Here is a 288,358-nt window from a genome sequence, read left to right as displayed (position 1 = left end):
ACCCTGTGTTGTCAAGGGTGAACAACATCACTGGGAGGTTATCAGGTAACGAAATATTCAAAATGTACCTGGGCTGGGGGCACCTAGGTGGCTTAGATGGTTAAGCATCTGCCTTTGGCTCGGGTCATGATCCCAGGGTCCTGGGATCGAGTCCCACATTGGGCTCCTGGCTCAGCAGGGAGCCTGTTTCTCCCTCTCCTTCTGCTTCTCCCCCTGCTCATGCTGTCTCTCTCTCTCTCTCTCTCTCTCTCTCTCTCTCTCTCTGTATCTCTGTGTCTCAAATGAATAAATAAAATCTTTTTTAAAAAATGTACGTGGGCTGCTGGCCCTTCTGGGCTGTTCAGAGGGAGAGGCGCAGCAAATTCGCAGGGGAGGGCTGCTCGGTAGGCCTGTATCTTGAGTGGATGCAGCTGGGACTGGGAAGGAGCCCTGAGGAATTGGTTCCGCGAAAGTCTGGAAGCAGGAGAAGGCGGTAGAACACTGGGGAGATAATGCTCAGGCCCCGTCTGGTAAGGTGGGCTGGACTGGATGGACAGTGAGCCTGAGCCGACCTGGGTACGAATCCCAGCTTCAGTACTTATAGGTCCCAGGACTTTATTTATTTATTTTTTAAAGATTTTATTTATTTACTTGACAGAGAGAGACACAGTGAGAGAGGGAACACAAGTAGGGGGAATGGGAGAGGGAGTAGCAGGCTTCCCATGGAGCAGGGAGCCCGATGCGGGGCTCGATCCCAGAATCCTGGGATCATGACCTGAGCCAAAGGTAGACGCTTCACAACTGAGCCACCCAGGCACCCCAATCCCAGGACTTTAGAAAGCAATTTAACCTCACGGAGCCTCACGTTCTATATCTATTAAAAAGAAAAATAATATCTCCCACACAGGATTATTTTCAGGGTTGATTCAGACACATTTATGAAACCTCTACTAAATACTTAGCACATATCAGGCACTAAATAGAAGCTGGTCCTCAAACATAGTATGGGCAAAACCCATAGGGTCAAGATTTTTTCTTATTTCTTGAAAGTCTAGAAAAATACATGCAGAGATGACTTATTCAAACCTACAGAATGACTCAAAGTCAGAAAGATACGAGCACTTGTACCCAGTCTATCAGCCCCACTCTGTGTTTAATTCCTGGATGAAGCTTTCTGGGTCTAGCTTTCAATTTGGAAAGATGCAGTTAACTTGTCCTTTAAAGCCATTTTCCTTACGGGCGCTTTTTTTTTTCTCTCATTTCAAATCTTTTCTTAGATTGAATGCTCAGAAAACTACACAGGCACTCTGCCTTTGTTTTCTTTTCTCCCCAGGCCCCTGCCCCATGAATCTCTGTCTCTCCTTGTCTCTCTGTCTCTCTCTGCCGCAGGCCCAGAAACCCTGCTCTCTTCCCTTCTCTGCCGCTCTCTGTGAGGCTTCAGCACCTCCTCCCCGGGCATCAATAAGAGCCTTGCCATCCTCCCAGCTTCCCCCTCCTGTGCTCCACGCAGGCGCAGGCCCACAGCCCATGTCAATGTTTGTCCCAAAGACTGGAGGCTGTTTTTTAAAAAGATTTAGTATTTCCATAACAAACGAAAATTTGACTTAGCCTTAGGAAAAATATAATCAGAGGCTGGCGTCCCAGACTTTCTGGGGGTGGGAATGAGCTCCCCGGAGGGTAGGTTTAAAAAAAAAAATCAATATAAATGATATTCACTTGTAGTATTTTGGAGGGGAAGGAGGAGTAGAGGGAAGAGAAAAATCTGTCTGAACAAGAGAGGTTATAATTCAAAAGCTGCCATACAGTAAGTAGGAACCTCCGAGGAGGATAGATCATCACTCTCTCTGGGTTTGACTAGGAGGTTGATGGGAAGTCGTGACCGGACTTGCACCTGCTCTTCAAGGAAAATGAAAAACACTGCTGGCCTCACCAAGCCCCTTCACAGTCTGGGGAAGGTGGGAAGGGCTTAGCAGCACCAGGGAAACTACCCTCCACAAAACTTTGTACGTGTAATCCTGAAGCTAGGAGATAAAAGTTAACAGTCTATTTTATAACCATAGCTAACATCATACATTATTAAAATCATAGCTAACATTTATTGAGTACTCGCCAGACACTGTCCTAAGAATTTTGCATGCAATCCAGATTTGACCCTCATAACGATTCCATGGAGGAGTCTTTACTATGATTTTCCCTCACTTACAGATAGGAAAAAGGAAGCTGAAAGAGGTGGTGATTTGCTCAGGTAAAGCTAGGACTCAGACAAATGCAGTCTCCCAGATTGCAAAGCTCCAGTTCTATACAAGAATATCTTTTAAAGTGTTAATTTGCATGCATTTTTCCTGAATTTTCACAAGTCTTTTGAGCAGCAAGCAAAAAAAAACACCTGAAAATCAAGTCTCCTGCTGTTTCTTGTAGAAGCCAAAGGGTAGAGGGATACTGGCTCAAGAGAAGAGTGGTGAGAAATTTCTCCCAGACCTGGACAGGGGTCCCTGGAGTCCTGTGCGGTCTGGGCCCTTCAGGGAGAAGGCAGAGCCTCCTGGGGATGGCTCCAGGTGCATGAAGAAAGCCACACCTGGGAGTGCTCAGTGGATTATGCCTTCCCTGGGACCTGTGGGAGAGAGCAGAGGAGAGATCCCCAGTGATGCCTGGGATTGATTTCCTCTGCCACAACGGATGTGGGTGTGGAGAAGGACTTAAGATAATTTTAAACAAAATAAAGAAAGTTGTATTTCTTGAACAAATGGATTTTGGTACCAAGGTTCATACCCACCACAAAAATCACACAGTGAGTAGGGGTGAGGGGGGATGTGCCTCTGTTTTGAACATCTCTTTGTTGCCTGTTGGTAGGAGTTTGGCCAAGTAGGGTCAGGGGATTGGAACAGATAGTTGAAAATGCCAAGTTTCACCTTAATCTGCTGCACAGAGGAGAGATGTTCTTCACCTTCCCCTCCCCATCCCGTCCCTCGGCCCAGAGATAACCCCCTGAGCTCACCCTCCTGGCTCCAGGAAGTCCCAGCATGTCCTGTGTAGGGAACAGAGGAATCCATCACTGTGATGGAGAAAGCATCTGTGCAAATGCATACCCCACTGTCAGAGACTCAGCCAGAAACTCTCCCTATAGACACTTCATCACCTTACCCCAAAGCTTCAACATTTTTTTAAAGATCTTATTTATTTATTTGACAGAGAGAGACAGCAAGAGAGGGAACACAGGCAGGGGGAGTGGGAGAGGGAGAAGCAGGCTTCCCGCGGAGCAGGGAGCCCGATGCAGGGCTCGATCCCAGGACCCCGGGATCATGACCTGAGCCGAAGGCAGACGCTCAACAACTGAGCCACCCAGGCACCCCAACATTTTTTAAATTAAGAAAAATATCACTTTTTGTGGAGGAGGCTTATCTGACTTTACAATCCCCACAAGATACTCATTTATAAACTCTCGTTGCACTTTTTATTGCTTCTCCCCCCCAACAATTTATAATGATATGTTTATTTGTCATTTGTTTAACTTCTGTCTTCTATGTTATTTCCATGAGAAGAGGGATTGTGCCTTGTCCTTTGCTATTTGCCTAATCCATAGCACGGTTTGCAGAACACAGTAGGTGGTCATTTAATACTTAATGGGAAAAAAAAACCTTACTGAATGAACCATGGAAGGAACATGGAGCAATCACCAGTGGCCCAAAACTTAGTGATCATCCAGCCCAATGCCATGAGAGGGTCAGGCCTAGAGGGGCTAAACAACTTGCTTGAAGACTCCAAACTTCGTTAAAAAAAAATTTAAAGGACTCCAGGCTTGGAGTGACTTTCCTTTCCTTGACTCTGGCATCTTCAGTCTCTAAATTTTTCATCGTTGGACCAAGACCAAACTCTGGACTGCCTGTCCATGCATCCATGCACCCTTTATGCCCTCAAGCTCACACATCACAATACTGTCTGAGGCCTCTCCTCCCTCTTTTGGTGCCTCCTAGCTCCTACGGTGTCTCAGTCTTCCCAAAAAGCTTATTGTTTTGCTTCTTCTTGTGCGAAGTTTATATATGTATACACACATACATATATACATACATACATACATATACATATATATACATATATATTTACATATAAATAAATATTTTTAAAAATTTATTTATTTATTTGAGAGTGAGAGTGAGCATGCATGCATGCGGGGAGGGGCAGAGGGAGAGAGAGAATCCCAAGCAGACTCTCTGATGAGCACGGAGCTCAATGCTGGGCTGGATCCCAGGGCCCTGAGATCATGACCTGAGCCGAAAACAAGAGTTGGATGCCCAACCCAGGCACCCCTGGGAGTTTTATATTTTAATATGAGAGTCAAAGACTTTAAAACATGTCCTTGTTCAACAGGTATTCACTGAGAACCTATAAACACCGACACCATTTCCAGTCCTGAGGGTGCAGCCATAAAGCAACAGAAACCCTCATGGGAGCACACATTCTGTTGAGGAAGACAGATAATAAAGGGAAGCCACTGAGCACAGATCGGGCGGTGGCAACTACAATGAAGAAAAGAACACATGGTAAGGGCTTCGAGGCTGGAGGTATGGGCTATTTTTGATTAGGAGTTAGAGAAGCCTTCTCTGAGAAGGACCTACTTACGTTAAGGCTGAATTGGGAGAAAAGGCCAGCCTGCAGGGCTCTGGTATTTCAGGCAAGCGTTACTACTGCGAGAGCCTGGATGACCTGGCCAGGTGCTGGAATGCAGGGAACGAAACTTCAAGAAGTCAGTGAGGTGGGCAAAGGATGGGTCACACAGAATCTTCTAGGCCCCAGAGGAAGACTCAATTTTATCCTCTAGGCATCAGGAAGCCGTTGGAGGTTTTGAAGCTGGGGAGTGATATGACCTTTCATATTTCAAAATGACCAACAGGCTTTGGCTGCCAAGGAGAACAATAGCAAGACACACCAAGAGGCTCCTGCAGAGGTCCAGCCAAGAGATGGGCGTTCCCAGACTAGGCCGGTAGCAGAGGGGATTTTGAGGAGCGACTGGACCAGCGTATATTTTGGACATGAATTGCTGATGGATTGGGTGTGGGCCGGGAGGGAAAGCGATGAATCAAATGTGACTCCTAGAATTTGGCTTGAGTATAGTGGACTGGTGGCATATCTCCTAGTATGTGGAAGATTGGGAAAGAAGCAAATTTGCAGGAATGGGGTAACCAAGAGCTGGTTTGGGGTACATTAAGTCCTACAGGTCTATCAGACAGCCCAGCAGAGATGCCAAGTAAGCAGCCAGATACACAACGCAAGGAATGTACAATAATCAAGAAATTTCTGGGATCTTTTTTTTTAAGATTATTTATTTATTTGTCAGAGAGAAAGAGAGAGAGCACAAGCAGGGGGAGTGGCAGGCAGAGGGAGAAGCAGGCTCCCTGCTGAGCAAGGAGCCCAACGTGGGGCTCAATCCCAGGACCCTGGGATCATGACCTGAGCCGAAGGCAGACACCCAGGAAACTTCTGAAATCTAACAGGAAGCCTTGGGCCAAGGCTGGAGGCAGCAATGGGAAAGGAGAGGACTTTCAGTGCTTTGCAAGTCTCGCCACCCAGCCATTGGAGAGATGACATTCCCTCTGGGTTTCAGCATAGGAACCTCTCAATGCAGCCTTCCAAGCAAAGGGCCCAGGTCTAACCTCTCAGCTGCAGGGGACGTGGGGCTAACCTCATAGCAGATGTCTCATGAATTACCTCCCATTTCTGAACTGTGAAGGTCTACCATTACATCAATGCATCAGGGAACAATTGCAATCAGACTTCTTCTGTAATTAACAAAAAGATATATGTTCTGTCTTAATCCTGCTGTCTACAAATCCAACCTCCAACTGGGGGGCCTCCAGGGTCTACACTAGGAAGTGCAGTAGACACAGCTGTTGCCCATACACAAGCCTGTCCTCGCCCCACCCCCACTTTCCTGCGAGGTGGTGAAGCTCACGGATGACATTAGGGAGCCTTTGTGCCAATCCTGGAAGTGCCAGCTATGAGGCTCCTTAGGTGCTATAACAAATGTCCTTATATTTAAAGCTGCTTAAAATTGCGTCTTCTCGGGGCGCCTGGGTGGCTCAGTCTGTTAAGCATCTGCCTTCAGCTCAGGTCATGATCCCGGGGGCCTGGGATAAAGCCTGGTGTCAGACTCCCTGCTCATCGGGGAAACTGATTCTCCCTCTGCCCCCCGCCCCCACTGGTGTGTGCTCTTTCTCTCTCTCAAATAAATAAATTTTTAAAATCTTTTTTAAAAAATAAAATAAAATTGGGTCTTCTCTTCCCTCTGTATACTTAGATGTTCCCATGGAGCTCACCCCCTCAAGCACAATTCCTTTTTCCTCTCACATATCTCTTCATTCTGCCATGTGCTAGGCACTCAATAAAATGTGGTAAAGAAACAACCCATCTTGGCAGTGTCTATCTTCGTGGATCCAACAGGATGGTGTGGACACACACGTCACACAGGTAAATGACTAGACGTATCGTTACAAATTGTGACTAGTGTACCTATGAAGGGAAAGGACAGTCTGCTATGAGACACAGCCTCTGGATCTGATCATCTGAGAAGGCATCCCTGAGGAGGTGACATTTAAACTAAGACCTGAAAGATGATGGGATGCCTGGCTGGCTCAGTCAGTAGAATATGTGACTCTTGATCTCTGGGTTGTGAGTTCAAGCCCCCTGCTGGGCATAGAGCTTACTTAAAACAAACAAACAAACAAACAAACAAACCATGCCCTAGAAGAGGAGAAGGATCGAAATGGGGAAGAGAGGGCAGAGGAGCATTTCAACAGGCTGGAACAACTCACTCTGACATGTGCCTCCATCCCCTTGTATCTCTCTTTCCATCTCCATCTCTAAGCAGAAGCTCCTGAACATCACATACCCTTTTCAATATGACATAGTGTTGTCACTCTGAATCTAAATTATCTAAGAGATGGAAGGGATGTTTTTGCCCCTTCACTAAGCTCCCGAGGTTGCTATATCCTGAGTATCTGAACCAGCACCAACCACCCAGACACCATCACTGTGTGTCATTGACAGAGCTTTTGAGCAATTCCATCCCTGCCTTCAAACAAAACCAAGAATAATAAAATTCCCTCCCCCTGTGAGTTTCCTCCTTCCTTCCTTCCTTTCTTTCTTTCTTTCTTTCTTTCTTTCTTTCTTTCTTTCTTTCTTTCTTTCTTTCTTTCTTTCTTTCTTTCTTTCTTTCTTTCTTTCTTTCTTTCTTGGAAGCACCTTTAGATTCCCCTTTTTGAGGGAACTAGAATTAATGCTGGGTAATAGTACTCAAGGTTTCCCTCACACTGTTTCTACTACCCTCCCTGGTGGTTGATCCTGGTCAGGAGAACTGGCTTTGAGAAACGGGTGTCAACTCCAACGATCCAGAGTCAGGCAGGCCATTTTTGCCATGTTTAAAAATCAGGAGAAAGATTTCAACTTGTTTTGGTAAGATGTCAACATGCTATAATGGAGACCTACACAGACAGACAGACCTGGGTGTGAATATACATTCAGTTCTGTGACCTTGGGGGTGTTACTTAATCTCTCTAAGTCTCAGGTTCCTCATCCATAAAATAAGGATAATAATCTCTACCTTACAAGAATTAACCGCGATCATGTGTTTAAAGTACCCATCCTGACATGTAGTCAATACTCAGGAAATGTTGGGTCTCCTCCTTTCAGGGCCTGGCTCTTCAATTGCCTAATTATATCTTTTGAGGCATTCAAATGTGGTGCACCTCAGAGAATATTTCAATTACAGGTGCCCTAAGTGGTACTCTCCCATTTGGAAATCCGTAATTAAATCAGCAATGGCTGCAGGCTGCTCAGGTGTGTCAGGAGAGCTCCCACCCAGCTCACCTTTCCTCCTACCTGCCTCATCCAACCAAGTCAGGGGTAACTATAGGAATAAAAATCCTTTAACATGTATAGAATATTGAGCGATTCGCAAAGAGCTCTTAGGCTCAGAACAACACAGGAGCTGGTATAATTACCATCTCATTACAAAGGGGATGGGGAAATCGAGGTCTGGAGAGGGGAAGCAATGTACTTAAAGCCTCAGAAGTAAGTGGCCTAATAATTCAGTGTTCCCACCACACCCCACCACGTCCCGTTCAGTGGAAAAGTTTACCACCAGCAACTGTCCTGACTCAGCAGCAGCAGAGAATTCACTCCTGAATTGCCTTTCCTACCCCGCGCCCTCCCTTGCTCCTTATTCTGCCAGCTTTTCTAGACCAGTATCAGTGGCTTACTCTGGTCTCGGGATAGTCTGGCTTTATTCTGGGGCTTGCCTGGCATTTCTCACCACTGTCAACCTACATTCACAGGCAGGAGCTTGCTTTGGAGCCCTTTTACCAAAACTTGGGACTTTTTTCTAAGACAAGTGTGAGAAAAAATCAGTCTGACTTTGATCCGAGTTTGGTTCTAGCCATGGCTTGAGGGTTATGGGCCCTGGGTGGTATGGCCCACCCATTTACCCAAGGCTGACAAAGGTAAATTAAGGACCACTCTGCTTGTCAGAAAAGGACCAGCTGGAAGACATGGAAAATAAGATTCCATCCTCAAAAGTTCCATTCCATCAGGATGGAATTCAAGCAAAGCTCTAATGTTTGCATTAATTTCTCCAAAATAGAAACAAAGCGTCAGAGCTGGTTGAGCTCTTCTGATTCAATAACCTCATTTCACACCATGATAGACTGGCAAACAGAGAAGAAAAGAGGCCCATTCAAGGCCACACAGCTAGCAAGAGCAGGGCTAAAACTCAGGCCACAGAACCCCAGTTTGCTTTTGTTACTGAACCATGCAGTTCACTCAAGAGCTCAAAACATGTTGGATTTCGATAATCCAGGTGATCTCCCCCCTACTGCTTCTCCCACTCCACTCGCTCCCCACCCCCCAGAAACGTTACACTGCAGTGGATTTTCCTAATGGACTCAGATGATATGGATCTATGTCTACGAGATACTGACCCAGGGAGAGCTCTTTCCAACAAGGGTCCCCCAAACAGGCCTCAGCTGTGAGTGAGCACCACCCAAAACCTGCCCAGTGACCCAGGAGGCAAGGATTGGCGTACCCCTGGGTGAAACTGGGGATTCCTAGGCTACACTTCTGATCCTCCCCAGCTTTGTGGGAGCTGCTGGGATAGGGTGAAGGAAGCATGGACAGTAGCTTGTTCCGGTTTCCGGTAACTCTGACGTCATCGGTCCCACGACCACCATGGCTGCCCCATCCCCTCCATGTCCTCCTTCCACTTCCTCCACCCCACCCCCACCTTTCTGGGTCCTTCTTCACTTCCTCCTCCACCACCAGCACTACCCCTCCAGCCCCCCCATCTCCTCCCCACCACCACCACCTCCACCACGACTTCCTCCATTTCTTCCCTACATCCCACTCTCCCACCCCTCCCACACCCCCTCCACAGTGACACCACCATCCCCACCGCCCCAACTCCCCTTCGTCCTCCACCTCCTTCAGCACCAGTAGCCCCACACCACCACCAGCAGCTTCACCACCGGGGTTTCCATGGCATTAAAATAGGCCCCCCTACCAAATACCACTCCAAGACCTTCATGCTTTCAAAATAAGACAAACGATCCCTATTTAAAGCCCCAAGCCAGAGTCACTGGTAGATTTATCATACATTTGAAATAAACCAGGATTAACTCCTTCTCTTCCTTCTCAGTTTTAAAGTGCTTATCTAAACACACACGCTCACCATCTCTCGCCCTCTCTCTCACCAGAAGACCGTAGGTACTCGGAAATGAAGCAGACAATGGTGGCCTTGTTGCAGAAGCTGATATTAATAGACTATGCCTTTTGATTTCAGCCTGGAAACATTGGCAGCAAACCAATGTGAGAGAGGAGGGGCTGTGTAGCCAAAGTCTGAAAGAGAGATGAAGAAAAAAACCCAACCCAGCTTTGATCAGAAGAGGCTGAAGGTGAATTGTGGTCATTTCACAGGTCTCTGGGTGGAGGTTAATGTCATTTTGAGACAAGGAAACTGGGTTTAAAAAAGGGGGGGGGGGACTGAGAAGGGATGCACTTTCTGACGGAACGGGGCCACCGCGCCAGAGGATCAAAGCTGCTCGCCCTGCAGAGAATGAAGGATTATTCACTTTCTATTTTTTTCACGCCTGTAGCACACATGGGGATCTAATTGGTGGGGATGCGAAACACAGACAGGCCGCCCCAGCAGCGGGGCAGGGCCCGAAGGGGGAGGCGGCGCTTGGTGCAGCTGCAAGCCATTAAAGGCAAGCTGGCCGCCCCGCGCCGCTTTAATTGCTCTTCTGTGTGTTTCCTCCGCTCACCAGCGCTAGTGTCTACTTCCCAGTCTCTGTGATCTCAGAGGTGATGAGCTCGACGGCTGTCAGGCCCGCGGGGTCAGGGGAGGCAGGAGGCAAGTCTCCGGGGAGCTCAGGGCAGCCCCGCCCTCCACGCGGGGAGGGGCTGCTGCGGGAAGAGGCGGAGTCAGGCCCTCCCGAGTCCTGCCCACCCCCCACCCGCCCACCATCCCCCCACCCCACCCCACCCCCGCCCAGCCTGGTCCCTTGGTGTCCGCAGGTGGAGAGCCTGAGTACCTCCCCGATGGCTGTCGTCTCAGTTCTAACCCGGGACACCAGGGCAGATACAGGACAGAATGAAGAGCCACACCACTGTGCGGTGTCTCACCTTAGGCATGTCGCTCAGCCTCCCTGACCCTTCATTTCCTTGTCTTTGAAATGGGGTGTGTGCCTCACCCCCAGCATGCCCTGAAGATTACCTGTCCTGAAATGCTAAGCAGTGAAGGGAAGTTCCTGTTGGTTGTTACCACAGAGCACGTCCTCCCTGAACCCTCTCTCAGCCAGCCAGCCAGCCTCCTGATCTGCTCTAGGTCCAAGTCCACCCCCAAGCCCCCTTTTCAGCCTTTCTCAGTGCCCCTCCCTGGAGAAAATTGCCCTCACTACCCAGTCTGTAGGATGGGGGACGCCTCCTGTCAGTCATATCAGGCTCCCACCTTTTTTCTCTTAGACCTCATCCTTAGCCACATCCTCCTGGCTGGCAGTCCCCTCTCTTCCCCTCCATCGCCCCCCATTTCAACCGCCAGTTCTCTACATATGTGAAGCTATAAAATATAAGCACAGCCATTCACTTCTCTGCTGAAAACTGAGGCGGCTCACTGTGGTGTTTGTGCACTCTCCCTTTAGGGAATGCTTTCCTTCTTCCTTGGTCTGCCTTATGCTTCAGGACTCAGCAGAGTTAGTGCCTCTTCTGGGTAGCCCCTCACTGCAGGATAAGAGCCTCGGCTGAGCACAGTGGTGCTTTCAGATTGCCCTGCACTGACCACAATGGACTAAAGTCATTTCATCTTTCCTCTGCTTGAAGTTGTCTCCTCCACTTGAAGATGAGCTTTTGGGGAACAGGACTGCAGTTTAAATCATCTTTGTACTCCCAGCAGGTAGGATGGTTAGCTCAGTGCCTGGAGGAGAGCAGGCACTCAATAAATATATTTTGAACTAATTTATGGCCCGTTGTTATTTATCTCCTGCCCGAATTATCCAATTAAGTTGAAAGCATTTGGTGAGATGGAAATGTGTCTGATTCATGCTGTATTCTACACAGTGCCCAGCACAGGGCAGAGCCTCAGTGAAGAGTTGCTGGTTCTGAAGTCTGGCCCTGCCAGCAGTCATACCCCTGCTGCGTCTGGCTTGATTAGCACTATTTCTTCAGCATCTAGAACAGAGCTTTGCACAGAGGTGCTCAATAAATACATTTGGACTGGATGGAGAGTGTGGCATCATAGGGGAAACAACATTCCTGGTCGGAGGGCCTGCGCTCTAGGGGTAACAAATTCAAACTTAATGAGGCCAAAAGGGAACTTCTGGTTTTCTCTAAAACTTCACTCCTTACCCCCAAAGCCCCAGCAGACATACCCCACCTTGATAAATGGCACCACCATCCATCCAGTTGCTCACACTGAAATCTAGGCACATATTTGATTCATCTATTATCTTTGGGTCCCGCATTGAATCCACCCACAAGTTCTGCTTCCAAAATACATCCAACCTCTGACCATCACCTTTACAACCACTGTCCTAGTTCAAACTGCTATCATCCTGACCTTGAAGCTGATCTCCCTGCCCAGTACACACACACACACACACACACACACACACTTTGTATCTTTTCATTTCATCACCATGTTCTTTCTATCACCGCAGTGCCTTCCCACTTAGAATAAAATCCAAACACCCAAACACCTCATGATGGTCTACAAACCGCACACCATCTGGCCCTGCTCCCCTTTCCAGCTTCCCCTCCTACTAATCATCTCCTTCCAACCACACTGATCTTTTTGCCATTCCTGGAATATTCAGGATTGTTCTTGCCCTAGAACTTCTTATTCCCTCTATCATGAAAGCTCTTCCCCAATGTTACCCTTAGCCCAAATGTCACCTCAGTGAGGCCTTCACAACCCTACGTGTGATAGTTCATTTTATGTGTCAACTTGACTAGGCTACAGGATGCCCAGATATTTGGTCAGACATTATTCTGGGTGTGTTTGTGATGAGATGAACACTTGGAGTGGTTGACTGAGTAAAGCAGAGTGCCCTCCCTCGTGTGTGTGGGGTGGGCCCTTATCCAATCAGTTGAAGGCCTAAATAGAACAAAACGTCTGAACGTCCCTCAGGTAAGGGGGAATTTCCTCCTGCCTGACTGCTTGAGCTGATCTATCAGACTTTTCTAGCCTTTGGACTCAAACTGAAACATCAGCTCTTTTTGGATTTTGAACTGCCAGCTTTCAGGCAGGAACTGACGCTACCGATTCTCCTTGTTCTCAGGTCTTGGGACTCTGACTGGAACTCTTGCCAACGACAGATCTTGGGACTTTTCAGCTTCCATATTCTTTATTTTTTTTTAAGATTTTATTAATTTATTCGAGAGAGAGACAGACAGCACGCAGCAGGGGGGAGGGGGCAGAGGGAGAGGGAGAAGCAAGACTCCTCACTGAGCAGGGAGCCCAACACAGGACTAGATCCCAGGATCCTAGGACCATGACCCAAGCCAAAGGCAGATGCCCAACTGACTGAGCCACCCAGGTACCCTCAGCCTCCATATTCTTGTGAGCCAATTTCCTATAATAAGTATTATGTATAGATAGATAGATAGATAGATGATAGATAGATAGTGATTCTGTTTCTTGGGAGAACCCTGACTCATACACCAGATAAAGCTATATCCCTCCGCCCCATCCCCATGAAGTTTTTTAATTTATTTGTTGACCTGTTTGTATGTGTCTCCCCTCAACCAGAATGCAAGCTCCCCATTCATCACTGCTACATATCTCCAGACCAGTGCCTGGCACACAGTGAGTATTCAATAAACAGCAGTGGACTTACTTTTTGCCTCATTAGCCACATGACCTTAGGCAAGTCATTTTACCTGTGAGCTGATTTCGTCATCATTGAAGTAGAGATGACATTGTGTCTGCCTAACCCCAGAGCTGTTTGAAGGAGCCCTAGGGTAGATGGCTATACGAGGGCTCCTCACAAACACAGGCAGTTTTCCTGGGCACAATGGGGGTTTGTATTGTTCATCTTTATACCCTCTTCCCCTCCTCTTACTCCCCTGCCCTCTACAACACTTTGCACAGAGCAGATGCTCAGTGGTGTTTATTTTCAACAATTAGATAAATCATTGCATGACCATCTCAATTTTTAGTCAATTACATTGATGATAGCAACATTAAAAACTCTGCTTATTGCTGACTATCTTAACACCTAAAAAATATTGGTCAGAAAAGGGTGAATGTTGGGGGGAGGACAGCTGGAATGTGGTTATATCTCGTTGAACAAGATCAATAGGGACGTTAACAAAGCTTTACAGTGCACAATGAAATGGGCTCTCTCCTACTTGTTAATGAGCAATATATTGGTACAGCCACTTCGGAAAGCAATTTGGCAATATACATCCAGACACATCAAAGCTTCCCTACCATTTAACTTGGCAAATTCTCTTCTAGAAAACAACCTAGGTGTTTCCATGGAATACAGACTCTGAGACCTAAATATAGGAAGTAAAATTATGAAACTCCTAGAGGAAAACAAAGGTGTAGATCTTTGCAACCTTGGCGTAGGCAGTGGAGTCTTAGATATGATACCAAAAAACACATAACCAGAGCAAAAATAGCTAAATTGGACTTCATCAAAATTTAAAACTTTTGTGCATCAAAGGATGCTATAGAGAAAATGAAAAGGCAACATACAGAGTGGGAGAAGATATTTGAATTTTTCTGCATATATTTGGTAGAGAATTTTTTTTTTTTTTTGACAGAGAGAGACACAGCGAGAGAGCGAACACAAGCAGGGGGAGTGGGAGAGGGAGAAGCAGGCTCCCCGCTGAGGAGGGAGCCCGATGAGGGGCTCGATCCCAGGACCCTGGGATCATGACCTGAGCCGAAGGCCGACACTTAACGACTGAGCCACCCAGGCACCCCTGGTAGAGAATTTATATCCAGAATATGAAAGAATTCTTACAACCTAACAATAGAAAGAAAAACAACACAATTTTAAAATAGGGAACGAATTTGAAGAGGTATTTCTTCAAAGCAGATAAATATACGAATAGCCCATAAGCACATGAGAAGATGCTCCACACTTAGTAGGATGGCTATTAAAAAACAGACAACAAGCAGAAAATGGTAAGTGTTGACAAAGATGTAAAGCAATTAGAAATTTCATACACCGATGATGAGAATGTAAAATGGTACAGATGGTTCGAAAAACAGTGTGGTAGTTCCTCAAAAAGTTAAATATAGAGTTAGCATAGGACCCAGCAACTTCACTCGGAGATATATCCCCGAGATTATCTAAAGTATGTATCCACCCAAAAACTTTGTCCAAGAATGTTCACAGCAGCATTACTCATAATGGCCAAAAAAGTAGAAATACCGCAAATCAACTGATGAAATAATACACAACATGTGATGCATCTGTACAGTGGGAGATGATTGGCCATAACAAGGCACAAAACACTGATCCATGGAGCAGCATGGATCATATAGAATGATTATGAAATCCTATTAAGTACGATATAATCACAGCTATGTATTTTTTTCAATCGTACCTCTCTGGCTTTTTTTTAGGTCTGGAGGAAAACACAGCAAGCTTTGAACAAATGTTGGCAATAGGTAGTGAGTTTTGAAGAACTGCTCCTCCTTTTTTCTACTTTTCTATATTTCCTAAGCTTGTTTCAAAGAGCACGTATTATTTTTATAATAAAATTAATTCTTTAAAAGTTCCTACCTGTGGTAGATAGTTAAAGTGTCAAAGTTTTCGCTTCTGCAAAGAGAGCAGAGCGCAGCCTGTCCCGAGGGAGAGGGACAAGACCGAGGACAGACTCGGTGGGCCACACACAGCTCCCACACAGATGAGTCCAGGCCTGGCTGACCGAGGGCGGGGGCAGCCTCTTCACAGGCAGGGAGCCTCTTCTGTTCCTGTTTTACGCTGTGCTCAATTTTTTTTTTTTTAACCCATTGTCATTTCGAAAGTGGCATGAAGCGATTCAGTCCCCAGGCCAGCATCTTTCCTTTGTCTGCCCTCCCCTGACTATTTATTTCCTTTTCCATCTGGGGGTGGCAGCCCTTCAGGCCGTGACACCAACGATGTTGTTACAGGTGTTGGCTCACTCCGGTCTCATTTGCTCTGGAAAGAATTCTGGTCGGATCAAATGCCCCTGTGGAAACTCAAGCTGAATTGTCTTCATTTTCTATCATTTTATTTTAACATCCCAGCGGTCCCCACCAGTCAGGGTCTCCACCGGCAATTCAGCCATTCATCAATTTAAAGCATGGCCATAAGGTTCTGGAAAGCATCCAACGCCACAAAAGAAATCAGGTCTTTCCTTTTCATTTTGCTTTCAAAGCAAGAAAGAATCTGCTCATCTGGAAACAAGGGATAATGACTTTTGAGTCAATTGGGAAGCTGCTTGGAGGTAGGAATACTCAACATTTTAGTCACAAACCAAAAAATTACCCCACATAAGGTACCAGTGCTGTTATTGAGAAACTGGTGAAGTCATCTTTTTTATTTAATAATAAATGTACTTAATTATTTAATGAATCATATTGCTCATTTAATAATAACAACACTGAATCACACGATAGAAGGACTTCTCTTATATTAACTCATAACTCTCCGAACCACCCATAATATTATCCCCATTTTACAGATGAGGAAACTGAGGCACAGAGAGGTTGGGTAGCTTGCTGAAGTTCGCACAGCTAGTCCTGACAGACGTGGGATTTGAACTCGGGAAGTTTGGCTACAGATCCTGTCAATCGCTGCAGTCCTTTCATTTACCACCATAGTGAATTACCATCAGGCCCGGAAAAAGACAGCCAGACTTAAGGATTAAATGAGCATTAGAGCTAGAATAAGGAGCTTTTCGGGAAGACCGAGTGTTGCTTTCTAGAGTTGGAGTGGTTTTGCTCCAGGTTGATTTCATCCCCTAATGGGAACTCACTGGGGTGCTGCATGGGGAAACAGAAAAAAGGACACAGAATGTCCCTCATCAGCCTAGGCCTAGCCATAGCAGGAAGGCCAGACCATTCCCACGGAGGAGCCCCCTGACCACTGGTGGGACAGTCACTGTTGTGGAGAATGCCCCAGCAACCTCAAAGGAGAAAAGGAAAAAAGGAGAAAAATGCCAAACCACATCGTACACCTCTGGGGATATTGGCCCTGGGGATAGTGCATGTGGACGACATCCTGGAGCGTACCTCCCCAGTAGCCCAGATGTGAACGGTGCCCCTGGGTTGTGCAATGTGGATTCTTATCCCTCGCTTTTCTGAAGGAAGTCTCTGAGATCCTGTGGCGATAGCTGGTGAAAAACTGCCTGGTATGCCAACTCCCGACATTCCTGCGCCAGTTTTTGGGTATGGCCTGTCCATGGAGGGGCCAACTTCTCCTCTAAAGGGGGAGCATTCCATTCCGCCCTGGGTTCTCCTCAAATAACTCTTATCTGCACCTGTCATTTCACATTTCGAGACTTCTTTTATTTTGATAAACATCTGCCAAATGTTTCTCCTCACATTGCTGTTTTTCACAAAGAATCAAAGGCACTGTGTCTCAACCTTCTGGAACCCAACCCTGGATAGTGCTTCCTTACCCTAACTTTTCTCCATCTTGCATGGGCCAGGAAGTTTTATGAGGCCTCTATTCCTATGGTTTGTACATGTAAGTCAATAAATGTACTTTTGCACGCTCTACTTGCCCCTGCCCCTTCATTCTGCCACACTGTGGTCTTTAGACGCCCTGGCTTACCCCCGGATACTCGCTGTTTATCCCGACTCTACCTCTGTCTGGAGTATCCCACAATTCAGAGTTAGTTGAGCCAATATTAAGAGAAACAGCACATACAACCCAGCCTAGCTGGTCTCATTTTACAAACATCACACCATTTCTTTCTTTTAAAAAAAAAAAAAAGATTTTATTTATTTATTTGACAGAGAGAGACACAGCGAGAGAGGGAACACAAGCAGGGGGAGTGGGAGAGGGAGAAGCAAGCTTCCCACCGGGCAGGGAGCCCGATGTGGGACTCGATCCCAGGACGCTTAACTGACTGAGCCACCCAGGCACCCCAACATCACACCATTTCTAGAATTGTTTTGGAGGCATCCGAAAGTACCACTGAGGACCAACTTAGAAGGGCCCCATGTTTTGTTTAATGCTCTGTTGTCACTGTCTTGAAGCTCTTGCTAATTTTTGAACAAGGGAGCCCGCTGTGTTCATTTTGCAGTAACCCTGCGAATTACGTAGCTACTCCTGCCACTGCCGGCTATTGCCACTCTCCCCATCTCCTCCCCACCCCCACCCCACTCCAACCTGCTCCACGGTCCTGGAGCAGAGAGGTTTGGTTCACCGTCGAGCTTTGAGGTTTGGTTCTCGAAGTTTTCACGTGATATTTATTAGTTCCCTTTTTCTGAGGAGGAGTCTTAAACCAGCGACATCTCTGGAAAATACAAAGATCATCATCCCTGTTCTGCAGGGGAAACAGAGAGAGATCCATGGCTTCCGCCACAGACCCAGAGCTAGGTAGGAAGAGCTCCAACTCTAGGACCTGCGGAAGAAGAAATTGGTTTGATCAGGTGGGGTGAAGAGTGAGTATTTTGTAAAGCGGTCAAACTAAACAGTCCCTACAGCTTGCCCGCATAGGAAAGCATTATTGTGGTTCTCTAGCACCAAGAGAAAGGCAAGCAGCAATCGTTTTCCAGAAGGCTGAGGGTTCCAGGTAGATTGGCCACATTTGTGAATCTAGCTTGCAAAGTATTGTCTGGCAAGAAAGCATAATTCTTATGTCTACAAGGGGACCTTGAGATGAGGGATCTGGATGTGAGTGGCTGTCCCAGAGGCAAACTCCCTGAAAGATAAAAGAAGAATTTGTAGCTGATGCACTATTTTGAGATCACGAAGGGTCAGTCAGAGGGAGACGGCAGCATTTCAAAGCGTGCTGGTGATCTAGGTCTGGAAAGCCCCTAAGTCAAGGACTGGACAAGAACAAGACTGTGTTCTCTGACAAACACTGCGGGGAGATTTGGGGCAAGTGATTTCATCTCTCTGGGTCTGGTTCCCCTTTTCTCAACTAGAATACCTATTAGTATTGACCGCGTAGGGTTAAGAAGAATAAACAAGTTGTTACACTAAAAGCAGTGAGAACAGTACCTGGCATATTGTAAACACTCAAGAAGTGATGTTTGTTATGAGGAAGAGGAGTCCTCCTAACTAAACAGTGGGTATAGCTAAAGACCTCAAGTTTTCTGGGAGTTTCTCTTGAGCCATTTACTTTTCAGCTTTGCCCCACTGGATCCTAGCGTCCTTACTACCCGCACACGTTCTTTAAAAATGGCATCCTGGATCCTGGGAAGAAGAGAGACTAGTAACTGGGGAGCTGGGTGGGGGGGTGGGCACGGTACCAGCACACCACCTAGGAAGTTTACTTGCTAAAACAGCCAAAAGATTGACTCTGGGCAGCCCTCTAGATGTAACTCCAATATACAGAAAACCTAGGGGACAGAGCAATCACAACCATAAGCAAACTATAGGACGGCATCCAGTAAGATCCATACTGTGGCGAACGCTATAGGCAAGTAACTTAGTTTCTTCAAACAGCAATGACAAACAAAATGCAAGGAAAAAGTAGAGGAGGGAATCTGTGGATTAAAACAATCTTAAGATACCTATCAACCAATTATAATGTATGAAACTTATTTGTATCCCAATTCAAATAAGAAAATTTTTTTTAACCATAAGATAACCAGGGAAGTAGAAACACTGAATAGTCGATTATATGAAGGATTATTGAATTACTGTTGAAAAGTTTGAGGTGACCTAATGGTTTCACGGTTAATGTTTTTGGAAAAATCTCTGTCTTGTGGAAATACAAGATAAAATGCATGTGCACGTGATGTCTGGGCTTTGCTTCAGAAGAATCCAGGGAGTGGAGGGGATCAAGATAAAACAAATTGGCCGGGAGTCTGAAAAATCAATAAAGCTAGGCAATGGATATTCACATACTACACGGCCTGAGTCCCACGGTATGTGCTGTACAACCCTTGCTATTACTATTGCATGTTAACCATCCTGAAGCATCTCACCGCATCAGCCAAAATTAAATCTCCACAGAACTCCACTCCTCACAAAGCACCTTCATAGACACCACCTCATTGGAGCTTCACCGTAGCCCTTGGAGAGAAATACTAGGCTTATTCCCATTGGGCAGATGGGAAAACTAAGGCTCAGTCCACGGTGATGAAGGCAGTTAATGGCCAAACCTACACCAGGGTCAGGCGTGTGACTCCATCCCACGTCCTCTCCGATGTACCAAGGTTGCCCTTTGGGGATGAGTCAGAGGCTAAGATTAGATATTCAGCTTTACGTCATCAGAAGCTCGATTTTGTCTCTGCATGTTGTGACCAGCATCCTCTTTCTCTGGCTGAGGGAGGCTAACCACACTCATATGGAGCTAGCAGATGGTTCATAGCCCCAGCCTGGGCTGAAAGGCAACCCTTCCAGGTAGAGTTTGGCCAGCCAGGCCTCCCTCCTGTGGTCACGGAGCTTGTCAGGGCTAAATATTGGGTGTGCCTGAGCATGGGGCTGCCAGCAGGGCTAGGGGAATAGAGCAGACAGGAGCCACCCCAAGTCTGTAACTCAGGAAGGAGACTTCCTCCGATCTCCAGGGGGTAAGGGGTATGCAAATGGGGCCCAAGACATTAGTCCAGGATTTCAAAACTAGCTTCTCTCAAAGGGAGAGATCCTCGGGCACCTGTATGGTGGTGGTTCCTCTTCGTGATTTCTTCCAAGAACAGGTCTGGAGGCGCTGGGCTCTTTGAATATGCATTAATAGTCATAATGAAACCTACCATTTCTTGAATGTTGGCGTTACACCAAGCACAGGCATAGTTCTCCTTCAGACATTCCTCATTCACAATACACTGTGGAGCAGGTATTTGTTTTTGTTCGAACAATGCCGAAGTTTAGAAAGTAACTCTTAAAAACCTCCCTCCATGTCACCAATCCTGCCCTTCAGAGGTAGATATTATTTACTGTCCTGTGTATTCTTCCTGAGATTTGTCGATATCTCATCCACATTATACATGCACACCCACTCATGTGTTTGGCATACACACACACACACACACACACACCCCTTGTTGTTTTTATGAAAATAGAATCATACCTTACTCAGCAACGTGCTTTTTTCATATAGTCATCGATCTTTTTTCCAATCCTGTGCATATAAACATGTGAGAGACAATCAGGAAACCTGGAATAAGCAAGAAAGATTCCTGGGTGTCTCTAAGAAAAAAGTATGTGTTGTTTAGAGCATAGCCTTCTAACCTCTGAGTTCATTCTGCAGCCCTGTAAGTTGTAGGGGATGGAAAGATCCCCAGGTGCTGCTGACTGTGGACACACAGATGAGCTTGGCAACCTTCCCTTGTCCAAGCAAGGTCAGTTCGTTCTGTCCACTTGAAAATGCATTTCAAGATTTCTGATCTACACGTGTCTGTTTTATGGATTCTCCTTTGAACCAACTGTGACGTCTCTCTAATTCATTCGATAGTAAGTTAAAGCAAATCTTTCACAGGTGTTCGTTTGTTATCTGTTTTGAGAGTTGTAATTTTACCTTTCTTGGAAATCCTCTTTTAACAGCAGGCATTACTTTCTTTATTGTAGAGTTGGGGAAACTGAGATTGAAATCCCGCCTGGACAGTTTTAAAGGAACAGGTACTAGCTATCTAGGTACTAGCTACCTAGCCAGGTACTAGTCTAGGTATTTTAGATGTGTTCCTTCATTTAACCCTCCCTTCAACCTATGAAGTGAGTGTGAGCCTGGTTAGCCCCATCGTCCAGACAGAAAAGCAAGCCGTGCACAGAGAGGTCAAGCAGCCCAAGTGGGATGCAGAGCAGGGCACGGGAGCTGAAGCTCTTCACCGCTATCTGTCCCTCCCCGCTCTTTTTCTCTGTGTTTTGGCAAACTGAAGCCACCCCAGGCTGTCATTTGCATGATTATCAGTAGGCTCACAGTGCCAGGAGCCTTTGGTCTTGAAAGTTGCCAGGGGCCGTGTATTCATTTCCCAGGGCTCCCATACTCACGTGCCACAAACTGAGAGAACAGAAATTTGTTCTCTCACCATTTGGGGGGCTAGAAGCCTGAAGTCAAGGTGTTGGCAGGGCCATGCTCCCTCCGACGGCTCTAGGAGAGAATCCTTTCTTGCTTCTGCTGGCTTCTGGTGTTTGCCCGCAGCCCTCAGTGTTCTCTGGCTGGTGGGTGCATCTTCCCAATCCTCCTTCTTCGCATGGTGTCCTCCTCGTGCATCTCTGTGTCTCCACATCATCTCCCCGCCGTGCCTCTGTGTCTCTGTATCCGAATTTCCCCTCTTGTAAGGACACCAGTTGTGTTGAATTAGGGCCTGCCCACCGACCTCGTCTTAACTTGGTTAAATCTGCAAAGACCCTATTTCCAAGGAAGGTCACATTCCGAGGTACCGAGGGCTAAGATTTCGCAGTATCTCTTTTAGTGGAGGTGGAGGGGACACAATTCAGCCCATAACAGGCAGCATGCTGGAGGTCAACCCCTCCCAAAGTGTCTTCCACTTACGCGAGTCTCACGAGAAGCGCTATAGAGGAGAGGTTCCTGTGGTCTCACAAATGGGGAAGACCCCGCACCCCGTGGCGATGCTCAGTGGTCATAAGCATCTAACATCCTGAAAAGAGCTGCAGTGAAGAAACCCGTTGACTTTGTGGAGGCTGGCATGTCCCAAGCTTACTTGAGCATGGACGTTCTGGGGTGTGGTGGGGGCTGTTCTGAGGAACCCGCTGGGGGAAATTCACACGGCGCACATGACCTTGAGACCAGTGAGGTCTAGACTCGCATTGTGACCTTGCAGTTTACTGGATGTGTGACCTTGGGCAATTTCTTTTCCTCTCGGAGTTTCAGTGTCCTCAGAAGTCTACAAAGTGGGAGTGAAAATTCCTAGTCACTTAGGGTAGGTTGACCGATAAAACAGGCAGACCCCCAAACGTATGACGGCTTGGAAACAATAGGATATACGTTTATTTCTTGCTCAGGACTGGGCAGGGAACATACTGCACACAGGCATTCAGGAGCCATTTTAGATCTGTGGCTTCCAAGGGCATCTGGGGGTGGTCCCGTCCCCCCCTCCCGCCCCTGGGGTGGAAGGGTTAGGGTTTGGAGGGTGCTTCTGGGAAGGTTCTCATGGGCCGGGCTTTGTGTGGAGCAGCTTACTTCCGTTCACATGCCACCGGTCAGGACCCAGTGCTACGGCTGCAACTGAAGGGGCTTGGAGAATGTGGTCCCTGGAGAAACAGTGAGTTCCCAGCAGAAACTCGGACCTAAAGAAAGGGAAGGACGCACTTCCAGCTGACGATGGGCCATCTCTGCCACACTTACCTGGCAGGTGCGTTCTAAGGATTAAGTGCCGTTTTGAACACATGCAAAGTCCTTAGCATCACACAACTAAATAAACGGCAACAGTTTAAAAATGAAAAAGATACAGAAGAGATGTACTAGGAGCCAGGCACTGGGGCAGGACAGAAAAGTGTGGGACCGTTCTCCCCGCTCTTCCCAAGGCATCCCGGCGGGGGGGGGGGGCTGTTGTCTGCTGTGTGGCAGGGAAAGGGGAGCAGAAGTCCTTGGGGTATCATTCAACCCAGGGCAGCCCTCCCTTCCCCCCTGCTTCCTCTCGAGCCAGATGGAGAAGCGTGTGCTCCAGAGTCCTGACAGCCTCACGGCTTCCCGGCGGTGGCCCCCAGGACTGCAAACCCCACCTTCCTGCTGTCGCAGAGCCAGCTGAGGGGCGGGCAGCCCGCCAGGCCCCCGGAGCGCACGCCAGTTGCAGACTCTCAAGATGCTGGAGGGAGGGATGCCGTTCTCCACCAGATCTCCCCAGCCACCGAAAGCCCGCGCCTTTGTCCTGCTCCTGGCTTCCCAGCCTACCTGGTCACGTAACACAGGGGGCAGTGAACATCTCGAGACCTCCCGCCCTCTGGCCTCCACTGGCCCGCAAAGTCCTTCAAAGAATGCATGTTTTCTCTCTCTCTCTTTTTTTTTTTTTTTTAAGATTTTATTTCTTTATTTGAGAGAGAGAGAATGAGAGACAGAGAGCACGAGAGGGAAGAGGGCAGAGGGAGAAGCAGACCCCCTGCTCAGCGGGGAGCCCGATGCGGGACTCGATCCCGGGACTCCAGGATCATGACCTGAGCCGAAGGCAGTCGCTCAACCGACTGAGCCACCCAGGCGCCCGCATGTTTTCTTTTTAATGAAGTCCACATTAATGATTAAACCGTACCTCAGATCCCATCCCCAACCCCTCAACACAGAACACAGTTCCAACAGATGTCCCCACAGCCCCTCCCCACCTTTCTCGAATGTAAATAAGCTTCTCAAGCTGCCATCAATATGTACACACAGCTCTGCTTTCCGACTCTTCCCACTCTGCTTTGTATACACTTTCCCATGGATCTGGGTCATCCTGGTGCTGAGTATCTCACAGGACTGCAAAAAATATGGAAGACGTATTTTGTTTTAGAATCTTAATACCCAGAACATCTGGGTGATACTCAGACAACTGGAGAGATTCTTGCTGATGCTGCAAGTCTCCAAGTACAAGTTCCCTCACAGACAGAAAATGCTGGATTTTGCATCTGCTCCTAAGAATGTGGGTTTTCTCAAGCACAGTGGACTGTGGGGTGTGACAGTTAGTGATTTCTTCCCTGGAAGTGGCATGACCTGCTGAAATTCCCGTTGGCTGGAGTTGCGAGTATAGCCCAAATTTATTGGTTTTGATTCCTGCACCATTCCCTGCGTAAATTAAAATGTGACATTATTACACCCTCCAACAGCCCACTGGTGACCTTTAGCACACTCCCCCCTCCGCAGCCATTATTCAGCATAATTTGACTGGTTTCAGGCAAGCTGGGGGAGTGGGGAGGGCTGGGAGGGGACAGGAGAAGGCAGAGTCCAAATTAGAAACAGATTTAAAGAGCATTTGCAGGGAATTAGGCAGTGGGCCAGGAGCGCTTGCTGGCAGCATGTGCAACCCCTCTTTAGGGACTGTCAGCTCCTCCTAGGTCTCCACAGCGGATGTTTCCCGGCCAGAGCGCAGCTGGGTTTCAGTTGTCAAACCCACAGCCAAGACATCTGAGAAGGGGGCGGAGTGCCTGCATGCACACGTGTGTATGCGCCCAGGCTGCATTCACACACACACGCACACACTCCCAGCACAGTTCCGCACATGCACACCTACAAAGGTGCACACTGAACTGTGCACGCACCCCAACACGCAGAGGCACGAACAGATGCAGGTGCACACGGAGAGGATCAGGACACACAGACTTGGGCTGTGCCCCTACAGACACTTTCTAAGAGCAATTCCAGAGCAAGGTTCTCAACCCACACCCCCTCCCCCATCCCCAGAACGGCTCTGTGACATTGGGCTTGCCCCTCAACCTCTCTGAACTTCTGGATCTGCAACTATAAAGTGTAAATAAGGCAGCTGTGACTATCAGAATGAGATCGTAAAGGTGAGCACCCAGGTAAACTCTGCAGGTGTATTCAGACGTGAAAAATGGTGAGGAGGGTGGTGGTGGTTGATAGTGATGAAGATAACTAGCCCTTGGTTCACATCCTCTCCTGAGGGGACATAAAGCACTCACCGACCTGATTCTTACCTTGTTGTAAAAGAGTGAGAAGCGCTTTCCATCACCTGGGGGCATGGGGGCAGAGAAGGACCAAGGGCCCCTGTGGCCGGAGGAGGGCACATGCAGCTCCCAGCATGTACCTGTCTGTGGCTCTCCCCTGCCCGGGAAGCCTGGCCATGGGCTTGTGCAGCAGGGCATTCTGCTCTCCCATCTCCCTCCCTCCGTGTGCCTGCTATTCCTGCCACGGCCCTTCACACCATCTCCACCTCTGTTCACACTCTTGGTGAGGGATAGCTTTCCCTTTCCCCTCTCCCTCCTTACCTTTAGGGCTTCTCTCCAGTTATCCTAATTCCCAGAGCTTGAGTCCCTCCAGCTTCTGATTAATCTCACCTGCCATTTCCTGGGAACCTACTATGTACAAAAATGCCTTTGTTCTGGGTGCTGTGGGGTTGGCGAGGGTAGGGGGGCTGCCAGACATGAATTAGATGTCACCCTGCCCCCAGAGGGTTCATAGCCCAGTGAAGGGATCAGCCTAGCACAAAACACCCTAAGAGACCCCGCCAGAAAATGTCAGAAGAGGGCACAGCCGTGGGTAGTCTCCGGGAGGTCAAGAAACACTAAAGCACAGCCTCCTGTGCAGGTCAGGACCCTCTATTCCAAGTGGCCCAATGTCGGGCAAGAACCCGAATGGGTGATGCCAGTTCCTGGCAACCAACTGCCATGTGGTGCTGGTCCTGAGACTCAGAGACCCCACTGCACATCACCGTGACTGGTGCCAGACTCTAGGTGGATTGGATGGGTGGGTGTGGGGACTGGAGGAGAGCTGAGGGTGGCAAGGGGTTAGGCGCAGAGGCAGGCTTTTCTAGACCTTCCTTTAGTCAATAAACATTAAAGGAGCACCTCCTCCTAGTGCTGGGAATGCGATGATAAGTAAAACACAGACCCTGCTTTGCGGAGCTTAGCGTCAGTAAGAGAGCAAGTGATACACAAACAGGCGACCCGGCGCCTGGGATACGTCCTCTGCGGGGACAGGCTGGGCACGTAGGCCGTCTCATTCAGACAGGAGCACAAGAGGCTTCTGGTGGGGGGGCGTACAGGGGGCTGAAAGGAGTTCAGGTTGGGTACCAGGTGAAGAGGAAGCTGGCGCGAGTGCAGAGGTGAGGTGGGAGATCATCGTGGAAGGACTAAACGGCTCACCTTCTCAGTCACGGGTTCCACGGGCATTGGAAGCAGCCATCTGCCAGGCCCTGTGCGGGCACTGAGACTGTGATGGGGAGCCAGACAGGCACAGGAGGGCTGAGCTGAGGTGGTAGCAGGGTGCATGGAGGGGAATCCATCGACTTGAGAAAAGGACAGTCAACTTTAATTGGATGATGGAGGAGAGGGAGGGGAAGGAGGCGCTCGAAGGGAAGCAGGTTGAGGGACTGGGGAAATGAGGAGTCTGCACTGGTCTTGTCTGCCTGCAGGGCCAAAGAGACACAATGGGCAATACCCAGCATCTACGTTGGGCTGGTAGCAACCCGGACAGGAGTCGAGCCCCAGCTGAAGGTACAGGGGGCATCTGAGATGGTGGCTCAGCAGAGTAGGGTTTCCCAGAGTGTTCTAGTCCTAGAGGGGAACTGGAGTACTAAAGGCAAAATGTCAGCTCCTTCCTGGTCCTCAAATACCGCAATTGTGGTAACAAAACGAATGCCAACCCCCGCCCCACTGGCAGCCTGGGCAGGGCGCCCTCTGGCTGAAGTCTGCATGGCTGAGGAAGCCAGGGAAGGAGCCCGCACTCCTGCAGTACAGTCTCTCCTGCGTTAGGTCTGTTCCCCGCGGCACTCAGCCCAGAGCTGGTCAGGTAGTAAGTGCTCAGTAAATGCTCCGCTAGGAGCAAGGAGACACTTAGCAGAAAGCCGGAGACTCCCAGAGATGAAGGCAGCCCTGGCCTCACCTGGGCCCTCCCTGAATTCTCCTTGGTCTGAATTGGAGCTGCTGGGTCTTTGGGCTGCATTAGGAGAAAGCCCCGTCTGCTTATTATCCCCAAGAAGATGGCAGCTTTTAGTGTCCCCCTGTGCCCTTCTGGGGCATAGGTCAGACCCTTAAAGCTGACGCTCTTTGAAACCCCAGACGTTAGCCCGACAACCGGACTCCCTAAAACACTGCCATTTTGATGAAGTCCAGGCTGACTTGCTTTTCATACCCAGACATCACAATCGGGCTGAAATTAGGACCTGGAATAAATGAGAACAGCCAACCCAAGAGAGAAGGAGAGCTTTTCAATGCTAAAGCTCATCTCCCTTAGAACCAGCTTCATTTGAGTAGGTAAGCTTCAAAAGTTTGCACCGGGGGCGCCTGGCTGGCTCAGTCAGCTAAGCATCTGCCTTCCGTTCAGGTCGTGATCCCGGGGTCCTGGGATCCAGCCCCACGTTGGGCTCCCTGCTCAGCGGGGAGTCTGCTTCTCCCTCTCCCTCGGCTCCTCTGCCCTGCTCGTGCTCTCTCATGCACAGGTTCTCTCTCCTCTCTCAAATAAATAAATAAATAAAATCTTAAAAAAAAAAAAAGTTTGCACCAAAGGAAGATGATTTAATCAGCCAAAAGGACAACGTGGACACCTGGAGGGACTGGATCCGAATTTTGTTCCTATGAAAAAGCAGCTGGAGGTTCACACCTCGGGAGAAATCTCACCCAACTGCATGGCAGGACAGAGGTACGGATGGTCAGTGCCAGGAAAGCCCTGTTCCAAGGCACCCCGTCCCCTGAACTTCGTGGTGGTGACCTGCTCCAAAGCCGCAGGGCTCGCTGCGGCGGCACCAGGCACAGGGCCAGTGTCTTTCCTTTAACCCCGGTGCCATTCTTAGTGACAAGGCTCAGCAGACCCCTCAGGCTGGAGGAGAGGCTGCTGAGGGGGAGGGCCTTGCCAAGATCTCCAGTTCCATGGGCAAAGCCGAGTCTGACTCCGGCTCTGAAGCTGTTCCTCATCTGTGCGGTGAATGTGAACTGTGAGCGAACTCCACCCCATCTGCCTCTATTGCTCTTCAAGTAAAAAATACTTCATCTCTTGTCATGCCTATTGCTCTCCAAGAAGCAGACTTCTCTAGAGTAAATTATAATGCATTCTGTGTACACAAAAAAAGGTACTAGAGAAATGCCAATATACAGAGGCAAGGATTCAATCGAGTAAGTGTATCATACTTCTGGTTCCCAGCTCCAGTGAAACTTGGCTCAATCAAATTTATTTTAAGATGAAAACTAATATTAGAAAATAGGCTCTATTGAATGCCTCACACAGAGTATTTGTTTTTCAAAATGTCTTACGAAAAATAAATTCTTTTATCTTGGAATTTGAAGTAGATTTGTATTAAACTATGAAGCCTAATATTTTTTCAGTTAATGAACGATAAAGTCAATGGGAAAAGTAATGGGAAAAACTGAATCACAAAAATATCTCCTCCCAGATGCTGGGTCAGGAATATCTCCACCGGAACGTGAGATGACCTGAAGTCGTCACAGAGATATAAAAGATGAGGAAAACATAAACAGCTAAGAAATAGACCAACTGTGGCCCATCCTAGAGTAAAATGAGCAGTCAGGCTTGTCTTGCATGCCCGAAGGGTGTGTGGTCCCTGCTGGGCTGAGAATAGAACCAGCCGCCACCGGGATGGGAGTGGGCCCGGTGGACTTCCTGCCTTTTGGTCAGACAGACTGCCTTCCTGAATTACTAGGTCTAGGAAACGGTGTTGACAGGGGTGTGGGGCGAGGGGGGAAAAGTCACACGTGTCACACACAACCCCCGCCCCGCCCTCTCCCTAGCTGCCGCCGCACTTCCTCTCCCACAGACCAGTTACCTAATCTGCACCACGCTGAGATGGTATCTGGGATCTCTAACGGCTCTGCAATCCCACAGCGCTATAATTCAGATACAAGACCAGTTGTACGAGATAGGAGAGAGGCCAGCGCCGGCTCGCATTCCTCGATGCCGAACGTCATACAGCAGGTACATCAAGGACTCGGACAAGAGCTGCTCTGCGCTGAGCACTTAGCATGCACTCAGCAAGGTGACATGGACATCACCGGAACCGTTGAGAAGACAGAGCACACCCAAGATAGAGGAGCTCGCCCAAGCAGCCCCCGAGGTGCCCAACCCCTAACCCCAGCGTCTCCCCGTCTTACCACGCTAGACACTGGACTCTTTCTGGAGGTTCAGCCTGGGCACACATAAGTCTCCATCCTTCTCCCGCGTACCCCCGCACACTGTCAGCACTGGGAGAAACACTTACCCCAGACCTCCCCGCTCCCCAGGGGCGGGTCATGTGTCTGACTGGTGAGTCTGGGAGAGGAACCTGGGCCCGCAGGACCCTGCGCCTCTGCCTCTCAGACCAGGGGAGGGGCTGGGCCAATGTATCCAAAAATTATCATTTCAGCATACACTCAAACGCCACATGGGGCTACTGGCCACTGTGCGAGACAGGGCAACCTTAGAGGCTAACCCACTGACTTCTTGTGTCCGGGCTTGAACACTTCCTGGGCAGGGATAGGTCCCCACCTTTGGAATCACTCTCGTTACTTGATGGGCACCTCTGGTTGCTAGACACATCTTCATATCGTGCTGAAATCTGCCTCCTTAAAATTTCCCACCTCTCGATTCCAGCCGTGTCTTCTGGACTACCTCCCCCCCATAATGGCTCTTCCAATGTTTAAAGATGGCGCACGCACTCTCCTTGTTCCCCAGCAGGTGGCTCTTATCAGGGTTAAATGGCCCCTGTTACATTAGCTGTTCTTCACAGGACCTTGCTTCTTGGCTCCTCATGGGCTCATCCTCCACTGAACTCGCTTCTGTCTCTCTGAGAGACCTTCAGAATGAAGCACATGCCCCAGGAAGCTTCTCAGCCCTTTTTTAATGCCCAGCTCCACCTTCCCCGGCCGCTGCCTCCCTGAGTCACTGCCCCACATTGGTATTGTTTGGTGAGACACGGCTTCTGGTTTCTCCTCACTGGAGAACGCTATATTTATAACTGCCGTGGGCACCTGTTGTTTTTTGACTACCCAGTATCCAGTCTGCCTAATTTAGAAGAATCCCAAAATAGGCGAGAGCTCTGTCCCTGCCCCCTGTGGCGGAGGCCGAAGGGGAGCAGACATTCACGCTCCACACCTCAAGGCACCCAGCCTCGCACAGGCTCATGCCCGAGTTTTTGAATCTGACAGAGAAGCACCAAGACAGAGGTTTCCAAGGTTTATTTATGATGGTGGTGACCATCAAGAGTCCCGAGGAGAGGCAGCAAGCATCCTGAGGTGGTGGTGTCGTGGGCAAGAACCCACTTCTGTTTGCAAACAAAGCCCCGACCAACAAGGGAACCACAGAGAGATGGGGCCCTGGGCACACCGGCTGCTCCTTGGGGAGTCATCTTCCCTCCCTGGGCCTCTATGTGAGCGGGTGGTGTGAGGTCCATCCCAGCTACGCACTTCCTTCCTGAGTGTTTAATACATTCTTACTGATGGTTAAGAGATGTGGTTGGGGGCGCCTGGGTGGCTCAGTCGTTAAGTGTCTGCCTTCGGCTCAGGTCATGATCCCAGGGCCCTGGGATCGAGCCCCGCATCAGGCTCCCTGCTCTGCAGGAAGTCTGCTTCTCCCTCTTCCACTCCCCCTGCTTGTGTTCCCTCTCTCGCTGTCTCTCTGTCAAATAAATAAAAAAATCTTAAAAAAAAAAAAAAAAAAAAAAGAGATGTGGTTGACAGTGAAATGGAGAGAAGTCCAGAATATCCGACTCCTTACCACCAGTTCCTCAAAACAGTTCTCCAGAAGTCACTCCAAATCCACTCCCCGGGCTCTGAACTCCACACGGTTTCCTAAATTGAGGCCCAGACGGAGATGCAAACACTTGTACCTCTCTCTGCTCACTCCAAGGATGGCTGTTTCCACAACCACCTTGAGGGGAGCCCTGAGGCCCTGGATGTACGGTGGCAGAGAACTTGGAGTAAGGACAACCTGGTCCTCATCACAGCTCAAACCCCTCATGTTGAGGGACCTTGGGCAAATGGCTGCCCTTTGCTGGCTTTCAGGTTTACCACAGGGAAAACAAGGCGCCGAGTGATTTTTCAGGTTCTTCTTAATTCTGATATTCTGTGACTCTAAACCCTCGAGATGTTATTTCCTTGAGTTCCTTACTGTGTTTCCCCTTCTTTCTGGCTTCTATATAAAACATGGCAAGTTTATGAATGGATATAAAACGTGACAAGTTTATGAATGGATAAATAAAATGTGATATATCCATACCATGGAGTATTATTCAGCCATAAAAAGGAATAAAGTACTGACGCATGCTACAGAATACATGAACCTCGAAAACATGAGGCTACGTGAAAGAAGCCAATCACCAAAAACCACATGTGGGATGCTTTGCAGAACAGACACATCCATAGTGACATGTAGACTAGTGGTTGCCTGGAGTTAGCAGCAAAGGGGTACTGACTGCCAACAGATACAGGATTTCTTTTTAGGGTGATGAAAATGTTCTAAAATAGTCTACAGTGTGGTACCTGGGTGGTTCAGTCAGTTAAATGTCTGCCTTCGGCTCAGGTCATGATCTCAGGGTCCTGGGATCGAGCCCCACATCGGGCTCCCTACTCAGTGGGGAGCCTGCTTCTCCCTCTGCCCCCGCCCCCCACTTGTGCTCTCTCTCTCTCTCAAATAAATAAATAAAATCTTTTAAAAAATAAAATAAATAGACTATGGTAATAGTTGCTCAACTCTGTGAATTTGCAAAATATCTTGAATTCTACAATTGAAATCAATGAATTATAAGGTATGTGAATTATATCTCAATAAAGGTGTTAAAAAATCAGGCAACAAGTTTAAGACAAATCCAAATGTATTTTAAACCTGTAATCATGGCCGGAGGAGAGTCTTCAAAATTAATTACATTTATAATCTAACAATTCTATGCTGTTTGGTTTTTCCAGTTTCTCCCTTGGTCCACTCACCAGAATAAATGGATTTGTTTGAATGTAACTTCTTTAAAATTGCCCCTTCTCGAAAGGTCTAATGAGCAGTCTAAAGGGATCAGAAAAAGGAAAGATGGGGTCTGACAATCTTCCACACGTGAGTCCAGAGAGTTCCCTGGGGGTAGCTACTCTTTCCTCTAGACTTTTTATTAGATTCTGACAGAAATCCTCATCTGAAGCAGAACTATAAGGTGCCTGGGTGGCTCAGTCAGTTAAACGTCTGCTTTCCACTTAGGTCCTGATCCCAGGGTCCTGGGATCGAGCCCTGCATTGGGCTCCCTGCTCAGCAGGGAGTCTGCTTCTCCCTCTGCCTCTGCCCCTCCCCCACCCCGCTTGTGCTCTCTCTCCCTCAAATAAATAAATAAAATCGTTTTTTTTTTAAATGAAGCAGAACTATAGAACAGTGCCCACCATACTCTAATGTGCGCACCAAGCACCTGGGGGATCTTATTAAGATACAAATTCTAATTTAGTAGGTCTGCAGTGGGGCCTGAGATTCTCCATTTTTTTCTTCTCCTTCTTTTTTTTAAGGTTTTATTTATTTATTTATTTATTTTTGAGAAAGAGAGAAAGTGAGCTGGGGGAGGAGCAGAGGGAGAGGGACAAGCAAATTTAAAAAATAATTTGCATATCAGTGGCATGTTGAAATAATATTGTTGTTATGTTATATTAAATAAAATGTATTATTATTTTTAATCACAAGTTTTATTTGTGGATGATTCCAGTAGTCCCCTGCCCCCCACTATTTTTCAATTTCCCTTCTTCCTTAATAATAGATTTTCAGCTGGGCTCCTGGGGGTCATCTGGAATGAAGACTACATTCCCACTTAAAAAAAAGAAGAAGAAAAAGACTACATTCCCCAGCTTTCCTTGCAGCTAGGTGGGACCATGTGACTAATCACCACATGGAATGTATGGGGAACGAGTCACCTGGTTTCCAAGAGTTTTCTTAAGAAATTATATAGGTGCACTCTTGCCTTCCTCTCCTTTACTCCTTCCTCCATCCTGCTGCCTAGAATGCAGAGATATTGCCATCTTGGGCCCTGAGTTCAAGGCCATGAACAGTGGCTCAAAATGCAAACGTCATGATGGTAGGGATTTTTCTGTCCTCCCACCATCCCTGTAATGCCAGTGCCTAATTGATGCTGAATAAATATTTGCTGACTGACTGATTAAATAAGCGAATAAATGAACAAGTCTGGGTCTCTGATGTATGAGGGAGGTGATGTCAGCCCCGTACCACCCACCTGGGCTTTTACAGGAGAGAAAAACAAACTTCTACCTTGTTTAAACCCAAACCTCAAATCAATCAATACAATATCAAAACGTCCTATAACTGCTTTATGCCACAGAAGCTTTACTTGAAATGTTTAGCTAAAGCTCAGTAAATCGAATCACGTTCTAAATGCATTGTGATATTCATCTTTTCAATGTGGGGGATTATTTTACCATGCCAAAATCCATCCTTTTGCTTGTTTAATAAGTTAATGTTTCAATATTTCAAGTTTCTAAAATCAAGATACGCCTCTAACCTTGCTTTCTTACTTAACAATTCAAAGCACTGAAGAACTCCAACCTAGCCATGTTTCTCCCAAGAGCCCTAGGGTATAGGAGAGTTAGCCTCAAAAAGAAGCATTTTGTAAGATAAAGATGAGCTAATTTCCCTTCCTGATTAAGGGAAAATTTTCCATCTCATTCTCTGTCCAGTACACTTCACTGTTTCTAAACCAAACAGGAACTTTACATCGGAGAGGTTAGTAAGAGCAGATTTTAAACAAAAACAAGTGTCTTTCTTATTTTTAAGAAAATCATTTCATTGCATTCACCTGTGTTTTCTGCCCTACTGATGTCTGAAAGGAATTAAGCCTTTGTACATTGCTCCCTAAAAGAAAAAAACAATTTTTGTAGCTTCGGAAAAGACAGCGGACTATTTAATCCTGGTATGCAAACAGGTGGGGATGAAAGTTCCATTGGGTCCCGGTTCCCTATTTTCTGGAGAAAAAGGTGCTGGGAGGGTTTCAATAAGCCCCAAGCAGCGTGCGGGCAGCGGGTTAGACAAGGGATGGGCTTGCAGTAGAGCAGACGGGGGGCGAAAGGAGCGGGAAGAAGACCCATATGGACTGGCCCAGGGTGTCTGCCCTCGGGCCCTTCCCAAGGACGAGCAGAGTTACAATTACCCGTCAGCAGGAGAACACCCATGTGATTTTTCACCCTTCCAACTCCTGGGCCTGGAGGCCTCATTCTTCATTCCAAACTCACCAGGCTTTGAAGTTGTAGGAGGCCAAGTATCAGCTGCTGGTCATGTCGGATTCCCTAGTGGTCACACGGAGACAGGTTCTGCTGGAGACTCCCACTGCTGGAAGGAGCCCTTTGTTTGTAACCCTAGAGGAATTCTGGAAGGAGAATCTAATCAAATGGCATCCTTACAGGTCACCTCATTCTTCTCCTGGACTGGAAGCGTCATGTTTGCTGTTACAGAGTTGACCCGTAAGCCCAAGGCCTGGATATTTCTCGACAGAAAGCATCGATAATATTTAAGTTCCCCTTCAGCAGAAAAAAAAAAAAAAATTGTTTTTTTAAATATACCAGTGGTACAGATTTTCCCAGAGCTCAGTTCCAAACTAGAACTGGGTGATACACTTTTAAAAACTGTGTTTAAAAGCTCTGGGGCCACGGGATACTGTTTAATGGCTGATTTGTGCTATCTTGGACAGGATGGGGGTTCCGGGGTGTGAGAAGAAGGGAACAGGTAACAGATAAAAAATGCAAGAGAGGGGAATGTTTAGAGTGAAGTCCACCAGTGAGGCCAGAGCACGCGGCTAAAGATGCCATGGGAAGGGGGGCGCCTGGGTGGCTCAGATGGTTAAGCATCTGCCTTCGGCTCAGGTCATGATCCCAGGGTCCTGGGATCGAGTTCCGCATCGGGCTCCCTGCTAGGCGGGGAGCCTGCTTCTCTCCCTCTGCCTCTGCCTCTCTCTCTCTCTCTCTCTGACTTTCATGAATAAATAAAAAAAATTAAAAAAAAAAAAAAAAGATGCCACGGGAAGGGATGAGTCTGGAAAGACCCAAGGAGATCATCGGACATTGGCCTCCTCATAATGGGGAACCACTGACAATTTCAGAAGCTGAGCAGGACGGGCCAGGAAGGTGGCTATTTTGGTGGCTACTGGCCTAGGGGTAGGAGGGAGCCAGCCTGATGCCGATGACCCTCACGTTTCTACCTGGAGACCTGAGGAGATGGAGAAGAAAGAGCAGCTTGGGAGGTGGATAGCAGAGACGAGGAGGTGTGTGGTGGACAGTGAGTTCGGGATGCCTCCAGGAGGGCCACTTGGGGACCCATCTGCAAAACCGCCTGGGTTTACCTACCCCTACCTTTTCCAGGCTGCAGGGTAGCTTTCCACTTATCCTCACAATATCCTCCTCTCCATGTGTCAGATGGAAGGAAAATTCTGAGGCCTCATCTGGAACCTGACCCTGAGCACAGAGGGCTGTCTCTCGGTGGTAACACTACATCCTTCCATGTAGCGAGTGGCACCATTTTTTCAGCACTTCCTGTGTGCCCAGCTCGGGGCCCCAAGCTTCCCACGCATTCCCTGGGTATTCCACAACAACCCTTAATCTCATATGGGCAAGCTGAGAATGAAGGCTAAGCTACACGCCTGGGTCTTCATAATGCAGAAGCAGCAGAACTGGTGTTTAAACCAGGCCTACAAATACCCCTCAATGAGATTATACTCAACCATATTATATAGCTCCCAGATGAGGATCAGAATCAAAACTTAACCACTTCTATAATGGTTTCATTGACAAACTCTTGCCTTCATGCATTCACTCATTGAATTAACACTGAATTCCTCTTAAGCACAAGGTATAAAACACAGTCAACCCCACACAGGTGCTGGGGGTGGGGAGAGTGCTCGTGGTTGTATAAGAACAAAGAAGAGTCTCTGTCTTCAAGTTCAAAAGCAGAGATCAGCGAACGACAGCCTGGGTGCGCCCACTGCCCGTTTTTGTGAATAAAGTTTTATTGGAACACAGCCGTACCCATTTGTTTACCTGTTGTCTAGGGCTGCGTTTGAGTATTTGCAACAGACACCAAATGGCCCACAACTTCAAGTAGTTACTATCTAGCCCTCTAGAGAAAAAGTTGCCATCCCGGGGGTCTAGAGTCAGAACCACAGAGGTCATAGACGATGATAACACCTGGAGTATTGAAATGTCACAAATAAAAACCTGTGAGGATGGCAAGGAGAGGCAGGGTTACCCAGGAGGTTTTCCAAAATGCACGCTGACGAAACAATGGGCTGTTAGCTGCAGACTCCAGCCCAGAGCACATCCCTCCCCCGGCAGGTGGGTGCTTGCAAGCACATAGTCCAGGATAAGGGAGGAGATGCTCAAGCACTTGGAAAGTAATCTGGGAAGTTCTCTTTCTTTTTTTTTTTATTATTATTTTTTTTAAAGATTTTATTTATTTATTTGACAGAGAGAGACACAGCGCGAGAGGTAACACAAGCAGGGGGAGTGGGAGAGGGAGAGGCAGGCTCCCCGCAGAGCGGGGAGCCCGATGTGGGACTCGATCCCAGGACCCTGGGACCATGACCTGAGCCGAAGGCAGACGCTTAACGACTGAGCCACCCAGGCGCCCCTGGGAAGTTCTCTTTCTAAAGCAGCCGCGGTGGCCTGGGGTTAAGCTGCATGACCTTGAGCCAATCGACTTACCTCTTGGTCCCCAGATACCAGCCATCTCTTACTGGCCTATCGGGTTGTGAGAAGCAAATGTGGGGGCGTAAAAATCCCGGAGTGACCTGTGAAAAAAATTTAAGTGCTCTGTAAATCCTGGGGGTGCTTGGGGCACACACATGGGCTGCATACACAGACTGCCCTGAGAGTAGGCACGCCTAGCACTGAGAAGCAAAAATGTCATCCTGAATGCAAAACTGCCTTTGTCCCCAGCTCAGCACACTATTTTTTATTAATTCGCTCACAATACAACCGGGTAGGTTATGAAAGAGTCCTCCCCTGAGAGGAGTCATTCTTCAAGCTGGGAATGTGTGGACAACCCACCCCGGGAGACTGCAGGGGGTTTTCACGAGGCGGAGGCCGCCTGGAGGTTGGAGGCGGCCTGGGTTTATGCTGGAGGTCTGGACCCAAGTGAACACATTTTGCCTGGAACTGTCACAAAGGGGTCTTTGCACGTCGGCAGCCAGCTGGCCCAGGTCTGCTGGATGCCCCGCTCGCTGCCCCGTCGCCCTCCCCCAGGACGCGCCTCCCCGGGGCTTTTCCGCTCACACCCCGAGCCCACGTCCCAGCCGTGTCAGCGCGGGCCGCGGCACCTGGCCGGTCTTCCTCCACACTGGGCCAGACCCTCAGACGCAGGAGGAACCAAGCTCGCTCAGCCGGCCAGCGCCGGGGCTTCCTGTCCAAGTGCTTGTGGCCGGGCTTCCTGCTGACGGAAGGGCGGCTTGGGCTCGCCCCTGACACCCCGAGAGGTGGCTCCCAGGGCCCCAGCCGCCAAGCACGTCCCACTGGCACCAGGCGCGGGAGCTGCGGGGCACTCATGCAGCTGTCAGGCGACATTCTTGGGGACACTGGGGTCAGGCCTCGAGAGCTATAAAGGGGATTCCTCTGGGAAGAGAGGAAGCTGTGAATCAGAGCAGAAACCCGGGAGCTCGAGCTTGTGGCTTGTCCTGGGCAGACCGCCAGAGCATGGCTCACATACACCCCACACTCCAGAGTGACAGGACCCCCCCCCAGCTTCACTCTGGCCCACCTCCCTCGCCACCTGCAAACCCAGACCCTGCATCCCTTTGTGGGTCTCCACCACACAGCTTCCATCTGCCCCAGGTGGACGGGGAACGGGGCTCAAGCACCCAGATGATAGCCCCGGCTCTGACCTCATGACCTGGAGGGATTTCACAGAGAATCAGCTTCCCTTTCACGAGTGGAAACTGGAGAGTGAGAATATTTTCTGAGCGTACCATGTTTATTTTTCCACGTTTCCAGGGCATTGACATAGGAAATGGGGTTAGACTTGTTTTGTATAGCTCCAGAGGTCAGAATAAGCACTACACTTTAAATAAGGAAAAACTAACATGCGGAAAAGGCTGTCACGTAAGGTAGTGAGCATCCTGTTGCTGGAGGTATTCAACAGAAATTGTTTGCAGAGACTTTGAAGGGCTAGACTGTCAGCTCTGTGAGGATGAGGCCCATATCTGTCTCCATTTCTGCCGCAGGACCAGCAACCGGCACAGTACCTGGCAAAGGGCAGGTGTTCCAAATATTTGTGGAAGGAAGGGAGGGAGGGAGGATGGGAAGAGTCATCTTTGAGAACTTTGCAGAATAGTTTCCTCCCTTAGGAGAGGGTTTGAACAAGCAGACGGGAACCCAGCTGCCTTCGATGCTGTGGTCGCAATACAAGGGTTATGGGTGCCCCCTCCAAGGGGAGACATAGACCCTGAAACAAAGCTGGGCATCCTTCCTGTTATGGTGTGTGTTCCCAGGCACAAGCCTTTCTGTCCGAACATTCTACAGTCCGCAAACCGCCCGACATCCATTTTGCCGCTCACTTCTACAGAACCCTGGAAGATACAGAGTCTCCATTTGAGAGATGTGCAGCCTGAGGCTCAAAGATGGGAAGCGGCGGGCACCTGGGTGGCTCAGTTGGTTAAGCGACTGCCTTTGGCTCAGGTCATGATCCTGAAGTCCCGGGATCGAGTCCCGCATCGGGCTCCCTGCTCGGCGGGGAGTCTGCTTCTCCCTGTGAACTTCCCCCCTCTCATGTGCTCTCTCTCTCTCACTCTCTCAAATAAATGAATAAATAAAATCTTTAAAAAAAAAAAAAAAGATGGTAAGCGGCTTGTCTGAGCTGAGACTTATCCTCAGGTCTCCTGACCCTGAGTGCCATACCCCTCCTAACAGCCTGCCACAAATCTTTCTGTCCCTCAAGACTGATATTATGGTCAAACTCGGTGTTTGGTCAAGCACCAGAGGTTCCTGTAGCCTTTGAAAAATGCACAAGAAACAGATCTTTTTGAAAAAAAAAAAAAAAAATGCTTCTTTCCCTGCCTCAGTCCCAGCAGGGATAATGCTTAGGCATTACCACTAATTGTAGTAACCAGTAGAGGATCTGGGACAATTTCCAGAGGCAAGTTTACTTTTCAGGGCCAACCCTCTTGATCACCCCATTGGAGGGATGCGGACTCTTCCAAAGGTCTGACTAGCTGGAGATTAGGCAGGTTGTTTTGCTTGTTTGCCCTCTGATCCGGGCCCTCCCTCCCTCGCCCTGCTCTCCCCCACGGAGGCTGAACCCTGCAGGCCACATTTGCCAAGGCCCCAACACCCACAGCCAGGAGGGTAGAAACCAGAGTCTTTCTATCCTGATAGGTCACCTCTGTGGTGCCAGTTCCTGCCAGGAAACCTCCACCAGGGTTCCAGTCTCTGTGGTTCTGGAAGCACCATCTCCTCTCTATGACTTTCCACCTGAGAATTTTCCCGTGCTTGCTACTCACAAGGCTGCCTTTCACCCTTGTCTGCCCCTTTCATCTCTTCCAATGCCTTCATAACCATAACTGTGGAGGTTTCTGGAATGGGTATGCTTTCTGCCTGGACTGTGACCAATGCCATGTCAGTGTGAGTCTGCTGAGACCCAGCCCGGAGAGGGTTAAACACACAGAATTATGGGACAGTTCTATCTTGACCACCTGTAAGGGGAGCCAAAAAGGCAGGCCGGCCAGGAGGCCCCCAGAGGGAGAACTAGGTCTGCAGTTGCCTGGAAATGAAGAGGCAGGCCAAGTGCACCGTGGTCTGCACGGGAACCAAGGGACCTGGGGTTGGCCCCGCTGTCCCACCATAGGTCCCTTTCCCCCTCACAAGACCCCACCCACCCTGGCATCCTTCAGTGCTATGACATGGTCTGTGCTTCTCCCACATGTGGGCCAGACGGCGTGACTCAGCCTCTCGGAGCTCTGAGCGGGCCAAATTTCCGGGTCCACATCACCTCTATGGAGCTGGAGGAGGAGGGCTCTCTTAGAGATGGCAGCAAAGAGAGCAGGTGTCTTTTCTCCCCGCTCCTGCACCTGCAGCATCTGGGACTCAGAGAAGAGAGTCACAGACTCTTCCTTCCCTCCCCCACCTCACCCCCACAGCCCCTCATTCCCTCAGGCCAAGAGGATCTGACAAGGACCTTTAACAGCCTTGCCTGGGCAGGGACCCCAGGGGAGGCTGTGTTCTCTGAAGATACTATTCGTGAACACAGATACATCATGTAGAAAGGAGGAAAGCCGGGCCTCACCTTCAGATTTATGTGGACCTGCTACACGCACACTTGCCCCCGAGCTAAGTACTTTCCCATATTTTATGTTATTTCATCATACTCTAACGGGAGAGAATCAGACCCCCACCCAAAATATATCAGGCCCTAATCAACATTTCCTTATTGGCTACCTGCCGGGTACCGGGCATTCTGCAGAGACAACTGAACTGTGCTTCCTGCCTTCTAAGAAAGTTCAGAACCTGGGGTCTGAAATCAGCCAGACCTGCCTGGGTTTGAATCCAGAGTGCAGCAATTAGTACGTATATGACCTTGAGCCGGTGACCCTTGTCCCTGAGCCTCAGTTTCTTCATGTATAAAATGAGCATAATAGTGCTCCCGTCTCATTGAGTTGTTGAAGGATTCATGTAGGTAACAAGCTTAGCAAGTGTCCAGTACATGGTCAACACTCTTCAGAAAGTGTTGACTATTATTTTTTTTTTTGATGAATAAATCTAGATTACACGCTCAGCCCCATGAGAAGCATTTTTGGAGGCTGTCTTGCTACTTCTGTTCACACTGTGGGTACATCACAAAGCCTTCTGACTCCAGAAGAGGATAAAATACAGCTCTTCCTTTCTCATGCTGGAAGTCTCCAGCAAAGCTGACCTCAGAGGAATCCCACACGCACTCAGTCCCCCCGACAGGCCCTGCCGCTGAGTTGCCGGATGTCCGCTGAGGTCCAAGGCTTGGAGAGTTTCCGGGACTGGCGGGGTCACACTGTGGCTGGGCCATGCCGGGCAGCCCCACCCTTCCTGGCAGCCTGGCCTCCTCCTCGGTCTCTGAAAGCCTGCCAAGGCAGAGGGAGGGCTGGCAGAGGGAGATGGAAGGTCCTGCTGGGATGTTTGCCCCAAGGGAAGCCTGAGGGAGGGGGGAGAGGAGTGGGAGGAGGAGGTGCGAGCAGGGCAGCCGGTCCACTCCACCCTCTCGTCCTGCCACGCAGAAAATCCAGTTTCTGGAGTGCCAAGCGCTCCTCCTAGTGGGGAAGGAATAATGCAAAATCCCACTGGGCAGCCTTTCTGCCCCCTTCTCCCGCCGCCTCCTCCCCCCAACACACCAGGAGAGGTGGGCCACCTCCACCAGGCCTCTTGGTGACACCAGTCCTGGCCCACAGCTCATCACAGCTGAAAAAGCCCTTTCACATCCAGTTCCCACACTTGGCAATGTTTCAGAGGGCACATTTTTAACACCCCCTTTCACGGATAAGAACATGGAGTCCCTCCCTGGCAGTCAGTCTCCTGTCGAGCTGGGACTAGACACCAGGTCTTTTCATCCCACTCACCATAGGTTTTGTTCAGTGCTCCACATTCAACATCAGAGAGAGGGAGAAATGGTTATCTTCTCGCCCGCTGCCCGCCCCCCTATCTCCAGGCCTCACAAAAGCATGGCACCACCCTGGGACCAAGACTGCTTCTTTTATGTGCCCCTCAGTCACAAGAGCCTCAGTGTCCCGTGGCAGCCTGATTAAACCCACCCTTTTCCTGCAGGATCAGCCTGTGTCTTCAGGCCCCACACATCTCAGGGCCAGCCTTCCCTTCCACCAGCAGGAAAAAGGCTTTCTGCCCACTGTGGTCAGATCTAGGAATCAGTAAGTCTCCTCCCCAAGCTGCCTCAACCACACACAAGCTGTGCTGAGCCCGGGCAGCCCAGACAGCGAGGAGCAGGGGCAGCGAGGACTGACTTGAGCCCTGCTGGCCCTGTGCTTCCTGCCTTGGCAGACACAGCTTGGAGAGGGGCCATTTTGGATCCACTCACTCATCAAGGAGAGGGAGGTCACTCTTGCCCTGTCTTCTTCCCTAAAAACACAGTTCTTCCTCTGAGCTCGCCAGAGGCTGGCCTCCCACTCTGGAGGCCCAAACACGCAGCCCTGGGGATCCCCAGTCCCGGCGATGACCCCAGAGGCCTGGCTTAGAGACCCGCTGCTGCTGGCCCCTCTCCTACAGAAGAGGGGTTCTCACGGGGAGGCTTTCCCAAGCCTGGGAGCCTGCTCTCCTCCCTGGGAGAGAGGAGGAGGACAGCGCTCTGCTCACCGTCCGTATCGTGCCATGGGACAGAGCTGGGCCTGAGCTCAAGGACAGGCCGACCAGACAGTGACCTATGTTTTCCGGGAAGGCAGCCAGTCCTCGGGCCCTCGGGCTTCCAGGCACTGAGGAGAATGACAGAGCAGGCACCTGCCACCATCCTGGGTAGGCCCCACCCAGGCCCCAGCTGGGCGGGCATGCATGACTCTGGTCTCTGGGCCAGAACATTGCAGCAAGAGGGGACCACTACACTCAGCCCTTTCCTTGGCCACTGCTTCGTGAGCTAAACAGTGCGGCATGGAGGGGACGAGGGGCATGACCCGAGGCCTCAAGGTTGTCCCCCTTGTGCCAGAGAACACAGGATTCAAATCTGGTTGTTTCATCATGAGCAAGTCTTCTCTCCCCTGCTAGACTGAGGGCATTGGGAAGGCATTTAACTTGGCCCCTAGAGTCCTGGGTTCTATTCCTGGAGGGTGTTGCCATCTACCTGGGACCGTGGTCGGGTCACTTCAGCCCCCTGAGCCTCGATTTCCTCAGCTGTACCAGGGGGCAGGAACCCCTGCTGTGCCCAGCTCCGTAGTTGCTCCAAGCTTTAGAGTGTAAGTAAAATCTTACTGACCTGCGTTAGTACTTCTGTTTTCCACAGGAGGGGAGAGGAAATGAAAAACAAGAAGAATATGAGTAAACTTGGGCTCTCCTCAGCCACCTAGCCTGAGCCACAGGAGCGCCCTTTCCAGGGAGGGCCCCTGTGGCTGACAGAGTGGGGTGCTCACCCGCCTGAGGGCAGGATGTGGGAATGACCCCATTTCTCAACTTGGTAGAAGGGTCCTCCTGCCTCTCAGAGGATGCAAGGGACCCTCCAGCCCCGCTGTCTCCAGCTCCTCAGTGCACACCTGGGAGTCACATTTCTAGGAAAGGGGATGGGGCTGGGACAGCCAGTGAAAGGGGTCAAAAGCAGGTTGTAGGAGAACCAGCTGAAGAGACACAGGTAGTTCAGCCCAGACCAGGAGACCTAGCTCCCAACAGCACAGAGCAGTCCCGGGAAAGGGGATCGGACCTCATCCTGCCCCAAACAGCCTTATGGTGAGCATTTAGAGGGCAGATTTTTAAAAGCTGAGCTCTCCCACAAAGAATTGCCGAGGGCCTGGGCGGGGGGTGTGTGATGGCGGGAGGTGTTCTGTGCTCAGATTCGACAGACCCATCCTGCAAGGTGGATCATGGGCTGAGGACATTAGGGATCCTCCCCACTTCCTGGGGATCCCAGGATTCCCCGGTCACCTGGGGATGCGCACTTCTCCGGGGTTGTCATCAGCCAGCACGGCTCTGGAGGATTATTCGGAACAGAAGTGCTTGGCCAGAGCGTGTTGCTGGTACCGCCCGAAGCGCTACGCATATTGTGCATGTTATCCACACGCACTAGGGGCCCGCGTCTATCAGGACAAGCAGTTTAATGGGTTATAAACCGTTCTGTTCCCATGTCACCTTCTGTTTACACACACACACGCACACACGCACACACACAGTGTATCTCTCTCCCCTCGCTGTGTCAATAGAACCCACAGAGGCTCCTCGACTCCCTGCCATGAAGTATGTGGCTTCCCAGTGCCAGGAAAAACACGTCGGTGCACGAAAATAACCCACCCTGAAATGCAGCAGGCCGGTTGCTCGGGGCTGGTGGTCCCCTGGTTGCCACACACGAGTCTGACACTTGGCATTCACCGGCCAAAATCCACACTCCAGTCACCGTGAGTCAGGAGGGAGGCAGGTGCTGGGCGGCGGCCCCATCCTCGGGAGGCTATTGGTGATTCTTGAGCCTGGAACTCTCGGGGCTGTCACGGAGCACCCTGTCCTCCAGCCACCCCATCCGCCCAGAAGCCCAGCCAGCAGCCGGCCGCCTGTACAGCAGCTGTGGGTGAGGGATGCAGACAACCCAGAGTCACCACCGTTGGGGAGCAGTCTTCATCTTCAAAGGCGGCCGGCCCAGCGCAGACCCTCGGGAAAGAGCAGCTCTTAATGGAAGGGTACTGGATTCCTTGAGGCAAATTCATACCGACGGAGCAGATGACGCTGTATCTTGTTTTCGTCTGTAGCACCGCAGACATGAATGGGAAGGGCCTGGCTCTTCAGGGCCGGGGTGGTCAGACGTCACTCAGGAGGGAGGCAGAATACCAAAGAGGAGCTGAGTCCAAGAGACGCAGCCCTGTCTCCTGAGTTACCATTCTCTTTCCACCAGCTCCTGCTCCATGTGAACGGCAGGATGAAGGAGAAAAGATCATCTGACACGGCTGCCTCTGAGACACACCTCACGTGGTCCTCTCCCTCCCTCCTTCCCCCTTCAGACCTTGGACCCTACAAGCTTGCTCCGACCAAACACTTGCTGTGCCCTCAGCCTGGAAGACCCTTCCCTCGCTTCTGTGCCGGGCCTCCGCTCAAAAGTTGCCTCCTCCAGGAAGCCTTCCCTGACTGTGAACTCTACATCACTGCCAAGTGTTAATTCTCTGCAGAGAACTATCTGACGTCTTCTTGTTTATTTATGTGTGCACATCGCTTCTCGGCCTTTTGGCTAAGATCAAGTGTAGTATTTATGTGTGCGTATGTGTATCTGTGTTTATACTCTCTCCTTCCAATAAAATTTAAGTATCAGGAGAGGAGGGACCAGGTGGGTGTTTAACAAATACAGTTAAATGACCAAAAGAGAAAATTTCATTTTTAATTGCCGACAGCCCAGTGTTGGTGGAGATGCTGAATATTTGTAGAGATATTGTTAAACCTTCTGCGTAGAATAATGTGTATGTCCCTTGGGTGACTCCCAAGGTCCTTGCACTCTTGGCCAGCACATCCAATGTAGTCGGGGTTCGTGATGCTCACAGACTCTGATACCTAAACAGGACAGAAGGACAAAGCATTTTCCTGGTCTCTTAAGGAGCAAATGGGATTTTCTGAGAATAACCTTCCTTTGTTTTCCTTCTCACTTGCAGAAGAGGGCTCAGGAGATGGGGTTGACAGCCCCCTCTCCCCCCCATAATTGCTTCCCTCCCTTCTTCCTCTTCCATCCTGACTATTTGTCATTCTCTGCTTGTGGCAAATTGCTTTTCACCCTTGAAAACCCAGAATAGTTGCTAACCAAGACAGCCTGGAAGGTTTTTTTGCAAGCAGGGGGTGTTTAGAGATAGAAAACTCTATTGATTACTCTCCCCAATAGCAGCGTCACTGAAATTCAATTTACTAAGCATTTGTGGGCAATCTGTGAGGCCACTACCCTGCTGGACATCCTGGTGATGTGGAGGCGGGTCCCGCCTTTGAGGGGCTGTCAGACCAGTAAGAAAGAGATTATTTTGACTCAATAAATGTTTTCTTAAGAGCTTACTAAATGCTAACCACTGGATGGCCTCCAGTGAATGAGGGATAGGCCTGCCCTGAGCAGCTCATCAGCATGTGGGGAAGGAGAAATTCCTAACAATTTCAATACTCTGTTTTGGGTTCTGTGGAGGAAGAGGCACAGACGAGAGGAGGGGGCAGCAGGTGCTAAGGGAGCAGATGGGGAAATTAAGCGCTAAAGGAGAAGTTGGAGTTCACCTGACAAGGGGGAATCTGTGTGGGCGGGGGTTGGGTAGTTAGACTGAAAGGCTTCACAGAGAGAGACAACAGGTGTAGAGGTGGGCATGTGCTTGCTGGGTCCAAGGAGGCTCCTGTGGCTGGAGGAGGGAGGGAAGGAGCAGACGGCTGAGGCAGTGTTGCGGAGGCAGGCAGGGAAATGATGGAGGACTGAGGCTGGGAGAAGATCTGCAGAATGGCAAGTGGTCTACTGCAGCAAAAAGATAGAAAATGTGTAAGGGGGCAGTGAAGGAGTTTAGACATTATCGTGGAGCAAGGGGGAGCTTGGGAGGAGATTGCTCAAGGTGGAAGTGGGGAGACCAATCTGGAGGCTATGGCCCCCAGGGGCGAGACAGATGACAAGGGCCAGGGCAGAGCGGTGGGGAGTGGGGGGATTGCCAACTACAATAATAATAACATGGTCTTTCTGCCCCACCACCACATGAAGCCCTCACATCAAATGCCCTCTCAGACTTTATCCCCAGGTCCTCCCTCACTCCTTCCCCACCCCCCCCACCCCACCTCCCTGCTCCCCACTGGAGATCAGGCATTGGCAAGCAAGCACTCCTGGCGAATATGTACATTATGACGCAAGGAGAATGTATCCCGAAAACAGACACCTGCGAGGTGCCTCTCCCACCCCAAAGATTCCCACCCCTCCTGTGTCCATGCATGCGCACTGACGGTCACCTTAGCTGCATTTCCAGCACCTAGAAATGAACCAGAGGAGGAAAATCCTCCTTGAGAAAGTGCAGCGTGACTTATGAATGGAGTGGGGCGGGGGGGGGGGGGGGGCGGTTCTTGGGCACTGGGAGACACAGCTGATCATGAAATACTTTTTTGTGTGCACCCCCTGCTCCAATCAGCTGACTCACGACCCCCTGGCCCACCAGTACATCAGGGCCCCTGGATTTGCTTGGTTGGGTAAGAGTCAAGAGGGGGTGACAGAGGGCGCCTGGGTAGCTCAGTTGGTTAAGCGACTGCCTTCGGCTCAGGTCATGATCCTGGAGTCCCTGGATCGAGTCCCGCATCGGGCTCCCTGCTCGGCAGGGAGTCTGCTTCTCCCTCTGACCCTCCCCCCTCTCATGTGCTCTCTGTCTCTCTCATTCTCTCTGTCTCAGATAAATAAATAAAATTTAAAAAAAAAAAAAAGAGGGGGTGACAGAGAAAGCACAGGGCTGAGCCACCACGAAGCCTGGGTTCTGGGACACACTCTGTTACCATGTGGGTCCCTTCTCCTCTCTGGGCTGCAGTTTGCCCATCTGTAAAATAGGGGGTCAGAGCAGCTGACAGTCAAACGCCTACGGTCTCTGACCTCTTCCCCGTAGGGGTGTGTGGAGGCCAGTTACCTGGTCCCCCGCCCAGGACCCAGGGTACTTCCACCTCCTGCCCCAGAGCCAGCCCTTCCGGCCATAGCACTGTGGTGAAAAGGAGCCAAGTTCAGGCGCAGCCAGCCTGATGGGGGGACGCCACTTCCCAACTGGCCCTGCCGAGGCCTCCACCCCAGCTGCACCCGAGTGGAAGGCCCAAGGCCTGTGCCCGGGCGGCCTGCCGAGCACAGCCCCAGACCCTGCAGGTGGCCACGAGCCGCCAGGGGTGGCCGTGGAACCCGGGCTGGAGGACGGCTGAGAAAGGCGGGAAACAGTGGTGGGGAGACAAGTCACCTGGTCAGAGACAAAAGGAAGGTTAAAGCGAGGGAAAGCGAGCCAGCTCTGCAGCAGGCCGGAAAAGCAAGAGAAGGGTCACCTCCTGCCCCCCTTCCCCCAGGACCACTCCCATCATCCTCCACAACCTCCCAGCCTCCCCTCACCCAGCAATCCCCCCACCCCGGGCCCTCACCAGATGGTGTTTGGTTAAGCCTTAGAATCATACACCCAGCAAGGAGGTTTGGTTTTTCTTCCTCCTATCCTCCCTTGATCAAGGCTCCCAGGAGGAGCAGAAACAGACCCAGCCCAGACAGCCGGGCCTGGAGGCCTCCTGGCACCACCAACCCAGCACCAAAGAGCCCCGTCTAACGCGCAGGGGGAGAAGCGGGGCCCGGGAGGGCAGGCAGGGCACTGACCCCCACCCCCAGCCCCGAGGAGGCACTGGCCCCAGGCCCCGGCTGGCTTGGCAGCAGCTCTTCTTGGCTCAGACGAACTCCCTTGGAAACAAATCTCTGCTACTCACTTCTTTCCTCTATTTGGCTGAAAACGGAGCTGGAGCTGTTGGCTTAAATCCTTTTTTTTTTTTTTTCCTTTTTAACCTCGCTCCCTCCTTTTTTCTGCTGCTTAAAAAAAAAGAGTTTTGAACCAAGACTTAGTGCAAACTCTTTGGCTTCTTAAAGTTTCTTTAAGAAAACAATGGTGCTCACAGTGAAAACATGATGCCCCCGGTGTTTGCCCAGTGCTTCACTGGATATAAGCTCCTTACAGGAATCCTGGACAGCCCCGAGCTGCGGATGGCGCAGGTGTTACCCTGCCCACACCCAGGGGAGAAGAAGCTGCCCCAGGTCCCACAGCTGGCCAGGTAAGGACCCAGGTCTCGGGATTCTGCCAGAGAAGGTCCCGCAGCAAGTTTCCTTGGTGCCCCTCAGGCCACAGCAGCAGGAAAGTGGAAGGAAGCCCAGCTCCTCACAAGACCAATTTCCCTCTCCCTTTTTGCCTAGAGCAACCTCCAACCAGACAACTGGGTGGCATACAGATGTAATCAGAGCTGAGGAACTGACTCACTAGTCCCCACAGGGACAAATCTTAACCCCCTCCTCCACCCTAGAGGGGAGGGGAATCACTGGCGTGACACTGTTTGAGCACCTACTGTGTGCCCAGCATCTGCCAACACTATCTCATTTTATTTATTTATTTTTTAAAGATTTTATTTATTTATTTGACAGAGAGAGACACAGCAAGAGAGGGAACACAAGCAGGGGGAGTGGGAGAGGGAGAAGCAGGCTTCCCGCTGAGCAGGGAGGCCGATGCGGGACTCGATCCCAGGACCTTGGTATCATGACCTGAGCCGAAGGCAGATGCGTAACGACTGAGTCACCCAGGCACCCCACACTATCTCACTTTAAACATGACAACAACTTTGCAGGATGGATATTATCCCTCTTTCGGTAAGTAAGAAAAGCAAAGCCAGGAAACATGAAGTCATTGCCAGGGCAACATACAGGAAGATAGGGAGTCTGAATTCGAACTCAGGCCTTTTTGGCTTCAAAGCCCACCCTCCGTCCTACGCCCCCGTGTCACTACCTCCTGAGCGCATGCAGCCCCTGCAGAGTCTCCCCTGTTGGGAAAGAAGCCGCGGGGCACACAGTGAGCAAGGGCAGATGGCTCAGCGGGGCTCTGAACAAATCCCTTCATGGATTCTTATGCAGCCCCAGGCCTGAAATGGGGCTGGACCCGTCGCCTGAGCCCAAGCGCCGAAGTCCTTTTTTAAGTGTAATAGTCTTGGGATGAACTGCAAGAATAGATTCCATTTGGCTCCAGACATTCTTCACTGAGTCCCTTCCACGTGCCTCACACCTCTAGGTCTCAGGGCAGGCTCCATCCTTGTCCTCACTGGGCTTCGAACGGGAAGTGGATGGACCCCGGACCATGAGAACGACCCACCGGCTGCTTCTGGCCTCCCAGTGCTGAAGGCGGAAGCAAGTCATAGGAAGATGGAGGGGCTGCTACAGTCTTGACAACTGAGAGGGCTGGAGTCCTCCGTGTACTCAGCAAGCTCTTCTCCACAGGCAAGTGCAGGGGGTCCCACACCCCATTCTCCTGCCCGGCCTGGGAGACCCTGCGGGCGAGGCCCCCCTGAGGCATTGCTCACAGCAGTTTCCTTCTCACCTCCTGTCCTCCGGGCCAGGTGCTTCCGCATACAGGAACGTGTGCCACAGGGGCCGGCTCCAGCTATGAGATGGGCTTGTGCAGGCTGGGACTTATGGCAGAATTGGGGAACCCGCATCCCGAGGCAGAGGACCCTCTGAGTCACTTCAGTTCCACACTCAGTGGAACCTACTGTGCACCATTCATTGTGCTGGACTGGGAGAGAGAAACATGTCGGAGCCCTAGCCTCCAAGGGACTCCAGTCCTCGAAGACTGTCTCTGTCTCTGGTCTAAGGAAAAGTTAAGGGGGCAAGAGAAGGGTAGACAAAGTGCTCCAGGGGTTCTGGTGGGAAGAGCCGCTGACTCTGCTTGGGGGCCTCAGGGAAGGCCACGTGGAGGAAGTGACTCTGAGAATGGACTGGGAGAGTGGTGGGCAGGGTTTATAACATGGGGAAGCGGGAAGAAAAAGGGCAGGGATGGTTCTACAGAAAGAGCCAAGCAAAATGCAGCCTAGGCCCTGGCCCAGCCACACTGCAGCTAGCTTCTCCAGGCTATCTCCTGATCCACTGAACGGAAAACACAATCCTCTGACCCCGGAAATGCCTTCCCGTGCACACTTGCCATCGAGAACCCCCTTCCCGTCTCCTCAGCCACAACCTGCCCCAAACACACCCTTTTGAGAACTGCACACTTACACAACAGAAATAAAACAAAGAACAGGAATGCTGGGGCGGCTCTTAGCTGTCCACCAGGGGCTCCTGACGTTTTACAAATAGGGAAACTGAGGCCTGGCAATGTTGTATGACTTGCCCAGCATCACCCAGCCGGCAAATGACAGAACGAGGCCTGGATGCTCCTCATCCATCCCAGCCCTGATCACATGTTTGTGATAATCATAATGGGCTGGGGAGAGTCAGCATTGCCCGCCCCCATCCCCCCATCCTGGTCCTCGGGGTCAGATCAGGTCCTCGTTTTTTCCTTCCCATTCATGGCAGCCTCTTGCGTCCAAACTGTTCTGGCGTTTAGTGTTGCCCTGTGTCCGAGTCAGGATTTACAAGACAGTCCCCGGCTGTGCAACTCAGTATCCAATTAATGGAACAGTTCCAACCCCTCATTCATGGGGTTCTGTCTGTCCTCAGCGCAGGCCCCCAGGGCAGAAGGTGAGCAGCTCCTGTTCCCAAGTGGCTTCCTTCCTTGGGAGCTACATGGATGGCTGACAGCTTGCCAAAGGCAGCTAAGGGGTCTGGGCGACTGGCGAGGTAGGGAATGGACACGCGATGGAGGACAGCAGGGACAGATCGCCGCAGGCCGTTAGTAACTGCTCGCCTGAGTGACATCCCACAAGACCCCAAATGTCAGCGGCAGAAGCCGTCCTGCCTAGGCGCCGGGAAGCAAGGGTGGAGGGGAGGGTGACAGGCGACCCACGGGACACCAGGGTGGTATCCCCAGGCTGCAGAGGAGTCTACCCGCACACAGGGGAGAACAGCTGTTAGGGCTGCGGGTTGGTGCCTGCGCCCATGTGTGTCACACTTCCGGTCCTAGGTGCAGGCTCTGCTTAGCTTCCAATCGCATCTCCCACTGTGCATCCGCCTTGGGTTCTGTAGCTGGTGGGGCTCTTCCTCAGGGGCAGGCAGTTTGGAGAAATAAATGCCTGGGCAGGAGGGGGGAGGGGGGCGGGGTCCAGACATCCCCGGCCTCAAAGCAGAGCTACAAAGCTGAGAGCCTGCTACTGCTCCGTGACCCCAGCCACACTCAGAGGGCAGCTGGGCTGCAGAAGTAAACAGAGGGCTGCGGACATGTTCGCACCTTCCAAGCCCTTCGGCCTGCGTCTCCCTCAGGTCGACTGATGCTTTCGCCGGCTTGGATTTCACAGGACTTGGAGTCTGGACCCTTGTTTTTTTCTCCCACAACAGAGGAATGGACCAAGCTGTGAACACTATGGGTCCTGGCATCCTTGGAGAGGGGAAGGGGTCACGTCTGGGGCAGGATCTAGGAGGTACTGAGAGACCTCTGTCTGCAACAAATACCACAGAACCTCAGGGCTGGAAAGGACTTCGCGGACCGTGTACTCAGAACCTCTCAGGTTACAGCTGGGGCCACTGAGGCCCAGGCCCGGGAGCCACCGCCCTCACAGAGGGGTGTAGGACATTGTGTGAAGGCTAGGCTTCCTCTGCGTGGGGGAAGGAGTGAACGGAAGCCCTGGGAACCTGGCCCCATGGAGCCAGTGGGTGGGGTCAGTGAGAGAGGAAGGGTACTGTGGGAGCTCAGCCCTCCAGCATGGCCTCAGAGTCCCATCATGGGCCCTGCTGCTGGCTCTGCACCACGGACCCACCGCAGGGGACAGTGCACATGAAGCCAACTCACAGAGACCAAGAGTGAACCATGAGCCCTTATTTGGGCCAATAACTGCCAGTTCCGCCCCGGGAAGCCATTCCCTAGGCTTCCAACAGGAAGCCAGGGAGCCAGTGAGAAGGACATCCTGGCTTCTTCTGAACTCCTGTTGCTGTAGGTGAAAACAGGTCACGGCCAGAGATGAAGGGGGACAGCAAGGAGACAACTAAGCTGGCAGGAAGACCCAGTCCGGCCAAGGGCTCAGGTCAGAGACTCGAGGGCTGCTTTTGCCTGTCTCTGCAAAGTTTGCCAGGCCATCAGCAGTTCTCAAAGCTGCGTATTGTACTTAAGAGGAGAGAGCAGAACCAGAGTCTCAAGTTGGGCTGAGTACCAGCCTTGCCTTGGGGCATTGTGAGAATGCAGATTCCTAGGCCCCTTCTCCAGACTCAGAAGGACTGGGTGAGGGCCCAGCCGCCCACACGAAGCAGCCCCCTGCCCAGGGATTCAGACATGGGTGGAGGGGTACTCCATGCTGAGAACCCGGGCCCCTTGAGCCAGGGAAGCAAAGTCGCCCCTAGCAGTGACAGCCCAGGTCCCTCAGCAGCAGCCAGGCTGTGCAGGCCCCAGGAGCACCGTTTGCGGGCCTCTGCAGTACGAGGGGGCCGGGAGACGGGCCCGCAGCGGAGGCGGAGAGCGCCAAGACTCTGGGCCGTGCCACACAGTGCGTTTCAGGGACTGCGCCAGGCTGAGAGGGCTCGGGTCCGGGAGCCCAAGGCAAGGGGATGAGCTGGGCCCCGGGGAGGGTGGTCTGGGAGAGAGCCAGGCCCAGCGGGGCTCGGAGTTCCCCACCCCGCAGGACCCCTGGGGGACAATGGACACTTGCTGAGGGAGGAAGGCAAAACTCTTAACAGTCTGTGCAGGTCGTTACAGCTGTGCAAAGAACACTAACAAAGAGAATTTGGAGAGATGGAAATAGCTACGTTTCATGATCATCGGGTTCCTTTTTTTCCATAAACTTTGCTTAAGTTCATAATTAAAAAAATAAACACAGGCAAATTATACTAACTTCACACAGTCATTTCTGGGTGGTAAGTTCTGTGTTAAATTCAAAATTCGTATGTGTGGGTTGAAATTCCCACATGGGCCAAAACACGAGCCCTGGGAAGGGGGGCAGATGCGGGGGCTGTTACCCTCTCAAACAGCCCCACGGGTGATCATCTGTCCCCAACCCCCCAAACCCTGTGTATCCAGCCTGCTCAGAACAACAAAGCCCTGAGCTCCCAGGCAGGCAGAGGTCTGTCAGATTACATTCTTCTCGTCCCTTAGCGGGAAGTGGGGGGTGAGAGGAGGTCTGAGGTAGTGCAAAGAGGTTGAGATATCTGCATTCACTTTAAGAACTGACTTGTCATTTGTGAAAATGGGTGAGTGACCTCCCCCCGCGGTGCCTCCTCCATTCTCCCAAGTGATCACTGCGGAAATGCTGAGGAATAGCTTCCCCCCAAATGTCACGGCTTCAGCCACGGCCCTTATGGTCTCATGGTTTCTGTGGGCCGGGAACCTTTAGCTCACAGTGTCTCCTGAAGTTGCAGCAAGTAAGTCCACCGGGACTGCTGCAGGCAGCTCGGGCTCCGCTGAGGGAGGAGCTGCTTCCAGGGTCACTCACGGGGCTCTTGGCAGGCTCGGAAGACCATTTCCATGCTCGTTCATGCTTCTCCGGAGGCTGCTTCACAGCATGGCAGCTGGCTTTCCCCACAGCGAGTGATTCGAGTGATTCGAGGCGGGGGACAGAGAACCCAAGACAGAAGCTAGCGTCTTTTTTAGAACCTCATCTTGGAAGTGACATCCCATCGGGTCTGCCCTGTTCCCCAGTGGGCTCGTCACTAAGTCCAGTCCGCACTGAGGAAGAGGATACCTGAGATCTGCCTCTTGAGGGGAGTCGTGTCACAGAATTATGGACACATCTTTAGAAGCACCATAGGGAGTTAGAGCCAATGAGACCTAAAGGTTCCAGGTCTGTGATTATGGCTCCCTGACCCCTTGCAACACCAGGTGTGGTGGATACAAAGAGGATCACAGGTGTCTGCTGACTTTCTCTAAGTGGGCCGCATTCTCAACTCACTAGAGGGGACCTGAGGAGTGAGCAGGTATGCTTCTCAGGAGGGGTGCACAGACCAGGAGAGCTGCCATTCTCTTCAGGGAAGCCAGTGCCTTCGAGTAAGCAGCTGCTGGAAGAGTTCTGTTGGCCAGTGCATGGGGCACCTGAGGTGGGTGCCCTCCTGCTGCAGGGGAGGAACAATGTCTGACCACCTTAATGGCTGGGGCCCGGCAACTGGTGTCCAACCCTCCCCAGCCTAAGGCAGCCTCCTGCCAGCACAGGACATCCCTGGGTTTCCCTCATTCCTCCGAAGGACTGGGGAGGAGAGACACTGCAGCAACATGGGATGAACCAGGTAGGACACGGTCAATCCCCTCCTACCGACCAAGAAAAGAAAACAGGAAATTATTCAGAATCAAGTTCTCTTAAGAGGCCACGTAGCTCGAGGTCAATAGCCTAAGTTTGGTGTCAGATGGGTCTGGGTATGAATGCTGATACCAGCCCTGCCCCCAACCCTCTAGTCTTATTTCCGTAACTACAAAATAGGCATAAGAGTGTGTATGGAATAGAGCCGTGAAAATTAAATGCAATAATCCATTAAAGCCTTAGGAGAGTGACTAGCAAATCATTAGTACTCATAATGATATTATTATTAATATTAGGATTACAAATGACATCAGAGTTCATCCAGTTCAACCGCACATTCAGCATGGGACTCCCATCCAATTTACGATGACAGAGGACAGTGGGGTCACAGACGACTGCTTGAATACTTTAAGAGCTGGGAACTCACTACCTGCCCTGGAAGCCTAGGACGACAGTGCTGACCCACAGATGCACAGCTTGAACCAGACCTGGAGCCATAATGGGCCTTTCTGTGGCTGCCCCCTTCACCTTGCATTCCTTTTGTAATTCAACAACAAGCGATAGTTTTGAACTCCAAATAGCCCCCTAACATACCAAAGAAGAAATAAAAGTGCACTTTCCTATTTTAGCATAGGTAAAGTCTCCTTGGCAATCTCCAGAACATTTTACTTACCCTCACTTGCATCTTGTTTCATGCTAGAGCCAAAGCATAATTGAAACATTTGGTCAAAAAAAAAAAAAAACCTGTGTGCTGAGGAAATGGGTAAGGAAGACGTTTGCCCGTAGGCTAACTAACACAGTTCAGACTGGGGGAGGGTGGGTGGGTGCGGGTATTTTGGGGTGGTGATGTTGTGCGTGTATTTATAACTGCAACGATGCATGGACACGGGAGTGAGCAGAATGGGTTGTTATGTGTGTGTGCGCGTGTATGTCTGTGCGGAGGGGAAGGCATACCTGTGTGCGTAGGTGTGGGAAGGCATGTGTGTATGTGGGTGTGTGGGTGTGGTGAGGAGCATCTCAGAGCGCTCCTGCCAGGGTACAAGGTTCCCCAAGGACAAAACAATCACAAATTTGAGAACACATTTCTTTTTTTTAAAGATTTTATTTATTTATTTGACAGAGAGAGACCCAGCGAGAGAGGGAACACAAGCAGGGGGAGTGGGAGAAGGAGGAGCAGGGAGCCCGATGCGGGACTCGAACCCAGGACCCTGGGATCATGACCCGAGCCGAAGGCAGTCGCTTAACCAACTGAGCCACCCACGTGCCCTGAGAGCACATTTCTATTTGTGCCAACCTGCCCACTCTTCTCAGGGAGCTGCCTCTGTTGGCCAGGATTGGAGATTTCTCTCATTGAGGCCTCTGGAGAGACATTCCAATGGTGAACATAGAGCACAAACCCCCCACATAAAATCACGCCAGCCCCTGGAAGGCCCTACGCAGGAGGGTGTAGAAAACCCCTGGGGAAGACACAAAGGCTCATACCCCCTGGAAAGAGAGAGGTGGACCAGCTCTTCCCCCACCCCAAAGTCTCAGTTTGAATTTTTTAAATCAGTCTTATAAGCAAACATCTGCCACTCTCCATCTTCTGAATGAAAGGTGAAGATCAGAATAAGAAATCTTTGTGTTTTCATTAGGTATTTTAGCAAATGCAATGAGGACATTCAGATTCGATTTCCCTGTTTTGTACACACACATAAGTAGAGCTAAGAGGATTACTTTTCCTGGGGCTGCATCCTTCCTAAAGGCCCCAGTCAAAAGAGACCCTTGTTAAACAGCGTTTTCTCTAATTCCCCTGGCTTTCTTCCTTGCCTCACGGGCAGACACGTCGGCCCACTCCCAAATCCACCCAACTCGCCGCCGCCACCTTTGCGATAGAGGGTTCGGGAGCACCATTCTCCTCCTGCCCCTGGTTCCTTAATAAAGCTGAAGATGAACATTAGCGCCTGGTCCAACAGCAGCCGAGTGGGAAAGGCAGCCTCATGGAACCCTCGACGCCCCCAGACAAAAATGTAGCCTTTTTGCCTCTGCGCCAGTGAATGGCTTTTCGAGGGTTTTCATTAGGCCCTGGGTCCGCTGGTGCAGAAAGCCTCACAGATGTTGACATTTTTTTCATCCCTGGGTTAAGATGTCTTCCATAAGCTTTTATTCCTCATTTGTTACTTCTTTATTATCCGGAGGGTTTGGCCGCCTCCCTCTTCTCGTCTCTCTGAAGAGAGCAGCGGTAGCTGAGCCTGTCATTATCTGGGCCCTTTTCTCTTGCCTCCAGAGGCAACCGGGGCCTCGGGGGGGGCCCCATTGTGGGGAACAGCAGGTAGCTGAGGCAGGCCGGGTCACTCCTCAGACCCTTTTGTGTGGTGGCCCCCTCCTCCCCACAGCTTGGCTCTGGGGATGTGAAAGGTCAGGGGCATGCCATGCTTCCATACCTGAGCTTTTGTTTGGGGCTGCAGGCAAATGATTCTAGAAGTAATTTCTTGGAAAGCAGCCTAGAGCTGTACCACACCGCCTGGGGCTGAGGGTGAGGGGACAGGGGATTCCTTTAGATTGCCTCTATCCAAAAAGGCCCTGAGAAAAAAATTTCTACCCAGAGGATGGCTCAGAGACGCATCTGAACGGAAGCCTAAAGCCTCTGAGCTGTTGAGAAAAGGGTTTTGTGATAAATATAGGTAGTGTTCCATTGGTTTTCACTGTCCTTTGTCCCTATTCCCAGCAGCCCAGAGCCTACCCGCAACCTCAGCTTCTTCATCTGTCAAATGGGAATATTACACCCTCCTCTGCGTACATCATTCAGTGATTCTGCTTATTCCAATGGATCCATGAGGTGATATAGAAACTGTTCTCTAAACGAGATGTTTCTGTACAGTATCTTGTCCAGTACTGGCTGTGCGGATCCTGACCTGAACGGGAGCCAGCACACATGTTCAGAGGGCCAGGGGAGGCCTCAGGGCAAGACAGGCTCTGATGATGGCAGATCCTCTGAGGCTTAATGCCGCACTCCTTTGAAGGCAGCGAAAGGACCCCCGGGTGCCTACTGACCGCCAGCTTCAGAGGGGCCAATTGCAACGTGACTGGAAGTACACCAGTGGGCACCAAGGTGCCTGTGGAAAGGGACCTCTAGGCTGCCTGGGCCTTGCCCCAAGTATTGGGCCCTTTCTGGACATGGCATCTTGAGAAAGCTATGTAGCTACAGGATCCTACTCAAGAAAAGGAGATCAGAATCATGAGGGGACTAGAAACCAGCACCACAAACACTGGTTGGGGGAGCTGAGGCTGCATCTCCTACCTGAGGGCTCAGTGACCCTGTTGGGGGAAGGGGGCCGGGCTCATTCTGTGTGGCCCTGAGGGTTGGAATTGGAACAGAGGAATGGAGGAGCCAAAGCTGAAGTGAAGACTTTTTTTTTTTTTTTTTTTAAAGATGTTATTTATTTGGGCGCCTGGGTGGCTCAGATGGTTAAGCGTCTGCCTTCGGCTCAGGTCATGATCCCGGGGTCCTGGGATCGAGTCCCGCATCAGGAGCCCGCTTCTCCCTCTGCCTCTCTCTCTCTCTCTGTCTCTTATGAATAAATAAAAATCTTTAAAAAAAAAAGATTTTATTTATTTATTTGACAGAGAGAGACAGCGAGAGAGGGAACACAAGCAGGGGGAGCGGGAGAGGGAGAAGCAGGCTTCCCGTGGAGCAAGGAGACCGATGAGGGGCTCGATCCCAGGAAGGACCCTGGGATCATGACCTCAGCAGAAGGCAGATGCTTAACGAACGACTGAGCCACCCAGGCGCCCCATGAAGTGAAGACGTTTTGAGCATATCGAAAGGAAATATCTCAAATGGTCAGATTGTCTGAAATGGAGTGGGCTGCTTTATGCAGTAGCGAGCCCTCTGTCACCGAGAGCAATCCAGCAGAGTGGGATTCAGGGAGATTTATCTCTGGGCATTCATGTAGGACTGTCCCACCCAGCAAGCTCTTTGTAATTCTGGAAGTTCTGAAATTCTTCCATTCTTTGCATTTATTAATAAATATATTGTTCATTTTCTAGTGGTTAAGTTAAATACAGTCAACTTCCGCCTCTGATAATGGTTGAGTAAGATCACACTCAGTGAACAAAAGCAGGTAGAATATGAGGGAAAGTCATATTCTTCGTTGACACCAGATAAAATGGATACAATGTGTAGTGCGGTGAGGGGATGGAGTGGGCACTGGTGAAAAAAACAATCTTTTCTGGTCTGGAAACCGAAGAAACCATGATCGTGAAGAGAAAGAGGGTAAATCCTTAAAGGGAAAAAGGGAGAAAGAAGATGCCAAAAGTCTGTCTGTCCACATCTCTGTCTGAACCCTGAACCACATACACAAAGAGAAGACGCAAAGCAGCTAAACTATTGAAGAAAGATCTGAATGGATAATGTCATTGTTGCCTAAGAAACCGAGTTCACAGTTTAATCCAAGCAAAATAATTGCCTGATAAAACAAAAGAAACCATATCCAGCAGAGAAAAAGTACTGAAGTCCAGAATCTATACAATTTAACACACATAATGTCCAGAATCTGATCCAAAATTATTTAAAATACAAAGCACCAGGAAAATAAAACACATTCTCAGGATAAAAGAATATAACCTGAGACAACCACAGATCACCCAGGTGTTGTAATTAACAAACAAGGAATTTCTAGCATGTATTATAACTATCTTCAATGAAATAAAAGAAAATGTGCTCACAGTGAAATCTCAGGGAAAAGAAATCTCAGCAAAGAAAAATGAAAAAAAAAGGAAATTCTAGAATCGAAAAATATAATATCAAAATTCTTCTTTACATCACTATATGAAAAATCATGGAAGAAAAGAGAAAGTGAACTTGAAGATGAAACAATAGAAATTATTCAATTTAAACAAAGAGTAAAAGTATAAATTAGCAGAGACTCAGTCAACATCTACATAGTCTCTAAAGAAGAGGAAAAGGAAAATGGAGCAGAAAAAAAACTGAAGGAATTCAATGCCAAATCTTTTCAAATATGAAGATATAAATTTATAGATTCAAGATGTTCACTGAACAGAAAGCAGTGTAAACATAAAGAAAATCTCATTAACACCATAGTCAAATGTTGAAAGCCAATGATAAAGAGAAAATCTTGAAAGAAGTAAGAGAAAATGACACATTATACGCAGGAGAACAATAACCCAATTCAGAGCTGATATCTCACCAGAAATTATGAAAGCCAGAAGAGAGTAGAACAACATTTTAAGTGCTAAAATTAAAAAAAAAAAAAAAAAAAATCTTGTCAACCCAGGATACTAGATTCAGTGAAAATATTCTTCAAGAACCAAAGAGAAATAAACTTTCAAATAAAGGAAAACTAAGCAAATCTGTCACCAACAGACTTGACTACAATGAATGCAGAAGAGGTTTTCCAAGCTGAAAGGAAATGATACCAAATGGGAACTCAGTTCCTCAGAAAGAAAAGAACATTAGAAATAAAAAATATCTGGATAAATACAAAACCCTACATTTTTCTTCTTAATTTCTTTATAATATAAAACAAGACAAAAACTGTATTTCCTCTTAATTTCTTTATAATGTATACAACTGTTTGGGGCACCTGGGTGGCTCAGTCAGTTGAGCGTCCAACTCTTCGTTTCAGCTCAGGTCTTGATTTCATGGGTCCTGAGACGGAGCTCCATGTCGGGCTCCTCGCTCAGCATGAAATCTGCTTGGGATTCTCTCCCTCTGCCCCTCCCCCCATTTGTGCTTTCTCACAGGTGCGCACTCTCACTTTCTCTAAAATAAATAAATCTTAAAATATATATTTATATGTAATATTATACAACTGTTTAAAACAAAAACTAGAAGCTCCTGGGTGGCTCGGTCATTGGGCGTCTGCCTTTGGCTCGGGTCATGGTCCCAGGGTCCTGGGATCGAGCCCCACATCGGGCTCCCTGCTCGGCCGGGAGCCTGCTTCTCCCTCTCCCGCTCCCCCTACTTGTGTTCCCTCTCTAGCTGTCTCTCTCTCTGTATAAAATAAATAAATAAAATCTTAAAAAAAAATAAAATAATAAAATAAAACAAAAACTATATCACAGCCTTGTGTGGTTTATAACAGACATAACTGTAATACATGTTATAACTTAGGTGTAAGGAACGGAGGGGCATGAAATTACAAAGCCCGCCCCCAGGGCTCCTCTCTCAGCAGAGTGTCTGCTTGAGATTCTCTCCCTCTCCCTCTGCCCCTTCCCCACTCACACACATGCTCTCTCTCTATGCTCTCTCTCTAAAATAAATAAATAAGTCTAAAAGAAAAAAAAAAACCTCTCCAAAAAATAGAACTAGAGGTGGACTTCTTCAACTTGATACGAAAATACTTTTTTAAACCTACAGCTAACATCATACTTAATGGTGAGAGACTGAATACTTTTCCCCTAAGATCAGAAACAATGCAAGAATATATACTCTCATTACTGCTATTCAACACAGTATTAGAAGGTCTAGTCAGGGCAATAAGGCAAAAAAAGGAAATAAAAGGCATACAGACTGGAAAGGAAGAAATAAAAGTCTCCCTGTTTGCAAATGACATGGGTGTCTATTAGAAAATCCAAGAAAAGAAACACTACAAAACACATTTTTAGAATAAATGAGTTCAGCAAGATTGTAAGATGCAAGATAAACATACAAAAATCAATTGTATTTCCATATACTAGCAGTAAAGACACGGACACTGAAGTTAAAAATATAACCACTTAGGTGGCTCAGTCAGTTAAGCACCCAATTCTTGATTTCAGCTCAGGTCATGATCTCAGGGTTGTGAGACTGAACCCCAACTGGGGCTCCACCACTGGGTTTGGAGCCTGCTTAAGATTCTCTCTCTCCTTCTGCCCCTCTATCCCTCCTCCTTGCCCTCTCTCTCTCTTAAAAAAACAAAACAAACAAACAAACAAAAAACCTTATCACTCAAAAGAAATAAATACTTAGGTGTAAATCTAACAAAACATATACAACACTTAAATGTTGAAAACCTCAAAATGCTGGTGAAAAACATCAAAGAGAATCTAAGCAAACAGAGAGACAAGGATACCCCTGGATAGGAATATGCAACATAAAATATGTTAATTCTCCCAAAGTTGATATACAGATGTCACAAGATTTCTAGAAAACCCAGCAAATTTTTTATAGATACAGACAAACTTATTCTAAAATTTGCATGGGAAGATGAACAATTCTGGAAAAGAATAAAGTGGGAGAAATCATTCTACCTGATTTTTAAGACTTAACATAGCTACAGAAATCAAGAGAGATAGACACGTGGATGAATGGAACAGAATACATAATCCAGACACAGATCCACACAAGTAAGGTCAACTGATTTTTAACAAAGGTGCAAAAGCAACTCAATGGAAGGATAGTCTTTTCAACAAATGTTGGAGCTGGTGCTGGAGCAAGTGGATATTCAAGAGCAAAAGAAAAAAAGAAACTACACCTCATACATTTTATAATAATTAATTCAAAATGGATCATGGATTTAAATGTAAAACATAAAACTGTAAAACTTTTAGGAGATAACATAGGAGAAAATCCTCATGATCTACGGCTTGGTGAAGAGTTCTTAGATGAAAAGCCTCATCCATAAATTTAAAAAATTGATAAATTGGTCTTCAAATTTAAAATTTAAAAATTTGCTCTGCAAATGACACTCTTTTTTTAAAAGATTTTATTTATTTGAGAGAGAGAGAGAGAGCACAAGTGGGGGGGCATGCAGAGGGAAAGGGAGAAGCAGACTCCCCACTGAGTAGGTAACCCGATGCAGGACTCATCCCAGGACCCTGGGATCATGACCTGAGCCGAAGGCAGACACTTAAGCCACCATGACCTGAGCCACCCAGATGCTCTGCAAAAGATACTCTTAAGAGGTTGAAAAGACAAGTTACAGACTGGGAAAAATAATTGCAAACCACATATTTGACAAAGGACTCATATCTAGAATATAAAGAACTCGCTAAACTCAACAGTAAAAAAAAAAAAAATGAAACAATTCCATTAGGAAATGGGAAAAAGACAAGAAGACATTTCACTGAAGAGGATACACAAGTAGTAAAGAAGCATATGAAATGATGTTAAACATCACTATTAGAGAAAAGCAAACTACGACCATAATGAGATATCACTACACATCTACTAGAACGACAAAAATTTTAAAACTAGTCACAATAGCAAATACTAACAAGGATGCAGAGAGGCTGGATCTCTCAGACAGTGCTGGTGAGAATGTAAAATGGTACAGCCACTCTGAAAAACTGCCTGATGGTTTCTTTTAAAACTACACACAAAACAAAAATGAAAACAACAAAAAAGTTTTTAATAAAAAAAACGTAATGCACACTTAACCATATCTCAGAGCAATTGCATTTCTGGGCATTTATCCCAGAGATAATGTCAACTTATGTCAACACAACTTATGTCAACACAAAAACCTATACGTGATTGTTCATAGCTTTCTATTTGTAACATCTAAAAAGTGAAAACAAAAAAAATGTCTCTCAGGTGAAAGGTTAAACAAACAGAGGTATATTCATACTATAGAATACCGCTCAGCAATAAAAAAAAAATCAACTATTGATACATGCAACCATTTAGATTGATCTCAAGAGCCTATGCTTAGTAGGAAAAGTCAAGCTCAAAAGGTCACATACTGTATGATTCCATTTATATAACATTCTTGAAATGATAAAGTTATAATGATAGAAAATGATAGGTTAGTGGTTGCCAGAGGTCAGGGATGGTGGGAAAGGGGGATGGGTGTGATTATGGAGAAGTAGCACAAAAAAGATCTTTGGGGTGATGGAATAATTCTGTATCTAGATTGTGGTGGTGATTACATGAATACATACATACATTAATGACAAACACACATATTGTACCAATGTCAAATGTCTGGTTTTAATATTGTACTGTAACCATTGGAGGAAACTGGATGATCACTTCTTGGCCTTTTGGCTAAGATCAAGTGGAGGAAACTGGGTGAAGGGTAATATGGGTCTTCTACCTTTGTAACTTTCAGTGAATCTATAATTATTTCAAAATAAAAGGTTTAATAAGACATCCATTGTATTTCTATATACAAGTAATGAACAATTGGGAAATGAAAAATTTTAAAACTCTATTTGCAAATAATATAAAAAATATTTAGGAATAAATTTAAAGAAAGATGTGCCAGACTTGTACTCTGAAAACTACAAAGTATTATTAAAGGAAATTAAGGAAAACTTAAATAAATGGAGAAGTATACCATGTTCATAGATTTCAAGATTCAATATTGTTAAAATGTTCCTTTTCATACACTATACGTTAATTAATTGAATTTAAATAAAATTTAAAAAATAAATGATAAATAAATAAAATGTTCTTTTTCTCAATGCAAATCCATCTATAGATTTAATGCAATCCCAATCAAAATCCTAGCACTTCTATAGTTTTTTTTTTTAAGATTTTATTTATTTATTTATTTGAGAGAGCGAGAATGAGAGAGAGAAAGAGCACACAAGAGGGTGGAGGGTCAGAGGGAGAAGCAGACTCCCTGCTGAGCAGGGAGCCTGATGTGGGACTCGATCCCAGAACTCCAGGATCATGACCTGAGCTGAAGGCAGTCGCTTAACCAACTGAGCCAACCAGGTGCCCCAAAATCCTAGCACCTCTAAAATTATATGGAAAAGCAAAGAATCAAAAATAGCCAAAATAATCTTTAAAATATAAACAAATTTTAAAGAATTTACATTACCTGATTTCAAGTAATCAGAATCTATAGCATTGGCATAATTACAATTATAATATATATTATATAATTATAATTATAGACCTATAGAACAGAGTAGAGGGTCCAAGAATAGACTTGCACTTATGTAGTAGTCAATTGATTTTTTTACAAAAGTACCACAGTTCTTTAATGGGGAATGACTAGTCTTTTTTTTTTTTTTTAAGTAGGCTCCATGCCTAAGATGGGGCTCAAACTCATGACCCTGAGATCAAGAGTCACATGCTGTACAGACTGAACCAGCCAGACACCCAGGAATGAGCAGTCTTCTTAAAAAGTGATACAGGGGGCGCCTGGGTGGCTCAGTCGTTAAGCGTCTGTCTTCGGGTCGGATCATGATCCCGGGGTTCTGGGATGGAGCCCCGCATTGGGCTCCCTGCTCAGCGGGGAGCCTGCTTCTCCCTCTCCCACTCCCGCTGCTTGTGTTCCTTCTCTCGCTGTGTCTCTCTTTATCAAATAAATACATGAAAAAATCTTTTAAAAAATAAAATAAAATAAAATAGACTTCATCAAAATTAAAATCTTTTGTTCATCTAAGAACACATGTAAGAAAGTAAAAAGACAAGCCACAGACTTGGGGGACATATTTTCAAAATACGTATCTGATAAAGGGCTTGTATTCACAATAATAAGAAAGCAAACAATGCAATTAAAAAATGAGCAAAAGACAACTGCAGGACATTCTACAAAACAGCTGATCAGTACTCCTCAAAACTGTTAAGGTTATCAAAATCAAGGTAAATCTGAGAAATTGTCATCATCAAGAAATGCTCAAGGAGATATGACTACTACATGTAATGTTCCCTGGTGGGATCCTGGAACAGAAAAACACATTAGGTAGAAACAAAGGAAATCTTAATAAAGGTAATGTTCCCTGGTGGGATCCTGGAACAGAAAAACACATTAGGTAGAAACAAAGGAAATCTTAATAAAGGATGGACTTCAGTTAATGATAATATATTAATACTGGTTCGCCAATTGTGAAAAATGTACTATGCTAATGTAAGATATTAATAATAGGGCAAATTGCATGTGGGGTATATGAAAACCATTTGTACCATCTTTGCAATAACTCTGTAAATCCAGAACTGTTCTAAAATAAAAAGTTATTAAGAAAAAAAAAATGGGCAGGGACGCCTGGGTGGCTCAGTTGGTTAAGCGACTGCCTTTGGCTCGGGTCATGATCCTGGAGTCCCGGGATCAAGTCCCACATCGGGCTCCCTGCTCGGCAGGGAGTCTGCTTCTCCCTCTCCCACTCCCCGTTTGTGTTCCCTCTCTCGCTGTGTCTTTCTCTGTCAAATAAATAAAATCTTAAAAAAAAAAAAATGGGCAAAAGATTTGAACAGACACCTCCTCAACAAAGAGATATGACTAGCCAATATGGACCTGACTAATCATCGGGGAAATACAAAGTAAAATCACAATGAAATGTCACTACATACCCACTACCCTGGATAACACTGAAAAGACCATTAACAACAGGTGTTAGTGTGGATGGAGAGAAACTGGACCCTCATACACTGCTGGTGGGAACATACAGTGGTGCAGCCACTTCGGAAAAATATTTAGCAGTGTCTTATAAAGTTAAACATATACCCATCATACAACCCAGCAATTTCACTCCTAGCTATTTACCCAGGAGAAATGAAAACAGATGTCCACACAAAGACTTATATGTGAATGTTCATAGCAACATTACTCACAGCCACATATTTAAGAGTCCACATCTGTAAACAACCCAAATGTCCATCAACTGGTGAAGGGACAAACAAATCACAGTTACCCTACAAAATACCACTGAGCAATAAAAAGAAACAAATATAATATAGATGAATCTCAAAACTTTATGGTAAGTGAAAGAAGTCAAATACAAAAGACAACACACTGTACCATTCCATTTACATGAAACTCTAGACAGGCCAAATGAAAATGACAAGATTAGCAGGTGCTTGGAGCAGGGGCTCTAGGGAGGGTTTTGACTGTGATGGGGCATGAGGGAACTTTTGGGGATGATGGAAATGCCCTATATTTTGATTGTGGTAATAGCAGCTAGACGACGGCACACAATTGCCAAAAACTCATCAAACTGCACCCATAAAATATGTAAATATTATTGTGTAAATGACACCACAAAAAAATGTAGTTTTTGGTAACTTCTTAGTATCATCAGCTATTCCCTGCTACCATATTGAACTGAGCCCAAATCAAAAAAGAACAAAAGACAGAGAAACTTCACATGGTAGCAGGCCCTGCACCCTTTTCTCAGGCTTTTGAAATATTGAAAAGTGTCAAAGAGCCTTGTTTACTACTTTTATGAATCCTGGTGGTCCAGGGACCCCACACTAAGAACTACAGGAAGAGATGGTCTCCTGGCCACAGCATTCTTGGACTAAATGTGTAAATATGGAATTGAGAAACAGGACTTTCGCCACGGGGTCCTTGCCAGAATGTCAAAGCTTGTACCGTACTGTGGATTCGTGCATAAGGGGCATTTGGTGAGGCTGAGGCCCTGAGCAGAGCTGCCTTCCTGACCACTTGACCAGGAACCATGTCTGAAAGGATTTCCTTAAGTCACTTAAGAGGCAGCAAAGGAATGCCATATCGGGCATGATGAAAACACTTACAAAAGGAATCATAATTAAACTTACACTTAAATTGCCAACTATATCAAAGCAATTTTCCAAATTTCCAAATCAGCTGGATTCAAGGCAAAACCAAAAATGAATCTGGTTTTAAAAAACATGGAAAGAGTTCATCTTGTTCTCCCCTTCCACAATCCCTTCATGTCACTCTCTGACACGGTGAGTGGGGAAAGTGCAATTCCACATCGAATGCGTAAATTACCGTGCATTAGCAGTTGTATTAGGGACAGGGACCCCAAGAGGAATCAGGCATGGTTTCTGCCCCTGAGAAGCTCCGAGTAAGCAGGGAGACTGGTGTGCGCACAGGGAACGCTAATACAAAACAGACGGATGGGGCAAAGGACAAGACATGTTTCACAGTGGGGACAGTCAGCTCAGACTGGGCTAAGAGTCTGAAAACTGGGGCTTCACAAAGGTGACAGTGCATAGGACCTCGAAGGATGAGACAGATTTCATAGGCAGAGAAGATGGACAGATGATGACAGAGGAAATGGCAGAAGCAAAATCATGGGGCAGGACCTCATATGATGTTTGGGCAGACAAACTGGAAAGTAAAGAATGACGAGCATTCAGTCTGTATTTTAGCTTTTTGCTCTCTGAGTAACTCTGTGTTTGGGCACCAGTGGCCCAGCCCTGTCTACGCCCGCAGGGCCATTCCTCAGGAGATGGGAATCAGAGAGGCACCTTGTATCTGTTGGTTCCGAGGGAGCCGCCAATTGTTAACTCCGAATGAAGAATCTTTTAAGCCAGATCATCTATGACACTGAATCTAGGGAGTCAGGTCTACAATAACAGTCTTTTATGAGTGTGTGTGGGGGGGGGGGGGCAGTATAAACCCATCTAGCACCTTCCACTTTATTTACAAAGCATCTGCTCACCTGTTAACCAGTTGATTCTACCAATGCTCCCATGAGTTAGAGAGGTAGAGAAGTGTGCCGCATTTTATAAATGAGGAAAGAGGCTGGAGCTGCCACTGGGTTCAAGGTTGATATCCCCTGTCACAAAGTGGCTACAGAATATAAACACAGTCTGAAAGACAGGGGAAAGAGTGATTTATTGGCCACAATACTTTGTAAAGCTATTAGCCCTCCATCTAAATGTCAAAAAAAAGTCCAGTTTTCTGTGGACTTCAGAAAAGTTGATTTTGAGCAGATCAACAAGGCCCACAGAGTGTTAAGTCATAGCCTCTGGCGTTTCCTACTAATGACTATGAAATTTACATTTAGGGATCCACCTACTCTCGGGATGGACTGCTAATTAATAACGCTCCTCTTCTCCTATTCCTCTTTTGGAACATCAAATCATAGGGCATCGATGCTGGAAGGGCTTCAGAGGCACTAATAATGTGATATTAAAGTTTTTTCATTACTGATCAGCATCTATTGTCACATTGGCCTGTAACCTGCCAAGTGGGTAACTGCCTGGATCATTATTCCCATCTTACAAGTGAAATAACTATCACAAAAAAGAAGCCAAGCCACTTCCCCCAAGTCATAGAGCTAAGCCTGAAGGACAAATCTCACCACACCTGCCAACATTCCACCTACTACATCCAACTCCTCTCCTTCCCCCCTGCAGACTGCATGTAAATTACATCTGTGAATTTCACAGACAGGGACATGCAGCTCCGAGTAAAGCAGAGGTCTGGCCTTGATGGCATTCTGGAGCGCTCCCTATCTCCGGCGCTCCCCACAGAGAGGGAGAAACACAAATACCCCCTTCGTGCCATCATGACTGTTGTTGCATGCCAGCCCCGTCTTAACTTCAATATGACTCCAGGCCAGTATAAAAAGGAAGGGGACAGTGTCTACCTACCCATTTATGGGTAGCTGGCCACATTGTGTTGTCCTGGCCACAGCGGAGTCTGCTCCAGGGCATTCTCTGGAAGCACATAATAGCATCCCCTGCTGATAGGCAGGCTCTGAAGCCAGCAGGCAGCAGCCAGAAGCAGCTCCCAGCAGGAGCCGGATGAGGCCGACAAGGTTACAGGTGCTTTTCATCCAGCCTTGCAGGAGAGCACCAACTTCCTGCTGTTAGAAATTTGTCTGCAAATTTTTGTCTTCATTCAAATCGATGGATGGAGGCCTGGAGGCACTGGGGTGATATGATAACTTGATTAAGCCCCAGGACAGATGACATGGTAGCTCAAAGGCCATGTGCTCTCCTCCTTAACCTCTCCAAGGGAGACCGCTGGCTTTGCTGGTAATTGGCCCATTGTCCCTTCCACTGCACTTCCTACAGAAGCCCCCTAATCACCATGTCCTGGGCTCCTCTCTAGGGCAGACTTAAATACTCTCAGACCCATCAGACCCAGTGAACTATGAAAAATACCTGTGCAACGTGACATACCAGAGTCATGATTTGAGAGGCCCAAAATGACCCTTACTGGAAAAAATTACTTGTTAAGATACCCTTCCATCCTCCAGCCTGGGTGTAAACTGCAACACACTTAGGGATGAAAGCCTGAGATGGTTTTGTTTAAAGATGAGTTCAGACTTGTAGAATATTTTGTTCTCTGGTGGAAATATAACCCCTGATCTTCCATTCTTTTCCAGTTTAGTGTCTCCTGTTGGACTACAGATTATTGAGAGTGTTTTTGATCAAACTTTTCCAGTTACTCTGGCACACACTGATATCCATCTGCCTTGGGTGAGCCAATATGTGTACCTCATTGCTTCTGGAACAGATGTAAGGTGTGGGTCTGGGGAAGCAGAGTACCACACAGAATAGCATGGATAGCTGATAGATCTATGGTTTGTCATGGTGATAGGATTTCCCCACTCTGTTTTAAAATTTGTCAGCCTCTGTACACTGATAGACTTAAGGAACTTTAGAGCTGAGAGGGGGTTCAAAAGGAGTCTCAATTCCTTTTCTTTTTTTTTTTTTTAAGGAATATTGTAAAGGAATAAAATTCACCATTGTTATTCCACGTCTGATATGGGTTCTTTTCCGAAGGACAAGAAACAGAGCTGTTATTGGCACTTTGAAAATAAGTACACCGTTAAAAGCTAAAGAAATGCTATTTTAAATTTTCATTCATTATGATTTATTGCCTGAATCTCCCATTAAGAGAGAAGGCTCCGGTATGCCAGCATCACCGTTTCTGTTTCTGTCATGGGAATGGAATGTCTTTTGAACTGCTAAAGTAGATAATTCCATGCCTGGAAGAAAAACGAAGGGAGGGGGAAGGGGGAAGAACGGTAGGAAAAAAAAAAAGATGCTCTGATTTCCCAATAATTGCAAAGGCCAGGAATGTGCCACAGTGGCATTCAGGGAAACGCAACGATGCGTCCCACGGTGGCGTGAGCGCCTCAGTCCCCTGGTGCCAGGTGGGCGACCGGGAAGCCGCTCCGGCCATCTGCTAAGGACCCACGGGGCCCAGACCTTCCCGCCACGGCGCAATTTTTTTTCCCAAGCCTGGCTGTTGTTTCAGCGGCGGCCTCGTGGCCCCCTAAGGGCAGGGCGCGCCCGCGGGCTGAGCCCCGGCCCCGCTGCGCCCCGAGCCTCCGAGCCCGCGCCCCGCGGCTGGAAAGGCCTCTCTAAAGGGGGCGTTCCGCTCGGCCCACTGCGCCGCCGGCCATTGTCCCCGCTCGGCCCGCACGGGGGCTGAGGAAGGGGCTTTTTAAATGGTTTCCCGGGAACAAAGGGGGCCCAGGCGCCCGGCTTCATTACGGGCTCATCGGCCACACCAGCGGGCCCGCCCCTCGTCCGCACGGCCGCCCGCAGCTCCCGGCCGCCGGCCACTTTCCGGGCCCGGCCCCGCCCTCCCCCTGCGCCCTCGTTCTCCCCCTCTCCCTCCTTGCCCCTCCTTCCCTCCTAGACGCCTCCCTCCCCTCCTTGCCCCTCCTCCCCTCGGCCTCCCCTCCTTGCCCCTCCTCCCCTCGGCCTCCCCCTCCTTGCCCCTCCTCCCCTCGGCCTCCCCCCCTTGCCCCTCCTCCCCTCGGCCTCCCCCTCCTTGCCCCTCCTCCCCTCGGCCTCCCCCTCCTTGCCCCTCCTCCCCTCGGCCTCCCCCTCCTTGCCCCTCCTCCCCTCGGCCTCCCCCTCCTTGCCCCTCCTCCCCTCGGCCTCCCCCTCCTTGCCCCTCCTCCCCTCGGCCTCCCCCTCCTTGCCCCTCCTCCCCTCGGCCTCCCCCTCCTTGCCCCTCCTCCCCTCGGCCTCCCCCTCCTCCCCTCCCTCTCCTCCTCCTCCCCACTCTGGCCTCCCACCCCTCGGAGAGCCTTCGCCAACCCCCACCCCACCCCGCCACCCCCGCCCAGCCCGCCAGGCTCCTAGCTGCGGGATAAACGCGGGGCCCACCGGGACAACCCGTCCTGGCGCTCTGCACCTGCCTCCCTGCGCGTCCCGGTCGCGGCCGAGAAGCCCGAGCCACCTGGGCTGAGAGAAGCCCACCCGCCCGAGGGGACGCGGGTCTGACATGCCGGCCCTGGTGAACACGACCGGGCCTGACCGCTCTCTGACCCTCCTCTGCCACCATGGCCGGGCAGACGTGGCTGAGCGGAACCACCACCAGCCTGGCATCCGAGGGCCAGGATTCTGACCTAAAATAGGCATATGGATGACCCCAAACGTTCTCCGGGCCTCTCGTTGGGCAAAACGGAGAGAGGCAGTTTTGAGGGTGAGCAATAAAGTCTGTGGTGCTCCACTTTCTCGTAGGTGCTGCGGACATCATAATGACAATGTCATTAGAGCAGGGGACAGACTGCCTCCCACAGCAGCCCCTTGGGAAGGGGACTCTGAAGGGATGAGGGCCAGGGGGACGGAGGGCCAACAGCAGGCGGACAGGTCCCAGTGGATGCCCTTTCCCTGAGAGAAAGCTTGCCCCCGATTCCCACCCTTCTCCCAAACGACCAAAGAGCCCTCCACTCCAGCTTCTCAGTGCCATCCTCCGTTTAGTTAGAAGGCTGCCTCCTGGGGGCCTACACTCAGAACGGGTGATGATGACATTGGCCGGTGGGCTTGGTAAGGACAGGTGAGAAGCATGAACCCACAAGCACCTGGAGACAGCTACATATCCTGCCACCATCCCAACAGAAGACCCTTTGCTCCTTCTTACTTGCAGTGGGCCACGAAGAAGGTGGTTTGTTGCAGAGTGGAGCAGAGAGCAGTTAAGGCTGGGGATCAGAAAGCCGAATCCCAGATCCCAGATCCCAGCCTCATCGGGACCACTCGCTGGGAGCCTCGAGGGAGAATGTAGCGCAGTAGGCCTTCAGGGGGGTTAGTGCGTGCCTGCTCCTCAGTGCTGTTCATACCGGGCACCAGTGAAGGCCACCGATCGAGGCCTGCCAGTTATGCTGAGGTCCCCAAAGGAAAACGGGGGAGGGGGGTGGAGCAGTAGAGTGGAGGGTCCAAAGCACACCATCTTCTGCTTGCTTGATTGATTTCTGGCAGACCTGCCGAGAACCCGGTCCGGATGTGTCTCCTTCTTGGCTGTGTATAAAGTTTAACCTTCCAGTATTTATTTTTAATATTTTCACATTTCCTCCTATTTCTCTACAATGATCATGAATTAATTGTGAATTTTTTTTTAATTTTTAAAAAAGAAACGAGAACTGATTGGAGAGGCTGAGAGCTTACATATTGCAGTGAATGCAGCTCCTAGTTGAGACTGAAATCGACCTCAAAACTACCCAAAGATGTTGAGGTGTGTGCGTACTTGTGTAGCATCACGTGTGGGGTACCGATGAGGAAGGCGGGCGCCCCCAGACCCAGACCCCAGGCTTATGCGGTGTCTCCGCTTGTGTCCTCTCCTTCCTGAGAGCAAACCTCCCGAAGCCTCCCAGACTGATGACTACCATCCAGTCTGTCCAGTGTGAAGGGATACTGTCCCAGAAGTGCAAGGAGGACAATTGCAGTCTTCCTGAGGAAAACGTGCCAAACAAGTTTTTCCCCCATCTGGGATAGGGAAGCAAATGGTGGTTCCATTGTTGGAATGCTCTTAAAACACTTATGGTGAGCTGGCCTCAAGCAAGGTGGGCTGGGGCCCAGGATGGATGATGCAGTCCTGGCCCCCTCTCCCAGGCTGGCTTGGGAAAGAGGTGGAAGGCTTCCATAATGAGAATCCCAGCCCTGCTCCGTCAACCAAGAGCGGCGAAATTATCCAAGGGCCAGAAACCTTGCTCTGGCTGGAGCAGAAGGCTATGGGCTGCTCTCTTGGAAGGAGAATCTGTTTAATCTGGAGCAACAGGACCTCAAAATGAGTGGTATTTGTGTGTACCTGGGGAGATGTGTTGGGGAGGGGGGAAATATGTCAATAGTTATTGGTGGTGGTTTTAAAAGTCTGGGGAGGAATCTGCTAAATGAAATTTAACATATATTTAATACTCAGATGCATTGCCTATAATGAAAAGTCGATTTTAAAGTCTAAAGTTTTGCTTTTTTAAAAGTCTATGAAAGTTTAGAAATTAATTTTGTTCAATCTCCTGTCTTAACTGGATACTTGAATATTAACTGAACTGTTTTTGAACTCTGATTTTGAACTAGTGAAAAATCTTATTTCATTAGACTGATTTCTGAAACCTATAAGATTTCTCTCTAGTGGGGTAGGGCCTACCTGCCAATCGGGGTTGAATCAGTGTGCTGGCATATGAGCTGGCCTCCACATCTCAGACTGGGTACATACATAAAACCAGCATTTTAGGATAACACCATTTAGTTTAAAAAAAAAAATTGGTCTTCAGTCTAATTCACTCTTTTTGGAAGCCATAACATATTTGATCCTTCATAGGCACTCTGCATTCATAATGTTTGAGTAATTGTGGATGATAATGGGCCTCTGGAACGTTAAAGAACAGAGTTAAGCGACGTATCACCTTTGCAGAAAAAATGTATACCTACATTCTATATTTTATATAATCACCATGGAATAGTCACTCTCGTTATTATGATTGGCATTCAAAAACATCCTCACAATAACCATTATATTCATTTGATATTGGTATATCTCTTTAGTCAATATCTACTTTGTTATTTATGCATGCAACAACATTTATTCATTTCCTCCAATGTGCCCGGTGCTATGCTAGGGACCAGGAACTGAAATGAATGGGCATCATTTCTGGTCTGGAGTCACATTCAGAAGATGAAAACATGGAAGCAAATAAAGATAGTAACATGTTATAAATGTTAAAGAAGTGAGGGGTACCTGGGTGGCGCAATGGGTTAAGCATCCAACTCTTGTTTTAGGCTCAGGTCATGGTCTCAGGGTCATGGGACTGAGCCCTGAGTAGGGCTCCTCACTCAGCGCAGAGTCTGCTTGGGATTCTCTCCTCTCCCTCTGTTCCTCCCCCGACTCACGAGCCTGTGCCTTCTTTCTCTCTCTGTAGAATGGGTAAATAAATCTCTAAAAAAGATAACAAATAACATAAAATAAAGAAGTGAACAAGGAGCCAAAAGGAAGAAGATACAAACTCCACCCAGAAGAGGGAAGAGAAAGTAAGGGAGACTTTCCAAAGGAGGTGGCATTGAGAGTGTCTCCTGGCTCTCATCGTCACTCTCTGGGACTATTCCTCCTGAGTTGTCTCCCAGAGTTCACACTTAACACAAGGGATAAAGGCTCTGAGAGGAGGCCCCAGACCTCCAGTTCTTCAGCAGGAGTGGAGAATAGCCGTTCTCATTAAAAGTGACAGCCAGCCCTCCACAAGACGTCACCATGGACCCTCGACCAACTAGTAATAAAGAAACGGTTAAGCATTTGCCTTCTGGTCAGGTCATGATCTCAGGGTCCTGGGATTGAGCCCTATGTCAGGCTCCCTGCTCAGCGGGGAGTCCGCTTCTCCCTCTGTGCTCTCCCTCCCTCTCTTCCTCTCCCTCTCTCTCTCTCAAATAAATGAATGGAATCTTTTTTTTTTTTTAAAGGGAACACATTTATTTACTCAACATTAACATTATGAAGGAAACACTTACAGTGAAGACACTCATGAATTTCATGAATTCTGACTCCTACTCTTGGCTTGGTGATCCTGACAGTGAAGTTGCTCCAGGTTTTTTGTCCTTCTTCCTAGACCACTTAGCCATGGATTCATCCAGGAAACCCTCCTGACAACCCTCATCTGTGGCTGCTCATGTCACCCTCTCCCTCATTCATTCGTTTCACTAAAGCTCCCTGAGCATTTACCACGCGGCAAACATGAGAGAAACAGCAGTGAACAAAACACAAGACATCCTGGCCCCAAGGAGCTTAACATTCAAGTGGAGGGAAAAGAACAATAAGCGAATAAATAAGGGAAATGCAGTGCATTAAACAGGAGAGAGTTAGTAGGAGCTGCCCGTCTTGGTGGGGAGGAGCATCCTATAACATTGTTTACAAGCGCCAATACATGGTGCTAACGAAGAGCTGACCGACCTTTAGTACATGTCATGATTATTGTTACATTTTCTACAGATGATGCATCTCCTTGTGCCCTGGACCCAGGGTGGGTTCCCCACCCCCACCCCACCACTGAATTGGTATGGCAGGGAATCAAAGAATAAGAAGTACAGTGTAGAAAATAGAGCAGGGATATGGGATGGGGAATGAGAGTGGGATAGGTGGAAATTTTAAATAGGATGATCAGGAAGGGACTTACCAAAATGACATTTGAGGCAAGAGCTTGGAAGAAAAGAGTTCCAGCAAAAGAAACTGTATGTGCAAAGGTCCTGAGGCAGGAGAGAGTGAGCAGAAGGGAGAGTAGTGCGAGGCAGCCAGAGAGGTAATGGGAGGACAGACCGTATAGGGTTCTACGGGCCTTGGGATGAATTTGGTTGACACTCGGAGTGCCTGCGATGGGAAGGAAGAGATATGATCTCTTTTGCTTTTGAAAGGGTTATTCTGGAAGCTGTGTGCAGAACAGACCGAAGGCAGGAAGGGGGTGATGGGGAAGGGTGGAGGCAGGCAGAACCAGTTGGGAGTCTACTGTAATGCTCGAGCCAAGACCGAGGTAATAGCAGTAAAGGTGATGAGAAGTGTCAGATCTTGGAGGCAGAGCTTCAGGTTGGATGAGTCACTCAGTGAGCCTAAAAGAAGACTCAAAGAGGACGACACAAAGGTTTTTTTAGACGTGCTGTTAGCTGAGAGGGGGAAAACTGCAGTCAAGAAGGGGTTTGTGTGGGGGTGGGTGGGGGTGACAGGAGCTCAGTTCTGGAAGACACATGTGTTTAGCCGCCCAGCAGAGATGTCTCATACACAGTGGGCGCCAAGGAGCCCTTGGGAGTCAGCACGCAACGGTCATTTAAAGCCATGAGCTGGATGAGTGAGGATGGATAGAGGAGAGTTCCAAGACAGGCTGGATGTTCTTCTTTGTACCTCCTTTCTCAGGAAGCTGTGGAGAAGCTAGCCAAAGAGGCAGACGGTGCAGCCCGAAGTAGAAGGGAAACCCCAGAGGGTGGTGTCCTAGAAACTGTTTGAGCAACAGGAAGGGAGGGCCGACTATGTCTAATGCTGCTGAAGGGTCAGGCATGGTGAGGACCAAGAAATGTCCATTGGATTTAGCAAAATAAGGACATAGATGACGTTGACAAGAGGGTTTCATGAGTGACAGGATGACAGGAGTAGATTCAGAGTAGAATGGCAGGAGAGGGTTTAGAGGTACAAATACAGACGGCTATCTTAAGAGCTTAGCTATAAAGAGAAGAGCATTGGGGTCCCTTTTCTGGGGGAGGAAGTGGGGTAAGAGAAGGTATATTTGGGTGGAAGAAATAACGGTGTGGTCCCCCACTGTTAGGAGAGACACAATAAAGAGGGAGAGACTGGTGTCGCAGCAGAGAGAAGGGAGGGGCCGGAGCAGTGTCCCTGCGCAGCCAGGAGGGCAGGGGAGGGTTGGCGCCGGGGGAGGGGCTGGCCTTGGCCAGCGTGGAACGTTCATCCATAGGAGCAGGACAGAGGCAGGGACAAGGGCACGGATGCGGGCATGGGGCGGGTGGGGGGGACTAAAGCCCATGCCCGTCCCCTCATTGCTCTATCTTCTCAGTGAAATACAGGAGGTTAGGAAGAGGGATCGTAAGCTCATGGGAGCAGGAACCTTGTCTCTGGTCCCCATAGTTTCCCTGGTACCAGCCCAGCACGCGTTCAGAAGGCACTTCCTGGAGGATGAATGATTGACTAATTAAATGAATGTGTAAAATGGGCCCTGGAACCCGTGAGCCTTTTCCTCAGTGGTCTCCAGCCAGAAGCCTGGTGCCATCCCAGCACACTGGCATCCATAGCCGTCAAAGCCTAGGGCTGTCTGGGCCACCAGGGGACTGCCACAAGTCCCTGCTCTTCCCTCTCTCGCTGCTGAACTAGAAGGGGTTGGCCTAGGCCTCCTGGTAAAATGACCAGTTTTATCTCATTGAAGATTAGTGGAGCATATCGCGTTTGTCTCCATTTCTTGCTCTTTTTCTCCTTCTTGGTCACTCTCACATTGTCGTATTTGTTGCCAAGCCCACCTAGGAGGACGCTGTGGGACCAGTCTTGCCACCTGTCGGTAGAAGGGAAAGCTCGAAAACCACAACACATGACCCATTTGTTTTTATAGGCAATTTAAATTCAGTGGCTTCGTCAAGCCCCAGGGAATGCCTTTCGATTAATATTACTAATATTCTATTAATATCACTAAGAGTTTAAACTGTTTGGAATATTTGCGTCCAAGGCCGAGCTGTGGGCTCTGGAGGACAGGGTCCTGCCTGGGCTGGGGTGGTGTGGCCATCCTACAGGGTCCTTCAAGCCTAAGCATCTGGGTCCTCAGCCAGGGACCACACAGCCTGGAGCCTGCAGGCCACCCGTCACACACTCGAGGGAGTCCCGGGGCTCAGCCATGTTGTCTAGCCCAACCCCCTCCTACGTAGAACAGCTTATGTGGTCAGGTGGTCAGCTGGTCTCCACCTTCGGGACTGTGGGCTTAAAATCAATCTGCTAGAGAAGCAGTTGCCCCCAGGGGCTATAAAGGCCTGTGTGTCTCAGTCCCTTGTCTGTCCTGACTTCGCATGCTGGACGTCAGTCCATACGCCTTAGGGGAGGGCAGACGAGGGAGAGGGCTGGCCTGTCGTCTTATAAACACATAACACCATGGCTCGGTGTTTGCATCCTGGGAACTCACTTCTCCCTAGCAGCCACTTGGAAAGCTCTGCAGAAAGGTGACAGTCTCCCCAGAAGATCCCTTCTTTGCCCCTGGGGCACCAGAAGAACAGCTGATAACCCAGGGACAAGCCCTTAAATTCCTTCCCCAACAGGCCTGAGGGGAGGCTTGGCGGGGGAGGGCGGAATTCAATTATTCAGTCAACACATATTCACTAAGAACCTACTATGTGCCAGGCACTGCTCTATATGCTTAGGATATGTGAGGAACAAAACCAATAAAATTCATGCCTGTGGAACTTGCATCCAAATAGGAGGGGAGGCCAGGACTCAGGCAGAGCATGATTACAAAACTGGCTCTGGGTCCAAGCTGGGCCCAGATTCCTCCCCCATCTGCTAAGAGTGAGCGGCAGCTTCGGATCCTTGCGGCCCCGCCTGTCCCCTGACAGAGGCCCAGATGCCTCCCAGCCCCAGCCTAGCTGCGGATCTGCCGGGGACATCAGCCGATGCCATCTCCTTAGAGAGGATCAAAGCCACTGGCAATCAGTGAGATCAGTGCCGGCCACGGCTGGTGGCAAACCCCGGCCTGCTCTGGGGGAATCTGTGGGCTCAGCTCCCTGCTGCCTGCTTCCTGCCTCAGTAGCCACAAGGGAAACACGGCCTTCTGAGGACGTAGAGCCTGTCACCCAGATAAGCCGCGGCCGGCGCCACCCCTTCAACAGGAAAACCCACTTGTTGAGAAGCTGCCTCTCTTCTGGCTGTTTTCCTGACGAGTAGAAGCAGCTCGAATACCTGCAGAGAGCAAGGAGATGGGTGGATTAAAGGAAACGCTCCTTCCTTCTTAAACACCCTCCATCTCCTCAAATCCGGAGCCACTTCCCAAATACAACATTTTCAAGAAAAAGAAAACAAACTCAGGTCTACCACTGTTTGCAAACTCCAAACAACCAAGGGTACATCTTCTCCCTGTCAAGGGCAATAAAAAGAGGCGCCTGACATCTGTTCTCTTTAGGGAGCCTGTCAGAAACCCAGGGCAGGCACGCATGCGGGCTTGAGGATCAGCAACAGCCCACTGTCCCCTGGGCCTGGTGCCACAGTCCCTGTGTTCCCAGGGCTGGGGAGGCAGGAGCAGCCTCCAGGGCGGGTCTCCGGCAGGCGTGGGGTGGGGGGCTGTTGCTGCAACAACCCCTCATCTGCAAGCTACTCACCCGGATTTTCCCAAACTCCTCTGAGCAAACTCTTCTTTCAGACTCAGCACGTGTAAGTTCAGTCCTTGCCCAGAGCTACGGAGGGAGAGTTCCAGACTGAGCACAAAGTCACTCTGTGATACGAGAAAATTTCTGAAGCTTAAAAAAAAATCAGCAAAATACAAAGAGTTGCGTCTTCCAATGCATGATTAGTTCTAGATCAAGGATTTTCAAGTCGGGTAGGGTAAGGTAGGGGAAAGATAGCACAATCTTTCTAGGGGCTTTTTCAAACCATCTATGCCCCCCCCCCCCCCCGCCACTCCCAGTTCTGGAGGTGCTAACACAGGCCTCAGGAGCTCGCGGACATGAGGGGCTCCGGAAGCACGGAGGGTCTGGTCAAACACAAACCATTCAGCCCACCCCCCGGAGTTTCTGATTTCGTCACTCGGACCTGGGGTCCAGAAGGTGCGTGTCTGACACCTGGTTTGGAGAAGAAACCATTTGCTGTTTATTGCAAAGGAGCAAGATCAAACTTCCCTATCGCTTCTCTTGTTGTTTACAACGTGACTCCACTCTAAGATGTTGGGGGGTGGTGGGCAATGGCTTTGAGATGAGCACATGACCCAGGCTCCAGCCCGATCAGTGTCAACTGCAGACCACAGTCTGACTGGAAAGTTCCCCGCCGGTCATGGGCTGAAACAAGGCTGGGAGGCACCAGCTGCCCTTTTGGCTGGAGCTTGGACGTGAGGAGAATAGGGCACAGATGCCACCCCCACGGGGGCCAAGAGGCTCGGCTTGTCCTGTGGCCACCGTGAGGGGCCTCTTGGGGATCAGTCCTCAGGCTGGTGCCGCAGCCTTCAGAGGTGGAGGCCCCATTCTCAGAATTCAGAAGGGACTTTGTGGCCACCAAACTTACAGCTTTTAAGGCAAAGTCATGCCATTAACCCCAAGGGTCAGTAGTGGTCCCAATCATGACATACAAAGGAAGATGGCCTATGGTTCCATAGAAGGAAAACCACAATCTAGAAAAAGAAGAATTTTTTAGAATTTACTTTTATCTCCTATTGTGTTCTCAACACATAGGGGGCTGTATCAGCTCCTGACAATATGAGGGGAGTGCGGAGTGGGGAGTGGATTTTTCCACTTCCTCCAGGGCTGGGGACCACATGTCAGCATCTCCGGGGCCTAGCACAGTGCCTGGACTCCACTAGGTCCTCGGTGAAAGATAAATGAATAAAGCCCTTAAATTTGGTTTACAAGTCAATGCCTCCCAAAGGGGGGAAAATAGCATTACAGGGCAGAACTGTGGGGGCCTGGGAGTTGTGTTCAGCTCAGGGGGGCTCAGTCCAGTCTAACAAGGAATCCTGCAGTCACCGAGCAGAGATTCCTTCTCCTGATGCTGTTGGCTCCCCTCCCTCCATTCCCAAACATTTAGTCATTGGAGTATTTAAGACTATCCCCCACAGGCTGTCACCCTGAGCATTCAGAAACTGTCCTGTTGTTCTTCCCAAGAAGATCTTCAGACCTTGAAAAGATCCTCTATTTGGGCTGGTTATCAATATTACCAACAGAGGAGCTGATTCCAGGATGCCGAGAGTCTTCTCTGTGGTGGTATGTATGTTGGGCGGTGGAGAAGTAGGAGGCGGGGGACAAGGGCTTGTATGCTTGGATTCACACCCACTCACATACAGACATGTCCACAGACGTCAACACCAAAACCAAGGTATTAGCTGTTTAACCAGATGATTCATTTTCTGCTCTCTGGTGGGGGCACGGGGAGAGAGTGTGGAGTTAGTGATTTCCTGGAGGTAGACTCTGCCTTACACCTTTGGTAGCTTGCCTTTCTTCTTTTTTTTTGCCCCAGATCCAACTCAAAGTGCCCTTAAGTAGGGATTGCATGATGTACAGGCCAGATGAGTTTGCCAGTCCTCTTAGAATGGCCCACATTCCATTGTACCCCAAGATTGCCTTCCACTTCCCAGACTAGTCTCAGTGATGTCCTAAATCCTGGCCAAGATCATGATAGAAAATATCCATTCATTCAGCACAAAACAGTTGTTGACACACTGGTCCACTGTAGCACTCTACAGGAGCCCCTCCAAATATTAGAACTCAAAGACAAGATAAACTTTATGTCCCCTAAGGAACGAGTCTACTTCCTTTTCTTTTCTTGGCCACTAGGAGCCTCAGCGTTCAATTTATTAATAGTTTTAGGTTTTGTACATTTACTCCCCTCCTCCTTCCTGTGGTCCTGAAATAGGCTGATAATTTTAATAATCTTATTGAATGTGTGTTCTTTGGTCGAAAACACCCAATTTTTTTCATGTTTTATTTTTAGCTAAATTCAAGTTTATCAATGATCTTCATATAAAACAGAGAGTAATAAATGCAAGATCCTACTCTCAGAGAAGAAACCAGCTGCTTTAAAAAAAATTATTTCCCATAAGCAAAAATTCCTGAGAACAATTAAGGGGTCAGAGTGGGGCAAAAGCCAATGATGCAACAATAATCTTGTGCCAGGGGGTTACTCCTTCTCTAGACCACTACTTTCTTTCATTTCTCCATGAAGCTTGGTGTTTGAGTCTCACATTGGCCTCTGGAGGAGATAATGGTCTTACTAAGACTTGTAGGAAAAGGTCATGTCATGCTTAACTGCAATCTTTCTGCATAGGAAGGCTTGTCTAACAAACACCCATTAGACACCTACTGTTGTCAGAATCCTGCTCAAGCTCTGGAAAAAGGATCATCAGGAGGGCAAAGAAAAGAGTCCAGGCCTCTTCCTCAAAGGTTTTCCCCCACCCATGGTCACCAGTGTAGATAAAGTCTTCTGAAAGCTGGTTCCCCAGCAGCACTTCCTGCTGAGCAGGCTGGTCAGCCCCCGGGTGGGTGTCCGAAGGCTTTAGATTCTCCTGTTCTCCAGGGCTTTCAGAAAATCATCACGCATCCGGACTGGTGTGAGTGGGGCCTGGTCTGACCCCTCAGGACTCCTGCTCTGTGAAACCCAGCCGCAAAAGCTGGCTGTGAGCTCCAGGAAGGCTGGCGTGAGGCTCGCCATGCCATGTAGTCCTGATTCTCTCCTCTAATCCTCCCCAGGCTTCCTCTCTGGAGCTGCCGTGCTGGGGGTTCTGGCACCAGTGGCCTCGTGAGCTGTGCTGCCTGGCCCCTTTCCCTGACTTTTTTTAAATATAAATTTTAAAATGTGACTTTGAGATGAAAGCAAGAATGCCAAAAGGAGGCCGATGCTTTCTTGTGTTCAATTACAGCCCTGGGGAGCACCCCACAGAAGGAGCCGCACGCAGCTCCAGCCAAGATGAAATCTGCTTTTCCAATAAGCACTTCAAACAGCGAAGGAGGTTTTTGGCTGGATTCAGTACCTGGGAAGCCAACAGTTAATGGGGTTGGGCACTGAGGCCGGGCTCCCCGCCATCAGGGGAGATCTGAGGCTGCCTTTGCAGACACTTTCACTGCAACCCAACTTATAAGGCACTTGCCTGCGTCCCCCAGACGAGAGCACAAACCCCACCTTTGGATCTCATTGAACAAATCTTCCGAGATTAAAGATCTCGATATCCCAGTTAATTTCTCTCCATACGATTTTCTTCATTAATTTCTTAGGCCAGATTGCTTTATAAGAAGTTCTAGGCATGGAACAGGCCACAGTAGAAATGCAGATAATAAGTAAATAAGGAAACTGAGGGAGAAGGCTGGTGAGCAGGTGGATGGATGGATGGATGGATGGATGGATGGATGGATGGATACACAGACTGGCTGGGGGCAAAGGTGGAGCAGCATTGTGACATATAGGGGAAGCTTCGGCAGCTCCGTTTCATAAACCTGGAAGCTGAAGCTCCTCAAGGCAAATGACCCACCCAAGCTCAGCACTGCTAAGCCCAGGCTAGACCCCAAGCCTTCCAGGTCATGCCCTCTCATGACACGAGCCTGTTGCTCCAATAAACTGGGCTGCACCTCGATGGGACGACATCAGCATCTTGCCCTGCGCTGACACAGGGCTCTCCAGACCCAGTCGTGGTCAGGAGTACATCTTGCCTGCTTGAGTTACTAAGTATTAGCCAACTATCAAGTCACAAAGGAAATTGTCACCAGGACCCTGGATTCCAGCTGCATTCATGAACTCCTATAGTTACACCCAGATTTGGGCAAGTATTTCCTGAACTGTTAGGTCAGTCGGAGTCTTTTGCATGGAGAGGAAGCACCAGGGTGCAGAGCAGGAATTTCCCAGTTTGGATGTGTATGAGTGACTTGTCAAAATACACACTCCCAGGTCCCGTTCTGGGAGGCTCTGAGTGAGCAGGTCTCAGTGGATACAGGGAGCACAGTTCAATAGCAAAACACTGATCTCTGATCTCTGAAGTGTCACCTTCTCCATAAGGCCTCTCCTGACCATTATATTTAAAATCATAACCGAGGGGCACCTGAGTGGCTCAGATGGTTGGGCGTCTGCCTCTGGCTCAGGTCTTGATGCCAGGGTCCTGGGATTGAGTCCTGCATCGGGCTCCTGACTCAGCAGGGAGCCTGCTTCTCCCTCTCCCCCTGCTTGTGCTCTCTCTCTCTCTCTCTCTCTCTCTCTCTGTGTGTGTCTCAAATGAATAAATAAATAAAATCTTTAAAAAATAATAAAAAATAAATAAAATCACAACCGATATACCACCTCCCTGGTCCCCATCCCCTCCCCTGCTCCTTCCCCTCACAGTATGACACCTTCTTTCATACCACTGCTAGGGACCACATGTTTATGTCCTCCCTACAAATCCCTATGTTGAAGATCTCCACAGGTGATGGTGTTTGGAGGCAGGGCCTTTGGGGCGTGATTAAGTTTAAATGACGTTATGAGGGTGGAGCCCCCATGATGGAATTAGCGCCCTTATAAGAAGGGGAGGAAATCAGAGCCCGCTCTCTCTGCCCCCTGAGGACACAGCAAGAAGGAAGCCATCTGCAAACCAGGAAGAGGGCCCTTACAATATTTCGTTATAGCAGCCCAAGCTAAGACAGCTATATAACTGACTTGTTTCTTAGACTCGGTTTTGGTCTCCCCATACTGGAAGCTCCCTGAAGGGAGGACCAGTCTTGTCCACTGCTGAATCACACGAGCCTAGAACCGTGCCCGGCTTGGTCCTCTCGGGTTTAACAGGATGGGTTGAAGGAAGAAGGGATTCCCATGCAGGTGGCCCACGACACACGCTCGAGAAACCCTGCTCAAGGAAGAGCTCCCACTTGGGTACTGGCCCGACGAGAGTTTGCATTCCAGCTCTACTCACTTCTGTATGACTTCAGACAATCGAAGCCCCCTGAGCATCAGTTCTCTCATCTGTAAAATGAAGACAATACTGGAATCTTTGGGTTGCAACCCAAGGACCCAGTGAGCTAACGAGGCACAGAGCAGCACTCCCCTCAATACTTCCTTCCTCCTTCTTCGTCCCCTGGGTGGAATTTTGCATTCAATGTCCTCTGAGCAGAAAATGTGCCTGAAGCTTCCAGGTGGGAGGGGAGCTCATTCTGCTTTTCACCAGGTGGAGAGAGGCAGGGAGGAGTGCATGGAGGTCCCTGCCCGGGGAGGTGATAAGTCACCCCCGCTGGCTCCCTCGGTAGCCCAGAGGATGCAGGCTCACCCCCTCCGCCCTCCGTCCCCCATCCCTTCTCGCCAGCAGAAATGAACGAGCGGTTTCTGGGGAAGCAGACAATAAATCACTAGCTGGGATCAGCAACCACAGAAATAGTACCATCCAAGATCCCAGGCAGAGAGAGCCCATGCCGGAGACAGCAGGGTGGACACCCCAAGGAGGCATTCGTTAGGGTGACAGCCCCGCCCAGTTCCCTGCGGCACTTGGACCATGTCCCAGACTCTGCCAGCCCCACCTGGAGGAACATACACTAGAGCATGGGAGGTTTGGGAGAGGTGATCCTGGAATCGGTGATTAAGGTGGTAGAATCCTTTTTCCTCTGGGTGTCATGAAACATAGGATCCGGAGGCAGAGACACAGAAAACAGGAAATGTCTGCACACGTGTGCATGCCCTCGGGGACATACGCTACACACCGCAAAGAGAGGAAAAGAGGCGGCTCCCGTAGAGTGGGGTCGGGGCCTCTTTCCATATGGAAAACAGGACAGTGGGACACAGGACTCAGAGCCCAGAGCTGGTGTGTAAGCGCCCGCTTGGCGGATTGTTCGCTGACCTGGGGCAGCGCCTCTCCTGCCCCACTTGAATCTCTCCCCCAGGCGCCCCGAGCACAAGTCTCTGCAGTCCTCCCCACGCAAGCGGCACAGGAGCCCCCCGATGCCAGACGCTCTGCTGAGGCAGCAGGGACACCAGCCCAAATGCACCGCTGCCTGGATGGTCCTGCCCCCCAACCCCAGCCCACCTTCGATCCAATTCAAGGCTCGGGCCTTTCCTTTCTGAAGCTACACTGGCAGGTGCAGGATGTGTAGTGACCTCCCATGCCTCTTCCCTGGCCTCCTGTTCCCTGTGAAGCCCGCTGCTGGACAGGCGAAATTCCCCGAGTCCTGGGGAGGCTGTTTCCATGCGCAGCCCCTGCTGGATCTGTGACTCGGTGTTGCCCCAGGTTCAGGCTGAGCCCTGGAATGACATCTGCCCTGATAAGGGGTCACTCATCTGGACTCAAGGAGAACCTGCCATTCTTTTTTTTTTTTTTCTTAAATTTTTATTTATTTGACAGAGAGAGACACAGCGAGAGAAGGAACCCAAGCAGGGGGAGTGGGAGAGGGAGAAGCAGGCTTCCCACCGGGCAGGGAGCCCGACGCGGGGCTCGATCCCAGGACCCTGGGATCATGACCTGAGCCGAAGGTAGACACTCAACGACTGACCCACCCAGGCGCCCCAGAAACTGGTATTCTTCAAATGAAACCAAACCGGTTCCCTTTGGAACCCAGCTACCGCTCTCTCAACACTGCCTAGAATGTCACACCCAGCACCTAGTAGGAGCTCTAAAGGGCCTTGGCAGGGGCTTCTGAGGAATTAGCTTAAAACGGCATCTGCCAAGAACCAGTTGTGTGACCTTGAGCAACTCCCTTCCCTTTTCTGGGCCTCTGTTTTCCCCTCGGGCTGGCCTGGCTCTCTGCCATCTGCCCAGTGTTGACGTTGTGTCCTTCTCCCACATGGGAGCAGCCTCCCTCCTGTGGGGCTGCAGGGATGCCCACCTCACTGGCTGGTCACGGTTGGGGGTGGAGGGGGTGGGATTCACACAAGAGAAACCAGGAACAGGTACTTGAAGTCAAGGTCAGAAGCAGGAATGAAGCCTGCTTCCTGCTTCCCAGAGTTACTTCTTCTCTTAGAACGGTGAGCTGTGCAAGCCAGGAGGGTCATCAGGCACCATCCACACCAGAGGTATTCAAGCCGCTTTTACCCGCATAGACTTTCACCAGATGAACTCTCACACCAATGAGGCCCAGAGAGCAAAGAGATTTTGCGGGGAGGGGGGTGGGGGGAGCAGGGATGAAATGGAACATTTATGATAAAAGCAACACTGGCTGGCCCACTGGGAAAAGCAACTCCAGGAGAAGGAAGAAGGTCTTCAGCTGGTGAGGGAAGCTAGATAGGAGAACATCACTACTTGACTGGGCTCTCATCTCCAGAATAGACTCCCACCTTTGCCTAAAGGGGGTCTTTTTTTTTTTTTTTTTAATAGACGTTTCATCAGCAGCCAGAACTCACCCCGCTCCTACCCACCAAGATAGACAGTGTTCCTTACCAATGGCTCGCTGCCTTATCTGTCACATTAAACTTTGGCGATCCGGCCCCATCTCTTCCACTCCTGCCTATGAAAACACATGAGCTGGAATATCTGATCCACACAGCTCAAGAGCAGGCAGCAGGGAAGGAACTGAGCAGAGGAGAGCCAAGGAGAAGAGAAACTCACAAGGGGAAAGAAAGGTAAGAGTTGGTTCCTGCAGCTGACCTGGCAAACCCGAGGACTCAGGCCTGGGGGATTTCCTAGGACCCTCGGGGTCCTGACAAGGCAGAGGAGAGGCAGGAAGCTGCTGGGAAGATGGGGAAGGGAACTGTGTCTCAGACCGAGTCGTCGGAGCGTGAACAAAGGCTCAGTACCCAGAGTGAGCCGGGCATCCTGCCTGGAGGAGGCGGGCAGCAGGGCTGGTCGCGTGAGGCAGCTTGTCCCGGGCAGCAGCAAAGGCCAAGTCTCCCCCGCGCGAAGCACATCGGTGACGTCAAGCGCAGCGGGACCACGGCCAGCACTAACTAGGTACAGACACACGGGGGAGGAGACCTCGGCCAGGAGCCGCTCCCGCCGGCGCCGGCGCCGGCCCCCAAGTCCCCGCGCTGCTCCAGGCCCCAGGCGGGGAGGAGTGCGATCCGCCCGCCGGCCGGCCTCGCAGGCGGTGCGACAGCGCACTCTAGTGGCCACGGCTCGGAGAGCGCGCCTAGAAGCCCCGCAGGCCTAGGCGTGGGGCCCCTCGCCTCTAGAAGACAATCTAACATTCCTCGGCCTCACGTTAGAATCACTCGGGAAGCTTTTAAAAATCTGAATGCCCAGGAGGCACCCCATCCCAATTAAATTAGAAGCCCTGGAAGCAGGACCGAGGCGCCAGTATTTTTAAAAACTCTCTAGAGGGGTGGCTGGCTCAGAGGCTAAAGGTATTCATTCTGTCAAGTTTTTGACATAGGAGCTCTATAAATACACATACGGATGAAAAATAAATAAATAAACAATTAAAGGGGAAAAAAAAACCCTCTCTAGGTGTTTGCTCTGTACCATCATGTTCAGAACAAGTTTCCTTAAAAGCAGTGGTTGAGGCTCGAGGCTTCATCAGAATCACCTGGGGGGCCCGTTAATACAGATTGCCAGGCGCCACCCCGAGTTTCTGATCCAGCAGGTGTGTGGTGGGGCCTTATCAGCCCCAGGAGGTTCCCAGGTGAGATGGTGCTGCCATTGCTGGGGTCACACCTTGGGCTACACTTTTGTTCCAAGAGTGGGCCACGGGACGCAGCGTTGACATCACCTGGGAGCTGATTAGATACGCAGCCACCTGGGGGTCCCACCTGGGATCCACTGAATCAGAATCTACACTTTCCCTAGATGCAGATGATTCACATGACGTGAAGGTTTAGAAGAGCTGCTCTAAACACAGTTTGGGCAAGCCTCACATGATCAGGCTGCGTTGAGGGCTAGCAAAACCTCTGGACCAGAGAACTTGGTGGAACGTTCTATCTGATCCAATTCTCTTGCATGACAGATGGGGGAAACTGAGACCCAAAGAAGGGAAGGAACTTGTCCCCAGTCAGTCATCCGGGGCACCTCAAATGTCATATACTCATGAACATCCCCTTCTTCTCCCATAAGTTCTGATCTTCATCCACCGGTCAGGCACCTCGTGAACTCAACGGGGCCTGTGGAGGTCCAGGTCCTTCCTGTCCTATCTGCTTGGAGTGCACTGAGGTAGCGAGTACACAGGAGAAGTGCCACAGAGAGCACAGTGGGAGGTGGCCTGTACAAGATGACCCCAGAGGACAGGTTTGAGATTTGAGGGTCAGCCACTGACCCTAAGTGTTGAGACTCATACCAATTTTTCATTCATGATTCTTCTGAATTGTCAAGGAAGAGACATCAGAGGCCTGTCTTACAGCACCTGTCTTACAGACAAATCTGCACATGCTGAGCAGCCTGTCCCCAAAGTGGGCTCAATGGTCAGCTCTAGCCAAAGCTCACAGTGGGTTTCCATCTTTTTATGTCACTATTCATGCCGGCAGTTTGAGGGGCATGCAGAGTCCAGGTGGAGAGACTAGACAAACACATGAATAAATGACAATGAAATACCTATCACAAGACTAGAGGTTTTGATGTCCAGGAGAGTGAGGGGAAGGATGGCATTTGGAACAAGTGGACACTGACAGATGCACAACATAGGTCAGGGAAACCAGAGAGCTTCCTGGAGGCTGTGTGGCCATCCCAACTGGGGCATGATGGAGCTTGGATGTGACCTCTGGCCTGTCCAAATTTAGACTTCAAACTTCTTTTTTTTTTTTTTAAGATTTTATTTATTCATTTGCGAGAGAGAAAGAAAGAGAGAGAGAGCATGTGCAAGTGGTGGGGGGAGGGGTAGAACAGAGGGAGATGCAGGCTTCTCCCCGCTGAGCAGGGAGCCCAATGCAGGACTCGATCCCAGGACCCTGAGATCATGACCTGAGCTGAAGGCAGACACCCAACCGACTGAGCCACCCAAGCTCAGGGGACTTCACTTCTAACCACTCATCTACACTGTCCTCAAAAAGTGCAGAATGAGACCCACCTTGTGGCCTGTCCAGAGTCTATAAACAGGATGTCCGGCTGGAAAAGGGGCAGCTGAGGCTGAAGAGAGAGGGAGGGGTGGGAGGTGGAGCTTGAATTTAAAGTTGGTGAGTTCAGGCTTTATCCAGGATCCCACTGGAATCCCAGTGGTGATGCGGGAAAGTGACTTTGATGGAAGTTTTGTGAAGACAGAGTCTTTTTAGAGCCCAGGATATTGCTGATGCTCACTGCCCCAGCTCCAGGCGTTCGTAGTGAGAGAGTCTCTAACATCCTTGACAAGGTTATAGCATTTGGGAGGGCTACATCTTACCGTTTGGCATTCATTTCCACTCCTTCCCAAAAAGCTTGGCAAATAACCAATTTGTAACTGTAAAGTAAAAACGGGTGAGTATTTGTTTTCCTCTTGTGGTGTTTTACACTCCCAGCTACAGCCCCCTGTTCCCAACTTCACAGAAAACAAAGAAATTGAAATTAAACATTAACCAGGATCATTGAGAATGTCAATGAAATGACAAGGCCGGGTGTGAGGAAAGAGAGGCCCGGGCCTCTCTGGTGGATTGTTCACCTGGGGGTGGGCCCCATCTGCAGGGGATTGGGAGGCCAGCTGATTCCAGCCAGCACTCTCCACTCCCACCAACAAACATTTGCTGAATTCCCATCTGAGGGCTGGCCACGGCCCTAGGTCCCTGGGATGACCAAGGATGCCACATCACGCAGGAGAAGGGCTCTTAAGGAGGTACCCCCAGGGACCATGGAAGGCAGAATGGGGACTAATGTGTGTAACCCCAGAGGAGGCATCATCCGCGGCAGGTCTTCAAGAATCAATAGGTTTCGTAGTAAGAAAGAAAGGGCAGTTCAGGCAGAGACAGGTGGACAAAGGGTGGGGGGCAGTGTTTGGGAAGTGACTAATCTGGTGTGGCGTGTCAGGGAGATGGCCAGGGCTGGAAGGCAGCTTGGGTCAGATCAGAAAGCCTAGCTCTAAAGGGCAGGCTTGGCTGGGAAGGTTCTGGGGCCTCGTCCGAAGCCTCTGGGCCACTGTGGGGAGGGTGGGCTGGCGGGGGGCCATGGTGGGAGGCTGCTGGACTCATCTGGGCCAGGAATGATCGGGACTTGCCCCGGGCTGCACCATGGGGAGGGACGGGCTCAGGAGGCATTCCAGAAACACAGTCCTCTGACCCAGTGACTAAACTGGATGGGGGGAGGCGATGTCGGGGCCTGAACACCCTGACGTGGCGTCATCCTCTGAGAAAGGGATGCATCAGTCAGCGGTCCGGTGGGTAGCAGGAAGCACGTTAGCACTTCAGACGGAGGGAGTTTAATACAGAGGGTCGGCTGCATAGCTTTGTAAAAGCTAAGAAGCTGAACGGGATGCTGAGGCAGCACAGAGGTTAGCGATGGCAAGAAGCCACCAGCATCCTCTAGGGTAGCAGGACAAAAAAGGGAGGCAGTGTATCTAGAGCCGGGAGCCAGGAGCTGCCCGGCCCCGCACAAAGCCCTGCAGGCCTGTGCAGGTGGAGGGGAGGCCGTGGAGGGGGCCCAGCGCAGGGCCAGGGGAAGAAATGCTCTGGCTTCGGTCCCCGCCCGCCCTCCCACCTTGCACCTGCTACTGGCCAAGCCTGGTTGAAAGCCCGGAGACCCAGGCACCTGGGAAATGCCCCCCAGCACAGACAGCGGGCGGAGAAGGCTGGGGCACCATGTGAAAGCAACCGGCCAGTGTTCACATGGGGCAGAAGAGAGCAGGCAGCTGAGGAGGCACGGTGAGTCCGCCCCAGGACGCGGGAAGTGTGAGGCGCCCGCCTGGAAGAAGAGGCAGCTGGCCGTGAAGACACGGGCCGGGATGGGGAAGGGTCGGCTTGGCTCTGCCGGAGGCTCTCCCAGCTGAGCTGGAAGCTGATGGCGCCTGAGCCACAGTGTCCAGAGCTGAGCCTCAGGGGTGCGGCGGGGCGAGGTGGGACCAGGAGGCTCAGCCATCTCCCAGGCCCCCCACTCAGGGGAACAGGACAGGGCTGCCCTGGGGAGGCTGCTCCACCCCCGATCGGGAGAATCGAAACCACATAGAGGCACTTTGTGAACAGTGATGCTCTATCCACTCTAGGAAGAACAAGGATGCCATGCAGATGCCAGGCCCAGGCAGGGCTCGGCGATGCCCCTGAGGCCTTTGGGACGAGGGCTGGGTTGAGTCTGATAGGATCCTGGGGCCCCGTGGGATTACCTACACCTGCAGAGAGCCCGGTGCCACGGGCCTGCTGCTGACAACTGTCCTCGAAGGCTAGTTCCGGGTGAGTTTTAGCTGCCTGGCCACCTCTCTGGCCTGTTAGGCCAGGCCCCCATATTCTAAATGAGAAGGCAGAGTGGCAGGCCCTAAATACGGCCAGACTGTCCCGTCCCTGCGAGGCTTCGGCCTGTGACCCCATCACTGGCAGCAGGGAGGCGACCGAGCAGAGAGTAGGTACCCTCAACACCACAGAAGTGGGGGGCTCTGCAGATGGGAGCCCGGCCGCGAGTGCACCAGGGAGAGACAGGAGAGATGAGGCCGTGGGACAGCACAGCGCGCGGCTACATGTGTGTGTCTACACCAGGGCCCGCGCTCTCAGAACCGCCTGCAGACGGGGACGGTTGATGTCCGTAACTGACAAAGTAAACCTGCACTTTTTGTCTTGTTTTGTTTTGTTTTGTTTTGCTAGACAGTGAACCTAAGTGTTGAAACACTGACCTCAAATGTCACCTCCACCCACCTTCACACAAGTCCCCCGGATGGGGACTGACTGAGCCCTGCTCACAGGTAGGCTGGGCCATCCCGAAGGCCTGCCCTCGGGAGCCCTGTGCCGGAGCTGTCCCAGCGCAGCGTGACGCACCATGTCCCCAGCCCTGCCACTCACCTGGGATGACCGGAGACAGAGGGCAGAGCAGAGGACCCCGAAGGGGGCCTTCCCGCGGCAGGCACTGGCCCAAGCACGTGTCCCCCAGACAAAGTTCAAACTCTTCCTTTCCTGATACAATGGGAGGTGACTTCCACAGCCCCTCCCCTTAGAGCCCCGCTCACGGCCACTGGCGACTGTGGGGTCTGAGCTGGCTCCACAGAACGCAGGGCAGGAAGGGATCTTTGAGGGCCTCTTGCATTGCAGGCCTTGCCCGGGTCCCTGACATGGTGCACAGTATCCTCTGGGCACTTTCTCCTGAGCGAGGGACCATAGCTTTCTCCTGGTTGTGATGGGAACAGGCAGACCCAGGGGGTCATGAGCTCCAGGTTAAGCCCTCCACTGGGCAGCCCCATCCCCTGCCATCCCCGTCTCCCACGACTGGTTCCGGCACACGGAACTGCGTTGGTTGCCCAAAGTGTCCGCGTTTCTTCAGCACCCTGGTGCTTAGGGGTGCTACCTCTCCACCTGGAACCCCTCTCCTCCCCGCCTTGCCACACAGCTTAGTTTCCGCAGCCTTTAAGACTCAGAGCAAGCATCGCCGCGCCCCCACCCCCATCCCATACAGCACGGCAGACGGTACTTCCCAAAGACGGCCACTCCCATGCACTTATCGCATCCCGCAGGACCTCCTGGCAGTGTGCCGGACTTTGCTCCCTCGGAGGGAGGGTCTCATGCCCTCACCTTGGATCTGGGTGCATCTGCTGACTACCCTGACCAGTGGGGTGTAGGGACAGTGAGGCGTTGTGACTTCCAAGGCTAGGTCAGAAAAGGTCAGCCCTTCCACTTGATTCTCACTCGTATTCATGTTCATTCTCTGGCTCCGTCTCTCCCAACACCTGCCCTTGGACCCCAGCCCCCATGCTCAGGAAGCCCGGGGCCCACAGTTGGGGCCCCATGACGGCGCCCAGACGAACTGTTCCCGCCATGCCTGTCTGCGAGCCGACCCACAGAAACCCAGGGAGAGCAAATGATCACTGCTGGTGGAAACCACTACGTCGGAGGGTGATGTGCTTTGCGGCAATTGACAAAAACCCTGGTCTGGAGTCCGTGACGCCCGGGCCTCTCTCTGCCCGTGCGCTCCATCCCCGAGTCGGCCCGGTGGGCTGACGGCGCCTGGCCGCACCAGACCGCGAGCTCCCGGGGCCAAGCCGCCAGCCATTTCACGATACAGACCTCCCCAGGAACGGTTTGCAGTTTGGGGAGCATTTGCTCCTGCCTCATTTCACCTGATTTCCACACTGTCATGGAGACCGACTCAGCAGGAATGACGAGGCCCATTTTCTAAAAGGAAGGGGTGCCTCCAGCACTCCAGCCTGGGCTTCTGCCCTCACACCACCGTCTCTCACCCCGTTCTGGCCACTGTCAGCCGGGCTGCTCCTAGTCACAGGGGGTGGGGTGGGGTTCCTGCTGCACGTGCCCCAGGGGGACTGAGTCATCCACAGCTGTCTGCCCAGCCCAGCTCAGCCCTTAGCACCCAGAACATGTTTAGACCTCCTTGACCTGTCAGGCAAATGAAATAGGATTAGACTTGCACTTCTGTTACCAAAAGACAAGCACACACACTCACACACACACACACACACACACAGCAAAACCAAACAAACAAGGAGACAAACAAACCCAAACCTTTGGTGTACGTTCCCCAATTACAAAGAACTGTTTTTGGATTACTTACTGTTCGGGACGGCTTGAGCTCCCTTGCCCTGTGCCAAAAGTAAGAATCAGTTTAGCTGCCCTAGGTCTAGTTCACAAATGTCTGCTTCTGTAAATATTTAGGGGGTACAGCCATGGGTCCCGCGTGCACACATGCACACACACATTTCTCTGGATAAAGAGGTCTCCGGGTTAGGACGTGTTCTGGAATCCTTCCTTCCACACCTACGGGGTCTGGTCACTGTCTGTGAAGGCTGACATTCCTCCAGTTGAGGGATGAGTCGGCAGAAGGCTACAGGTGGTGCACCAGCCGGGTCAGGTTCCTGGGAGCTGTCAGCCTGGTTTCGGACGCCCCAGCTAGGCCATAAATAACCACAAGGAAAGGGCAGCCGGCTGCCCGGGCCTCCCCAGCAAGGCACCACAGCCCATCAATCTCCTCTATTGACTGCTTGGCATTCAGGCTTCCGCCGCCACCCGACCCCGGCCCCGAGCATTCCTGGGGGCGCAGCGTCCCTTCCCAAGCACAGACTGGCTCAGCCGGGAGCACACGGCTTTGAGCCGGCCCCGTGTCCTGCCCATCTACTTTATGGGTGCCGGAGACAGGCGGGAAGGCTCTCATCACTCAAAACGCCACACTTTCTGAGATGCGCTCCAGAAAGCAGACCTACAGCCCCCTCCACGCCCACATAGTGGATCTGGTCCTGGTGGATCCTCCACTACAAACGACCCCACGCAGCGATCCCAGCTACCCTGCACCTGTAACAGCTGCTCCCTCCACGGAGGAAGCTGGTCTCTGTGCTCCATGCTCTGTGGGTGGGCAAAAGCCAGATGATACTGTAGCTCAACTATTTATCCTCCTTTTGTCCTAGCCTCAAGTGGCAATTACCTTTTTATTCTTTTATTTGTACCTTTTATTCTTAAACCCGGGTTTGCCTCAACTACCTCAACACCCTAAACATATCCACCTAAAATCACATACCCAGCCCGACTTCCTCTCTGTCTCTCTGTCTCTCCCTCTCCTGAGCGCTTATGATTGAATTTACCTAAGTAAAATGCTCAGATGATTCTATCCTCCCGCCAAATAAAACAAAGTCGGCTGTCTCACCAACAGCCTTATAATAGAATTTTCATCACATACCTCTACAAAAAATAAGATGGTATATGATTGCTGAGAAGTGTACCCTCTGTCTGTGCATACGCGCCCTAATGCTAAGCCTCTGTGACCACCCAACTTGTGAGGGTAGAAGTGGGATGGGGGGTGCTTAGAGAGTCAAACCCTCTCACTCATATATGGGAAACCAAGGCCCTTAAAGTTACAGGGTTGGATAGAGGCCCCATGTCTCCTAGGGTCTAGTGCCCTTGGGGGCAGGAATGGCCCAAGCCAGTTTTTCCTAGAGTTCTGGTAAAGCCACACCCTTAGGCTAGTGCCAGGCTCAGAGTAAAGACTAACTGTAGAACACGGGCAACACACTCCTCCAGACCCCCAGCGTCCCCTTTTCTTATTCTGTGTGCCCTTGCTCAGCCTCTGGGTGTTTTCATTCCTCACCCGAGCACCTGTGACTCTTTGGAGTGCTGTCCCCAAGCTACTGGGGCTGCTTTGCCTCCTGAGGAGCAGCAGGGATGCAGGGGACTGGCCCTTAGCAGTGGCTGACTGATGAGGCATGTAAAGCCCAGCTCCTTGCCTTGAGTTGGGGCAAAGTGAGAAACAATTTACACTCCAGAGCTTTCCTGCTGGACCAGGCAGGGGCTGGTTCTCCCCCTGAAATCACATGCTGCCTGGCTTCCTGTCCCCGTCCTGCTTCTCCCACTCCCTCACCAGTTTCTCCTGGGATCACTTCCTTTTAAGAAATCACCTACATCTCGGGGCACCTGGGTGACTGGGTCAGTTAAGTGTCCGACTCTTCATTTCGGCTCAGGTCATGATCTCAGGGTTGTGAGATCGAGCCCTGTGTCGGGCTCCATGCTGGGCATGAAGCCTGCTTAAGATGCTCTCTCTCCATTTCCCTCTGCTCCCCCAACCCCTCTAGTAAATAAATAAATAAATAAATAAATAAATAAATAAATAAATAAATAAAACTACATCTGGACGCTCATCTCAAGGTCTGCTTTTTTTTTTTAATTTTTTTGAAGTTTTATTTTTATTTTTTTTAATTAACACATAATGTATTATTGGTTTCAGAGGTACGGGGCTGTGATTCATCAGTCTTCTATAATACCCAGTGCTCATCACATCATCAAGGTCTGCTTCTGGGGAGCCCGACCTAAGACACTGGGAAACATTTGTGGAGTGAATGAAGGGATCATACCCTAATACCAGCCCAAGAGAGGGGTAAATGTGGCTAGAGGATAACGTCACACTAGACAAGCAGCCCTGGCCGAAAGAGCAGGGCAGGAGAGCTGCTTTAATTGCGTGTCCTGAGGGCTGAAGCCCGGATTAAGTAAAGCCCCCCAGTGCCTCCAGTGACACCAGCTCACGGAGGGTACCGCACCCCCAGCACCCCCATGGGCGTATCCATAAGCATGGGTTCTTCCGACATTCCCAGAGCCCTGTCGAATGACCATTCTGGGTTGGCTCATACTCGCCCTATTGATAACTGAGGACCCGGCCTACTATTGATTAAAACCTCTAATGTCACCCCCTTAGAATTTACAGCTGCTGCCCACAGAGGGTGTCGGCAGCAGGTGCCTTCCGCCCGCCTCACACCTGGCTTTCCCTGTCTCTCTGCCCCTGGGCCTTCCCCAGCCCCACTTCCAGACGTAGGGGGTGAATGGAAGCTGGCGGTAGGAGGGGGCAGGTCAGGGCAGCTCTGGGACGTTCAGGCAGTCCTTACGGAACCGAGCCCCATGGGCAACAGCACCTTCCACAGAACATCCTCGTGTTGGCGTCTCCTCCTTCTTTCTCATGGCGCTGCCTCCTGGGATTACCTCCCAATTAAACCACATCCAAGTCCTCGCCCCCAGCTCTGCTTTCATGAGCATGCAAACTAAGACCCTGTTATACAGAATGTCCACTTTTTCCGGGCAGCTCAGGGTCATCGTTTTCTACCTCGGCTCATTATTTACCTCCAGCTCTGTGCTGGACTAACGTGTTGCCTCGGGAGCTTTGGAGGAGCCTTCCACTGAACAGCCCAGGCTGCTCTTCTTTGGGAGTTTCTGTCTGATTTTGCCGTGTTTCCATCTCTTTCTTTGTTGCTAGCAAGTCTCCAGCAGGACCACCACCCTCCTCCCAATCTGCGATTTTTGCCTTTAATCTACTCCAGTCTGGAAACCATATGATCAAACTTGATAGTTTTGTGTCTAACATAAAAGTGAACTGAGTCTGAGCGGAGGAATGTTCCTCTGAGCAATGCATGAGCTTTCATCTAAGGCACTGGAAACTTCTTTTCGCTGCTTGGGAGATGTTTTTAGTTTTTCCTGGTTTAGAGCTCTAACTCGGGGAGGGTAGAAGTTGGGTAGTAAAATTTTGCATGAATGACTTCTTATATTTCAATTTAAATATGGGATGTGTTTGTGAGCCAATGCAGTGGGTCTAATAATACTTATTGCAAATGCCCTAAGGCTTTTGATTTGTCATTTATTAGGATATGCCAATTTCATAGATCCAATTTTTAAGACTCCAGGAGACTTCGAGAGTTTGCCAGCTTCACAGATGTCAAAACAATATCATACACCAAAGAATAGTGGTTGACACACAGATTTGAGAGCAAAAATAGAATCAGTCCAGGGCTTGAATACAAATCTCCCCATCCAGCCTCCAAGTCTAATTCAGAGGCCCCTTTTCTTCTCCCGAGAAGTCCCATGTCCCCTCTCCTGGGTGGGAAGAGAGGTGTGCTCATCAGCTGTGGCCAAGGAGTCTGGCTGCTCCCACAGGTCTGGGAGTTTAGACTGTGGCTGGGCCCTCCCCCCAGTGCCCATCATCCCCCAGGCCAGGTGAGCAGCCCTGGGAGGGACGGGGCAGGACGTGGGACCCTCCACACACCCAACTGAAGAGAACGTGCGCGCTCAAAGCTTTCAGCACCTGCTTACCCAATGAAGATTCAGAGGCCCGGAGTCACAGAGCAAAGTCGAGGCAGAACTGATGCCGCAAATCAGGTGTCCTAATCTTTTATTTCCCTCCAAGCCCAACTTGAACCTCTGTTCCCATTTACAAAGGCTCTCAGGTAAAGTGGAAGTGACAGGTGCTCTCACCTGGCAAGGGAAGGGGAAACATGGGCAGGGACCCAGGACCACCACCTCCACCTCATAAGGAAAGAAGTGCCAAGAAATCACCTCAATCAGTGAAGACAGTGATGGTTCATTTCATGTGTCCCCTTGAATGGGCTAGGGGATGCCCAGGTAGCTGGTAAAACATGACTTCTGGGTATGTCCTTGAGGGTGTTTCCAGAGGAGATGAGCATTCAAACCAGTAGACTGAGCAGGGAAGATCCCCCTTCACCAGGGTGGGTGGGCATCATCCAATAGAATAGAACAAAAAGTTGGAAGAAGCAAGAATGTGCTCCCTTTGCTTAAGCTGGAACATCCGTCTTCTGCCCTTGGACATCAGAGGTGCTGGTTCTCCAACCTTCGGACTCTGAATTACACCACGGACTTTCCTGCTTCTCAGCTTGCAGGTGGCAGATTGTGGGACTTCTCAGGTGTGTGGGGGGAGGGTCCTACTGGGTTCTGTTTCTCTAGAGACCCTGACATCCAACTTTTGCTCCTTCCATTACCTTGGAACAGTGGATTTCATCACTGACAGATCCAACACCCCTGTTCTAGCAAATGATTTTTTTTTAAAGATTTTATTTATTTATTTGCCAGAAAGAGAGAGAGGGAGAGTACAAGCAGGGGGAGCGGCAGACAGAGGGAGAAGCAGGCTCCCTGCTAAGCAAGGAGCCCGATGTGGGACTCGATCCCAGGACCCCGAGATCATGACCCAAGCCGAAGGCAGACGCCCAACCATCTGAGCCACCCAGGCGCCCCATAGCAAATGATTCTTAACAGCCCCTTCAGTCTCCTGAAATAAATTTCACAGATAGTATAATCAGATCTCACAGAGAATTTAAAAATTAAATGTTCTAACTATAATAAATTAGAAATAAAAGGTAGTTTATGATAAAATAATATTTATCGCCATGTGAAAATGCTTGGTTTCGACCTCACCAGAGATCTGATGAAATCGTCAGAGGCTTTCACCTACTAGATAATGAGGAAAGGAGGAATTTAAGAGAAGCTGCTTTCTGTTTATATTTGAGTTTTTGAAATAAGGGTTAAGGGGCGGGGGGGGGGGGGGGGGGGGGGTCATGCAGGGATATTTTCCAAAATGCTGAACAACTCTGATAAAATTGCAAAGAAGGCAAAGCACAGTCTTGCCAGCAGGTCATGCTAAGTTGCGGTCCTGGAAAACTGAAAGTGTCCAAGCTAGAAGGACAACTTTGGGTTCTCCTGTGTCACAGTGGCAGGCTGAGCTCACTGCAGCATTTCACACAGCAGTGCCTGGAGGCCCGTTTGCGAGTCATGGGCGACGCCTGACAACTCACTGTCGTGCAGGGCTGTCCCACGGTGCAGGACGCGCAGCATCCCCGGGACGGACTAGCACGCGCCAGGAGGTGGCGGTGCCGCCCTGGAACCTCAGGCCCCCGCCGGCCGCCCCACGGGCGCGGGCACCCAGCGGCCTGGCACTTGCCCAGAGCCGCAGGAGACAGGAGCCTCGGCAGCTCTCTCCGCCTGCCCGGGAGCGGCCCCCGCGCCACCGAGTCAATGTGCTCCGCTGTCCCTTCGCGGGGGCGCGGGTTGTGACTTCCAGCGAGGAAAGCGCCGCGCCCCGCCAGGGGAGCCGTCCCTCCAGCGTGCCACAAGGGGGCGCCCTGGGCCGCCGAATCGGCCCGTTTGCAGGTTTCGGAAATGTTGAACCGTCTGCACATGCAGAAGTGGGGGCGAGTTGAAAACACAGTGCGAGAAAGAATTCTTTGATAGGCTTACATTGTGCTAAATTGTCTGATTTTTGGAAGCGCCGGCAGCTCTCCAATATCCACGGTAGGTACTGAACTGTTTTGTCAATGGCATTTCCAATCCTCCCAAATGATACGATTTTCATATATAAAGAGCAACTTTAATATCCTCCCAGAAACACCAATGATAACACCAGTGCAGTGGCCAAGCAGTTGGTCAGTTCTTGCTTCCTGCTTGCCACACCCACCGCGCTTCTCTAGAAATAATAATAATAGATAACATTTCTGAGAACCCATGTGTCATTGTTACATGAATGCACGCATTTTCCCTTCACCAACAGTACTGTGAAGTGGGCACCACCATGCCCGTGATCAACGGTATGCATGAGGAAACTGAGGCACAAAGAGCTACCGTACCAGGCCCAAGTTACTGCTGGCAAGTTAGTTACCACTGCTGGTAAATGGCAGGAAACCACCGGACTGCAGAACATGCAGGACATCAGGGCAAGGAGCCCCCGCACCTGTTGGAAGGAGGTGCTTTGGGATGCCTTAGCAATCCTTATGCTGCAAGAAAACAAGCCAGAGTGCATCCAGCTTGTTTCTTCAAAATCTCCTGAGGGCATGAGGGTGGTAAAATAAAAAACACCAACAAGAAAAAAGAAACCCTACGAAATCTTTTTATATGCAGTTTTGTGGCTCATTTCATTCATGAATTCATCCAGAGCACTACAGCAGGTGGGTCGGACCATTCCCTCCACTGCCCTGGGTCTAGCTACAAATGGCTATGAGACCCAGCACGGGACAAGATAGAGCCCAAGTTTTCAACCTTGGCTCAGCATTAGCATCCCTGCAGGAGTTAAAGATAAAACTGCTATCTGGGTCTGCCCCAGGCCGATTGAATCAGAATCTCAGGAAGTAGGGCCCACCCAGGTACCTGTTGTTACGGTTTGCTTCACCTCCCCAGTGATTCTGAGGTTTGATCAGCATCAAGAACCAAACCCCTGGGATGCCTGGGTGGCTCAGCCAGTTAAGCATCTGCCTTCCGCTCAGGTCATAATCTCAGGGTCCTGGGATCGAGCCCAGGGTCGGGCTCCCTGCTCAGTGGGAAGCCTGCTTCTCTCTCTCTCTCTCTGTCTGCTTGTGCTTTCTCTCTCTCTCAAATCTCTTTTTAAATCTTAAAAGAAAAGAAAAGAACAAAACTCCTTTTTATATAGCTGAGGAAAGGCCCGGAGAGGAGCCATGATTTGCCAGAGGCAGAATGTTAAGGAAGGGGGGAGTCAAGTGTCCTGATTTCTATCCCAGAACCCATCAAAAGACTGGGCCACCTCCAGAAGGAGACAGGTAGCAGGAGGAGGTGAGGACTCCTGGGGTGTGGGGCACACTCAGAGTCTCTTCTCTGCTGCCCTCAGTCTGAGCCGGAGGACTGCTCAGCACCTCCTGCTTCCCCTCAAGACCCTGTGGCCCCCTCAGAGGTCAGGACTTCTACCACCGCAGACGCCGGTTCCCCAACGTTCACCAGGTGGTTCGGTCGCCAGGTAAATACCCAGGTAAACTTGGGTTTCAGATAAACTACACACAGTTTTGTGCTATAAGGATGTCCCATGCAACATGTATATGTTGATCTGCAAAATCTGGCCATGCTACCCGAAAGAGCATAGTGACTCTGGTCTCGCTGAGCCAACTGGAAAGGGAGGACAAGCAGCTTGCCCGGATGACATAGCCCCTGGCCGTCAGCCAGGGCTCTTTCCCCAGTGTCATTCAGCACAGAGAGAAATGACTGTATTTCAATGTAATGAAGAGTTAGAGTTTGGGGGAGAATATAATTAAGAGAAATGTCTCCTCGATGATCTTGTTCCTTTATCTCCGGCAGTGGGGGCACGACTATTCGGACCGTGAGCTGTAGTTCAGACCAGCATTCACTGGGTAGAGGCTTGTAAAGCTCCTGGATGTGCTGGGGCAGCGACGCCCTCCCCAGACAGCACGCATCACCCCCAGAGGGAAGCAAGCAGCCTAAAGCAGCCGGCCTTTGGCCGGGGTCAGGAGAGCATAAGCCTGGACTCTCAGACACTCGGGACCGCAGCCTCCCAGAGGTGGTACAGTTCCCCAACCTTGGAGGACCGATTAAGAGTATTAATCCAGGGGCACCTGGGTGGCTCAGTCAGTTAAGCATCTGCCTTCGGCTCAGGTCATGATCCCAGGGTCCTGGGATGGAGCCTCACAACAGGCTCCCTGCTCAGCAGGGGAGTCTGCTTCTCCCTCTGCCCCTCCCCCCTCATCTCGTGCTCTCTCTCTCAAATGAATAAATAAAATCTTTTTTAAAAAGATTATTAATCCATAATACTTCTGGGAATTGAACCCAATGAATTTGGGAGTCTGTTCCTTTGGCGAATCTGGTCAACTACCTTCCATCACCTTAGAATTTGTGGTGATTTTGATTTGAGCCTCGGGAAGCATGTTTTTTAAAAGGGCATCCCTGGACACAATGGGGGAGTTGCACTTCCTTGTGTGAAGCTGACATCACGCTCCTGCCTTCCCCCAAGCCTGTCCCTGCCCTTGGTTCTTGTCTTCACTCTCCTCCCCACCCACCACCAAGACCTGCACCCTTGTCTGATCTCTCCTGCCAGACTGTGAATGAGTTCCCGGAGGGCCTGCCAGACGTCAGATTCGTGTCTCCCTCCCCAACCCCAGCATTTCACCCAGACCGGTCCACACTGCAGGCAGGAGAACCAGGTAGGAGACTACACACGGTCCGGTCCAGAGAGACAAAGAGCCTCCCGGGGCTGGGAATGGGAAGGGGGAAATGGATAAAGGGGTGCTCAGAAGTGTTCCTGGGTGGGTGGGTCATGATGTTCAAGGGGGAGGAGAGACTGGAGAACACACCCAGCTCCTGGGCTTGGCAATCTGCTGGAGAGGAATCCCGGAAGAACCGGGGATCGGTTTGCTTTACAGATGTTCGAGGCGGAATGATCGAACACAGGGCTGCTGAGCAGGCAGATAGCTCATCACGGAGCCAAAGAAGACCTGAGCCCGAGATGGAGATGCGGGTCATCATGCATCCGACCCCAGGGGCATGCCTGAGATTCCCCGGGGAGGCCGAACAGGAGGGCACAGGGTGGGGGGGTCCCCAGCATGGAAGGGGTGGCTGGGAGACCGAAGGAGTGGCCGGGCTGTGAGAGAGTGGTGTCCTGCAAACCAGAGGAGAACCATCGCAGGGAGTGAGCGGCCCCAGAGTCAGATGCCATCAGAGAGCAGAGAGCTGAGGAGCCTCCAAGCCCCACTCACTGCCCCTCCCGCCTCCCCACTCAGGGAGCAGCCCTGTTGTCCGTGGCGGGGAGAAGAGGGACTTGGCGTGGGGGGGGGGAGTCCAAACGGCTGCTGTTTGCCTCCCCAGGCCCCATTCATCCTGGTCTCCCTTGGCGACAGCGCAGGAGGTGGCCCCAAATGACACAAGCACCCCCCCCACGCCAGTCAGACCTCTGCCCCTCATCCTTCTGCTCACCTCTGCTTCTACCCCCTGCTTTGTTTTTCTCTATATCAATTGAAACCAAATTCCCAGGGAGAGAGATCGAAACGGACGTTTGGCCTTCGAGCTGGAAGTCCGAAGAGGACCTGGACTGGTGGTGCCTGAGGCCTGGAACCTCAGGGCACGATGAGAGTGGGGTGGGTATTAGATCATCCGGAAACACCAGGGAGAATGTTCTTTTATTCTCCAGACTGTGGTGCAGCTTTAAGGGCTGCTTGGCAAAGCTCGAGGAGGGCCGAGGTAGGGCCCAGCCTCGGTGATAGTGACAGAAGAGGGGGAGGAGGGTAGAGGCCACCGAGCCACCTCCTCCACCCAGGGGACTCTGCTCCGTCCCTGGCATCTGCACAAGCAAGGCTTCGGCTCTCCCTCTGCCCCCACCTCTGGCCTGGCCGGGCCCCGGAGGCTACCTAGGCAGGCTCCTGGCTCTGCACGCCCCGTGCCTACTGCCCCCCTGGCCAAGCCTCGATAGCCACGGTGAGCCTCACGGAGCCACAGCGGGACTTCAAGTCCCAGTGCTGGCTGGCGTTGTACATCAGTCCCGGGGGGCCCGAGCCCGACCGGGGAGACAGCTGGATGTTCAGCCAGCGACACCGGGCCTGGTCACAGGCGAGCACCACGGTCCCCTCGGGGTTGCTGTAGGTGCACTGACTCCAGACGGCCCTCTCCTGCGCGGCCAGATCCCAGCTGCCCCCGGGCTCCCTGTCCTCCAGCCCCGGGGCCTGGAAGGCCAGGCGGTCGCGGGTGACGGGACACACCAGCTGCTCCTCCTGCAAGGCGGGCAGCAGCTGGCCCTTCAGGTAGGCGGGGCCGGCGCAGTAGGTGTGGATGTTGAAGAGCCGGTCGCTGTACTGTCTCAGCCAGCTGAACAGGTAGGCCAGGTGGCAGTCACACTGCCAGGGGTTGCCGTGCAGGGCCAGGTTGAACAGGTTGTAGTTGGTGTCGAAGATGCCCTCGGGGAGCGTGGTGAGGAGGTTCTGGGAGAGGCTGAGCAGCTCCAGCCTGGACAGGTTCTGGAAGAGGGCTGGGTGCAGGGCCGTCAGGTTATTGCTGCCCAGGTAGAGCTTGACCAGCCCCTCCAGGTCTCTGAAGACGCCGGCCGGGAGATGGGTGAGGGCGTTGTGCGAGAGCGTCAGGGAACTGAGGCTGGACAGGTTGGCAAAGGCGCCCTCGCTGACAGCCACCAGCTGGTTGTAGGACAGAGACAGGCCCACCAGGCCTGGGGTAGGGGCAAAGAGGCCGGCGGGCAGCCCCTGCAGCGCGTTCCCCTGCAGGTTCAGGAAGGTCAGGTTGCCCAGGGAGGAGAAGACGGAGACGGGCAGATGGCGGATGGCATTGTGCTGCAGCCACAGCTCCTCCAGCTGGAAGAGCCCTGAGAACACTCCGGGGGGCAGCTCTGAGATCAGGTTGCTGTCCAGGAAGAGCTCCCGCAGGCTGCCCAGTTTGCCGAACACGCCCTGGGGCAGGCTGGAGAGCGCGTTGTTGCTCAGCCTCAGGGTCTGCAGGCTGCCCAGGGGGTCGAACAGCTCCCCCCGCAACTGGGCAAGCAGGTTCTGAGCAAGGTTGAGGGTCTTCAGAGCTCCCAGAGGCCGGAAGAGCCTCCCAGACAGGCTCTGGAGCCGGTTGCCCTGCAGCTGGAGAGACTCCAGGACGTCCATCTGGTGGAAGAGGCCCTCAGGCAGAGTCTCCAGCATGTTGAAGTTGAGGGTGAGCTTGCCCAGCGAGCTCAGGTTGGAGAAGGTGTCGGTGCTGAGGTTGGAAAAGGTGCCGCCAGTGATCTCCAGGTCCTCCAGCCTGGGCAGCCCCCCGAAGGCGTCGGGCTCTAGGTGGTGGAGCTGGGTGTTGAGGAAGACCACCTTGGTGAGGTTGGGGCTGCCGCTGAAGGCCCTGGCTCCCACCGTGGTGAGCGAGGTCTCTACGAAGATGATGTCTGTGGCGTGGGGCGGGATGTCCGGCGGGATGGCGGCCAGCCCCTCATCGGAGCAGAACACCTCCTGGGTGAAGCAGTCACAGCCCGCAGGGCAGGGCCGGGCAGGCCTGGCCAGCAGCAGGAGGCCGGCCCAGCGCAGCCAGGCCCCGGGCAGCATCTCCTGACCCCAGCAGGAAGAGAGAACAGAGGTGACGCCTTTCTCGAGGACAGTGAGGCACAGGGGCCAGCGCCCCGTGGGGGGGGCGGGCAGTCAGGAGACAGGGATTAACTCTTTCAGGGAGGCCCCCCTTTGGGACAGTATGTGTTTTCAGTGGTTGTTTTCAGACTGCCTCGCGGCAGCCTTGCAAGATCCATGAGACCCGGGTTCGGACCTCCTGACAGGGTGTCACGTGGCCTGTCCATAGCCACCTGGCAGGTTAGTGGCAGGACCAAGACCCAGGTCTCCTGGACTTTCCGTGTGCTTTCCAGGTGGGGAGAAAGGGTGGAAGTGAGATAAAAAGGCATGGAAGAGAGGGAAAGGAGGAGACCATGGGTATTATGGAATTTTTAAGGTAATGTGTAAAATCTGGGTAGGTTATTAGTGTGCAGGGAATTTTTAACCCATAACTCTTCCTGGGTTTCCAAATCTCAGCACACTGCAGAGCCTAATGATGAGGAGACTCGACCATCTGCTCTTGTACATCCACTGGGGGTGAGAGCAGCTGCGGAGACAAGATGGGCTCTTTTTTTTTTTTTTTTAAGATTTTATTTATTTATTTGACACAGAGAGAGAGAGAGAGAGCATAAGTAGGGGGAGCGGGAGAGGGAGAAGCAGGCTCCCCTCCGAGCAGGGAGCCCGATGCGGGGCTCGATCCCAGGACTCTGGGATCATGACCTGAGCTGAAGGCAGACGCTTAATGACTGAGCCACCCAGGCGTCCCTAAAGAAATTGTTTTAAATGCCAGCATCCAACCCCAGGTCACAGGTTGGTGCTGCAGTTCACAGATGTGTCTCATGGCTCAGTCTTTTTTCTATATGAACCACTAGCCAACATGTAAAAATTGAGAAATCTCACATTAAAAAGTCCAGATTTCAGGATGATTTAGGAGCAGTGGGCTCACATTCCCACATGACAAGACAAGACCAATTGGAATTGGGGCTTAGTTGCCCCATGGGGGTGTGCACCTCCCAGGCCGCCATAGCCCCACCTGTCATTTACAGGGCCTGTAGCGGGGCAGGTTCCATGAGTTCAAATACTGGCTCCACCACATTCTAGCTCATTCTAGCTATGTGACCTTAGGCGTGTTACTTAACCCGGCTGAGCTTCACTTTCCTTATCTGTAAAACAGGGATAGTGTCTACCAGGTCAGGGTAATTGCGAGGCTTGAATGAGGAAACATAGCCAAAGTTTTAGGTCCGTGTCTGATGTAGAGTGAGAAATTAATAAATTATGTTAATTATTGTTAAAGGTTGTAAGCCACCATCATAACAGAAAGGTTATTTGAACACCAAAAAAGTAGGAAGAACAGAATGCCCTTTAGATAGAATACATTTGGCTTTACCAGGAAAAGACAGACAGGAAGGAAGGAAGGAAGGAAGGAAGGAAGGAAGGAAGGAAGGAAGGAAGGAAGGAAGGAAAGGAGGGAGGGAAGGAGGGAGGGAGGGCGGGAGGGGAGATAGAGGAAGAAAGAAAAGAGAGTGGGGAGAAGAAAGAAAGGAAGACAGAAAGAAAAAACCCTTGAACAACATAATCTTAATTTTTCTCAGTTATCTGCCTCTAGTAAGCACTGACAATCGGCTCCGCGTTGGGGTATCTTGGCCCCAAACCCTTTTTGCTGGCCGCCTCTCTGCTGCCCTCTGCTGGCTGCCTCCTCCCTCCCAAGGTTCCACTTCAGGCCAAAGGGCTCCCCATAAGCAAACAGAGCGCTTGCAAAATCTCCCTGTTCCCTCCTCCCATTCAGACACTCAATAGTCCAATTTTTCCAGGAATTTTTCTGCCTAATCAATAGAGAAGGGACCACTTCCGCCACAGAAAGTGCATGCCTCCCTCTGTCACTTGCATGGGTGCTGAGTATGCCCCCGGAGGTGGCAGGGGAGGGCTCTTCTAGGAGCTGCACCTGCCTGCCCCTCACAACACCTGAGTCCGTAGCCTCTACATACAGCCTCAGAGAATAGAGTCTTGTGCTAAAGCTGAACTCCATAACCACTTGTCTAGGGAGATGTAGAACCAGGGGGCACACTCTTGTCTGAGGCTTGTTACAGATAAGAAGAGGGCCCTGGCTGCAGATGGATGAGGTGGCCATTGTCCAGCCCCACCTGCCAGCTGGGCTGCCCCTGGGGATCCCACACAAAACCCCTAGGGATCCTGACAGAAGCCTTCCCTGACCCCAGGAATATGGTGCCTGGTGGTATGCTCCTCGATCTCGGCAGCTAGCATAGTTCCCCGAAATGGTGGCTCTTCGTGGCTGTCCTCGTCTTGAGAAGATGAGTGTGCTCATCGCTATGCTCGGCGTCCAGCCCAGTGCTGACCTACCGCGGGCTGGGCTAGGCTTCATCCAGCTCAAGTCTCCATAGCTGATGCGAGCAGTGTGGGAGGCAGAGTTAACCTTTCCACAGCTAGCATGGTTCAAGCCCCAGTGAATGATCACCAGCCAGACCATGAGAGTGGACTCGAATCCTCCTCCTCCAGAGAGTAACAGGGGAGCAATTTTTATTTTAAAGATGCCATAATGCATAACAATGCATAATGTGCCAGTCCCCTTCCTCGCTAACCCCTTTGGTCTTTGGTTCTCAAAGGCAGTTTCCAGAAAAGCTTCCCCTAGAATGGACCTGAGGGCCCTAGAGTGAACATATACAAGGGACCTCACCTACTGTCTGTCCCCACATGCCCAAGGGCATGCACTACTGTGACTTGGTCAACCGAGGGAAGATAGACCTGGGGAGGCAACCCACGCCAGTCCTGGCTCCTGGGTACTTGATTGAAGCATGATTGAAGATGGGGGCGTAGCCTCCGGGCGGATATGTCCCTTTGGTTTTGCAAACTTCTCACCCCTTGGAGGTGTCAAGGTGGGAAGAGGACCCGAACAGGGCCTCTGAAGTTCAGGAAAGAGCGAGCCCCGGTCTATGGGGTTGGAGGAAACAGGAGATGGTACTCACCGTGAGGGCGTGGAACACTGATCGTTTCCCAACTATCCACTCCTAGCCCAAGACTCGTTCTCACATCACTCGAGAATGGCTAAGAGTTTGTGCTCTGGAGTCAGATAGTAAGGGTACAAATCCTGTCTCTATCCCTCATTAGCTGTGTGGCCTTGGCTGAATTGCTTAACCTCTCTGTGCTTCAATTTCCTTATCTTCAAAACAGCAAGCTTCAATACTACCTTCCTCACGGGGTTGTTCTGAGGACTGAATGAGAAAATGTGTGGAAAGCTGCAAACCCAGAGCCTGACCCACAGTGAGCGTTCAGCAACAGAGCATTAATGACCCTGATTATTTTGAGTTCGGGCCAGCCCTAACTTTGTTCTAAAGTTGTCACAGAGGTTAGCTCTGGAAAACCTGATGAGATCATCCAACCACCCCATTTATGGACCAGCAAGATGCCTCTCCACAGCACTTTTTCTGGCTCTTTCCTCCCAGCCAAGGGAAGCGGGTAATTGTTTTGCCCTTGGTTTAGAAGAGCACAGATTCTGATGGCTTTGGCTAGGATGCCCTGGATGTGGGCCCCTTTCCCAAGTGCCCTCAAGAGCAGGTCACTGGGGGCTCTGGAGAGGGTAAGCGCCCCAGCCTGGGCACTGTGGAGAGGCAGCCAGAAGATTCCTGCTTCTCATCTGAGAAACCACCTCTGCATTTCTGCAGAGACCAGCACATGCCCACAAAATATGTTCCATGCTTTCAGCAAGCCAGGGAAGTCTGGCTCTGGTGGGGGCAGGGGGTGGTTGACTGGTTGCAAATGGACTTTTTTCTCTTCTCAAATTGCTTTTGGGTTGATACATTTCTGTGTGTGCCACAGGCCAGTCTGTCATCCACCACAGAGCCAACCCTCACTCCTTCCAGAGGGTGACAGGAGCCCAGAGCCCCATCAGGGGACTGCTGCTCTACTCGGGGATGGCTCCATTGCAGTCTGCATGGCCAAGGGGCCCCAGCACATCTCAGAGCGGGAGGAGAGGCTTTAGAGGCTCATCTGGAGCCCCTGATGGCTTCATCCAGGTCCCCCAGGAAGTCCTGCTGCTCCCCGGACCCCGTCTCCTTTCCCAGGCTCCAGCCTCTTCCCCGCCCCCACCCCAGCTGGCTGGTCCTCCCCAACCTGCGGCCCACTTGTGTCCCAGGCAGTGAAGTAACCCCTCAGCGCCTGGTTTCGGCATTTGTAAATTAAGAACAATTATGATAGTAACACTACTACCTAAATTACAGCTTTGTTAGAGTTGTGGTCATTAACTGAGATAACTGGCATTGAGTTTGTGATATGGTGGTAGAGTAAAAAATATATATTTAGTCTTTTTCCTGCCTGGCTCTTACCACGGAGCTCCAAAAACCCTTGAAATTTCCTAAGAGTTAATAGAGGGGCATCTTTTGTTATTCATAATTGGACCCTTTTGATTCACTCATTTATATTAATGAAGTGACTCTCGATATGCTCTTAGATAAGCTTCAGATTATACACAAAATATTTGCAGTGGTTATCTCTGAAAAACAGAACTGTGGGTGACTTTAATTTTTTTCTTTTGCTTTATCAGACATTGTCTACAGTTTCTAAAAAAAATAATAAACAGGTCACGTTTGTAAGAAGGTTGAAAGTCATAAAAATTCAGATAATCATGTAAAACACACAGCCCCCTTCCAAACACAAAATGCGGGCTTCCTGGACTGCTCTCCTCCCTTGCAATTACATCGCAAAGGCTCAAAAGAGCTTGTCTCCCAGCCGCCTTGGGGGGAGATAGCCAGCATGGTGAAATAAAAGAAGCTGTGAGGCCCCTGGGTGGCTCAGTCGGTTAAGCGTCTGCCTTTCGCTCAGGTCATGATCCCCGGGTCCTGGGGTCGATGGAGCCCTGCTTCGGGCTCCATGCTCAGCGGGGAACCTGCTTCTCCCTCTGCCTCTGCCCCTCCCCCCGCTTGTGCACCTGTGCTCTCTCTCTCTCAAATAAATAAATAAAATCTTAAAAAAAAAAAAAAAGCTGTGAACTGAGCACTGTCCTTCTTCAAATGCTTGCCACAGGGTGCCACCCCAACTCCCGCTTACACAGCCCTTTCTGCTCTAGAATGCCCCCATACCTCCACCCGCACCCCAAGCCTGCGCAACTCACACCTTCCCCAGGAAGCCATCCTTGACTGTGGACGCCACAGGTCATTCCCACCCTCAGATGAATGCTTGGGTCCTTCTGCTCTAACTTCTGGTCAGTTGCCCCAGTCTGCCTGTGAGCTTCTGGGGCTGGGATGCTGTCTGCAGCATGTCTTACCGGGCCGTGCACCCCAGCACCAGGCCCAGAGCTGAGCGCAGACCAGGTGGGGTGGGCTGAACTAAAGCGAATGTGCCTGTGGCTCTCGGTCACCTGTGTATCACATCTTACGTTCCTCGTGCTTAGCGGAGTGGGGAAGCCCTTGAACTCTGCCAGGGCTGTGATCTGGGTTCAAAGTCTGACACTGTTACCTACAGGCTGTGTGGGCTCGGGCAGGTCACTCCTTCTCTCCAAGCCTTAATTTTCCCTTGCACGATTGTAACCTCATCCCTTAGGGTTAAAATCAGTACCTAACTGGATAATATATATGCTTACATTAGACAGCAAATACAATGCATTTAACACAATACCTGGCAAATAGTAAGTGTTGGATAAAAGGTAGCTATATTTGGATTTTATTCTCGGAGTGACTATATCAACGAAACCCGGACTCAAAGGGGAGCCACAGGATGGCATAAACAAGGATGGAACCAGGCAAACCTGGACATATGGTCGTCCTGCGTATCCCCACCATTCACTCTGCACTCCCAGAGCACAGGGACCAGGTCACCTTTGTCTCAGGACCCCTTGCCGCCCCGGCCTCCCGCCCCAGGCCAGCACCACCCTGGCAGGGGGCCACGGGGGCTTCTCCTCCTATAGCAGAGTACCCGGATGGTGTATCCTGCTTGGAGCTGGGGACAGGCTCTGACCCTGGGAGGAGTGACTGCCCCTCTCCTGCCCCGCAGCTGGGACCGAGGCCAGAGTCCTCCCCCATCCCCACAGACCCCAGGAGACCTACCGTGAGGGGCTGAGAGGACACGCACAGGCCGCCCTGGCTCTTCCTGGGGAGCAGAAGTGTGTCTGGTGTGGTCTATGGTCAGTGTGAGCCCAGCAGCCCCAGCGCTGATCAAAGTTCCCGGCAGTGGTTCCTCCCCTCACGTGGACCAAGTGTTCCCGGAACGTCACCAGGGTCACAGGACAGCAAAGGAGAATCTGGGGCAAGGCCTCTGAAGATTAACAAAATGACCCTGAACTGTTCCATGGACAGATCCCCACTGAGGCCAAAATCCAGCAGAGATTACAGGCCTGGCACCTTTAGGGCCCAGGGGCATCCAGCAGGTCCTAGAAAGTTTCCAGTAGGCTGATCCAGGGATGAGGACCGCGGCCAGGAGTCCACTTACATCCCCTCCCGGTGAAAGGCCAGGCTGGTGCTGGGAGCCTGACAGGTAAACACCTGGCCACAGACACCTGCTGCGCTCTCAGTGCTGGGAGGAATTCTAAGAGGGCTGTGGGCTTGTTCCTTGGTTTATTGGTTTGTTTCATAAACTAACTTTCTAAACCCTTTCTGAGTTAAAAGGGGAGAAGATGGAAGGAGGTGAATTTGGGCCCAATATGGAGAGGCACAGTTTCACCATAGGGCTAGCCAAGGATGAAAGAAGTTGCTTTGGAAGAGTGGTTTTCCTAGGGTGCCTGGGTAGCTCAGTTGCTTAAGCATCTGCCTTCAGTTCAGGTCATGATCCCGGGGTCCTGGGATCGAGCCCCGCGAAGCCCCGTGCATCTGGCTCCCTGCTCAGCTCGCTCCCTGCTCCCTGTTTCTCCCTCTCTCTCTCCCTCTGCCCCTCCCCCTGCTTGTGCTCTCTCTCTCTCAAATAAATAAATAAAATCTTTAAAAAAAAATAGTGGTTCTCCTGTCTGGAGATGTTCATCCAGGGGCTGCAGAATGAGGTAAAGAGTGTGTGTGTGTGCATAGGTGGGTATATATTTTAAAGGGTGCAGTGTGAAGGCATGACCTAGATAAGCAGTCTCAGGTCATTTTCAATGTCCAGAGGCTACCATTCAAAGTAGACTGATGGCTTTAAAACTCGTTGCATGGTATTAATATCTATCTCACTCTTTTTCATGACTTAACTATTATTTCTTTGGCATGTGAGTGGATTTCATCAGCTAAATCACAAAGTTCTGATAACGTATAGCAAGGAAACATTTTTCAATGGAGACATAGTACAAATCCACACTTTGGCAGAGGAACATGGGAGCATGTCAGAGGGAAGAAGGGCTGGGAACAGAATGCGCCCCACCCCGCCCTCCACGGCACCCAGGCCAGTAGGGGCAGGATGGTATACTCACCAGGGGCTGAGGGAAGGGGGCACACCTTTGGAGGAGACCCACAGCCAGGCTAGGGGAACAGCCCCATCTGCACTCTGAATGGTTTCTTAAGGCACTGACACCTCTAGAGAGAGACCTTGTCTGTTTGTCAGTGTCATAGTGAGCCAGAGAAATTGGGCATTCAATGGATCCGGGTTTGAATTCTGGCTCTTCAACTAACTAACCAGTCCTTACACAAATTATTTAATCTCTACAAGTCTTTGCCTCCCCATCTGTGGAATAGGTGTGGTAGAGGGCCGACCTTTGTGTGTGTGTGTGTTCGTGCATGCATGCACACATGAGCCCACACACACACGTGTGAAATAAAACTTCAGATAGGAGCAGGCTGGCAGAACTCTGGGCATATGTGGGCATGTGTGGAGGGGAGATTTGCATTAAGAACTCTAGGGACCGGGGCGCCTGGGTGGCTCAGTTGGTTAAGCGACTGCCTTCGGCTCGGGTCATGATCCTGGAGTCGTGGGATCGAGTCCCACATCAGGCTCCTGGCTCGGCGGGGAGCCTGCTTCTCCCTCTGACCCTATACCCTCTCATGCTGTTTCTCTCTCTCTCTCTCAAAGAAAGAAAGAAAGAAAGAAAGAAAGAAAGAAAGAAAGAAAGAAAGAAAGAAAGAAAGAAAGAAAGAAAGAAAGAAAGAAAGAAAGAAAGAACGAACTCTAGGGACCTTCTGGGAAGTGGGATGAGGACCCTAAACCCTTTTCCCATTAGCCAAAACTCCTGGGACAAGCTTACCCCTGGCAGAGAGGATCTACGAGCTAAAAGAGCCCAGGAAAATACAGTTTGAAGTTCCTATCCTGGCACAGCAGTGGGATAAAGGAACCGCAGAGATCATCCCTCTCTCAAGCACTGAGCTGGCAGCTACGGCAGCCCCTGGGATCTGGAGACCTGAAAAAGTGCTGGGGACACCTGGACACTTTGGAGGGAGTCGCCTTCACTCAGATGGGGTCTTCTGAGAGCCTGTGACACACCGAGCCCAGTGCGAGGCACACTAGGAATGCTGCGGTGTGCAGGAAGAGTCTGCCCACCTAAGACTGTGTGTGTGTGCGTGCTCACATACAGGTCAAATGAATGCCTTTCTGGTGACATAGAAGAACCCCCAGTCTGGGAGTCTGGAGACCTGCTGCATTGCGAGCTCAGGCATTAATTACACGAGGAAATTAATTTCCTGCCTTGATCTCACTTTCTTCATCTATAAAATGGGTTGAACCTATTCCTCAGGCTCCTTCCAGACACAGTGGCCTAGAGATATCATTTGTTATTGCATTTATGTTCCCCACTCACTTTTCAAAGGACTTTTCCCAGCTCAGAATCTGTTCTCCACGAGGGTCTGTCTGGCTCAGCCTCACATGCATGAACAAGAGTAGAATCAACAGGTGTGAGATTCCTTAGGCAAGACGTCCATCGAGCACATATGTGTCCTGTGTATACCGTTTATTGTTGATTCTGTACACCAAATTTGTTATAGGCAGCATCCAGCAAAGATGGACCCCCAATCCTGCCCACCAGGGCTCACACTCTATAAAACCCTGGGGGCCTAGAAATCTCTAAATGCATCACCAAGCACCTGGGACTATTTGCAATGATTCTCTAAGCGAGGTAAACATGATCTACTTTTGAAGGCATCATGAAGGCAATGGGTCGGTGAGAACGATCTCTCCTTAGGTGAAGGAGAGAGCATAGCTGGCAGAAGTTGGGCCTAGAGAAGCACCTGCCCCCTTCTCTGAACCACAGTGAGGGCTTCCTTCCCGAGCCCCCCACCCACTGCCTCCCCAACAGCCTGGGTTCAGTTCTGACTGCGAGATCCGTGGGCTGCACTCTGTGAGTGGCTTGTAGCTAAAGGCTTGGACACAGCCAGTGTCTCGTTACCAACTCTAGTGATCTAGTTATCTCCCTAGCTGTCTACTCTCCATCAGCTTCCTGAGGGTGGAAACAGATTCCTGAAACTGCTCTTTTTCTTTAGTGGATGGGTGAGCTGAATGTTCCCTGTATTGACAAAGCTTTTGATCCACACAGTAGCAAGTGAGGTTCCAATGGCTAAGACTGTAGGAAGCAGAAGGAAAGTGACTCCCATTTTCTTTACAGATGAAAGCCCAGGACAGGCCATGACGTCTTGTACAAAGTGTGAAGAGAGAGGGGCACCTGGGTGGCTCAGTCGTTAAGCATCTGCCTTCGGCTCAGGTCATGATCCCAGGGTCCTGGGATCGAGTCCCACATCGGGCTCCCTGGGGGAGCCTGCTTCTCCCTCTCCCACTCCCCCTGCTTGTTTCCCTGTCTCGCTGTGTCTCTCTCTGTTTCAAATAATTAAAATCCTTAAAAAAAAAAAAAGTGTGAAGAGAGAAAGAAAACCCACGGCCCACGGAATAATGTTGCAGAAGAAACAGTGAGTTTAGACCCATTTCCAGGGCATAACGGTAGTACTCATGCACAGAGGTGCTGTCAGGCTTAAAAAGAAAATGCTTGTTCAGTGCTTTAAAGGGTATCTACACACAGTAAGCATTTTTGAAAAACAGTGGTTCTAACTGGTTTTTATTCTCTTTTCTCCAACATTGACCCTTCACTCCAAATGGAGGCTGCTGGTACTGGCAAGGTGACCTAGGGGCCAGTGAGCAAACGGGGAAATTAAAGTGGACTCTGTACCCTACCTCAACTTGGGGGACCAAGCAGCTCACTCCAGCCCTGGAAAGTGAGGAAATGCAATGTCTTGTTGGAAAGGAAACTCCATCCAGCTTTCCCGGTAGCTCCTTGGCCAGACAACATGGTTCAGAGAGGCCAAAAGGCCTGCCATGGAAGAGGAGGCCCAATGGCTCCATCCAATCCACTCTGATGGGAGAAAGGACCAGGCAAGCTCCGAGCATCATGTAAAGAGTTCACCAGCCCCACCAGGGGGTGCTCCTGCATGGAGACATCTGAGGACAGATGCCCTCAGGCCAACCTTTGGGCTGGGGAAACATGCTGCTATCCTGGGCTCGGGAGAAAGGACCTCCAATGTCATGGCCAATGCCAGGACTACCCAAGGGTTCTGGGTCCAGAAGGGCAGGACACACTGGGTGAAAAGGACTCCTTCCTCACCTCTCTGCCATCTCTGGCCCACTTGCACCCTTGCACAATGAGACATTGGAGCCTACTCATAAGGAGCACCTTGACGAATACAGTGCTAACCCATGCTTCCTATCTGGAGGAAAGCAAGCCTCACTTCCCCCGATGGCCCCAGGATCATCAGGCAGGCCACCATCAATGGAATGATGCTCATGCCCCAAGCTCTGGGCTCACTTCCTTTTGGGCCCTGGCAAGTCTTGGTACACGTCCACCAGTTGCTACAAATCTTTGGTAAACCTTTTGGAGACCCAGATTTACCTCGGGGAGAAGATGTCTTTTGCCTTTGACAGGCCCCATCTTCCCCAGATTCTCTGGGACAGAGAAAAAAACTATACAGTGTACTAGTTCCTACACACATCCTTTCCTGGACCTGTTTTGTTGGGGACCTGTCAGCATCATGCCACTAAGGCCTAAGGCAATTTCTTATTTGTCTTGTGGGACAGAGAAAACTAGTAAGAGCCAGTCAGGATTTCCAAATCCTTACAGCACCAGCTGCAGCTCTTTCCTGGGCAGACACAGACAGCTGAAATTCTCCATTTCACTGTTTTTATTTCTGAACTGATAGACCAGTTGTCCAAAGACATGAGTTGCCATGAGCACAATTTCTTTACCAGTGTGAATACGTGTGTAGCAGAAAGGTGCTGAAGGCAGGGATTTCTGTGGCTAGCACTCAAGGAGGACGATAACCCTGCACCAAACACTTAACTCTTATAAGCAGGCCACAGGCAGAAGGAACTCCAAAGAGCCCCCAGACCCAGGGTGACTTATCTGTGCACCCTGATGTTGCCTCCCGTATGTGAGCATTCTGAATTTCAGTGTCTAGCTGACTGGAACGTTGATGGAGAATTTTACCACACTAGAAGGATTACCAGGTTCCATTACATTCAGCTGTTCAACTGAAGGATCTCATCTCCGAACTATTTTGCTTCCCCCAAATGGAAAGTGAAAATTAAAAACAGACAGAGGCAGAGCATGGCGATAAAGGCCATGTGTGCTTGCAGGGACCTCTGCTGTAGAGAGGCCTCTGACCTGGCCGTTCTGGGAGCCGCGGGTGTGGGGATTTGATTACATCTCTGGAACGTACCCACGTCGTCTCCTCTACCCCTAGCAGCTGGGCCTTGGCAAGGGCGGGCTGGCCGGGGTGGTGAGGGGCCATCCTGGCTCATGGGGACCCATCTCCTCAAGCCTGTCTTCTCCAGTAAAAGCCCACAATGGAGGATACTAGTAATAGCCTGTTTCTAGATCTGGATGCTGATTACATGGGTGTGAACTGTGAAGACCCATCAAACTCTACACGGTCACGCTCCCACATTTCTGTATGTGTTATACTTCAATAAAAAGTTAAAAGAGAAGAACCCTAAGGATGAACATAAGGACACCCCAGGTACCAGGGTGCTTTCTCCATCCAGTACTAGTAAGCTGATTTTCAAGGTTTTTAGGGGTCAGACATTCTATGTGACCTTATCCCTCAAAGGACCAACACTTTCAAAACAAAATTTGTGGTTCAGAAATCTCTACAAGGCCGACTTGTTGCACGGGTGCCGGTCTTTCTTTTCCAGATAACGATCCCATGAGAGATGCTGACAGTGGTTCTCTCTGCGGGAGCCAAGGGGCATCTTGCACAGTGACCCAAAAACCAGGTGCTTGTCAGCTCCTAGGAAGCCAGCTGAGTGGGTGGAAGCCTTCTGTGAGGAGAGAACTCACCCTGCCTTCAGGAGCAGAAAATCAAGGGAGACCTTTCAAGGGGACAGGGGAGAGCATGCCACGGACGGGGGTGGAGCGAAGGAAGGGAAATCAACTTCCATCCTACTTGGGAGAGGAGCTGTCCCCGTGGAGAACTATCCCCACAAAGTGAGCCGGCGTGGTAACTGAGTCTACAGAGGCCAGCAGGGCCGCGGGTGCAGGGAGGCTTGTTGGAGGAGAGCTGGTAAGGCTGTGGAGAAGGGCTTTCTCGAAGGAAGCCCAGGGATGTGAATTAGAAACCCCACGGGGTTTTTGCCATGGCCGGTTGGATCTCCCTGGTGGTAAGAAGCCCTGCAAGAGCTGGTTCTCCTGTAGTTCTCTAGAGGAGAACCAGACAGGTCAGGAAAAGGTGGGGGTGCCTTTCTCTTGGGGACCAGTGAGAGGGAGTGGGGGATGGCTCTGTGGACCCAGGGGTGGAGGCACAATAATGAAACTCCCAGATCCTCCAGTGCTCCCACTCTTCCCCAGCCCTGCCTCCAGCCCGCCTCTTCAACACTCATTGGGTGCCTTCATCTGCATCAGGACCGCGTGGTTCCTCTTCTTGCCACAGCAACAGCAGATGCAGGCAACCAGGGAACAGGCCAGGGCAATAATGCCAATGACAATGGCGGCAATGGCCAGCCCACTCTGGGCCTGGGTCATGCCCCACGTGCTGCGGTCATCGGTGACCTCAATGGTGGTCAGATCGGTGTAGTCCCCCACAGTGCTGGTGAAGTCAGTAGTGGAGATGGAGGTGGTGTCAGGGTAGCTGGGTGTGTCCGGGTACTGTGGTGTTTCCGGGTAGCTGGGCATCACTGGGACCTGGACGCTGGGGAGAGCAGCGTTGACGTTGATGATGATGAGGGACTGGCCTCGGACACTGGGTGGGCTGAAACATACCGGGAGAGCATCTGTCCCCAACCTGGGCTTGTTGAGCAGGAGCCAGTTGTGGAGTGGAAGGATGCCAGAGTCACACCTCCAGGGGTTGTCATAGAGCCTCAGCTCACACAGGTTCCCCAGGTGGTCAAAGATGCCCATGGGCAGGTTCTCCAGCTGGTTGTTCTGCAGCTGGATGGTCATGAGGCCATTGACATTGGCGAAGATATTCCCTGGGAGCTGTCTGAGGCGGTTATTCTGCAAGGAGATGTTCTGCAGGCTGATCAACATGCGGAAGACGCTCCCGTCCAGCTCTTGCAGCGCGTTGGTGTGTAGGGACAGCTCCCGAAGCTCCGCCAGCCCATTGAAGGCATCTGGGGAGATGTAGTTGATCCGGTTACGACTGAGGATCAGGACCTGCAGCTGGCGGAGGTCACTGAAGACGTTGTCAGGTAGAGAAGTGATGTGGTTGTCATAGAGCCAAAGCTCACGCAGGTTGTGCATCGGCCCAAAGATCCCCGGCGAGAGCTCCTTCAGGGAATTCCCAAAAAGCGTGAGACGGTTGAGCTGGGGCAGCTGCATGAAGATGCCAGGGGGCAACTGGGAGATGTGGTTGTTGGACAGATAGAGCTTCTGGAGGTTACGGTTGTTGTGGAAGAGGCCAGGGGAGAGCATACCAATCTGGTTCTGCTGTAGGGCCAGCTCCTGGAGGTTTCCACACCCATCAAAAGTGCCCATAGGGATTTCTGAGAGCCTGTTCTCATACAGCCGGAGGACCTGGAGGTTGCCCAGGTGCTGGAAGATCCTGGGCGAGAGGTGGGTGAGGCTATTCTTGCCTAGATTGAGCTTCGTGAGGCCCACCAGGTGGTCGAAGACACCGTCAGGGATGTATTCCAGGTGGTTCCCGTGCAGCTGCAGCTCTCTGAGGTTGCTGAACTGGGAGAAGTGTGCCGGCTGGATCTGCACCAGCTGGTTGCTAGACAGAAGGAGCGACTCGAGGTTGTTCAGGCCCTGGAAGAGGCCAATAGGCAGAACCTGAAGCTTGTTGTTGGCGAGGCTGAGGTAACGCAGTGAGCCTAGGTTTCGGAAGGCGCCGGGCATGATGTGGGACAGCTCATTCTTCTCAATCCTCAGGGCAATGAGGGCGGAGATGTTGAGGAATGGGGACTCGTTGAGTTCAGTGATGTGCGTGTTGAGGATCTGCAGGCTCATGGCATTCCAGGGCAGGGGAGTGGGCACCGCCACGATGCGCGCCCCGGTGCATTCCACCTGGGAGGCCCTAGAGCAGGTACACTCACTTGGGCAGCCATAGTAGGCCAGCCCCGCACTCCAGGCTTGGCAGCCCACCAGCAAAAGAAGATAATGTTTCAGTGGCATGGCCTCTGCAAAGGGAGAGAGCACACGTGATTCAGGGTTTTTATCTCACCGACACTGCAGTTATATTTAAGTCAACGTCTTTGGTGTTGAACACTGGCTTGCCTTTGAACTCCATCATCACATACCCCGACTTATGCTACCTATGATCTGGTCAGCCAGCCTCTTCCACCTTCTCCCCATGCCTTTGCCCAAGCAATTCCCCCCACCCAGAATTCTCTTTGTCCTCATCTAAATCTTTCCCATACTTCCAAGTCCAGCTCAAATGCAATCACCTCTAGGAAGCTTCCCCAGATACCGTGAGTCAGCATTAGTTGCCCTCCCATGCAGGTCGTCTTCCCAGCGTCCACTATGGCCATGCCGGCTCCGTATGGCATTTGTTGTGTTCCTGTCTGTGTCCTTCTCTAGTCAATCAGCTTTTCAAGGGCAGGGATGTTCATCTTTCATCCCTATAGGTTTCTTAAGGCAGGAACAGTATCTTGTCTGGATACAAAACCCCCGGATCAGATACATCTGTGTATCCCCCATAGCACCTGAATTTGCCGGTTGAACATGATCTCCTCAGGAGGAACAGATAGGAAATGAGACCAAATACATGGGGCCTGAGCCTGGGAGAAGATGCTGAGAGCACGCACTTGGAGGTCAGCTGGGAAAGCAGTAGCAGCCAGCAAAGGTGGGACGCACTGCCCATCTGGCAGAAAAGGCTACAAGGCAAGCTCCACTCTTCCCCCGCCTGGGCCATGCCCAGCACTGCCCTGCCCAGCCCCATCACCGTGACTGACAACCTGGCCCTTCCTGAACCCGTTCACGGGCGCTTCATGGAGGCTTAATTCAAACCACCTTCCCAATGAAAGAAAATTATCTGTGCCACTTCCTGTCTCACTGGAAGGGGCTGTTGTGGCCCTTCTGGGTCCTAGTTCCAGTTTCCACAAAGAAACATTGAGTAACCTCGAGTAAGACCCAGAAAACTTAAGATGCCCTTCGAGCTCAAAGGTGGTAGGGCCAGATGCTCCCGCAGGCATGGTGCTGATCTGGGGATGGAGCCAAATTCACGAAAGGTTCGATGTTTGAGGTCAGGGGTGGTGAGAATTATCTATCTACATAATTACAGATAATGTATACAATGTGGTGGGGACATGAGGTATGCACGGAGCCCTACCTACATGAATAGTTAAGAACCACTAGCTAGGGTCGCCTGGGTGGCTCAGTTGGTTAAGCGACTGCCTTCGGCTCAGGTCATGATCCTGGAGTCTCGGGATCGAGTCCCGCATCGGGCTCCCTGCTCGGTGGGGAGTCTGCTTCCCCCTCTCCCACTCCTGCTGCTTGTGTTCCTGCTCTCGCTATCTCTGTCTCTGTCAAATAAATAAATAAAATCTTTAAAAAAAAAGAAAAGAACCACTAGCTAGCTGTTCGACCTTGAAGGAAACTAGGAGCCTCCAAGCTCAGCTTCCTCATGTGTTAAGTTGGGATGATAACTTCTGCCGCCTCTTGAGGCCACTGAGCGGAGCAAACAGGAGAACGGTGTGAGGGTGTCCCACACAGTGCCGTTTAAATGTGTGCGAGGGTTCAAGTTCATCCGCAACACGGACTCTGTAGACTCTTGGAGGTAGGGAAGGCCTCAAAGTGTATTTTAATCTTGACATTCTTACTCCAGGGACTAAGGATTTCTGTGTGCAGAGCAGCATCTGTAACTTCCATCTGAGGTTCAAAGGAGTCTCTAACTTCCAAAGGGTTAAGAACTGCTGATCATACATTCCCACTATTTTATGGGGATGAATGAAGCAGGGAAACTGAGGCTCAGAGCTGAAGGCCTGGAGCTCCAGATTCTTGGGTGAGTACTTTGAGTGTTAATGCAATGCCTCTCCTTTTAATACACAAAAATCCTGAGTCAGAAGAAGGAATTTCAAATGATGGCATATAGGGTATAATAAACCGGCTGGGTGGAGAAGGTATTTCTCTGGCCTCTCTTCCTGAACTCAGCGTCCTAGGCCCGGCCCATAACTCAGAATAATCCAGGCTTCCCAGCCTGGCCTTAACTCAGTGCACTTTTTCCTGACACCCCATCCCCCACCGACAAGCCTGCTCTGAGGACAGAACCCAAGTTCATCCCCACCCGCCCAGACCTTGACTTTTTATTTCTTCACAGCCACCCAAGCCCTGACCAGTTGTACTTTTGCATTAAGGACTTGAGTAAGTGCATAAAATGATGGAGGAAAGAATGAATAATAACTTGGCCAACAGAGTCTAGATGCAGAGGCATGGGGCCAGATGAAGCTATGGACACATCTAGAAGGACGACCTCACGTAGACAAAAGTCCGGTTCAGAGCTTGAGAGTGGAAAATGAACAGCCTGAGCAGGGGGCACAGAAAAAGTGACTCCACACCCACCCCAGGAGAAAGACTTAGGGCTTCTTATTGCTAGTAACAGAGAAAGGAGACTGCCCAGAAAAATGACTGTGATCTTAGCTTCCACCAGTAGAAGCATGCAGTGTGGAACAAAGGAAGCGACGGTCTTCCTCTGCTCTGCCCTGATCAGGCCACACCTGTATTGCTGGGCCCAGTCTCACCCTGAACTTGAAGAAGACTAATAGCAAACCAGTCTCTTGAAGGCCTGGTAGAGAAGGGTAAGGGGACCGTCAGGGGACCAAGAAACCAGAACATCTGAGCACCCGTTGAAGGAACTGTGCATGGATAGCTAGAAGAAGAGCATCTGTGAGGGAAGCCACTAGCACTTTCCAAGGATACATGAAGGATTGCCCTGGGACTCACTGTGGCTCCAGAGGTCAAAAGTGGTGTGCCGAAGCTATGGGGCAGCATATTTCAGTTCACCACCGAAGGGAGCTTGTCTGAGTCAGAATGGACAACCCATGGAGGTAGTAAGCTCCCCATCACTGGAAGTGTTCGAGCAAAGGCTGAGCAACTGTCTAAAAAAGAAGCTGGACAGAAGATGCCTACACCTCTAAAACTAATGATGTAATGTATGGGGATTAACATAAGAATAAAAAAATAATAATAAATAAATAAAAATAAAATATGTATACCTTTTGGAAAAAAAAAAAAAAAAAAGAAGATGCCTACACCTGCTGGATACTGACCTGGATGACGGCTGATGGCCTGTCTAGCCCCAAGACTTCGGGATTCTAAGGCTGAGTCCCAGAGCCAGGGTATGAGAGCCATCTACCGAGACGATCGTGCCTGTGCTCCCAGGGGTCTGTGTGGGTAGGTGGGGGGTGTTTGCCCATCCTCCTGGTACATGCATGTGTGAGAGACTTACCCCCTGGACTGACTTTCAAAAGGTGGAGCTCTGGGGCGCCTGGTGATGTACTAGCTAGTACATGTTTATCTTTAATGTCTACTCCTATGCCCAGCATGTTTCAAGATGGTGTTGTAGCCCAAATGTCAGAGACTAAATTAAGTGTCCATAACGTGGCAAGCCCAAGGCAGTCTCTGTCAAATTGCCCCATCTGTCAGTGAGGGTGTGGGCTGAGGTGCCCTCCGATGACCCACCCCGAGCCTTCTCTGCGTCTGCACTCCCCAGCTGGGGTGGGGGCATCAAGCCAGCCCCGGGAAGGGCTCAGAGCCAGGGGAGGGTGCCTCATGGCCTGGGAGAAAGAGCGAAAAGATAATCCCCTTATTGGAACAGAGCCACTGTTGTTTAAAATGGACCACACTCAGCTTGAGAAATATTGCAAGAATTTGCAGATTTTCCTTTTTATAAATCCTTATGTCTGCAGAGTCTACCCCAGCACCACATGCGGCGGTTTCCTGTTTTCCAGCACTTGTTAGTGCCACAAGGCACTCACCGCTCCAAAGGACCTCCAAAGAGCCCACCTCAAAGGCAGCTGCAGAGCCCTCAGGGGAGGGAGGGCCCGCAGAAGCGGGGCTGGATGGCCAGCCGGGCCCTGGGATCTTGAGCAAGCGAGGCAGCCCCTCAGCAGCCCGGCATACAGCAGCCTAATAGCCCACGCTGCCCAGGGCTGCTTGGCAGCCGTGACAAATGCCAGTTAAAGACCCACAAAGCTACCCTAATTATACTCTCCTCCCCCGGGGCGGCCGAACGCGTTCCCCGTCACTGCAGCAACTCAGTCCGGCCGCTGTCCTGGGAGGAGGGCCAGCCTGGGGTCTGTCGCTGGCCCAGGAATTCAGTGAGCCAAGTGGACAGACAGACAGCTCACCTGGACAGTCTGACGCGGTCCCTCCCCAGGACTAGAAGCACTTGGCCCAGGCACATTGGCTGAGAGACTCTTCAGCGAGAACTACCTGTCATTCATGACTGAACACATAATTAGCCTGGAAGCCCTGGGCTTGGTAGGTTGGTTGGCGGGTTGGCGCTTTTTTGGTTTATTACCATCATTCACATCCCCTAAACATGACGCTCCCTGGGAGGAGATGCCTTCTTATGTCCATGCCACGGAGCAAAGCTTCTGGAAAGAGCCTGGTAGACAGATGTGCTACTCTGGTCTTGACACTAAATTGGAGGGTGAGTTTGGGTAAATTCTCCAGACCTTAATTTCCCCTCCTGTAAAGACGTCCAAAGGCCCTTGATAGCTCTGATATCTTCTGACCGGAGACAGAAAGGAAATCTGGCCTGAAGCCCCACCATTCTCTTCATCCTCCCTTCCACATAGGTCACCCCGGACGGCCGACAATGCCACCTGGCCTGGCCCCCTTCATGCCGAGCCCAGAGGAACTCAGACCCATTTACCTCATTTCAAAGGCTTTCCAGGCAGGGCAAACCCACTTGTTAATCAGTGCATCTTCAAATAGCCAAGAACCATTTCATGGGATTAGGGGGCGTCTGGTCCTGCCCCTGTCCAGTGCACCTAGGGAAACTGAGGCCCAGAGAGACGATCTCCCTCCCTGGCCTGTGCCCTCTCCCTAAACATGGCACCATCTGCAGTGACAGGTTGCCCCATCCAGCCGAGGGAGGTGTCAGGCTTGCAGTTGCTGATGGCTTCTGTACCACGCGCAGCAGCACCTCGGCTACTCCCTCTGGCCAGTATCCGCCTCCATCAAGCTGCTCATCAGTGCTCGATCCAATGGGTCCCAAGTCACCGATTGAGAGGCTCAGTGCATCCAGACGTGTGCCCATCTCACTAAACAGGGGGTATCCACCCTATACCCCAAATCAGTACATAAAAATCACCTAGAAGATCCTGGGACGCTTGTTTCATAGACCTGCCCTCACAGCATTGCAGCCATGAGGATTAAGTGAGTGCTCCCTTCGAAGCACTTAGAGTCCTTCTTGGCACAATATGACTACCCAATAAATGTCAACGACAGGGGCGCCTGGGTGGCTCAGTTGGTTAAGCGACTGCCTTCGGCTCAGGTCATGATCCTGGAGTCCCGAGATCGAGTCCCACATCGGGCTCCCTGCTCAGGGGGAGTCTGCTTCTCCCTCTGACCCTCCCCCCTCTCATGTGCTCTCTCTCTCTCTCATTCTCTCTCTTTCAAATAAATAAATAAAATCTTTAAAAAGAAAAATGTCAACGACAATTCCTGTTCCTTCTGCCGTTGAGTAAAATCAGGATCTCCGGAGGCTCCACGCACAGAGATCCTGATTCCCAGGTCTGGGTGGGACCAGGACTCTGCACTGTTTAACAAATTCCCCAAGTGACTCTGATGTAGGTGCCTATGGTCTGCACTCAGAAGCACCCCTGGGAGTCTAGCCCAGCATAAACACATGCTCCTGACCTGTGTCATTTACTGCCAAGAACAGAGAGCCTGAACTCAGGATCAGGGAGGCTGAACGTCGAGCCACGACCTCGGCTAGCTCATGTGAGCTCAGTTTCACCTGAGTGGCCTGGAAGAGTCGAAGGAAGGAACAGAAGGGGTTGCCAGAAGAGGTTAATCCCGTAATCTCAACACACAGCCCCTTCAGGGATTTACCCGAATTAGGAATGCTCTACCCCAAACACAATGCATCCTGGAGCACCAAGGGAAGACTGGCCACACGGCCACACCGTCATTCCCCACCCAGCTCAGTTGCTGACCCCATCTCTCCTGGACCTTCAAAGCCAACATATTGTTCATTTGTTTAAAAAAGAAAATGAGTAAGAAAAAGCAAGTCCTTTCCAGCCCCAGGGTTTGGGGAGGTAGGGCTTCCTGCAGAGGCCAGAGCAGGGCTGTAATTAGCTTGGCAAAAGCAGCAGGAGATACGGACAAACTTGCCAGCAGAGCTGGGAGAGGCTCCCACTCAGGGCTTGAATGAAAGAAGCTACAGCTCTCTCCTCGGGCTGACACCTAGGGGACCCCAAATAGAAATGCATGAACCTCTCCACAAAGCATCTTGGAGACATTTGCTAAATCCTATGTCCCCAAAGCCCGAGAAGCCATGAAACCAGAAGCCACAGTCGTTCCTTCGTGGTCAGGATTCTGGGAAGGAGTTTGCCTTGTGTAATCACAGCCTTGGGAGTGTTTGCTGGCAGGACCGAGTTGGGACGAATTGGGACTGAGCTTCTCCCCCATCTCTCCCTATTTCTCCACATCTGGATCTACTCCCACCTGCAGCCCCCACCCCCTCCAGTTACAGAGCAAGCCCCACCAAGCGTCCACCAGCCCTGGGGGAGCCTGGGGTGCCCCAAATTTCCGCGGGGCGTGTTCAGAACGCTCCCCCCGGCCCCGACCTCGCTCACAGGCTTGTCTCCTCACGGCCGAGCCCACCCGCTGACTCAAGACCACAGGCAAATGGGACTGTCTGGCCCCAAATGTACCCCAGATGTCCAATCAGTGCAGAATGAAAGACGTGACAGCCGTTAGAGGAGTTCTAAATTCTGGAGGCAATGGATGGGGGTGGAATCCCAGATAATCCCAGGGAAGCCGGAAATGATAGATGGGCATCCAGCACCTTCAGCCTGAGGGACACCTTCTCCAAGAGCACGGCAGCCTGCCCTGAGGTAACACATTTGACCCTGGCTTGCTCACACTCTGGCACAGGTGGGAAAGCTCTAGCAAAGTTCTGGTTTTCCACAGCTGGTTCCTGGGCCTTGCCCCTGCCTCCACCTTTGAGCAGAGATGCCCGTAAAGCTACCAGAATCACAATTTTAAATGCACCCCACCTTCATCACAAATCCATCTGCGGCCCTGAGCCCCGGCTCAGAACCGACAGCCCTGGCCACACCGGACACTTCCGGCTGGCGAGAGGGCAAAGCTGCCCGAATGGGGTCGCCTAAGCCACACACAAATTTAGAACCCGAAACAACTCTTGAGCCCACAGCTGAGGTCCAAACTGGAAATCCCAACCAGGCAGGGCACGTCGGCTGAATTCACTCTTGCAGCAACTCTTAAGTCCGCAAAAAGAGGACAGATCTGTCTTCTGGGAACCCCTCCAAGGGTCCTGGACAGACCCACACGCAGGGCTGGCCACCTGTGGCCACCGCAGTGAGCGCTAGCAAAGGGAGGGGTCAAAGAACCTGAATCTTTGAACAAGAGAAACTCTTCCCCCAGTGGAGCTAGTTCCCGAAAGAGGTAACCTCGAGGGGTCACTGGTGTGCTAACTTAAGTCAACTTTCAGGGCAACTTGACCCTGCAGAACGTCTGGGCAGCACCCCCAGATTGACCTCATGGGGGCAGGAGGCTGGTCAGGGAGCCAGCCTTCGAGGGGGTGGGGGGCTGGTGGCCCCAGGCTGGGTGGGCGGTGGGAGGCCCGGGCCCGGCACCCCTCCAGCGCCGCTCCACTTGGCCCCCTCCTGAGAGCATCCCGGTCCCCACCAGCCCTGGCAGCGGGGTCCGCGGGCGGCGGGGTGGAGGGGCGAGCCAGCGCTGGCGGGCCGATGGGAGGCAGGGAGGGCGGAGGCGGAGGCCGGCCTCCCCACTTACCAGCAGCTGGGCGCCCGCCCGCCGTGGACCAGAGGGAGCGCGAGAGCTGGACGCGGCCGGCTCACGGCTGCAGCATGAGTGCGGCGGGCCGGCGCTCGCCGTATTTAACCGGGGCGGGCGTGAGTCAGCGCCGGGGGCCGAGCCGGCGGCGGCGGGAGGGGCGGCCGAGCGGCCGGGCGGGGGGCCACAGCTTGCCCCGCTCGCATGCCCGGCTGCTCTTCCGCCGCGGGGTGTTCCAACGACACATTTTCCTCTTTCCCCCTTTCCTCCAGTGCAGTCCCAAAGGCGCTGCGCGGGCCATCCCGGCTCTAGGAAAGCGCCGTGGCTTGTGGAAAAGCATTGACTCTTTCCTTTTTCGTTCAAACTTTTTATTGGGATGTAATTGCCGGAAATTTGACAACAGTGATACAAGGAAGGCTCTTGTCTGCCTAACCCAATTTACCTATTGTTAACATTTTGGCAAAAAGCACTTATTTTAAGTTCCAAAGAAAGATAAAGTTACCCGCCCCCCCCCCCCAAGCAAGTTCTGCCTAAAAACAATGTTTCAATTCCCTCCGACATGGTCCTCTGTTCCCTCGCCTCCCCCTCCCACGGGTGGATGCAGTCATGGGGCATATTTAAGAATGAGAGGCTCCCGGTGTCTTTCACCTCTGCATTGGAGCCCATTCCCTGCCGCCCTAGTGGGGGACAAGAAACCATTTCTGTTCTTGGTATCACCAAGGGGCCCTGGGGAAGAAGAGGAAGAAGTGGTAGTTGGTGGGGTGAGGAGGCTGCCAAACCCCAGCTTGTCCTCCAAGAGGCAGCCTCAGTAAGGCAAGAGCTGCACTGGGCTGAGCCACCTGCCCTTCCCTGGCTCAGTTTACCCTCTCAGCCAAGTGGGGAGAGTGATATTTACACACCATGCCTCATGGAATGCCAAGAGCTTTAATTAATGTTTGCACTGTGCTTTGAGATCTGCGATGAAAGGCAGACATAAAAGTGCGTAGTGTTATTACTGAAATAGTCACTTGGGTGGCTTGCAGTGGTCAAGCCCTACCGCCTGAATCATGGCACATTCTTCCTCATAGGAGGCACCATGATACAGAGCCAGCAACAAAATGCACCCAGTCCATTAAGTGACATGATCCCAAGAGGGGCAAGCACTGCTTGGAGGGGTCTCCACACAATGCCCAGCCCCAGCTCTTCAACCACCAGCCTCCCTTCCAAATAATATTCTAAGTGGAGCACTCCCTCCCTCTTACTACCCTGGCACCTCTGCATCTGCACAATGGGGGTGTCAGTTGCCTTTCCATAGAACCTGCTCAAATAAGAATACCACACACACCCCCTTTACCTTCTTTCCTTCCTTCCTGATTCTAACATTCAGCCACCCTGCACTGGGAGTTGTGGACAGCAGGTATGAATCATACTTTCTTTGGCCCATGAGGAGCTGATACTCAGGGTGGAGAGAGGAAGAATGGACATTTATGAAGCACCTGCTGTGAATCAGAGAGCCCACAATCACCTTGTTACATCTATACAGTATTCTATCTATACCAAGTTTCTCAACCTCACCACTATTGATACTTGGGGCCAGAGGATTCTTGGTTGCGGGGAGCTGTCCTAGGTACAGGCATTCCTTGAAGATAATGCGGGTTCAGTTTCAGACCACCACAATAAAGCAAGTCTCACAATAAAGCCAGGCAAATGAATTTTCTTTTGTCTCCCAGTGCATATAAAAGTTGTGTTTACACTATACTGTAGTCTATTAAGTGTGCAATAGCATTATGCCTAAAACAGTGTACAGACCTTAATTAAAAATACTTTATTGCTAAAAAATACTAACCATCATCTGAGCTCTCAGCAAGTCACGATCTTTTTCCTGGTGGAAGGTCTAGCTTCGGGGTGTTGGTGGCTGTTGACTGATGAGGTGGTGGCTGCTGCAGGTTGGGGCTGGCTATGGCAATTTCTTCAAATAAAGCAACAATGAAGTCTGCCGCATTGATTGACTCTTCCTTTTAGGGACAATTCCTCTGCAGCATGCAGTGCTGTTTGATAGCATTTTACCAACAGCAGAACTTCATTCAAAATTGGAGCCAATTCTCTCAAACCCTGCCTCTGCTTTATCAACTAAGCTTATGTCATATTCTGAATCCTTTGTTGTCCTTTCAACAATCCTCACAGCATCTGCACAAGGAGTAGTTTCCATCTCAAGAAACAACTCTCTGTGCTCATCCATAAGAAGCAACTCCTCATCCATTCAAGTTTTATGAGGAGATTGCAGCAATTCAGCCACATCTTCAGGCTCCACTTCTAATTCTAGTTCTCTTGCTATTTCCCCCACATCTGCACCTACTTCCTCCCCTAGAGTCTTGGACCCTCAAAGTCATCCATGAGGGTTGGAATCAACTTCTTCCAAACTCCTGTGAATGTGGAATCACGAATGTTATTAATAGCACCTAGAATGGTGAATCCGTTCCAGAAGGTTTTCAATTTACTTTGCCTGGGGGTACCTGGCTGGCTCAGTCAGTAGAGCACGTGTCTCTTAATCTCAAGGTCATGAGTTCAAGCCCCACATTGGGCATGGAGCCTACTTAAAAAATTTTCTTTCTACTTTGCCCAGAGCCATCAGAGGAATTACTATCTATAGCAGCTATAGCCTTATGAAATATATTGCTTAAATAATAAGGCTTGAAAGTAGAAATGACTCTTTGATCCATGAGCTGTGGAATAGATGTTATGCTAGCAGGCAGGAAAACCTCATTGTCCATCCCCATCAGAGCTCTTGGGGGACCAGGTCCTTTGTCAGTGATCAGTAATATTTTTAAAGGAATCATTTTTTCTGAGCAGTAGATCTCAACCGTGGGCTTAAAATATTCAGTAAACATGTTGTAAATGGATGGGCTGTCATCCAGGTGTTGTTATTCCATTTATAGAGCACTGGCAGAGTAGATTTAGCATAATTCTTAAAGGTCCTAGGATTTTCAGAATGGTAAATGAGCATTGGCTTCAACTTCAGGTCACCAGGTGCCTTAGCTCCTACCAAGATAGTCAGCCTGTCCTTGGAACCTTTGAAGCCAGGCACTGGCTTCTCCTCTCTAGCTATGAATTTCCTAGATGCCATCTTCTTCCAACAGAAGGTGGCTTTGTCTACATTGAAAGTCTGTTATTTAGTGTAGCCACCTTCATGAATTACGTGAGCTAGATCTTCTGGAGGACTTGCTGCAGCTTCTCCATCAGCACCTGCTGTTTCCCCTTAAACTTTTATGTTGCAGAGATGGCTTCTTTCCTTAAACCTCATGAACTCACCTCTGCTAGCTTCCAACTCTTCTTCTGCAGCTTCCTCACCTCTCTCAGCCTTCATAAAATTGAAGAGAGTTAGGGCCTTGCTGTGGATTAGGCTCTGGTTTGAGGGAGTGTTGTGTCTGGTTTGACCTTCTATCCTGAGCACTAACACTTACTCGGTATCAGTGGTAAGGCTGCTTCACTGTCTTATTCATGTGTTCACTGGAGTAGCGCTTTTTATTTCCTTCAAGAACTCTTCCTTTGCATTCACAACTTGGCTAACTGTTTGGTACAAGAGGCCTAGCTTTTGGCTTGTCTTAGCTTTTGACATGCCTTCCTCATGAAGCTTAATCATTTCTAGCTTTTGATTTAAAGAGAGACATGTAACTCTTCCTTTCACTTGGACACTTAGAGGCATTGTGGAGGCTATTAGTTGACCTAATTTCAATATTGCTGTGCCAGGGAATAGGGAGGACCCAGGAGAGGGAGAGAGACGGGGGAATAGCTGGTCAGTGGAGCATTCAGGACACTTAATGGATCAAGACCATTGATCTATGGTCTTACATGGGTGTGGTTTGTGGTGTTCCAAAGCGCTCCACAGCAGGTAATTGCTTTGGAGTGTCACAAACGCCACAGCGACAGCGATGTTACCATAGTAACATCAAAGATCACTGATTACAGATCTCCTTAACAAATGTAATCATAATGAAAAAATTTGAGATATTGTGAGAATTACCAAAACGTGACGCAGAGACATGACGTGAGCAAATGCTGTTGGGAAAATGGTGCCGATAGACTTGCTCAACGCAGGGTTGCCATAAACCTTCAATTTGTAAGAAATGCAGTATCTGTGAAGTGCAGTAAAGCAAAGTGCAAAAAAGTAACGTGTGCCTGTATTGTAGGATGCTTAAAGCATCCCTGGGCTCTACCCACTAGATACCACTGGCATCTCTCCCAAGTTGTGACAACCAAAAATGTCTCTACAAGTTGTGAACACACACACACACACACACATACACAGTTGAGAACTACTGATCTACCAATAATCCTGTGAATGGAGTAATTGCCCCCATTTTACAAATAGGAAAACTAAGGCCCAGAGCAGTTAACTAATTTCCTCAAGATCACATGCTAAGTGACAGAAACAAAATTCAAACCCTGGACTGTGGGTTGTGTGCTCTTCCCAGCACTGTGTGCTCATACGCACCTAACTGCTACAGATAGAAGTGTGGCTGTGTTTAAATTGGTGTAGAGTAGGGATTTTGAGAAGTCCACGGGAGTGAAGTCCTCAGAATAAGGTGGATAAATGTGGGTGCATTTGAAGGGATGGGGCTTGAGTTTCATGCAGAAGGTGGCCTTAAATGATGAGCAGGATCTGGAAGGGTGGGGGCAGTGAGTTAAGGAAAATCATCGAATCAGACCAAAGAGAGAAGGTTTTCCACCAACACGGAGTTTGGCAGGAGCCCAGGGGGTGGGGCAGGTCTCTCTGGAGAGAGCTGGGATGCCTCCCTGAGGGGCGTGATGTCCCTTGCCGGCAATAGGGAGACACTGAGGGTTTGGAGGAGAGTAGAGGTACAGTCAGAGTCACAGCACAGGAAACACAGTGTGGCAGGAGTTTCAGGTTTCATGTCGGACCCTTGGCTGTCCACAAGGCATCCGGTTCTCAAAGCACTCCTACCATCCTCTTTGGTCTTCATGACGGGACATGGGCTTCAATACAGCCACCCAGTCCATGCAGGAAGGACCAGTTCCCCAGCGACAGAACCTCTGAGCTTTAGCTCTCCGAGGCCCCCTCTTTCATAGGGAAGCACACTCTCTGCTACAGAGAAAACAAGATGGCCCCAGTAAGTCCCCGGAAGTGAGATCTGGTGGTGAAAGTAAAAGCTTGATTCACCAACCACAGGCCCTGTAAACTTCAGGGCTCACTTTCCAGCCCCCCTGGGAGAACCAGAAGGGCCAGGTTGCCCCCGGGCTTCAGAGAAGTCCAGTCTTTCTCACCCATGCATGTTTCTTGAGTTTAGTTAATAAGCATAGAGTCCAGGGAATTGGAGGTCATGTAATCCCTCCCCGGCACCCTTGAGAGACAGAGCTGTGGCCCTGCTTGATTCACTTCAGGGATGGGGAAGCCAGGATCACACAGTGAAATCCCCTGGGTAGATTGGCAGGATAAAGAAGATGGGCTGCTAAGGATGTGGGTGGTCTCACGCACTGCTGATGGGAATATAAACTGGTAGAGCAATAACTATCAAAATTCAAAATGTGTAAACCCATTCACCAGGGTCTGTGCCACATACACAGACATGATTGTGTGTGTGCACAAAGCTATATGCCCAAGAATCCTCGGTGCAGCGTTGTTTGTAACAACGGATTGTTGTAAACAATACAAATATCCGTCCATAAGACAATAATTCCCATGCATCGTGAAAACCCACACCAAGTAGCCAATTTTAAAAGATGGGTTACATTGGTGCAGTTGGTTGAGCGTCTGACTCTTTGTTTCAGCTCAGGTCATGGTCTCAGGGTCATGAGATTGAGCCCTGTGTGGGGCTCCATGCTCAGCGCTGAGTCTGCTTAAGAATCTCTCTCCCTCTCCATCTGCCTCTCCCCATCTCTAAAATAAATAAATAAATCTTTTTTAAAAAAGATGGAATACAGCTTTTTCTGAAGAAGAAAAATATACCTGATGTATTAAGCAGTTATATATGTATACGTGTGTGTGTGTGTGTGTGTGTATGATTGCCCTTACTGGTTTTAGGGGGAAAACATACATGTATAACTCCTCAGTTTTATTTCAACGTATGGGAAACGTAGTAAGGAAAACAATCTCACTATTTGTCCATCATGATCACACAAAACACTAGAAGATGGTATAAAACATCAATTTTCCAACTGAATGGCTCACAGGGTCAGCCTCAGATGAGCACCCAAGGCTCTTGTCCCAGCCTGTCCCCCCACCACTCTCCTTCCCCAGGTCACTCTGCTCTGCTCCCACCCCCTGCTCCCCAGGCAGTGGCCCGGCTCTGTGGGAGGCAGAGAAACCACGAAGTCTCCACGTGGTTCCCAGCTCTTTCCCAAGGCTCTGGTTGTTCTCTGAGGGAGGAATTTTAGGTTGTTCCTCAGAGCAGTGACTCTCAAAGACCAACCGATAGCCATCCCTTTCACTCATGTGGACAGCCTCTCATAACAGGACCAAGAAAATTGGTCACCATCCAAGTCTCTGTCAATTTTCTCAGTTTTATTGAAAAATGTCCAGAACACAGATGAGGAGGAACAAGAAAGAACAGTGTAGGTGAGAGAAAATTTCCCCCAGTTATATCTCTGTATGTACGTGTGTGTTTCTATTTAAACACATGTATGCATCCACACACGTGTGTATGCAGACACATGCATATATATGATCTCTGTAGCTATGTATAAATGCTTAGGAAAGGGACAGAAGGGCACGCTCAGATCTGCTGCAGTGTGGGGTGGGAGGGAACAGTGATGAATGCGGATTTTTTATCACTGTGTGTTGGCTTATGTTCCATTTAAATAAAAATGCATTCCTGAGCTGCATCTCGTGGATCATTAAAACAACTATTTTCACAGACAAAAAAACAAAGTTCTACTCTTTCAAACATGTTTTTTTATTACACTGAGACCTGCCTCTCTGGAACCTCCACCCTCCGGTTCTCTTCCCCTCTTCACACCCCAGTATACCTCCCCTCTCCCGGGGCCCATCGCCTCAGATGTTTGGGACCCACAAACAGGCTCACTCCCTTCCATCTGCCCCTTTAGACACACCACACATAGTCCCTTCCCTCAACCGTCCTGGTTGCTCCCCATGGGGCCCCACATTCACTCTGCAAATGGAGCATTCAGTAAGTGGCAGGCCCTGGGTGAGGTGCCAGGAAACAGAAGTGAATTCGTCCTGAGAGGCACCCAAATACATGAATAGTCTTATTCAAGTATAAGGCATATGTGCGATGGGGCCACACAAGGGAACCACCCAGACTTCCTGGGCCATGAGAGGAAGGCTTCCCCAAGAAGGTGGTCCTGGGATGAAGCCTGGGAGAATGAATGGGCGTTCAGCCTCTGAGAAGAACAAATAGCATTTGCAAAGATTCGAAGGCACAAAAGACCATGGCACCTTCAGCATGTGGCAAATTGTTCAAGATAACTGGAGAGCAGGGTGCGAATGAGGGCTTAGGAGAAACCATCCTGGGACGAGGGCAAGATGCAAGGTAGGAAGGGCCTCACCAACTGGGATTCATTCTGTAGGTCACGGAGGACCACAGAAGTATGTGACCAGAGACAGACACAATCAGATTGGTGTAGGGTAGTTGTTTAGCAACTAGACATGATTCTGCCCCCCTCCCAGGGACATTTGTCAATGTCCAGAGGCATTTTTGGTTGTCACTACTTGGAGAATGCAAATGGCATCTAGTGAGTACAGCCAAGAGATGCTGCTAGACATCCTCCAGGACACAGGCAGCCCCCTGCAGGAAAGAATTATGTGGACTGAGATGTTAATGGTGCTGAGGGTGAGAAACACAGGTATGGAGGATGGATAGCTCTGGCAGCAGCATAGAGGATGGATCACTGCGGGGTGCAGGTGGGAGAGGGCAGGAAAAGCTGATAAAACATTATAGTAATAGCTCAGATGGGAGACACGATGGCCTGAGCTAAGACAGGGCAGTGAGAATGGACAGGAGACTGAATCAGAAGGTTCTAACAAGGAGTGAAACTGGTACAACATGACAATGGATTGGTCATGGTGGGAAGTGGCGTGATACAGTGGGACCATTACAATACACGTTAGGCCACCATAACAAAGTGAGCCCAAAATAGCAAGAGCTTAAATAAGGTGGATGTTTATTTCCCATGAAGCCTGGAATGGTGACTTGACTATATCAGGAACCAAGACCCCATCTATCCAATTGCTCAGCCATCCTCAGTCCATGCCCAAAATTGCTGCTCTAGCTCCTGCCTTCACTTTCATATTCCAGCCAAAGGAAAGGCAAGAAAGAGGAAGGGGCTCAGTCCTTCTTTTTAAAGGCATGACCTAAAAGCTATACACATCACTTCCACTCATAACCCACTGGCCAGGACGTAGTCATGTGGCTGCCCCTATCTACAAGGGAAATGTAGTCTTGAGTTGAGCACCGTATATAAATTAAAACTTTTGTAACAGTAGAAGTAGTGGGAAGCAGCCTTGGGAGGCTATTAGCAATCCATACCATGGGTGAAAGAGAAAAAGCCATGAAAGGAACAGCGGGGTTTTCAGCATGGGTGACCCAGTGGATGGTGGGTACCATTAAGAGGACCAGAGGGGCGCCTGGTGGCTCAATCGGTTAAAGCTTCCAACTCTTGGTTTCAGCTCTGGTCATGATCTCAGGCTGGTGAGACTGAGGCCCACATTGAACTCCATGCTGGGCATGGAGCTTGCTTAAGCTCTCTCCCTCTGCTGCTCCCCATGCAAATGCTCTCTCTCTCTAAAAAAAAAAAAAAGAGAGAGAGAGAGAGAGAGAGACCAGAGAACATGGAAATGGAGGTGGTAAGAAGCAAGGCGGCAGACTCATTTTGGACAGGCTGTGTTTGAGTCCTGTGAGACCATAATATGGAGTGGCCAGTGGAGCCTGAAATCAGGGTCTGAGCTCAGGGGAAGGGTCTGGGTGGGGATAGAGGTCTAAGAAACCATAGATAAAGGGGAGATTGGCCAGCAACTGGGCTTAATCTGGAGTCCATAAGCCCCACCCATTAAAGTAGCCTCTCTAGACCTAAAGTACTGAAGGTACAGCCTATGAATTCCCTGAAATTGTATGTAAGATATGTGGAAATGTGCTGTACACTTTTCCAAGGAGACAGCTTGACCTTCATGACTTTCATTAGACTCTCAAAGGGTCTGGGTGCAGAGTGAGGTAAGAAGAGGGTTCAGAATGGCAGCCTGGGTATTTCTCCCCCCCTCCCTTATTACTGAGGGAGACAGAGGAAGAAGAGTCCACCAGAGGGACCGAGAAAGAGCAATGAGGGTGGCCTTAGGGGCAGCACGACAGACTGTTTGGGGGGCTGCAGGGAGCAGGACTTAAAAAGATTGAGTGGTCAATGGATGAGATCCATGGGTCTCGGGAAGCCAGTGACAAGGACAGTTAGTGCTTTAGAGAGGAGTAGAAGGAGCAGGTGTAGGAGGCAGGTTCCCAGAAGGAAAGATTGGAGGGAAGGTGAGTCTTGGCTTTTTAGGATGGCAGAAGATTAAATACGTCAGAGATTGAATGGAAAGGTCCAGCAGAGAAGAAGAGATTGAGAAGAGCAGAAATAGAGCAAATGATATCTTCTCGAAACAGGCTCCTGGCACCAACTTTAGCACTCGGGTGTAGTCCCAGCAGCAGGAGCAGAATTGCTCAGTCACAGAAAGGGCTGACTCATAGGGTACTTTCCACCTCTGTCTATCCCTGGTTGGGACCTTGGCAAGTGAATCCACCTCTCTGGGCAACTGAATCCACCTCTCTGAGCCTCTTTGTCCCCTGTGCGAACTCAGATAACAACCTGCCTGATGTGAATGATGAAAGGATTAGAAGAAAGATCATGTGTGAAATGCCCAGCTCAGGTCCTGATCACAGTCGATGCTCAGTAAGTGGGAGGGCCCTTCTCCCCTGCCCATTCTTCCCTTCTCTGTTGCTTTTTCACCCACATGAAAAGGGCAGTCTTTGAGGAAAGGACTTTATAGTCTTCCTACTTGTTCCAAAGGGGCAGAATTTGGTCCATTTGAAGTTCTGCACACCATCCTCTTGTGGGAAGAATGAAGCCAGAAACACTGACAATATATAGAATAATAACAATGAGACAAACAGGCAGTCACCTTCTTAAAATCCCCAGTGACAGCTGCCACACTCATCTCCAACCATACCCAGCTATTAGTGGTGTTTCTCCAAGGACAAGTGTCATGAGACTGTACTTGGTCCCCAGCGTTCTGTTCCTGATGATGATGATGGTGTGTTCAGAGTCATGAGTGTTCCAAGGAGGCTATTTGGTCAGAGGTTGTCAAGGCCTGGGAGCAGTGGGTGGAGGAGAGAGGATTTCACACGTGAAAAAGCAATCTTCAAACAAACAACTCAATTAAAACACCAGCAAACGACTTGAGTAGACATTTCAACAAGGAAGATGTACCAATGGTCAATAAGCACATGAGAAGATGCTAGATGTCACTAGGCATCAGAGAAACGCAAATCCAAACCACAGTAAGATACCACTTCACACCCATTAGGATGGCTAGTATCCAAAAAAATAGGAAATAATAAGTGTTGGCGAGGGTGTGGAGAAACTGGAACCCCCACATGTCGCTGATAGGAACGTAGAAGTTGCCACTGCTCTGGGAAAACGGTATGGCAGTTCCTCCAAAAGTTAAACGCAGAATTAGCCCAGGATCCAGCAATCCCACTTTGAGGTGTATACCCCAAAGAATTAAAAGCAGGGATGAAACAGATATTTGCACACCTGTGTTCATAGCAGCATTATTCACAATACCCCAAAAGGTGGAAGCAACCCGGGGGTCTAAAAGCACAAACACGGTAAGATACCATTTCTATGGAGTGCCCACAGTAGTCAAAGTCAGAGAGGCAGGAAGCAGAACTTGGTCACCAGGAGGCCAGGGAGGCGGAAGTGGGGAGGTGACGCTTCATGGGGACAGAGTTTCGGTTGAGGATGACGAGAAAGTTCTGCAGATGGATGGTGGTGGTGGCACATTATTAATGCTACTGTGCTGGACACGGAACATGGTTAACATGGTAAATTCTATGGTAGGCATATTCTCTCTCTCTCTCTCTCTCTCTCTCTCTCTCACACACACACACACACACACACACAGCAGTCCTCGGAGTGAATAATGCTGGACAGAGTTGAAAACCATTGTTTAACTCATGAAAAGTTTTCCTATGAAGTTAAAAACGAGGCCTTTCTGAAAACATGATCAAAAATAAAGAACACACCAACCCAATCTAGGTGGGCTGGGCCCTGGTTGCCCTGGCCATGTCCGGGTCGCAGAGCCCACCCTCCTGCTCTGGGCTGCATTCAGCTCCCCCTCGCCCAGCAGATGTGCCTGAGCCTTGGAGGAAGGCGGACTTGCCTCTGGGTGATGAGAATATGAGCCATCATTCCCTCCTCCATAATTTTGTCTTTTATATTTTTTTCACATTTTCTCTATATGACTTGGCACATTCTATAAGGAAGAAAACATTCCTTAAATTCTCCATGTTTCAAAGACCTCATCCTCCATGCCAGTCCCCCGTGAGCAAGGGCTCAGTGTTTCTCAGGAGGGACCCCCACTGCCCAGGATTAGCCCCCCTCCATGCGAAATGCTCTTTTCCTGGGTGAATCATGCAGGACAGAAGAGGGAAAGGTTTGCTCAGCCAGGATAGAGCCAGAAATGAGTGGTGGGTGGACACAGGCCTTTGGGGGATGAATGGGACTCTGAAAGGGTCTGAAGGGGTGGGGGGCATTCCAGGTGAGGGCCATCGGGTAAGCCAATGCCCAAAGGTAAGAACAGGTGCTGTGTTTGTGGGGAGTGGGCTTTTACAGAACTGGATTATGAAGCCCTTATATTCTGGCCTGGGAAACTTAAACTTTTTTCCATAGGTGGCTGGGAACCAGGAAGGGTGGTGGTCATTATTGTTTCTTTTTTTTTTTAAGATTTTATTTATTTATTTATTTAGAGAGAGAGGGCACATGCCAGCAGGGGGAGGGGCAGAGGGAAAGGAGAGAGTCCTAAAGCAGACTTCCTGCTGAGCAGGGAGCCCAAAATTGGGCTCAATCCCACGACCCTAAGATCATGGCCTGAGCTGAAATCAGGAGGCCGACGCTTAACCGACTGTGCCCCCCAGGCGCCCCTGTTTCATTTATTTTATCAAGAGACCAGGCTGCCTGGACCAAGAGGCCGCAGGGTCCGCCTTCTTGTCCCACCAGCATCCAGAACCATCTAAGCCCAACCAGTAGGTGTCCTGGGACCTACAGACTGACTCAGGTAAGTCTGCCAAATGTTTTCTTAAGAGCCCATCCATCCCTTTTCCTCAAAGGGATTCGGAGAGTTTGAAACTAGACAGTTAACAGAGGAGGTTAACAGAGGAGGAGTCAGGGCTGGTTGCAGGAGGAAGGGAAAAGTTCTCTTTGGCCTAAAGCAATTTATTCAAGTTACATTTAATTGCACATTTTAATCTGAGACTTCCAAATTTTATGCCACAATAAACAGGGCAGGCTTTGAAATGATTAAACTAGCAACTTCGCAGTCCTCATGGCTGAAACAGCTTCCAGCGCGTCACCACACCTAATTAAAGGTCAGGGACGGGTGCTGGAAGAGCTGATGTGTTTCCTTAATTATTACATGAATGGACAAGTCTGTTTTGAATGCCCTACATGACTGAAGTTCACACAGAAACACAGGGGCACGTGGGCTCAAGCCAGGGAGCCCTGTCCTTCCCCTGCTCCATCTCACTTCGAGAAGCCCGCCTTGCTCCTCATCTCTCTACAAATTCCTCACTGTGTACAATCCAAGAAGGAATAGGAAAATGTCACTTAGCCAGATAAACAAGTTCAAGAAAGACATGGAAACCTAGGAGCTCAGAACATGGACCACAGCAAGTCACCCTCCCCCAATTGGGTGTCAGTTTTCCTATCCATAAACTAGGAACAGGCATTACACTAGATGCCCAGTTATGGCAGCCTATTATTCTATGGGGAAAAAAATCCTCTTTTCTGCTCACCTCATCTGATAAAGGAAAGGGAAGGGAGTGAGGGAAGGAAGGAGAGAGAGAGGGAGGGAGGGAGGAAAGGAGGCAGAAATTAGAGTTCATATTTCCATCCATCTTGACTAATTCCAGACCTTCTTGACTCCTTGTACTGCCCACCACACACAGTCAGTGCCCAGACCAAATAGCTGTTTAATAAACACTAATTGAGACCCTCTTTCCATCCTTTTCCCATGGCGCAGGCACAGAGAGTGAACCAAGATGGTGGCCCCTAAAGATCTGGAGTTGAAGAAGGTTAGAAAGGGTCTTAAGCACGGGAGATACTTCCATTAGGAAGCTGAGGGGATTGTGGACAAGAATTTCAAGTGAGGCCCGAGTCCTGGGGAAGGAAAGAGTCTCCAGGGGCCTGGGAAATGGCTGCACAGAGTCCTAGGATGGCCCTGGTCTCATCAGGCTGGGCGGGCGTTGGGGGCGAGCGGCTCTTGAGGGGTAGGAGGTGGTTTGCCTGGGTCCAGTTAAGACTCAGCTAATCAGGGACACCTGGGTGGCTCAGTCAGTTAAGCGTCTGCCTTCAGCTCAGGTCATGATCTCAGGGTCCTGGGATCGAGCCCCGCATTGGGCTCCCTGCTCGGCAAGAAGCCTGCTTCTCCCTCTCCCACTCCCCCTGCTTGTGTTCCCTTTCTCGCTGTCTCTCTCTGTCAAATAAATAAATAAAATCTTAAAAAAAGACTCAGCTAATCGCTGGCCTGTCCTCTTGTTCTGAGCCTCACAGACTTCAGGGACTCAGTTCCAGAGTAAGACCTGAAGAAAGTATTTCAAAGCAGAGCCTCTTTGGAGGGCTTGCCCAAGCTAAGGCCTCTGTAATTCTGCCTCCTCTTTTGCTTTGAAAATCTCTAAGTCCAACCTACGTTTTCAGGCCATTTATCCGATCACATACTCTGAAAGGTCGCAGTAGCTACAGTTCAGAAAGTCAGACATTCTCATAGCCATGCTCATCTCAGACCTTTGCCCCGCCCCCACACCCCACACCCCCTTTTCTGAAGAACTTGTCAAGAAAAGAAATAAGTCCACTAGAGTTTTCCAAATTAAATCAGTGTCAGAAGGAGTTGAGCTTCTCCCTTTGCTCAAACAATTGCTTAAAAATGTGTTAGCATCCAGAAACATTTTTGCCACCTTAGAGTGGTCAGGATTCTCACACCACTACCGACCCCAAACCATATGTTTTTGGGAAGGGGAAGAAGAGGACAGGGATTGAAAGGGCCCTAGACTTTATCTAGTTTAAATATGTACTTTTCTCGGAGAAGAAACTGAATTCCAGAAAAGTATCAGTGGTTGGGATTAGCATCCAGTATTGTCTGTCTTACCCCACACTTTTTGACTCTGTTCTTCAGAAGACCAACATGGTACTTCTTAAGACTTCTGGTCAACCTTTGCATATGAACTAAGCTGAAATTGCTGTTGTTCCAACTAAGTGAAGTTGTTTGTTATTGCTCTGAAGGGGAGAGCAGGGCTGCATGACAGGAATGCATGTAGGTCCCATGGGAGAGCTGTCACCTGGATCCTTGGAATGACAGATAGTCATTCTGGCATTCTCTGGCATTGGCCATTTCCCTACTGGCAAATTAAGGGAGATGACTGAGCTTTATTTCTGACATCAGAGGATTCTGAAGACAGGAATGCCATGATGATGCTTATTACAGCTGGGAACCTAGAATGAGGGAGGAAGTGGTTAACAGTATGGATGGAGGCCCCATGATGAGTGACGACCCACTCACCCCATCTCTCCTGGGGGGCATTTCGTCACATCTGGGACGGAGTCTTGGTCCTCGGACTGGTGACTCTGGGTACATGAGCTTCCTGGTCACGTCAGAGAACTGTGTGTCCATCCATCTACCCATCCATCTACTGGTGTATTCTTTCTTAGCTTATCCTGCCCGGTTCCAGAAAGGATTTGAGGTAGCTCAAATAAAATGTAACAAAATAAGTTAACAGCAGGAAGGAAAGGAAAAAGAAAAGCCAAAGTGAATGAAGGACTAAAAGGGACCTAGGAATAAGACCAAATGTCAATATCTCAAAATTCTTTTCACAATAGTTCATCCAGCTGCACACGTGTGATTTAGGTACTTGTCTGTGTGACTATATGGAGGGCAATTTTTTAAATTTATTTTTAATTTTTTTTTAAAGAGGCACACTAGCCTGACATGCAGTTTTGTCCTCCTCTTCTCTCTTCCCCCCACCTGCAATGCACACGTGAGGCTGGAAGGGCCACAGCCACGGGGCCAAACGCCACAGGCCACAGCTGGTGGAGTGGAACAGCCCACGGAAACAGGGACGTGGGGGCCACTGGCGTGGCCACCCTGCCCCCGGACGGTCCGCCTCTGCAGACCTCTGACGCGGCCAGACCGGTGTCCGTGGCGAGCCTGTCACTTGCGGTCCGCGTGGGTCTGAAACAGAAGGCAACTGGAAGAAGCCAAGGCCTGAGAAGAGAGGAGGGTGCAGACAGATGCTGTGGGGGCTCCCTGCATTTAATGGCTGGAGGGAGGAGGCTCAGCCTTTGGGGGAAACTGAGGTAAGGCAACCAGAGAGGTAGGAAGTGGGAGGGGAACCTTGCCAAGGTGGGCCAGATATTTGCCTCCAAACTTTTTAGCAGGCAGTGAGAAGAAGGAAACCAAGTCCGTTTATCCCCCAGATATGAAGATCTGTGGCTGAGGAGGAGTGTAAGTAACCCTGGGACGCAGACCAGAGGAACCTTTCTCCCAAGGGTCTGTGCGCAGTGGCCACTTGGTACTCACACTAAGCATCCTCACAACACACAGAGCCATGAGTTCCGTGGGGTTGCTTCTTTTTTTATTTAAAGATTTTATTTATTTATTTGAGAGAGAGCACACACAAGCAGTGGGGAGGGGCAGAGGGAGAGGGAGAAGCAGGCTCCCTGCCAAGCAGGGAGCCCAATGTGGGGCTCAATCCCAGGACCCTGGGATCACGACCTGAGCCAAAGGTAGACGCTTAACCCACTGAGCCACCCAGGCGCCCCCCATGGGGTGCTTCTTACCACGTTCCTCCATGGGCCAATGGGAATTACCATAAAATAGGAATGGCCATAAAAACTCTGCAGAGGGCCCAGTACATGTGGTCTGGACCCCAGCTCTCTGCATCTCTGGCCTGTCCAAGGGACCGATCGTAGGCTCTCAGGAGGAGTGCACGGGCCACATCACATGTCTCCTCTACCAACTCTCCCCTAAATGTCGTTCCCCTCATCGGAGCTTTTAAACAACATCAGGTGGCTAGGGGGCCACCCCTGCTCCTCAGCCCAGGATCGGGATGCTGGCTTCTCTCCAGAAAATACAAATCCACCCACACTGGAGTTGCCCTCTTAAGAAATTCAGTTGCCTAAAAAGAGAGAGTCTTTAAGTGCCTGACAAAGGAACCACCTGCTTAATCTGAGCAAAAACAGGAATTTCTCAAGAAGAAAGGAAGATGCAGGAAATGGTTTTCAACTGGGCCTTTAAGAGATACCCCATAACTCAATCTATAAACCGAGTCCCAAGGGCTGGGCTCTGTTTAAGAGTCTGGCACTGCGGGCCCATCAGGAGGATGACATGCTCCAGAAGCTGTGACATCTCAGGGGCCTGTGACTCAGCCCCACTTTCCTCACAGACACCTCCTCCTCGGGAAGGGAGGCGGGGGGGGGGGCAGCCTGAGCAGGAAGATCCACCTGTCCACTGCCCTGCTGGCCCCCTCATCGGATCACCGAGCCACTCAGACCACCCCAGGCTCCCTGCTGCCTCGCCGCCGCCACCTGTCCAGGGCAGTGTGGTCCAGGAGTCCCAGGGAGGCGGAGAAGATCCTTGAGCTCACAGAGCCTCACCCACACGAGGGATGTGTGGATGGCTTTGCCATCAAAAGGAACCTTCTCAATTTCAGGAAACTGAGTCCAGAGGGGAGGACTTGCCCAGGGTCATAGAGCGAGGGGCGCAGCCAAGGCGGGCGTCCACACGCTCGCGCTCTCTTTCTCAATCTCTCTCTCTCTCTTGCTCACTGTCTCTCCAGGAAGCACCTGACCTCAGCATGTCCAACCCTAGTGCCACCAGCGAGTGACCACGTCCCGGGGAGGATCTGCCTCACTAACCATGGGTGCCCAGTGGACTTTGCGATGCAGTAATTCCTCCCACAGAGCCTGGCAGCTCACAGAGCACTTTCTCACCTGTGTCTCACCATGACTGTTGCAAGAACGCCCATTCCCGGCCATCTGTGGGGGTAGGAGCAGGACGTCTCTCGCTGTCGCACTAGGAAAAGTGAGACTCCATGCTTGATGCCGGAGGATGAGCTTACCTTGATTTCCCACCTGCTCTGGGAAAGGCCCTTTCCCACTTACATGTTAGGTGAGCAGAGAAAGTGCTCTGTGAGCTGCCAAGCTCTGTGGGAGGAATTACTGCATTGGAAAGTCCACTGGGCACCCATGGTTAGTGAGGCAGGTCCTCCCCGGGACGTGGTCGCTCGCTGGTGGCACTAGGGTTGGACATGCTGAGGTCTTTGTGAGCTGCGACTGGTCAGCAGGTAGCTGGGGACACACAGACAGTGACCCCAGTCAGCGAGGAGCCTTGGGCCCAGCCACAGCACAGACTGAAGGAGGGACTCCGACAGAACCTCTCCAGGGTTCCCTCAAACCAGGAGTCATGAGAACCACCAGGCAACGTGCGTTTCTGCAAAGCATGGTGTGGGCCGTGAGAATGCACATGGGGACAGGGACAGGCGCTTACCCTGATTTCCCACCTGCTCTGGGAAAGGCCATTTCCCACTTACATGTTAGGTGAGCAGGATCAGCCATTCAAGTGCCGCCTGGGGGTGGGAGGGAGCGTCAGGTGACAGGGATGTGTCTTTGAAGGGACAGAGGTGGATGGACAGACATGGGAGGGAAAGTGATTCCATTCAAGACCTAGACTCAGGGTTCCAGCAGCATCAGAATGGGAAGGACCTTCCGGTCCAGACCCCCCCCCCATTTTATAGATGGGGATCTGAGGCCCAGCGAGGGGAAAGAATTGACTCAAGGTCACACAAGCTGGTCAGTAGCAGATGGAACATTTGGGTGTGAGAAAACCAGACATACACTTTGGCTAGGGGCCAGCCCTGTCGGGACCATGTGGGAACCTAGGACTGAGCCTTTCAAAGAAATCTGGGACTATAAAACCCAAGGAGGCCTCTGCAGGCCAGTGCGAGCCCCCCCCCACCCCCCAACCCCAGAACAGCAAGCTGCAGCTGGTTTTATGCGTGTTTGAGAACATGGACTGATTCCAGAGCACTAAGCACCCACGCCAACACAATGCCTGCAAACTGGTCCTCCACTCGGCACAGGTCAGCCCAACAAGGCCGCGACCAACGTCTCCAGTGGCCAGAGCCTAGGCCGTGGGTTACACCCATATCCACCCACTTCAACCCAGGGCTGGGTCGATTAATCACAGACCATGTGAGGGAAAAAGGATCTTAATGAGCATTCACCAGCCTCACACTTATCTCCATCAAACACTGGAATTCCTTCTATCTTGGGGTTGCCCAGTCACCGGCTGAATTCCTCCAGAGACAGACAGCTCACAGCCCCAGGTGGCCAGCCATTCCAACCCTGGATGGTGCTGACTGAGTTCTTCCTTGGACTCAGGCAAAATCTCTTCCCCTGCTCACCCTGTACTTCCTACCAACTAGTCCTCATTCTATCCCTTGAAACCTTGGGGAACGCATCCCTTCCTCTTCCCCGTACCAACCCTTTAACTGGTTATACACAGTGACCAGCACCCCCAAATCCTTGCCGTTCTGGGCTGAACACGACTGGCTCTCTAAACCAGTTTCCATGGGACTGGGTTGAGTCCTTCCCCCAGCCCCTCTCCATCCTAGTTATTTTCTACTACATGTTCTCTGCTCAGCTGCTGTGGATCCCCAGGATCGAACATGGCATTCAAGTTGAAGGCTAGCATCTCAAATCATTACGCACATGCCCCTTCTCCTTTCTGTCATCTCGTGCTTAAACTCCCTGATCCGAGCTTCAGAGACCCACACAGGAAGGCCATACTTGCTCAGAGAAAGCAGAGCTATGGGCACCCTGTGGCTCACAACTAAACATGTGTGGCAAATCCTGATTTTCCCAAACATTAGTAAGGAAGTATATTTAATTCTGTAAAAGGCAATAGGGTCAAGGGTGAGACCCCCCAATGACACAGTGTGCATTGAAGCTAATGTGTCAGGTCCCACTGCGGAGGCTAGCTTGTGGGTCACATAAGCATTCAGGTGAGAGCTGACTCTCAACACCCGCTATGCACCAAGCCCTGTAGCTCCATGATAGAAAAACTACTTAATGGTTAGCTTTTATCCCAAGGAGCCCAGTTAGGGAGATCAGTACACATAGAATTACAGCAAAATGTGCCGGATGCTATGATGGAGGCAAGAAAATGGGAAAGGTTAGTTTCCTATTACTGCGGGAACAAATTAGCACAAACCCCACATGGGTCTCACCAAGCTAACATCAAGGCGTCAGCAGGACTGGGTTCTTTCTGGAGCCACTGGGAGACGATCCTCTTTCCCAGCTTCTAGCAGCTGCCTGCCTCCCTTGGCGGATGGCCCTTTCTCCGTGTTCAAAGCCAGCAGTGTTCCTCTCCAACCTCCTGCCTCCTCCTTTCACTTAGGAGGACTCGTGTGATTACACTGGGCTCCCCTGGATAATTCACGATAACCTTCCCATCTCAAGGTTCTTAGCCCAATCACTTCTGCAAAGTCCCTTTTGCCCTGTCAGGTAAATTGTGTTCCTGGGCTCTGGGGACTGGGACAGGGACATCTTTGGCAGGCACAGGAATCAACTAACTGCCCGTAAGAAGATACATTACATTTGAATGGATCCTTCGAGGCTCTACAAGGAGAGCCCTGGCACAGACAGGAAAAGGGATCCACACAAAGAACGTGCTTGTACAAGGCCTGGAGACCAGAAAGTGTGACTAGTATTTTCCTTTTATTGATGGCTTGCTTTTCTTTGTTTCTGGAAAGACCCAACTTCTGCCTGATTGCCGCTAGCATTTAGAGGCTTACTACCCTTCACGGCCGCTCATTTCCTCCTATGGATGGCTCTGAATAGAGAAGAACCTTCCTTAAATTGAACTCCGCTATCTTCATCATCACTGGAAACGTTAATAGATCTCACGGTGCCCAGGAGTTACTTTAGTTGGACCAGAAGGTGTACTGGGTAACGGGAGGGTCACGGCACACAGGGGTCTGATACATCCGGAAGGTTCTCCGAGGTTCAACCTTGGACAGACTGTTCCCACTAAATGCGTCAGAACAGGTCACCAGGCCAATGACTTATTAGAACAACACCACTCCCAAAGCTGATGGCCTGCAGAATTTCACTGACACCACATCCTCTACTCCTGTGCTACAAATCAACTGAAAAAAATTTGAGCTGAGGCTGAATTTGAACTTGAGCTTGAAGGGACAAAAACTCAGTAATGCTGACATTTTCCGTTTCTCTTTTGATGTTAGAGCAAACATAAATTGCTAGAAGTTTGGAGCCAGGGAGGAGGCCCAGCTCTCTGCCCTCTGCCCGAGACAAACTGGGGGTCTGGCAGCCTCAATCCAGGTGGTAGCTGCTGTGGCCCTCGGGGCGTTGTGGGGAGCAGTACCGGAACTCCGGGGTTGTGGACCGTGGAAGGAGGACAGTGCCACAGAGAGGCTGGCCGAGAAGACACACCCAGCATCCCTGATCCCTCTGCATCCTCCGTTGACAATCGTTGCCCCTGGGTCTCCTCTGGGCCAGGCAGGACTCTTCCCAGTGATTTCTGGGATGTGAGACAATGGAGCAGATACCACCCTGCCCTCAGTGCTGAACAGTTTAGTTACAGTGCATTTTTATATCCATTACCTTCTTTAACTCTTACAACACCCTGGTGAGGGAAACTGAGTCAGTGGCAGAGCTGAGACCCGCATCTGAGACCAACTCTCCGCTGTTCCCACCACGCGTGGACGCCGCCCATGGGCTCTGGATCATTCTTGCTGGGTCAGGGCCGGGCCTGCAGCAAGTGCCAATGAGGGCCTGCACTTAAGATTTCCAGCTCCAGGAGAGACTCTTAACTCTAGGGGGCAAACTGAGGGCTCCTGGAGGGGAGGTGGGTGGGGGATGGGGTAACTGGGTGATGGGCATTAAGGAGGGCATGTGATGTGATGAGCATTGGGTGTTATATGCAACTGGTGAATCACTAAATTCTATCCCTGAAACTAATAATACACTGTATGTTAACTAAATTGAATAAAAAATTTGAAAAACAAAGATTTCCAGCTCCTTTTTCCCTTGTTTCCCCCCCTCCACCACCTCTCCCCTACCCTTTTTTCTTCTGTATCTGTATTTCTCTCTTTGTTTCCTCTTCTTTTCTCCTTCTCACCAGCCAAGAGCCCCACAAATGATGCTCAGCTCTCAGGGGCCCCCTGCTAGGCTGGAGGGACTAGAACCCCTGAATCAGGATGCCTACAACCATGACCATGAGCGTCCTCCTGGTGCCCGTGTCCCTCAGTCAACAGGTCCCAGCTTGGGCAGTTGAGCCATCCATGCCAGAAGCAGCAGTGGGGGTGGGATCTTGGAAAGCTCTAGGCCAGAAGCCAGGAGAGGACCTCCCATGACAGACCTGCCAGTCATAACCTTAGATATGTTACTGCCCCACCCTGGACCTCAGTTCCTCATCAGTAATGTACAATAATAATACCCACCTCCCAAGGCAGTTGTGAGGGCTAGGAGAATTGGTTTCATGGTGCTGGGCACATATTTGATGTTTAATCAAGGCTGGTTGAATGTGGCAGCCGCTGGAGTACAGAAGCCTCCTGAGGGCTGGACTTGGAAATATTGATATCTGTGTCGGGGTAATAAGAACGAGGAAGCACCAAGAGAGAGGTAGAAAGGGATGGAGGAAGGGTGTCACGGGGCAGAGGCTGCTCATTGTTTTTTCCCCTAGGCATCTCAGGTTCCCGGTACTCTGGATCCAGACACTGAATGCAATTAATGCTTGTCTCTTTATGACATTGATGAAATCATCTTGTAACATTCCAAGTGCCTAATGAGGGTGTGTGCAGCTACTGGACAGAGAGTTCTGGCATCTCCCTGCCTTCGGCACGCCCTGGGAATAATGGTGATTTTTAAAAGCTGGGAAGCCCAGAGTGACTTCTCCCCAAACAGACTTGCTCAGTCCCAATGTCAGTAGGGATTCAGAGCCCAACCTGCAATGGTTCCAGAAAGAGAAGCCAATTACAACTCTCAGTAGGTGGGGGGTGGAGTGGAGGATGGGGGAATAGGGGGATCCCAAAGTACAGGAGGAACCCAGGACCCAGGACAAGGAAGACTCAATTTTGCCCAGGGCAGTCAAAGAAACTCCTGGGCTAGAAACCTGTAAACTAGAAATGGATGGACTTTCAGTTAAACATGCAAATTGGTCACACCCAGTTGTCCCCTCTCTCTCTCTCCTTGGATTTCACTTAGATGGCAGTAAAGGCACTGAAATGGTATAAACCCACAACATCATAGGGAATGGGAGAGGAGGATCAGTGGATTGGAGACCTCAGCAAGTTTATGGACCAGAACAGTTGAATGCAGGTGAGGAAGAAGAGGAAATGACAGCCAGCGAGCGTGAGCAGAGAGAGCCCATTTTCCTAACAGAGTCATATGGAGGCCTGAAGATTGATTACATCAGGACAGATGAGATGAGCTGTGGAAGTAAAAACCAGCCAGTACATGGAACAGTTGCCTCTACATCCATCCCTTGGAAAACAAACAAAAAAGTTATTTAAAGAAATTACAAGGTCCTGGAGAAAACAACCCTCTACGAACATTCTTGCTTATAGAGATTCCTAAGATAATACTCAGCTTGCTACCCCAGAGCCCTAAAATGAAGCTTGCCAGCCCACAACACTTGCCCACATGTACAAAGTTCTCAAAGTTGGCTGCCCCTGTTGCCTCACTTTTAAAATAGGAACTGACAAACAAGGATCTAAGGGAAGCAAACAACAAACAACAGCAACAACCACAAATCCCAGAGAAAACAGATAGTTCAGAAAATAAAAGGGAACTTTAAAAACTGCAAAATTTAAACTCTAGTATCCTAAGAAAAATCCAAAAGAGACCGCATCCATAAAACAAGAATAAGTATCTAGAAAAAGGAACAATTAAAGAACAAGAACACAGAGATTAAAAATACAATTGCAAAAATTAAAATTTTAATTCAAGTGTTAGAAGACAGCGTTGAGAAGTCTCCAGAAAATACGAGAGAGAGATTAAAAAGAGAAGAAAAAAGAGAAGACAAGAAAGATTAAAAGAGAAGACAAAAAATGATGAAGGAAGGAAATAGTAGAAAAGAATTTCACAAAACTTAAGGACACCAGTCTCCTGAGAACCCTGGATGTTCCCAGCAGGTATGAATGAAATAAAGAGCAACATGTGGTGCATCATATTGAAACCAGAACATAGGGGTGCCTGGGTGACTCAGTTGTTAAGCGTCTGCCTTCGGCTCAGGTCATGATCCCAGGGTCCTGAGATCGAGCCCCACATCGGGCTCCCTGCTCTGTGGGAAGCCTGCTTCTCCCTCTCCCACTCCCCCTGCTTGTGTTCCCCTCTCTCGCTGTCTCTCTCTCTGTCAAATAAATAAATAAAATCTTAAAAAAAAAAAAAAAAGAAACCAGAACATAAAGGACATAGAGAAGATCATAAAGTCTTCTAAAAAGAAACAATGAGTCAATTCTAAATAATAACAAATTCTCACTGACAACCTTGGTGCAAGAAGATCATTTGAATTCAGAATTCTATTCTCAGCTAAATTAGCAATCAGGTGTGAATGAAGAATAAAGAAATTTTTAGGCAAAGACTCAGAAAAGGGGATACTCTGTGTATCCCAGTTCTTAAGAAGTTATAAAATAAGGTGCCCCTAAGGTGGAATTTAAGTATAAACGTAACCTTTAGAAAAACGGCATGTGGTGCTGGGACTTTAAAGTTGAACCACATGAAACTGTTGTTTTTTACGTTAAAAATGGTTGAATATCAGAAATTTCATTTGGTTCACCCTAACCCATATAAGCAGAAATATACAATAATCAGAAGATTAAGTTCAATTACAAAAAAAGAAAAATCCTTAACCAAGTTTGAAAAGGTCAAACCTGAAGTTAAATAACGAGATACTGGGACACCTGGGTGGCTCAGTCAGTTAAGTGGCTGCCTTTGGCCCAGGTCATGATCCCAGGGTCCTGGGATTGAGTCCCACATCGAGCTCCCTGCTCGGCAGGAAGCCTGCTTCTCGCTCTTCCACTCCCCCTGCTTGTGTTCCTGCTCTTGCTATCTCTCTCTCTGTCAAATAAATAAATAAAATCTTTAAAAAAAAATAAAAATAAATAAAAAAAGAACCAAACCAAACGAAACCAAACAAATAAACAAAAAAAATCCCACATAAAATAAACTTTAAAAAGAAAATGCTATAGGGATAAAGACTAACACTACATAATATAACTTTTTAAAAAACCTAAAAAACCTCAGAACCTTAAAAAAAACTACATAAATAACCTTATAAAATATTAAATTTACCGGGAATTTTAAATTTCTATTTGGCGGGACGCCTGGGTGGCTCAGTCATTAGGTGTCTGCCTTCAGCTCAGGTCATGATCCCAGGGTCTTGGGATCGAGCCCCTCATCGGGCTCCCTGCTCAGCGGGGAAGCCTGCTTCTCCCTCCCCCACTCCCCCTGTTTGTGTTCCCTCTCTCGCCAACTCTCTCTCTGTCAAATAAATAACATCTTTAAAAAAATAAAATAAAATAAAAAATAAATTTTTATGTGGCTATATAAAATTATATATAATATAATACTTATATATACATTATATATACAATATATATAAACTGATAGACTTTTATAATAGGAACTTAAGAAATTCACAAACTTTTTTCTGTAGGTCAGCAAACTAAAATTTAGTAAGGTTACAGAAGTCTTTTTTTTTTTTTTTTATTTGAGAGAGAGAGAGCACATGAGAGGGGGGAGGGTCAGAGGGAGAAGCAGATTCCCTGCTGAGCGGGGAACCCGATGCGGGACTCGATCCTGGGACTCCAGGATCATGACCTGAGCCGAAGGCAGTCGCTTAACTAACTGAGCCACCCAGGCGCCCCAAGGTTACAGAAGTCTTGAACAACATAGTTAACAAGCTTTATTTATTTGTTTAAAGATTTTATTTATTTATTTATTTATTTATTTATTTATTTATTTATTTGAGAGAGAGAGAGCATGAGCAGGAGGAGGGGCAGAGGGAGACGAAGCAGACTCCCCGCTGAGCAGGGAGCTCAATGCGGGGCTCGATCCCAGGACCCTGAGATCATGACCTGAGCCAAAGGCAGATGCTTAACCGTCTGAGCCACCCAGGTGCCCCGACAAGCTTTATTTAATGGATGTATAATAACCTGAACCCAGTTTATTTATTTATTTTTTATGTAACTTCTACACCCTGCCTAGGGCTCAAACTCAGGACCGGGAGATCAAGAGTGGCACGCTCCACAGGCTCAGCCAGCCAGGCGACCCATGAACCTGATTTAAAAGAGAATTTTTTTCTCAAGCACATAGAGGCATTTACAAAAATTGCCTATGTACTAGGCCATAAAACAAGTCTCAAAAACGTTCAAAGAATTGGGATCATACAGGGGCGGCTCAGTCAGTAGGGCATGCGACTCTTGATCTCAGGTCATGAGTTTGAGCGCCATGTTGAGTGTAAAAACTACTTAAAAATAAAATCTTTAAAAAACAACAACAAAAAAATGGAGACAAAGTATGGGATCATACAGACCACAACTGAGTTAGAAGTCAATACAGGAAAGTTTCTTAAAAATCGGAATAAAAAGCACACTTCTAAATAAGTGAGTTCAAAGGAAAACTCGTGGTGGAAATGAGAAAATACAGAAGGGCCAATATGGAGACCAAACATGAACAGCAATACCCCAGCCTGAAACAGGAGGTGTGGTAGAGCAGTACCTCGGGAAGACGGATATCCTGAAGAAGAGGAACAGACTAAAACTAATGGGCTAAGAATCCCATCTACAAAGTCACGAGGAAGAAACAACTACATAGACTCGAAGGAAACAGAAGGAGAATAAAGATGAAAGCTGCCAGCGAATGCAATGGAAAACAATCATACCAATGAGGGCTGTCCCGAAGCCTAGTCTGTTCTTAGTAAAAGCTAATAAAATAGAAAAAATAGTGCAAGATGGATCAAGTACGAGGAAGATGGGTCTGAACAATAGTGGGGACGAGAAAAGGACAACTGTGGATACAAGAGAGATTTTAAAACAAAATAGAAATAAAAAAACGTGAAAAATGTTAGACAATTTTGAAAACTTAGAGACAACATGAACAATTTCCTAAAAAAATACATAATGTAACAAAAGTGGGAAATAGAAGATTGAATAGATTACCACCAGAAGAAGTGAAATCAGTAGTTAAAAATAAGCCACACAGGGCGCCTGGGTGGCTCAGTTGGTTAAGCGACTGCCTTCGGCTCAGGTCATGATCCTGGAGTCCTGGGATCGAGTCCCGCATCGGGCTCCCTGCTCAGCAGGGAGTCTGCTTCTCCCTCTGACCCTCCTCTCCCTCTCAGGCTCTCTCTCATTCTCTCTCTCGCAAAAAATAAAAATAAAAATAAAAATAAAATAAGCCACACAAATGTACACATACTGTAGGAGCTGGGCTCCAAAGTGGCCCCCACGCAGTTCTTGTTCCTGGGATCCCCGCTCCTGGGACAGGTGTTTCCTGCTCCAAATAGGGCGGACCCACGTAAACCAGGAGGGTGCTGTGCAGAGGAGGAACTGTGACTTCCCAAGCTAAACTAAAAAAGACATTGTGACTTCTGTCCTGATAGCTCTCTCTTGAGGGAAGAGGGATGCCCTGGGGGATACCAGGTCTCGAGACACGCAAGCAGCTCGATGAAGAGGGCCATGTGGCAAAGATCCTGCCAGCGGCCAGCAAAGGACTGCCAACCACGTGAGAAGCAGACCCTCCAGCCCCTGTCAAGATGACTATAGTCCCAGCCAACCTTCAGTGATAACCCATGAGAGATCCAGAGCCACAGCCACCCAATTCAGCTGCTCCCAGATTTCTGACCCTCAGGAACTGTGAGAAAATAAATGGAAGCCTCTGAGGTTTGGGGTATTTTTAATGCGGTGATGATAACTGGTACACACACAATAAAACTAGACAAAGGAGTTCTGGAATACATTCAAGGAAAATGTAATCGTATTCTTTACAAACTGTTCCCAGAGAGACTGTCCCCACGCACTTTATGAGGCTGTGTGATTTGGATTATACTGTCAAAATTAGTCAAAGATATTATTTTTAAAATTTTTTCAAAGGAATCTCATTAATGAACAGATAATAAAAGTTCTAAACAAAACATTAGCAAACTGAATCCAACATGTATTTTTTAAATGTGTGATTAGGCTTGGGTTTACTTGATAGGATTGCAAGAATTAATTTATTTTTCAAAATCTATAAATTTTATTCACCACTTTAACACATTGGAGGAGAAAAATCCTACGAGCATCTGAATAGATGAAAAAAATAAAATTCAACACCTACTCACGATTAAAAAAATGCTTAGTAAACTAGAGCTAGAAAGGTCATATTTATTGATGACGCATTTGAGGTGTTCCATTTGTGATCAGGATGCTTTTAAGGATGCTCACCATGACCATTGCTATTCAACATTGTATTGGAGGTTTTAGCCAATGCTGGTTAGATTTTTTTAAAATAGTAAGATAAGTAAATAAAAGGTGTAACGTTTTAATAGGAAGAAGCAAATTATTGAAATTATTGTTGGATGGAAGATAATTACATAAAGATAGATCACATTTCTATATACTGGTAATAAACCATGAGAAAATGTAATTTTTAAAAAAGATAACATCTACAACAGCCACAATTCAAAAAGGGGGGGAGGAGAGCTAGAAATAAACCTAACAAAATCTGTGCAAAAAAAATTTTTTTTTTAATTTTATTTATTTGACAGAGAGAGAGCACAAAAGCAGGGGGAGTGGCAGGCAGAGACAGAGGGAGAAGCAGGCTTCCCGCTGAGCAGGGAGCCCAGTGCGGTGCTGGATGCCAGGACCCTGAGATCATGACCTGAGCCCAAGGCAGATGTTTAACCGACTGAGCCACCCAGGTGTCCCCTGTGCAATATTCTTATGCAAAAAATTCTGATACCTCATGGAAAGATTAGAAAAGACCTAAATAAATAGAAAGATGAACCATGTTTACAGACAATTGCACTGGGTATTGTAAAGGATGCAAATTTTCCCCCAGAGTGGTTTACAAATTCACTGCAATTCCTATCAGAATTCCAGCAGGTTTCTCCATGGAGCTGGCCATGCTAATCTTAACATGTGTATGGAATTGCAAAGGGTCCAGAATAGATGAGACTTTTTCTGAGGAAGAACAAGGTGGAGTGGTGACCCTGTACCAAGAATTATGAAAGCTACAGTAATGAAGACAGTGAGTATAAGACGCAACAGGCCAGTGGTTTAAGCTACAGAACCCAGAGGCCAACCCGTGCACATAGGGAAATTTGACAAATGACAGAGGGAGCTTTGCAGACCGGGGTGTGGAAAGAATGGGCTAGGTAACAATCAGTCTGGAACAAAGGTGTGCACTTTTGGAAAACATATAGTTGGTTCCCTACATCACACCATATAAAATAACAAATTCCATGTGGGCTAAAGCCCTAAATGTGAAAAATAAAATTTCACAACTTTTTGAAGAAAATATAGGAGACTTCTTTCATGACTTGAGAGTAGGAAGAATTTTTTTTTTTTTTTAAGATTTTATTTATTTGAGAGGGTGCACAAGTAAGGCAGTGGAAGGAGCAGAGGGAGAGGGACAGAGAATCTGAATCAGACTCCGCACTGAGCCTGGAGCCTGACCCTGGGCTCGATCTCACGACCCTGAGACCGTGACCTGAGCCAAAATCCAGGGTGGGACACTTAACCAAGTGAGCCACCCAGGTGCCCCGAGTAGGAAGAATTTCTTAAATGAAATTTTTTTTAAAGCACAAGCCATAAAGTTTTATTGCTAAATTTGACGAGATTAAAATTAAAGCTGCTGTTCCACACAAGACAGCATAAATAAAATGAAATAAGCCACAAACTGAAAAAGGACAGTTCCAAAGAATGCAATTTACAGAGGATTAGTGCCCAGGATATGTAAAGAATTCCTACAAATCAGGGGTGCCTGGGTGGCTCAGTCATTAAGCATCTGCTTTCGGCTTGGGTCTTCATCCCAGGGTCCTGGGATCGAGCCCAGCATCGGGCTCCCTGCTCAGCGGGAGGCCTGCTTCTCCCTCTCCCACTCCCCCTGCTTGTGTTCCCGCTCTCACTGTGTGTCTGTCAAATAAATAAATAAAATCTTTACAAAAAAAAAAAAAAGAATTCCTACAAATCAATAATAATAAAAAAAAGAAAATGCTCTGTTATAAATAGGCCCATGTATATACACAGATAATTTTCAAAAGAAGGAATCTAAAATTTAATTATAGGTTTAAACATTTAAAAATAAGTCCAATAAACATGTAAACATTTAAAAATAAGTTCAACTTCACTAGTTATCAGGGAAATGTAAGATAAAACAACAAGATACCATTTCTTACCTATCAGATTGACAAAAAATTCAAAATTATAATACTATCAAGAGTTCAGAAGGATGTGAAGTAATGGGGAATAAAAAGAATGGGAATACGCATCCTTCAATGAGAGAACAGATAAGTTGTGGAAAATTCACCCAATAGAATATTATGCAGCTATTAAAATGAATGAACTAGAGCTGAATGCTTCATATGGATAGATCTCAAAAACATGTGAGGGGCGCCTGGCTGGCCCAGTCAGAAGAGCATGAGGCTCTTGATCTCGCGGTCGTGAGTTCGAGTCCCACATTGGGTCTAGAGATTAAGTAAATAAACTTAAAAAAAAAAAAGTGAGCCCAGGGGAGAAGTTTGAAGAATGCTACATGGAGAGTCCCATCATTTATAGACAACTTAAAAACTGGCAAAGCATTATTTCAGCTTGTTCAGGGTTGTAGACTTGTGTAGTTAAGAGTCTAAAACACCACTAGGAATGTGAAACACCACAGTTATTAAGTAGTTCACAATCAAAATAATAGCCAGCTTCATTGAGTCCCCTATGCACCAGCCGCTGACTTCACTACTTGGCTTGGGTTATCTCATTTCATCCTCGCAACAACGGTATGCACCACCATCCTCCCCGCTCTCCTGGTGAGGAAACAGGCTTTGAGAGCTGCTCAGTAGCTTGCCCAAGAACACAGTGGTTAGCACTAGAGTCCACATTCCATCAAAAAGTCTGGGTTTTATTCCATCAAAAATGTGGAGCAGTGGAAATAAAGAAGACAAGGTAGGGCCAAGGAGCCTACAGTGCAGGGGGCATATATCAACACACACATACACACACCCCGCCCCCCAAGTGAAGGGTGAGCCAACCACATGGCAGTGAGGAGGGTGCTTAGTGCGAGGTAGCCTGAGAGGGGAGTACACAGCAGGGAACACTTGAGGCTGCCTGGGCCGTCAGGGAAGGCTTTACCAGTTGAACTTGGCTTGGAAGAAGTCCAGGTACAAATGCCAGGAACCCAGGTCTTCCTACTCTGCATCCGATTGGCGTTGTTCAGAGGACCCCCTGCTCTGGACCGTGAGCACGCGAGGCCCGACCATGCAGGGCTGGGACCAACCCCGCTGAAGACAAGCTGATTTCATGTAATCTCCCGTTTGAGAAAGTCTGCTCTCACCTTTACATGCACAGAGGAAAAGCCGACTCAAAGCTCTTCTTTTGCAATCATGACAGCAGGACTAATTGCTTGCTCTTTAATAATAAGAGCTAACATTTATTGAGCACTGACTGTCTGCAAGGCGAAGTCAGCACATGATTTATTGCCCTTAACTCTCACAAAAGCTCTGTGAGAGCAGGTACTATGTGTCCCTTTCCAGGAATGAGGATACCAAGGCTTAAAGAATTTAGGGGTCTGGCCCAAAGCCCTATGCAATTAGTAAGTGGTGGAGCTGGGATTTGACACCACGGCTGTTCTCTCTCCCGCCCACGTTTAAACCACTGCTTCTCGCAGCACAGACATACAATTAAAGCAACAAGTGCTTTATGGCTCTCAGCTGGGAGACTAAATGAGAACATGATGCCACCATAATAAACTGGAAACCAAGCTTATCATTACATTCATGAACCCCTGTCACGTGTTAGGTGCTCCATAAATGCTTTGAAATGAGGTAGCATTTAGCTCCAGGAAATGGAAACCAACCCAGTGTCACAATGACATACTTCACCCATGGAGGTAGCAAGGAGGAACTTACAGAGCACGCACACATGCAGACACAGCTGTCTCTGGCAGGCACACACAGGGACTCCGGGGACCCAACCCCCTATAGGCTCCAACCTTCCCCTGAGCTCCCCCTCCTCCCGCAAGTCTCTGCTTTCCTTCCATCCTCCTGCTCCTTGGCACTCAGCCAGGACCACTGACTCCAGGGGCTTCTGTCACTGGGTGCTGAGCTCCTGGCAGGAAGGCCTTGCGCTCTGCATGTCAGTAGGCCTCCTTCCTCCGCCAAAGAAAGGAAAAAAACCAGCACTCTCCCCAGTAGCCCACAGAGATACATAAAGTGAGAAAAAGATAGGGCGAGGGAAAGAACCGGTAGAGTTCTGCTTTTCTAAAGTAGATAAAGAGAACAATCCATCCTGCCCCCCAGGGAAAAGCCACCATCACTGGGATCCGGCGAGTTCATTTTATCCATTCATTTCATAAACATTTACCAGACACCCTGTGCAGTAGACAGGCCCTGGCGTGGAGCTGGCGGGCTCTTCTGCACCCTTCCTCCACCGGCAGGAGACCCCTCTCTGCCCTGGGGAAAGTGCAGCCCACGGTGGCCCAGACACAATCCATGGCCCCTGGGGCACGCCGTGTAGGGGTACACAAAGGCCAAGCAGACACACACAGTTTACAAGTGTAAAAACTCCTTCTGTGGAGAGGGAGGGAGGAGGAGGTACTCTCAGAGGTGGGATTGGGGGGAGAGAGGGAGGGAAGGAGGGGAGGGGAGGGGAGGGAGAAGGGAGAGGACGACAGCGGCAGCCTGGCTCGATTCTCCCCCAGAGCCACCTCTGACAATACTCTGGCCACGTTTTAATTAGTTGCAAGGTTTTCCCACTGACTCAAACAAGAGCTCTCTCTCTCTCTCTGATTAATCTTCGAAAGAGCCGGCCGAGTTTAATCATAGCAAACACGATGATCCCCGTTATGACGGCCTGGGTAGCTAAAAGCAGAAAATAAAGCCCCCAGAACAGGCTGTGGTCTTGGCGTTGGCCCCGGGCCACCAGCTGCGCGCGGCCCCAGGGCTCCGAGCCGTCGGGCACCCAGGCGGTGTGGACGGGGGCCGCGGGCAGGGTCGCCCGGGTGGGGGCTGGGGCGGGGCGGGGAGGCGGGCCGCGGGTGCCCGGGCACTGCGGGTCTTCGTGCGGCAAGGCCCAGAGCGGCAGGCCGGCGCGGGGTCCGGGCCCGCCGCACCGCGGGGGCTCGGCTCGGCCCACGAGGCCCGGGTGCCGCCGCAGCCACGCCAGGAAGGGCCGCAGGCCGCAGTCGCAGCGCCAGGGATTGTGCCCCAGCAGGACCTCCGCCAGCCGGGGCAGATCCGCAAACGCGTCGCCGGGCAGGGCCTCCAGCTGGTTGTGCTCGAGCTCGACACGCTCCAGGCTGCGGAGGTGGCGGAAGAGCGCGCGCGGCAGGGCCCGCAGCCGGTTGTGGCGCAGCGAGACGCGGCGCAGCCCGTCGAGGCCGCGCAGCAAGGCGCCGGGGAGCGCGGCCAGGCCGTTGGAGTGCAGGGCGAGCACCTGGAGCGCGGCCAGGCCCCGGAAGGCGTCCTCGGGGAGCGCGCTCAGACGCGGGCTCAGGGTCAGGCCGAACTCCCGCAGGCCGCTCAGGGCGCGGAAGGCGGCGGCGGGCAGGGTGCGCAGCCGGGTGCGGTTCAGCCACAGCTCCCGCAGGCCGGCCAGCTCCCCGAAGAGCACCTCCGGCAGCTCTTCCAGCGGGTTCTCGAACAGCGTCAGGAATGTCAAATTGTGCGAATAAAGAAAGAGTGCGGAGGGCAGAAACTCCAGGTGGTTTCTGGAGAGAGTCAAGTAGCTCAGGCTCCGGAGCGGGTCGAAGGCTCCCGGTGCGATGGAACGGATGTGATTTCGGTCCAGCTGCAGCTCCTTCAGGGCGCCCAGGCGACTCAGCAGCCCCGCATCCAGAGAGACGAGCTGGTTCGAGTGGAGCACGAGCTTCTCAAGCTTAGCCTGTGCCCCGAGCAATCCCTGGGGCAGGTGGGTCAGATTGTTTCCCGACAAATCCAGCAGTTTCAGGTTCCCCAGATTTGTGAAGAGGCGAGCGGGAAGGAAAGCGAGCTGGTTTTGGTTCAAAAAGAGCTCCTGCAGGTTAACCAGTTTCTGAAACATGTTTTGGTCGATGTCCTTCAGTTCGTTGCGGTCCAGAAACAACTGTTCCAGGAGCACCATCTTATCCAACAGCGCGGCCGGCAGATGCGTGATCTTGTTGCGCGACAGCCTCAGGGTTTTAAGTTTTATCAGGTCGTGGAAGGTGCCGGGGGCAATGGCGACAATGTGGCTGTCGGACAGCATCAGGCGCTGCAGGACCGTCATGCCGCTGAAGCTGTGGTTCTGCAAGGCGCCGTGGCCCATTCGGAAGAGCAGGATGTGCGTGAGGTTGGCGGGCAGGCCGAGCTCGGCGAGGCGCGCCACGTCGCCCCCGGAGCACTGCGCGGCGTCCCGGAACACACACTTGCAGGCGGGGGGGCAGGGGAAAGGCTGGGCGCGCAGGAGCCCCAGCGCCGCGCACAGCAGGGTGCTCCTCAGCATGTCTGAAAAGGCAACAGCGGGAGGTCTGTAGGCGCCACGCCAGGGCGAACGCTCGGATTCGATCTGGTAACCCTGCAGAGGCCAGAGCCTTTCGCCAGGATTATCAAGGACTTTGACTATTATCCCTCTTTTCCCAGGAGTGCAGATTGCCCCCGGTGGTGAAAAGACATTGGTTCTACACTTAGAGGTCTCATTCTTTTGTTCTACTGATTTTCTACTCAGGTTAAAGCACTGAAATTAAAGCGTCTTCAAGCTATAGTTAAAAGCCAGTACTTTAGGGACACCGGGGTGGCTCAGTCGGTTAAGCGTCTGCCTTCGGCTCAGGTCATGATCCCAGGGTCCTGGGATCGAGTCCCGCATCGGGCTCTCTGCTCCGCGGGGAGCCTGATTCTCCCTCTGCCTCTGTCTCTCATGAATAAATAAATCTTAAAAAAAAAAAAAAGCCAGTATTTTAAAATCTTTACATACAACTAATGAAAACAATCATTCGAGCATAGAAGCTCACAGACCTCACTGAGCAGTGCCCACGGTGAGGGGAGCCCTGCTCTTCTTGCCTCTGCCCAGCGGTGGCTATAACCAACAGTCAGGACGTTAACAGCAAAGTCTGGAAAAACAACAGCAACCACCACCTGATTCCTTTCACCACAATCATGCTATAGGCACAGTACTTACTCTACAAAAACAGTAACACCCTCAAAGAGCGAACCCCTTCTGTTAGCCACAGTGAGAAAAGCAGGGAATACCTATCACTTTTTGCCATTTGTTGTTCTCAGCGTTTTATTTACATTAATTCATTCAATCTTTTACAATAACCCTATGAGGTAGATCCTATTCTTAACCCGGGTTAATGGATGATGAAACTAAGGCACAGAAAGAGTAAGTAACTTAACCACGGCCACAGAGCTAGAATTTGAGAATAGTATTTCTGATTGTGTCATAAATAAGGAGCTATCATTTCTAAGACGCTTAACAAAAAATAACTCGTGGCATTGAATTACATATGAAATATACACAGTAATGCTAATCTGCCAAAACAAGGTTTCCCAAGTGTAATTTTACACAAATCATTTCTTGTACAAAATTTTATTATGTATGCACATACAGACTAACCAAGCTCTCAGTTGCCCATAGTAATTTTTAAAGTATTTGACCTTACCTGAAATGGTGCTGTACCCGAAAGCAACTGAACAGCTCAGGGCTTCGCGGGTGATTCAGCACTTTCTAAAGGAAGAGGGAAATGTCCTTGCATCCTGAGGATAAAGACTTTACCAGAATAAAAGTCATGGAAAGGACCCTATCTCAGAGGACATATTCTGGTTTTTAATGAAAGAAAGCTTCAAAGTGAAAAAGAGGCCCTCTGTAACTTAAATCCTACTGTCCAAGCTGAATGATAAGAGAAGAGAGAGAAGTTTCTCCATAAAATGGCACACTATGACTGTGATGCCAGGATAACTTAGTGACAGTTGGATCACTGTGGCAGCCATACCCCCAGATGGACCACATTTCCTTCGAGTCTTCCTTCTCCCACCACATTGCCCCAATTCTCTATTCCAGTTCCCCTTCCCCCTTTGAGGAATAACAAGGCTAAAAACGTTCTCGAATATGTCCGGAAATGGCACCACAGGGTTGAAGGGTGTTAGGAAATGTCCCGCGGCTTTCCAAAGTAGCTGTACCAATGTATGGCGCCACCTACAGTGGATGACAGTTCCTGCGCCTCACAGCTCTGCCCATACTTGGAATTGATTTTTTAAATTTAATTTTTACCATTCACATGAAGTCATTTTGTCAGTGTGGTTTTTTCATTTCCCCCATTTCATGAACTTGAGCATCTTTTCGTTATTTTTAATGCCCACTTCTGCTTCATCTTCTCAGAAATGTTGGCTTCTTTTGCTCATTTTCCTATATGCAAAATATGTATGTCTTTTAAAAAACAACTGTAGGCATTCTTTATGTATTCTGGATGCTAATCCTTTGTCAGTTATAGGTGTCAAATATCTTCAACTAGTTTGTGGTTTGCCTTTTCATCTTCTTCATGATGTCTTTTGATGGACATAAGTCTTAATATAGTTATCAATCTTCTACGATTTGTGTTTTTTGTATCGAAATAAATCCTCCTCTCCTCCCGGGTAAAAAGAAAAAAGTTCTCCTATAATGCCTTACTGAGTTTTATAGTTTTGTCCTTTGTTTTTAGGTCCTTTAATCCATATTGAACTGATATTTGTGTATGATGTGTGTGAGTAGAGTCCAATTTTATTTTTTTCCATTAAGATCACCAGCTGTCTTAGCCCCATTTATATATATATATAATCAAATCCCTTCTTCCTGCAGAGCTAAAATGTCAGCACAGTCATGAGCCAACATCTCATGAATGTGTGGGTCTGTTTCCAGGCTATTTGATAATCCCCGCACCAAGACCATACTGAAATAACCTTTTAATGTTTAAAGCCTGAAAATACCCAGCACTTTAAGAAGTGTGAAGAAACATTTTCATACTACAATGGTGGACTATACATTGGAGCAAACTTGTGGGGGAAAATTTAGCAGCATCAACCAAATTAAAAATACACATATCCTTTGTCCAGCAGGTCCACTGCTAAAAATGCATCCTATGTCTAAGCTCATTAACATTTGTTCACAAAATGGGGCACCTGGGGATTCAGTCAGTAGAGCACCCAACTCTTGATCTCAGGGTTAGGAGTTCAAGCCCATTAGGTGTGGAGCGTACTTAAAAATAACCGTGCACAAAAACACTGCAGGGTTGTGTGTAGTAGAAAAGAAAAAAGAACAAGAAAACCAAAATGGCCATCAACAGGGAAGTTGTCATCGAAATTATGAAACATTTATGCAGTGGGATGGCTTGTGGACTTTAAAAAGAATGAATGAGCTACAGATGCTGACATCTTCGATTCAGACTGATGTAAAACAAGGACAGCAGAGCATACATATATGATGGGATTCTATTTGTGTAGATTTTAAATCAGAGGAAGACTTCATGTCAGATTCTTGTACGCTCCTGTGGCCTATTTCCCCAGGAAGCACTCCGATCAGAAGGACCTCCAACTTTTATTCTTTGAAAAGAGCAGGACATTCTGAATGCCCAGAAGGGTATGGAACTTGCAGTCAGTAGAGGAACACCGTTGAGTCCATTTGCTGAAAAACTGGATGAGGTGTTGAGAAGTATTTTGAATGCAGTCGATGGCTCCCGTGTTTTTGTGTCCTTTGAATTTTGGATTCACGTAGCAGGTTAGAAATCTGCTATGCTAAGAGGCAACTTCTGTATAAAAGTCACCCCGGCTTCTGAGGTTTGGCCTTTCTCAAAGCAGAGCTGAGTGCCTGGATGAGACATGCTTTTCTCTTCAGTGAGGGGGAGACTCCGAGGCCAGGGCACTGGAGGGACCTCTGTGCACTCACAGAGCAGTCACAACTCCAACTCTGAACGGTGACAGTCTCATCCAAACTCCTCCAACTCCATCCTTCCCTGCAATACATACTCGAAACACCGCACCTGGCAGTGACATGCGGGGGAGAGAGAGACACGCAGAACTGTGCCCCCGCCACTTCTGTTACACAAACCTCTGTGAATGGGAAGAACTTGGGACTCTAACACCACCCAATCCATCCCACCACAGCCAGCCACATAGGCCACAGCAGAGGAAGCACGCCTCCTGTAGGACCCATGATACCCAGAAGGACCTCTCACCCCGGCACAAAGGCAACACAAAGTCCTGCCTTCTCCGGGGTTTCTAGGACCAGTGGTTAGTTCCAGTTTTTCTCTCCTTGGGAGTGCTCCTTTTGCACCCACGGCTGCCACTTCACTTCAAACTTACAATGTGTTACATGGCATTAGCTCTGCGTTTGATCTTCCCAACTGTTAGTAGATTATAAGCCTCTAGTCTTAACATTTCACAATTTCCCTTAGACCTCCTTACACTTAACATTTGGCTCTACAGGGTATCTGACTAATGAACGGGTTTCCATGGGATGGTCACACATAGATGTGATATCTATGTGGGATGTGGTATTTATTCCCTTCAAAAACCCAAAGTTAAAAAAAGGAAGTGCAAAGTTATGAAGTAGAAAAATAAATCCAGAAGGGCAGTATTTGGCCAAAAGGCAAATAATGTATAAGGACACAGAAAAAAAATGTTATTTCATTCATTTAAATTTTTATTTTGAATAGCTTCAATCCAAAAAAAGATTTCATAAGGTTATTTACAGTGCTGAATGTACAATTATGAATGTATGCCTTTTTGACATCAGGGTACCATTCTTGAGCAGCAATACATTTTAAAAAATATAAAGATGCAGTATCATTTCTGATATAAAGTTACTTAAAAAAAATCCAAAGTCTTAGGGAATTCACAAATCATAACAGGAAGTAACTATCTTATTAATTTAATGTGCACATAATTACCAGATTTTATTACATTAAAAATATGTGTAAATGCCCACAGACTGTACAAAAATTAACATCCCACATTTTGTCAAAAGTTCCCAACCACCTCCCACCATAAATATACAAAAACCTATTTTCAGATATGTCAAAACCGCATGCGTGAGATCTTAGAATGTTTTCTAAAGCTTGAATTTTGCTCTTTTCTGGATATTGTATCTATAGCCATTTGGGGAACAGACTACATAAACACTGATATGTTATTTACCATGCCTCTGAAACTGCAGTTATCTTCACAAACATGGGAGACAAAAGAAATACAGTTAAGACTGCAACAGTTCTGTTTAAATGCAAGTGCAATTTGGAAAGCTCTCCAATGTAAGAATTATAAAACTAATATAAAAAGTATTTCTTTTGTTGTTGGCTTAGCCACTTTTATTCAAGCATTATTTGCAGCATTGCTTTACAGCAGTTGGTGCTAGAAGATACAAAACATATAGTTACCACTATTTATATTTGAGGGAGAAAAAAAACTTTAAACAACCCTGAGGGAGACACACATTAAAAATCTTGTTATTTATTTAAAAAGTTAAAAAGTTACATATCATTATTTAACAATTACTTTCCCCGGACATTTCTGTCCTTTAAGTATGTGCATAAATAAAATTTAAATCAGCAATATTTATTAATCTTTAATACATCAAAATAAGATATGTACAGATTTTTAAATTTAGGTCTGTATACACTCAAATAATTTAATGTGAAGTTCAGAATCAAAATTACTATGTAATGGTAACCTACAGAGAGAGAACTCAGTCTATCTATGGCACTGAGTAGGACCCACACCTGGATTCACAGACATTCTTCAAATAACATTCTGGAAACCATCAATTGCAACTTGAACAACCCACCTTGTCTATGTTCAAATCCAACTTCCTACAAATGCTCTTCCACCTACCTAAAAACCTCATTCCTTTGAAAACAATAAGGACAAATGAGATATAAAACCCTTATAAAATCTAAATGTTAAAAAAAAGAAGGGTGTAAAAAATATAGCTCTTTATGGTCATGCTCTTAAAGATGTTAAATACAAACGGATAACTGGATTTTTAAGCTGCTACTTAGCAATTACTTTAATTATATGCTTCAGTATTTAAATCAAAGAATAAAATTTACAATTCTGGGAAACCACTTAAGAATAATGCTTGTACATATTGAAAATGAATGTGGAGATTAGAAAATGATCAAGAGAGTAAGTAACTATAGAAAACAGTGCTAATTCACAGCTCAAGAGGTCTAAGATGCATAGCTTCATAGAATCATTCATGGAACAACTGTTCTTATCTAATGTGTATTAATATCCTATTATACTTTTTGATGGAAAAATTCAATTATATTTTTGTAAGAATCATCAGTGGCAATAGCAGTAACAGTGATCCTGAGTGTAACTTACATTTTCCTATAGTTACCTAACACCATTCAGGTCTCTGCAGCATACAAAAAGAGAACCACGTGGTTCTATAGTTCTGGCTAACATCTGATAAACTGGTAAATATCTATCAGGAAAATCAAGATCAGCTGGAAGTGAAAAGCACAAGCCTGCTACCAGTTAAGGAAGAACATAGGGTAATATCACATAGTTTTAGGAGTTTAGTGTCCATTTTATAGCAATATCGGTTTCCTTGTTTATTATAACTCTGGGCTTTGCCAAACTGCTGGATCTTACCTAGAAAGGCATTTTTAAAGTTACTTTAATTTTGTTTAAAATTTAAACATAACCAGACAAAAGAGAAAGGTGAAAAATACTTTTCACATTTCTTTTGGCTCAATGAATGTCTATTCTTTAACTTTATTTCAATTTTCTTCCTCCCAGAAATTTTTACAACCAAATAATGCTCCTTTGTAAACATCCTTAAATAGGTAAGCTCTGGCCTCTGGCGCCACCTAATGGCATAAAACAAACTCACCCAAGTTCATACTGCTTTGAAAAAGTAGCAGTCACTCAAAATCACTCACTCATTTTTAAGCCTCATTATTTACAGGAGACATGTATCAACCCTTAAAAACTTTAGGAGGTTAAAGTCTAACTCAAAAAACTAAAACAAAACAAAACAAAACCCAATGCACTATTATCCTATGTCATTAATTAAAAACATAGAAAATAAAAATATTTAAAATGATATAAAACCTGAGAGAAAAAAAAGATATGAAGAGATATTAGATCTAAATCTACTGCCAAAAAAAATAATCTTTTTTTCCTAGTGAAAATGGTTCTACAACATATAAGTGAAGTAAGTTATACTACTGACAGCAGACATACCACAAGATCCATTTAATAGCTTTGAGGGACATCTGAAGAAGGCAGTGAAGCACCTTGCTGATTAGAAAAATAAAACCCAGGCAGTTTGTACAGAAAATATAAAACCATAAATGGAAATTACCTGAGTTGTTCTATAAGCAACACGTAAAACTCCTAGGCTATCAAAGGGAACTGGTGTATGTATATATGGAATTCTTTGGAAGAAATTTTGGAATCAAATGAAAATGAGCTTTCTACTATTTTCACTGGAGGCGAATTAACACCCATTTTATTTACCAATCACAAATTTAGGGCCAGTATATAAACAAGGACTTTTTCTAATAAGGGGGTTGTGAAAATAAATTTAAATGGATAAAGCAAGTCTCAGAAGCTAATGTCTAAAAACCTATCAAATACCAACTTTCTTCTGTACCCTATATAAAGAGTTTCACTGAGGGTAACAAGAAAATTCTGGAAATATATATAATATGTAGTTACTGAATGAAGATATAGGACTTTACAGATTGATTATTAATTTAACTGATGGACCAATCTTTTTGTTTTGTTCCGTTTATTAAAAAAAGAAAGAAAAAGCTCTCATATCAGCTACTATATTAGAAGGGACATAAACTGAAATGGTGCCATTCTGACACACAGTATCAGAATGTCCTAAAATTACATTTTCCTGCTACTAGCATACCACCGAGAGCGATGCATTGCTATGTTATGGTGATGATTTGACATGATCCGTTCTCTTTAACTAAAGTTTTAGCTTCTGTTGTTGTTTGAGGTTTTGGTGGCCATTCTGGATCAACCAAGAGCTCCTGAGCCAGATACATGTACTTTGCCTTTGGTACCTTCTTTCTACAGCCTAGAGCCCAGGACAAGCAGCATTTTCCCCACCGATCCACTGACTCCTAAGAAAATAAGGGGAAAAAAGAACACACTAGTAGATTAAGGTCTGCTTGTTTTTAATAAGTTTTTTTTTTTTTTAAAGCATAATACATCAACACAGAAAAGTAAGAGGAAATGACTTCTGAATACAACAAATAAATGAAAAAAAAAATCCAAGTTAAAAAAGTCAGCTTTCAATTATTTAGGAACATATTTTTTAAGATTAGATTTTTTTAAATTATCAGTGCAATTTCATTTTATTTAGTTCTTTGTACCTATCCTCTTGTGTACAGATACATTTTTTTTTTTTTTTTTTTTTTTTTTTTTTAAAGATTTTATTTATTTATTCATGAGAGACAGAGAGAGAGAGAGAGGCAGAGGGAGAAGCAGGCTCCCAAGGAGCAGAGAGCCCGATGTGGGACTCGATCCCAGGACCCCGGGATCATGACCTGAGCCGTAGGCAGACACTTAACCATCTGAGCCACTCAGGCACCCGTGTACAGATACATTTTTAAAGTAACTTGCAGATCTGGATTCTATGACTCTACAACACAAAATATCAAATGTGTTAAGAATAACTTTAAACTATTCAGACAAAACACATTTTTAATATTTAATATGGAAACCCTCATATTCTATCCCAGATTATACCATTGCTCCTAGCAATTTAGCCAGCTGATCATTTTTGGAAGAAAGCAGTGTAAAAATATTATTATTACTATTAATGTCATCTTTCAAAAAATAAAGCATGATGAAAATATTGTTAGGTCAAAAATGGAACTTAAGATCATGTTTACTGTCAATCACTTCTTTTCACATATTTTCATTAATATAAAAAATTTTTCTTTTTATAAATGGTTTCCCCTGGTGTTCCACTATTGGAAAGAAGTACACAGAAAGGTATAAATCAAGTACTATTTCTTAGTATTATTTCATTATAAAAAGCTCTGCTGGCATTAAAATCTTTCTGGATCAATCCTGATGTTTTTAATGAATAGTAATCTTAGATAAATAATCTTTGAAGAACAAGAAGGCAGTCCCTAGTTATTATACAAAAATGTAAATTCAGTATTGTATGGTAATTAACATAATAAAATTTTTTAAAAATGTAAATTCAAACTAGGCCCTCAAGAATTTAATTGAAATTTGAGATAAATAACACTGAAATAAGATAAAACTAAAATGACTGTACTGAGACCTTAGTTATATTCACCTCTGAAGAACAGTCCATTTCTAATTATTTTGGCTGTTGCTCCTTCAAAGCAAAATTTAAATTCCATGTTTTTTTGTTGTGCCATCAACATACAACTCAAACTGAAACTAGATTTAATCTCAATTGAAGTAATCTCACAAAATGAAATGTAACATAACTGAGGTAGGCATTCTAATGATGACAGTCAAAATGGTTTCATCATCAAGGAAGGCAAATTTGCTATAACATGTTTTGAAACACGTTTCTAAATTGCCAGCAGAGAACAACAAAAATACTTTAAAAACTCTTTAAAACTTTTAAAGGTCTTCTAGTTTATTTTGTCAACAAAACACAATAAGCTGCACTGGTAGCAGGAATTCACAGGCAAAAATAAGCTGTATGAGGTTGGGGGAGGGTGAGGGAGGGCACTGGAGATCATTTATCTAGTAGCCTCTTTACTGTCATAGCTAAAAAGAGTTATCATCACCTTAAAAGAAGTCTACAAGAAAATATCTGACATTAAGATACAAAAGAGACTAGATAATAGGATTCTTGAGGTGATTCAAATAACAAATACTATTGACCCTTGAACAATACGGGTTTGAACTGTGCAAGCCCAATTATGCAGATCTTTTTTTTTTTTTTTGATAAATATAGTACGGTGCTGAAAATGTATTTTCTCTTCCTTATGACTCTTTTTTTTTTTTAAAGATTTTATTTATTTAGGGCGCCTGGGTGGCTCAGTTGGTTAAGCGACTGCCTTCGGCTCAGGTCATGATCCTGGAGTTCCTGGATCGAGTCCCGCATCGGGCTCCCCGCTCGGCAGGGAGTCTGCTTCTCCCTCTGACCCTCCCCCCTCTCATGTGCTTGCTCTCTCTCATTCTCTCTCTCTCAAATAAATAAAATCTTTAAAAAAAAAAAAGATTTTATTTATTTATTTGACAGAGAGAGCGCAAGCAGGCCGAGCGGCAGGCAGAGGGAAAGGGAGAAGCAGGCTCCCCGCTGAGCAGGGAGCCCAATGCGGGGCTGATCCCAGGACGCTGGGATCATGACCTGAGCCGAAGGGAGACGCTTAACCAACTGAGCCACCCAGGCGCTCTCCTTATGATTTTCTTAGTAACATTTTCTTTTCTCTAGCTTACTTTACTGTAAGAATATAGTATATAATACATACAACACAGAAAATATGTGTTAACTGACTGCCTACGTTATCAGTAAGGCCAACGTAGGCTATCAGTAGTTAAGGGTTTTTTTGTTTTTTTTGTTTGTTTTTAAGATTTATTTACTTGAAAGGGGGCATAGAGCGCGAGTGAAAGCAGGGGAGCCCAACGTAGTGCTCGATCTCACAACCCTGAGATCATGACCTGAGCTGAAATCAAGAGTCAGACAGCTTAACCGACTGAGCCACCCAGGCGCCCCAGTAGTTAAGTTTTTGAGCAGTCACAATTTATACACAGATTTGGGGCTGCGGAGGGAGGGGAGTGGTTAGCAACTCTAACACCTGTGTTGTTCAAGGGCCAACTGTAATTCCTGCCCACATACACATGTCATGTAGGCACATACACAGTACACCTTAATATTTAACCAAAGAGGAGACTCACTACTTGGATCTATCTTTTCTCCAAGGTGTTTAAATTCTTCAATGTAATTGTGGAAAAGATCATTGTTCCTAAATCAATGTGAAAGCTGTCACTTTTTATTTTACAGCCTGTAGCACTGTTAAAGGACCACAGGAAAAGGCTAATGGTGAATGCTGACTTTAAAAAAAAGCAAAAACATATAGTCCTGTCTGTCCAGATTGAAGGGCAATGCAACAATGCACAGCAGGCTGAGTTAAGGAAAGTCACAGCCCAGTGTCTTCAAACTTAAGACACACACGCCCAAGTCCACTGTTTCCTACCTGTAGAAAGTGAGGCAAACAATAAAATTAAAACTGATTTCATTGTGAACAGAATCACAATAGAAATCTTTTAACATTAAGGTGCATGTTTTTTTAAAAATTCCTCATTTCCTCATTAAAAAGAAGTACACTTGCTGTAATTTAGAAAAAATAAATTAAGTCACAAGAAACACTAGGGAATCCCCCTTCCACTATAATTAGAAACATCCTGTTCCTGTACCTTACCTTCCCCAAGTATCATACACATAAAATACACTATAGGCAAGCATAGGTTTGTTAGATTACAAACACAAACATACCACATACATCCTCAAATACAATAAAATTCATTGGTAGAGAAAAGAAAAGGGGCTACAGGCATGCTAGAATGAGAAATGAACCTAGGGAGAGATGATGACAGTAAGAAGAGAAAGGCAAGCTCTGTGTCACAAGAAGGCAAAAAGGTGGAGCATCAAAGGGCCTAGAATGAACACTCAGGTCTCCCCAAACATCTCGGCCTAAGTCCCCGAAGCAGGAGAACACTATAGCTATAGCAACTGGATCTTCTCATTAACTCCCAAAAGGAATGGTTAAATAACCAAGCGTATCCCTCAAAGATGGGTAAGATGCTACCACAGCCCAGCAGAGAGACCACAAAGAACTTTCAAAAAGATCTACAGCTAAAATTCTCCTGCTTCTTAGACCATTCCAAACTGTTCATTCTAGAATCCCAATGCCAGTTTACTTTTAGGAAATGTTTTCATGGGTAGCATGTAAAATATAAAGCCATGCTTTGGGGAAAATGTTGCAATGATACTGCGGTTTTCATAGTAGTCTTCTTCCATACCAATCCTGAATATAAAATAAAGACAATCAGAATTAGCGTTCTATCTAAATAAGTTCAAATAATATTCTAAGTGGCATAAAGACTACAGCTAATACTTGCTTTTCCCTGCAAAAGGAAAACATAATCAGGCACAAATCCTCAGGCAGGATTAAACTACATGATGACATGATCCTAGGTCCACATCTACCACTAAGTGGCCTCAGTTTACCAGACACAGGATACTAACAAATGCTTCTTAGTAAGATAATATGCAGCACAGATCTTCCTAAACAGGGGTAAAGCTTTATAGAAAACTCTTCCTGAAATCAGAAACCCTGAGTTTCAACTCCCAACTCTGTCATTCATTAGATGCATACCGACTTGGCAAGTCAACTGAATGTTGCTTCTTTATGTAAAAAGTGAAGTTAGAGGGGCGCCTGGGTGGCTCAGTCGTTAAGCGTCTGCCTTCGGCTCAGGTCATGATCCCAGGGTCCTGGGATCAAGTCCCACATCGGGCTCCCTGATCCGCGGGAAGCCTGCTTCTCCCTCTCCCGCTCCCCCTGCTTGTGTTCCCTCTCTCACTGTGTCTCTCTCTGTCAAATAAATAAATAAAATCTTAAAAAAAAAAAAAAAAGTGAAGTTAGAAATACCTTAACATTTGGGAGGATGCCAGAGGTGTTGTACAGTGTGCCTTGTAGATCACCAGATATTTTAGAAAAAGTTATGAGAGATTTTCAGATAGGGCTCTTGACTTCCCAATCCAAATGTCTAAGACCTGGTGCTTAATCTAGGGCCTCTAGCTTTGAAACTTTCAACCCAACTCAGCGGCCCTTGAGTCTATATGGTAAGGAAGGAAAAAAAAAGAAATAGGGTTTTTCTTCCCCCCAGAATTAATATAGATGGTTGGGAGCTGCAGTCTGAGAAGATCCATGGGATTCTTGGAAGAAAAGAGCACAGAGCAGGCAGACGTGGAATGGGAGTTTGTGGCAGAGCAGAATTACAGTGGCCACGGAAGTCCTTGATGGAGCAGGTGACTCTCACCTCTACTTTCTTTTTCACCTTCAACCTTGGCACTAGTGACATCTTGGGACTAAAAATTCTTTGTGGTGAGGCTCCTGGATGGTTAAGCATCCAACCCTTGATTTCAGCTTGGGTCATGATCTCAGGAGTCTTGGGATCGAGTCCCATGTCAGGCTCCACACTGAGCATGGAGCCTGCTTGGGATTTTCTCTCTCCCTCTCCCTCTGCCCCCCCCCCACACTCATGCACACTCTCTTGCTCTCTCTCCAAACAAAAAACAAACAAAATCTTTGTTGTGAGGGGTCTGTCCTGCTTACTATTGGAGGAAGTTTATTTAGCAACATCCCTGGCCTCTACCTACACTACATGCCAGTAGCAACCCCTCTCCCCTCCAATTGTGACAGCCAAATATGTCTCCAGACACCAGCAAATGTCGGGGTGGGGAGGGGCAAACAGAAATGTCTCTGACTGAGAATCATAGCCTTATGGTAATATGACTAGCTGATTGGTTCTTGAAGGGTCACAAATATGAACAGTGAAACCACATTACACATAGCAGTGTCAGAAGATGAAAGTGTATCATTCTGTGCTAAAACATTACAAGAACGCTTTTTTTTTTTTTTTTTTAAGATTTTATTTATTTATTTGACAGAGAGAGAGGCAGCGAGAGAGGGAACACAAGCAAGGGGAGTGTGAGAGGGAGAAACAGGCTTCCTGCGGAGCAGGGAGTCCGATGCAGGGCTTGATCCCAGGAGGAACGCTTTTCTTTTTTTTTTAAAGATTTTATTTATCCATTCGACAGAGAGAGGGAGCACAAGCAGGGGGATCAGCAGAGGAAGAGGGAGAAGCAGGCTCCCCACTGAGCAGGGAGCCCAACCTGAGGCTCGATCCCAGGACCCCAGCAGGATCATGACCTGAGCCAAAGACAGATGCCCAACCAACTAAGCCACCCAGGTGCCCCTACAAGAACTCTTTTCTAAAGCCAGTAATTTAAAAAGAAAAATGCTTTCTTAATCATGACTACAGAAATTGAAGACTGAAATTCTTGTCTACTCCGTGATTCTCAGAACAAAGTGGCAAACACAGCGGATGTTAGAGCTGCCTATGCTAGACCACTCTCTACTTTCTCTCTCTCCTCTGAATACTTCAGAGGTAGGACATCACATGAGAGACACAAACTCTTAAAAATGAGGACAGATACTAACAAATTTCTAGAAAAACAGGGATTTAGCAAATGACAGAATTTTCTCCCATTTAATTCTGGTTGAAAAGTGAGAAATTTCCAATTCAAATATTTTAAAGGAGGCTTATGATACCCTTTTTTTTTTAAAGATTTTATTTATTTATTTGAGAGAGAGAATGAGAGACAGAGAGCATGAGAGGGAGGAGGGTCAGAGGGAGAAGCAGACTCCTTGCTGAGCAGGGAGCCTGATGTGGGACTCGATCCCGGGACTCCAGGATCATGACTTGCTCATAGTGAGCAAGAATAGTAAGACAGTCGCTTAACCAACTGAGCCACCCAGGCGCCCATGATACCCACTTTTAACTAAATAGGGGTATAATGCCTCCTCAGAACCTGTATTTCCTGTTTATAGAGATTTTTTTTTTTTTAAAGTAATCTCTACACCTAACGTTGGGCTCAAACTCACAATCCCGAGATCAAGAATCAGCAGCTATGCTGACTGAGCCAGCCAGGTGCCCCTGCATTTCCTGTTTAGATCAATAGTTAGAGAACTCTTTGGAGATGCTGAAAACTCAATGTAAATGTTTCCCTTGGCCCGGGTCTTTGCCAGTACAAACATTCCATATGAGGACTGATGATATGAGCAAGAATCTACACTTTGAAGTCATGTAGTGAGGTAACCCAAAGGAAAAAAACTTGGACACAGAGGAGATTTAGCTGAAGGACACGAGCCCCTGATACAGCTGTGGCCATATCATTACACTGCTTTGAGAAAATGGAACTGAAGCTGAAGCCAGATTCATGCCATCACTACCACAAACTCTCATTCTTCATCATAAAGCAGTAGAAAAGGAAACAGCACTCCATGGGACCTCTTATAAAGAAAGCAATCTGTGACATTACTCTGGGCATCAAGCCTGCTGAATTACCAAAATAAAGCTCGGGAAGTTGCTACTTAGGTAAAAGAAGGCTAAAAATAAGTGAGAGGCACAACTCAGAAAGGCCAGGGAATCCTCTTGAACTCTGAAAGCTTTCCCTGTGCCTCAGGATGAACGGAAGATTTAGAACTTATATGTGTAAAAGTGCATCATCACCTACCTACAAACAGCAATGGGTCAGGTAACGAGGTGGGGAGACACTGTACCCTCAAGTTCTCTATACCCAAATGGGCTGGATCAGAGCCGATTCAATGGTATCAGTTTAAAAAAATAAGACCCACCTTATATGTTACCTTGTATGTTGTATAAGTACATACATATGATTCTACGCACACTCTATAACATGTATTAGTTCTATACTATATGACTGTATGTTATAGTATGTAACTATACTTCCAACATCCAAACACCAGGAAATGCGTCTTACTCATCTGTTTCTCTTCTTACTATGGAGCTTGAATATCTTTCAAATAACACGCTACTAATGGATCCAGAAAATCAGAAGTCCTAAGCCATGATTTCTATGAAGATATGCATGGTCTCTGAAAATTTTTCTGAAGAGAGACCTATGTTTGGAAAAGCCAAAGATCCACCCAAAATTAAGGCACAGTAATTGCTGACAAGAGATCAGAAATAATTCCTCAAACTTTTGACCTCTGAACTCTGACTCATGAACAATTCCCATTTCATAACTACGTTTACATGAATCCCATTTAGGTTCTAATGGGACTCATGAAAACCGTAAACACAGAAACCAGAGAAAAATGGAAAACTTAACTCTCACCACTGAGAACAAGACCTTTATACACAGCGAAGATAAGGATTGGAATGGAAAAGAGACTTATGAAATTTCTGAAGTCCTGAAAAGCCTGTAACAAATGTTTGCCAAGAATTTTCTAGGACTCCTTACAGGGAATGAAATGCCAGGCATAGCGAAAAAGGTTGAGGCAACACACAACAGAACACCACCCTACATAAGGCAGAGCACACAACTAAAAGAGCCTAAATACACGTGAAGAATTGAGAGTAAGTGCTGATTTCCAACCTGTGGTGGCTGTGTGGTGGTGAAGCGATATTCTCCTTGTTTGTCTCGATTGAACACAACTTTCCAAAGGACCATGTCAAGGAAGAAGTTCTGAGAGATATTCCAGTGAGTTAAGAATTAAAAATGACTAAGTCATTCTTTATTACTGTGCACATTTTCAAAGGCTCATACAATGCTGCATCATTAGTGAAAAACATGACTTGGTTTTCATATAGACAATTTCAGTTAATATTTGAAAAGGGTAAGGATAACAACAGAACTTTTTTTTTTTATAAGAAAACTTTTGTAACAAATATAAATCACCATAAAATTCTTGATAAAATGGGACCCCTAAAATTTCCACAAAATATGGCTTTTATTTGAATCCTTGGGTCTTTCCCATATTAAAATAATGCTTATAATCTGAGTCTTTTTTCTTAACAATGAATTATTTTCATTGAATTAACATATTAATTCTGTATCTATAAATGAGTATGACTTCATCAGAGTCCAACACAATTCTTTTGATAGTGAGCAAGAATAGTAAATTAAAGAGATTATGAGAGGATTCCCTAAAAAGTGTTTTTCTTTAAATTTTATTTTAAATAACATTTGCGTGAATAGATGTACTTATACTATAGAAAAAGGAAAGCTTTTAAAATATAATATCTTGGATGTGCTTTCTAGTGTCCATGAAATAGCAAAAATACTTTCCACTGGGCAACTTAAAAAGATATTATGTTAATATCCACGCTGCCCACTATGACCAAATTTAAATACCAAGTCATCTTTTAGAAAGATAACAAATTAAGCACAATTTCCAAGTCGAGAACTATTATCACCAAAGTATACACATTTTCCCACAAATTACCTAATTTTAATTCAAAAGCCTGCCCTATGAAGAAACCCTTCACTTAAAAATCACAACCTTAGCTCCTTCTTCCATTTCATATATTGCTACTGTAGGAGTGAATCATAACAGTTCTGAGAACAGACAAAATTTTATTAATAAGCAGCAAATGAGAAGTTACTAGCTCCTTTTATAGAAATCAACTTAAAGGCAATCCCAATAGGAGAGTAACTATATAATATACAATGGATCAAAGAGGACTTAAGACCTCCAGAGGAAACTCAGAAGTAAATACCAAGGAGGAAGCTCCAGTAATCAGTGCCATTAAGTTCACAGCGGTCATTATTTTATACTTTCAATAAACTATTATTAAAATTTACTACATTTCATGGAGAAAGCCCCCTCCTTCCTTTCCTACCTTAAATGGGAGATTTTACTGTAAATCACAGGTCTCTGGTTGTACACACCCACTCTGATTTTGTATCACTGGTTTACTAGTTTAGGGGCCACCTGAACACCAATCTTCTCCCCTTTCTATAGATCACTAATTTTTGCTATCTCACTGCTTATTTTCTCCTATCTATAAGAGTGCAGCTACATCATATCCCTTAATATGACAATTATCAGTTCATGGAAAAGGTCAGAAGACAGCTAAATCAATTTAACTAAAATGAGACTGAAACTCTTTGTGGGCTTCCATAATGTTACCTGTCCTCTTCCCCCAAGACTAAATAAATCACCAAGAATCCCACAGCAGCAACGTAGCCATTTAATTATCTGAAATGCTTACCTCCACCATGATAGATACAAGGGCATTGACAAGAACAATCATGAGCATAGTTATACGCCACTGATACGGTACACACACTATCTGTAAGACAAAATTTTAAGTTAAAATTATAGTATGCAGTTGATATTACAGCATTTTATCAAAATTTCAGTATTTACTGAATTCCTATTACATACCAAGCACCTTCACATACATTATCTACTCAATCCTTAACAATGCCACAAGGTATATCCACTTTTCAGAGGATAAAACTCAAAAGTGTAACTCAGGGTTGAAAATAGGGTAAAGTGACTGAGCTTAGAGTCAAATCCTATTTACTCAGACTGAAAAGCCGATGCTTTCTACTAGTTCACGAATTTCTAGCAATTCCCTATTTTTAAAATAAAATCCTGTCTTTAAACAATGAAGCAAATACTGATTAAATAATGAAGTATCATTCAAAACACTATATATTGTTACAAAGACAAATTCATAAAAGAACTATACAAATCGATTTAACAAATACAGCCTAAGTTTTCACTTTAAAATCTGGTTAATTTCTAAGATCTAAAAAATAAAAGAAAAAATCCCATTCATGCATTCACCTATTAGTCAACAAATATTTACTGAGTACCTAAAATACTGTGCTAGGTGCGGAGAAGTGATACCATCTAATATGTTCTAGAAAAACAACCTATGACTCCAGCAAAAAAGATTTCAGGGGTGGAGACTGCTATAGTGATCAAGACAAGAAATGATGGAAGTCAAAACTAGTGATGGGGGCACAAAATAATAAATATTTACTTGGTCTCTGTCTGACACAGAGCTCTTAAAACTCTTGTAATTTCCTGAGTGATGGTGGCAACAGGAATATCTAACCCAGAGCTTCTAAATCCACCGGAATTTCCTGGGGATGTTTTTTATTCTAATGAGGCTACTCTTGGTGGGCTCCTTGATAGCTTCAGGATGGGGGCTGGTCACCAGAAAAACTAAGCCATGATTAGAAGCTTGGAGCTTTCAGCCCCACTCTCCCATCCTCCATGGAAGGGAGAGAGGCTGGAGACTGAGTTAATAATTGACCATGACATGATGAAGCCTCCATTAAAAAAAAAAATCCCTGAACTTCAGGGTTTAGAGAGGTTCTGGTTCGGCCAACACATCCATGTGCTGGGAGGGTAGTACATCTCAACTCCACAGGGACAGAAGCTCTTATGCTCGAGACCCTTCCAGACCTTGGACTACCTGCCTCTTCATCTGGCTGTACATCTGTACCTTTATTATAAACCAATAAACATTAAGTGTTAACCTGAGTTTTACAGCAAATTATCAAACCTGAGAAGGGAGTTCTGGGAACCCTGATTTATAACTAGTCAGAAGTACAAGGGATGACCTAGGACTTGCCACTGGTCTCTGAAGTTGAGGAGCACTCTTGTGGGACAGAGCCCTTAACTTGTAGGGTCTGTGCTAATTCCAGGTAGCTGGTCTAAGAACCAAATTATAAGATACCCAGTTGGTATCCAGAGTTGGAGAACTGGTTGGTGTGGGGCACACATTTGGTGTTAAAAGTATTGTGAGTAGAGGAAACAAGAGCTTCCCTCTAGCTGGCAAATGGGATGAAGCAAAGCTAAAATAGATTCAGAGTAAGAAAACGGAGAATCTAGCAACTGACTGACTATGCAAAGAAAAGAAGACAAGGACACATATACACACTTCTGACTTGGATAAACAGTGGTACCAAAAAAACAAAGACAAAGCAGTGTTGAGGGAAAACATGATGATAAGCTTAGCTATCAAGATGCTGAATGAGAGAACTGATAGGTGAACCATGCATATAATATTCAGTATGTCAGTGGATATTCAGTTTTAAAGCTCAGTTGTGAGATCTAGGCCAACACAGAAGATACCATCCATGGGTGAAGCCGGCACTATACATGAGCTTATCCAAATACACAGAGTAACATGAGGGAGAAGAACAGAAATGTGTGGAACACTAACATTTAAGGAACAGGAGAGTCTGGAACCACCATGGAGAATAAGAACAAGGTGTCACAGAGGTAGGAAAAAATCAGAAAGGAGTACAGCATAACAAAATTGTAGAGAGAGTCTCAAGAATGATTGCCTGGCTAACCTCTCAAATACTAGTCGTCAAGTAAGGTTGGAAAAAAACTAAAAGGACAAGTCCACTGGATTTAAGAAGAAAGTTGTTAATGGCCTTGACCAGGGCAATTTCATTACACTGGCAGGGGTAGAAGCCAAACTATTTGATGAGTATGTGAGAGGTGAATTGAATGTTGCACTCTTTTAAGAAATAATTTGGCTGTGAAGCAGAAGACACATATGCCAGGAGAGAAACAAAAATGGGTTTTCTTCTGTTTTCTTCTTTTGCTTAAAGTGCTTATCTAAATCCCTCAATGGGGAAACAGACACACTCATATACACACTGCTGGTTAAGACTATAAATGGTCAACCTCTTCAAAGTTCAATAACACAACTGCTTGTACCTCAGATAAACCAACCCTGAACATGGGAAAATACTAGAAACAATCTAATTATTTTCCAACAGAGAATGGAGAAATGAATGAAAGGATACTCCTATAATGGAATTCTATAGAGTGGTGAAAATGAAATGCATGTATCAACAAGGACACATCTTAAAAATAATGCTAATGGGAAAAAGCAAGTCACAGAAAAATACAAACAGTAAGATACCACCGTCATACAGGTCAAAAGCAAGCAAAACTATCTCTATGGCTTCATACAGCATGGTCTAAGTGTATACTGAAAAGCAACACAATGAAGCAAAAAATTAGAATAGTGGTTCCCTCAGAGTGTTTAGAGAAAGGTATGCTATAGTGCCTTACTGGTGTTGGTAATGTTGCCTTTTTTTTAGGTTGGATAATGAACTCCTGGGTGTTATTTTATTACTATTATGCTTAACAACTTAAATATGTGTGTGCATATTCTTCTATACAAAACAAGTATTTCATCATTCATAAAGCTTTTAATGAAAAGATGAACTCAGTGGACAGTGAAGAAAAGGCAGTAGGTACAGACTATTCCAAGAAGTAGGTTGAGAAGGGACAGATCAAGTAACAGGGTCAAAGTTTTTTATTTCTAAAGACCAAGGAACATTTGTTTGTAGATAAGGAAATGGAACCAGAAGCAAAGACTGAAGAAACAGGAAAGAGACATAAAATATCAGGAGACTCAATAAAAGCTGCTGTTTCAATTATGTTCTTTATTCTTTTTAGGGTATATTTGGGTTAATATAACTGCATCTTAGAAAATTCAGAAAGAAGAGATCCTGGGGAAAAAGACCTTGACAGCTGAATCCCTGTCCCCAGTACTATGAGAGCAAAGGAGGGGGTAGATCATAAGCCCTAGCAAACCTCCAGAAGTCCCATTTGGCTGTGTAAGTATCACGTAATACTAACGTGTCATTTTTCTATTACTGTTTTACTACCGCTATCCTACTTATTATCACCCTCAGACAACCAGTAGTAATTGATGTGCTGAACCCTTACCTGAAGAACCTGGTCAATAGAGGCAACTGGATGCAACATGATGAGTAATATGAAAACATACAAAATAATCACAGACACAACAAAAAAATCTGAAAAAGAAAGTAAAACAATTAAATTAGAAGTTCCTTTAAATAAAAATGCATATAATACAACTGGCATACTGGCAATCTTAAATTTGGCTTTGAATCTATCTATTTAGGTTGGTGAAGTATATAAAGTCTGTGTTTTATGTTATTTCCTAGAGTACAGTACATTATTTAGGCCCAAAAAATTCATTTATGTGATAAAGAAATAATCAGCATTTATAAAAATAGGAGACAGACCTTTATGGACATTTATTTCTATTTTTCCCAGATAGATAGCTACTTTATAAGATAATCAAGCCCATATATAATTCAAATACAGGAGACTAGACTATGTAGAGCAAAATGAGATTATCATTTAAAACATGTATGCTCTAATTACTGTTGACTATAAAAGTACTGAATAACATTTATTCCCAGTATTTGGTATGTTATAATCCTAAATAGAAGCATTCTAATTTGACTATATTTCTATTAAGTGAATCCCACCTTCTCAATGACTTCCTCTGTAAAAATAATTCCACAGAAAATGTTAGCTAAAACCCAGAAACTGAGTTGATTTACTGTTTTAAACATGGGCTAACCCGCATGCTGCAGTAGCTAGGAATGGTAAATTCAATCCAGCAGTACTTTGCATTACTTTCCTAACTCAAAAATAAAACTCCCCGCTTATGGCCATTTTGTTAACTGTGTACATACATGCATACATTTGCACATATACAAGCATACTCTTAGATAATGAGCCTTAAGGTTCAGAAATTTCCCCATTATAATATCCCCCAATTTTTTTCCTTTTTTTTTGGCCTGGATATTTATTTACAAGTTCTTATTTGAGGTCATCTTGAAACTTAAATTTTACTAATACCATGTAAAACCAAAATTTTATGATAAAGCCTTCAGATTGGGTAAAGAAGTTAATATCCTATTTTATGGACTGTAAAAGAGGGATCTCATACTATTTTTAAATGTAGGAGTCAAGTCATTTATAAATATAAACACTGTTAGTATGTCAGTTCAAAACCATAGGCCAATATTTACTGTCCTGTAGAAATAACATTATATTATATATTGTTTTATATATTTAATATACATATTTATTGTTCTAACAACTTAGGCTGGAAGTTATATTAACATTCATGCCAAAGGGGGAAACTTTTATTATGAGTCACTGACCAACAGGATGAAAAATTTGGTACCCATGTTAGATTTTTAAAAACTTTTTCTTCTTAGACTTTTATTTTTTAAAACACACTACTAAACTGTAAACACGAAATATAACATTCTGTTCAATAAATGTAGCAAACAAAGCATTATGTAAGTTAATTCAAATAGTTATTGTGGTCAGTTAAAGAAAAAGTGTTTATTTAGAAAGTGCTAGTTGGAAGTACAGAAACACACAAAAGACAAAATCAGAAAAAGGACAAGAAGAAATGGTCAGAATACAAAAGCCAGAGAATACAAATGCCAGAATACAAATAGAGAGACATGGAGACAGAAAAAGTTATTTCAAAATAGTAATAGCCCATACTGAATGTTTTCCAAATCTTACTGCATTTTTACAGCTATAAGCAAAACAGATTTGCAATCTAGTTCCTGACATGTTGCCAGAAAACATTTTTTTACTCAGGCTCACAGACTTCTTACATCCACCTCAACAGTGTTTGTCAAATTTTCCTGTCTTTCTCCTAGAGCCACTTCCTTTGATCACACCTCCAAAAACCTGCCAAGATTTCCATGTGAAGCAGAAAATAAGTAATTAAACCTCTCCTTTGTTTAGCCAGGGGAGAAAAAGGAGTCTGACAGGGACTGTGCATGGCTGGCAGATGTATATAACCACTGAAATGAAAAGATCAGTAGAGAAACCAAGAATGGGAAAATCAGGTATTCATTTTCGAAAGCTATGGAGTTTCTAGTAGACTGTGCTCTCCACTCCTAGACGGTCCTAGCAATGCTACTTAAGTACAAGCAATACTCTTCACCAGAAGACAGCAATCAAAACAAATTCTGTGTTGGTAGTGACTGGAGATCAGGGGAGAATGTTCCTGAAGTTAAAAATTTATATTCTACCACAAAGCTGTGTGAACATGAACAAGCCCTTAGGAGTCAAGGTATTTTAACTAATAAGATGAGGATATGATGAGGATACCATACAAAAGAGCAGACTTGGTCCTTAAAATGCAAAGTATTTGTAAATTCAAGTTATTATTAAATATGTCCCAGCTTATGGCATCACAGATTTGTTAATGATACCAGATGGTCTTGATGGAATATGGCATCAAAACCAGGCACCAGAAAGGATTTCCTTTATATTCCCCTTAGTATGTGACTCAAAAATAAAACCTTACATAGAATAAATAAACCTACAATACTCGTTCATGATTTTGATATATACTTCTCTTGCTGTTCCTTCCTCAAAAATATGAACTGGGGTCTTCTGACCTATAACCACAAGTTTCAAATCTTTTTATTCCTAACGCCACTTCCTAACTCAGTTTCTTGTCTTTGAAAGGCCACTTTATCCTGTAGGGCCTCTAGGTATCTGTTCCAACCAATTCAGGCATGGCAGGGGAACAGGAAAAAATGCAGAGGCCCTGTAGAGGAGGAGATACTGGCAGTTCAATAGTGGTATCTTCACAGACTGAGAAAGGACTTGGATGTCACAAGCAGGAAGTTATAGGAGGCAAGTAAGAAACTGTAGCAAAAACCGAAGCCAAATCCCAAGAGATCACATCTAGTTAAATGACAGTGTAAGAACTGAGTCCATATCTTCATGGCCCTTGAAATGATAGCATGGTCAAAGGAGAAAATATAACTGGACTAAGCTAAAGCTGAAAGTGGGTCACCGCAGACTGAAATTCAGTTTGACTCAGAATCCAACCAGTAGAAGAGAACAAAAACATTCTGATGAGAATGCCTGAAATGCCTAAGAATGAGATTAATTTTTAAAGACAATAATCTCAAGACAGGTTTAATACATTTCACTGTTTAGATACAGAGAACAGTAACCAGCAAGTCCTAACAAAGAACTGCTGTCAATTCTAAAGGAGAAAATGAAAAGCTAATGTCAGCTCTAGTAAAGCCTTAACCTTTCCCCATTCATTCCCAGCTTTATTTATACTTTATACTGTATATTACTTTATACAGTTAGACTTTATTTCTGTCACTTCTTTTTTTTCTACCACCTTTCTTTATTCATCAGTTACTCCAAGATTAAGGGGCTCCAATGACAGACCAAGAGACAAGATGTGAAAATTAGCAAAATACGTTTGTGTTTAGTGTTCCTATTTTATTTTTCAGAAGGCATGTTTTAAGACAGCATGCACTTCTGTTTATCCACCAACAAACACACACAAGCTGCTTATATGCAGGACAAAGGTTTTGTGGCTATATATTCACTAAAACATAATTTTTTATACTACATTAAAAAAAAAAAATAGTCCAGTGATCAAAAACTGAGTTTATTATTTATTCAAGTCAATTTGAAACTAAATGCAAATATAAAATATCTTAATACAAAATTAAATGGGAATACAAAGCCTTTAATATTTTTTGAAGTTTTCCAAATAATACCAAATATACATTTTAAAAAATAGGCAATTAATAATCTCTTTTTTTAATTGGAGAAGCATGGATAGGGTAGATTTACTGAGATCTCTAAAATTAGTGACATGGCTGTCTTGCTTATTGAACAGTCTGAACCCCAGTTTTCTTATATAAAGAAAGCATTATTCTCTGACAGATGTCAGATGTTTTAGCTACCCTTAGGCATGCTAAATATTTCCTTGAAATTTAAAAATATGGAACTAAAAATAAAACATGTATGTCAACCTTAACTTTAGTTATGAAGTACTCTTAGAAGAAGTGATTGACCTTCTATGGAAGGCTTTTTGGCCCAAAGCATGCTTCCAATATGGCTCTCAGTAATACAGTTTCTACTTGTTAGATAATATCAGGTTTTTGGTTTTCCCCCCCAGCTCCAACATCTGTTTTTTTGGAGGGGGAGGGACAGAGGGAGAGAGAGAATCCTAAGCAGACTCCACGCTCCGCAGAGACTGATGTGGGGCTCGATCCCATGACCCTGAGATCACAACCCACGCTGAAACCAAGAGTCAGAGGCTCAACCAACTGCACCACCCAAGCTCCCCAATATGAGTTTTTTTTTAAAAAAAGAAAAAAGTAAAAACAGATTTCAATATTATTGATACTTGTATAGTCTTACCTGTCCAAAATAGAGAGTAATAAAATGTGACCTACAAACCATGTAGTGTAGAATAAATAAATGTGAAAATGCTTTGTAAACTCAACTACTATTCATTCTAAGATACTGCAAAAATTGAAAGTTCTTTATGAAAATAATTAAGTTACCCCACATATTAATTAGTATATTCTCAATTTTTTAAAAATTAGCAGTTTATATATAGTAACTGACTTTTTCCCCATAAACCCTAATTTTGATCAATCAAGATGCTATCTCCTACTGCCATAGTTAGATGAGTCGACATAGGCACAAGACTCCATGCTACTGACCCTTTCAGCAGGGGATGCAAAGGTGACACAAAGAATTCCAGGTGAATAATGTCTGTACCAGTGTCAAAAATGATGAAAAAGACAGCTGGCACTGTGCAGACCACCCAGAAGCAAAGTATAATACCCACTGTTCCAACTGAAGAACCTCTGTTCCTATTTCTAATTCTAACTCTGTCTGCAATGGGCTGTAAAAATAAAAGCTGGAGCCAGAAGCAATAGGATGTGAAAACCCAGAATGTTTACAACTGGTAGCTTCAATTTCCAACTTTAGAGTGGCAGCTACCATGAGAACAAAGCAAGACTATCAACATCTAAATCACTAGGTTCGTTCTATTTGTGAAGACCTATTTCACTCTGAAAGAAGCTTCAACTCTACTCTTCTTACATTATTTTTAAAGAAAGGAAGCAGGATAAAAATCACAAATGCCAAACTTACAATTCTTGTAGCAAGGCTGCCTGAAGGGTCTTCCTTTTGAAAAGGCAATTGCCACTATGAGGTACTGAAAACTGGAGATAAAAAACACTGTGGTATTTTCATAATTTTGTATATTACGTGTATCAAGATTGGTTTCATTGTACAAATGTGAAGAATTCCAATATAGGCTTCTTGTTGTATTACAAGCACTAGAACACAAAACATTTTTATATTACTAAATACAATACTCATTTCTCAAAAGAAACCAATTTTACCTTAACTGTCTTGAATCACTTTCATTAACAGAAATAAGGTTTTTATAGGAAAAGATCCAACAATATCAAGGTAAAATACATAGAACAGCCAATGGAGTGTTGAGGGTCTCTTCTCCTTAGTCACATTCCAATCAGTTAAAAAAAACTAGAAGAAACTTCATATTTAACAAGCCCCTCTTACTTTTTAAACTTGGGGATGAAAGTAGGGGCACCTGGGTGGCTCAGTCGTTAAGCGTCTGTCTTCGGCTCAGGTCACGATCCCAGGGTCCTGGGATCGAGCCCCGCATCAGGCTCCCTGCTCTGCGGGAAGCCTGCTTCTCCCTCTCCCACTCTCCCTGCTTGTGTTCCCTCTCTCGCTGTCAAATAAACAAAATCTTAAAAAAAAAAAAAAAAAAACTATTATAACACTGTATGTTGACTATACTGGAATTAAAATTTAAAGAAAAGAAACCAAATTTGGGGAGTAATTTTAACATAGTAAATGTTCACAGACCTTAGGTTTGACCTTAGCTCTACCACTTTTTAGCTTAACTGGGGAAATATTAAATTTGAGCCCCCATTTCCTGGCGTGTAAGGGTGGATACCACCTGCACCATCACAGGGTTTCTGTGGGGAATGAGCAAGATGACTCATGTAAATGAGCACTTAGCAAAGCACTTAGCACTGAGATGACCCTCAGTATTCTCTGGCTGTGGTGCTCTCTCAGCTCTACTTCCAGCTGGGCAGGACTGTCAAACATATATCACACCCATTACTAAAACATTAACTACGAAAGCACAGGCAAGTAGTAACAAAATGTTAATCTGCTACAAATGAATTCTGGAAAGCTTCTCCAGAACAATTCCATCTATTCCTTTGCATTTGCAGTGTTTACATGTACATATAGGCAAACATTAATGTTAAATTTCTCAAAGTTTCCTAAAACTTTTGAAGACAACTTTTGCTCCCTTCATCAAGCAAACTATAAATTATATTATATAATAAAAATATAATTCTACAAAATTACCTCAGTGAATAGCTTACATGTTTTTTGCGGTTTGTTGGTGGTTTGTTTTGGTTTTTTTAAAATTTAAGTAGGCTCCACACCCAACGTGGAGCCCACTGTGGGGGCTTGAATTTGCATTGCGACCCTGATATATCAAGACCTAAGCTGAGATCAAGAGTCACTTGCTTAACTGACTGAGCCACCCAGGCACCCCGGCTTACATGTTTAATTAATTAATATTATCATAATTTGTGACTGATAGAACACTCTACCCATAAATAAGAGAAGCACTTAGTGCTTTTTTACAAGTTCTTTTAGGTTTTAAAATGTCATTTCCTAAATTTGGGGTAGAAAATTTAGATGCACAAACATTCTGGGTTTAGAAGAGACTATGGATTAATTTCAACTTTCTCGTTTTACAGATAAAGAAAGCAAGGCTCAGTAGCTAATTAAGAAATTGGTCCAATATCCGGATATCATTACTACCTTGATGCCTGACCATCTTTCCTAAAAATAAAAGGAGTTACCATGATATAAAGTCAAATACAGGCCAAATAATTTTAATTGTTTAATCAAGCTGTCTGCAAACTTTTACATAAATTCTAAAACATTTCACACAGATTTTTAAAATGTATTGACCAACTTACTCTGACTGTGGCTGCCATACTTCATACCAAGGTTGCTGCTTGACCCAAAAAAACCCCAAAGATTGAAATCCAATGCAGATGATGATCTGAGACAAAACGGAGAAGAGAAGGGCCCCAGATATAAGACCTGAAGGTGGTCTTTGTGCCACGAGTTCCTTCCAGGCAGGATTTAAACTCACTATATTGAGGAGAAAAAGAGAAGTTTTTATCTAAATTAGTTGCTATAAAATACATAATCAGATTCCTTTAGGAACTTAAATTCATTTTTGTCTAACAAATCTTTAATACGAAAAATGTCCAAAACCCAAACCAGATGTCATACATATTTAAGTCATCTATAAAAGTAAACAATTTAGGCTTTTTCAAAAGTGCCCCACAAGTACTTTTACATTAGCCTGCTGAATTTCAGAGAAATACTAGTACAAGTAAAAAGAATACTAAACATAAACATATAAACTATAACATTAATTACCATCCTTATATGTTTAAGATGTCTGAATCTTTAATTGAAAAGCTATAGTGAAAATACGTATTTCTCCCTCTTATGAAAACACACACAAAAAAAGAAGACATTAACAAAGGTTGAAAGCTATATAAACAGTAACCCAAAAAGGCTTTGATCACTTATTAAGGTGATATCCACACCAAGTTTCTCTACTATAACATTTCTGCTTTTCTATTTGTAATTAATTTGTAAAAAGATATGTAAAAAACCTGTTCTTCATTAAACTTTCACTTGCTAGTTTTAGTATCCCCTAATGATTGTCTAACTCACTGGTTCTTAACCAACATGATTTTGCCCTGTAGAGAATATCTGGCAATGTCTGGAAATATTTTTGGTTGTCAAAACTGGGGGAGTGTTACTGGCATCTAGCAGGTAGAGACCAGAGATGTTGATAAGCATCCTCTAATGCACAGAAAAGAAGTATCTGGCTTAAAAGGTCAATCAGATCAGAGTCTTTCCATGCTCTATATCCATCAAACCTTCTATATTTATTAGTTTGCACTTTACTCTAAGGAAGAGCTTTCTCTTCTCTCCCTACTGAGTTTTATTTGATTAAACGGGTCATATCCCATTACATTATTATTTATTTTGATACAATCACCAAGACCAAAATAAACCAGTGTCTTCTGTCTCCTCATATGCTCTACCTAGGACACGGTATCACTTCTGCCATATTCCTGCCAAGAATTCACAGCCTGAGTCTAATGAGACTACATCAGACCAGACAAATTCATATAACTGGTTTCTCTTCTTTCATAAATGTCAACATCAAGATGCCCCCCAAAGAGGCTGATGTAATATTCTGGATTTAAAAAGACTAAAGTGGGACGCCTGGGTGGCTCAGTTGGTTAGGCATCTGCCTTCAGCTGAGGTCATGATCCCAGGATCCTGGGATGGAGCCCTACATTGGGCCCTCTGCTCAGTGGGAGAAAAAGATGGAGAAAGAACAGTAAAACAACTAGGGCAAATAAAAACAACTAGTAGTAAAAGAATGCATTTACAGGGAATCTGAAGAAGTATGCACTGTGTTATAATTATTGATATAAATTTGCCAAAGTTTAATGAGTTACATCAGAATTTCATATGCTTTTAAATCAATAATAAAAGTGATTTACTCACTTGTAAATACCACTACCAAAATGATTGCCAGATCAATGAAGAGAAACTGGAAGTCTCCTAGGTTACTTAAGATCTACAGAAGTAATTTTTAAAACATAATTAGTTTTCAGAAACTGTTTTTATATCTTTTCCCCTGGTTGTAGATTTTTCCTCCTTCGTTTTAGTCTCCCCACGCCACTCCCCCCCACCACCAATAATGACAACTTTAAAGTGACATTTGGACCTGCTTAAAAATTAAAATACATTTGCCTTTGATATCAGTGAAATATATATTTGCAAAGATACAACTGATTAATATAAAAGGCATCTCCTAAAAATTCATTCAATAAAAATCTTTTAAGTTTTTTCACAAAAAGAAAACACAAGCTTTTACTCATAATATTCAACACTCTTAGAAATTAGTATCTCAAAGCTTCCTAACACCATCCCTCCTGATCCTTTCTACAAATGGTAGAAAAGGGATGGTTTCATAAAAACTCCCTGGGATGCCACTACTGTTTTGAGAAAATTCTAAAGTGAGATCACTTCAATTATAAACTCTGATGGAGTACCTATGGACATCACTGTTTACACTTTCTCTCCAAATGCATAAAGTCCTACAACCTACTGCTGAAACATCTTTCTCGTTCTGGCCTTTTTCTGTAAATGTACAGCAGAGTTAACTACAAATGTGAAATATGTCACAGCTTGACATTTTGAAGAGTTCTAAGAAAGATGCCCAATTTGCACTTTTATAAAAGCAAAAAAGAGAATACAATCATCTTTTATTCACAAGGCTTTAGCCACAGTTGTCAGCCTTAAAGAAAAATGCTATTCCAGATTAATGAGATTTTCAATCTGCTATATAATAAACTAAAGGAAAATTTATATATGCTAGTTATGTAAGTTCCATAATTAGTGGATGCATACATACTAACTTTTTGGTTTAAATGCCTTAACAAAAGCACCATCTCTATAAGCAATGTCGGTACTTACGGAATATAACAGAGTAACACTGAAGTACTGTATAATGCTGTACAAAGCCATAAATTTAAACACACAGAAAGAAGTCATTAAAGCAGCACGGCCTTCCCTGTGAAAACAAATGTTAGCATGTGAATAAAAGCATTTTGAGCTCCTCTTCCAAATCACAATTATATCTTGAGAGATGAACATCAACATTCAACAGCTACGACAAAGCACTTTTCTACCAAAAGAACTAAACCAAAGCAGAACTGAAAGAAATGAAGAGTAGCAACCTGTTGCTAATGAAGTTAGAGATCGAATATACTAATATATCATTACAACAAATTCATATTAATTTCTATGATAATTTTTTTCTATGTTAATAGAGCACGCCACAAAGAGATAATGGGAACATTTTCAATTTGTGCTACCTGATAAGGTTTGGCACACAGGAAATACTAGGAGTTTTGGAGGTAAAGGGAGATGCCACCGAAGCCTCGAGCTCTGATAATGAAATGCCTCCATGTGCCCTCTTCAAAGCCTAACGGTTTGAAGAAGAAAAGAGGTTAAGTTTTGTAAATGTGACTTAGGCAAAAGAAAGAACTATAAATCACAAAAACATACTTACACCACAATCATTTGCACCATCACCGCACATCCCAACGAAGTAACTGAGAAACAAAAATTACCTTAAGATTTTGATTACTTTTTAAAAACAAACAACATTTAACTTAAGATTTCTCCAATATGTTATTATGAAGAGCTAACAGACTGAGACCTCCCCACTGGAACTAATGAATCTTTTTATCACAAGGACCACAGGCATGTTGCTCTGCAAACAGCACCAGCTTGCAAGTCAAATGACCTAGGTTACTGTCCCATTTCTGTCACAAGCTGGGCAAGTCAGTTTATCATCTGGTATTTCAATTTCCTAATCTTTAGAGCAAAGGTCTTGGGTTTGTACAGTCTTTAGTACAGAAACTATGAAGTCACTTCTACAAGCTGAGTAAATGAACTCTATCTTACAGATATTACCTGGAAGAGGAATTGTGGATATTGTACTTTAGCTAAATAAGTGAGCACATGAGCCTCTTTTAAAAAGACACTTTAGAGTTCTCACCTATCTGATAGGTGACAATTCTATATACATGAAATATTAGTTACCTTTCTGGTTTTGAAAATGAAATTAAAATCCATAAATATAAAAAAACCAATACTTACTCCACATTTTGCAATGCTTCTATTAATTGTGTCTTCTGATCAGGTGCCATACGAGCAAACACAGTGCCATGCAACATCAACTGGAAAAAATATGAATTTCTTTAAAATATTGTTCACAGTATATTTATGTGAACATACACATACATAAGCCCAAGTCACTAACCTTAGGAGCAAGGTCTTGAAAATGTTCTAATATCACTGAAAATGATTTTCCATTCATTGCAAAATGGTAACGAGTCACCTGAAGATCCTCTAAGCTATCATGAACCAGTTTCATTGGAATAGCCTGTGTATGAAACATTCAAAACAGTATTTAAGAAGCCAGAACAAGTAATACAATCCTATTTTAAATATATTTGATCTGGGGCACCTGGGTGGCCTCGTTGGCTAAGCATCTGCCTTCGGCTCAGGTCATAATCCCAGCGTCCTGGGATCAAGCCCTGTATCCAGCTCCCTGCTCAGCAGGAGAGCCTGCTTCTCTCTCTCCCTCTGCCTGCTATTCCCCCTGCTTGTACTACTCTCTCTGTCAAATAAATAAATAAAATATTTTTTTAAAAAAAATAAATATATATATTTGATCTAAAACTAAATGCTTTCATTTGATATTTTACATAAAACAATGAAAGTTTAACATTTATTAAAAGTAAAAGGAATTCAGTTTTAAGGTAATCTACCTATAGTCGTTATTTAAAAAAAAAAAAAAAAAGGCTAAATATCAGCTTCGGTTTGAAATAATGCATGGACTAAATATTATGGACCATCTGCATCCTTTATCATTACTTTCAAAATAGGATAGAGGCACCTGGGTGGCTCAGTCTGTTAAGCGGCCACTCTTGGTCTTGGCTCAGGTCGTGATCTCATGGGTTGTGGGATCAAGCCCTGCGTCAGGATCCTAGTTCAGCAAGGAGTCTGCTTGGGGATTCTCTCCCTCTGCCCCTCCCCCCATTCTCGCACACTCTCTCCCCTCTCTCAAATAAATAAATAAATCTTTTTAAAAAATTAAAATAGGATAAATATCTGGGATTCTCATACTTTAAAATGGTGCTTTTCAGCTTTGGCTAAATATCACAATTTGAGGTACCTGGGTCTTACCTAGTCCTAATGAATCAATCTCTGAGGAGATGACCCAGGCATCTGTTTTCATGTATTTTCTGTTGTGTTGTGTTATTTAATGCACCACCTTTTATTTTTTCAGACTAAATTCAAACAAGCAAGCTTCAAAAGGGGAAACTGTTCTTGACATTACCTCTGAGTCAATTGCTGATGAATTACTGCACTGTGTTAGGGTGTCTGCATAATGCCAGTTTATCTTGGCAACTTTCCCATCCTTCGGAGGTAATGCTTCAGCAATAATAACTTTATCCTGAGGTAGTATCATTCCACAGTCTCTGGCCACAGAAACAGCAGTCAACATATTGTCACCTAATTTTCAAAATATTGAAAATACATTACAAATAAAATGGAAACATAAATGTATTCAACAATGAATACTTATCAAGAGTATCTATTACCCCATGACTGGGCTTGGCAAAATGAAGATAATGTACAGTATTGCTCCTGGATCTTAAAAGTAACAAAAATCAAAACATACTTTTCAAAGGAAGCCTCAAATAATTCAAGCACACATATGCTGAACAGTCAGACCATTCTCAACTGTAATTTTTAAAGCCAGATACATTGTGAATCTCTTTCAGTTATGCACTAGTAATACCCACCCATCGACACCTGGCACAGTGCTACATACACACAGAATAGGTGCTCAAAAAATATTTGTTGAAATAACTCAGGAGTGACTGGTGGTCTGTACAAGAATACCTAATATCATAGGAAAAAAGGAACGGATTACAAAAGCAAAACGACTGGGCGTCTGGGTGGCTCAGTCGTTAAGCGTCTGCCTTCGGCTCAGGTCATGATCCCAGGGTCCTGGGATCGAGTCCCACATGGGGCTCTCTGCTCAGCGGGAAGCCTACTTCTCCCTCTCTCACTCCCCCTGCTTGTGTTCCTGCTCTCGCTATGTCTCTCTCTGTCAAATAAATAAATAAAAAATCTTTAAAAAAAAAAAAAAAGCAAAACGATAAACAAGGTAACAAGAATACAATCTTTACAAGATAGGAAGAGAAGACAGACATCCTCTCAGTCACAAGGAGGAGAGAAATGAAAAGAAGCCCTGTTAAGGGCAGGATCAAGAAAATATAAACAGGGTGCCTGGGTTGGTTAAGCGACTGCCTTCGGCTCAGGTCATGATCCTGGAGTCCCGGGATCAAGTCCCACATCGGGCTCCATACTCAGCAGGGAGTCTGTTTCTCCTTCTGACCCTCCTCCCTCTCATGCTCTCTGTCTCCCATTCTCTCTCTCGCAAATAAATAAAAATCTTTAAAAAAGAAAAAAGAAAATATAAATATATGTGAAAGGCAGGCAAAGGTCTGAGAAGTCCACCGCTGCCAGAACTGAAGGGCAATTGGATTTCTTCCCCCAATTCCCACACACTATTTCCAGCAGTGTCCTCCTGTGACCAGAGAGACCCCGTGGGACACAGGCCACAGTCTGTCATGGCAGGGAAAGAGAGGGAAAAGACAGAGATGGAAAGTGCTTTAAAGAGAAATCATTAGAACCACGGAATTGCTGGGATGCTAATAAATTTCTTTACTTGAGCTACATAGTGGTTAAGTATGCATCTAGATCTCAGACTCTGAAACAAAAAAAAAGTCAATTGCCTTTTCCATATAAGTCTTAGTGAACACAGAAGAGCCATAAAATGATTATCTTAATTCTGATTATTTACTAAGAAAAAAATACTTAGAGCTGTTCACACTGAGGAATGGGAATTATCTAATATCAACAATATAATAACACCAGGAGAATCATCTGGATATAGTCATCAGAAATCAAAAACCAATCAAACAATGGCTATTTTCACTAGTATGCATTCAGGCAATGATAATAAACATACTCTTACACATAAAAGTGTAATTCTAACAAATATCTATTAATCCTTTTCCATGCATCTAGCATAGTTCTAAAAATTGCAGAAGACCCCAAAATGAACAAAACATTCTCTTAACCCTCTAGAATCTTATGCTTTAGTAGAGAAAACAAATCTACAAATAGCTTACACAAAATAACTGCTATAAAAAATATATGATTAAAGAGGGGCAACAAAAAGGAGCAAAATCTAAATTTTTACAGTATGCCCTTCACCGTTTTTCTATAAACAGAATTTGCTAGACCTTAAAAGAGTATTTCAAAGTTATCTTATACCTTTAAAAAACATTTTGAGTTGAAATGGGCCAAGGTAGGAAGGAGCCACTATATGCTTTTACAACTAACTGGTCATTCCACAATATCCTATAACCTGAACTCTTAAGAGTCACATTCAATTTTTCCTGTGTCCTTTTATAAAGTCTAACCTGTGACCATGACAGTGCGAATGTTGGCTTTATGCAAATCTTCAAGTACTGCAGGGGTTTCTTGCTTTAATTTGTTCTGCATTACAATTAATCCCATAAAATCCATGTTGTTTTCAATGACATCTCTGCAGAAAAAGAGATTTTAACACATAATGGTTTAGTCCAGAGAACAGATACGATTCTCTTTATATTAATAAAGCCATTATAAACTGAAACATTTTATATGCTGAATAAGCCATAAATGTGTGTGTTCGATTATCTCAAAAAATTTATATCTGGAAAAATAATTCCCAAGAGGTATATTTTGAAATAAAACTTTACCCTCTGAAATGTGAGAAATAAGGATAATTTGGAAATGTTACTTTTGTAAGACACTAAACACCTGTAGTACTAAAGAATGTTCATCTTATATTCTACCCACAAAATGAATAAGCATAAATGAATCTATGCTTTAATATCCCCCCATACAATATACCCTAATATAAATGTTAAGAGAAAAGGGAAAAACTTGACAATAAGCACATTCAATACAGTTATACTGGATTCATTATTATCAAGCCTTTGATGAATTTTAGAGAAGACTCTTGATCAAATTTTTTTTTTAAAGATTTTATTTGAGAGAGAGAGAGAGTGAGAGAACACAAGAAGGGGGAGCGTCAGAGGGAGAAGCAGACTCTCCGCTGAGTGGGGAGCCCAATATGGGGCTCAATCCTGGGACTCCAGCATCATGACCTGAGCCAAAGGCAGATGCTTAACCGATGAGCCACCCAGGCGTCCCTAGACTCTTGATCAAATTCTTGATCCTGGAAGTGTGATACAAAAACTATTTAGCAGTCTGACAATGAGATCTACATGGGTCCCAGAGATGGGGCTCTTACAATTATTTATTAATATTCAGGTACCTAGGTGGCTCAGTCGTTAAACATCTGCCTTCAGCACAGGTCATGATCCCAGAGTCCTGGGATGGAGCCCTGCTTCAGGGTCCCCGCCCAGCAAGGAGCCTGCTTCTCCCTCACCCTCTGCCTGCCGGTCCTCCTACTTATGCTCGCTCTCTGTCAAATAAATAAATAAAATCTTTAAAAAAAATTTCCTTTAAAAAAATTTTTATTAATATTCAACAGTTATCAAGATGCTATTCCTTCAAAAGCTGAGTATCTACTCTGCACCAAATAGTACTACTAGTCAGTGGGAGGTCAAAGCTGAAAAGGTATGATCTCTACCCTTAAGGAGCTTTTGTGGGAAAAGAGACATGCCAACAAAGAGATACACGCAGATGAATGTGAGTGGCTCAGTTGGTTGAGCATCCGACCCTTTACTTTGGCTCTAGTCATCTCTTACGGTTGTGAGATAGAGTCCCACACTTGTTCGGAATCTGCTTGAGATTCTCTCCCTCTGCCCCTCCTCCCTCTCTCTCTCTCTCTCAAATAAATAAATAAATAATCTTTTAAAAAAGAGAGAGAGATGTGCATGCAAAAATAACATGTGCTTTTTTTTAAGATTTTATTTATTTATTTGACAGAGACACAGCGAGAGAGGGAACACAAGCAGGGGGAGTGGGAGAGGGAGAAGCAGGCTTCCCGCTGAGCAGGGAGCCCGATGCAGGGCTCGATCCCAGGACCCTGGGATCATGACCCAAGCAGAAGGCAGACACTTAATGACTTAGCCACCCAGGCACCCCGGAGATGGTTGCATTCTTAAGAAATCTCAAGCTACCAAAATTATATCACAGATTTTTTTTTTCTTTTTTTTAAAGTAGGCTCCACACTCAGCAAGGAACCCAATGTGAGGCTTGAACTCATGACCCAGAGATCAAGACCTCAACTGAGATCAAGAGTTGGAAAACTTAACCAACTGAGCCACCCAGGCACCCCAGAAATATTTTTTTTCAATGGAGAAAGAAGACTTGAGGGTAGGGACCAAAATTCCAGACTTGCAATAACAAGTGGTTTGTTGACATAAAATTCAATAAAGGCACTTTAAGTACATAGCTCTAAAACCTAAACAATCTTTGAAATATAATTTATAACTATGGGTGGTAATGTATTAAAGAACAGTTAGGAAACAATACAAATGACACTGCTGGTGGTGATAGGAGAAATAAGCCTTTAAGTCTGAAAATGCATTTCAAGGAACAAAGCTGTACCAATGTGAAACTCTGGGGTCCAAGCACTGTTGCCGTTTTCCCATGACTTGCTAGTTTCTGGCTGCTAATGGTTTCCTAACTTTCCAATGAATGACACAGGTCATGGAAATTTTATCCCCTAATGAATGAACAATACAATAGTCAACTCAAGATATAAAGGTTCAAGCTGTAAGAGAAATGCCAAAACCTGTCCCTATGAGATAGAATGGAAAGATGGCGAAGGTCTTGGTTTAAGGATGCCATGGAAGGGCAGTAGAGAAAGAGAGAAAAGTTGACAGGGACAGGATATTCTGGGCAGAAGGAATAGCCTATTCAACGGCACAGAAGGATGTCTGAATAGGACAGGCTCAAGAACTACAGACAAATCAGTAGTTAGTCTTTAAGGGGAAAAATGGCAAAAGGTGAAGCTGTAGAGAAAGAAGCTAATGTGCCCTTCACAAAAATTAGAACACAGTATTTTACATGTGTACCTCCCAACTATGCATATCCGTCACATCATCTGGCTACTGCTTTTCTTTTTTTTTTAAACATTCATACTTAAACCACATCCCCCAAACATTCTGTGTGAATAGGCAGAATTCCCAACATAGCTTTTCCTTTTAGTTATTTAAATAGGCTGGCTATCCACTCCACTCCTTTAGTTCTCATTCAGAAAAACAGGATTGGGGGGCGCCTGGGTGGCTCAGTCGTTAAGCATCTGCCTTCGGCTCAGGTCATGGTCCCAGGGTCCTGCCTGGGATGGAGCCCCGCATCGGGCTCCCTGCTCTGTGGGAAGCCTGCTTCTCCCTGTCCCGCTCCCCCTGCTTGTGTTCCCTCTTTCGCTGTGTCTCTCTCTGTGTCAAATAAATAAATAAAATCTTAAAGAAAAACAGTATTATACTATAAACACTGCCCTAACTCTTTACACTTAGGTATCTCCCACTTTTCAAAAGCTTGCATTAGGCCACTTCACTTTTATGAAAGACCTACATTAGTACTTGTTTTCACTAACCCAAGGAAATCTGAAGACTTTTCACTTTTAAGAAAAAAAGGTGAAAGGCAAAAATAGCATTCAGCATTTTGTTTTGTAGTGAGCCATTTCAGAAGCAGTGCACTCCCAAGCAGTGAGAGTGGCACTCCCAAGCTCCTTCCCTGGGGATTACAATCAGCATCTCAGCGTCAAGCCATATAGGTCTCAACTGTGTCCGTGAGCATCTTGCTCCATCTTGATTTATTTTGTGCCTGCATTAACAAGATGTGTCCTAAGGTATCACAGCTTAAGAGAGATTATTTTTGGGGTCTGGAAACCCTCAGAATTTTTTCTAAATAAATTAATGGTAATTGTTTCTTCACTTTAAGCCCTTCTGGCTTATGAACAGCTTCACAGGAACACTCTACTTTTGCATAGTGGGAAAAGCTGTAATTAAAAGAAGTGTTAATAGTCCATAATTTAGCCACTGCCCTATTGGTTATGCTACTGACACTATTTAAATCTGAACCTTATGCACATGTAGAAATAGCTCTTTAAGCTGGATTCCTAGCACTGCACTTGCTGGGTCAAACTGTATAAGCAATTTAAATTTTGATAGGTATTACACATGTTCATTATGAATCTACAATAGTATAGTAACAGTATGTTGTTAAAATTTTCTCAAGCCGGGCGCCTGGGTGGCTCAGTTGGTTAAGCGACTGCCTTCGGCTCAGGTCATGATCCTGGAGTCCCGGGATCGAGTCCCGCATCGGGCTCCCTGCTCGGCGGGGAGTCTGCTTCTCCCTCTCCCACTCCCCGTTTGTGTTTCCTCTCTCGCTGTGTCTTTCTCTGTCAAATAAATAAATAAAATCTTTAAAAAAAAAAAAAAAAATTTTCTCAAGCCTTCACTAACACTTGATATTATCAATCTTTTTAATTTCACCAACCTCACAAGAGAAGTGATGTCTCACTGTGGTTTTATTTTGTAGTTCCCCAAAAAACTAAATAAAGTTTACTACCATTTTCATGTGTTCTTTGGCCATTTGTATGCTTTTTTTTTTTTTTTAAAGATTTTATTTATTTATTTGAGAGAGAGCACAAGCAGGGGGGAGGAGCAGAGGAAGAGGGAGAAGCAGACTCCCCACTGAGTAGGGATCCTGACTCGGGGCTTGATCCCAGGGTCCTGGGACCATGACCTGAGCCAAAGGCAGACACTTGACTGACTGAGCCATTCAGGCACCCCTGTATGCCTTTTTCTGATTCTTATCTGCTTCTATCACATCAAACAAAACACATAAATAAGTGTTTGTTTTGTTTCTTTCCTGATGCATATTCCTGATGGTGAACTCTTCCAGTAGATGATGGGAAGCCATTTATTAGAATTCCAGGTAGGAGACTGGTATTAAATCTGAATGTTAAAAAGCTCTCTGGAGGCAATGTGGAACAGAAATTGGAGAGAGGAAGACTGGAGAAAAGTAAATGTGATGATGGCAATGTCATTCGACCTCTGGGAGTAGGGAAGGGGAGACTGATATAATTAGTTATTTTGACTCATGAAACTCTGACCGAAATAACACTTGGTTCCAACCACTGGGCAAAACCAAGCAGGTTATTTGAGAAAAACAAAATACGAGAGAATTATGTTTACATTTTAAAACAGAACTGTATTCCTAAAACATGCCTGACACATAGAGGGTACTAAATAAATATTTAACAAACAAACTGATATGAGTTCTGAAGAGTTGTACTTGTATCTCAATCACCTAAAACAAAACTGCATTAGGTATAGTTGCACACATTGGATAAATATTTAATAAATACAACATATAAATTGCTGTATATGACTTATATAAACAAACATTATTGGACAAATTATAGCAAAACAGATCATCAACCTTACCTGCTAATATTCTGTACTTTATGCCATGTCAGTTTTGACTCTAATTTTCTGTGTGCAAGAGCAATCACACGGAACCCCTGTTTAGTGTAATCTTCTAAAACTTTTTCAAAATCAACAGGAACTTTTAAAAAGGAAAAAATAAATGTCACTGTTAAAATTACAAATACAAGCTCACACAAATACCAGAATTTCACTCAGAGCCTAGTTGCTTCCTTACCTGTTTCAGGTTTACAAAGACTGGCAATGACCTCAGGTGCTCCTTTCATGTAGGCATCCATCTTCTTATCCCCTAGCACCCTTGCAACCACACTCATACGTTGCAAAGCAGAAGAAAATGGGAACTGGCGAACAATTCCTATCTCATAAATAGCCTATGTGATTTCAAAAGATGCATAAAGCATTTACTATTTTTTTAGAATTAAAGCAAGTATACTTAAGTAACAAACATTCTTTACTTACTGGAAGTTCAAACAGCTCCTAAAAGTAAAACAAAGTGAAAAGAATAAAGAAGCAGTAGTACAGATTAGGTCCATTAATGTACTCAAGTTTAAAAAAAAAAAAAAAAACTTGATACATCCGCAAAACATTACTTAAAAAACAGCAAGGAGCTTTGATTATTTCAAAGTCAGGTTTCAAGACTGCTTCTCTACTACCTCTCATTTAATAAAAATATATCCTTGAATATTTTCAAGTATTTTGTTATCCTAAAATGTTAACATATTAAGTACTAAAATAAACTAAGGGGGAACATAATTTGATATTCACCTAAAAATAAAGCCTTTCACATATTCGTTTTACTGAATCCTAAGAATACAGTTTCAATTTAAAAGGATTAATCACCATGTATCTAAATCAGAAGGCACGAAGTTGCTCAATAAATAGGAAGGAAAAGTAATGGTAATGAGAATTAAATCTTAAGGTTTTATACACCTAGTACCTGCAATACACAAGGTGTATAGTTTTGGATAAATGCACTTAAAATATTCATATCTGCATAAGAGTTAAATAAAGGACATGTGATTTCATCTTCTAGCAACATTTCAAAATGAGGATTAAGCATGAGCATCAACAGTATTATCCAACTTAACACGATTTCGCACCATTTCTTGGTTTCCTGCAGGTGTGGATTCAGGAAGCAGCTGTTTCGCAGGACGAACCACAGTGGGCATAATTCGATTATGAAGTGCTGTTTCCTCTTCAGTTGCTTCTTCCAGAATCTGAAAGGAAAATATCCAACACATTACTTCATAAAATTCAATTCACTGGTTCTACTTTAAAAACAAAACAAAACAAAAACATTATGGCTATCTTCAGTAATAATTAAAAAAAAAGTCAGTACCCAAGGAATAAATGAGCACTACTAGATCATTAATATAAGTACAGTAAAATTTAAGCAAACTTAAAGTCCTGGCAACCCATGGAAAATGAGAAGCAGAGGTTAGAAGTGGAATAAAGAACCAGAGAGGGGCGCCTGGGTGGCTCAGATGGTTAGGCGTCTGCCTTCGGCTCAGGTCATGATCCCAGGTTCCTAGGATCGAGCCCCGCATCGGGCTCCCTGCTCCATGAGGTGTCCGCTTCTCCCCTTCCACCCTGCTCAAGCTCTCTCACTATCTCTGTCTCTCTCAAATAAATAAATAAAAATACTAAAAAAAAAAAAAAAAGAACCAGAGAAACAGAAAAACTTCTCATTTTGCTTACAACCTGCTGATCTAGACGATCTCGGCAAGAAACAGAAGATTCTTGCAATACCAAAAATGTTCAGTCTAGGGCGCCTGAGTGGCTCAGTCGTTAAGCGTCTGCCTTCGGCTCAGGTCATGATCCCAGGGTCCTGGGATCGAGCCCCACATTGGGCTCCCTGCTCTGCGGGAAGCCAGCTTCTCCCCGTCCCGCTCCCCCTGCTTGTGTTCCCTCTCTCGCTGTCTCTCTGTCAAATAAATAAATAAATAAATAATCTTTAAAAAAAAAAAAAAAAAGTTCAGTCTATTACCCAAGGGTTCTTTTCTGCTACCAGGAAAGGATTCAAAGTATATAGAGCACAGGGGAGGAGTTAAGATGGCAGAGTAGTAGGGGGATGCTGAGCTGGCCTCGTCCCTCGAACACAGCCAGATCAACATCCAACTATTCTGAACAAGTAGGAATACGATCTAGGATTAAGAAAACAATCTGTACAGTGGCGCCTGAGTGGCTCAGCTGGTTAAGCGACTGCCTTCGGCTCAGGTCATGATCCCAGGGTCCTGGGATCGAGCCCCGCATCGGGCTCCCTGCTCGGCGGGAAGCCTGCTTCTCCCTCTCCCACTCCCCCTGCTTGTGTTCCCCCTCTCGCTGTCTCTCTCTGTCAAATAAATAAAATCTTTGGGAAAAAAAAAAGAAAACAATCTGCACAGTTGGAGGGAGAGGACATGGCAGATGTGAGGTTTGGAGCCATGAACTGGGGGAGAGGAAAGCCAAGGGGACCCAAAGGGAAGGGAATGCTTTTCATGGGGCAAAGTCAGGAAGAGGGAGAGAGTGGGAAAGGACGCAGCAGATGGGAAGCACACAATAAGCCGAGGTGAGGAGATCCCCTGGGTCACATGTGGGAGAGATCGCTCCCTTACCATTGTACATTTGGAAGAACATATTTTGCCTCTCCAAGGACAAAAGGCCAGCTGGTAGCCACTGAGCAGAGCTCAACAGCAGGGACAGAGGTGTGCGCAGAGGGCAGATAACCTTGTAGCAGCTTTTCACTGTGAGCCACAATAGACCTAAACCACCAAGTGCAGGTAACCTGGCCACTGCTTTTCACTGTCTGCCACAGTAGATTCAGCCTCTGTGCGACTGCTTTTCTGGGACAGAACAGAGTAGGGGACTGAGTTGCGGCTTTCTGCTGTACGTCACGATAAACTCTAGCCTGCATGGGTGAACTGTGTGACTACTTTTCTGGGACAGGATGGTGCTGGGCACACCACGAGGTTCTCCTCTGGCATAGGGGAGTGGGTCTGCATCTTGCCAGGCCCTTTAAAACTTGGGAGTTTTGAATCCCAGCCACTGGGCAGAGATAAAATACAGAAGATCTGTGGCACCAGGCGTACCGACAGCCGGGGAACAGACAGGTCAAGAACAGGGAAATGATAAAAGCCCGGGACACAAGAGATTATCTGCTTTTTTTTTTTTTAAAGATTTTATTTATTCATCTGTCAGAAAGAGAGAGAGAGAGAGAGAGCACACAAGCAGGGGGAGAAGCAGGCTCCCCGCGGAGCAGGGAGGCCGACAGGGAACTCGATCCCAAGCCGAAGGCAGACGCCCAACCAACTGAGCCACCCAGGCATCCGGAGATTATTTGCTTTTTTGAGAGGGCCTCCTGAATAGCGGTGGCCAGGAGTTCCCTCTCCAGGGACAAGAGGGTAGGATGATGCCATATTCTTCCTCCTTCACCATCCATCCCTCCGCGCCGCCCCCCACCCAGCTCAGTCGGACTTCAGAGAGAACCACAGCACCTCCCTGGAGGCTGGAGTCCCCTACACTAAAGATGCCCCTGGCCTGGCAGGGGCATCTTTATAAGGGCAAGTCAGCTTGTAAACCAGAACAGCAGGCCTCTCCCTCAGAAGACCAACACAGGTCTCCGCATGTACCAAGTCTACTGATAAGAGTACTCCAAAATGTCAGCTTCTGGTGGAAATAAGACCAGGCTTACTTCTTTTTTTCTCCTTAATTTTTTAAATGTTTTATTTTTCCATTTCTACGTTTTATCTTTTACTTCATATGTATATTTTTTTTCTTTTCTCTTTATCTTTTTTTGGGGGGGTATCAGGCTTATAATTTTTTGTTCATTTGTTGGTTTGTCTCGTTCTAGTTTATTTTTTGGAACAGGCTTCTTATTTTTTTTTCCTCTTTTCTTCTTTCCTTACTCTTTTTTCCTTCTTTCTTTCTTATTCTTTGGAATCAGGCTTATAGTTTGTTTTCTGTTTGCATTTCTGTTCCTTTTCTCTTGTCTTGGATCAGGCTTTTTTCTTTCTTTCTTTTCAAATTAACAAACAAATCAAAGCACACCAAGTTAAAGATCCAAACACTCCCCACTACAAGCAAAGAACTCCGCAGAGGACAGACCAGTGGGAAAGAATCAGCCAAAACACAACAGTAGAGTGCACACAGCATACACCAGAAACACTTCCTGAAGTTTTTGTTGTTATTTTTTTTTTAAGATTTTATTTATTTGAGAGAGAGAGCACAAGCAGGGGGAGGGGCAGAGAGAGGGGGGGAAGCAGACTCCCTGCTAAGCAGGGAGCCAGATGCTGGCTCAATCCCAGGACACTGAGATCTGAACCAAAGGCAGCCGCTTAACTGACTGAGCCACCCAGGCGCCCCTTCTTGTTGTTATTGTGGGTTTTTTTTTCCTTCTTTTCTTTTCTGGACAAAATGACAAGATGGAGAAATTTACCCCAAAAGAAAGAAAAAGAGATAGTACTCATAACCACTCAGGGATTTAATCAATATGGACATAACTAAGATGTCTAACATAACTAGAAAACAATTATAAAGATACTAGCTGGGCTTGAAAAAAGCACAGAAGACACTAGAGAATCCCTTACTATACAGATAAAAGAACTAAAATCCAGTCAGGCCAAGATTAAAAATGCTATAACCAAGATGCAGTCCCAAGTGGAGGCCACAAAAATGAGGATGAACAAAGCTGTGATATATAAGATAAAATTATGGAAAATAATGAAGCTGAAGAGAAGAGGGAACTAAAACTATTAGATTACAAAGGTAGACTTAGGGAATTCATTGATTCCATAAAGCAAAATAATATCCATATTACAGGGGTCCCAGGAGAAGATGAGCAGGAGAAAGGGGCAGAAGGTTTACTTATAGTTGAGAACTTCCCTAATCTGGGGAAGGAAACAGGCATTCAAGTCCAAGAGGCACAGAGACCTCCCCTCAAAATCAACAAAAACAGATTATTAAAGTGAAACTTGCAAATTACAAAGCCATAAAGAGAAAATCCTGAAAGCAGCTCAAGACAAGAGGATGCATAAGGCTGGCAGTAGACCTGTCCACAGAGACCTGGCAGACCAGAAAGGACCGGCATGATGAATGGGAAAAATATGCAGCCAAGAATACTTTATCCAGGAAGTCTTCATTCAGAATAGAAGGAAAGATAAAAGAGTTTCCAAGACAAACAAAAACTAAAGGAATTCGTGCACACTAAACCAGCCCTGCAAGAAACATTAAAGGGGACCCTTTAAGCAGAGAGACCAAAAGTAACAAAGACTAGAAAGGAACAGACACAATCTACAGGAACAGAGACTTTACAGATAATACAAAAGTACTAAATTCATATTTTTCTTTTTTTTTTTTAAGAAAAAGAAAAGTTTTATTCAACCAAAAGTTAGCATTAACTGCTTTCCCCCAATAACAAATTTCTCCAATTATATATTTATAAAATTTAGCATTGTTAAAATTTATTCAAATCCTTCAATTACTGTTCTCTATTAGAGAATGTTCTGTTTCTTAGAGTTCCAAATGATGAAAGAGGTGGTAATCTGTTGAAAAAAGGTCAGACGAGTGTGATGGATATGGCAAAAGTTCTTGGCCCAGTGCAGTCATTCCCTATGGTGGTCTGGGATTTCAGTGGTCAAATGTTGTCATGGAAAAGTATAGGTCCATCCATATCTGATAACCAATGCAGAGTGCTTTTAGATCCATTTTTGATACATATAAATTCTTATCTTTCAATAATTCCTCTGAATGTAAATGGACTAAATGTTCCAATCAAAAGACACAGGGTATCAGAATGGATTTAAAAAACAAGACCCATCGATATGCTGCTTACAAGAGACTCATTTTAGACCCAAAGACACCTCCAGATTGAAAGTGAGCATTTATCATGCTAATGGACATCCAAAAGAAAGCTGGAGTAGCCATCCTTATATTAGACAAACTAAATTTTAAACCAAAGACTGTAATAAGAGATGGACACTGTATCATAATAAAGGGGTCTATCCAATAAGATCTCTAACAATTGCAAACATGTATGCCCCTAACTTGGAAGCAACCAAAATATATAAATCAATTAATAACAAAATTAAAGAAATTCATTGATAATAATACAATAATAGTAGGGGACTTTAACACCCCACTCACAACAATGGACAGATCATCTAAGCACAAGATCAACAAGGAAACAAGGGCTTTGAATGATACACTGGACCTGATGGACTTCACAGATATATACAGAGCATTTCAATCTAAAGCAGAATAATTTTTTTCAAGTGCACATGGAACATTCTCCAGAACAAATCACATACTGGGTCACAAATTAGGACTCAACTGGTACAAAAAGAGTGAGCTCATACTACGTATATTTTCAGACCACAATGTTATGAAACTTGAAGTCAACCACAAGAAAAAATTTGGAAGGACCACAAATACATGGAGGTTAAAGAATATCCTACTAAAGAATGAATGGGTCAACCAGGAAATTAAAGAATTAAAAAATACATGGAAGCAAATGAAAATGAAAACACAACAGTTCAAAACCTTTAGGATGCAGCAAAGGTGGGCCTACAAGGGAAGTATATAACAATACAGGCCTTCCTCAAGAAATAAGAAAGGTCTCGGGGCGCCTGGGTGGCTCAGTCGTTGGGCGTCTGCCTTCGGCTCAGGTCATGATCCCAGGGTCCTGGGATCGAGCCCCGCATTGGGCTCTCTGCTCGGCGGGAAGCCTGCTTCTCCCTCTCCCACTCCCCCTGCTTGTGTTCCCTCTTTCGCTGTGTTTCTCTCTGTCAAATAAATAAAATCTTTAAAAAAAAAAAAAAAAAAGAAAGAAGAAAGGTCTCAAATACACAAACTAACCTCACACCTAAAAGAGCTGGAAAAAGAACAGCAAATAAATCCAGCTAAATCCAGCAAGAGAAGAGAAATAATAAAGATTAGACCAGAAATCAATAAAACGTGTAACAGATCAACAAAACTAAGAGCTGGCTCTTTACAAGGATTAACAACATTGATAAACCCCTAGCCAGACTTATCAAGAAGAAAAGAGAAAGGACCCTATAAAATCATGAATGAAAGAGGAGAGAGCACAACCACCACCAAAGAAATACAAACAATTATAAGAGAATATTATGAGCAATTATATGCCAACAAATTAGGCAATTTGGAAGAAATGGACAAATTCCTAGAAACATATAAACTACCAAAACTGAAACAGGAAGAAAAAACATGAACAGAACCATAACCAGCAAGGAAATTGGATCAGTAATCAAAAATCTCCCAAAAAACAAGAGTCCAGGGTCGGATAGCTTCCCAGGGGAATTCTACCAAATATTTAAAGAAGAATTAATACCTATTCTTCTGAAACGGTTCCAAAAATAGAAATGGAAGGAAAACCCAAACTCATTCTATGAAGCCAGCATTACCTTGATCCCAAAACCAGACAAAGACCCCACCAAAAAGGAGAATTATGGACTGATATCCCTAATGAACACGGAGGCAAAAATTCTCACCAAGATCCTAGCCAATAGGATTCAACAGTACATTAAAAGGATTATTCACTACAGTCAAGTGGGATTTATTCCTGGGCAAGGATGGTTCAACATCTGCAAATCAATCAACGGGATATATGACATTAATAAAAGATCAGAACCATATGATCCTCTCAACAGCTGAAGAAAAAGCATCTGACAAAGTACAGCATCCTTTCTTGATAAAACCCTCTACAATGTAGGGATAGATAGAACATACCTCAACATCATATAAGCCATATGTGAAAGACCCACAGTTAATATAGTCTTCAACAGGGAAAAACAGAGCTTTTCCCCTAAGGTCAGGAACACGACAGGGATGTCCACACTCACCACTGTTATTCAACAGAGTCCTGGAAGTCCTAGCTTCAGCAATCAGACAACAAAAAGAAATAAAAGGCATCCAAATCAGCAAAGAAGAAGTCAAACTTTCACTCTTCACAAATGACTTGATACTCTATGTAGAAAACTCGAAAGACTCCAGCAAAACATTGCTAGAACTGATACATAAATTCAGCAAAGTGGCAGGATAGAAAATCAATGCACAGAAGTCTGGTGCATTTCTATACAGTAACAATGAAGCAGCAGAAAGAGAAATCAAGGAATTAATCCCATTCAAAATTGCACCAAAAACCGTAAGATACCTAGGAATAAATCTAACCAAAGAGTTAAAAGACCTGTTCTCTGAAAACTACAGAACACTTATAAAAGAAATTGAGGAAGACGCAAAGAAATGGAAAAACATTCCATGCTCGTGGATTGGAAGAACAAATATTGTTAAAATGTCTATAGTACCCAAAGCAATCTACACATTCACTGCAATTTCTATCAAAATACCACCAGCATTTTTCATAGAGCTGGAACAAACAATCCTACAATTTGTATGGAACCAGAAAAGACCCCGAATAGCCAAAGGAATGTTGAAAAAGAAAACCAAAGCTGGAGGCATCACAATTCCAGACTTCAAGCTCTATTACAAAGATGTAATCATCAAGACAGAATAGGACTGGCACAAAAACAGACACATAAATCAATGGAACAGAATAATAGAGAACCCAGAAATGGACCCTCAACTCTACAGTCAACTAATCTTCGCCAAGCAGGAAAGAATATCCAATGGAAAAAAGACAGTCTCTTCGACAAATGGTGTTGGGAAAATTGGGCAGCCACATGCAGAAAAATGAAACTGGATCACTTTCTTACACCATACACAAAAATAAATTCAAAATGGATTAAAGACCTAAATGTGAGAGGAATCCATCAAAATCCTAGAGGAGAACACAGGCAACAACCTCTTTCACCTCGGCCACAGCAACTTCTCGCTAGACACGTCTCCAGAGGCAAGCAAAAATGAACTACTGGGGCTTCATCAAGATAAAAGGCTTTTGCACAGCAAAAGAAACAGTCAACAAAACCAAAAGGCAACCTACGGAATGGGAGAAGATATTCGCAAATGTCTTATCAGATAAAGGGCTAATATCCAAAATCTATAAAGAACTCACCAAACTCAACACCCAAATCCAATCAAGAAATGGGCAGAAGACATGAACAGACATTTCTCCAAAGACACAAATGGCTAAAAGACACTGAAAAAATGCTCGACATCACTGGGCATCAGGGAAATACATACAAATCAAAACCACAATGAGATACCACCTTCACACCAGTCAGAATGGCTAAAATTAACAACTCTGGAAACAAGAGATGTTAGCGAGGATGCCGAGAAAGGGGAACCCTCTTACACTACTGGTGGAAATGCAAACTGGTGCAGCCACTCTGGAAAACTGTATGGAGGTTCATCAAAAAATTAAAAATACAGCTATCCTACAACCTAGCAATTGCACTACTAGGTATTTATCCAAAGGATAAAAAAACAGTGGATCAAGGGGCACATGTACCCCAATGTTCACAGCAGCAATGTCCACATTAACCAAAATATGGAAAGAGCCCAGATGTCCATCAACAGATGAACAGATCAAGAAAATGTGGTACACACATACACACACACACACACACACACCCCAGAATATTACTCAGCCATCAGAAAGAATGAAATCTTGCCATTTGCAATGACATGGATGGAACTAGAGGGTACTATGCTAAGCGAAATAAGTCAGCACTGAGTGTTATGTGCAACTGATGAATCACTAAATTCTACCCCTGAAACTAATAATACACTATATGTTAACTAAATTTGATTTAAATAAAAAAATAAAAGTACATGGAACTCAGATATGGTTAGTAGAACCGCTGGATCAAGCACACACTGAGGTACAAAGATTTGAGTTTACTGTTTCAGACTGAACATTTCTGGTTAAGATACTACTACCCTAACTGCTCGAAATTTAATTTAAAAACACTTATTTTTGGTCAAAGAATTCCAACAAAAACTTGTATTAAATACATATATGCAAGAAACAATAAACTAATTTGACTTAAAAATGAAGGAATCAGTCAATGGGAAAATGACTGGGTAGGGAACTGTGTCCAATTAACCAAATGGATACAATTCTAAGACATGTTTTAACATCTCTGAAATTAAGATACATCTTATATGGCAACGATCACAGCAGGTAACAGCAGTGTGTGGTTATGTGGAAACATTCCACTGATACTTTGTGGTAAGATCAAGCATCAAGGCATCTCAGAGTAAACAAAACATGCTATTATACAAACTTAATTATAAAACCAGTTGTTGTTTTTTTTAAGACCCGCAAACAGAACACTAAATCTACTGAAAATCTGTTCAGCTAGAGAGAAGTTTTAGAGAACATCAAAATTGATCAGTCTTATTTTGCCTTACTCTTAAATTTTTCTCTGCAGGTCTTTTGGGAATTAAATTTGACAAGTATTTATTTTGGGCTATCAGAAGATGGCCAAACACTAATCTAGTCATTCATCTCCCTCCCTGTCAAAACATTAACCAAATACAAAATAAATAAATAAACCTACAGAAGTAAACAAAGTAAAAAGAGGAAAAGGATTTCAAATATATTAAAAGGCAAACTGATACATATTGATGGATATAGCAATAGCCCAGCGTAAACACAAGCAGACATACAAGAGAGGTACATTTCTTAACAGCCAGAATAGTGGAGCTAAGCAAAAAAAACAAGAAAGAAAACCAGGGGTCACTGTCTAGAGATATGAACTACCTACCTGAGAGGAAGAAGAGCTGCTAATGTGAGGGTCAGCACTCCAGAACATAACTCTGCCCAGGCAAGCACTGTAGGAGCAGATGAGGAGAGCAACCTAAAAGGCTAACTCTGCAAATCTGGACTGAGGCATGCCTGCTGAAGAGACCTCACCCTCAGCAGACAGGGAGCTCCCTTGGTCAGCCTTCCCTCTCAGGGGAGACACATCTCAAGAAAACAGACTTAACACACTATAGGCAAGGATAAAAACCTGACTGCAGCTACCTAGAATTATCAAACCAAACCTTCATCTTAAATATGGAAGTACCATCTAGATGTATAATGAAAACCAAAAGCATGAAGGAAAAAGACCAAGTATAGGGAGGGAAAAAGAAAACTGACCCAGAGAAAATAATTAATTCAGAAGCCAGGAGAGAACTTTAAAAACAAACTTATTATTGCATCTGTAAAAGAACTCAATGCTGTGAAATGGTAACCAGAAAACATAGCAAGCACTAAATTAAAATGATCAATGACAACAAATAGAAAGCTATAAACAAATAAACGTGTGTGTGTAAACACAGAAAGTAGAAAATGGGGACAAAAGAACATGAAGACACACGGCTGGCTATACTTTCCACCTACGGTCAACAACTGTTGCTGCTGAAGATCATCTTACTGACTCGAGCCCACTACCCCATGTTGGTGATAGCCAGTTTCTGTTATAAACATAAAACAGGCGCCTCAGCAGGTCATCCTCTATTAAAGGTGTTTAAGTGAGTTAATGTAACTAAAACAGACACTTTTTTAGAGAATTATATATCTTTTTCAAGTAATGTATCTTTAGAAATTACACCGTTCCTTTAACGGTACGAGATAGACTTGTCATCAAAACAACTAGCAGAAACAATATCCTTCTGCAAGGTAATTTTTACTATTATTTTCCTTAAAGTTACTTGTGCTTTAAAATATTGAACTTACCCAACCAATGGCTTCAAACATTTTCAAATCAAGTGGATCACCAGAAAGCATTCCTTCAATCTTCGTGAGTGAATGACAAGTAGCCATACAAGCAACAAACTGAGACTTTACCAATATCTCATTGCAAACATTTTCTTCTGGCAAAAGGAAACTAAATAGAAAATGCACTGAATTAGATTCATAAATCCCAAGACAATAAATACTCTATACATACTCAGGTTTTATAAAATTAAAAAATGGAAATAAAATGTTTGCATTTCTGCATGTATTAATTTTCTCTATGGTTTTTGGCATTCAAAACATTTTCTTCCATGTAAATTATACGTAACTAAAATACCATATTACCTAAGATTCTGAATAACTACTCTAGACAAACCAACACAGAACATACTAGATACCAAATAATAATTAAAACTCCTCCTATAGGTATATGACAGATAATACATAAAAATCTCTTTTGTAAAAACACAAAATGAATGTGTAACACATAATCTTTTCAATGGGAAACCAAGCTCATAATCAAGAAAAGGAAATGTTCAAGTGCCAGAAATGGAAGGAAAGGAAAACCAAAGGAGTCTGAACCTGAGTGATGCTGACTGCCTGAAGGAGAAGGAAGAAGGGAAAGGAGCCGGTCAGTCCCCTAAGGCCCCGGGGCTTTAATATCCACACAGAAACAGAAGACAAAGTCCTGGCCAGGTACAAAGTGGGGAATTCACACTGAGAGGATCTCTTTCACCAAAAATAGCCAGTGCCCTTGAAGAGCATCCTTGGAAAAAAGGATATACTAAATAAAAGAATGGAGCATCTTGCAAAAAGAATATATGAAAAATAATTTACCTACAGACCCAAAGGCATAACTAAGAATAAGCTTATCTTTTTCCCCCCACCCAAAGTTCAAGAAAATAGTTAATATCTGTACAATACTTACTAAGCGCTAGGCACTGTTCTACTAATTTTAAACATATCTGATTCATGTCCTCCTCACACCATAGGAAGATGTTTTACTGTCCCCATCTTATAGATGAGGAAACTGAAACAGAAGGTGAAGTAAGTTTCCAAGGTTACACAGCGCCATTAAGTGGCAGAGCAAGGATTCAAACACAGAAGGTCTGGCTTTAGGGCCTCGACTCTGAACCACTACACCACTCAGGATAGGATCTGGGTTTGAATACATGCTACTGCAGGTCCAGAAATCCTCAGGTTATGAAAGTAACATTAAAGCTCATCTGGCACCACTGATACCACTCTTGGCCAAGCACAGTCAAAACTCTCCATAAAGGAGCTCCCACAACACAACCACAAAGAAATCTCACAGAAAAATCCTGCTAAGTCTAAGTCCATAATTTAAAAATGCACTGGGAAACATTCCCATGGCTCAGCAGAAACAACAAAGACAGAATTAGAATCCCATAAATTTGAGATAATAGAATGGCAATCTGAAAGAATGCAATTAAAAAGGCACCTTTAAATTAAAGACTTAGAAAGGAACTAACAACAAAGGAAACAAGAGGAAGACTTTTAGGAACCAAATGCAGTTTCCTGTTTGACCTATGGTTAGGATTCCCAGATGGAAAAAACAAAGAATGAAGGAAAGGTCATTAAAAAAAAAAAAAAAAAAAAAGGGAAAAAGCTGCAATTCTTCCGGAATTTATGAAAAGCATGAATCTTTGGAGTCAAGAAGCAAATGAGTCCTACACAAATAAAAAGAAACTGCAAAAATCAAGGATAAGGAAGTACTCTTAAAACAACAATAAGAAAAGGAGTAAGGAGAAATGGAATCACACCATCAAAGCGCTGAGAGACAGCTGACACCCTGGAAAGCTATGCAGCTATGCCGTCCTTCAAAAGTGAAAATGGAAATAAAACTAACAAATGTAGCTACAGAAGAGGGCAGTGCAGTCCAGGGGAGTGGGACAGAAGCAGCAGTGCTTGGCAAAGATAGTCCTGAACCTAGGGAATCTCAGCATGCAGACAGTATAAAACCTAAGTCTTAATCATAAAATGCTGTGCAACAAATACATATAAATAAGGGAGGGGAATAATAAAAAAAGTACTCTACAGTCCATGGGTTTCCTGGGGGGTTTAGAAACCCAATAAAGACATCCATGAACTTTACACTCTAATTACGACCGTTAATAATTTAAAGTGGACAAGCAGTAAAAGATTAAAATGTATAAATTCTGAGAAAATGTACGAAAATATGAGAAATTTGAGAAAATGTGTGTGTGAACTGGGGCGAGGAATTACAGAAATAAGTTCCAATATATCTGAAATTACAAATGTGAATACAATGGCACAGAAAGATTAAAAAGTAAAGCAATGGAAAAGAAAACACACTCGGCAAACATTAGACCAAAGAAAGCTGGTATGTGTAACCGTAGAAATATCAGATGAAATGGAATTGAAGGCAGAATGCATTAGGGAGAAATAAGGTCACAATGTCACAATACTATTTATCAAGAAGATGTAACAACTCTGAAATTACATGAACCAAACAATATTCTCTCCAACTATAAACCTAAAACCCACAGACTTCTAAGGGGGGCAAAAAAATGACATAAACACAACTACTAAGCCATCAAAAGACAACAAAAACAAAAGTAAAAAGACCAGACTGTTGGAATATTTTTGCAGTGCATAGTACTGAAAAAGATTACCACCCAAAAATACAAAGGACTTCTAATAAATTAGTAAGATAAAGACTAGGAACACAAAAGAAAAACGGTGCCAAGGTATAAACTGACAATACACAGAAGAATGCTAAATGACCATCCTTCCAAAAAGGTGAAAATAAGATCAGCTTATTAAGTACTGAGGAAACTGCAAAGAGCCACAATGAAAGACCATTTTGTATCTATCCATGTGGCAATAATGAGAAGTCTGACAATATCAAGTTTGGCAAGGCCTGGAGCAACAGGATATCATTCCTACTGAAGGAGAGAGTGTGAGCAGCATCACTTAGTAACTAGGCAGTCCCTACTAAACCTGTAGCCATGCAGATGCTATTATAACCCAGCACTGACATCTTTAAGAAGCTAGTTTACTGAAACTCAACCACATGCTCACCAGGAGTTGTGTAGAAGAACTGCAATTGCAGCCCTAGTTGTGAAAGAGGAAAGGGAGAAAACAATGAAATTGCCCCTTCGTAGAAGAGATACTATGGTTTAATCCTATCATGGAATATTAAACAATAGTTATGATTAATAAATTAGATTTATACATACCAACCTGGATGAATCTTGAAAACAATGTTAAAGAGGCAAAGAAAGCAGCAAAAACATGTACAGTATATCAGTTACGAATGTTTATTTACAGATAGGTCTTGTTTAGAGACAGATGTATATGTAGAGAAAATATAAAAACATGCAAAGATAATAGAACACAACTTCAGAATGACCATAGGGATAGATTAAGACTTTAGCAGTATCTGCGATATTTTAAATCTTTTAAAAGAGATCTGAAGCCAATATGCAAAATGTCAACTGTTTAATCTTGGTGTTGGTTACATAGCTGTCCTATTACTCTATGTTTGAATGTTTCATATATTAAGATACTTATTAATAAGTAACTAATAAATGATCAAATCTAGCTAATATTTACCGTGTATTTTCCACTCGTTGAATCCCCCAAAGATCTAAACCATCTTCAGTAAGAGTTCCAGTCTTTAAAAAAAAAAAAAAAGCACACATGTACAAAGTATGAATAATGCCTCCAAAAACAGAAATCACAAAAAGTTACACTACATATACATAATAAAATAAAATACAGCTGTCAACAAAGGAAACTAGTAAGATCTCTGTATATTGATAAAGAAGAACCTCCAGGAAATAACTAAAGTTAGGGAAGGGTGCAGAATATTCCTTATAGTACGGTTCCTCTGGACAGGTAGGGGGAGCATATGTGTAGAATCGTATGTTTATGTGCTTGTATTATGAAAAAAGGCAGAACAATGCACCAATCAATCTATCAATCAATAAAGGCCTACATAGGAAGGAAACATTAGGACAGAGGGAGCCAAAAAGGGAAGAGGAACAAGTTAAATGACACCAAGAGGAAGCAATTGGCTAAATCCAGGATGTTCTGAAGAAACCAACTTGGTTTCTTCAATAAGATGATTCAGGACAAGGGGCAAGAAAAGCAAATGTTACAGATTAATTATAATCAATGCAATCATTATTTGGATTCTGACAGAAAAAACAAATTGTAAAATTTGAGACACTTTTTGTGAAAGACAAGGAAATCTGAATGAGAACTGGATATTAGATAACACCAAGAATTACTACTTTTGTTAATTGGGGTAAGATAATGGTACTGCAATAATTTTTTTTTTTTTTTACATCTTCTAGAGATAAAACTGAGATAATACTGGGTGAAAGAATGTCTGATGCTGCCACCTTCAAAATGAGGGGACAGATGAAGTAAGATTGACAACATACTGATTAACTGTTAAAGCTGGGCAATGGGTAAATGAAGGCATTTTATACTTGTATCTTCTCCACTTTCACGACTGTTTAAAAATTTTAATAGTAATGTTCCCCAAAAAGGTGTAAGTGAAATTTTCCAAACAAACAAATATGAAATGTAGTCATGGGATAGGATTTTTTTTTAAGTAATCTGTATGCCCAAAGTGGGGCTCAAACTCAAACCTGGAGGTCAAGAGTCGCATGCTCCACCGACGGAGTCAACCAGGTGCCCCAGGATATGACTTTTTAAAAAAAAACCAAATGTCTCACATTTTTTCCTTCAATAATGAACATGCACAAAAATCATATACTTATCATATCAGTTACCAAGAAGAGCTTGATGGGAGGTTTCTTGGTCAATGTTTAATTCTCAAAATAAAAGTTTTAAGAAAACTAATTTCAGCAGAGGAAAGAAAAACCCTTTGTAAGAGGCAAGTAATATTTCACACAGGTACATAATTTGTCACTTTCACATAAAACCGTAAAATCAGTGACCTTCATAATTTTGAAACATATTCAATAAAATCATAGAGCAAACTTTAACTAAACATATATACATTATAGCAATACAATTCCAGTAAATATATCTGTATGGAGCTTACTCTGTTAAAAACAAAAGATCATATGGTTTTCAAGACTACTATAAGGTATAATTCTGGATGTGAATGATTAGAAAATTGCAGATGTGGGCAAATAAGCAATATCCAAGGTATTAAAAATTGAAAAAGAAAAAAAAAAGAAAAAGCAGTGAAAAGAAATATACAAAAATGATGCATGTGCCAAGAAAGTTGAAAAAGAGGAGTATCAGAAGAACACTAAACAATGAGTGTAAATTGGTTGATAGAGAATACATACAGAAAACCTTAATCTAAGTATTTAAAAGTTCTGACAGTAACTTCTGAGAATGATTACAACACTGAACCAACCTTGTCAAAGCAAACAAGATTCAGCTGTCCACAGATATTTATCCTTTGGGGACTGATACAGAAAATACCAATCTTTTTCAGTCTTCGTTGGGCATACACAATACCGGCTGTCATCGCAGCAGGCAGTGCAGGTGGCACCGTAATGGTAATGATATCCAGAGACTCGATAATTATTACCCCAATATCTACCTACAATTAACACAAAAATAAATGTTAGGACCACCCCCATATCAAATATTTACTAATCTAATGTGGGTATTTCTTTAGTGAAGAATCCATAAACCATTTTCAATTGTATATATAAAGGTGTATATAGTTATATTCATCAACCATTTACAATTCTTTTCCCTTTAGAGGCTGCAAAATAGGTGGCTCAGTGAACTGTCAGTGGACTGTGGAATGAAAGCTATTTTTAAAGGAAATTTTCATTTTAAGAGCTCTACATGCATCACACGCTACACACTTCAAAGTTCAATACACATTTATCAGATATTGACTCTTACTATCAGCACCGTACTATGCCCATCTCTAAAGGGGATGGAAAAGAAAATTTGACGAGGTCTCTTAGAAGTACCTTCAATTAAGTAATCACAAGTAACTTTAATGCTGTATATCCCAGAAGTTAAAAAAATGAGAGAGAGAAAATAAAGCTTTTGGTGAATATGTGGTCACCCCTCCCTTTTTTAAGTCATAAGAGAACAAGAAAAAGACCTAAACCAGAGCGGTCCAAAGAACTTTCTGCTATGATGAAAATGTTCTATATCTGTACTTGATTCTAAAATAACATCTACTAGTTTCATATGGTTAATTTAAATTAAATCAAAAGTTTAGTTCTTCATTTTCATTAGCCACATTTCAAACCCTCAGCAGCCACATGCCATCATTAAAAATCAAACCCTGTTAAATGTTTACCATTTACATACCTTATTTAAAACGCTATTGATAATAGTGTAGATAAACCCAATACCAGCCACTGCCACAAGACACAGTAGAAACAAGAAGGCATCTCTGTAGAGTTTAAAATCAGTTGGTTTGGGATATAATATAGAATGAACAAGCTGTCCTTTGGAAGTACTAAATCCTTAAAAAAAATTGAAAGAAGAAAATGAGAATTATCTCCCAAAACAGAATCTCTTTTTAAACATTCAGTAGGCATCAAATACGCTAAACCATGCAAGAAGAGATGACATGTTTTCTACCTGTTCTAACTACTACAGCTTTGACAAGTTCTCCAGTGTAGAAACGAGTTTGAATTACAGTAGTCCCACAAAACAAAGTGTGTCGTTTATGTATTTCTGGACTATAGAATTCATCTCCCATTCCTTTGATGTCCACTGAAGGATTTGGCAAATTAGTCTTTGTCACTGGAACACTCTCTCCTTTAAAAAAAAAAACAAAAACCATAAATTAAAGCACAGAAATCAGTATCAAACACACAAACCTTGAATTGTTAAAATAACCTAAATGTTATTATACTATTTCAATAGTTACTAAGAGTTCTCATATGTGGATAACAAAGCTTACTCAATTAGCTTTCTGTCTACCAATTTCCTTGCCCAAAAATATCAAGTCTTGTCTCTCACAATAAGTCCTGAAAGTGAGTTATGAGTCAAAGTTATAATCTGGAAATGATTTTGTCAAGTTTCAGATAAAAAGACCAGGTAACTGCCACAGCCCCAGCATCTGTTCACTTATCCCCAAAAACTGAACTGGAAAGTACTCCACAACCTCAAGCACAGAGATGTGAAGAAATACTCCTAACCCCCATTATCCACACGCGCGCGCGCGCACACACACAGAAGGAAGAGAAAAGGCATCTAGGAAAGGGAGTGGAGAAAAATACGTAGTATAGTAGTTCTCTCAACAACAAACGGCCAAACTCTTTTCAACATTAAATTTTAATTCTCTGTAGCATTCACATTTCTTGTTTCAAAGGTGGCAAGTATGTGGGGATATTTGTGACTGTGTTTTGAGAAGACTCTTAACAGTTTAAAAACATAGCAATCACTTCTTTCCAGATTGACTCTGACAAAAAATAAAGAAAACGTGATAAAAAGGTATCAAACTCTACCTTCAGATTATGAATTTCCAAAGGGAAGTCATTTCAAAGTCTACTTCCCCCCAGTTTAAGTAAAGTATAAAATCTTTATTCCCACTTTTTACACATCAAATAGGGAAGTAAATATGCTGCCATTCTCTGCAGGCAAAAGACTTATTTCCTCTTCTCTTACTATAAAATATTTCCTCATGTCAAAAGAAGTATGTCACAAAATGTAGTGAACACCAGCATAATGATTTAGTATCACAACTGGGTATAATGCAGAATTTGGTCCCCTCAAAATGAAAAAAAAAATCTTCATTATCAATCACATTCATAACATTCATGAGTAAATATAAGCAATACAGTTTTATAGTTATAGATACAAGATAGTTTTTAAATAGTTTAATCGGTAACTATTTAGATCTTAGTATCATTAAAAACAACTGATCTGATTTTTACTCATTTACTTTACCTGTTAACATGCTTTCATTTACAATGCAAGTACCATTAATAAGAACAGCATCACAAGGCATGACTGTCCCATTCAATGGAATGACCATAACATCTCCTGGCACAAGGTCTGTAGAAAAGATCTCTTCTATTTCTGGATTTAAAGAAAGAAAAAGAGAAGTCTGAATATTCTTTAACTTGAAATAAAAATACAGTAAATAAAAGATCTGCCTGAAGGTCACCTGACCTCAATACTAAGTCAGAAATATAATGTAGTTAAATAGGACAATCTCAATACATGAAAATGAACCAAATAAGATTATTATGCCTTAGGGTAACAAAGCATGGTGTTTAAGTATATCAGGCAGTTTGTCCCTGATAGGATGCCAACTACACACAGGTGATGCCAAGTCCCTTCTGACCAAACAGGCAGCTGGACTTCAATACTCAGTACAACAGCCCTCTTAGGAAACAGTAAGCCCACACATGAGATCCCCTGCAATAGGTAAATAAGCTCAGATTTCTAGAACTCCTTGGAAACAGAGAAAGCATTGAAAATTTTAGTGTATTTTCTTTTTTTATTATTATTTTATTTACTTACTTGAGAAAGAGAGCATGAATGGTGGGGGGAGGAGCAGAGGGAAAGGGAGAAGCAGGCTCCCTGCCGAGCAGGAAGCCCAACACGGGGCTCGATCCCAGGACTCCAAGATCATGATCTGAGCCGAAGGCAGACACTTAACCAATGGAGCCACCCAGGAACCCCAGTGTATTTTCTTTTTTAACAGCAATTTTTTTACACCATCCTTTTTCTCACTGGCACTGTTTATAACTCATAACATTTCAATCCTTCTCAGTATTCCTAAGATAAGTCCTAATATTTTAGATCTATTTTAAATAAATTTACAAAATATACACTGCAATATTTTATCTGGTTCATTATTTCCTTAGAAATTTGTACACTGAGCTAAAATTTGTACAATTTAGCTAAAAATCTGTACAATTTAGCTAGAAATTTGTACAATTTAGCTAAACACTTTTTAAAAAGATTTTCCCAAAAGGAGGTTTTTCTTTAAGACTACCTTACATTTAGACTCTCATTCTTTCCCTCCCTTAGGTTTAATACTATGCTCAGAAAAAAGTTCTGGTAGTTGGTAAGTAAAGAGAAAACTATTATTTGTGATGTTAATCCGTAGGACAAAAACTCTTTCCCTTTCTTCTCCTTTAACTAAGCTATGAGGAAACAACTTCTAAAGAATTCTAATGATATTAAGCACATACTAGGCATAATACTTTTCATTTTAAATAAACTTGACTCTTTCAAAACTTTAATGCCACTTGAAAGTCTACTCCTCTCAGGTATACCAGGAAACAAAATACCAATGACTTGTTAGACTTTACAAAGGGGTAAGGAAGGGGCGCCTGGGTGGCTTAGATGGTTAAGTGTCTGCCTTCAGCTCAGGTCATGATCTCAGGGTCCTGGGATCAAGCCCCGCATCGGGCTCCCTGCTTGGCGGGGAGCCTGCTTCTCCCTCTCCCTCTACTGTTCCCTCTGCTTGTGCTCTCTTGCTCTGTCAAATAAATAAATAAAATCTTTAAAAAAAAAACCCAAAGGGGTAAGGAAGACACGAGTTGAATGCAATGTCCTGGCATCCCCAGTGCCTTCAGCAACGGCAGATCAGTAAGAGGATGAGCACCAATAGAGAAGAGAGATACTCCCAACTAAAGCAGCAAGTGACCAGGAAGCACAGGGAAGGAAGCACCTGCAAGGCCAAACTGTGTTTATGCTCGGATATAGTGTACTGAGCCAAGAGAATGGAGACTGATTTGGTATTCTCAATCAATCAAAATGGCTATTGCCTCCAAGGCCCATGCTGTTGTGTTGTCTCTCCTTTATGTCCTTTACACCTCTTCAATACCACACCAGACAAACTAACATGTCCAAAACATTATCCTTTCCTACAATACTGCTTCTCCTCCAGCGTTCCTTATTTAATTAAATGGCACTGATGCCCATCCCTCAGGCCTGACACTACTCTATCACCCCACATCCAATGAATTATTAAATCCTGTTCAATGCCCACATTTAAGTATCTTTCAGCCCCATCTCATTTCTCTCCATCTCCACAACCTTCACCTTGATCCATTTCATGCCTTCAACATTAATCTCCTCTAAACCCATCTGAACACAACAGCCAGAATGATTTTTGCAAAAAGGCAAACATCAGATCACTCCCCTGTTTAAAAACCCTTCAATGGCTTTCCATTGCCTTTTGGAATGAGGTCAAATTCCTTAACATGCCTTAGACGGCTGTCCATCATCTAGTTGCTGCGCCTGGCACACTGAGTTCCTTTCAGTTATTACAATGACCAAGCTCCCTCTCATTTCCAGAAGACTGGGCACTTAAAACCCTCTTCTCTCCCTCTCTCACCGCCCCCCTCACCTACCTCTTATCTGACTAATTCAACCACTTAAAAATACTTTCTCCAAGAAGCCATCTCTGACACCTACAGTAAATGAGCTCTATTATCTAAATTCCCTGACCTCTCCTAATCATAGCATTTGTCACACTTTGTTACTATGCCTTTCTAACTAGACTGAAGTTCAATGATGACAAGCACTGTGTCCATCTTGTAACCACTCCATCTCCAGAGCCAACCACAGTACCTGTCACATAGTAAGAAATAAAAATACCATTTTACAGAAATGAATCAGATAAAATCTCAGAAAGTAGTACAATCCAAATACTTATTTTTACTTCTTAAAAAATGAATGTATAGGGGTGCAAGGGCGCCTGGGTGGCTCAGTCAGTTGCGTATGACTTTGGCTCAAGTCATTATCTCGGGATCCTGGGATCCAGCCCCACATGGGGCTGCCCACTCAGCGAGTCTCTTTCCCTCTTCCTCTGCCCCTCCCCCAACTCGTGCATGCACACACGCTCTCAAATAAATAAAATCTTTAAAAAAAATGAATGTATATGTATAATATATTAGTCTTGCTTTAGTTATTAGTGCTTAATGGGTATCTTACTTGGTTTATTTTTCCAAGAGTTACCTTAAGTACTTACCTTCATTCACTCTGCAAACCGAAACTCTCACAGTACTGTGAGCTGCCACCATGTCATGCAACATAATATATTGCTGAAATAGAAAAAAAAAAAAAATGTAAAAACTAGCTAATATAAACCCACTCTTCAAGACATTAAAAAGCAAGGGTGCCATAAAATAAGGTAAGTTAATATGGTAAATGCATATTACTCTGCCATTAAAAATGTCAAGACTAAAAGATTCAAAGATTATTCAATGATTAGCTCAAAACAAAATAAGAAGCACTTTAATGACACAGTCCTGAAAACAGTAAAATAAACCCTCCAGCATTCCAGTCTGTGATAAGCACCTACAGATCCCTATGGCCTCTAAGCAGTCAAGTGGTATTTTAACTCTAAAAAGCATCCACCTTCCCCCACCTCGAAAACAGAGGGAAAGGAATACATATGCATATAACCCAAAAGAATAACTATATTGAGTATTACTTTATACCAAGTACTATTCTACACACTTTACACTCTGCTACTACAAAATACACAGTTGTGAAAGCCATAATAAATTGGACTTACCTTCCTAATGGAATACAGAGAGCTTACAATTGACACTATAGACATAATCACAATGGCTAGAGCATAATAATAGTATTCATCAGTGCTCCACAGTACAACACTGAACAGCTGGAAAATGTAAAATGGGTTGAGAACCTAAAAAACAAGATTGTTAAGTCAAATTTATAACCATACAGATGTTCCACCTTTTCATTTAAGAAATAAACAACAAGACATTTAGAGGATAAGCTCTGTAGCTTATCTGTAGGACCCTAGGGCAACATGTACTACTGAAACAGTAGGGCAAGATGTTAGCATAGTACTTTTTTTACCACTAACCTACCAGAATTTGGCTAAATAAGCTTGATTTAAATTATTTGCATCCATTTAGTTACATACTAAACCCAATACAGACTCAGCTAGAAATAGCTAAAATGTGTGTATTTAGCTGTTCTTCATTCTGCTTTAGCAATAAAGTACATTTACTTCCAATAATTACTGGGCTACTAAAGGATATAAAATTCTTAATTAAATGGAACAAATGTTTACTTATTATGAACTCCAAATACCAATTTTCCTATAAGTCAAAGGTTCACAGGAGTCTACAGAGAAGACAAATATGAGATAATAAGTTACACTGTTTTGCATTCTCTATGGAAATAATTAAGGATTAAAACCTAAACGAGAGGGCGCCTGGGCGGCTCAGTCGTTAAGCGTCTGCCTTAATTTGCCCAGGGTCCTGGGATCAGCCCACATCGGGCTCCCCTCCTCGGGGGGGAAGCCTGCTTCTCCCTCTCCCACTCCCACTGCTTGTGCTCCTGCTCTCGCTATCTCTGTCTCTGTCAAATAAATAAATAAAATCTTTAAGAAAAAAAAAAAACCTAAATGAGAAAAAGAGATAAGGGAATCCTGGCAATGGACTTTGTTTAGCCAAATTTCATAGTATTCTATCAATTTCAATAACTTCCCCCAAATGTCTTAAACTTGATGCTTGTATGCTTTTCAAAGCATTTTCACATATATAGTCCCCATTTTACTTCAAAATTAAACAAGATAATTTGAAAGGACTTACTCCAATTTTAAAGATAAAGGAGCAGCAGAAAGGTTTTCTAATGATCAAAGATAGTTACTGATGAAAACCAGACTTTCTAAGAATAAATATGATAAACTGTTTAAAAATTGAAGAAAAAAGACAGATGTATACATCTGTAAGATAGGGCAAGATTTACATGTGCAACATACTGAGAGTAAAAAAAAATTTACAGACAAGAAAAGCAAAACAAATAATAAGGTAATTAATAAAAAGGTAATTTAAGCCCCCAAATTATTTCTCTACCAGAGTTACTACCTTAACATTTCAATTTAAAAAAAAAAAAAAAAGAGTGAGGCAGAAACGAAGAAAAAGAAAACCAAGAATATCTTATCACTTAAATCATGGCTCTTTTCAAATTGACAACTCAATTGATCACAAATGTTCTTACCTCCTTAATTAAAAGCTTAAAAACAGAAGGCACTTTCACAGTAATTTCATTTACTCCATAAAGCAATTTTCTATAACAGGAAAACATAATAATAGTGTTACATTATATTATATAATAACAGTATAATTTAGGGATGGCATTTCATTCGATAAGGTTTAAACCACAGATTGCTCTTAAATCTGGAACTTAAACATTCATGTTTCTACATACTTGTCTTCTACAATTCAATTCTCCACCTACAGTATTTAAATCAAAGTAGTCAATACTGTATAACTACACTGTTGTTTCATTCTGCCTCATATCTCTTTGTGTGACAAGTATCTTTCCCACTAGTCTATAATAACCATGTCTGCAAACGCTTTCTTTTTCACCCTTGAACACAGCAGGAATAAAAAATTTTGAACTGCAATTAATTTTTGCAACAGACTAAAATATATTTGAGGGGTCCTGTACTATTTTTCTAATGAGAATACCACACTAAGAATATTTATTTCAAAAACAACTGTACATTTGACTTTTTAAAAAAATGCTTTCAGGGCGCCTGGGTGGCTCAGTCGGTTAAGCGACTGCCTTCGGCTCAGGTCATGATCCTGGAGTCCCGGGATCAAGTCCCGCATCAGGCTCCCTGCTCAGCAGGGGGTCTGCTTCTCCCTCTGACCCTCCCCCTTCTCATGCTCTCTCTATCTCATTCTCTCTCTCAAATAAATAAATAAAATCTTTTAAAAATAAATAAATAAATAAAATTTAAAAATTAAAAAATGCTTTCAAAAACTTGTTTAAATCCTTCCAACTTAAACTCCTGGTAGTACTTTCAATATGAAAGAGTAATGAGTAATTCTTGCCTTTTATGACATATAAGTCTGAATGAATTAATTTTTTAATATCCTAACCTGTTGAAAAAGCATGCTACAGGAGTATAAAAAAACTGCCAATTTAATTTGAAAATAACATTTATTCTCAAAATATGCAACACACTGGTAGCATATTATACTGTAGCAAAGAATAACATGATAAAAAAGATTATGCATTCCAATTTACAAATACTCATTGTGGTAAATTTTTAGCTCAGGCTTACAATTCCCAATACATTTCAGAAAATCTAAGATGCTATCAATTATAAGACACTCATTATTTTATACACCATCAAGATAAAAATGCTCTCAAGTAAAGGATAACACTCCACCCAATATGACACATCCCTCCTTTAAATATGTTAAAATGTGGGAAAATGTGCACCTTAGAATTGATGAAATATGGTATATTTTCAGGGATATCACCTTCAAAATTCCAGCTTTAACATTTTAACATTTCATAATTCTTAAACTAAGAGACAGTCTTACCCAAATAAAACATCAGTAAGTTGTCAACTACTATGTCTATAATAAATACCTGTTAATATGTACAACTATATGGTAAAAGGGTGGACTATATATACTACTTTATTTAGGAATTTTGATAACAGATCTAACTTTAGTTGGATAAAAATTACCTGTAGGCATGCATCCCCTTTGTCAGTCCTGCACTATGCTTTTCATAAATTGACGTACAAGAAACACCTTCATCCAGTCCCCTAAATAAATCCAAAGTTTTTACTTTAAACAAAGTTTAAAATATCCAAATGTCTTAATGCCTCATTTTTCTATATTCCTGATTTTAAAGCGTGACTTCCTTACAAATAGAAACCCTTAACAAAAACTGAGATAATGAATGAGAATTTTTAAATCTCAAATTTCTAAGATAAACAATAATGAAAGTTCTAAGTCTCAAATGTGCCAAATTCTAAATTATCCAATGTATCTACCACATGATAAGATGGCTCTAAATACTCAAGTTTACATAATAATATTATTATCCTTTAAGTCTGTACCAAAGCTGTAAGAGCTAATAATTAAACTAATAAAACTAAAGTATGACTAACTTGAGAATTCCAAACTAAAAATAAATTTTTTTTTTACTTTTTATCTATATAGTTTTCCCTCTTCAATTTTTTAAGCATCATGCTAAGAAATGCTATTCATTGACTTTTCTTTCTACAAAAGCATCAATCTAAATCTGTCCCTGTTCTAATACAAATCTAGAAGAGAAGTACAGAATTTATGAGTCACAGGCATTGCCTAAAATCTGTAACAATTCTAACTGGATTCAACCAACAGATCTACTTTTCCCCCCAAAATGTCTTAATTATGCTTATTTTAACTGAGATCCTGGTCATAGAACTCTAAATAGAGTCTTGTACATCACTGAACTCCAATCCTTTTCTCCTTTCTTCAGTTAGAAAAACTAAGCTCCATAATTAACAGCTGTCATTGGGATAAGTTTAAATTCTGTAAGTTTCTACAGTTGGCAAACACCACATGGCAAATAGGTTTCACATTTTTTTCCCACTTTAGTTGGTAACTTCTCCAAAAGCAGCAAGGAACAGCTCCAAGTCTTTTTTTAAAAAACAAAACGGTCTGGGCGCCTGGGTGGCTCAGATGGTTAAGCGTCTGCCTTCTGCTCAGGTCATGATCCCAGGGTTCCGGGATCGAGTCCCGCATCGGGCTCCCTGCTCCTTGGGAGCCTGCTTCTCCCTCTGCCTCTCTCTCTCTCTTTGTCATGAATAAATAAATAAAATCTTTAAAAAAAAAAAAAAATGGTCACTGGCAGTGTTCTATAAGGCAACAGTTCTTAATTAGGAATGGTCTTCAGAACTAGGCATGGAGAAATGCCTGGGGCTATTCCAGAATATTCCAATTCTTTAGTGTCTGAGGAAGAAAGTCCAGGCATGAATATTTTAAATGTTCATAAGGTGATTCTCTTTGTATTGCTAATATTAAGAATTCTTTCAGCATTCAAGTAATGATACTTAGTGTTTATAATAATCACTTTAACAATAGCAATAAAAATAGAATCCTAATTAATCTAGTGCTTACATAACTTGAAGCCTCCACAAAAAATAAAGTTTAAAGGATTCCTCCAGGGCGCCTGGGTGGCTCAGATGGTTAAGCATCTGCCTTCGGCTCAGTCATGATCCCAGGGTCCTGGGATCGAGTCCCGCATCGGGCTCCCTGCTCCTTGGGAGCCTGCTTCTCTCTCTCTCTCATGAATAAATAAATAAAATCTTTAAAAAAAAAAAAAAAGGATTCCTCCAATTTGTCCTACTCAAGGCTTAACACATTTGACAATGTCTGAATCTTAATCCACATAGTAAAGTTAAATTTCTATTTGTCTATTACTCCATCCCTCAAGGATAAATAGATGGAACTGTCAGCAAGTTTGGAAATGAGAATTCAGATATTCTGACAGGCTATAAAGTGTACTTGAAATTCACTTTGAGATGAACCCACAAAAAAGAAAAGAACTCAGACTCAGAGTGGATTTGGAGAATCATACTGTTTCAAACTTTAAATGTAAATATTGCCAAGGTACAAGTTATAAGTAGGATTTATCTTAAAATGGTTAGTAAGTATTCAAGTAACACTAGAGAGCTGTTAATAAGTGAATAAAAGTTATGCAATAAATACCTCTGATTTTATGTAACACTACAATGAATTCTTTTTTATCTAGAACATTTTCAAGACATTCATAATATAATCCAAACAAAAGAAAAATACTTACTTTAAAAAATCAAAATTGTGAAGGGTATCATTCCAGAAGTATTTTACACTGTGGTGCGTGAAATAACGGACCTGTAGAAGACACATAAATGTTACATCAAAAAGCATTATCATCACTTGTTTATGATTAAGTTTACTAACACAGGGCACCTGGGTGGCTCAGTTGGTTAAGCGACTGCCTTCGGCTCAGGTCATGATCCTGGAGTCACAGGATCCAGTCCCACATTGGGCTCCCTGCTTGGCAGGGAGTCTGCTTCTCCCTCTGACCCTCCCCCCTCTCATGCTCTCTCTCTCTCTCATTCTCTCTCTCAAATAAATAAATAAAATCTTTAAAAAAAAAATTTTTTTTTAAAGTTTACTAACACAAATCTACTATCTATTAAAATTAAAGTGATCACTACAAATGCAATCTGTTTCTTCTAGTGTACCTCAACTGTGTTATATATAGTAATAAATATTTTATATGTATATGAATTTATCCCAAACAAAAATAACTGCATGCACAAAATTATCGCTATGATGGCATAAAATGTAACAATTCTAATGGTTTTCAAAGAAACTTTGACATTAAGATCACAATACCTGCTGTGGTTGAGTCTGTGAATATTTACTCATTTCATGCCTATTCTCTTCAGCCAAATTTTCAGTTAGATGAACAGCATGGCCATTTGAAACTTTATTAGTCACAGATTTGGAGTTCAAAAATGGGTGAGTTTCCAGAGAAAGAAAGCGAATTTTTGCACAAAACCATATTCTGAATTCATCCTTACAAGAGAGAAAGGGATAAAAAGTTAATTATGTATATTGCATAACTGCCTATATACATTTTTAATTCCCATTCTTTACATATTATTGATTTGTCTCTGAGAAAGCATCACTTCCTACTCACTAAACGTTAAACCATTTCATGAAGATGTATAAATTCTATATATGAAGATGTATAAATGCTTTCCATTGCTCACCATTTTATGACATATTTCACTAATACAATATCCCATGCAAGATCATGAGTAATTTCTTAATTTAACCATCAACATACTGAGACTAGAAATTAAAGCCTCTGAGGAAACCATCAGCACAATGAAAAGGCAACCTATTGAATGGGAGAAGATACATGCAAAAGATATATCTGATAAGGGGCTAATATCTAGAATATATAAAGAATTCATATAATTCAGTAACAACAACAAAAACCCAATTAAAAAATGGGCAGAGGATGGACTAGGCCTGTTTCCAAACAAGACATAAAGATGGACAAGTGAAAAAAAATGCTCAATACCATGAATCATCAGGGAAATGCAAATCAAAACCACCGTGAGTGAGGTATCACCTTGCATCAGTCAGAATGGCTAGTATCAAAAAAGACAAGAAATAACTAGTGTTGGTAAAGGTGTGGAGAAAAGAGAACCCTGGTACACTGTTGGTAGGAATGGAAACTGGTGCAACCACTAAGGAAAACAATATGGAGGTTCCTCAAAAAATTAAAAATAGAAATACTGAGACCCAGTAATCCACTTGCAGGTATTCACCCAAAGAAAGCAAAAATACAAATTGAGAAAGATATATGCACCCCTATGTTTACTGCAGCATGATTTACAAGAGCCAAGAATATAGGGAAGCAAGCTAAGTGCCCACTGATACATAGATAAAGAAGATGTGGTATAGGGTGCCTGGGTGGCTCAGTCGTTAAGCGTCTGCCTTCGGCTCAGGTCATGATCTCAGGGTCCTGGGATCGAGCCCCGCATCGGGCTCCCTGCTCCACGGGAAGCCTGCTTCTCCCTCTCCCCCCTGCTTGTGTTCCCTCTCTCGCTGTCTCTCTCTCTCTCAAATAAATAAATAAAATCTTAAAAAAAAAAAAAAAAGATGTGGTATATATATTTACAATGGAATACCACTCATTCACGAAAAACAATAAAATCTTGGGGCGCCTGGGTGGCTCAGTTGGTTAAGCAACTGCGTTTGGCTCAGGTCATGATCCTGGAGTCCCAGGACTAAGTCCCGCATCAGGCTCCCTGCTCAGCAGGGAGTCTGCTTCTCCCTCTGACCCTCCTCCCTCTCATGTGCTCGCGCTCTCTCTCTCTCTCTCAAATAAATAAAAACTCTCAAAAAAAAAAAAAAAAAAGAATAAAATCTTGCCATTTGGGACAACTGGATGGACCTAGATGGTATTATGCTAAGTGAAATAAGTCAAAAGGAAAAAGACAAATACTACAAAACAAAAACCAAAACAAATACCAAAAACAAAACAAACAAAAACAGAAATAGACTCATAAATACAGAAAACAAACTGGTAGTGTCAAAAGGGAGGGGGAAGGAGGAATGGGTGAAATAGGTGAAAGGGAAAAAAAGGTACAAACTTCCAGCATAACAGAATTAGGTCATGGGGATGAAGAGTACAGCACAGGGAATATAGTAATATAATAACTTTGAATGGTGACAGATGGTCACTACACTTACTGTGGTGAGCATTTCATAATATATATAAATGTCAAGTCATTATGTTGTCTACCTGAAACTAATATAATATTTTATGTCAACTCTACTTCAATTAAAATATATATGCAACAAAAAAAACCCAAAACGAACTCACAGATACAGACAACAGATTAAGTGGTTGCCAGAGGTAAGGGTTGAGGGAGGGTGAAATGGGTAAAGGTCAAAAGATATAAACTTCCTGGGGATCTAACATACAGCATGGTGACTAGTTAACAATACTGTAGGGTATATTTGAAAGTTCTAAGAGAATAGATCTTAAAAGTTCTCATCACATGAAAAAAAAACTTCTGTTAACTGTGTATGGTAACAGATGTTAACTGCAGTTATTGTGGTGATTATTTTGCAATCTACACAAATACTGAATCATTATGTTGTATACCTGAAATTAATATAATGTCATATGCCAATCATACCTCAATAAAAAACAATTTCTTTAACTAAAAAAAGGGAAAAAAATTAAAGCCTCTGATAAAATGCTTCCAATTAAGATAAAAAAAAAAAAACAGGGAAGCAGCAACATCACATAGTAGAAAGGCAGCTGGTCTAGTGAGTAACAGATCTGATACAGTCCTCAAACTTGCTGGTGACCTTGACAGACAAGCATCTAATCTCTCAGTGCATCAAGAATTATAAAAGGAAGGGGTTGATACAATCATCCTTAGGATTCTTTTATATTCTAATCACTATCACTTAGAACACAAATGCTTTTAGGATTAGTATTCCTGATTATATCCATCAGTGATATTCTCCTCATATATTATTCTGAACCAAGTACACACAAAAGCATTATATTACTTTTTGAATAATCAGCTCCCAGTAAATACAAGGACTTACAGTAGTCCTCAGCAGCACCACTTCACAGTCTCTAATTGCAGCTCTAATACAGGTCGCCTTCACCCGCCATTCGGGCATCCAGTAGAGGAGGAGGAGGAGAAAGCCACCAGTGCAAACCACTCCTAGAGAAACTATGGCAAGCTTCCAGCGACACAAATTATAGCCATAAATCTCCTGCATGGACAGGTGATCACACAATTGAATATCAAATGATAGGAGAGGTAACTGCCAAAATTTTGTTTTCCCAATAAGTATTAACAGTCTTATCATATAAAAGGTAGGCTTTTTTTTTTTAAATAAACTTTTAATTTTGGAATGATTTTAGATTTGCAGAAAGTTCTCTGTATACCCTTCCTCTGGTTTACCTCTGGTTTACTTCCTCTGCTAACTTGGTACATTTGTCAAAATCAAGAGATTGACACTGGTACATTACTATTAACTAAACCTAGTCTCTATTAGAATTTCACTAGTTTTTCCACTGTCTTATTTCTGTTCCAGGACATAAGCCATAATATAACACTGCATTTATACGAAGTAAGTTTTAACTTTTTCTCCCGAATGATTAGCTAATTGTCTCAATACCACTGTGACTGATCAATTTGACTTCTTGAGGCCAATTATTTCAATTGTTTCAGTTTACTGCACCCCCCCCCACCATAACCCAATAAGGGTCGCCAAATTTAGCAAATGAAAATGCAGAGGGCCTAAATTTAAATTTCCATAAAAAATTAATTTTGCTTGCCCTATGCTATATTTGGGGACATGCTTATATAAAAAAATTTATTCCTTGATTATCTGAAATTCATATTTAATGGGGTGTCATACATTATACCTGACAGCCTTATCTCCCCCCTTCTACACACAAAGAGCTGAAAAGTTGGTTTTTTTATTAAGCTGACTTTTAAACATTTTTTATAAATCAAAATTAGAAATCTTACATTTGGGATTGTATTTAAAACATTAGCTAATGTAACTTCTTAAATTATCAAATAAAAATAAAGTATACTACTCTCCTCTAAGTATTACAGTTCACAGTCAAACAGGAATTATACTAAAACCAACAAACAGAGATGTTACATAATCCCAATTAAAAAATGCAGTTGGGATGAGGAAAGCACACTGATTTAGTGTTTTGTTCTTGTTTCGTGTACTTTTCTACTTCCCTGGAATAATAAATTACAAAGATAAATTCTTCACACTTCACAAATAAGTTATAAAAACCGGTTACCATTTCATCTTCTTGACCCTGGTTGATAATCTTCCTTTCTTCTTTGTCCATATCTACAGTGGTTTGATAGGTCTTGTGCTTCAGAACAGCTGAAGACAACTGAGGGGAAAGAAGAACAATTAGGGAATTCTGTTGTATTTTAGTAGACTATATAACTTCATACTGTAAGACTTTGTTGTGATATGTGTATCAAAGCTTAACTGATAATTTAAGTACTCACTAAAGTGCTGACTGGTTTTCATTACACTTTCAATAGTGTGCTAGTTCTTCTGACACATACTATCACAAAACCTGGCATATTTCATCAATTAACTTATACTAGCAATAGCCTTGGTACAAAACAATTTAAGTTCTGCGAGAAACTACTACATAATCTTCCCTTTTCATTCCCCAGACTCAGATAACAAATCTAGTTTAACCATCTTGAAGTAAAAGTGCTTCACACAACTCAATTTATTCCTTGAAGTATAGTGAAAAGGTAAAGCACCAGCAGTGAAACCAACCCCCAAACCTCTCCATGATTATTAAATTAATCATCCAACAAATATTTACTGAGCACCTTTTACATGAATGGTAATCCCTCACCAAGAGTCAATTCCTAAAGCAGGTGTACCCTTATTAGAGATCACTCCCCCATTCTCATTCCAAGTCCACTAAGCAATCTTCTAATTGTCTGACTACCCATGATGCTTGTCTAGGAGAAAATTCATTGAGCTCATTGACAATTTTTTTTCCTGTATTAAAAAAGGAGACTGGGGGCGCCTGAGTGGCTCAGTCAGTTAAGCGGCTGCCTTTGGCTCAGGTCATGATCCCAGAGTCCTGGGATCGAGCCCCACGTCCGGCTTCTTCCTCAGCAGGGAGCCTGCCTCTTCCTCTCCCTCTGCCTGCCACTCCCCCTGCTTGTGCTCTCCCTCTCTCTATCAAATAAATAAATAAAATCTTAAAAAAAAAAAAAAAAGGAGACTGGAGGGGCACCTGGGTGACTCAGTTCGTTAAGCGTCTACCTTCAGCTCAGGTCACGATCCCAGGGTCCTGGGATCAAGCCCCACATCAGGCTCCCTGCTCAGCAGGGAGTCTGCTTTTCCCTCTGCCTCTCCCCACCCTGGCTTGTGCACTCTCTCACTCACTCTGTCTCTCTCTCTCAAATAAATAAATAAAATCTTTTTAAAAAAATACTAGCTTCAAATATTAGACATTCAGCCACACATTAAAGAGATTTGCAAAATATAAAACAATGTCAGTTTCCTTGTGATCTTTGTTGTTTTTGGAAAATAGATATTTTTCAGAAAAGTATTTAATCTGTAATAAGCTTATTACTGTTATGGTTTATTAATATTGAGTTAATATGCTTAAAGATATATCAGTTTTAATTAATATGGTATCAACAGATATAATTCACATAAACAAAAGCTCTTCAGAGGTCACAATAATTTTCAAGAATATAAAAATGTCTGAGACCAAATAACCACTGCTGTAGGCTAGGCTGATCTCTGCAGAACACAGTGGGAATATTACACCTCTCTCATTCCAGATGCCAGCCATCCTTCTACTTGTCTATCCAGTGTGTAGCACGTCTGACACATGACAGACACTCAGAAAGTAGTTGTTGAATAAATGAAGGAAGATTTTGTGCTAAGACAGCCAAAGTTATTTAATGTTTACATGAAATGAGTTAAATAGCCAAGTAAAACCAACTGCAGAATTTTAAACAAATCCATATATGAGTACTGAAATCTCTTGATTTATATCATCAACAAAATGACCAGTAAAAAATACTGATGCTTCCTGCACCAGCACTCAAAGCTTCTGTACCTTCTGGTAGCCCTGGAGATGGGGATCAGGGCTGAGTGGCATTCCTACAGAAATAAAACACAAAACTTTGCTTACATATACGTGTGTGTGTGTGTGTATAATATGTAAGTTATGTTACATATATTACATATATTAATAATATATGTAACATATCTCACACACACACGCACGCACACACACACACGCCATCTTGGAAATGAAGTCTTACAGGTATCTGGTCCAACATCTCCAAAACAAGCCACATCATCATACAAAACCCTGTGAGGAATTTAGTAAAAACTGCTTCTCAGTCTAGGGTAGTATTACAGCTATGAAGCATATTACTGGAGTCATTCCACCATGGTAAGCCTGATTCATCAAATCAATATGACTTGAGGTGTCAGTTATTCTCAAGGGCCATAACCTACTGCTATAGACTACTGGGAAAATGGGCAAGCCCAACCTCTTTCCCTGCAGAAAAGATCAGCTATTGTTGACTGAGTCTGGGGAGACACCAAAGTAGGCAGGTCTGCAAGGCAGATTATCAGTAAAGAGATCTGTACAGAGAAAGAACACCGAAAATACCCAAGATGGTCCCCCTCAAGTCTTCAGCTGAGTACTGATCAGCGCACATGTGTGAGGAAACTATTGAAGGCCAGAGAAAGCACCAACCAAAAGGATTAAGAGGAAAAACTCATCAGGGCTTACACAGAGCTGAGAAGAATGCCTGTTCCTACCAACCCACAGTGGAAAACCTCATTAATCACAAGGATTCAGGAAGAGCGCTCAGAGGGGTATTGCTTCAGTAGTGGGATCAAATTAGCCCTAAACTAAAAGCTACTCTGGTCCTACCTAACAAAACTCTTAAGACATGAAATAACAGGGGTGCCTGGGTGGCTCTGTAGGTTAAGCAGCTGCCTCTGGCTCAGGTCACGATCCCAGGGTTCTGGGATCCAGCCCTGTGTTGGGCTCCCTGCTCCATGGGGGATCTGCTTCTCGCTCTCCTTTTGCCTCTCCCCCAGAATGTGTGCTCCCTCTCCTCTCAAATAAATAAAATCTTTTTTTTTTTAAGATTTTATTAATTTGTCAGAGGGCGGGGAAGCACAACCAGGAGGAGTGGGAGGGCAGAGGGAGAAGCAGGCTCCCTGCTGAGCAAGGAGACCGATGCGGGACTCAATCCTAGGACCCTGGGATCATGACCTGAGCCGAAGGCAGATGCTTAACCAACTGAGCCACCCAGGTGTCCCAATAAATAAAATCTTTAAAAAAAAAAAAAAAAATGAAATAATAAATTGTTCCCAAATAACAGCTTCACAAAATAAAGCTCAAGGAATTTATAAGAACACAAAATATCTAGTCCCAATTAAGGAACAATATCTGACATCCAATTAAAACTTAAAAGGTATGCAAAGAAAACCCAAAATGAGAAAAATTAATCGGTAGAAAAAGACCAAAAAATGACACAAATAATAGAACTGGTAAACAAGGACATTAAAACAGCTGTTCTGGGGCACCTGGGTGGCTCAGTTGGTTAAGCGACTGCCTTTGGCTCAGGTCATGATCCTGGAGTCCCAGGATCAAGTCCCACATCCGGCTCCCTGCTCAGCAGGGAGTCTGCTTCTCCCTCTGACCCTACCCACTCTCATGTGCTCTCTCTCTCATTCTCTCTCAAATAAATAAATAAAATCTTAAAAAAAAAAAAAAAAAACAGCTGTTGTAACTGTAGTCCATATGTTCAAAAAGCAAGAGGAACGACTGAACACATTAAGTACAGACATGAAAGATATAAAAAAAACCAACTTGACTATAAAAGTACAGTATCTGAGAAGAAAAATTTACTAGATGAGATTAACAGCAGATTAAATATGGCAGAAGAAAAATTAATGAACCTGAAGACAAAATAATAGAAATATTCAAAATGAAAAATGAACAGAAAAAAAGACTAGGGGGAGAAAAGCACATAACAACATCAGTACACCATGAGACAACTTCAAGCACCCTAATATACATGTAAGGTAGGAAGGACCAAAAATATGTGATGATATAATGGCCAAAATTTTTCCAAATAAGATGAAAAACTATAAGCCTACAGATCCAAAGCATCCAATACTAAGCAAATGAACAATGAAAAATTACACCAAGGCATGTCATTATCAAACTGCTCAAAAGCAGTGATGAGGGGTGCCTAGGTGGCTCAATCGGTTACGCATCTGCCTTTGGCTCAGGTCATGATCCCAGAGTCCTGGGATGGAGTTCCACGCTGGGCTCTCTGCTCAGCAGCGAGCCTGCTTCTCCCTCTCCCTCTGCTTGCAGTTCCCCCTGCTTGTGCTCTGTCAAATAAATAAAATCTTTCAAAAAAAAAAAAAAAAGAGCAGTGATGAAAAATATCTTAAAAGGATCCAGAGGAAAATGATGTGTTACATATACAAACGAAGATAGATAAGAATGACATCAGATTTCTTGCTAAAAATAATGTAGGTGAGAACAGCTGAGCAACATCTTTGAAGTACTGAGAAAAAAATATTCAGAGAATTCTATACCCAGCAAAAATATCTTCCAAAATCAAAGGTGGAAGGAATAAAGACTTTTTTAGACACAAAACCTGAAAAAAATCATCATGAGCAAACCTACACCATTAAAAAAAAAAATGTTAAAGGAAGTCCTCAGGTAGAAAAATGGAAATGGAAATATGGATCTCCACGAAGGAATGAAAAGCATCAGACATGGTATATATGTGGGTAAATATACATAACAATAGTACAAACAGCAGGAAGAAATGGAACTATACTCTTTTAAGGTTCTTATACTATATGTGAATGAGTTTAGTATTACTTGCAGGTAAACTTTAGTAAGTTAGAGATGTACACTATTAACTCTAAAGTAACCATTCAAATAAAACAGAGTCACAATTTAAAAAATCAACAAAGATGATTAAATGGAACCATAAAAAATACTAAACTGATGTAACAGGTGAAAAAAAAAAGGAGGAAAATGGAAACTAGAGATGAGACAAAGAGAAAACAAATAGCAAGATGGCTGATTTAAACCTAACAATATCAATAATCACATTAAATATGAACGGTCTAAACAGTAATTAAAAGGCAGAGATTGTGGTTTTATTTTTCAAAAGCAAGGCTGCAGGGGCACCTGGGTGGCTCAGTTGGTTAAGTGTCTGACTCTTGATTTCAGCTCAGGTCATGATCTCAAGGTCATAAGATTCAGCCCTGCTTTGGGCTCCATGCTCATTAGGGAGTCTGCTTGAGATTCTCTCCCTTTCCCTTTGCCCCCCCTCTGCTCTCTCTCTCTAAAATAATAAATAAATAAAATCTTTAAAAAAAAAAAAAAGGTAAGGCTACAATTACATGTTGCCCATAAGAAATGCAACCTAAAATAAAGGCACAGTAGGCTAAATGTTAAAACAAAATATACCATGCAAGTACTATTCAAATTAAAGCTGGAATAACTGTACTAATATCAGGCAAAATAGATTTCAAAGCAAAGAATATTACCAGGGATTTAAAAAAAAAAAAGAATATTACCAGGGATAAAGTCATTTCATAAAGACAAAGGGGTCAACTGATAGACATAAAACAATAATCCTACACATGTCTATATTTAACAGATCTTCAAAATACACAAAGGACATAGAAGATCTGAACATTATCAATCAAATTGGTCCCAATTGATATTTACAGAACACTCTATTCAACTGCAGCAAAATATACATTCTTTTAACATGTGCACAGAACATTTACCAAGAAAGACCACATTCCGGGGCATAAAACAGATTCAAGTCATATAAAGTTAAGTTCTAAAAACAATGGAATTAAATTAGAAACCAATAACAAAAAGATAAGTAGAAAAGCCTTAATATCTGGAAACAAAATACACTTCTAAAAAAATCCATGAGTCAGAAATCAACAGGGAAATTATGAAATATTCTGAACCGAATAAAAAATGAAGATATATCAAAATTTGTGGGATGCAGCTAAAACAGTATTTAGAAATTATTTATAGCACTAAATTCCAAAATCTGAAGAGAAGAAATGCCTAAAATCGTGACCTCAGCATTAACCTTAAGAAAGTGGAAAAAGAACAGCAAATTACACCCACAGTAAGCCCCAAAGAGAAATTCACAGTAGACATCAATAAAATAAAAAACAGTAAAATGGAGTAAAATCAATGAAACCAAAGGCTGGTTTTTTTTTTGAGATCAACAAAAGTGATTATTTCTAGTCAGATTCAAAGTGTGGGGTGGGGGGGAGAAGGCACAGATTACCAATATCAGGAATAAGAGAGGAGACATTACTACAGATTCTGCAGATATCAGAAGTATAATCAAGGAACTTAATGAACACTTTACACCAATACATCAACTTTTCTGCAGGTTTGAACTTACTTCCAAATAAAAAAATTTAAAAATTAAAAAACCTCTATCTTTGTCAGTCATGGGATGGCCACAAGTCAGTAACTGCCACAGCTGAGTTAAAAGCTGAGTGTAGTAGGTACATGAGAGTTCGTTATACTAATCTTCCTACTGTTTTTTAACATGTAAAAATTGTAATAGAAAATGTTTTTAAATAAAAGTCACCCATCTGAAGATTTTAGATAGAAAAACATTTTCAGAAGATATTCATTACTGGCACCAAAGTCCATAAATCTTGAGAACTCTACCTCTATAAATCCCAAATCCACTGACCCAACTATCATATACCAGGCATTATCCATAGTCCTTTACTGCTGAGTTTTGACTCTCACTCTTCTTCACTTTTGTCTTTTATCCATTGCCTAGAAATAGAGATGTACTTCCCCACTTTTGTAAATCCTAATTTTTCAATGAAGAATGTATTAGATGAATAAGCATGTTTTTATAATTTTAGAAAAATTATCATTAATATTCAATGTGTTCATTAACTTCATGTACTTACAACTATTTAAAACCTTTTCCCCAAATAGATCTTGACAGAGCTCACCTCAGTCTAACACAGCTATATTATCAACTCATCTACCAGAGTTAAAAAGTGACCACAGCAAAAAAATACTGCAGTAATTTTTAAAGAAGCTTATACATTGCCTCAACAATCTATTTTTCATACTCTTATAAATTCAATTCTTGACCATTTTATCTCATTACTCTTTTTATAAGTGTTATTGCTCTAAAATTTAGCTTACTTTTTAAGGCAAATTATTGTCTTACCAAATTTTACCAAAGTTGAGGCATTAAAAATAATTTAAATAATTTAAATAAAAAGTTGCTCTAAAAACCATCAGTTATTATTCTCTTTAAGCATACTATACCACACAGGAAATTATCAAGACTTCACCAAGACTTTCACATAAGCTTTTAATAAAATCCAATGAGACAGTAATTCCAACAGCTTACATTTAAAATAAATATATATTCCAAATGTATATTTAAATTTTAAAAACTTGTACATAATAGAAAATCTCTAATATTTCTATGACTCTATAAGGATAAAAATCTATAAATATATTTTAAATTATATTGCCTATTAAAGATAAAAACACATATTAAGCTATACTACCATATATCTAATTAGAACATTTGAAGCATTAATATCAAACTTCTAAAACCCATTTAACTTTCAGAATATAACTACCATAGCTTGCAGGAGTGTATGTTTTTTAATCAAGTCAATTTCTAGTTAGGAAACAAATTAAAGAAATTTTTCTTACCAAAAGCACTATATCATCATTCTTCTCAACTGCTGTATCAGCAGCACTTTCAAAAACTGGCTATTAATAAAAATAAAACTAAGCATAAAAATCCATTCAGATGAGAATTTTCGGCCAAATATTGTTTTGAGTCTTTTTGAACTGCTTTCAAAATGATTAAGATATTAAAATTTAGGATTTTTAAATTCACTGACTTTAAATGGGTTCTCAGAAGATACACCCTTGTGCCACTGGTAGAGTGAATAAGTCACATCTAGTGAGCACACTCAAGTCCCAATTCCACAGTGCATGCCTCAGCCTTGATGTTATCTAAATAGCAAGGAGCTCATAGGCTATTGTGCTTAACCAAACCCTTCCTTGCATTTACAATGAACATGATTTTTTGTGTGAGTAAAAACAGCAGCACAAGACAAAGTCAAGCTATCAGGAATAAATCTCACTAAATCAAATGCGAATTCTTGAAAGTTTATTTTTTTTCACATTATATAATTACTAAGAATCATCTGTAGTGCTCTAGGATAAGAGTTAGTCATATCTCATTTCCTAAAACAAGAGGAGCTGGCCTCAACAGGCACAGAAATCCCCAAACCTCTAATCCATCTTTGCTTCAAACCTGAATTTCTTATTAGTTGGAACAAGAGTTTTATAATAGTATGTGTGTGGGAGGTTTTAAGGATATTCCATATATGTACCCAGAATTACAAAGTTGGTAATTTCACAAAACTCGAGTAAAACTTCAAGGAAAGCTATTTTGAATAACACATTTTTAGTTTTTTACTTCAGTATTTGCCAAGTTCAGAGAGATGGAAGTAAAAAAACTAAAATTAAAAATGTATTATTCAAAATTCACAAAACTAAGTTAATCCAAAAGAAATTCTTAAATAATGTTTTTTATAAGTTTGGAACATATACTCTGCAGTTTTAGAAATTAACACTGCATTAGGTTTGGGGGCCACTCTGGGGTGCGCGGGTGGGCGCAGTCAAGTGTCCAACTCTTGGTTTCAGTTCAGGTCCTGATCTCAAGGTCATGGGATGGAGCCCAACATCCAGCTCGCTCAGCACAGAATCGCCTTAAGACCTTCTACCCCCGCCCCTCCCCGCTGCTCGCTAAGGCATGCGCGCACTTTCTTTTTTTTCCCCTCTCTCTCTGAAATAAATAAAAATAAATCTTTTTAAAAAAGAAGAAGACTTGGGCGCCTGGGTGGCTCAGTTGGTTGGGCGACTGCCTTCGGCTCAGGTCATGATCCTGGAGTCCCGGGATCAAGTCCCGCATCGGGCTCCCTGCTTGGCGGGGAGTCTGCTTCTCCCTCTGACCCTCCCCCCTCTCATGTGCTCTCTCTCTCTCTCTCTCATTCTATCTCAAATAAATAAATAAAATCTTAAAAAAAAAAAATTTAAAATTTAAAAAAAAAAAAAAGAAGACTTTTTAGGATACCCTGCACTGTTGAAAAACAGAATGAATCATCCTACTTGGCTCTGTAGTTCTAGATTTTTTACCTGAGACTTAAACATGCCTACCCGTGTTAAATAAAAATTTGACGAACCCATCTTTAAGGACCACTTAGCAAAGGGTTTTTTAAAGATCCTGAAGTATAAACAGTTCAGCCAGCACTCTGAATATTATTTCATTGTCAAATCTGTAGCATCCACAGCAACTAAGATAACCTTCTGCAATTCAAAAGCAGTTCTCCCGGGGCGCCTGGGTGGCTCAGTCCTTAAGCGTCTACCTTACGCTCAGGTCATGATCCCAGGGTCCTGGGATCCAGCCTCACATCAGGCTCCCTGCTCAGCAGGAAGCCTGCTTCTCCCTCTCCCACTCCCCCTGCTTGTGTTCCCTCTCTCGTGTCTCTCTCCATCAAATAAATTTTTAAACATCTTAAAAAGAAAAAAAAAAGCAAGTTCTCCCTTTGAAATAAAAAGTACCCTCATACATCTAAAATCCTTAATCTACTCACTGAACAACCTCAATTTTAATAGCTATACAGATACTTGTGTAAAAGAAGTTTTTAAAAAACTCAATCTCCTAACTACAGAAACCAAACTGTCACAACTCTTTATGAGAGCAAAACTTAACACTTCAAGTCAGCTCCTAACAATAAGAATGACATAATATAATTTAATGAATACATGGAAATTTTACAAGGATACCAGCTAAATTTTAACAAAGCTCTAGTGAATACCCATTTTATCACTTCCCATCTTGAACTTTCTCTTATAATACATGCTTTTGTTTCTGTGTTTAGGCTTAAGGAAGACCATTGTATCCAATATACACCAAACCAAGACTATTTACATTTGTAAAGTGCAGTCTTTGTATAATTACACTTTTTTGTATGTTACAAAACAATGCGATAGCTAAAACAAAATAAGTTATAATTAGGAAAAATAATGTAATTATCTGTCTTAGGATCAATATTAGAAACATTAAGAGCTCAACTTAGCCCACACTACAGCGTACTTATTTATATACGTTTTTATCACTTTTACTAAATACACTATTTAACAAATCAACCCTCTTTTATTCAGAGAAACCTCCATGTGGTAAGAGTGTCATCATTAGGCAAAACAGTGGCTTTGAGGTATTAATCAATTGCAAAGTATTTAATTAATAAAAATGGGAAAAAGGAGCTCTGAACTGACAACTGGTATCTATGTTTTAACTTTTGCTCTGTAAATATGGAAATGTGTAAAAACGCTTTTATATACAACATAATAAAGTGTTTGCATTTTTAAAATATCTACTTACATGAATGAGATTTTCATTTATTGAAGCTACTTTGATCTTAAAACTTCTAAATTTCCTCTTAAATCTTCCTCATGTATATAACTTTTCAAAACTTCATATTCAAGGACTGAGAGTTACAAAAGTGTTATAACTGCTAAACCGATTTCAAAATCTTAGCATCTATTATGAAAAGTGCTGCAGCAGGCAATAGGAAATAATAGACAGGATCACTGCGATAAGACCAGTCCTACAGACTGAATATTCAAAACAGGCAGAATCAAAAAGGCCTAGAAAGAAAACTGGCATCTACCCCTAAGATAATCAAAAACCAAAAAAAATGGAGACAGTGGCTACTAGTGGTGGCAGTGTATTGCAGAGTGAGAGTGAAGGGAAAGACTTTAGTGCTTTCTGAATGTTTTTTACCATCTACATGTGAATAATATCTTAAAATAGTTAAAGAAAGAAGGTAGGCTGAGCATATGTATAAACTTCTAATTTTACAATGCATGGCCAACCTTGGGTGTGAAACTTGTAGGAACCTGCAAAACACTTCATGGTGCTCTATCAAACCATTCTCCAGATTCTCTGGATCTGTCTTAATTAGGTTTTTTTTTACCCCAGGCAAGATAAAGTGGTCATTTTGAAGGCCCCATTAACAAATACATTTCTAGTAAGTGACAATGTGATTATATTTATTTTTACATCCCCTCTACATTTTGGCTCCACTGAGGAAAAGTAGTAGCCATTGACACAGCATAAAATAGCAGCAAATCCTAAGTTATTTAATCAAATTAATCCATCTAAAAAAAATTAACCCATCTTCAAGCGTTAAGTAAGCATATATTCCATGTTCATTACGATATTAGGAACTGTAGGAGATAAACAACTTTATCCCCAAACACACACACACACACACACACACACAAAAGAACGAGCACACAACTCAAGAGTCAGCTTTAACTTGTTTTTAAAAGACAATTCAACATGAACTATTTTGCATGTTCCTTCACCTGTCATGGTTTCAATTTCTTCTCCACTGAAATGAGACAGTTCTAATAGTCTGTATGATTCATTCCAACCATGAAAGTTTTTACCTACATTAAGTATTGCCTCTGTAGGCATCTTGCTGTTGCACTCTTTCACCACTAGGTGATGTTCCAACATTGGTAAGGAAAACGGCTGACAGTTTTCAGTAGCTTTTTTTTTTTTTCTTTTTAAGATTTTATTTATTTATTTGACAGAGAAAGACACAGCGAGAGCAGGAACACAAGCAGGGGGAGTGGGAGAGGGAGAAGCAGGCTTCCCGTGGAGCAGAGAGCCCGATGTGGGACTCGATCCCAGGACTCTGGGATCATGACCTGAGCCGAAGGCAGACGCTTAACGACTGAGCCAGCCAGGCGCCCCAGTTTTCAGTAGCCTTAATAGAAAAGCTGATGATCAAAAGTGATTATGGGAAGTTTTAAGATTTTCTGTTTAGTATGACTGGAGGTACTTATCTGGGAAAGCAGGAGTTGGCTAAATAATACAGCCTCTGTTTCAGGTGTCTCAATAGAAAAATAAGATACAAACACAAAACAAATGATAATGGTGATGGAGGGGAGAGAAGGCAGGTATGTTATTATTGCCTTTACAAAGATTACTCCCAAGTTCACAATCGTCTGAAATTAGAATTTAGGGATCTTACAATGTTGTGAAGCAAGGGAGGGGAGAAGAGTAACAATTAAAGAGCACATGAACCTATTAGAGAACAAGATGAGGTAAAGTATAAAATTATGTGGTAAAACACTACTTGCCCATTAAACTGCAAAAAAAAAAAAAAAGGAGCACCCTTATACACTGCTGTTAAGAGTGAGTCTGGGGGCACATGTGTGGTTCAGCTGGTTAAGCATCCGACTCTTGATTTAGGCTCAGGTTATGATCTCAGGGTCAGTCATGAGATTGAACCCCACATCAAACTCTATGCTGGATGTGGAGCCTGCTTAAGATTGTCTCTCTTTCCCCCACTGTCCCCTCCAAAAGAAAAGGAAAAAAAAAAGAGAGAGTGAATCTGTACTACTTTTTCGGAAAACCAACAGTATATTAGAATTTAATACTCCCACACTTTGATCCAACAATCCCAATTAGAAAGCCACGTCACATGTACATATACATACATGTTACCATTAACTGTTTCTTCAAACTCATGAAATAGAGAATATGATTTTTGTGCTTTGGGGCTAGAGAGGAGTACTTACAAGCAGAAAAACCTAACTGAAACAAGTTTTAAAGCAAGCACTAAAGAAAGTGTTTGGCATTTAATACAGTAAGGAATTGACAAATCTAGAGTTCTAACAACAGCTTGTATAAACAACCCAAATTAGTAAGTGAGCTTAACTGCCCAAATAAAAGCTACACTTTTAAATTTAGAAGATAAGGATTTTTAAGTAATATATGAATGATTCTTCCATTTTAATGCAAATTAGTGATTATTTTTTCTAAAATGTAATACTGTTAATCCAAATCCCTAATAACTTGTTTGACATTTCAATCAGCAATTTAAAATTAAAATTTAGGGGAGGGATGGGGTAACTGGGTGATGGGCATTAAGGAGGGCACATGACGTGATGAGCAATGGGTATTATACACAACTAATAAATCACTGAACACTACACCAAAAACTAATGATGTACTGTATGTTGGCTAACTGAATTTAAATTAAAAATAAATAAATAAATAAAATTTAAATTTAAACATTCAGGGGCACCTGGCTGGCTTAGTTCGTAGAGCATGCCTGGAGCATGTGGCTCTTGAACTTGGGGGCTTAAGTTCAAGCCCCACACTGGGTGTAGGGCTTACTGTAAAAACTAATAATAAATAAAATTTCAAGTCATCAATTCTGAGACTCATACTATCCATATGTTTGCACAGAAACCAGGATATAGTTTAGATAAAACCTTATAGTTGCTATTGGCAGATGACCATCATTATGCAGTGGTCCTTGCATGTGCTGCTTGAAGTTGGTCTCACTTTTCATAGTACTGTGTCATTTCAGCTGAGCAGAGTACTTTGTTGGTAGTACAGTGCTGAGTTGAAATTGTTGATTAAAGGTATTCAAAAAGATTACACTGTAGCTGCATTTTGAAACAAAAATTAATCGTGTGCACAGAAGGTACCCAAACAGAGCAGCAAGGTGCAGAAGAAGGGCTTGGAGGAGAAGGGGTGGGGGTGGGTAGGGAATAGTCAAGAAGGGGGAGAGCAGGAAGAAAACATTACAGAAAATTATATTCTAAGTCTTAAGTAGTATGTTAAGAAGTTACACACAGAATCCAGAGATGTTCATTTTACTTATTAACAGCAAAACCCAAAATAATTTTTCTTTATTAACTCAGCATGGTTCACTTCAGGATTTACTGTATTGTGCTGGCAAGAAAGCAAAATTAGTTTTACTCATCATCTGTACTACACTATGGTTCACATTTTATTCTTCCAGACATTATGAAGACCTGAACCTGACCACAAAGGAAGCACAAAATCACTAGGAAGCTATTCTGTACAAAAAGTGCAATCCGGGCGCCTGAGTGGCTCAATTGGTTAAGTGACTGCCTTCGGCTCAGGTCATGATCCTGGAGTCCCGGGATCGAGTCCCGCATCGGGCTCCCTGCTCAGCAGGGAGTCTGCTTCTCCCTCTGACCCTCCTCCCTCTCATGCTCTGTCTCTCATTCTCTCTGTCTCAAATAAATAAATAAAATCTTTAAACAAAAAAACAAGCCGGAGCGTTGGTGGTATAGTGGTTAGCATAGCTGCCTTCCAAAAAAACAAAAAGTGCAATCCTGGGCACCTGGGTGGCTCAGTTGGTTAAGCGACTGCCTTCAGCTCAGGTCATGATCCTGGAGTCCTGGGATCGAGTCCCACATCGGGCTCCCCGCTCGGCGAGGAGTCTGCTTCTCCCTCTGACCCTCCTCCCTCTCACGCTCTCTCTGTCTCATTCTTTCTCTCTCAAATAAATAAAATCTTTAAAAAAAAAAAGTGCAATCCTGCTAATTTACAATTATAATTGATAGGCACTTCGATCACTTTTTTAAAATTATGTGAATTTGTCTCTTTCCACTTTTACTCCTCTTCCCCAATTTGAAACCTACCCATGTTGACTCAGCATAGAAAGGAAGTGCAAAGCCCTTAACATCTGCATTCAACAAATATTTCAAAAACACAATTTAAATTGCTGTTGAAGAGGATAATGGCCTTACTCATGGTACAATCATCATAGAAATCTGAGCTTTCTCATTTCCTATGGTCATTCTGTAATCCACTATCCAGGATTTAAAAAAAAAAAAAAACAATGCATTTGGGTACTATGCCAAACATGACAAAAGTAACTGACATTTATACAGGGATTTTTAGTTTACAAAACACTTTCACAGGCCTTTCCTACTTTACTTACCAGTTTTCAATCGATATCATCTTTTAAAAACAGGAAAAAAAATAATCTTCACTTGACCAAAATTAGCATTTTTTACTTTCCCACAAAGTCAAGCATGGGGTGACTTTATATCAAAAAGCCTTACCAACAAATTAAGGAATTAGCACGCAGACAGCACCATCTTTCAAGGGTCTATTTCTCAAAAATTCATTTGAAAGTCAAATGTAGTTGAAGTACTGACTAGGTTCCCAAGATGGCCCACAATGACCTTTTTACCTCCCACAATTCTGCTAAATTATACTTCATATTACAGTAGCCTGGGTCATGGGGCAGGCAGCCAGGTAATCAAGTTTTTACTTCCTCTGCCCACTTCTTAATTATTAATATTCCCCAAGCCTCCACATCCTCTGCCCACTACTTAATTATTAATATTCTCTGGCCTTCTCTCTTTATAACAACACAAAGGGCCAAGAGGGGCTCCACTGACCCATCTATGGTGAAAGCTACCAATAGCTGTCAATCAGTATTTTCAGCACTAATCTCTCTCCAGCTTTAGACCCACAGATTTAAACATCAAACATACATGTTTACATACAACTAAAATTCAATAGATTCATTTTATCTTTCTTCCAAACCCACCCCCTAACACGAACAATTCCCTCTACTCCTTAAATGAATTATGATTTGCTAAAATTACATGCCAGGATTTTGGAAGTCATCCTAGACTCCTTCGTATCCACAAGGAGGCACTTAGTCATCATTTCTACCTTTCTCACATCCACTTCACCAAGCCCTATCTCCACTGGCACTGCCCATCAGGGTCCTGATGCCCTCTCTAGTCTCCCTCATTCATATCATTATATAATCCATACATGATCATTTCTCTGCCTGAAATTTAAATAGCTTCCCATTGTCTGCAGCAGCATTTCCCAAACTGGTAAGAGCCCCTCCAAAATAAAAATTTTTAAAAGGCATCCCCTGCTCATATAAATTGAAGAAATACACTGGATTAAGCAAATTGAACAATCCTCTTACTAGCAAGACACTGCAAAGTCTAGGGGCACCTGCATGGCTCAGTCAGTTGAGCATTTGACTTCGGCTCAGGTCATGATCCCTGGGTCCTGGGATCGAGCCCTACATCGGGCTCCCTGCTCCGCGGGAAGCCTGCTTCTCCCTCTCCCACTCCCCCTGCTTGTGTTCCCTCTCTCGCTGTCTCTCCCTCTGTCAATTAAATAAATAAATAAAATCTTTAAAAAAAAATACATAAATAAATTATAACTTCTCAAAGCTGAGAAATAGAAGATAAATCTCCAAATAACAAAACAATACAAGTACGGAGGAGATGTGGCGAGTGGGCATCATGGAACAGTCCCGGAGTATTCCTGCCCGGGCTGCCCTCAAGGGCTCTCACCGCAGCAGCACTGGGCACTACCGGCACAAACAGCGCTGGAACTCGTGCTACTGCCATCCTCTGGGTCACCCATTCTTGGACTGAAAAGCTCGGTTCAGCTGAGAGACCATTTATGACCAATTTTTCATTATTCTGGAAAGTCTCACTAACATGTTCTCCAATGAACTTAAAACGGTCCTTATCCTAGCCAGGTAGGATCTTCAAATATACTCTACACCATTGCTTGATTTAGGAAAAGGCAAATTAGTTGAAAAAAACCAATGTTGCCCAAGTGTCCTAATAATTCAGGATAAATCTGTAAATATTAAATTAGCACTTAGCAAAAATCATTATGGCTTATCACCATTTCTGATTTCATAAAAAGTCATGTTTTAGAAAGTCAATGTCTGGGGCGCCTGGGTGACTCAGTTAAGTGTCTGCCTTCGGCTCACGTCATGATTTCAGGGTCCTGGAATCGAGCCCCACATTGGGCTCTGTGCTCAGTGGGGAGCCTGCTTCTCCCTCTCCCTCGGCCCCTCCCTCCCCCCACTTGTGCGCTCTCTCTCTCAAATAAATAAATAAAATCTTTAAAAAAAAAAAATGTCACTGTCTACATGTGCCAAGTACTGTGCTAAATGCTGGAGATTATATCCCTTGATCTAAGACCTGAAAGGTGTGAAGTTCATCAGGCAAACAGGCAGCAAAAAGAAAATAACAGAGGGATGGAATCCAAGCAGAGGAATTACCACACGCCAAAGTACTGAGGTGAGAGGAAGAGGCTGGGGGGATGGGTTAAAGAGGTGATGGGCATGAAGGAGTGTACTTGCCAAGAGGAACACCAAATGATGTATGGAACTGTTGAATCACTATATTGTACACCTGAAACTAATATAACACTGTATGTTAACTAACCAGAATTAAAATAAAAACTAAAAAAAAAAAAAAAAGAAGTACTAAGGTGAGAAATCCTAGAAAATGTCACGAATACAAGTTAAACCAGCTAGAGCACAGGGTAGCCTCTAGGGAACAGCTAGAAATGGAGCTAAAAACATGGGACAGGATCAGATTATGATGAAGGGCCTTGCCTGATAAGATAAAGATATGGATTAACTTGCACGGGATAGAGATTCTGAACTTTTTTCAACTGAGACACTAAAGCCCACACCACAGGGCCACATTCCAAAGAATACAGTGTGAATGCTGTCTTCAGGACTTGTACAGTGCAGGAGCACTGTGTTCACCTGCTAGACTGTTTACCTTCAAGATGGCAAAACTCGTTCATCAACATATATCCAACATCTAGCCCTGTGCTTGGCACATACAGGAACTAAAAAAATACTGAATAGTTAAATTTGCCACCACAGTCCTGAGGGCATAACCAAGAGGCCCTAACCAAGCTTCCTTCCTTCTTGCCTATAAAAATCACAACTCTTATGTACCAAAATAATTGGTAATTACCGCAACTTTTAAGGGAACATGAGAAAAGGTCATTCACCATGGGCTGTATCAGAGGTAAGAAAGGATTCAGGGAAAAAAAAACACATTAAGATGTTTCTGAACCTAACTAAATTAAACACTTTATTCTGTTCTCACCAAAAACTGAACAGAAAACAACCATGGGTTAGCTAAAATTTATTCATCAATGAACTCTAAGGCAGTGGTAATAACTATAAAAAGCTTATTTTCATATCAAAAGGATCCATGAAATAAAAATCTATTTTAACTGAGAATTTAAGTTTCAAATTTTTTTAAAGATTTTATTTATTTTTGTGTGCACACCAGTGGGGTGGGTTGGTAGGGGTAGAGGGAGAAGCAGACTCCCCGCTGAGCAGGGAGCCCGATACGGGGGTGGATCCCAGGATCCTGGGATCATGACCTGAGCCGAAGGCAGACGCTTAACTGACTGAGCCACCCAGGTGCCCCTAGTCTATTCTTTCAAATAATTTAAGTGCTCCATACAAAATTAGGCAACTTGCCTGCACTACCTTACATTTAACTTAGCAAACTGAATAACATTATTATAATTGACATGTAAATAAGGATTCCATCTCTTATGCTTGGTGAAACAGTAAAGCAAAAATTTTGAAGAGAAACTTTAGGAAATCACAGCTGAAACTAAATTATAAATGAGCTTAGAAAATTGATGGCTTAAGAAGTTAAGGCACTGGGGCGCCTGGGTGGCTCAGTGAGTTAAGCGTCTGCCTTAGGCTCAGGTCATGATCCCAGAGTTCTAGGATGGAGCCCCACGTCAGTCCAGTCGGGCTCTCTGCTCAGCAAGGACTCTGCTTCTCCCTCTCCCTCTGTGCGCACACTCGCTCACACGTGCTCACGTGCACGCTCTCTCTCTCAAATAAATAAAATCTTACAAAAAAAAAAAAGAAGTTGTTAAGGCATAATCTCTTTGGTCTTTGAAGAACCAGTGACCAACATTTAAAGAAATCAATCCAGGGGCGCCTGGGTGGCTCAGTCATTAAGGGTCTGCCTTCGGCTCAGGTCATGATCCCAGGGTCCTGGGATCGAGTCCTGCATTGGGCTCCCTGCTCAGCGGGAAGCCTGCTTCTCCCTTTCCCACTCCCCCTGCTTGTGTTCCCTCTCTGTCAAATAAATAAATCAAATCTTAAAAAAAAAAAAGTACCCTGTGTTTAAAGTCTATTTGTGTATGTGTATGAACTGAGGTATAATCAAGCTCTTAATTGAAATTTCTCTGTTTTGCTGACTCTCACTTACTCCCTGTGGATCTAGCTTTTAAATGATCTGCTGATACTCAGTTACCAGCTAGGTAAGAAACTGAATTGCTGAGAAAAGTGAGTTAACTATGTAAAGTAGAATTTACCGATTACATGATATGGAACTTGATGATTTATGTAGACCTTCTCAGAAGTTTTAAATAAAAATATTTGAGGTTGCCTGTCTGGCTCAGTTGGTGGAATATGTGACTCTTGATCTTGGGGTTGTAAGTCTGAGCTCCGGGTTGGGTGTAGAGATTACTTAAAAATAAAATCTTGAAGGGGCACCTGGGTGGCACAGTCAGTTAAGCGTCTGCCTTCGGCTTGGGTCATGATCCCAGAGTCCCAGGATCGAGCCCCACATCGGGCTCCCCCTCAGTGGGGTGTCTGCTTCTCCCCTTGGCCCTCCCCCCTTTCATGCGCTCTCTCTCTCTCTCTCAAATAAATAAATACAATCTTTAAAAAAAATAAAATCTTGAAAAAAAATAAAAATATTTGTTAACTGTTTTTGGGTGGTGATATGAAAGACAGTTCTACCTCTGATAGCAAGCTAGATTAATTGACTCCTATTTTATTTAGTTTTTACCTATTTTCCTCACAAGGAATTTGTGAGTTGAACACTGAAATAATGGAAGTGTGAGATTGGAAAACAATAATGGTGAATTGTCACAGGTGATAGATTAGTCCCTTCTTTTTACAGAAAAGGACACGTGTGGAGAGTAAGCAACAGCATGCCAGTAAAGGATCTGGGGTTAGACAGTTTTTGTCGGTAGGGTATTCTTTCCACTCTTGCCTTTGTTTTGTACTCTGGTAATGGCTCATCTCAGAACTCACTGTTTTTTTCTTTTTTCTACTGAGAACCAATGTTAAGGATTGCTTTTGATTACATGACAGACTTTTTTTTTTAAGATTTTATTTATTTGAGAGAGAGAGAGCTCGAATAGGGGGAGGGGCAAAGGGAGAGGGAGAAGCAGGCTCCCCACTGAGCAGGGTGCCTGATGTGGGGCTCTATCCCAGGACCCAGGGATCATGACCTGGGCCAAAGGCAGATGCTTAACCAACTGAGCCACCCAGGCGCCCCACATGACAGACTTTTATTACATTTTTAATAAGTCATGGAACAGTTCCCATATGTGTCTAGCATGCCTTCTTTTTTAAAAAGATTTTATTTATTTGAGAGAGAGAGTGATCGAGAGAGAGAGAGGGAGCATGGGGGCGGGGAGGAGCAGAGAGAGAGGGAGAAGCAGACTCCCCTCTGAGCAGGGAGCCCGATGTGGGGCTCGATCCCAGGACTCCAGAACCACGGCCTGAGCCAAAGGCAGACGCATAACTGACTGAGCCACCCAGGCGCCCCAAGCGTGCCTTCTTCTAACAGCATCCCTGTTGCTCTGCTTTTTCCCATTTGTGAAATAGGATGAATATGCATTACTAATTAACTTATTTTAATATACAAGACAAATGTTTGAGTTCCTAATTCTTCATAATCTAAAGAGCTGGGTAAAGTGAAATTACCTTTTATGTGGGGGCTTTGGGCCTAAATTCTCATTTAAGGTAGAAATCCTGTATAGGGAAAATTACTGTTGAAAAGGTCCTTTAGGAAGATACCAGTTTGAAAACTGGTTCTTAACTGACATACTGTTTTTCAATTCCAACAGCCTAGTTTTTCCTCCAGCTTTAAGAATAGGTTACTTTTGTGCGCCTGGGTGGCTCAGTCAGTTAAGCGACTGCCTTCAGCTCAGGTCATGATCCTGGAGTCCCGGGATCGAGTTCCCCATCGGGCTCCCTGCTCGGCGGGGAGTCTGCTTCTCCCTCTGACCCTCCTCCCTCTCATGCTCTCTGTCTCTCATTCTCTCTCACATAAATAAATAAATAAATAAATAAATAAATAAATAAATAAATAAGAATAGGTTACTTTTTTGGTGAGCTGGATCATAATTGGCTATGCAAGATACTTTTTGACAGGTGAATGGGACTTTAGACTAGCTGAGGAACAGCAAATTTATAGTCTTCATTGCATTCTCTGGGACACGGATGTAAAGGCAGGCATCCTGCCATCATTATTTAAAGTATTTTTTTGTTTTTCTTTTTTCGTGTAGCACAAATAGTTGAATGGGTATAGTTAAATGCATGTATGATGAGAGTCCACAATGTGAATAATGGAGAAAGAAATTAGATATCTATGAAAATCCGTTCTCTCTCCAGGGTTACACTGGGTATTTTATACCACACAAAGAACCTAGCATAATTAAAAGGCTAGGTAATGAAGTTGGGAGTACTGGGGAACCATTTGTACTTTGTATAATTCTGGATTGATACTCGGCTGTATTCAGTGTTAATGTCTTCCTTACTGCTAGTAAAATCTGCATTATTTTAAAAGAGCTATAGAGGCACCTGGCTGGCTCAGTCACTAGAGCATGAGACTTGATCTTGGGGTTGTGAGTTTGAGCCCCACCTTGGGTGCAGAGTTTACTTAAAAATAAAAGAAACAGATAAATAAAACTATATAAGTTGTTGATGTTTTTCATGAAATGTAAAGTATCTGAACCTTAACATTACTCTTGGGATAGCACAGTAAAAAACACCAGTCTTCAAAAAAAAAAAAAGTAATGGTGGCCAAAGATGCCTCGGGAGTGGGCATGGTACAGTGGTTAAAATGTGGGCTTCAGAGCCATATACAAGTGACTGTGAGCTCCAGCCTCATCACTTACTAGCTCTGTAGTCGGGTTGAAGTCACTTAACCTTTCTTAGTTTCTTCATTTGACGAATGGAGGGAATAAAAGCTACCTTAGAGAATTGTGAGGATAAGAGGCTCAATAAATGGTAACATACAATTATTGGTTTAATAACATTTAACATATTCAAAACAAGTATCGTGTGTGTGTGTGTGTGTGTGTGTGGAGAGAGAGAGAGAGAGAGGAGAATGTGTGGGGGCAGGACTGAGGATTGCCGCCTGTTTTATTTTAACTAGAGCAGCAGGCAGTAAGGACATAATGTTGTATTCAGGCTTTTCATAGAAAGATACCATGATTTTGCACCTTTGGGAACAGCGTCCTAAAAGGCTCAAGCTGTTAATCTCATGTATCTCTAATGTACATCTTATTTGTATTTTTGTCTTTCCCTCTCTGTCTCTGGGTGTGTCATTCCCCCCATCCTCTGTGTTACTGTTATCCATTCTCTTTCTCCCTGGTCACATTATAAAATGTAAAAATATGTGTAATTAGGTTGATTTAATGGAATTTTATGTGCCTTATTTTCATTTAAAAATACTGGTTAGTAAAAAATAATAAATGATAAAAAATTAAAAATAAAACAATAGAAAATACTGGTTAGTGAAATGTGTCTACATCTTTAAGAGGAAGATTTGAGATTTTATTTTACTTCTCTGGCCTTTGGACTGATTTCTTTATTTTTATTATTTTTTTAATTTATTTGACAGAGAGAGACACAGCGAGAGAGGGAACACAAGCAGGGGGAGTGGGAGAAGCAGGCTCCCCGCTAAGCAGGGAGGGGCTCAATCCCAGGACCCTGGGATCATGACCTGAGCTGAAGGCAGACACTTAACAACTGAGCCACCCAGGCGCCCCAAACACAGGGTTACTTTTTACTGCATTCTCAGTTCATACTAGTGTTAGTTGTCTTGGGTGATAGGAATGTAAAAGATGTATCTTCACCTGTACCTTCAAAGAAACATGTCTCTGTGAGCTCTGTTCTCAAAGGTCTATATGGCCTCTTTCCCTGGGGAGATGCCTTGTGGTACATAACTCCTTTTTTTAATTTGGCAGTCTTAAAGTTTGCTATTTGAGTTAATGTTTTACTACTCAGACCTAACAAAGGCCCCATTATGAGCCTTTGGGTCTAAGATGTTACCAGATCCGGTGTTGGGACAGTTCTCTCTGGAGAACTGTTCTATGGAAACTCTTCAGCAATCCACACCCTCAATTTTCCTTATTCTCAGACATTTGATTATCTGATCAACTCTCCCTTTCCTTCATTCCATTTTTCTCCCTCCTTACTAATGCCACTTTTTAACTCACGATTACAAAAGTGATAATTTTTTATTACCATTCATTCATGACATTTCACATCACCTCTATTTTTAATCTTACTAATACAAATCTTTTGTGTTCTTTTATTACTTTTTTTTTTTATTAGAGAGCCCAACAAAGGGCTCAACCTGAGCCAAAATCAAGAGTTGGATGCCTAACCAACTGAGCCACCCAGGCACCCCACTAATACAAATGTTTCATAGCTTATATAATCACTAGTTACCATTAAGTCCAGGACACTGTACCATACAGATATCACCTACTTTTCTCCAGATTAAATAAACCCAGAACCTTTTACTTTTTTACATAAATCTTAAAAGATGTGTTCTAATTCCAATGCCCTCTTATTTCTCTATCTCAAAATATGAAGTCAACAAAATTCAAGTAAGACTCTAACAATTATCTCCTTGCTTCTTGCATGTTTCCTGGACTAGTTAGATGGGTTAATAATTAGAAGATGGTTTTAGTGACTACAGATTTATTCTCTCCATAGTCCACTTACCTTCATTTCACACAACTATGTCCCAAAACCAAAGATTAAATCCCATCAGCTATCTCTGGGTTGGGGATTTAACTAGATGGCTATACAGCACATTCAGAATGTATTTCATCACTGGAACAAACCTTCTGCTGATGTATCGGGTAGATGTCAAGCACTAGATTTATCTTCTTTTAGCATACCACTATAAATTGTTTTAAGAGTGTTATCTTTCATAAGTGATAAGCTGCTAACTCCTATTCAACTTATGTTCCATTCACAAAGTCTTCCACTTACTAAGTATATAGTTAGTTTAGGTTACCAAGTATAGCAGTGGACAGAATCCAGCGTTAGATAAACCAAGTAATCTACTTGGTTTTAAAATTCTACTTCTGTCTTCCCAGATGTTTAGTAATTACAACCATCACATTGTCATTCAAGTATAAAGTTCTTATTTCCACCATCACCCAAACCACTGGGAAAACATACAGAATAAAGACAAAGTTTCACAGGATGCCCCCATATCACTGATCATGGCCCATCTCCTAGGACTATTAATCTTGGGAATAAAATATACTCACATTTTAAAACCTCATGTTCACAGTGGTTCCAAGACCACCATATTATACAAGCAGAGCTTGACTTAGTATATGGAATAGATGGGGGAAAGGGAGGACGTAAGTTCTCAGCTAATCCTCAAAACTCTCTGAGATAAGTATTAGTATTCATTTTCAATAAAAAAGAATTAGAAGATGATGACGCTGATGATCAGGGAAGTTAAGCAACTTACAATATAAGGGACTTAGAAGACAGCCCGAATCTTAGTTCTCTGTTACTGTATGTGACAAGCAGTTTCTATTTCTAGGTTTACCGAGTCAGCTGTGTGTGACTCTGGGCAACTTAACATCTCTGAACCTCAAGTTTCCTCATCTGTAAAATATGGCTTAAATGAAATAATGCATGTTAAATGTTTAATCCAAAGCCTACTATGCAATAAGCTTACTCAATAACTATTAGCACTGGTCAAAGTCAAACAGCTAGTTACGAAAAGTCAAAAATCAACCTCCAGTCTAATTTCCCAAGTCCATGCTTTTTCTAATACATTATGTTGTAGCTACCAACACACAATTATTATCCATATAAGAATCCATATTTGAAATATGACATAGGTGGGAAACTGATGTTACCTAAATAAGAGAACTATTAAGGGCTAACTAAACGAAGAGAAGTATTTTAGCTCTAAAATCTAATAAGCAAAACCACATAGAAACTTATCAGAAGACAATGTTTAAGACATTCAGGCTTAACAAAGTTTTGTTCTAATTACTATAAAACTATTTTCCTATCTATGTAGGAATTTATTGTATTTATCTCAAATCAGTTATAAATTAAAATTTTAATTACCAAGCATACACCAAATAAAGCATTCTGGTTGACCTGGGCAAAGAAATCAGCCCTCCTACTACATAATTTGAACACTGCATCAAATTGAAGCCTGTCAACTGTATTTTCAAAATAAACGGCTACTTCATATTTTCATTTATAACTATACTACTTATAAATGGAGGTAACCAGCATCATCACTTTTCCTACCCGATGTCCTGAACAAATACAAGTTTTGTTGTTCTTCTAACAATGTTCAAAAATCTCACTTAGCTGTCTCAGGCTCACCTGATCTAGCAGTGGATAATGCAAAAGGACAGTAGCAAATGTAAACTTCCATAACAATTATTAATAATAGGTACTACTTGGAACTTCCAGGAACTGATTTGCATTTAAGAAAGGGTTGCTAGGGGCACCTGGGTGGCTCAGTCGTTAAGCGTCTGCCTTCGGCTCAGGTCATGATCCCAGAGTCCTGGGATCCAGCCCCGCATCGGGCTCCCTGCTCCGCGGGAAGCCTGCTTCTCCCTCTCCCACTCCCCCTGCTTGTGTTCCCCTCTCTCGCTGTGTCTCTCTCTGTCAAATAAATAATAAAAAAAAAAGAAAGGGTTGCTAAACCAGAATGGGATACCCACATACACTTACTTATTCTGGCAACTGTAGCCTTCTGGGCAAAGCAACAATCCTCTTGAGAAAAGAATTCCACGCATACTCCTGTGTAACAAAATGTATGTGCCCTGGTAGGGAGGCTGAGATCTAACCTAAGGCAGAGCACTTTGAACTCTGAAATCACCCCTTAAAAGACAAGGAAATCCGAACACCTTCACTTTAGCAACAAAGCCTTTAGAAAACAGTATTCATTTTGCAATCATCTTTAACGTTCCTGTATTTCTTGGGTTTAAAAAAAAAATTCTAACTTCCTGACTCATAGAGCTAAAATAGTCATTACACAAATGTTCTACTTATTTAGTTCAGAATCATATGTAGGGAACCTAAGTTTCTGTTTCTAGTTTTACGACTCCATACCCATTCATTTTGCACTAATATAACCACTAAATATAGCTCTAAGACACTGACGATTAAAAAGAGTTAATTGCGTGAGTGATTCATACCTCCTATGTCCAGACACCAAGATCCAAGGATGTTTCTGTCAGATCTATGGGAAGAGGAAATGATAAACACCTGTCACAAAAGCTTTCCAAATTGGGAAGCCCCGAACTGAGTTACTGTCAATCCCCAATCCATTCCCCCGGCCACAACCCCGCTAAATATACATCCACAAAACCTGTGAAGGCAATGGGGAGAAGTAAAGGCCATAAAGAGAGTGGCCACTCAAGTACTGGAGGAGAGGACCCCGGGGTTTTCCTAGTCCTCACTTAAAGAGTCAAAGTGAGAGGCCTTAACCAATTAAGAAGTGACTTTTCCTCTCTGGGCCTCACTTAGTCATCCATAAAATGCGGTGACGGCAAGAAGCTCTTACTACTCCGAGGTTAAGGACGAACTCAAGATGCCTTTAAGCAGCATCCGCAGAAACACATCAAGCGTCCTGCCCTTCGACCACACCATCTCCCGGACTTTCCAAAAGGGCTGGACCACCATCCCACTCCCCAGTCCCAATGCAAGCAGTGTGTCCAAACCAGGCCTTCGCACCCACAACGTGGATCCCTTTTTCTCGCCTCACCTGTCCCAGGCAGACATTCCGCGGTCTTAGCTTAGCGCTCCCCTCCCCACTCCACTCACCTCCCCCGGGAAGTGATGCGGGATTCTGGCCCAAGGAGCCGACCAGAAGCTCACCTGGTACCCGACAACACCCTTCACCTCCTTCAACCCCCCACCATCACCACCACGACCCACCCACTCCGCGCCCCGCTCACCCTGTCCCCCCGGCGCCCCGGGAAAACCCAACCACTCACCCGCCGCCGCTGCGCCGTCTCCTCCGCGGCCTCCGGGCCGGAGCAGCCGAGGGACCGCGGGGGGCCGGGGCCCGGGCCCGCCGCTGTCGCCGCCGCCGCCTCGCCTCAGCCCAGCCCCATCGCCCTTGGCGGGCGCCAGCGGCCGCGGGTCGCTCGGATTCGAGGCGCCGCCGCCGCCGCCGCCGCCGCGCGCTGCGCTCGGGGTGAGGGGAGGGAGGCGCCGCGGCCAGGCCCCGGCCGAGCCGGGCACAGGGGCGTCCGCGCTCTCCTCCTCAGCGCCCGCGGCGGCGGCGGCGGCGTGCAGCCGGGACAGAGCGAGAACAAGGGAGGGTGGCGGGGGTAGGCGGGCAGGGGAGGGGGGCGGTCTGCTCTCCGAAACGGCCTCCAGCCGCCAGCGACGAAGCGAACCCCCCTCCCCTCCGCCGTGGCGCCCAGATCACGCTGCGGGGAGAGCCGGCGGGCGGGGGAGCGCGCGCGCCGCAAGCTCGGGACTCCCGCGCCCGGATGTGAGGTCACGTGGTTGCCTCATCCCAGCGCCGAGCGCGAAGGGGCGCAGAGGGGACGTCGGGGGCGGGGCCAGCGGAGATGGGCGGGGCCATGAGGCAGGCCCTGCCCACCTCGCCTTAAGCCCCTTAGACCCGCGAAGGAAAGAAAGGGGAGGAGAGGACCTTTCAAAATAGCTGGGTGCTGGGGAGGGGAGGTTACCAACAGAGCACGGGTTTTTTTTGGCCTGGAGGAGGTGGAATTTGCCACCCTGGCCGTGCAAAAACAAGATCATAGTACAAATCCCCATTTAATGAACAGGGAAACTGAGGACCAGTGAGGGACCTAGAATAGACTTACCCAGAGTCAAGGTTCAAGGAGGAAACTTATGCTACAACGGAGAGGAAGCCAGATCCCAGCTTTAATCCAGGTCTCCATTCCTTAACAGCAGCACCAACCCCCATCCAAAAACAAACAAAAAACTAATTGGCCTTTGACAACAAGCTCAGCGCACCCGGCCTCGGCCTCGGGCGGAGGACTGGGATGCATACGCAAGAGAAAGCTTCCAGGCGCCCACCCCACTGTCTCCGGCCTAAAGGAGTTTCTTCCGATGGCGCTGGAGGCAAATTAAATACTTCCCTCCGCAGAAGCTTTATCTCGGCGCAGGGCCCCGGCCGGATATACAAATCGCGCGTTTGGTTTTCGTGGTGTCCCTTCGGCGACGGGCACAGGAGGCGCCACCTGCTGCCTCGTGCTCTGGCAAAGCCTGCCGCGCCCGCGCCCTTGAAGCTCGGCCATCGGGGTTATTATTGTTACACCTTGCGGCTAACAGAACTCTTAGCTGCTTAAACATGAGAAAAGGAAAGTAGCACCCCTGCCCCACCCCGGTCCACCTCACTTAGGAGACACCTCCCAGGAAGCGGGAAAGCATTTAGGCTCTGGTTCTAGCACATGGTGACACTTTCCTGGGGCTACTACCCCGGGTCCGGGACATATGCTGACACCTCATCTGGTCCATGGCGCAGATGTCACCTCCCTTGGAGCCAGGAACACGCTGCTTCTGGTCCCCTAAGCTGTGTGGAGCTGGACAGTTTCCACGCATATTTCCTCACGTGGTGTAGACAGCACACTGCACCTAGTGAGTCCACATCTCTCTTCACAACCCCTGGGCACAGTCTCACCGTTTGTTTCAAGCCTCACAGTATTCAAATGATTACGGGACATAAGGGGTGTGGAAGGGTTGGCAAATTCTAAGAAGCTCACTTGGTGGGATTGAGCCCTCAATGCCTCCTCCCCCCACCTCTCCTGGCTCTTTGGCTCCAGGCTTTTTCCCCTCGGCCTTTAGTATATGTGCTGCCGAAGAGAGCACTTCCCTCGGCCTTTAAACAAGTTCAGGTCTCTCAAGTCTAAAAACCAAACTCTGGTGCCAGCCCTCCACTCCTGCCCTCTCCTGTTAGCTTCCAAGTGCTTCTCTCCCTCTCATGCAGGTTGCAGGCCTCTCCAAAGGTGTGTGTGTGCCCTCCTGTCCCATCGCACCCCTCCCCCCACCTCCCCCATGTCCTCATTTCTCAACACTTGGCAGTCTGGCTTCTTTTCTCCCCCCGACACACACACCCTTCCCTAACCCTGCTCAGGCAAGAGTAACCTCTGAACTTCATTTTCCCAAAGTGGGCAGGTACTCCTCTGGCCTATCTCTCTGGATCTCTCTGCTACTTTTGACACCTCCAGATCACTCTCACCTTCTGGAATCTCAATACTGTCTTGGATTCCAAAGCAGTGCACTCTCCCAATTCTTCATGTCTCCGTAAGTAAGGCCCGTGCCTCCTCTGGTGACATCCTTAAGTGACACCAACCATGAGTCTGCACCTTACATGCAAGCCTCCCTGTAAGCCCCATAGCTCCTCTCACTCCACTCTCCTGGGAAATCCTCACGGTTTCAACTACCGGGTCAGCCATCTCCAGCCCAGACCTCTTTCACAAAAATTAGACCCAAATCCCCGCCTGCCTGCCTGCCTGGCAGCTCTATCTAGATAACATCACACAGGTACCCCAGACTCAGCATTTTGGAGAGACTGAGCCCATCCACTAGCTCCATAGTGGCCTCTCCCTCAGCTATCCCCACCACCACCTACTGTCATCAGAATGAGAAAGTTGGAATCTTGATTCAGCCCTTTGCCTTATCCAGTAACCCAGTCCTATCTATTTCACCTCCTTAATAAGCCTCGAATCCCTACCTCCATTCCCACTGGTGCGGTTCCAGCCATCCTTTGTAGCAGCCTCCTGACAGCAGGCTTCAGACAAACTCACCCTGCACTCAGCCTCCAGAGTGAACTACCTGAAATGTGCTCTCATTGAAAATGCTGTAGAAGTTCCCCTGGCTTCTGGCTGCCTGTATACCTCCAAGGCATCCGGCATGAACCTGTAAATGCACTGAGGCTTTTCAAAGACCCCATCAAGGACTTCAAGAAGCAGCCAAAATCCCCGGGGCAAGGCAACACACAGCCGGGCTAGGGAAAACTGTAAGAAGACAAAAAGCAATTGAACATTTCAAGAAATTCTCTGCTACATAGGTCCTGGGGGTGAAAGAAGAGAATTTGGACACTGACTGGAGGAGATGCTGAGTCACTAGGAAAGGCTTGAGCATGTTTATAGGCTGAGGGAAAAGACAGAGCCAGGAAAGGAGGAGAAGGCCAAGTAGAGTAGAAAAAGAGTGGAGCAACTCCTGAGAAGTACTGGGAGGCTTGCTGATTCTCCACGCATGATGATTCTGGGCCCAGCAACTGCTCACACAGGGCCCAGCCCCTCCCTCCTCTGATCCTGCTCTCTCTAAGACCCAGCCCACAATCACAGCACCAAATAGACAACAGTCCTCCCGGTAAGCTCTAACTTCACCTTCCACAAGGACTATGTGGCATCTCCTCCACCCTCCAAACCCGATCCTGCTTGCCTCCCCCAATTACCGTTACCTCACCACTCAGACCACCAAGAGGAAACACCCACACGTTAACCGCATCCAGTGGCTCTCCCTCACTCCAGTTTTGGCAGAGGGTCAGTGCCTGCTCCCAAGGGAGCTCACCCTTCACACGTACAGTCCTGTTGCCAACTCTAGCTGACACTTTTCAGATTTATCTCCTATTCTTGAAATATTTTTCTCTTAGTTTCCATAACTCCCTTCTGGAATCGCCCCTCCCTTTTGGTTACCCCCTCTCAACCTATAGTGAGTGGGTGCTTCCTCTATCCTACCTCTAAACGGTGCTGGTCCCCAGGGCTCAGTCCAGGTGCATGTCTCTACACAAGTTTTATCATCTCTTTGTTTAATTTGTCATCTATCAACTTCACAAGAGTTGTTGATGGGCTTCAAGGAGTCTATAAATTCCTTAAACTTCAATGCAAAAACTTTTAAAGGAAGAAGTAAGTATAGCTTTCATCAGCTTCTTAAAGGTGTCTGGGACCCCAAAGAAGGAAAAGAACACTGATCCACATGCAACTTCCTTTGTCACCTCTCCCTCATGGCTGTAGCTAACATCTGCGTGCACATTAATAATTCTCAACCATATACCTGTAACCCATGGCTCTCTTCAGAGTCCCTGGGCTATACGTCCTATCATCCTCACATGATGTCTCACTCCTACCTCATAAACCCACTTACCCAAAACTCAACTCTTGCCCTTATTCCCCAAACCAGCCCTTTTCCCAGGTTTCTCAACCGTAGCAAAAGACAGTTACCCATCCAGTGCTCAAACCAGAAACCTGGGAGTCATTCTTTCCAATCCAATACCAAGTCCATTTCAAATTCTTCCACATCTCTCCATTTCTACTGCTCTTAGAATAACCCGAGCCACCTCCATCTCTCACCTGGGATACTGCCTTAGCCCCCAGCCAATTTCCCTACTTTCACCCTTCACTCCTTTCCAACCCTTTCTCACACAGCAGCCAGAGTTTATTACTGTGTGTGACTCGGAGCACAGCTCTTGATGAAGGCTTCCAATTGCTTCCTGTTTCACAGAGAATAAAATGTGAATTTCCTTGACCTACAAGGTCCAATGTTGCATGTGGTCTGCCTATTGCTCGGCCTCCACTGGCACTCCTCTACCCTCCTCTTATCCCACATCTGCTTCCCCACCTTACCTCATTCCAACCCCAGTATGCCTTCTTTCAGTTCCCCAAACACACCAAACTCTTTCCTGCCTCAGGGCCTTTGCAAAACCTGTTCTTTCTGTCTCTTCCCTTTTTCCCTCACCCAGCTAGCTCTTACAAATTCAGCTCTTGGCTTAGATGAGTATACATCAGTTCTTGAAAAAGGTCTTCCCTGGCCACTCATTCTTTATTTTCTGATGACCTCCATTTATTTTCTTTATAACCATTATCACAATGTTAATTAATAGTGTTAATTACACAGTGTAATTACATGTGAGTTTATGTATGTATTTAACACCATCTCTCTTACCAGACTTCAAGTTCTGTGAAGATGAGGACCAGCTGTAGCTCCAGAATTTTTCTAGAAGGAGCTTAGAAGTGGCAATCTTTTTGGAAGAGGAAATGAGGGTTTGTCCCAAGACTATGTTTGTGCGGCACTTAATTAAGAGTGACAGAGTGTTAGTTGTCCATTTTTGTAAATGGAGGAGAGGACATTGGGAATTATGGGGAAGAGGTACATAAAATATCCCTCCCAAGCCATCTCTTGGTGCTGCTACTGGTGAAGACTGAGTTGATTTCATTTATCACTACATACCCGCAGTAGATGAAGCCTGGCATATGGTAGTCAAATTTTATAGTCAGATGAATGAATGAATGAATGAATGAATGAATGAATGAATGAATGAATGAGTGGATGAATTCACAATCTCAAAAATCATCTCTCTCGGGGCGCCTGGGTGGCTCAGTTGGTTGGGCGACTGCCTTCGGCTCAGGTCATGATCCTGGAGTCCCGGGATCGAGTCCCGCATCGGGCTCCCTGCTCAGCAGGGAGCCTGCTACTCCCTCTGACCCTCCCCCCTCTTGTGTACTCTCTCTCTCTCATTCTCGCTCTCTCAAATAAATAAATAAATAAATAAATCTTTAAAAAAAAAATCATCTCTCTCAAATGCCTTTCCTGAATCCCAGGCTAAGAATCCCTCTTCTGTGCATCTTTTTTCTTTTTTCTTCTTTTTTTTAATCACATTTACAACCTTAAATAAGTATCTGTTCAGTGTTTCTATCTTCTATTTGTTTATGTTGTATTCATATTTTTGTTTCTATATTTCTAAACGTTTTCATGTGTGATTTGATCATAACATTGCCAATACCAAAAGTCGTAGTTACTATTATCTGTATTTTTTATAGGTGAAGGAACTGGGGAAATTTTACATGGATTATTTCATTTAATCTTTAGACCAATCCCAGGAAGCAGGTACTATTATCATCTCTATGGTTACAAATGAAATTGATGAAAGCGTAAAATCACATTTTACAGAATAGGAAAAGGTGTGAAATAACTCACTCAGGTTCACCGAGCTAGGAAACAACAGCACAGCCAGGATTCAAACCAGGCAACTTGGCTCCCGATACAGGCCAAACTTTTCGCCAATATGACCAAATGAAACCGTAGTGATTCGTCCTCTAAGATCCAAACACTTTGGATTATCTGATTAAGCACCCAGACCCTGACTTCCTTGTAAGCAAGGACCTAACTAACCCATCTCCAGATCCTCAGCCCTTAGCCGAGGCCCCAGCACATGATGGTATTCAGTAACAAATATTCCAGGTAATGGATAGCAAATGATTCTTGATTTTCACAACCACTATGTCAGACTAGCAGTGGAATGGTTATGATTCCCATTTTATAGAGACGAAAAATCAGCTTCACAACTTCATAAGAGGAAGTGACTTGTCTAATTGTCCTTCTGACTGACTCCAGCTCTTTTTTGTATCTCCTCTGATGCTTCCCTAAAAGGTTAGAGGACACATGTTTAGATTAGGAAGACTGTACCTTAAGAAAGACTGAAAAAGGGCGCCTGGGTGGCTCAGTTGGTTAAGCAACTGCCTTCGGCTCAGGTTATGATCCTGGAGTCCCGGCATCGAGTCCCGCATCGGGCTCCCTGCTCAACGGGGAGTCTGCTTCTCCCTCTGACCCTTCCCCCTCTCATGTACTTTCTCTCTCTCAAATAAATAAACAAAATCTTTTTAAAAAAAAAAAAAAGAAAGACTGAAAAAAAATACCACAGTACTCACTGCCTTTCCTAGTAAAAGTGTCCATTAAAAGTTCTTCAATGGGGTGCCTGAGTGGTTCAGTCAATTGAGCGTCTGACACTTGATCTTAGCTCAGGTCTTAATCTTAGGGTCCTGAGTTTAGGCCCTGGCATTGAGTTCCATGCTGGGCATGGAGCCTACTTTAAAAAAAAAAAAGTTATTTGATTATGATGTTTGCCTAACAAGCTCCACCTAAGCTATTCTGTCCCCATTTAGCTGGAACCGTGCAGGCCTCTGTGTGTGTGTGTGTTGGAACAGGAACAGGGAACAGAGCTGTGAGTCAAGTGTCTAGAAATCAGAGTCCAGGGGCTACCACTGACTTGTTTCTTTTTTTTTTTTTTTAAGATTTTATTTATTCAGGGGAAGAATGAAGTGGGGGAAATCGGAGGGGTAGACGAACCATGAGAGACGATGGACTCTGAAAAACAAACTGAGGGTTCTAGAGGGGAGGGGGTGGGAGGATGGGTTAGCCTGGTGGTGGGTATTGAGGAGGGCACATTCTGCATGGAGCACAGGGTGTTATGCACAAACAATGAATCATGGAACACTATATCTAAAACAAATGATGTAATGTATGGGGATTAACATAAGAATAAAAAACAAAATAAAATATTTTTAAAAAGATTTTATTTATTCGTCAGAGAGAGAAAGAGAGAGAGAGAGCACAAGCAGGGGGAGCAGCAGGCAGAGGGAGAAGCAGGCTCCCCGCTGAGCAGGGAGCCCAATGTGGAACTTGATCTCAGGACCCTGAGATCATGACCTGAGCCAAAGACAGACGCTTAACCCACTGAGCCATCCAGGCGTCCCTACTGACTTATTACTGTTGCTAAGCAAAGTATATAATCTTTTTTGCCTCTGCCACGAAGCAAAAGCCAGGGGCCCCACATTCTTCTCAGGCCATGTTGCCCTAGGATCTAGTGAGTCACCATGACACTGAATATTATTTACTAACTCGCTGTTTGGAACATAGGGCCCTTGCTGGAGAGTGCCCACTGATGGCATATAACCAGTCATGTGCTAGCAAACCGGTCCTCCAAGAGGAAAAAAGCCCGGATTTGTAGCACCTGCCAATTTCCTGGTGTAAATACTCCCACTATGGCCAGTTTCAGGCTACCAACAGTTTAAGCTGCTCACAAAATTCCTGAAAACTTAGCAATCTGCTCTAATGAGCCAACACAAACCAGCTCTAGCACATTGTTGTTTACAGGAACTTCTCATGTGGATGGGGAGAGAGGAAAAATACAAACAGCCCTTTAGGGACAAGACCTGCCTTATCTGCTATTACAGGGAATTTCCCTGTGTTTAGATGTAACAATCTCATCTCTGATGACAAAAGAGCAATTGAATTGGAGATGGGAAAACTGTGTTCAAGCCTTAGCCTTCTTAGCAGTAATGTATTTATTTCTTGGAATTTCTTTTTTTTTTTTTTTAAAGATTTTATTTTTATTTATTTGAGAGAGAGAAAGAATGAGATAGAGCATGAGGGGGGGAGGGTCAGAGGGAGAAGCAGACCCCCCGCCGAGCAGGGAGCCCGATGCAGGACTCGATCCCGGGACTCCAGGATCATGACTTGAGCCGAAGGCAGTCGCTTAACCAACTGAGCCACCCAGGCGCCCTATTTCTTGGAATTTCAATTTTAATGGGAATAATATTACCCACCTCACAGGATGGTTGATTATCTAACAAACATTTAAACAGCATTTACTATCTGCTAGACACTGTTTAGTACTTTAAATACACTCATTTAATCTTTATAATAACACTGTGGGGTAAATACTATGATGAATTTAGAGATGAAAAGACCAAAGTACAGAGAAGTTAACTAAGTTCTCTAAGGTCACAGAACTAGCAAGTAATAGAGTTGGGATTTGAATCTGCTCCAGAGTCCGTGCTTTTACCCTCTAGAACCCCAAGTCAAAGCCAGCCTGTTTTTATAAATAGTTTTATTGGAACATAGCCATGCTCATTCATTTACACATTATCTGTGGCTGCTTTTGTGATACAATAGGAGAGTTGACTAGTCATGACAAATCCCATATGACCTGCAAAGCCCAAAATATTTACTATCTGGCCCTTTACAAAAAAAGTTGTCTGACCTCGATGGACTCTGAAAAACAAACTGAAGGTTCTAAAGGGGAAGGGGTTGGGAGGATGGGTTAGCCTGGTGATGGGTATTAAAGAGGGCATATACTGCATGGAGCATTGGGTTTTATATACAAATAATGAATCATGGAACACTACATCAAAAACTAATGATGTAATGTATGGTGATTAACATAACATAATAATTAAAAAAAAAAAAGTTGTCTGACCCCTGCTCTATAGTATCCTGCCTGTTTGAATGGGGTGAGACTGTGGTCCCCGGAGTCAAGCTTGTTCTGAAATTGTGTTCTGGGCCAATAAGACAAGTAGAAAAATCATGTCAAGACTGTAACTGCACCCAAACATTTGTACTATAACAATTGTATCAGTGAAGTCCCATTAAAATGTAAGCTTCAGTAACAAATGATCCCTGAAAATGTGTATTATAAAAACATGTATCTGATTTCATGAGATCCCAGCATCTCAGGGTTGGAATTATTTCACAGATTGTTCATCCCAACCCCAACTCTTCACTTGGGGATGTTGTTTCAGGTTTCCAAAGTTAATGCTGGAAATCCCTCATGATCATCCCTTGAGTCTTGCAAGATGATTCCCCTCTATAGACATGGGCTTTGGGCGGGGGGGGGGGGGGGGTTGTTTTGTTTTTTAAAGATTTTATTTATTTATTTGACAGAGAGAGAGAGAGAGCACAAGGAGGGGGAGCAGCAGGCAGAGGGAGAGGAGGGAGAAGCAGGTTCCCCGTCAAGCAGGAAGCCCGATGTGGGGTTCAATCCCAGGACCCTAGGATCATGACCTGAGCCAGAGGCAGACGCGTAACCATCTGAGCCACCCAGGTGCCCCGACCTGGGGTTTTTGTACAGAAGAGCAAAGGGACCTCTTTTACAGGATCCAACCTCAGGCTCACATCTCCACACCTGTTGTACTGTCTCCAAGGAGCTCCACCACATGGCCCTTTCCAAATGCCAGGCAGAGAAGCTTCTCAAAGCCTATCACACCGGCCTCCTGGATAGTCATTAAAAACTTCCCCTGACCTTTGCAGCTACTTCCTATGAGTCTCTCAGGGACTGCTAGTGACTTGTGACCTATTTTGGGCTAACAGTTCTGGCTACCAGAGTAAATGAGGAACAAGCCCAGCTAAATTTGGTCGACTGTTTCCTTTGGGCTCCTGGCACCAAAAAAGAATTGTTCAGTGAAAGGACTGTAGGTCAGACGGGCGCCTGATTGCCCCACTCAGGTCGGTAGATTTTCATTTCACTATAAACCTTGGGTCAATACCTCAAGATCACCAGAAGGCTGTTTGTTACCTTTAGTCTGCTGAGAAAACAGTTGCTTCCTTATAGTCAGAGAGAAAAAGAACCCATGTGCTCATCTGGTTGAGGTTTTTTTTTTTTCCTGAAAGCAGAGATGCGTCACTGGAATGGGTAAATTAAGGAGACACTGGTTGAGCTCCTGTGTGAAAATCCCACTGCCAAAGAATTTCTTTCATAAACATTTCCAAAAGTGAGTTGATCCAAAACACGCCTCCCCCATGAGGTCACCTGTAATCTAATCCAGCCTAGGAAGCACAGTCCAGACAGCTCGAGGTTCTGCAAACTCCACACAGCTGCACAAAATGAGAGAGAGGAAGACTCAAGGTGGAGAACACCAGAAATGTGTCGCTATTTCCACACTGTTCTTTGTCACTACACTCCTTAAATACATTTAAGTTGCTCATTATTACCAGTAAAGACAACCAAAGCAAAACCTCTTGGGGCTTTACTAAACATTCCCTTTATAATTTTGTAAGCTGTGTGATTTCTTTAAGGTATATTTAAATAAATTTATAAACTTAATTTCATTTTTTTTATATATACACACATTTAAAGAAGACTCAGGGGGCACCTGGGTGGCTCAGTCAATCGAACGTCCGAGTCTTGATTTCAGCTCAGGTCTTGAGATCAGCTCAGGGTCCTAAGATCAAGCCCCACGTCGGGCTCCACACTCAGCTCGATGTCTGCTTGAGACTCTCTCTCTCCCTCTCCGTCTGCCCCTCCCCCACCAAAATAAATAAATTAATTTAAAAAAAAGAAAGTATGTGTTCCTACAAGTAAAAGTCATGCCCAGCTCCACCTTCCTCCATACCAATCTAAATATTCACAGACTAATTTACAAGCTCCAAGAGAGAAGGCAAAGTCATATACACCTTTTTATCACCGACAACATGTGGCCAGAGCAGTAGATGCACAGTAATTGCTATTGTTGATATGTAACCTTCTTGAAGATAGGAAATTTCTTGATCCTATTCATTCCCATAGCCCCAGAAACTAGAACAATAACCAACAGGTAGTACCACTCAATAAATATCGAATAAATTAGCCTATACCCTTAAATGCAGGAAAAGGAGGTTTAGAATTCTGAACAGATTTTTCAATAAATTCAGACCTCCTAGTAGGAGTCAGGAATCAATCAGAGAATTAGAGTCAGTAGAAGATATATATTGACATATATTGAAAGATTTATTGCAAGCATTTCACTGACATGATTGTGGGGGCTGGCTAGCAAGGCTGAAATCTGCAGGGCTAGTCCCCAGCACCAGCAGATCGGCTCTCTTAGATGGAATTTCTTCCATAGGGAAGCCTCAGCTCTACTCTTAAGGCCTTTCAAATGGCTGAATTAGGCCCACCCATATTCTTTAGGATAAACTCCTTTACTTAAAGTCAATGGATCCTGGAATTAATAACATCTACAAAATGCCTTCATAGCAATACCTAGATTAGTGTTTTACTGAATAACTGGAGCTATAGCTTAGCCAAGTTGTCACTCAAAAAAAAAAAAAAAAAAAAAAGGGCGCCTGCGTGGCTCAGTTGGTTGAGCGACTGCCTTCGGCTCAGGTCATGATCCTGGAGTCCCTGGATCGAGTCCCGCGTCGGGCTTCCTGCTTGGCAGGGAGTCTGCTTCGTCCTCAGACCCCATCCCCTCTCAGGTGTTCTCTCTCTCTCATTCTCTCTCTCTCAAATAAATAAATAAAATCTTAAAAAAAAAAATAGGAAAATCAGAAAATGTAATATACCATGTTAGTAGGATAAAGGACAAAAACCACATGATCACAATAGATGCAGAGAAAATATTTGACAAAATTCAATACCCTTTCATGATAAAAACATTCATGCCAAAGTTCATAGCAGCATTATTTATAATAACCAAAAAGTGAAAACAATCCAAATGTTCATCAACTAATAAATAAAATATATTATATCCATACAATGGATTATTATTTGGCAATTAAAAAAATGAAATATGGATACATATTACAACGTGGATGAACCTTGAAAACATTATGCTAAGTAAAAGAAGTCAGTCACAAAAGGCCACATATTATGTGATTCCTTTTCTTTTTTTTTTTTTAAACATTGTATTTATTTAAGAGAGAGAGTGCTTTGGGGTGGCAGGGTGGGGAGCAACGGTGGGGGAGGGAGGGAAAGATAATCTCCAGCAGACTCTGCCCTGAGCACAGAGCCCAGAGCCCTACCCAGGGCTCATCCCACAACCCTGAGATCACTACCTGAGCCAAAACCAAGAGTCAGTCACTTAACAGACTGAGCCATCTAGATGCCCCCAATTCCTTGTCTATGATATATCCAGTGCAAGCAAGTCCATAGAGATAAAAAGTAGACAAACGGTGGGTTGCCAGGACTGAGGGAAAGGGTAAATAGGGAGTGACTGCTGATGCCTACAGGGTTTCCTTTGGGGATCATAAAAATATTCCGTGGTCATATAGTGGTGATGGCTTTACCACTCTGAATATGCTATAAACCACTGGCCTGTATACTTTAAAAGGGTGATTTTTATGGCATGTGAGTAATATCTTAATAAAGATGTTGTGTCAAAAGAAAAAGTATATTTACAAAGAGTTTTAAATAACATAATAAGGGCTACAGGCCATGGTTCAGTAGCACTTTACATAAAGCTTATATTCCTCCAGGTAGCATAATTCAATTCTTTCATTGAATTAGACCATCAGAAGGCTCCAGATGGAATCATATTAATTTACTGCCCGCAATCACCCTCACAAAGCTTCATCTGAATCTTTTGCCCGTAGTTTATAATAGCCACATGGAACTTACTTCTGCACTTTTTTGCACAAATAATGAGAACATTGCCCTTCCCATCATCACACCACTGTTTTTCCTTGTGTTATAGAATACTTCATGAAAATTTGATGTTATAGCTTATTTTAGGAAAAGCAATGTCCCTTAGGAACTATCTTTTCTAATAATCAAAACTACACAACTGATTTTAATTTCTCTTTAGCTTGGGAGGAAACTCAGTTGAACCATAGCAATTATGTTGATTGAAATAATTAACATTTTTATCTCCATTTTTTTCTGTTTTTCTTCTTCTATTCATAATTTGCTATTTGATTGCATGGAATTTTGGTGTAAGTCACGTCAAATCCCAATATTTATTTGAAGGATTGGTCCAGGATTTTGGACTAAGGTTCAATTGTGCCTCACATTAAATCAAGGTTTTTCTATATTGGCATTATTGACATTTTGAGCTAGATAATTTGGAAGTGGGGGTTGGGTGGGAGGTTGCTCTGTGCATTATAGGATATGTAGGGTCACCTTCGGCCTCCAACCACTAAATGTCAGCAGCCAAAATGTATTGACACATTGCCAGATGTCCTCTGGAGGGCAAAATTGCTCTCAACTGAGAACTACTGCCATTAAACCATCATTGGAAAAAACTGACCCCACCACTCTTTCCAGTAACTCTTGAGAAGTATCAGAAATTCACCACTCCAGATGGATAGATGATAAATAGACAGGTACATAGATACATAGATACATACACAGATATATACATAGATTCATACTTTGATCACTTACTTGCGATAAATCCAGGACATCTCTTCACTTGGGGTAAATTCCTAAAGCAGATCTGCTTCCATGTAGATTTTCTCATTTTACAAGGAAATAATTTTCTGATCTATTATGTCATTTGAGCCCAATGATCCATTAAAAAGGAAATTATTATTATTCCAATTTTTTGAGGAGGAAACTAAAGGGCCAAACTCCAAATTTGTGCTGCTCCCCTCACTGCTAGGAAAAGGTGCCCTTCTCTCTCTTTCTGTCCACATGTCACCGCGATCCTGCTCTAGGTGGATAAACGTCAGGGATGGAGTTCTATAAGGCTAAGGATGGGTTTACAAAGCGCCAACAATTAAAGTAACGTTTAATCCAGTCAATGCCGAGAAAACAGATTACCCCTTCCCAGATGACATCATACTTTAATTAAAACTCACAAATTTCCATTAGATCCAACTTTCTGTTTACAGAGAACGCAGGGGATGGAGGAATGAGTTAGACACTGGTAGGGAATTATCAATCAAATCCAGAAGTGGGAACATTCTATAAAGCAACTGGTCTGAACTCTTTCAAAAAGTTGGTATCTTGAAAACAATCAAAAAACAAAACCATGGAGGGAGTGTTTTAGAATAAAATAGACCGGGGCGCCTGGGTGGCTCAGTCAGTTAAGTGGCTGCCTTCGGCTCGGGTCATGATCCCAGGGTCCTGGGATCGAGCCCCACATCGGGCTCCCTGCTCCGTGGGAAGCCTGCTTCTCCCTCTGCCACTCCCCCTGCTTGTGTTCCCTCTCTCGCTGTGTCTCTCTGTCAAATAAATAAAATCTTTAAAAAAAACAAAAAAAAGAATAAAATAGACCAACAAAACATAACAATCCAATGCAATGTGTGAACTTTGATTGGAATCCTGGTAATATATAAAAGGAATTCTTAGAATGAAGAGAATTTTGAGTTTGGACTAGATATAAGATTGTGGAATCAGTTTTAGTTTTCTTAGATGCGATAATGGTGTTGTTCTTATTCTTAAGAGATACATGTGGAAAGTATTTCGGGATAAAGTGCCATGATATCTGCAATTTTCAAATGGGTTGATGACAGCACAACAAGATAGATGATAGATAGATAAATACAGTAAAATATTAACATTTTAAAAATGTAAGTAGAAGCTACGAAGGAGTCTGTTGTACTATTCTTTCCATTTCTCTGAATGTATGAAATATTCTCATAATAGAAAGTCAAAGGGACATTAACAAGGCTCCTTGATGCACTGATTTTAGAGTAACCCACACATGACTTTGGGTGGGGTGCACATGATGATGCTTTAAGAGCCCCATGAACCCCCTATAGCTGTGAACAACATTCTTTGTACAGATGGGGCTCTACCTTTCTCTGGGGAGACATTCTATAGCTCCTATATGATCTTTTTCAAAGGGGACCCATGACTCCAGAAAGGCTGAGGCCTTGAGGCTTGTCTGGGGATTTTAGGTCTCGTGGCTACAGTGTGAGATTCTTGGACTTGGAGACATTTTCTGGCTGCTTAAGGCACATGTTGGAAATGGCTGCCCAAAGGCATGGGATCTTAGAACTGAAAGGAGCCTTAGGGATGATCTAATTCAACCCTGGTGAGAACAGCTCTGAAAGAGGCCTTGCCCAAGCTGAATTAACTTAGTGGTAGAAAGAGAAGCAAAGTCTAAGTCTGAGCCCCAGGTTTCCACTCTGCTTGCTCCAAGAACCAGCGTTTGTTCAATCACTTGACCTCTTCCATTCTCTGTGTAGACTAGAAAAGCCAACAAACATCCGTGGACAGGCCTTCCTGACCTGCTTCCGCCCACCCTCCTTCTCTGCTATCCTACCCTGGCTCATTCCTCACCGGCCACATGGTCTTTTTGGGGTTCTTCCGACACAAGAGGCACACATGGCATTAGGGCTTTGCTCTGGCTGGTCCTTCTTGCAGCTCATCCTCCAAATGTTTGATTGCCTAACAGTCTCACCTTCTCCACCTCTGCTCAGACCGCTCCATGTGACTAACCACCTGTTTAATACTGCAGCCCCTCCTCCCACACCACTCCCAACAATACTTGGACCAACTGCTTATGTTTTCCATAGCACTCGTCTCCTAACACCTATTCACTTTTCTTATTTATTATGCTTTTGGTTTATGGTCCATTTTCCTCATTAGAAAATAAGCTCCACAGGAGCAGAGACCTTTGTTTTATCTGCTGATAAATCCCAAGTGCTTAGAGCAGGGCACAGTACAGAGAAGCACTCAATACTGGAAACATGGGCTGAATGAATGTTCTCCCTCTGCAAATCAGGATTTAATTTCCACTTAGAAGGGACCACAAAGAGGCAAGGGGAAAAAAAGGTAGGAGATATGGAGGACAGGGGTTATATTGAATGTTTTCATTATTTAAAAGATGGGCTGTAGGCTTTGGGGTTGATGAAATACATGAAGGGGTAATGGAGCAGGAGCTCAGTGCTGTCTTGCACAATGTCAGCTAGCTGTGTACGGGAAAGAGATTAGCAGCATCTCTTCCTGCCTGAGGGCTTACATGTTGCAATTCTCTTGTAATAAATTCCTAAATATTTAATACTTGAATGACTTCCTAATAGGGTGTTGATTTACTACATCATAGGCATAATTAAGAGGCATCAATTCAGGTCTGTTGGGATTAAATTTAAAGTCTGAAAGCTTAGCTTTCAGAGCCAAGCAAATCAGAGAAGAGCATGTGTATGATGCAGGGAAACATTGACACACAAGCTCAGACTTGCAGCTGTATTTTTCTAAGATCCTCACCTTTGCTTCGGGCCCCCTGGGCTTCACCTTCTTCTGAGTCTGTGAGCAAAACTCAGATGAACCCCAAGTGCTGCTCTCATGATGGGACTCTGCGGTGGGTCCCACAAATAGTCACAGCAGTTTTCAAGCATTGGGAGGAGACCCTGACCTAGCATTTATGGAGACAGTTTCCCTCTCATCTGCAAGTGCAGATGGATGTAGGTGTCCATTGCTAAATTTCACCAGAAGTTGAGGCTCGACATCAGAGGAAAAAGTATTTGCTTGTAGCACCTAAACACTCCATATATTTTGCTAGTAACTTTTCATTGCAAACATGTATGTGTTATCTGACCAAGACCTCAAGTTACAGATGAGCAAATGGACCAGTTGGTAAGGGATTTTGAAAAGCTCTGACAAAATGGGGACAAAATGGGTTTTCTTTCCCCACCCTCAGCATATTGTACACCTGGGCCTCTCAGCTTTCCCAAATCACAAAATCCTTCTCTTCCCTATGGACCATTCTTTTTTAAAATAATTTTTATTTATTTATTTGAGAGAGAGAGAGAAAGTGAGCGCATACAGAGGCAGAGGGAGAGGGAGAAGCATACTCCTCACTGAGCAGGTAGCCCAACATGGGACTCGATCTCAGGACTCTGAGATCATAATCTGAGCCAAGGCTTAACCGACTGAGCCACCCAGGCACCCCTCATCCCTTTTTTTTCATGCAAGATTACCTAAACCATTATTGGCCTTCATTCACAGTGACAAACCATCGCCTCTGCTCACTTATTTCTGGACTATGAGACACAGGGAAAAGAGGTTTAATGAGAACTTAAAAAAAAAAAAAAAAAAACCTTCTGTTTGTGGTGGTTGTTGCCATCATTCGTTGAAAAATTATTTCATGAATGACTACCATGTGTTTTAGAATGTACCAAGCCCTGGAGAAACAATAGTACAAAACAGTGCTCCCATCCCTAGGGGTTGGTAGTCTAAGTTAGTAAATCAGAGAAATAAGAAACCAGGAAATTGAAACACAGAAAGAGAGATGCAGCAAAGAAGCTAAGTACAGATGGTTGTGGAAACTTCCTGGTTATATACGGGAGACTTTCGGTAAGAAACAGCATGGTACAAATCTCTGAAATAGGAAGTAAGAATGAAGACAAACATCTATAATGGCATGACCCAGGTGAGGCATGTACATATTGTGCACATTTCCTTTCAGCCACTTTCACTTGTTTTTTCATATGGTTCTGCTTATCCTGAAGATGTAATCTTTCATCTGACTTTTTTTCCACTTAATACAAGAGTATGAACATTTCGGGACACCTGGGTGGTTTAGTGTGTTTAAACATCTGCTTTCAGGGGCACCTGGGTGGCTCAGTTGATTAAGGGTCTGCCTTTCAGCTCAGGTCATGGTTCCAGGGTCCTGGGATCGAGTCCCACCTTGGGCTCCCTGCTTGGCGGGGAGCCTGCTGCCCTCTTTGCCTCTACAACTCCCCCTGCTTGTGCTCTCTCATGCTCTTGCTCTGCACTCTCTCTCTCAAATAAATAAATAAAATCTTTTAAAAAAAGACATGAACATTTCCCCACATTAGTAAAAATTGGTTGTGAGCATTGTTTTAGCCATATCAATATGCTGTAATCGCCTTATCCAGTCCCCCATTGCTCATCGTTTACATTGCACGTTGTTTTCATTCATATTAATTCATTCTGCATTTATTGAACTCTTGCCTTTCAAGAATTGGGCACTGGGTTTGACCATACAGAAATGAGTACGTCTGGGCCTCTAGGAGCTCCCAAGGTGGAAGCAAAGTGACTGGCAGGCAGACATCTACAATTAATATGACAAAAGGAGGCACAAGGAGTTTCAGTAATCTAAAGAGGAAACAGCTTACAAAGTAGCACAGGCTGAATGGCTCAAAGAACAGATGTGTAGATGGGTGGCTCAGTCGGTTAAGCATCCGACTCCTGATTTCCTCTTAGGTCATGATCTCAGGGTTGTGAGATTGAGCCCTGCATCCAACTCCACGCTGGGTGTGGAGCCTGCTTAAGATTCTCCCTCTTCCTCTGCCCCTCCCCCCTCAAAAAAAAAAAAGAGAGAGAGAGAGAGAGAACGGATGTGTATTTTCTTCTTTTTTATTTAAAGATTTTATTTATTTATTCATGAGAGACAGAGAGAGAGAGAGAGGCAGAGGGAGAAGCAGGCTCCCAAGGAGCAGGGAGCCCGATGCGGGACTCGATCCCAGGACCCTGGGATCATGACCTGAGCCGAAGGCAGACGCTTAACCATCTGAGCCATCCAGGCGCCCCAGATGTGTATTTTCTCATAGTTCTGGAGTCTGGAAGATGAAGGTGTCAGCAGGTCTGTTTCTTCTGAGGTCTCTCTTGCTGACTCATAGATGGTCACCTTCTGGCTGTGTCCTCAGACAGTCCCTCCTCTTTGTGCTCGCATCCCTGGTGTCTGTGCATCCAAATGTCTTCTTCTTACAAGGACACCACCCCCAGAATGGATTAGGGCCCACCTTAACCATCTCATCTTAACTCACCTTAAATCATCACTTTAAAGGCCCGAGCTCCCCAGGGGTGCCTGGCTGGCTCAGTCCGGAGAGCATGTGACTCTTGATCTCGGGATCATGAGTTCGAGCCCCACGTTGGGTGTAGAGATTACTTAAATAAATACACAATTTAAAAAATAAAATAAAAAATAAAGGCCTGATCTCCAAACACAGTGACATTCCAAGGCCTTGGGTTCAGGGCCTCAACATATAATGCAATTCACATAAATTCAATTCAGCCCAAAACATTTAGTGACAAAAAATGCTTCATGAAGGAGGGGACACTTAGCTGATTCTAGAAGGATGGTGAAGAATGGAAAATGAAAGGAGATAGAAGGATGCAGCCTATATATAAAGGTCTAGCAACAAGAGAGAGGCTATAGCACATTTAGGGGAAGCACAAATATTATAGTATGACCAGGACAAGGGGTGGAGAGAGAAATGGGGGAGAACAGAGGCTGTTATAAATCATTCTGGAGTGTGGAGTGTATAAACCTTAGTACATACTTTTTTTTTTTTTTAGGATATCTTTATTTGAGAGAGAGAAAGAGAGAGAGCACGGCAGGGGAGGGATAGAGGGAAAAGGAGAGAGAGAGAATCTCAAGCAGACTCCCCACTGAGTGCAGAGCCCGAGGTAGGGTTCAATCTCATGACCCTGAGATCACAACCTGAGCCAAAATCAAGGGTCCGACGCCCAGCTCACTGATTCACCCAGGCACCCCCCCTTTTGTCCATACTTCGGATAATTTCCCTGAGATTGACCTCAATGGAACAGCTTGGCCAAAGGAGGGTTCTCCCCACACCCCCTTCCCCCTTCCCCTGTGTTTTCCAGGTTGACACTTAGCAGATCATAGAAGTCCCTGCAGGTGCTGGTTAAAATAGATTCCCCGGGCTGTCCCCTAGAGACCTGGCACTCATGTCAGGTGTCCATCACCGTCATCTGCAGCACCACTCTCTCTCCAGGGAGCCGTGGATAGGCTTCCATATCCAGTCACTTCTATGCCCGCTTCTCTTTTCGGTTTCTCTACTGTCTCTCCAACCTTGTTTGGAAGACTTGGGCTCCCCGTTGGCCCATTCGCCCCCAGAGGAACGAGGGTGAACCATTCGAATGAAGTACAAAAGAGGAATCGAACACTGTGGGTTGAATTTCTCAGTGTCCTCTCTCTTGAGCTGGATCATCAATTATTTGCATGTCTTGTCTCTTTGACTCATGAGAGCCTGGTGCTATCACTTAAAACAGAGAAAGGTGTTCAGTGATTCTTTTCACTTCCTAGGACCTCTGGTTCCCTACGTGTAAGACATAGGGCATGATATTTTTGGAGTCTGTGAATCCGCTAAATACACTAGCATCTTTGCACAGTGCTTTAAACTGTATAAAATACTTTTGACAGACAGGATTTTTTTTTAAGATTTTATTTATTTATTTGACAGAGAGAGACACAGCGGGAGAGGGAACACAAGCAGGAGGAGTGGGGGAGGGAGAAGTAGGCTTCCCGCCGAGCAGGGAGCCTGATGCGGGGCTCGATCCCAGAACCCTGGGATCATAACCTGAGCCGAAGGCAGATGCCTAACGACTGAGCCACCCAAGTGCCCCAGGATTTTTTTAAATACAAATATGCCCAGTAAATATTTGCCGACACAAATGACAGTGATGATTCTGGGTGACCTGAAAGAAGCCTACTTAATGTCAAAATTCCCTCTAATTACTAAGTTTGAGAGCCAATTTAAGGTTTCAAGTGACTATCAATCACCAGATGTTAGAATTAATTTTAATTCCTAAGTTTAATTCCTAAATATTGTCACAACCTGAGGAAAGAGATCTAGGCACAGTTGCCAGCTAAAAAACGGGGGGCACCTTTGTTGGGTTAAATGGTACTTTACTGGGGAAAAAAAAGTCTCCCCGGGTGTTTGTTTCTATCTGAGTGGATTGACACGCATTCAACATTTCCATTATTCAGCATTGGTTTTGTCATTCTGTTTTATGTGAAACTCTTATTTCAAAATGCAGCTTTTCTCAGAAGAGTGCTGTCCATTTTCCCGTGGCCATCCTGAATGGAAGTCGCTCTGCGCGCACCTGCCGGAGACCAGCTGCAGGCACGAGTTGGGCAGGTGGTGCTCCGCCCCCTCAGGGGCGCCCTCTCATAAACAAGCTCCTGGTCAGCCGCTGCCACCAAGGGTTCAGTTTCACTGTGGCTGTGAGTCTGACGCCAGTGCTAAGGACAGTGAACTTTTAAAAACAACCTCCTGGGTGGCTCAGTTGGTTGAGCGACTGCCTTTGGCTCAGGTCATGATCCTGGAGTCCCGGGATCGAGTCCCATATCGGGCTCCTTGCTCGGCGGGGGGTCTGCTTCTCCCTCTGACCCTCCTCCCTCTCATGCTCTCTGTCTCTCATTCTCTCTCTCTCGAATAAATAAAATAAAATCTTTAAAAAAAACAAACAAACACACCTCCCCTTTCTTCTCTAATCTGATAGATAAACAAAGCCCAAGTCAGGAACCAATCAAGTGGAAGAGAGTGTGGCTAAATCAAATAAACATTGAACTTCACTCTCTCTGATACCAGTGCCTAGAGTCTCTGGACGGGTGCAAGGATCTATGGGACAGGCTGTGTTGAGAGCCTGCATGAGGGGGCTATGACAGGGCCTGAGGTACAACAGTTAAGGGGGTATGAAGAAAAGGGGGGTCCTCTTATGTTACTGCCTTCCTCCTACCACCTAACCCTGAACCTCAAAGAGCCTAAGAGCCAGGCCATCAGTATCATTCTCCCGTTAGAGCATTCCCAGGTGAGGATGGAAAATACCTGAGTTGGGAGAGATTTTTGAGACCTCAGGTGCCAAAGTTTCATTTTACTGATGGGAAAACTGAGGCCCAGAGGGGGAAGGAGGCTTTTGCCAAGGTGATGGCCCAGCTGGTGGCAGAGCTAACAATGGAACCCAAGGTCCCCTTGACATCACTCCCACGCTTCCCAAATTGTGTCTTGCCTTCCAAGCACTAGTTTTCTTCCTAGTTTTTCTATTGCTCTCGGAAGTCCTTTTTCTCCCAGTTAATGAGAGTGAGAACCTGAGAGTCCTTGTTAACTATTTTTTTTTAAAGATTTTATTTATTTATTTGAGAGAGAGAGTGAGAGAGAGAAAGAGCACAAGAGGGGGGAGCGGGAGAGGGAGAAGCAGACTCCCTGCTGAGCAGGTAGCCCGATGCAGGACTCGATCCTGGGACTCCAGGATCATGACCTGAGCCGAAGGCAGTCGCTTAACCAACTGAGCCACCCAGGCGCCCTTTTTTTAAAGATTTTATTTACTTATTTGAGAGAGAGAGCGCTCATGAGCAGTGGGGAAAGGCAGATGGGGAGGGAGAGGCAGACTCCCCACTGAGCAAGGAGCCCGAACTGGGGCTCAATCCCAGGCCCCTGGCATCATGACCAGAGCCGAAGGCAGATGCCCAACCAACTGAGCCACCCAGGCACCCCTAGCTATTCTTCTTTATCCCACATTTCCAGTGAATGAATCCTACTGGATCTTACTTCAGAATATCTTGTTCTCTATTCCAGTTGCCATCACCCTTGGCAGCAATGCCTCAGTCCTGCGTCCTGCTGGCCTCCCTGCCTCTGACCTCTCCCCAGCCGGTCCAGTAGACAGCTAACACATTGATAATGGCTGACAGTTGTCACACACATACGTGTTATCATTGCTCTAAGGGCTCTACTTTTACTATCTCATATGCTGTCATAAAATCCTAACACCTGGACGCTTTTATTACCCGCATTTTATAGATAAGGAAACTGAAGCACCAGGCAGTCAGATAATGTGTCTAAGATTATACAGCTAGCAACTGGCAGTACTGGGATTTTAAAAAAAACGATTGGTGTCAAAGTCCACATTCCTAACTGCTAATGCCTTCTTCTTTTTTTTTTTTTTAAACATACTGATTTTTTTTTTAAGATTTTATTTATTCATTTGAGACACAGAGATAGAGAGAGAGAGCACGAGCAGGGAGAGAAGCAGGCTCCCCACTGAGCCAGGAGCCTGATGTGGGGCTCGATCCCAGGACCGTGGGATCATGACCTGAGCCAAAGGCAGACGCTTAACCATCTGAGCCACCCAGGCGCCCTGCTAATGCCTTCTTGCTTTTTTTGAGGCACCATGTCACTCCTCTGCTCAAGAACCTTCAGCGGCTCCCCTCTGCCACAGCCGGAATTCAGAGTCCTAATTTGGCGTTCAAAGCACCAAATGACTGGGCTCTCACTAGCCTTCAGGGAAGTTAGTTAATTTCTCTGGGTCTCAGTTACCTGCTCTGTTGGTTGAGGATGATCTGGTAACCATATCCTGGGGCTGTGTGAGGACTGAGCAAGGTGAGGTAAAGCACTGACCTCGCACAAAGTGACGCTGGATCAATGTTAGCCGTCCTGAGTTATTCTGGGACCCTCTTTCTCACAACTTCTTCATGGGCCGCTCTGACCAGGATGTTGCTGCAGATTAATGGTGCTTGTTGCTGAACTGAGTGCTGGTGTAATGTTTCCAGGCTAGAAATTGTCCCCATTCCCATATGCCCACCCTGGCTGCCCTTCTTCAGCGGCCCCTGCCCCCACGTTGATCTGAATTTCTGAAACCCTTACTCCCCCCACACCCTCTCTCTCCACACCGTCCTTTGTTTACTCACTTGTTAAACATTTATCAAGTGCCTGTCTAATAATAATAATTTTATCTGACATTAGACTTTACGAAGGGCTTCAAGTCACAAGTCGGCCTCTATCAATCTTTAGGGAAGGACTGACGAGCGTCGTCAGTCCCAGGGACCGTGGGCAGCAGGGTGGTGATGCAGGTGGGAGCCCATCTTCAGGAAGCCTACAGCCTTGTTCTCTCCGCACGGGGTGACCGTCCAGGGCAGACAGTGGCCAGGCCGGGCCGGATGAGAGCTGGTGCCCTCACCTTTCAGGCGCCGCCCAGGCTTCCGGCTGCGCAGATCCACGTGCCACCGGGCGATGCTGGGGGGGCCGAGGGGGGAGCGCTCACACACCCCCGCTGAAGGGAGGCTGTCAGACACAAGAGCTCCTCGCTCTCCAGCTGTGAGGGCCCCGCCAGGAGATCCTTGATGTCACCAGCAGCCGAAAGAGCGACCCTCAAAGAAACGGGGACTGCTCTCTTCCCAGCGAGGGGAGGTGGCCAGCTGGGCCCCGGGGTATCCTCTTCCAAGAGCAGGTGAAGTCCACACGGCACCATCCCCTGACCTCCGGTCGGTTTCCTTGAGAAATCTAATTGGACTTTGGTGATAATAAATTGCTACATTATCTTGAGCTTTTTAGTTGAATGGGGCCGATTTTGCTTTCACTTGTCCTCTGCCTTCCTTCCACGGGGCGGGTGGGGCAGCCGAGCAGAGGGCCCGGGACGGCGGGTGGCACGGGGTGTCTGGCAAGGGTTTGCAAGGGGCCCCCGCCTGCGAGGAGCGGCAGCGCGAACAAACCCCGAGTCACGGTGGGGTCCCTGCTGCAGAGAGCGTGGGGTCGCCCTTGGCGCTCCTCCACCTCACCATCCTGTCACTGTACTGTCCTAGCTGTAATTTGCTGCGCCATAGAAATCAGTGTCTCGGGGGCGCCTGGGTGGCTCAGTCGGTTAAGCGACTGCCTTCGGCTCAGGTCATGATCCTGGAGTCCCGGGATCGAGTCCCGCATCGGGCTCCCTGCTCGGCGGGGAGTCTGCTTCTCCCTCTGACCCTCCTCCCTCTTGTGCTCTCTGTCTCTCATTCTCTCTCTCGCAAATAAATAAAAAAAATCTTAAAAAAAAAAAAGAAATCAGTGTCTCGGGGAGGCTGGCAATAGGCCTTTACTCTGACTCGGAAACATCCCTCCTCGGAATCCGTCCTAAACACAGAGAGGCAAAAATTCAGAAATTAAGTAATGCACACAGGCTACTCACTGCAGCGCTATTGGTGGTAGCAGAGGACTGACCACCCCCCACCGTGTGCAGGAGGGCCCCCCCCACCCCCAGCATCCGCTAGGGTTCGGCAGGCCGGGAGATGAGCCGCATTCCTACCTTGCCGGGGAGGAATCGCCAGCGCGCATCGCTAGGTGGAAAACGCCAGGGGAAGAAATTTATTATGGCGTGTTGTCACCGGGGAAGGACACGTGAATATATTAGATATGCTTATTCAGTTACACGAAAAGAAAAAGACCATAACAATTTTTTTTTTAAGGTTGTACGTAGGAGACGGGGACCAGAGTGAGGACTAGATGGAAGGTAGCCTTTTCTAAATGGATCTCATTTGGTAGATTTCTTTTGGATGTTTGTAAATATATGAGAAAATCATAAAAGAGAATTTGGATTTGACAAATTTGACAAAACCAAACAAGTAAACTTGTTCTATCGAATTGGTGGCATACATACACAGCGAGGAGCTCTATCAATGATCTTGAAACTCAGGAAAAGTATTCTCCCTGCTCAACGGCAGCACCAAGTACGGGCTGCTCTCCATAACCATTTGATTCACCCACGCAGTTTGGAGGTTTGGCTTCCCACTGAGAGGTGCTGTTTCTCTGGGGTTTGGGGCGTGTCTCCCAGCGCCCTGGGCTCTGACCGCCACAGTGAGGAAGGTAAATTCATTCTGCAGGATGCACGACGCACTTCCTAGTGGCTGCCTGTCCTGAGAAGCTTAGTCTTTTGTTCTTATCCATTTATTAAGTTTTTTATTTCATTTCCAGTATAGTTAACAGAGTGTTATATCAGTTTCAGGTATACAACATGGTGACGCAACAATTCCACACATCACTCAGTGCTCATCAGGATAAGTGTACTCTTTTTTTTTTTTTTAAGATTTTATTTATTTATTTGACAGAGAGAGACACAGGGAGAGAGGGGACACAGCGGAGGGAGTGGAAGAGGGAGAAGCAGGCTTCCCATTGAGCAGGGAGCCCGATGTGGGGCTTGATCCCAGGACCCCGGGATCACTACCTGAGCCGAAGGCAGACGCTTACCGACTGAGCCACCCAGTTGCCCCAGGATAAGTGTACTCTTTAAACCCCATCACCTATTTCACCCCCCCACCTCCCCTGTGGTGACCATCAGTCTGTTCTCTGTAGGTGAGAGTGTTTGTCTCTCTCTCTCTTTTTTCTTTGCTCATTTGTTTTGCTTCTTAAATTCCACACAAGTGAGATCATATTTGTCTTTCTCTGACTTATTTTGCCTAGCATTATACTCTTTAGCTCCATCCATGTTGTTGTAAAGGCAAGATTTCATTCTTTTTTATAGCTGAGTAATATTCCTCCGTGTGTGTGTGTGTGTGTGTGTATACCACATCTTCTTTATCCATTCATCTATCAATGAACACTTGGGCTGCTGTAATTTGGCTATTGTAAATAATGCTACCATAAACATGAGGGTGCATGTATCCCTTTGAGTTATTAGTGTTCTTGTATTTTTTGGGTAAATACCCAGTTCACTGCACAAGTATTAAGTGTCTGCTATATGTGTTTGAGTGTACCACATGACATCATAAAGCCTTTTTAAAAAAGATTTTATTTATTTGTCAGAGAGAGAGAGAGAGAGAGTGAGAGAGCACAAGCAGGGGGAGCGGCAGGCAGAGGGAGAAACAGGCTCCCCTCTGAGCAAGGAGCCCGATGCAGGACTTGATCCCAGGACCCTGGAATCATGACCTGAGCCAAAAGCAGATGCTTAACTGACTGAGCCATCCTAAAGCCTTCATACAAGCCCACAGCAGCCATGCAGCATAGAGGGAAGAAGGTAGATTTTGAAGTTAGAAGGACACAGCTTCAGGGGCTCCCTGCTCAGTGGGGAGTCTGCTTCTCCCTCTACCCTTCCCCTCTGCTTGTCGTGATCTTTCTCTCTCTCTCTCTCAAATAAATACGTAAAATCTTAAAAAAAAAAAAAATGGACTCACCTTCAGTCCTGGTGTAGCCACTTTCTAGCTGTGAACTCAGGTTCCTCAGTAAAATGGAGATAATGTTCACCAGCACGTTGTTGTTATCAGAATTAGAGATGACGGTTGGAAAACATTTGGCACACATTAGCCCCTTCTATTCATTACTGAAGAGAAGGTTGTACACACTTTGACCCTTCCTCTTTTTGGAATAGCTGGTATGGAGTCCAAGTGATAAAACTAGTGGAGGTGGGGAGAGGGACCCAGGAATTCTCTCTTCCTGTGGCTAAAATGGTGGGGGGGGGGGGGGAAGAAAACTTCCTTCCCATTCTTCAGGGCCCCTTTCAAGTTCTGCCTCCAGGCAAAATTAGTACCCCTCCCTTCTCCACAGCTTTCCC

At 45.4% G+C, this 288,358-nt stretch overlaps 4 protein-coding genes and 1 pseudogene across 7 annotated transcripts; 1 reads left to right on the top strand and 4 right to left on the bottom strand.

Annotated features, from left to right (window-relative positions):
* The first annotated feature begins 45,031 nt into the window (after positions 1–45,031).
* Positions 45,032–45,107, top strand: LOC123834903 (U2 spliceosomal RNA; annotated as a pseudogene).
* Positions 45,108–104,055: 58,948 nt separating this feature from the next.
* Positions 104,056–105,699, bottom strand: CPN2 (carboxypeptidase N subunit 2). Its single transcript, XM_045902101.1, has one exon. It carries the CDS (start codon positions 105,697–105,699, stop codon positions 104,056–104,058), a length of 1,644 nt encoding a protein of 547 aa, XP_045758057.1.
* An 8,835-nt stretch (positions 105,700–114,534) lies between these two features.
* LRRC15 (leucine rich repeat containing 15) lies at positions 114,535–182,775 on the bottom strand. Its single transcript, XM_064580149.1, has 3 exons — positions 182,717–182,775; positions 179,214–179,294; positions 114,535–120,189 (listed from the first exon to the last, which is right to left on the bottom strand). Exon 3 carries the CDS (start codon positions 120,182–120,184, stop codon positions 118,442–118,444), a length of 1,743 nt encoding a protein of 580 aa, XP_064436219.1. The 5' UTR covers positions 120,185–120,189; positions 179,214–179,294; positions 182,717–182,775; the 3' UTR covers positions 114,535–118,441.
* GP5 (glycoprotein V platelet) lies at positions 155,154–182,772 on the bottom strand. The gene is made up of 3 exons (XM_064580199.1): positions 182,717–182,772; positions 179,214–179,294; positions 155,154–161,927 (listed from the first exon to the last, which is right to left on the bottom strand). The coding sequence occupies exon 3, from the start codon at positions 161,923–161,925 to the stop codon at positions 160,225–160,227; it is 1,701 nt and encodes a 566-aa protein (XP_064436269.1). The 5' UTR covers positions 161,926–161,927; positions 179,214–179,294; positions 182,717–182,772; the 3' UTR covers positions 155,154–160,224.
* On the bottom strand, positions 166,072–261,602 carry ATP13A3 (ATPase 13A3). 4 transcript variants are annotated; one of them, XM_045903138.3, is made up of 34 exons: positions 261,108–261,601; positions 260,307–260,350; positions 234,563–234,661; positions 233,335–233,508; positions 230,587–230,769; positions 230,006–230,076; positions 227,898–227,978; positions 226,409–226,478; positions 224,949–225,083; positions 224,400–224,472; positions 221,357–221,488; positions 220,043–220,222; positions 219,767–219,924; positions 218,844–219,032; positions 217,055–217,116; positions 213,455–213,605; positions 202,938–203,054; positions 202,297–202,314; positions 202,055–202,208; positions 201,838–201,958; positions 196,846–196,970; positions 194,685–194,860; positions 193,602–193,724; positions 193,439–193,518; positions 192,846–192,888; positions 192,649–192,758; positions 192,248–192,344; positions 191,273–191,345; positions 189,649–189,826; positions 187,763–187,950; positions 182,717–182,805; positions 179,214–179,294; positions 177,595–177,684; positions 166,072–169,534 (listed from the first exon to the last, which is right to left on the bottom strand). In XM_045903138.3, exons 3-34 carry the CDS (start codon positions 234,611–234,613, stop codon positions 169,337–169,339), a joined length of 3,771 nt encoding a protein of 1,256 aa, XP_045759094.1. In that variant the 5' UTR covers positions 234,614–234,661; positions 260,307–260,350; positions 261,108–261,601; the 3' UTR covers positions 166,072–169,336. The 4 variants fall into 4 exon arrangements, with proteins under 4 accessions (XP_045759094.1, XP_064436158.1, XP_045759096.1 ...); XM_064580088.1 differs by lacking the exon at positions 227,898–227,978 and having other exon boundaries at positions 261,108–261,602; XM_045903140.3 differs by lacking the exon at positions 177,595–177,684.
* Between the last annotated feature and the right edge of the window lie 26,756 nt (positions 261,603–288,358).

This window comes from Mirounga angustirostris, unplaced genomic scaffold, assembly GCF_029215605.1.
Source record: "Mirounga angustirostris isolate CCGP_5_RB_7025 unplaced genomic scaffold, mMirAng1.0.hap1 SCAF_1, whole genome shotgun sequence".
Classification (NCBI taxonomy): domain Eukaryota; kingdom Metazoa; phylum Chordata; class Mammalia; order Carnivora; family Phocidae; genus Mirounga; species Mirounga angustirostris.
This window is presented reverse-complemented; position numbering and strand designations above follow the sequence as displayed.

What these genes read in the sequence shown, in the direction of transcription:
- LRRC15 (XM_064580149.1), bottom strand. Translation starts at nt 120,184, where the DNA reads ATGCCACTGAAACATTATCTTCTTTTGCTGGTGGGCTGCCAAGCCTGG.
- CPN2 (XM_045902101.1), bottom strand. Translation starts at nt 105,699, where the DNA reads ATGCTGCCCGGGGCCTGGCTGCGCTGGGCCGGCCTCCTGCTGCTGGCC.
- GP5 (XM_064580199.1), bottom strand. Translation starts at nt 161,925, where the DNA reads ATGCTGAGGAGCACCCTGCTGTGCGCGGCGCTGGGGCTCCTGCGCGCC.
- ATP13A3 (XM_045903138.3), bottom strand. Translation starts at nt 234,613, where the DNA reads ATGGACAAAGAAGAAAGGAAGATTATCAACCAGGGTCAAGAAGATGAA. An exon ending in CAACGAGTGGAAAATACACG is followed by an intron (nt 213,606 to 217,054) that starts GTAAATATTAGC and finishes TTTTCTATTTAG; the next exon opens with TTTCCTTTTGCCAGAAGAAA. An exon ending in TTCAAGACCTTGCTCCTAAG is followed by an intron (nt 193,519 to 193,601) that starts GTTAGTGACTTG and finishes TATTTTTTCCAG; the next exon opens with TTGATGTTGCATGGCACTGT.